Below are 275,047 nucleotides of genomic sequence, written 5' to 3'. Positions count from 1 at the left end.
TGTCCCCGCCGAACGAGTTCGAGCAGGGGACTATGAAACGGGCTCCGTACGTGTGTGTGTCCGTGTGTCCGTCCGTCCGTCCGTGTGTCCGTCTGTGTGTCCGTCCGTGCGTCCGTGTGTGATCAAAATGTTCAAAATGCTACTCCTTCGCCATTTCTAACCCGATTTTGATTCTGTTTGCTTTATATGATAGCACTACATGGGAGCTTTGAAACTTCTATACAGAATTTCAGTTGTGACCTTTGACCTTGACCTTTGACCTATATTGTACATTTTGCTTCAAAATGCTACTCCTTCGCCATTTCTAACCCGATTTTGATTCCGTTTGCCTTATATGATGGCACTAGGTGAGGGCTTCAAAACTTCTACACAGAATTTTGACCTTTGACTTCTTTGACCTTTGACCTTGATTTTTGACCTATATTGTACATTGCCTACAAAATGCTACTCCTTCGCCATTTGTAACCCGATTTTGATTCCGTTTGCTTTATGTGATGGCACTAGGTGAGGGCTTCAAAACTTCTACACAGAATTTTGACCTTTGACTTCTTTGACCTTTGACCTTGATTTTTGACCTGTATTGTACATTTTCCTACCAAATGCTACTCCCTCGCCATTTCTAACCCGATTTCGATTCCGTTTGCTTTATGTGATGGCACTAGGTGAGGGCTTCAAAACTTCTACACAGAATTTTGACCTTTGACTTCTTTGACCTTTGACCTTGATTTTTTTACCTATATTGTACATTGGCTACAAAATGCTACTCCTTCGCCATTTCTAACCCGATTTCGATTCCGTTTGCTTTATGTGATGGCACTAGGTGAGGGCTTCAAAACTTCTACATAGAATTTTGACCTTTGACCTCTTTGACCTTTGACCTTCATCTTTTTACCTATATTGTACATTTTGCTACTGAATGCTACTTCCGGCGGGGACATATATTACGCACCGCGTAATTTCTACTTTTCCTTGTTATGCTTGAAAAAGGTTCTGTCTTAAATTTTGTGGAAAAAATGATAAAACAAAAAGTGGAAAAACAAAAAAAAACATAAGACATTCATAAAACAATAAAATACATAAGAAATTAAGTTTGATACCAGATTCTTTTTCAATTACATTATTAGGAATGCTACAAGAAATGTTATCACCAAAAATTAGGATTCTAGGAGCTTCACTTTCTGATTTAGAGCAAAATGTATGATTTTTTGCATATAGTAGCATAACTTATTAATATAATGAAAATTTCCACAAAACACCCCAAAAAGCCCGGCCTGGTTAGGGTTAAAACCAAACTTACCATTTTTTTATTTTTAATTCATAAAAATGAAGTACATTCGTACTTTATGTAGTACAACATAAGAATTCCATAAAAACAAGAGTATCCTCTCAGGTAACATGATGATCATTTTCCAAATACCTGGCTGCATGTGTGACTCTGAATAAAACAAGAGAATAGTAAACTCTGCATGAGTCAAAACAAGTTAAGAGCCATATACATTGTAAAGTGTCTCAATTACATCATACAAGTTGAATTTTAGCCAAAGTTGAAATCTTTTTGATTTGATTGTACGTCATATTAAATTTGGAAATCAACTTTTCACCCTGTCACACACTTGTTTTCATGACTGCCAATTGGTACAATTACTAGGACATTAGATTTAACCCTAAAAGGGCCGGGGGGGGGGGGGGGGGGGGGGGTGGGCGGAATCCGCCCCCCTCGACGTCTCACGTTATAATTCTGTAACGCGAGAAGGCCTCGTCACAAGGCTTCTTGACTTTGTTTGTTCAAGTCTCGTGCAACTTTTGAGCCCCAAAATGGGCACAATTTTGTGATTTTGTGTACATTTCCTATGGAAAACAGTGCTCTGTCATGAAAGTCATAAAAACCTGAATATTTTTACAATTAATCACTTTCACTGATTGATTTTATGCTAGTTATGGTAGAAAAGTGGTCAGTGACAATTTCCAATAAAAAAACAAAGAAAAAACAAAAGTTGAAAAACAAAGAAATATATAAATTCTGAAAACAAAAAAAAACATAAGAATTAAAATGACTTTTGGAAGTTTTTGTGATGTACAATTGTTGAATATACTAAAACAGATGAACAGATCAAAAATTAGACTCTCAATGCTTTTAATTAGGCTAAAATATGATCTTGAGCTTAATTTGCATAATTAATTGATTAAAATTAGAAATTGATTGTTTCAAAAAATCTTATGACACAATCTTATAGATTATGACGTGGGTCTCACGCATGCAAAAATTTCACCACGATCGCACCACCGATGGCCGAGATCTCGGGGGGGGGGGGGGGGGGGGGGGGGTCTTGGCATAGCCAAAAAAGCCTGGCCCTTTTAGGGTTAAACTGCAATTCCTCCACATAGTCATCAAAATTGGACATAAAATGAGACAGTCACAGAAATTTAGGTTTCACATTCATCATACTGTTAAAACAGAAATTTTCAAGTGGGAAGTTTTGAACATTTTACATGACATGAAAACAGCCCAAAAATTAGAAACGCAGCAAATTTTTGCTACTTTTCATGAGTTTTTATGAGTGAATTTGCTGTCCTAAGGCAGACAAGTAACTCTTTTACCATATAGGATTTGCTACCACAGACCTCATCTGCCATGGCAGTGGTGAACTGTTTGAAGTGTTTGCACAACTGTCGTGACCATCCATGAAATTAAAAATATGCAAACTTCACCTTGCTTGGCTGAGTGCCAAAAATTCTCCTTTACAGTATGCCAACAAGCTAAGGTGATATTGTCAACACACCATTCTCCCATTGATTTGTGTGAAAAAAAAACCCTTTAAATCCTGGTTTTGGTTGGTAATCAACATGCAGCAACTATCATCCTTTTCCCTTTAAAGAGCTTAGCTGTCAGCAACATAACAAAAAAATTTATGTGACAGATATAAGTATTTTTTTTTTTAAATTCCATGTCAAGCAAAGGGAATATTATGGAAATGTATATGCATGTAGATAAATATAAGACTTGTGAGGTCATAGACTCATTACTGTATACGGCATATATTTTGCAATTTTTATTTTTGCAAACTTCGCAAGTCACATGCTATTCATGAATTCTAAAACACACAAAAATATCAACTCTGATCCTGACATGAATATGATGTGCCCTATAAAATTCTCAGTCAATTCCTGTACTCCACGATCACAAATTCAACCACTCACAAATGGTTTGGAGGTAGTCCCAATTTGCAAGAAATTAGACTTGCTAAATATATGGCGTATGTACCTTACATAATATTTATATGTTTATGGTTGCTGCCTGTATCACTGTTCACTTTAAAGTCCTATGATGTAATTTCAGGTCCAATTTTGACATCAGACTTCAATCAGCTCTAATTGTTTGATATCACTTTACTTATCTGTTAGAGCTGCTTTGCACTTGAAATAGAATTGTATTCTAAATCCAAAAACAAAACAAAACAAAACAAAACTAGAAATGTCGCTATGGTGACTGGTATGCCTCCGCCATAATGCATGGTTCTCTGAATAGGTCTATAGCACAATGTCTTGACAATGTGTGATGACAGTTTCACATAACTGGCAAAATATTAAAATGACAGATTTGTCACAAATGCATTGAGTGTTCACTTTCCTTGAACTAAGTTTATTTGGATGAATGGCTATACTGTATAAGAGTGCAGGTATTTGGGAATTTGAGGATCTGTACCCAACTTTTGACCCTTCTATAAGTTTAAAGAAGAAGTAAAATTTAGCACTTTCACTTAAAGGTAGGGAATCCCATTTGCACGCCTTAAATGAAGAGTTGTATAAATACAGTGGTATGTTGAAGAGAGTATCATTTTAGAAACTCCCATAAAGTATTGAAAGTGGAAGGTAACATTTAGTACATTTTTTTGACCGTTAGATTTTGAATTGAATTGTTTTCGGGGCTCACCGTAAATTCCAGTACATTACTAGGCTACCTTTGCAGACCCATGTACTGCATGTGTGTCCATCATGTATATTTTGTGAAGAAAGTTCATCAACACTTACAAACATTTCTATATACATTCTTGCCACACACTCTATATGTTATTACATCAGCTCTTGTACTTTTAGATTTGTGTTTATAGATCACAAATACAGAAGAATGCAACAAAAAGGCGTAAGTGTGGCTGACACACAGAACTACTGAATAGTTGAGTTTTGTGCATTATTCAAATTTTAGATAACTGTTGACTTCCAAATTTCTAAGCAGTGGCCTAAGCAAGTCCCCTGAGGTTCATATTTAATGTTTTGCTGCATTTTGGGAGGTCTGTAAAAGGTATCCCCTACCTTAATTTAACCTTTGACCTTTGACCTTTTGTCAAGAAAGTTCCAAGAGAATCTGTATTGGGTAATACAGTATGCATACACTAAGTTTCAAGAAAAAATCATGCAGGCATTGCATAGATAAGAAAGAAATAATGACATTTTGATGAGTTGACCTTGACCTTTGACCCCTGACCCCTAAATTCCCTACATGATCACTGCCAGTCAGCACATGCATATAAACTAAGTTCCATGAAGATACCTTGAAATATTTGAGAGATATGGAGAAAAAAGTGAAATTGTAACATTTTCACTTGACCTTTGACCTCATGATCCAGAGCTCTCTCTGGGAAATCTTTATTTGGCAGTTCATGTATGTATGTTTTGACCTTTGACCTTGAGAATGTGCGCCCAAAAGTTGATAGGCACAACTTCGCCCACTCATACATATACATGCCAAGTTTCATTAGGATACCTCAAACAGTTTTTTAGTTACGCTGTCCACAAATTGATTACGGACAGAAGGATGGACGGACAGACGGACGGAAGGACGGACGGACAGACGGACAACCCGAAAACATAATGCCTCTGGCGACACTTCGTGGAGGAGGCATAAAAATGTGAAAGAATCCATATGTCACTGCAGCACTGTGCAAAGGTCCTTGGTTGTGGTATAGATCATAACAGTGTCTAGAAGAGTCCCATCACTGCAAAGTTTTTCACCACTGGGGTGTCATAAAATGGAATTACTCTTCTTTGGTACATATTCCTTTTCAAAGAGAGCAAAGTCCTCCTCTGTAAAACCGCTCTCCTTAGTTGACTCCTCAGTCTGGTTCTGTCTGCCCGATTTCCTTCTCGAATGTTCCATTATCTGCAATGGACATGAAATGCATGGAATCTCACCAGTGCTATGCAATGTGCTGATATTAAGAGACTGGAGGTAGAAAATGAAAAACATTATTGAAGTGTTGACCAAGAACAGCTCTCCACTATCCTTTTTTTAGTTTGTTTGTTTCAGTAGATACTAGGCATGTCATCTTGTAAGCATTCAATCTAATTGAATCCACTGAATTTTGACTGCTTTACCACAATTTTTACTAATAAGCAATATGACATTAGGGCCCCGTTGCAAGAAAGTTGCAATCAATTGCAAATAATTGCTAATTTTGAAACAACCATTCTGATTGGCTCAGGGTCTGCCCTATTAAGAAAACATGCATGCAACAATGATTTTGATTGGCCAGTGACAATCAGTTGCAAGTTGCGTTTAAACGCAAAGTTTCTAGCAACGGGGCCTAGGACACGGACAATAGCACTGGCTGTTTCACATTTTGATTATATTTTCTCTGAATTAGTTGATGACATTTGCAAACCCCAAATACATGTATAGACATAGAAAAATATCCTCCGTTATGCCTTTATATGTTCCAAATGCATGTTATCAATTCAAAGTTTATTTCTCATTGTTACATAAGATACTACATGTAGGCCTACATCCAGAAGTAAATGTACATGTATTGTGACATTCAATTGAAGCTTACATGTACCATACCTCCCCCTCAAAAAAAAAAAAAAAAAAAAAAAAGGGGGGGGGGGGGCTTTACCATAGCTCTACAACACTTATAGTCCATACGTAAACATGTACATAAATCATCTAATGTCCAAATATGCCATTTCTTTGCACCACTAAAATACGGTATTATGAACAGTGAGGAAAGGTATTGGGCCCCAACTGTCTCAATTCATCCAAATTTGTCCTTCATTTCTTTACAAATTTGTCTGAAAGTACAATTGTCTGACAAGAATATCGCATACAGACCTTGGCATAACTCTTGGATGTTGATGAATGCCCTTTGCTGAGACTTAGCAGCAGTTGTATATTTGTTTCTGTGCTGTCCGCTGGCTTTGACTTCAGGAAAGCATCTTAGAGTATGAAACATATCCAGAAATACACCATTACAGTGAATGTACATTGATCACAACATCCAAACATTTAAATGCAAAAGAAAAAAAAAATAGATTTAAAGAGAATACAAGAAGCTTACCACACATTATCAGATGTGTTCAAAAACATATAAATACAACAGTGCAAATTCCATTAAAGAGAAATGTTTTCAGTTCAGCATATCAACTCTGCCTTGTGTAGAACATATACATGAACATGCAAATATTCCTTCTCTATGACTAAGAAGTTTTTCATTTTAGAGTTCCAGTTTTATATCATGAGTGAACAAATTACAGCACACTCCACATGAATCAAAGCTGTATAACATGAAAACTGCCTCATTCCAAGCCTCCAAAAGTCCTGATTCATGAAAGCAACACAGTTTAGATGGCTGCAGTCAGTCCAGTGATTGCTGCTGGATTATGACTACTAGCTTGTTGTGCAAGGCTCCCCTGTCTAAACTGAACAATGGCTAGCAAAACAGAAACAATCCAAATTCAGAATATGATGACACACAAGTCAACACAGACCTATCATAGCATGGATTCATTTCATTTATTTCATTGTTTTGTAATACTGTACATCAGTGCAGTATTACATTAGTGCAGTTTATTTCCATGTAATGTCCAATCATTATACCTCACATGAAAACAATGCAATGGACAAAATCAGTTTGTTCAACAGCAACATGCAACAGAGATATGCCTAAACATCCATTTCGATACACACACACTTATACAATGTACACTGTACATATTTAGCATGAACAAATCAAGGGGAAAAAAAAATAAATAGTACGAGTCAAGTTTCACTTGAGTCAAAGTGCAGTCTTCAGTGCTTGCCTTACCTATTGAAGATTTCATCTTGCCCGCTTTTGCTGTGGGGCCTTGAATTTGCTTGTGTGTCAGTCTTTTCAGTTGTTTTTTTACTCCCTTTTTGTTTGTACTGATGCATTTCATTAAATCTTCTCTTCTCATTGATGATGGTCCTCCCTTCTTTTTGGTCTTCTTGGAGCCTGTGCTTTCCCCTGAACAATCTAATACTGTCAGAAAAGAAAATAAGACAACATAGATAAAAATGTTCTGTACAATGTTAAAACAGACATTGAACATGATCATAAAAATAATTGACATGCAATTCCATGGATCCTTTTTTAAAATAAGATATCAAATAAATTTTGTGATCATCAGAGTACTCTCATCTCAACTGGTGTCAAAGAGAAATGAGGAGCTTTGTAGAGCATGTCAGGAATCCCTTCCCTCCAGGTTCTGTCCATTCTTTTCACACATTCATTAAATGTTACAGTTATCAGGGGCGGATGCAGAAATTCTGTAAAGAGGGGGCGCCTTTACAAATTAAACATGACTGATGTTTTTGAGATGGGACAGTAGTTTGCCGACTGGTGGACATCCCAAGTCTTGAAAACTGGTGTAACGTTGGCTTGCAACCAATCTGTGGGTAGTGCCCCAGTGTCCAGAGAGAGCTGGAATATCTCACTCAAGGCTGGTGCGAGTTTGATGGCACACTGTTTCAGGATGATGTTTTTTTTTTTGTTAGGGATATTCATATCCAGTCCACAAGCTTTATGGATATTGACGTTTTGTAATAGCTTGAGAACTCCATCAGCTGTAATCTGCAGGGGAGGGAGGGAGCAGTTTAAATACTTTTAGCTCTTTTCAATGCTGGGCATGCTGTTGGTCTAGTCCCTTGTAAACACAGATGTAAACTGCTGCAGAAGGGTGGTTGTTTTGGTCCTGCTGTCCTTCACAAGCTTTCCTTCCAGCATGAGGGGAGGGACTCCATTCCTGTCTTTCCTCTTTGCCTTGATGTAGCTCAAGAAGGGTTTGAAGTTCTTGTTGATTTCAAGTTCGTCGACGATGGTGGAGGTGATATGATCGAGGTGGTCCCTCTCAGCTCAACGGAACTCTTGTCTACACTGGCATTGAAAGACCTTTAAGACAGTCATCCAATGAGTTAGACTTCTTTAGCTCTCCTGTACAGTCGTGCCTTCTTCTTCACCATCCTTTTCAGCTTGTCGGGGATATGGTCTCTACTCAGTCTGATACTCTGAGCTCTGGAACTCCGCGGAGACTGCAGTTCAGTTGGCTTCACAGAATCCAGAGCCATATTGGTGTAAAGCTTAAAAGGAAAAAAATGATAAAAACTACTCCCGACAGACGGATTTGTCTGTCTACCAAGTGCTAAACTTGGAAAATGAGACCCATGACATGCTTTACAACAATCCATCCCTCCCGCTCTACAATACAACATAGACTAGACAGGCAGACATTGTCACACGTTTTGTAATGCGTGGGACTGAGAAAGTGGCCTCGCATTAGTGGAGCGAGTGGTGAACCTGCGACAATACACGTTAACTATCTGTTATTCCTCATTCACAAACGATATAGAAAACAGACCAAAGGCTACATTCACCTGTATCATCGGAGAACAATTCTAGTCCTTTTCGTACCAGAGAAGACGACATTTTCGGGGTCTAAATTGTGTTGTTCTTATTTTCTACATACCCGGAATATTTCAGGCTCTTGCCTATTTGTTGATTTCTAGGAATTTTATACCAAATTTCTTACTCATTTACGTTTTGTTGTTCAAAAATTAATATTGAAAATATTATATGAATATTACCAGTTATTCTTATTAAATGAATTATCAGATATACAACTTAAAATATCAATCTATACAGAATAACATGTTGATTTAAATACTTGCCACGAATCAGGTGCGCTGAAGCAAGCGCTTCAAAGCAGAGTAGCTTCTATACTCTTTGCTTCACCATACTGTGAGACTTTTGTAATCGATAGTCACTTGTTTCTCCGCGGGCTGGTGGAAACATGCCTCATTGCCTGATGATCATATATAAATTTATAGTTACAACTATGAATTTACCTTCTCATAATATAGGCCTAGGCCTACATCAATATTAATTTATCTAATCTGTCCGTCTATCAATCTATCTTTCCGTCTGCTAAGGCTGATTCCCATCTCCATGTGTACATACATCTTTCTTTTTTTTTTCAGGCAAATCTGATATCATGCATGTGAATAGTGATAGCCTACTCGTAAATGAGTACCACTTTCTCTGCCACAGCTCTTTTCCTTCACTGAGTCCTTTGGGTTCTTATACTGAACTACCCCGTTGTCCTCCCTCCCCCACATTACTTATCGTATGTACTCTTTTGGTTCTTGAGTCATTCTTGAGTCAGCGTTTTCTTTCACTCATTGGTGACGATCACTGCTTATCTCCATATTTTTCCAACCTCCTCCCCTCCTCCCGTTTCAGGCTTCTTTCTCCTCCCATCGACTTTTGAAACCTTTACCTGACTCTCACCAACTAAAAGAACCTTAACAAAGCTCCCTGCTCTCACTCTACTCTTCCTCACGACTGTCCCTGCATGTCTGATTCACTTAATTGAAAATATCTTAGATATCTTTTAAAGTATATATTTTTTTTGACGACTTTTGTACACGGTCCGCGAACTCATTAATCAATGTCTGTTGCATTATAGGCCTAATGGTGGATTATTGTTTTTAAGAACAATTCTCCAAATCTATTTCCACCATGGGCGTAAATCCCGGGGGGGATGGGGGGGGATATATCCCCCCCCCCCTGAAATGGAGGAGGGGGGGATGGCCTGTACAATCATCCCCCCCCCCCTGAATTTTGAAGAAAAAAAATGGAGGAAGCAGAAATGTGATTGTATCAATTTTGGCATATTGCATGACGTTTGTATGCCGGCCTTCAGACAGGTAACAGAGCTGAACAGTATTCTATCTTGTAGAAAATCGAATGCATATTTTCTCAAGCGCTCGCTCGCTTCGCTCGCTCGCGGACATGGACATACACTGTAAGGTATGGCTCAGACGTTGACAACGGCAAATAGTGTAGGCCTACACATGCTAAGACGAGAGTAACTTGGGACCATCTGCAAAATATGTACGAAAACAAACAAACAAACAGTAACAAAACTATATTGCCATAATTGAACCCCCTCCATTTCCTGAATCATTCATGAGGAACGACAGTGACTGATAATTCAGTCAAGATACATCTATGGGTATACCCAGGGAAGATCAGGGGCGTCGAAAATATCTCGGGGGGGGGGGGCAAAGGGCATTTGCCCCGCCCCTACGAAAGTGTTTAGGCAGGCAAATCATTTATCCCCCAAGCAATTTCCGAGATGAGGACAAATTTCGAACTTTCTTAATGGAATTATTGTCCAAATACCGCCAGAACTATGCACCAAATCGTTGAATTGCAATCATAAACATGCAAAAGCTCTGCTATACTGGATCCCTTTCGATAAGTACACTGTTGAGATTGACGTATATTTCCCTAATTTGTCAAAGAGTGTGCAGCATATCTTTCACATGATAACAAAAGCTCCCTCATATGCAGAGGCGTCGATGGGGGGGGGGGATGGTTCCCCCATAAAAGTGGGACAAACCAAATCGCAAAAATATAGCTAAAAACGGCAGTTTTTGGGGTGTAAAATGTCAAAATTTTAAAGCTCGCTCGCTCCGCTCGCTCGCATTTAAGCGCTAAGCCATTCCCCGGATGTTGCTACCAGTGATTGACAGCAGTTGCGCCCGGTGCGCCCCCCCCCCCCTAATCTCCAAAGCAAAAAATATAGCTACAAATGGCAGTTTGGGGGACTGTAAGATGTCAAAAATTTTCAAGCTCGCTCGCTTCGCACACTCGCATTTAATCATTATGCCATTCTCATGATGTTGCTGCCATGAATTGCCAGCAGTTTTCGCCCGGTGCTCTTCCTTAATTTCCAAAGCTAAAAATAAAGCTACAAACGGCAGTTTTGGGACTGTAATAAGTCGAAATTTTGAAGCTCGCTCGCTCCGCTCGCTCGGATTTAATCATTATGCTATTCTCCTGATGTTGCTGCCAGTTATTGCCAGCATTTTTCGCCCGGTGCTTCCCCCTTAATTTCCAAAGCGAAAAATATATCTACAAACGGCAGTTTTGGGACTGTAATAAGTCAAAATTTTGAAGCTCGCTCGCTTCGCTCGCTCGCATTTAATCATTATGCTATTCTCCTGATGTTGCTGCCAGTTATTGCCAGCAGTTTTCGCCCGGTGCTTCCCCCTTAATTTCCAAAGCGAAAAATATATCTACAAACGGCAGTTTGGGGACTGTAATAAGTCAAAATTTTGAAGCTCGCTCGCTTCGCTCGCTCGCATTTAATCATTATGCCATTCTCCTGATGTTGCTGCCAGTAATTGCCACCAGTTTTCGCCCGGTGCTCCCCCTTAATTTCCAAAGCGACAAAATACAGCCACAAACGACAGTTTGGGGGACTGTAAAATGTCAAAATTTTCAAGCTCACTCGCTTCGCTCGCTCGCATTTAATCGTTATGCCATTCTCCTGATGTTGCTGCCAGTACGAACTGCCAGCAGTTCCGCCCTGTGCGCCCCCTTAATTTCCAAAGCGAAAAAATACAGCCCAAAACGGCAGTTTTTTACTGTAAAATGCCAAAATTTTCAAGCTCGCTCGCTTCGCTCGCTCGCATTTTATTGTTATGCCATTCTCTTGATGTTGCTGTCAGTAATTGCCAGCAGTTTCACCCGGTGCTCCCCCTTAATTTCCAAAGCTAAAAATAAAGCTACAAACGGCAGTTTTGGGACTGTAAAATGTCAAGATTTTCAAGCTCACTCGCTTCGCTCGCTCGCATTTAATCGTTATGCCATTCTCCTGATGTTGCTGCCAGTACGAACTGCCAGCAGTTGCGCCCTGTGCGCCCCCTTAATTTCCAAAGCGAAAAACATACAGCAAATATACAAAACGGCAGTTTTTTTTACTGTAAAATGTCAAAATTTTCAAGCTCGCTCGCTTCGCTCGCTCGCATTTAATTGTTATGCCATTCTCTTGATGTTGCTGGCAGTAGTAATTGCCAGCAGTTTCACCCGGTGCCTCCCCCCCCCTTAATTTCCAAAGCGGACAAAATACAGTCACAAACTGCAGTTTTGGGACTGTAAAATGTCACAATTTTCAAGCTCGCTTGTAACAATTTGTCAGAAATATATCACTCTCCTCCCACTTTATATTTCATGCAAAAGAGTGAGACATCCGATCCCTGTAAAGTGTGTGTGTGTGTGTGGGGGGGGGGGGGGGGGTTACCAAGCTTCTCTCACCCCCCGTCCCCCTCAAGGCTGCGCCGGTTCGGATATGGGCTTGTAATCGTGGTGATGGTGACTATCGCCGATCATCCCCCCCACTCCTCAGTATGGATTTACGCCGTTGATTTCCACACTACACATGTCGGTTACGACACCATAACAAATGTGCAATCCGGGTATGAGATGAAAGGAAATTAACTTCGGAAAGCTTGCCATTATTTTGTTCTCATGAAATTCTTTTTTTTTTTCATAGCTATATACTTTTTTTTCACATAGGCTTACTCGAAGAAACTAGTAACAAATAATTTCAAAGTTGGAAAGGTATCTTTAATTTACATATGAATATAGGCGTATGAAGTATTTTGCATTCTGTTGTATTTACGAATTGTGCTTTCTCTACATGTAGGAACTAAAGTTACATACTAGTATTTGAGTTTCCTCATCTGTAATCATAATGGCCACCTTTGGGATTGAATACTAAAATGTTGACAGGTGTGGATGGGCACATTTCAGAAATATATGTGTCATATTGTGGATGAGATGAGATGGATTCTATCAATTCAACTGGATCTTTATTCAGCAAGTTCATTAATTCTTTGTTTAAGGGAAGAAGGGCTTTAAGTTAATACATTACGTATACAGCTATAGCCAGGGGTATAGGAGAAAACGCTCTTTCGCCATGTGCAAGGATCAATTCCTTGAGCTATTCCAGTCTTGTCAAACAAGCAAAATCCATCCTAATTAATTGTCTTCACTTTCATGAGAATTTATTTCAATTGCTTTTTTTTTTTTTTTTTTTGGAATAATGAGAAAACAATCTAAATGTATCTGTATACCATCTTCGGGTTAAGTTCCGTACAGATTGTATCTCTACCAGTCCGGAATACAACCCGAAGATATCCCCATGATTATGTCCCTTTTCATTCTCCTGTAAAACGCGTTCACACAGCACATGCTCCGCATCTTCTATCATCTCGGGGAGCAGTCACGCCCGATACCTGAGCGCTGATTTCAGTTCACTGCAAGCATGTTGTTTGCACCGCTTTTTGTGTGTGTGTACGTGTAACGCGAGGTCGTGCAGCGGCACCGTGATTCATTCGCTCACCGTAAAGTGCCAGCGTGGATCCGTTGACCACCAGTGCGACAACCCTACAGTTTGGTGACGGCAGGCAGGTACATTACAGAACTACATGCACCTAGCTAGCCCTCTGCACTGTCGATACCGGCGAGTTTTCTCCGAGGAACTATGGCGGCGTCCGTAACCGTGGGTGAAGGAGCTAAATTTACCACTTCTTCTTCAGGCACGCAAACCAAAGGCTCAACAAGCAACACCGCAATGGATAACAGACGACAGGAGCAAGATCGAATGCAAAATAAGGTGAAAACTCGTAATTAACAATCATTTGGAATGAAGTAACAACTGACACCAGCAGTATCAATCATCTCTGAGTGAGGCGAGGCGAGGCGAGGGTGTAGGCGTAGCTAAGCCAGCTAGTCAGTGACACTGCGCTGCACTGCCAAGTGACACGACAGTGTGTATCGTTAGGGTGGTAAAGTTTGTAGTTTGAAGGTCTAGAAATCCCTAGTTGTACTTGAAGCTAATGTAGGACTAGGAGGGGTTTGATGGTGAGGCACAGGTCACGAGCTTGGATGTGCTGACCTCCACGATCCAATATAAAAATACCGTAACAAAAAAGTGCTAGTCATGCTAACGTTAGTTTCGTGGCAGTGCAGTAGTGGTAATTTGAATTTACTCAAAACCAGATCACTGTATTTCACAAGTAAAATACGACTAAGAGCTAGCGTAGTAGCGGCCTATATGAACAGTTTATTAGTCAGGGAAGTCAATACACAGCCTGTTGCTGTACACGAGTGCTTTTGCACTGCGTCTGGTCGGACTACATGAACAGCTAAACAAATAATCTACACAATTTGTAAATTTACTGGATTTTTTTAGGTCCTATATGTGGACTAACTACTGGAATGTTAAGCTGTTTAGTTTTTACAGTAAAATTTACACCTTGAGACCTGTCAAGCAAGGACTTGGGTGTCTTCACTGGTACTACTACTACTACCACTACTAGTGGTAGTATGGACTGGTTTCTCTAGCAAAGTTCCTTTTTGAATACCCTAACCCAAGTCGCTGCTATTAATGACAATGAACTTTAGATGCTAATGACTTTCATGTTGTCGCTCAAATGATTCACTCTTCTTGAGTGATAACGGCGTACGCTCCCTGCACAATTTGAATTTGAACTTAGCTATCTAATATGCGACAAATCTTTCAAGTTACTGGGAGCAAAAAATAAATGTTCGAATGATTTGGCAAGTTGAGTAAAGACGGATGAGAACATCGCGCAAGATCACACACATCATTTCTCAATAACTGACTTCTTTCAACTTGCTACAATTACTGTATACAATCATTGCACATTGATTTTTAGCTCCCGCATTGAGTCCCCATTCATATTCAGTTCTGGATTGTGCAGGCAACATCAGCTACACTCTCACGAAGAATGAGTTTGTTTTGAGCAACGACTTGAAAGTTGACATCAATATTGATGCTTTTTGGTGACCGATTTGGTTTAAATTTACATTAGTATGTTTGATGCAAAATTTGTTTCTGTGGAATTTGAGATATCGACATGGATACGAAACTACAGAACCCCAAGTTTTGTCACCACTCTCTCAGACTATTTATTGTGTGTTCTTTTGGTCAAAGGGATACCAACCTACAAAATAGTAGGCTATACACATATGTGTATGTTAATTTACTGATACATTGTACATGCACATGCTCTAACATGAAATGGTTTTCAGCCAGTTTTCAATTAATGTAAATGTTACTTTGCAGTTACAGAGTTAATGAGTAAAATATTTATGAATATTCTCTAAATTATTATGTAAATTTATATAAATTACATTGTATATAAATTCTATATGAAAATTGAGCAGATACGTGTACAGCATAGAGATGTCTACTGTACTCTTCAACACTTGTAAACAGTAACAATAATTGCCAGAAGAATGGCAGTAGCGTGGTGGCAACAAATTTGCAGCTTTAACAAATTATGTTCTGCAACTGTATGTCACACTGTATGTAGGTGATGCACTGAGTAGCTGCAAATAGTGCAAAACATTGAATCATTGTAACTATGCATAAAGAGGTTTTGATTTTATGCTAAAAATGTCTTTGAAGAGTATGGTATCAACAAAACGATCTCTTTTGTTTTGATAGCTCTTTTTCTCTGTTTTCTTTTTGTGTTGCCTGGCAGCTGTTGATCGAGCCCAGCCTGAGGGAAATGTCCAAGGAATTAAAGGATGTTATGGACCAACTGGAATCATTTAGCAAGTAAGATGCTTTTTGTCTGTGCATGCCTGTAAGTTGCAATTTTAAGGGTAGTGTACAATGTGTATAGTTTATCAATAATTTGGAATGAATGCAGGATTTGTTTACTCTTGGTCAATGATACTAACTAAAAAAAAAAATATATATATATATGAACACGATTTATATGCTGCATACTGTTATCATAGTCTTGTAATCACACATCAAGTGTATGACTGAGTCCATAGCAATGCATTCTACTCAAACATGTCTAGATATATTCCTCAGAGAAATGTTGTGGCTCATTCTCCTCTTTTTGTTTTTTCCTATTGGCCGAAACACAGATAAAATATGGTGCTCAGCAGTATCATTCATTAGATTTAGAAACTGTTTTACTGTGCACACTTCAGATTCATTTTGTTATTTCAATTCAATAACTAAGCACTGAATGGGGAGCAATTTCAACATTCTGAAAAAAAAAAAATCTTTGCTGAAATCAACTTATAGTTCATACCCCTCCATAAATTCTATTGACATGTTACATGATTTATCCATTTGCATTATTTTGGAAAAATCATTACCAAGTTATGCATCATAAAGTCAGAGTTAAGTGCCTGCTTTAAATGTGACCCGCTACAACAAAAGGATCCGAAAGTCGGGTGAGAACAATTTTCTGAAAATGGCATGACATTATTCCCTTACTCTTCTACTTTAATTTCATATATAGCACAACTCATAAAAGTACTCGGTTGCGGAGATATCGATTATTTCATTAGCGCATGTCAAGTGGTTGATGAAATTGGTCGTGAGAAAAACGCCTTCAAAGTTTTCCTTCCGACACTATCATGATCAAGGGGAGGTGAGACAATTTCCACCGCTTGACAGTAGAAGGCATACTCCTAGCGACCTCCGCAATGTTCATTCAAGCTTAGCGCCAGCGGACTTCGCACGACCAATCAGTAATCAGGATGCCACTCATTGACCAATAAGATCACTCCCTCATTGCTAACGAGTCTAGCTGTGGCGCTAAATCCAAATCTGCGGACACGTTTCTGTTACGTTGAAAGTCGGAAAATCTTGGCCCAGAAAAACGCCTATTTCTTGCTTTTCCTTTAATCATTTAGCTTCGAAATTTCGGCAGATGATAGGCAAAACATTAGACTAAAAAATTATGCCAAAAACAGAAACCCGATTGTTTTGACCAATTTTGATGATATGACTTCAAACTCGATTTTCTCGCCTCAGCCCTCAGCGACTTTAGGATCCTTTTGTTGTAGAGGGTCACAAATCATCAAGTGTTGTAAATCATCGTAGGGGTTTAAAAGGTGCTTTGCATGGAATCTTGGGTCAGTGCATATCATCTGCTAGCAAGTTGTAATGATCAGCTAATTTCAGCTACATGTACAATTGTAATAGCCTAGTTTACTAAAATACTCAAAGTTTATGCATACTTTCATGACAAAAGTTGTTAATGACTTGCAACCAGACAATTTGCCTTAAAGCTTGCCCAACGTAACTACAACATATCAATGCAACAATTAATCCAACTTTTAAAATTTCTCTCATGAGGAAAAATAGAGGATATTGCAACTTCAACTAATCTGTAAATTAATAGCATGCATGAAAAAAAAAAAAAGAAACTTTTTTTTTTTTCAGATTATGCTGTCATGTACATGTCATGCACATATCTAGCATGACCTGTGTTACAATCTGTAGGTACATCAAAGCTTCATAAATGGCTATATTGGAAAGTACAAATGTATAGAGTAGCATCTAGACATTCTTGTCATCCCTGTGTTGCTTGCTTTTTCAGTGAAACGATATGAGATATTTGAATTCTTTTCAAGAAAAACCGGTACACCTCATTATGAAATTGGTTGATTCAGTGAGTTTCGTAGAGAGGTATAAAGATGACATTTTCCATTTGAATCTGACATGGATGTATTTAATATCGGAATGTCTGCTTTTTCAAGATATCTACTACTCACAATTACTGTATCTTAAATCTCAAAGTGATATGGCATGATTTGCATAATTTCTATCTAACTTCATCATGAGATAAGCAGAAATGTTTTTTTGTCATTGCATCCTCAAGAAGAAATTTTATATTTCATGATGTGTTCATCTTATCCCACCCATGCATACAATGTGTATCTCTATGCATACACTTTATGTTCACCGGGGTAATAATAGGCAGGGAGAAAGATTTAGAAAAAACAAACAAACACAAACAATACACCACAAAATGACAGGGTTGAACTTGGACGTGTCAGTGATTTGGTGAATGAATTGCAACTATTTTCCCCCAAAAGTTCCAAGAGTAGTTATGCGAGTATTTGACAGTAACTTTCTAATATACTCATATAGTCTACATCATGTGTATGTGAGGAATTTGAGTTTAAACAAACATATCAGTCATGTATAGTTTGCATTGATTGTTTCATCCCTCTATATGCAGCAAGTTCGTATTTATGACAAAACATTTCATATCCTATTATGACCGAATATAATCCGTAACTGTATCCTATTTTGGCATGCTGCTAGCAATGTGTGTTGTAGTTGTGAATCCATCACATTGACAGGGTCAAGCAATGTACTGTATGTACATGTAGTTGTGAATCCATCACATTGACAGGGTCAATTATCTGGGTCACACCCTTGTGAATGAATCCACAGGCAACTTGACAGAGAGAGGGAGGAGAGATTCAGAGCATTTGTGAAAAAATCGGGGAGAAAACTGCCAGAACCAATAGCAGACAGGTATACAATGTAGAAAACATTGTGTGTATGACCCATCACATGCTTCACAAATATCATGCATGATCTAACATTTCCTTGAGATGTTCAACACTTTCATCATGGTACTTTTGAATGATGCATCAATCTGTGATATAGTTTAGCATGGAAGTAAAGATCTCAGCACAGGCCTTTTTTATTTTACCATAACTAAAGAACAAACAACCCCCCCCCCCAAAAAAAAAGACATTCTTTCATACAAAGGTCTGTACAAGTACACATAATTCCTACATTATTTGTGTGAGCAACAATCTCATACATCCACACCATGTAGTGTTTATTAAGTAATTTGTGTGATAATGAAAGCACTATTGGTATTACACATGTAAATTCTGTTAGCTATAGGCCCTATTTGTCTCTCATGAAAGCAACAGCAAATTTCATGGACTGCCAGAGAAAGAAAAAAACAACAATAAACTAACAAGACTAATAACTGCCCCATAGTATGTTATTAACAGAAGTGACTTTCTATCTTATCCAGTATAGCCCCCCCCCCCCTCTCTATTTGAAGGTAATATATCATATACAAAAGTATTTTGCATAATTAATCTCTGCTTGCAGTTTTCATTGCTGATTGTGATTCTTTATTCATATCATGCCTTACAAGATGCAAAATGCTTTGTTCACACCTCTCAAACCAAGTAAGTTTTGTGTCCACATCAGTAAAAGCTGACCATATCTCAACATTGACTTGTCCATGAATTGAAATATCAAGCCAGAAAATAACATTGCTGTGTACAAGGTGACTGAAAAATCACAATAGAAACAGTGTATATCACATTTTTTTTGGACATGATATAGCTACCATATTTTGATGGAATTTCATGGAATTTCATCTGTGTTCTTGCCGTAGTTCTCATGTTTTGTTGAACTCATTTCATTGTAGATCATGTACACATTGCCCCCATTTCAGTAGACATAACATGTGAGCCATTACCATATGAGCCTGGTTACTAAGTCACCAAACATTGATTTTCTGATTCAATAATATTTAAATTCTCAAGATGCTACAGGCTATTCAGTCATACATTGTACATAATATGCATGATTTAGAATAGTAAGAATGAAAAAGAAATGAATAGCATGACTTGTGTGTGAGATCCAGAAGTCAAATAGAACAATGTCACTATTAACTTGTACTTGCAATATAACTCCTGTGCAGTATTCTCCTCTGTAGAGTAACAGCTTTGTGCTGTACAGCCTCCCCTCATGCTGTTTGTCTGTGCTGAATCATTACATATAATGATTATATAATGTATGTGTTGTAAAGCATGCAAGGGTGTCTCTCTACTCATTTCCTGCAGTGGACAGAAGTTAGATGCAATCATGGAGCAGCTGCAAAGAATCATCACGTCAGACCACAATGAACCTGGCAGTCCAAGGTTAGTAGACTAATAATAGTCAAGGACCCAGGGACCTCTTTCATGTATTTCTGCCAAGAAGGGCTGATGTCCTGACTGAAACAGCACCACCATGCAGGTGGAGCTGTACATGGCATCCAGCTGCACCTTGGTTCTTTGTCCAGCTTGACTTGTAGTAGCCTTTTACCCTCCCCCTCCCTCTCCCCCTCTTCTCCCCTTCCCTTCCCCTTTTCTTCCTTCCTGATCCTCTCACTGTAAGACATCCATTGAAGACTTATAAAAATTAAGAAATAGTTTCAGTTCTCTCTGTGCGACTAAGCTGTTCAGATCAGATTTCAGCGCGAACCATTTGCCCTAAAGACTTAGATAAAAAAAAGAAAAAAGAATAGTTGTATAGTGATTCAGGAGAAACTTTAATACAACATCAAAAAGGCATCAGTGTCTATTTAGGGAGAGATTGTTGGCTTTTTCAACAGAAGTGAACTTTAGTGAGGAGTAAAATTATAAATCATCTAAGTAGATCAGATAAACATTAAAGCATTTGATTTAGGTGGTAATATTTCACTTATTGTAAGATTACACATAGTTTTGTCATATCATTACTCAGTGGTATGATGTTTCAGGCCTCAAATTTCATGAAATTTGGGTCAAGGCCTCTTTTTTTTTGGGGGGGGGGGGGGGGGGGGGGTAGGCACAAATCTACCCAAAGGGGCGCAAATCTATCCAAAGGGGCATAAGTGAGTATCGGGATGTTGAGGCCATAAACAGTTTGATTTGGAAAGGGGCATTCTGGCCAGTGGGATGGGCATGGTGGTAAATTGCTGCTGGCCGGTGGGTATTTCAAGCGCTGATGTTTCAGCGAGCATTGAAAATTCAACTTAATAGGATTTGACTTGGCATGCCTCGCATCTCTGTTTCACAGAATTACAGTGCCAAGTGTGTTGGACAAGGCGGCACATATAGCCCTTGTCGGTCAGAGCCTGATGGCCTACATCTCGACCTTTGAACTCAACCATCTTCGCAGACTGGCCACACGGATAGTCTCTGACACCACCCTCTGGCTCTCAAGGATATTCAGGTTGGTATAAAAAGAGCTACGACAGTACTATAAAACGAGGCATGTTCACATGCATTTTAATTTCGCTAATTTCGCGAGAGCCAAAATTCGCGAAATTAAAATGCACGCGAAAGTTTTTGTCTACACTATATGCATTGAATGTTAGAGGCAACTCGCGAAAATTTCATGCGGCAAAAAAGGCCATTGTCTCCAATTCACAAAAATTTCATGCCACAAAAATATCGTGTTTTACAGTATTCTTTTTATGATTCAGTACTTACTGAACAATAAGCAGTGGTGCTTAGTCAACTCTGAGGTTGAAGAGGCAGTCGAGTTTAATCAGAGGTCTTATCTGCAAAGTTGAAAAACTTTTACGCCCAGATTTACTTGTAATGATTTTGTACAAGAGGAAAGGTTGTCATCGTCAACCACTTGGAACTATTCACAAAGTCGCAGAGTTTCTCTTATTAAATGGACTGTGGGGTTAAGATGTTTGCTATTTACAGTATTTGACTTATGGTGATACTGTGCTCATCAAATAATCGGGAATTGTTTTCATGGGAACACTGCTTAAGTGCAACAAAATTCATTGCAGCAAATGTTTTATGTGTTGCTTGACTGCTTGATCTGAACCACAAACCACTGTATCGGAACGTATTTTGGCTGAAATCATTCCATTTTCCCTAGATGTCTGGAAAGTATATTTGGATCCTTTGAAATGCAGGTAGGGATTTCATTTCCTTACCAGAACAATCATATTCTATCCAATCCCAGATGAATTCTGCCAGTTGCACAGTGTAAACATTTTCCGTTAGGGAGTAGAACACATTTTGTGGGACTACCCAGTAAGGTGGCATTGTGCTGGTGGTTACATCAACACTGTCAGCTTCTACTCATATACTCACTTCAGTGTGTCTGTAGGTGTAGTGTTTGTGTGTGATTGTGTTTGTGTTTGATTGTTATCGCGGGTATCAAGAGATAAAATAAGTATGCATGATTTTTTTTTTATAAAGCCCACATATTGGGTTTCATGCTGGATGATTTGCATGTATGTCAATACCAGTGAACACTTTTAGGTGAAAGCCCTGCTAAAATGGGAGAAAATTTGTCTCTCAACCCTCCTGATTGATTGAGGGCACAGTATTGCTATGAGTGCACACAAATGCACACTCTTACATTGTCTCAAACAAACCATGCCTTTGTCAGCATTTTCATCGTAGCAGCCCCTCTCTTGACATATTTTACTTTGAGATTGTCCACACGCTGTCTGCTTTTGAGCTTTATGGGTTATTATTTACAATTGGTCAATTGGTCTACAAGTGGCACAATACAGTCTTCTCAGATTTCTTAGCTATTTTTTTGTTTGTTTTGTTTGTTTGTTCTTTAAAGGAGAAAGTGTCTACATATGTAAGATGAGGATTTATGTCAGGGCTGCCTGTGTAATTTATAAGATGTGTTGTGTGTTTTGTCTGTACCTGGAATTTACTGTGCTTTGCTGTTCACATTCTGAGTCCATGAAGCGATTCATAAAAAAGGTGTATAATTGAAAATAATGGACTCACCTCAACAGCCTATTTGACTTTTATTGATTTAGAAAGCAGTCATTCTATAATAAATGTGCGTTTGCCATTGATGATGTTGGTTCGAAAGCAAACAAAAACCACTTTGGCCATGAAGCCGGAATTCTCTATGTTCTGTGGATTTTTTTTTCCGGTGACTCATTCAAAGATGTTTGTGCCAAAAGTAATCCTCTCTGGTTGTGTGTAATTATGATTAATTAGGATGTTTGCACTTCACAGATAGTACATAAATGCATTTGAACAACGCTTGGTACATAGGTTGGTCATCTTTCAAACTCACAAATATGTAAATATGTAAGCTTGACAGTACTTGGCACACACTGCAGTTCTCAGATTTAATGAATATGTGTGAACCTATATTGCTGGACAGGTAGATCCCTCTCCAAACAATAAATGTGTACATTGTATAAAGTGACTATTTGAATTCTAACTACAGTGTACCTGTTATCTTGCATATCATTAATTGCTTGGCAGATGGTGTTTACATTGTTGTCATTCATCATCAATTTTAATGCAATCAATGTATGTCTTGGCAGCTACATTTATCAAAGGAATTTATGGAACACCCATCCGATCTTGGCAAGAACATTTTTGAACATAAAGTATTGTTACGTAATCATTCAAAATCAAACAAAATACCAAAGTAGACCTTTTCACCAAGTAGATGTTAATAGCCATGTTCAGACGTCTTTCTAGTCGGAGTGAAATTTTATGGCGCGGCAATTAAAATTAAAATTTATATTTATCTTATCACGACCCTGTGTCCACACGACGGTCGTGGGAAGAAACTCCGACCAATTTACCACGGCCTTCGCGGGGATCACCGTGGAGGGTCTGTGTAACTTCCGGAAGTGGTAGCGCCACGCATGTCGACCATACAATTGTTTTTTTACAGCGGCATTTGTCTTCTCCATATTTGTTGATGAGAATTTCTGAGCGCTGTAATATTCCATAGCTTCTTCGTCGCGATCGGCAGGGTTAGAATTGTACTACATGCGCACGTGTACTCGCAAAATGTCAACATTGCGAATTGACCCCAGAAGTTTTACCTAGGTCGTTATAGATACTCCGAGGGCTTGTCCGCTCGGGCAATTTACTCCAACCGGCTAGTCGTGGTAGTGAGGGCTTACTCCTGAGAAAGTATCTTGGCCGGAGGAAGAGGTCGTGGTAAGTTCCTCCGAGCGGAGGAAGTTACCACGACCTTGTTCAGACGGGCACTACTCCAACCTTTCCTCCGAAGTTACTCCGACCAAGCTTTAACTTATTAGTATTCTCCTGTAATGAGAAGCAAATTTAAAATTTGTTGTGATATCATGTCAACTTAATTATTCAATTTCTACTCTGAAAGGTTTGATGACTCCTCGGCGTATTACCATGTGGACGATCGGGAAGGACTCGCGAGGGTCTGCCGGTTGGTCCTTAACAACAAATATGAGAAGTTTGGCACAGAAGGCTTCAACTGTTTGTACACCAAACCACCAATCATTTACATTAGTGCTGCATCCAGGCCTGGCATTGGACAATACGTCTGCTCACAGGTTTCTTTGTCTTCTACATTGTACTGTGTATTAAATTTTGTATCTATATTGCAGGCGTGACACTGTGATGTAATAAGTTGCATGCATTGTAATTGGATGCTTCACCGTATGAGTCTTTTTTGCTCTGTCTTTGTGTTTTCGATATTTGCTCATATTCAGCAGCGTATCCTCTGTAATATAACAGGATATTACTGTGTAAGACAAAGAGAATTGTTTAAATCTTTTTAATCATTCTAAATATTTTCAATTTGTTTGGTCTTGCAAATACTGTTTCCTGTAAACTTTGCAGCGTAATGCATCATTCATTTCCCATGTAGATTTTTCTTAGTGGTTCTGATATGTAAAGGGGGACTCAACGATTTTATTTTATATCTCATATTGATCTGTGCACTGATTTGATATCCCCTTATATTTAGTCAAATATTTGTGTGTGATAAAATATGTAGATGAAAGAATACTATATCATACGACCATGTCACTAATGTATCCAGTCATTGATTTGTTTGACTCCATTTATGGTCTAGATATTATAAAACCATTTCATAATATGAAATTTGTATCATTCAGCTTCTGTAAAACTGAAGTTTTTGTTTAGGTTAGTATATTGTGGAAGATCTCTGTAATTTTCTTAATTAGGTGGGGGTTTTTTCAGTGGATTTAAAATACTTTCTGATACTTTGCTTAGATTTCATAATTCTGAACAATATTTGAAAGCATTTGTCATTGGATGAACTTGAAGAGCGTGCAAATTGTGGTGCATGTGGATACGCTTTGCTATCAGCCCAAAATGATGATTGCTTGTCTGTTTTAGTTCGTGAATTGGGAGTAACGAAAACAAAATTTTTTTCAGTGGTATTGCTATAAACACCGGCCGCCAAAATGTATCAGCACTTATGAGTGTCTCCTTGTCTGTTCCTTTGTAATCACAGCTTGGTCTTCCTCAGTCCAGTTTATGTACAATTCCCTGCAACACAGTGTTTGGATCACAACACACCATGGTAAGTTGGGTTGTCTTTGGGATATTGCTGAGACACTCTTTGATATGACATAGTTACCTAAGTTACGTTGGAAATTTGATAATGATAGTGTACAGAAAGGGAACTCGGGCTAAATGTATTAGCGTTCAACGGAATTTGATTAAAAAGGCTAGCTTGACATGATGCCTACCTCAGTGACTGAACCCTTTTCATGCAATAAATTTTGTGGATTTGAGTTTGCACTCATCTCTTTACTTTGTTTCAAATTCTGGTTTTAATATTTCAATCAGAGATAATTGTTCTGCTGAAAGGAAAAAAAAAAATGGACTGAGTTGACGTATAGCCAATCTTCAAATATTCTGACATTGCATGTTTTCCCTTTGATGAAAAGTATGAGAATGTAACAACATGCCATTCCAGGAAAATAAGTAAAGCTTTGGTGCCATTGTTTAATTTGTCATTTGTTTTCAGCAGCTTTAAACATTTTATGAAAATGAGCAAAGTATCATTTGTATATTCAGCATACAAGTATATTAACCAGCACATTCAAAGAAGATGTTACTTTGCATTGTGCTGATACTTAATGCGATCAAAAGCATGAGAAAGGCTGCATGTCCTTTCGCCAATTAATGCATGCCTGTTTCATAGTAAAGACATTACAAGCAGTCCAATTGTTTGCTCCCTGCCCCCAGTGACATAGACATATGAGCAGTTTCATGCTTTGTTAAACTTCTACTAACAAGAATTATTGATTGCATGTACAGCCTGCCATACAGACAATTGTGATTAGTGAGGCATTAACTTAATATGTGCTGATGGCAGGTACAGAGCAACTTGTTCCTGTTAACTCACCGTTTTAATGTCACTTAAATGCACACAAGACATTATGGCAATTTTCATTTTTTAATACTCTTTACCACAAAATGACATTTGTTTTTGAAGGGATATGATATATGATGTATTCTTTTGATATGTTTTGCTTTTAATTCTTGTGAAGGAACTTTGCTGTTATATATTGAGGTTCTCATAGATATCCTGTCATTGCAATGGCACAATTTCATCAGAATTCATAAAATAATTTGTGCCCTTTGATTATCAATGTAATGAAGTCTGAGTATGGAATGCCCAAGGAAATACAATTATTTTAGAATATGGAGTTAATGTTTTGCATGTGTGTGCATGTGTTTGTGTGTGTTGTAGCATTGTGTGCACACATGTACAAACTTCTAATCATGATTACTGTGAGACTTGGCAATGATACCATTTTATCACTCTGCATTTTGTTAGCCTCAGAAACAAAGCTCAATCCAAAAGAAATGAAATGTTGATAATGTGTATTGCCCTTCATTGTCAAAATAAAGTGTAACATATGATGATACTCAAGTCTCATTCTCAACCCACAGCAATAGGAAGTTATTGATTAAATAGACCGTATTTTGAATGGTGTCACAGTTACAAATTTATGTTAGATTATGGTTTGTGAAAAGTTTCAGATCAAAGGGTCTCCAGCTTTGGGGTTAAGAAAGGAATTTGTGACAATGACATTTTGTGAATTTGGACTTGCATGATAATTTGGAGAGCTTGAGAGTTAGATTTATAATCTGGAATCGCTACAACAGAGTGAGAAGTTAGTTATTCTTAAGAAACAAAGTTAGGGTTCTTGCACCTTTGATGTAATATACAGTGCATTGTGTCAGTGTAGCAGTTTTTTAGTATATTGATTGTTTTGTAATGTCAGTCCTTTTGCAAAATCCACAGGAAAAAAAAAAAAAAAAAAAAACTACTTTGAAATGAATTGTTAGTAAAAGTACAATATGGCCATTTTTACAATCAGTGGTGTAAAACACGGTTTTGGCACTAATTGGTGTATAACTTTCTTATACACTGACAGATATGCATTATTTTTTCTCACAAACTTACCACCCACAGTGTCTACCTTGGGTACCTTAATGAACTTTCCTCTCTTTTTCTTTCAGATGTGGCATGCACTTACATGCTTGAAATCCAACACTTTTGGTGTATGCACTCTGACATGGTTTTTTTGTCAGACCTAGCATATTAAATTGTTTATTCCTTTTCATTATTTTTGTTGTTGTGGTGATAGACAGGTATCCAACATTAAGAACTATTATGTTTACCAGGTTCTGCTTTGTCTTCTTTAAAGACTGAAATTATCCAAACTTTATGTTTCGGAGGTGACATTTTCCGTTAACAATTAACCCCTCTTTTGAGTTAGCTCTTGCTCACAATTATAAAATTCAACTTTGCTAATTTCCATCAAAACAGAATAGTAATCAATTTGACTTAACTTTGATCCAAAGATTATTTGATTCAAATAGCTTATCATTTTTTGGTGAGTGTTTATAAATTTATGCAACTTTTCCGTTAACTTTTCTGTCACCTCCGAGACAACAGATTTATGTATTTGATTTTTTTATTCTTGACATCAGTTATACATTACATTTACAAAAATGTAACATATCCCCTCACATTATCTCTGAAGGAAGGTAGTAGAAATATAGCCTGTTGTTTTCATTTCGGAGCAATTTACAATTTTCCGTTAACACGTGTCACCTCCGAAACAATCGTCACCTCCGAAACAACAAGCGTATTATATTTGATAATTTCTCGAAGACAAAGCAATTTTGTTTGATTCTGTCCAATTGACAGGAATCTCTTTTGGATGAAAATAGTAATATGGCAACAGGAAGTGAGAATTTTCTAGAGATTAATAAAAGATCTAATAAAAACTAAGAATTACTGTTTCGGAGGTGACAAAACACTGTTAACAAGAGTTTTTGCTCATTTCTATTGAAGAGAAACCATATCATATACACCAATGCTTTCATTTATTTTAGTAACATAAGTCTCAAAGTGGAGAAATCAACTAACACACTCTCACTCTTATTTTTATTACTATACTGTACGTTTTAGGGCAAATTTACATTTTTTCACTTTTTTAACAAAGAGAATGCACAAAATACACCCATCTGTAATATTGTAATCAAGATCAATTCTCCTGCTTTAGTTAAGTAAACATATAGATGCTTTCATCTTAGAAGCTTGATTTCCAATTTAAGCAATTTAGTTGTGAAGATTTACCAATCAATGCTTTCCATGTAGTTTGCTTTTTCTTGTGTTTCGGAGGTGACATTGTTTGTTAACACCATATTGTTATGTGATAGTGAAAGGCAAGACTTCAGTTCCTTTTCACTATCTGATGTATTAACGTTTTCAGATACATTAAATATCTACAAAATCATCACAATAGAAGTGACTTTTGTATACCTAGCTCACCAGAATTCCCTTGATACCACAGTGATACATGTGGCAGTTCATGCATGCCCTAGTCCACAATCTTAAAAAAATCATAAAATAATCAAACTCCTCAAAAAGGCCACATGCCTATAGCTGGTGCACAACTTATTCTTGAATTCTTAGTTGTTGTTTTTCCATGTACAACGTGGTAATCATAAACAAAATTATGCGACTTTTTTTTTTTTAAATATGACAATAATTATTACATTTTCCAAGTTGAACCAACTGTCTATGACATTGTATTTTTTAAGATTATTGAAGTTATCTGACAACTAAAGTGAACAGAGGAACAAGTCCCCAGGACTGGAAAGGGAAAGATCCAAAAACAAGATTTGTAGTTCTATCTCAATATAATTTCGATGACGTGTTTACCTTGTTTTGTTATTATGTTTTATCTTAGAATTTGGCTTTAAGTACTGGAATTTCAAGGAAAGAAAATGGTTTCTTAAAGGACAAGTCCACCTTCATATACATGTGGATTGAGTGAATGCAACAACATTAGTAGAACACATCATTGAAAGTTTGGGAATTGGACAATCCATTCAAAAGTTACGGGTTTTTTTAAGTATCTATGCAATCACTGCTGATTGAGACGACTACGACAGTATATGATGTCACATGCATACAACGATATAAAGAAAATATTAAGTGAATTTCACAAAACTTTACTTTTGGAAAAAAGTGCAAATTTCTTCAACTTGCTACTGATGTATGTTAGGGCAATATTATTCACCCTGCCTTCCAAAAGAGAGAAGTCAAGTGTTCTTTTGTTATGCAAGAAAAGTGAAAATATGTTGAATTTTCTTGATACTTTCTCTATATCCTTGTACACGTGTGACATCACAAGCTATAGAAGTGTTCTCATTCAGCTTTGACTGAGCAGAAACTTCAAAAATTCATAACTCTGGAACGGATTGCCTTATTTTCCTAAAACTCTCACTGATGTGTTTTACTAATATTGTTGTATTTACTCAACCCTCGTGTCTATTGAGGTGAACTTGTCCTTTTTCGGTCCCTTATAGGGTTATTTGAGACCAGTTTGTGTCCGGGACCTTCTGTGAAATTGATGGGTAAAATTACTGAAAAAAAAAAAATTGTTCCCATAAGTTCACACAAAAGCATTATGCTGCTCTCTTCAGCTGGGAAACACAAACTGTTGTCTTAACCAAACTGTAAAAACTTGCTAAAGATTAGTATGAATTACAATCTAAAACAAAATATGAGCTGGTATCCACTATCATGAAAGAGAATAACTAAACAAAATAACAAGTAAGAACTGAAAGAAAGAGCTTATATTTGAAAATTATAGCCATGAGGAAAGACAGGAATGTTCACAATATATTAGTAACACCTGAGAAGTTGGGTTGTCTCTGTGTTGTGTCACCTCCAAAAATAATAAAATGATTTTTTTTCTTATCTTATACTTTTTACTCTCAAAAGTGACTAATATATGATTTGCTGGTAATTTTCAAGCAATTCAGAAAGATACATAAAATATATTTTAGTAATGTCAACAGTTTAAATGAATCTGGTATATAGAAAATTTATCCCAGATGAACCAAACACCTTTCACCAGTATTATAACATTAGTATGGTGGCTATCAAGAATGATGAAGAAGTCATGAACATCCTTGAATTAATCTATTTATAATACTATGTGCAAACAAAAATATAATACAAGTCAAATAAGAATTTTTGCTTTTGGCATTCATAACCTATGTCCCCACCAAAAAATTACAATGGTACCCTCCGCAACGATAACTTTAAAGATAGTGAATCAATCTAAAATACAATTTGAGGGATTGAAACTATAACACCTTACAGAAAACCCCATTCAATTTGCTTCAGAGGTCAAAGAGAAATGAGGATTTTTGTAGAGCATGTCGGGAATCCCTTCCCTCCAAGTTCTGTATATTGTGTTTACACATTAATATGCAGTTCCAAGAGCATCCAAGTGCTAAACTTGGAAGAATCAGACTCCTGACATCCTTTATAACAATCCACATTTCTTTGAGACCACTTAACCAAATTGACTGGGGCTTTCTGCAAAATAGAGCTAAGATGTTATAATTTAAGACCCCAAAGTAGATTTTAGCTGATTTAATCATATTGGGTGCTATCAATGCAAAAGTCTAATTGTATTTTTTTTTTTTTTTTTTTGGGGGGGGGGGGGGACATACTATATGAATACTTGAACACAATGTTAACATTGAATGTCACCTCCGAAACAAAGTTATTCTTCCCTGGTGTTGTGGAATAAAATGTTCCGAGAGCAAAGAAACATTACTAAAATGATCTTACACCCTCATCTCAATTTGAGGTAGAAAATGGAATGCCATGTTTCTTCAGGTTACAATATCTAGCTTATGTCCGTCATATTCTTACTGTAAATGAATATTTCAACACAATGTTAACATTGAATGTCACCTCCGAAACGAAGTGATTCTTCCCTGGTGTTGTGGAATAAAATGTTCTGAGAGCAAAGAAACATTACTAAAATGATCTCACACCCTCATCTCAATTTTGGGTAGAAAATGGAATGCCATGTTTCTTCAGATTACAATATTTAGCTTACAACCTTCGTCCAAATGGAAGGCAAACTACCGGTGCCCATGCTAATCAATGAAGTGTAAAAAAACACTTGTTCTGTGTGGTTTATCTGCTTGAAACAGGAGTTAATTTCTTGTTCTCGAGTTATAATTATTAAAAACATTGATAAAAAGAAGAAGTTTTGTGTTATTGTCGCTTATTCTAAAAAAAACTGAGTGTTAATATTAATGTCACCTCCGAAACATTCTATTATGTTAACTGTCACCTCCGAAACATCTATGTGTGAAAAATCCAAGATTTAAAGAAATGATTGGAATTTCATTTAACCTACATAGGAGGGTAGCCCTTCTTAAAGACTTGTTATAGTATAGAGTTTGGCCTGGCTTGCCCTCCAATAAATAGTTAAAATCTCAAAAATTGCATGTCAATTGGTATTTTTACCAAAAATTTATAAATCTCATGTATTTTTTTTTTATTCACTTTATATTCAACCCCCAAATAGTTTTGATTCACAAACTATATATTGTTGTTAACCATATAAACTTTGCATGGTGAAGTTTGACTACAGAGTCTTGTCATTATGGTGCAATTCATGAAAACAAAATTTTGCTTAAATTTACTTCAGGTGCCAGGGTTTTCCTTAAATTACACCAATAACTCTTCAGCTTTAAGGTCTGAAATGTTATTTTTTCAAAAATTTGAATACTTTCCAACAGGAATCAAACAGAAAAATGAAAAAATATTTTGTTTGAAATTTTGACCCTCTGAGTACAAAAGTTACACCACTGATTGTAAAAAAGGCCATATGCAAATCTTTGTGTTTCCGAGTCATCTGAGGATTGTAGTAGTAGTGAAATTGTTATGTCAGTCATGCTGTGGTATATAAGTAAAGTTAGTCTTAAATCCCCTTTAACTCCAGGCTGCTATATGCCGATATTAGATATTAGGCCCTCTAGTGGCTTTGTCAGCGAAGCTTATGTAAAATATGAAAAAGCTCCTAGAAAATATGGAGGAGAGGTTTGCGATAACACCACATGTTAATGTATTTGATAGTCTTTTAAGGAGCTGTTGTGTGGTGAAAGAAGACCCTAGAAAGAGGAGAGTGGAGGAAGGAAGAGACATAGGGGGAGAGTGTATGGAAGGCAAATAGTAAACATTCTACAAGATATTCATATTTTTTTTCCTTACACCTGCAGGATATTGCCACACTGGAGCGACTGATCAAGGATGACGCATCCTCTTCCAGGACCCCTCTCATGGTGGTGGCAAATGCTGGCACCCCCATGGCAGGCCACACTGACAACCTCAACCGGCTGCGCACCATCTGTGATGAACATAGCCTCTGGCTACATGTAGAGGGGTGAGAAGTGAAACCAAAGTCAAAGTGGATTGATTGGGGATGAAACATGATTGCCTTTGAATACAACTTAAAGGGAATAGTACTTTGACAGCTACAGATGGTAGTAGTAAAGTGAAAAAAAGGTATCCCATGAAAGCCTCAAGGGTTTGCAGTGTTGGGATCAACTGACTGTAAAGAATGGAGTAACACAAGAGAGGAAGAAATTGCAATGCTCGTATGCCTGGTGTGACTTTTCTTACACTCCTTCCTTGTGATTCTGTGATCCTCCACCATCAGTGGCGGATCCAGAGGGGGGCGCCCCTCTTTATTTTTGGTTAAAACAAAAGAAATAAAAAGAAAAATGGGGGGGGGGGGTACATGCGCCCCCTTTTAATTTTGCAAAGGCACCTCCCCTTTACTATACAGAATTTCTGGATCTGCCCCTGGCCATCATTGTACACTGTGTGTGCATGCTGTTTCTGTTTTGCAAATTTAAACTTATTTAATCTCATGCTATATGTATTACAGTGGATGGGGAGAACCTGTCTTAAATAAGTATTGCAAAAAAGGAGTCTTGAGGATTCAGATTTTATGATGAAATTAACAGAGATAAAGTTGTCAAGTGGATGCAGAAAAGTGATGAGAACATTTTCAAAAGAAAAATAATCACAATTTATTATTGGAAAAAAAATTCATGATTATCTGCATAAGAACTCTTGCTTCATGCATCTTCCATGTCACTCTCTTCTTTGCTATATGATTGTTCTACTCTTTTTCACTCATACAGCCACAATCTAGCAACGCTAGCACTGAGCACCGTGCCTTCCTCAATTCTGGTGAGCTCATGTCTGATAGTGTCTGAACATGAAACAGAATCAATGATATCTTTGATTATATTGGTGCAAAAGCCATGAAAAAAAGAAGGCTTGAGGTAATTTTCCTGTAATATTAACAGCTACAAATTGATACCATGAAAGTTTGGTGTGTGTGACTGTGTGTGTGTGTTTGCTCATCATTCTTTGTGCCAGGAGTGATTTAGTCGAGAGATTTAATCACTGAGTAGAGGTAGATCAAATGATCAGGTACAGTTAATGATGTCGCATTCTCTGTGTTGTAGAAGTGATCAGAACATCAGTTGTAACCATTATTATGCCAAAATGGTGTGCATTATGACTTGTTTTAAGTGACTGCTGAGAAAACAATGAATGCTTCTAAGCAAGTGGCCAGGGGACTGAGGGTTTTCAAGTCCCCTCAGACAAAGCAAGTGACAGTAAAAATGGAAATTGATATAATTGGTTGAAAGGCACAACAGAGAAAGGAAAAGAAAGCCTTCAAATGTAGTTGATTGGTGATGTCAAAGGACAAGTCAACAACCACTCTTTTCTTAGTTTTTTTTTAATGCCTCCGCCACAAAGTGGTGCCGAAGGCATTATGTTTTCGGGTTGTCCGTCTGTCCGTAATCAATTTTGTGGACAGCGTAACTAAAAAACTGTTTTGAGGTATCCTAATGAAACTTGGCATGTATATGTATGAGTGAGCGAAGTTGTGCCTATCAACTTTTAGGTGCACATACTCAGGGTCAAAAGTCAAAAGGTCAAGGTCAAATGCTCAAAATTTCACTATTTCCCCCATATCCATGCAAAGCCTGAAGGTATTTTCTTGAAACGTAGTGTATATATGTACTACCAAATAAAGATTCTCCAGAGAGAGTTTCGTGTCCTGAGGTCAAAGGTCAAGGGTCAAAGGTCAAGTCAAAATGTTCAAATTGCATGTTTTTCTCTTGCAAATGGTTCAAGGTACAGTATCTTTGTGGAACTTATATGCACTGACTGGCAGTGATTAGGGAATTGGGGGGTCATGGGTCAAAGGTCAAGGTCAACTCCTCAAAATGTCATTAATTCCCTCATATTTATACAATGCCAGTTGATGTCCATGTATTACCCAATTGATATTCTGTGGGAAGTTTCATGCCCAAAGGTCAAAAGGTCAAAGGTCAAGTGAAAGTGCTAAATTTCACTTCTTCCTCCATATCTCGAAAATAACTCAAGGTATCATAATGAAACTTATTGCATATTTTACTTAATATGCATGTTTCAATTCTCTTTGGAACTTTAAGGTCAAAGGCCAGGTTTAAATAATAGTATTTTACCCTTTAATACTAAAACTACACTTTTTCTCCGTAGCTTGTAAATTACACAATGCATAAACTTGCATAAAAGGGTCAGAAGTCAAGTAAAAATCCTCAAATCCCCAAATACCTGCACTGTGGCAATGTAGCCATTCATCCAATTAAACCTAGTTCAAGGAAAGTGAACATTCAGCACATTTGTGACAAACCTGTCATTTTAATATTTTGCAAACTATGTGAAACTGTCATCACATATTGGGAAGACATTGTACTATATAGACCTATTAGGAGAACCATGCATTATGACGGAGGCATACCAGTCGCCACAAGGACATTTCTAGTTTTCTTTCTTAGTCTTTTTTTTTTGAATAATTTAATAAGTGTCTCTTTTCCTTCCCCCAGGCTGCCAAAAGAGTAAACAGTATGACTATACAGCCAGGAGTCTGGCTGGGTCTTCCAGGAACTCCATCTGTTGTATCCTTTTCTACTCTCCAAGTTGACAAGCAAAAAATGGATGAATCATTTATCCAGACTTTCTCTATGGTTGCCATGCATCAGAAGTTTGTGCTTTTGTCTCATCTGTATGATAATGTTTATGTTTTCATGGAGGGACCATGACATTGTGTGTGATAAAGTGCTTCATCGTGTACCGTAAATAAAGCTGAGTGACATTAACAAGTTCCAGAATGCTTTCATCAATATGGGTAGTGGCAAAGTTTACTTCTAGTCTTTAGCTCATGCTTAAGTGGAGGCATGATTCTAGTATGCTTGGGCTGTTGTTTGTAAGAAGCCTGATGACAAATCATATCATAATTTTGCTTTCTTTTTTAGTTATATCACTTTAATGTTATAGGAATGTACATCCTGATATTTCTTTTCTTCAACACACTTTGTTCTATGTAACTAATGTGACTAGATGAATAAAGCTAGTATTTAACAGAGATACTTCTTCTCATTTTAGAACTTTACATGAAGGAACATGCAGACACAACCAGAGACTGACAAAATATGATGTAGGAAGTTCTGTTAATATCATTCATTTCTATCTGTGTGTGTATTTATCTTGACTCTTCACCAATGCCAGACATTGTACAAAACTGCAGATCCAGCACTAGTAAGTACCAACCTTAAAGATAATATAAAGTTTTGGTACCTCAAAAGTTTCCCTGAATTTCCTTGTCTTAGTTTGTGTTTCAGGTTTAAGTACCTTTCATATAACTAACACTGTGAGACTTACTCGCCCCAAAGTGCTCTCATGTCTTAGTAATCATGCAATAATGGTTTCGTACCAGAGCCGTTAGTTTGACTCGACGCGGTACCGCGAGGTAGTTATATACACGTATTGTACGAAACCATTATAATGCATGATAACTGCGACCAGCAGCCCCATACGCATAGCTAAATGGGGCTGCGCATTGTAGCATTCAGGATCATGACAGACTAGTATCGCGGGTAAATATCAACTTAAAATCCAAAAATTTCTTCAATTTGAAGACTTACCAGTTAAGTTGAAGTATTTAAAACAGGCTTCGGGCAACGTTTGGTTCTGCCAATAGTCCCTTTCTGTTCGAATTGATGACTGAACGTGACTCGGTCGAGAGGACCTTGGGAGAGCTACACTGAATTGACGGCCAGCACATGTGCACACAGACATCTTATCCGTTCATGGATTTGAAATTTTTGCGCATGTGATGTGTGCGCATTGGCTGGCCGTAGTATTCAGTGTAGCTCTCCCAAGGTCCTCTCGACCGAGTCACATTCAGTCACATTCAGTCATCAATTCGAACAGAAAGGGACTATTGGCAGAACCAAACGTTGCCCGAAGCCTGTTTTCAATACTTTAACTTAACTGGCAAGTCTTCAAATTGACGAAATTTTTGGATTTTAAGTTGATATTTACCCGCGACACTAGTCTGTCATGATCCTTAATGCTACAATGCGAAGCCCCATTACGCTATGCGTATGGGGCTGCTGGTCGCAGTTAATTGCATGATTACTAAGACATGAGAGCACTTTGGGGCGAGTAAGTCTCACAGTGTTAGTTATATGAAAGGTACTTTAACCTGAAACACAAACTAAGACAAGGAAATTCAGGGAAACTTTTGAGGTACCAAAACTTTATATTATCTTTAAAGTCTCACACTGGGCATCGTAGAAATACTTTGCTCAACATGTTGATTTGTTTGTTTTATTTTACTTGACATCAACCTTTGACAGCCAGGACAAATTATGAATTGTACAACAATGTATTATGAACTAACAATTATTGTATTATCTTTTGTAATCATCTTGTGACAGAGTTTAGCAGCTGGGTTATGTTCCTCTCAGCCCCAGGAGAGGTTGTGTGCCCTGCCCCTCTGGCTTGGTCTCCAGTGCCTGGGACACAACGGCATTGTTTCCAAGCTGCAACATGCTGCAGAGCTGGTAAGTCATCCACTAACAATTTCGTCTGTTGAGAATGATAAGGGCGTTAAGTTGCCTCAAAACCCATAGTGTTCAAGACAACTTAACGCCCTTCTCATTCTCAACAGACGTTTTGATGTCTAAGATCATTCACTGCAGCTGAATCCCAGGCCCCCCTCCAGATCTTGACCTTTGACTGCGCAATCATGAATCTAGATACACACTTTTTCTGCGATGTAATCTTCAAAATTGTACAGTTAGATTTTTTTTAATCATGATTTATGCTAATTTATGCATAATGAATGTATGAAATCTGACTTTTGTTATAAATCACTATAAATAACCTCCAAAAAGGAATGATTTTAGTGTACACATTCTTTCTTGAGTTCTTAGCAAAAGTAAGTGAAAAAAAGAAATGTGCCAAAAATACTTATTTTTTACAATATTTTAGGGTTTTTTAATTATACCCCTGCTACACATAGTGTGAAGGGGGTATATAGGAATCACCGTGATGTTGGTCGGGCGAGCGGGCGGTCGGGCGGGCGGTCGTGCGGGCGGTCGGGCGGGCGGTCGGGCGGGCGGTCGGGCGGGCGGTCGGTCAGTCGGCCTGTTGCAAAATCTTGCATCGTGAACTCCTACAGTTTTGGAGCAATTTAAATGAAACTTAGGTTAAATGATGATATTGAGGTATAGATGTGCAAGACATGTTTTTTGTGTTTGTCGGACAATGCATTGCCATGGTAACCATAATTTTACCAAAACCTTGTGGATTGAATAACTTCCATGGTATTTAAGCAATCAGTTTCAAAATTGGTATCTATGATGATCTATAGGTGTAGTTATACAAGACGCTATTTGTGTTTGTACTTGACAAAGCGTTGCCATGGTAACCGCATGTTTTCTTCAAAATCTTGTGGAGTGAACAACTTCCACAGTTTTGAAGCAATTGAAATCAAATTTGGTAGGCATTATGGCCTTGAGGCATAGATGTGGAACACATGATTTTTGTGTTTGTCGGACAAAGCGTTGCCATGGTAACCATAATTTTACCAAAACCTTGTGGATTGAATAACTTCCACGTCATTCAAGCAATTAAGGTCAAATGAGTATGTATGATGATCGGGATGTGTAGTTATGCAAGACACCAATGTGTTAATATAAGAAAAATGTGTTGCCATGGTAACCACTCAGTTTTGTATCAAAATCAACCATTCAAGCTATGAAGGTCAAATTTGGTGTGTACGATGGTCTTTAAGTGTAGTGATGTTGGGGGAAAGCATGTTTCCATTTGCTGTAAGTTTTATACTCAGTGTCAACTCTGTAATTGTACAGTAAACTAAAATTATTCTGTTTCCAGTTCGACAAATGCACAAACTTTGTATTAACGTCCTTGCCCTCATGACATCACATACTATAAAGCAACACTAGGGGTGGGGGTATTAATCACCTCCAGTGATAATTCTAGTTTCTTGGGTATTTCTTTGTTGTTGTTTTTTTACTTTGTTTTAATGACATTTTTTGATGGCAACAAAAAATATGTTCATTGATTTTAATCAATAAAAGCAAAATAATCATGCTTTTATGAAATATAAAATCATGCTTTTATTAAGTTTTACATGAATCATGTTTTCGAGCAATTTTGGGTCCAACATGCATGTACATTATTTATGTGTAACTTTGAAAACAGCACACGCGGATGGTGCAAATTTGGTCTCAAACTCAAGGAAAAAAGTTTGAAACATCACATAGATACCTTTTTGCATTGGCGACATATTGCACAGAATGTTGAGGCCCCCTCCCAGTTAGGGTTAAGTTAAATCTTCACAATTTTTGGTCTGAGCCATCACCGTTTACCATTAAAATTGCCTTATGAACATATTCTGGCTTGCCTAATCATAAAGTATTTCAGGATATCTCAAAGGCATGATGGATCATAAATTTCACAGATTTTACCATCAATAGTTGTCAACAGGCTGCAAATTCCTGGAGTCTTCTCTCATCCTGTTATGTTCTGGAGAGTACTTGAGATCACAGAAATAAGCTGCTAGCTTCTCAGTACCTTGCTCTTCAATGGCATATTTGTAGATATGTTGACAATGATATTTCTCATATTTATCAAGAACCAACTCCATTTATTCTCATGTGTAAAATACATTGTTCTTGTTCTCTTTGTCCTCACAGAGTCAACAGATGTCACAAAGACTGAATTCATTAGGTGCTATCAACTTAGCTGTAAGTTCTCTTATACATTGGGGCCTACCTCAGTGTTACGATTTGAGTTTATAAGAATTAATGAATCATCTGACAGATGTGTGTCTTGAAGTCCTCAGCCGTTATTGTTTGCCAAATTAGTAGTAGAAGGAACTCGTTACATGAATAATCAAGCTTTGGTAACAAATGAATTACTTTCCATATGTCTTGTGTGATTGCATCTCTTCTAGCAGGTCTCTGCAAAGGAACGATTTACAGGCTATTGAATACGGGTACACATTGTAGATACATTTTTGAAAGCCTCTGTTCTCTATTTGTAGTTAGTGTATGGATGAAATAATGATTATTCACGGAGAATTAATGAGGGATCTATTATAAAGCCATGTATAGGTTAAATTAGTTTTTTTGTTGTATTTCATGTGTACATTTCAAAAATAGAAATACAGGGCCCTGTTTTATTAAGAGTTAGAATTGATTGTAATTTGATTTCAACTGTAAGTCCATGGCAACCTGTGTGGTAGGAAATTTAAAATCGATTTTATCTTTTGATAAAACGGGGCCCAGGTATAAGACTGGTATAGTTGGGTGCATTGTAAGATTTATGAATTGTGTCAATATGAATAATTTCAAGAGCTGTACTTTGTGTTGTGTTAAAATGGTGTTTAAATGTGTCCTTCTTTTTAGGAGAAGAAATCAAAGCCAAGCAAAGAGATAACATTGGAAGGTTCTCTAACTGAAATCATCAGCAAAGCGATACAAGTCTTTGTAAGTACAATCTGGACAGTGCAATTATTGTCGTACGTATGAGTGTTGTGACTGTAGTGTACACAGACTTTACATTGCGAGTCATATGGTGTTATTGTAGTGCTCCTTACAAATGTATGTATGTACATAAGAGTGAGTAGTCAGGCAGTATAGTCTGCGCTGTATTGTTTGTTAATTTATTTACTTTTTTTTCCACTTACAGACAGTATTTAAGTGTATGGACAATATATGCTTTGGGCATTTAGCAATCTTTGACAAAACAGCCACATTATCTAATTCCTTGTTTGCAGACCGTGAAATGACAGGTAATGATGTGCTATTCAGGCTAGAGGTTGTTGCAAAGCCATGCACAGAGTTTCATTCATACACTATGAATACTTCACAACTCTATGTTTCATCACACTATAAAATTCATCTAAAACTTGTGTTTGACAATTTGTATCTTAGGGATTCATATTCAGTAGAGTTTGTCTTTCATCACATTTATTGAGATGTATTGCATTTCGCAGTGAAGCCAACAGAAGCTTAATTTCCACAGCACGGATCATCAAAGAATCTGGATCTGAATATACACTTTAAAAAGAAAGGGTACAGTCAGCATCAAAGTGTTGATTTTATTCCAGTGTATGAATATATCGTATGTTTTATCATTTTTGTTTTCTTTGCCAATGTACAGTCTCAAGTAGATGTGGTGTCACCAGTGGTAGTCTTCAAGTATGATGATGGTATGGAAGCTCCCGGGAGACCGTACGCTCAGTATGCTGCAGGACAGGTGGAGAAGAGCGAGGGGAAGCAGCCAAATACTCTGCCCAAGCCAACGCTGGATGCATTCAATGAATGGGTACGCTGCTTTAGGAGTGACAACATTTCCACATCAGGAGCCGTAGAACCGTGGAAAGAGGGGGCTGCAGCCCCGAAGATTAAAATAAATTAAAAAAAAAATTGCAACACCATATTTTTCTAAAGGTTCCATACTTGCAAAGCACAAGAAAAATAGTCATTTGAATCTTTCTTGTATTCAGTTGAGTTTTCATGTGATTTGTGATATTCTGCATGCAATTGTGGTTTAATGGCAAGCACCAATTTCTAAGGAAATGAAAGGCGTGAAGATATATCTCTATGTCATTCTTTCCTTTCCTATACTGTAAATATTATCTTTTGAGGACATATTGCATGAGTGGTTTGGATTGTTACTCTCTCTAATCTTTTTTTTTTTTCAAACAAGAGCTGTTTCCTGTAATAGCTGCTTAGTGTTCATCCCTCTGTAGTGCATGAAAAAGAATGCAGATCCCCTTGTTCAATTGGAATATTCTCTCCTTTGTTGTGTTCCCTGTGAGCAGCTTGGTCAAGAACTGGCCTACCTGGAGCCAAAGATTGGTCTGGACGTTGTGGAAGGTGATCAAGAAGGTGTCTGCCTGAGATTCAGTCCCCTCACAAGTGCTCCATGTAAGTACTTCGATGGCAGAGTAAATGGGATGCAACACAAAATCCAGACGTGTCAAATAACCCACCATCTTTCAGCAAAACTTGGCATTGCATACTTTTGTTCTTTAGTGATGTATGCCAGATATAGTCTTAAGATAGGAAAAGTAACAACAGATCAGGCGTTATGCAAATGTGAGTGTATGATCATATATAATGCTTTGGTTAGTGATGTATGTCAGATATAGTCTAAAGATAGGAAAAGTAACAACAGATCAGGCCTTATGCAAATGTGAGTGTATGATCATATATAATGCTTTGGTTAGTGATGTATGTCAGATATAGTCTAAAGATAGGAAAAGTAACAACAGATCAGGCCTTATGCAAATGTGAGTGTATGATCATATATAATGCTTTGGTTAGTGATGTATGCCAGATATAGTCTAAAGATAGGAAAAGTAACAACAGATCAGGCCTTATGCAAATGTGAGTGTATGATCATATATAATGCTTTGGTAAGAAAGCCTTCATATAGTTGTGGTGAAATCAGTGTAGCTGAGTGTTCATGACATGAACAGTTTTATACTACCTTTTTCATGAGAGGAGAAAAGAAAAAAAGAATATACATGTGTACCAAAATTTTATGGTTATTATTTAGGAGTGTGGGGCATCTAAAATTCAAGTAGAGCTTACATGTAGTTTCTTGCTACTAATACACATAGATTAGGCAAACTCTGAAATGTAGTGTGTAATTCCAATCCCTTAAATACCCATCTGTCCCTTCTGCTTGTGTGTTTACAGATCGCGGAACCAAGGCAGAAAACATTGACAGCTTCATGGAAACCATGAAGACTCTCATTGTGAGTATGATTACATAATCTATCATAATCATCTTCATGACATTAACCATGAGAATCATAATTATCTTTACTACAGTTATCGTGATTACTACTTACTCCACGCATGTAGATAAAAAATGTTTGAACCCTCTCTCCTCTTTGTGTTTCTGAATATATTTCTGCATTTTCAGGATTTCATTATTTGTTTTTGATCTACATCCAGTATATAACATTTACAGAAGTTGGTAAGATTGATCTTTCTGGTGGGGAGTCCGGTTTTGTAAAAGTGAAGTTGACATGATACAATGTTCAATATGATTGAAGTGCACTCAGACTTTACAAAATACTGCTTCTGCTCTCTGTGAGAATTTTTATATACAGTATTGGATTATATGCTCATCATATCAGTGAAGACAATACGTAATCAGTAATGATTGTATGTTGAATTGACTTGATGACTGGAACAAGGTAAAGGTTAGCAGGACTGCAGAGGGAAACTGAAATATGCTTCATGGTCGATGGATAGCTTTCCGTTTTTTTTTTTTTTTTTTTTGGTTGTTGTTGTTGTTGTTTTTTTTTTTTTTTGGGGGGGGGGGAGGGGGGAGACAATTATGTCTTTATTGTTTTAAGTAGTGTTTGCCAAATTGTGATTTGATAGTTTCCAGAGGAGGAGGATATAATTTTGCTGGCTTGCATGTTCCCATCTCTTAGGCAAAGCTGAACCTGACCATAGAGCAGCGAAGACCATTCCTGGAGCTGGCTGCCGGAAAGGAGAACTTGAGTGTGGTGGACAGTGAGAGACATGCGGGACTTGGCATTGTGCAGTAAGCTAGCAGATATGAGTTCTCAGAAATAGTGCTGTATTCATTTAGAATCCAAAGGTTTGGTGGAGGACAACATTTATGTGCAAGTTTAACAACAGATGACCTAATGATGCGACTGTTTGTACAGACATATATGTCTTTAATGTAGACATGATTTTGGGAACAGCAAGTTGATAGTTTTCTGCATTTACAGGTGGTTCCAACTTCAAGAGGTTATAAGGGACATTTTGCCTCATTGACTGCCTTCTGGTAATGATAATGATAATAATAATAATAATAATAAGAATAAGAATAAGAATAAGAATAAGAATAAGAATAAGAATAAGAATAAGAATAAGAATAAGAATAAGAATAAGAATAAGAATAAGAATAAGAATAAGAATAAGAATAAGAATAAGAATAAGAATAAGAATAAGAATAAGAATAAGAATAAGAATAAGAATAAGAATAAGAATAAGAATAAGAATAAGAATAATGATAATGATAATGATAATGATAATAATAATGATAATAATAATAATAAATCATTTATTGAGCGCAGAAACTATGTCTATATATTCTACTGCGCTTCATGAGCTCTTAAATTCCTATGTTGCACAATGCTGCATGGGAAGTAAAAAAAGAAATAGGCCCATGCTAAAACAAAAAAGTTTTCACTTTTGATTTAAAACTGTCTAAAGTCTGACATTTCCGAATGTCTAATGGTAGTCTATTCCACAATCTAGGGGCTGCACAAGAAAATGATCGGTCACCTAAGGTAACTTTTGTTTTGATTTGGGGTATCTGCAATCTGATATGTCAATTGGAGCAGAGCACTTAATATGTAGCAATGTAAACTGGTCCAAGACTGATTATTAGGTTGGGCCATAATCACAAATATACTTGTTGTACTCAAAAGTGACAACTGATGTCAGTATTATGCCACACATTTAATTCAAAGTCTGAAAGCAATATGTTTTCTCTTTCAATAAACAAACATATTCATTCCAGATGCATGAGGGAAAAAACAAACAAACAAACAAACTTGCAGTATAATCCAAGGTAGCAGAAGACAAAATGCAGCAGGGACATATTAAAAGGATTTCTTTGTTTGTCATTGCCAAACCACTGGACAAAAAAGAGCTGGATGGTAGAGGTGCTATTCTAATTCCCATTTGTTAATTCACAGATGAAACTTTGTAAGGTTTTTTTTACATGATTTTGTGAAAAAAGGGAGGGAGACTTGGGCTTCTTGATGTGGAATTTAAAGACTCAAAATACGGACATATGTCTATTTTTTCCATTTTATTGACCCCTAAGTCTGCTCCTTCCCTGAATAGATTCGTTCCTGATTACCTGGCCAACCAAGACCCAGAGGCTGAGCAGACCAAGCGGGAGATCAGCAAGCTCAACACAGAGCTGGTCCAGCGGCTGCAGGCAGGAGCAGACCCTGCCCAGAGGGGGCTCTACCAGGAGGCTGTCACATCAGAGGAGACGGTTGCCGTGGCGGTGAGCGTGGTCGACGGTGATGCCAACCTGGAGGAAATCCTTGATGCGATATGCGACATTGGCCGAGAGCTGGAGGACTCCTCGCAGGTTTGTTTGCTAATGCATAGATTTTAAGATATTTGTGATCTCTAAGAATGGTGTAGACTTATTCTGAATTCTGAAACAATTACACTATGAGGGGTGGGACTCCATTTCCCAAGTCAAAAAAAAAAAATGATAAATTGCTGTCTTCTGCTGTTGGTTGGTGGGAGTCATTTCTGCATCTCTGAAAACTGCAGCTTTGTAGTTCGATGTGGTGGTATTGTGTGAATCAAGTGCAGTGATATGCAAAAGGTATCCTTAATGGCTGTTGACACCACCTGTGACTGATTCATCTCATATCAAGGACAACCATGTTTGGCGTTGAAAAAAGAGTTAAAATTGTGACTAATTGTGACCGATGGCAACCACTTACAAAACGGCTGGGCCATATCCAATCACATATATTTCTTCTATATTTTAGTCCCCTTTAAATGAACATGGGAAAGCTCATTGGTTGATAATGTTTTACAAGCTGCTTGTGTGAGTCACATGTTTCCCTATTCGCAATGACACGCTTAATCTCATGAGATATGTGGAGGTTTTGTTTCTTATATTTCAGATTGATGGAAACAGATGCTATGAAGTACCATTGTCATTGGTATTTATCTCTATAGCAATTTGTTCTTTGTCTTGCCATGCTGCTTTTACAGTTCCTTGAGACGATGACTGAGCTGGTATTGAAGGGAATCCATGAGGCAGAGAAAGCTCTAGAGAAAGAAAATGAGAACAAGCTTATGGAAGAGGTGAGACATATGCTTCCACAATGGCACAAGCTAAACTTTTATTTGTACAGGATCCTTGGCGATTGTCATTTCAAATCTCTTCTGTACCCTAAAAAGAACATTGTTAACTTTCACACACCAAACAGGAAATTCAATGTTGTGTTAGATAGATGATGAGCATGCCTCAAAGGTCTTTTTTTTCAGTGTACTGCCAATTGTCTGAATACTCGAGCCATTTTGAGAAACAATATGAAGTGATACACTCTGATTAAATGTTGGAATTTATTTCTTACAGGTCTGATGTTATGTTGCAATCAGCCTAGTTATTTTCAAGACCCCACTCCCACAAAGTTATGTAACTGGAGACCCCTTTGACGTTGATTTCAGTTCAGCTTGTCAATAAAGAAAGGGATCTAACTCCATCTGCCTCCAAGTATTAAACCAAACTTTGTTTCACTCTGTCCACTAGGGTGTGTTGCGCCAGGTGCCCCTGGTTGGTTCTTTCCTCAATTGGTGGTCCCCACCCCCTAAGGAGGCCGTTGTCAAGGGGAGGACTCTGAACCTGACATCTGGTAAGTAAAATCTGAGGCACTTCGCTGTGACTCTTCGACCTGTGCTCTTGATGTTGATATTCAATTGGCCTTTCCATCTTGGGAACTTCCTTTCTTTCTTTCCTCAAAGATTTTTATGCAGACAACACTGCCAAAACATGTCATAGATATTCATTTCACTCATGATTGTCCTAAATATGCAAATCTGGAAGAAGGGCAAAAAGCACGACAGGCAGTTATAGGAGAACTGAGGGAAGAAATTAGTCAACACTTTTTTGGTTGTTCAGATAAAGGCTACTCTGTTGTGATATATATCCAGCTCGGAAGATATATCTGTTCGCAGTAAGCACCGGACTGATTGACTTGCCCTAAAGATTTGATAGTGAGGCAGAAGAGAAAGAATGGATGTACAAGAGAATCATACTTTTTAAGTTTCTTTCCATTTTTTTTTTTTTTTTTTGGGGGGGGGGGGTAATTTCAGTGAATGTGTGTTGTGTCAATTGAACTCCACTCTTGTGTCACTGTGAAACATAGGGATATTTGTTGCTTCTGGCTTGTAAACTTCCAAGATATTATGACGGTATTGCAACGAATAATAGTTGACAGAATCAATTATGATTGATTTGGGAAAAATCTTCCTGACTTTCTTGAGAACAAAACTGAAGATTATCTTTGACATCATAGGCTTTTCCCTTGACATTAGAGGAATCCCTCCCCCCCCCAAAAAAAAAGATAAATGTAAAGTGATAAGACTCACAAGTTATGCATAATGCTTCAACAAATATACCATCAATTTTATCCTCCAGTGCCATTGTAATAATCATGCAATAAGTTGAGAGCGCCTTGTGGAAATGACATGCTGTTATACGATTTGCTCTGGCCAATCAGGATCCATTGAGAGCACGGAGAAGACATACGAGCTGCACATGCAGGTGCAAGAAGACTCCGCCTCTCCCATCAAGAGGCGCTCCACCCCCATACAACCCAGCCCGCCACCTTCGGCTGAGAAGCCCATCCAGAAGCGCGACCTAGAGGGTGCTCCTCAACCCACAGAGTCTCCTGCGGATAGGGCCCAGGGGACACCTGAGAAGGTGGAGAGTGCTTCGAATGGCAACGCGAGTGAGGGTGCCAGCAGTGATGGGAACGCAACCAGGTAGGACAGGGGAATGGAAAGGGGGGGGGGGGGTAGAAGTTCCAGTTTTTACAGGTATTTGCAAAGACATCACATTTTTTTCTCATCAGTATAAGGTACACATCACTAGACACTTTTTTTTTCTTTTAGACTGAGTGTATTTCTTTTTTTTTTATTTCAATGTAAAACAAGACAAAAAGTATATATACATATATATACATATAGCATTTACTGTGAGTTCCTGTCAACATGCCTGGTGGAAGCAAGAAGAATAAGATGCCAGGGAAAGTTTTGCCACGCAGTCCTAAACCACAAGACCAAACTCCAACTCAAAGGCGGCCTTTCATTGCCCACCTGGGAGTTGACCAAGCGGTGGAGAGGGAGAGAGGAATGGCAGCTGAGGGAGGCCAGACCGCACCCAGCGACAGGGACATACAGCTTAATCTAGGTGGTCTGTGTGAAGAGCTAAGTGAGGGTGGGGCAGCAGGCAGCCAGATCACTCGGCTCATAGCTAAGGCAGTGAATACAGCGCTTAAAGCTGCACTACCCCAAATAGTGCAGGTGGTCAAGGAGGCCTGTCTCAACACCATCAAGGAAGCCATCAATCCACATTTGCTGTGAATACAATTCCAGCAAGATGAAATTCAGCAGGAGCTGAGAAGGGACAACCTTCGGCTGACTGGGATCCCTGAGGCTGAAGAGGAGACGGAGGACCAGCTAGCTGAAAGTGTTGCTAAAGTGGCCAGAGAAGCTGGTGTGGAGATACGCCCTGAGGATATCTCTTCTTGTCACCGACTTGGAAAGAAAAGCGAAGGAGGGAAAAGCAGACAAACTGTTGTCCGCTTCACAGCAAGGAGGAAAAGAGACAATTTGTATGCTGCCCGTTTCGGACTCAAAGGGAAGGACAACATGAAGGGGGTATACATCAATGAAGACTTGACGGCAATGCGGTATTCCATCCTCATGAAGGTAAAGACGGCCCCAAATGTCAAATCAACAACAAGCAAGTACGGAAACGTGTCTTGCAAACTCAAAAGCGGAGAGACGAAGATCATCAAGAACCCGGATGATCTGTTTGATCTGGGTTTTGATGATGTTTCCTATAGTGACTTCAAACTTCACTTTATGGTATAGCCTGTGACCTTGTTAATTCCGATTCAAAATAAACTCCAACCCAATCAGTAATGATAGAAAATGAAGTCAATACTTTGGAAGTTCATGAATACAAATTATGTCCCAGTGATTTTGATAATAAAATAAATAAAATAAATGAGAACTCTCTTAGTATCACTCATGTCAATGTTAGGTCTTTAAATAGAAATATAAGTGGACTGCAATTATTGTATGATCACAGCCTTCAAATCTAATTTGATATTATTGCACTTTCTGAAGTTTGGAACGTTAGTACATGTAATGTTAACACATTACCATTACAGGATTATGTTTTGGAGGTCAATTGGCGCCAGGGAAAGGAGAGGGGTGGAGGAGTAGGAGCTTATATTCATAAGATGCTGAACTATATTACACTCAATTATTATGTTGAACACACGGAAAGTCTTTGGTTGAGGATAAATCAGAATTGTTATGATAAAACTGTGATAGGAGTAATTTATAGAAAACCAAATACTGATGTTGAACAATTTCAAAATAGCTTGCTTAATGTTTTAGAGGAGCTTAATGTTGGAAAAACAGGCATTGTACTTCTTGGTGATTTCAATATAGATATATCTCAAACGAATAATCAAAAGGTATATGATTATCTCAGTATGGTAGAGAGTACAGGAGTGCAACAGATTATCTCTTCACCCACAAGGGTGACAGATTCTACTTCATCTGTTATTGATCATATTTATACTAATGTGTATAGTCATACAATTCATTCAGGTGTCATTAAGACAGATGTGTGAGATCATTTTCCAATTTTTGTCATTTTTGAAAACGGGAATAAAAATATGAATGCTTTTGTATGGAAATTTGCCCGATCCTACAAGTCATTTAATGCCCAGTCATTTCACGAGGATCTAGGGAAAATTGAATGGGCACATGTATCTAGATACGAAGATGTAAATACAGCTTATAAAGTTTTTCATGATATGTTTGAGAAAATATGTGATAAGCATGCACCTACAATAGAATATAATGTATCCCAGAAAAAGAACAGCCCTAAGAAACCTTGGATCTCATCAGCGATTCTTAAATCCATCAAGAAGAAGCACACCTTATACAAAAACTACAGGTCATCAAATTTTAGTAACGAACACAGAAACAAGTATAAAAGGTATAGAAACACTTTGGTAACAGTTATTAAAAATGCAAAGAGATTGTATTATTGCAATTCTTTTAATCGTAACAAAAGTGATATGACAAAGACCTGGGATACCATGAATGAGTTAATTGGTAGAAAGGGTAAGAATAAGCATTTGGATATAGAAGAGTTAACTATTAATCAAGGTGGAATTGATAAAGTTGTATCTTCTGAAAATGAAATAGCTGAAGAACTCGATAATTACTTTGTCACTGTTGGGTCAAATTTGGCAGAACGAATACCAAATGGGCCTCCTAATAGTTGTTTTCAAGATTATTTGGGTGCCAGAAATACAAAGTCTTTGGCTTGGAAACTTATAAGAGAAGAAGAAATTATGGATATTGTATATGCTCTTGATGCTACAAAGTCTCATGGTTATGATAATTTGTCAATAAGATTGATCAAGGACGCAGCACCATATATTGTTTCCCCATTGACTTATATCTTTAATTTGTCATTAGAAATGGGCCAATTCCCAGATGCACTTAAGATTGCAAAAGTGGCGCCTTTGTTCAAGAAAGGTTCGAAAGATGACCCAGGTAATTACAGACCTATTTCAATGCTGCCAGTAATTGCACATGTTTTCGAGAAATTAGTCAATGGTCGTCTAATGGACTTTTTAGAGTCCACAAAAATTTTGTACAGACACCAGTATGGATTTCGCAAGAAATACAGTACAAAATTATCATTGATTAATTTGGTCAATACATTAATACACTCAAATGATCAAGGTGAAATAACCCTTGGTATATTTATAGATTTCAAAAAGCCATTTGACACAATCAATCATCACATCCTTTCAGCGAGATTAGAATATTATGGCATAAGAGGAATTGTGTTGCTGTGGTTCCAAAATTACCTCTCAAACCGATCACAGGTATTGTGCTACAAGGATGAAATATCCAGTAGTAGAACAATCACATATGGAGTACCACAAGGATCAGTACTGGGACCCACACTGTTCCTATTATACATTGAAGATTTACCTAGCTCATCTAACTATTTTCAGTTCAGACTATTCGCTGACGATTCAAACATTTTTCATGCATTTCCCAAAGGCACAAAAGAAATTGATATGAATGACGTAAATGGAAAATTGAATGAGGTACAGAAATGGTGTATTGTGAATACATTAACTACTAACTTGAAGAAAACAAATTATATGATTATTAAAGAACCAAGACAACCAATTGCAATTAAAGGTGTGTTAACAGTCTCTGAAACGGTTATAGAAAGAGTACACGTAGCATCTTTTGTAGGAATGCAAATTGATGAGACCTTGATGTGGAAGGATCAGATTCAATGTATTAACAAATGAATTAGGGGCAAAATTGGCTTAATTTTTAAGTTAAGATACTTTGTTCCAAGGCATGTTCTCATGCTTTTATATAAATTCTTTATACAATCACATATACTCTATGGAATTGAAGTATGGGGAAGTACCTACAGAAGCCACTTAAATTGTATATTTTTAGCACAAAAAATGGCCGTGAGAGCAATTACATTTTCCCCCTTCAGAACAAGTTCTAGGCCATTATTCACCAGTCTAGGAGTGTTAGATGTTTTTGACCTGCATAAGCTTGCAGTGTCAACCTTTGTATATGATCTACACAAGGGACATTTACCACATTCTGTAACGCAATATTATGAGCCAATGAATCATGCATACAGGACTAGAGGCAAAGATCATTCCATGCTTAGACTCCCGAAATGTAAAACGACACATGGTACATTTTCTATATCTTTTGTCGGGTCAAAGTTCTGGAATAGTTTGCCCAAAAATATTCAAGAGGAAAGAACAAGATCTTCATTTCGAAGAAACCTAAAAAATCACTTGTTAAATGAAGTTTAGTGATGAAAAGAATATTCAGTTGTTTAGTTTAATGTACTTTTATTGTACAGTTACTTTAGAAGGGTAGACCTTGCAATAAGCATCTTAAATATACATGTAGCTATAATGGGAGAACCATTCTCGACTAGCACTTGTGCTAACTTTTGGTTCCACCTTTAACAACATTATCTTCTGTTTTCTATTTTTTTTTTCAGAACCTTTGTCTATGCATATATGTCTATATTACATACTTATTCATTTTCTTTGCCTTTTCAGTGATAAATGAATCACAATGAAACTAAATCAATTATACCACATGTATTCTTATGTAAGATAAATGTAAGTATGTAAAATATATGCTTGCATAGCTGTAAGAACCTTGTATATCATTGTATTCTCATAAAAGCTTTTCATGTTGTTATATCTTACCCTATGTAATTGCATGTTATCATGTTATCATATTCACATGTATGTTGTTAATAAACTCAACTCAACTCAAAAGTGTTTATCCTGATTGTAATTATGGATGTAGTTTGCCATGTGCATCTGATTTTGATATTGTTCTGTGATGTCTCCTACACAATGAATGATGTTTGCAGAATACAGTACCTACACGTTCTGACGTATAATACAGTGTAGAAGTCAATGTCATTGTGACATATATGGAGCAGTGTTAAAAAAAAAATACATTAGAATTTAGGGAAAGGTTTTCCCCCATTCTCAGTACTCCTTCAGGAAAACAATAGCCAAAGGAGCAATCTGTGAACACTCAAGTAGCTGATGCACACCCTTTTAGTGTTATGTACATTCAAACTTAATCTTGCCCTTCTGACAATAGCAACTTATGTTGAAATTGTTGGCAATCATGAGGGTCATGAGGGTTTGGTAAAGGCAGACTATGGCTGTGTAGGTTCACAGCAGGAGATGGCCAACAGAGTACTTCTTCTGAATGTTCGTAGGTTTATTAGACTACCGGTATATCACCAAGTTTGCTAAGACATGGTGATGTGAGAATGTCACTCTACCAACCACATTGCTTCTGTCCCTTCCCCCATAGACTTCAGAATGGACCCAAAGTGACCCGGGCAGCGGTGCCCGCCCAGACCAAGGCGTACGGCAGGATCAATCCTGACCATTCATTCCTTGTATCCTCTATGGGTGGTGTGGATGGTAACGACTATGACAGCGACGATAGCGTCTTCACCAGTTGAAGGGAATAGAAAGATTTTTGTAAACATTCCCTCGCGAATGAGAAAAAGAGGTAAACCCGTGTGAATCCGTGTCAGTCTTGCACCAAGAAGCTGATCCCCCAACCTCTTTTTGCAGAGAGTTCCCATTAGTGAACCCCTGTGTGTGCTTCAATAGATGGCTGTTTGTTCCGACTTCGGTTGTACTGCACTTTTGCGTTACTGTTCTACTCTGAAGGCTTTGCTATGATCATTTTGTTTTACTTCTGTATTTTCTTTCAATGCCAGTGTTATTTTGCTGTGTTTGACATTTGTGTTGGTTCACTATTGATAATATAAAGTTTGCCTATTGACCCATTCATTTTCATGTGTGTCTCAGAATGATCCTTCACATATTGTTGTTGATTTGGTTTCTTTGTTTGCTGTTTAAAATATTATTTGAGTGAACTGAGGCCTTCAGCCCTTGATGCAAAAGGCTAAAAAAAAAACAAGTAAATGAAGATAAAAAATTATGGTACTGAGGCGTAGTGAGTCTGTTTCTAGCACCACCTTTCTGCAGTGTTGTTTGGTTTCTGTTTTTATATTTCGTTTTCTGTAATTTTGTTTTTTATTTGTTTGTTTTCTATTTGTGTGGGGTTTTTTTTGGAAATCAAAATTATTTTAAGGGCTACAAAACTTGCAATTTCTTTTTTCTTAGAGCTTGTGTTGCAATCATACTCCTATAAGGATCTGAGACATGGACTTTAAAAGAGACCCTGCAGGACTGGTTTGAAGTCTTTTACACCTACCTAGTGTTGTAAGAGTTCAGAATATTGGTTGGAGAGAGCACAGAATGGAAAAAGGAGAAATAGGGAGATATTCTACCCATTTTTTCTATTGTAGCTAGTCATAGAACATGATTTCTGGTCATTGTTTCTGTACCAAGGAACACAAAATATCTGATGTAATTTCCTGGAGACTTCCCTGCTCATACAGAGGAAGAAGACCTCTGAACTATATTGATTGCATTGCACTAGATTGGGCGTAACATAGCCAAGAATTGTTGCAGACACTGATGATGGACAGATGATAAACTATCCCGGAATAATTCTAAGGAGCTGCTGAAAGGGATTATCATTTCAAGGTCCAAAGCATGGCATTGTGTACTCGGATCTTGGATATGTCCGTCAAGTACTTGTGGGAAACGGTATTCTCTGGAATCAAATTTGGTCACAGCCTGTTTCAGTTCTTTTTAGACAGCTGATCCCTGTCCCAACATAAGTTTTCAAGAAGATTTTTTCCTGCATGAAGGTGATTAGATCGAGTAAATGTTGGATGATGACTAGATGTTGATATAAATGAGAAAAAATGTTAAATGGCATCTGTAAGTCCCTTTGCTAATGGGAAATGATTTGGGCGTGGTAGTAAGACTAAGAGGTATCCATCCGTCCCACACAATGAGGCATCAATCAAGGCGATGACAGCTGCATTACATGTTCTATCATTCATGAGTGTTAGTACAGGCAGTGAAACAGTCTTGTCAGTACATGTGATCTTCCAGGAATGTTGATGAAGGTCAAGAATTAGTCTCCTCCAACCAGCATCAATAATGAAGATGGAAATTCCTTGCTATGTGTAGTACTTTTCTGTGTTGCAAGCCCTCCCATTGTCTGCTTGTGTCCTAGAGATGACATTTTGCACCTGGATAGTCTGTGTCAACTCAGATCCTTGACTGCCATCACGTTTTAGTCATAGGAAAGCAAAGTACTCCTGTGATTTCTCATTCATTTTCCTTGAATGGGTAGAGCAGCTTCCTGTTTTCAAATTGCTTTGATTATAGGTGGAAGCCCTGTTGCAAGCTCTGCAGATGTCCACGCAGTTTCAACTGAAAGTAGACTCTTGTGTCAGTGAATATTGTGGACATGATTTCAGTCCTAACTAGCCCTCACTTTAGCAGTGGAAAATTTATATGATAATTTCCCTTTTTTATTTCTGGAATGAGTTTCTTCTCATTTTAGAAATGGCTGTAATGCCATTGGAGAAATAGTTCTGTCTTTGGGATTAATATTGTGCTTTGTCCACCACATATTAGCCATTTACTTAGAGAAGATTAGCATCTGTCTCTTCAGGATCCCTTACAGATGTTCATTTGTAATTTGTTTTGTGGAACAAATTGAGAGTATCTAGTCTTTTAGTAAGGAGATTCTGCTTTGTTTTAATGTTTTACTGTCAATCAATATAGAAGGATATTAATGAGAGTGCATTGTGTAAGTGCATATATCCTTGTTATTCAAATTCCTGAAATTACCAGTGCTTATTTACGTCGATGTAGGGCAATGTCAATCAGTTGCGATGAAAACATCTCGACGGAAGAATTTCATGAATTTGAATAATAAAGCAGTACCGCTGCATGCTATAAGGATTAGAACCAACACTTGATGTCGGGCGAAAGCTCGGTGGTCTAGTGGAGATGACGCCTGTCCGGTGATCGGGAGGTCGTGGGTTCGAGTCCTGCTCGGGTGTGTACGCCCATGATTTTTATCATGGCTACTACTAAAACACTGATCAATTCAGTGCTTATTTACGTCGATGTAGGGCAATGTCAATCAGTTGCAATCCATATCCTTGTTGTTTGCAGTTATGCACTGTACGTGACTTATTTACCAAAAATTTTAAAATGTTCTTAATGTCTTGAGACAAGATGAACTGTGTGATCCCAGCTGTGCTTGTAATTCCTGCAGTAATGATGTGCAAAGCTTCTGTTGACACCTTGCCTGATAGACAAACAAGGTCCCTTTAACTTGCTACAATATGTTTGCTACAATATTTATTAAAATGAATTGGAAGTAAAGTACGAGCAGCTTGGGGATTATGCCTTCATCAGTAAAGCTAATGAGATATTGAAAATACACTCCTTCTGATCAAAATTGACCATGGCCCTTCGTGCATCCTTCGTTGCGTTAAATAATGTATTGATGAAAGAAAATTGATAGGCAGGATTAATATTTTTTTAAAGATAATATGATTTTTTAAAAGATTTCAGTAGTTCAACCTTTGAAAACCTGAATATTGTAAAGTTGGAGGCCTAATTGGTTCTAGCAATATCCAATATCTGTTCGTCAACATTTTTCCCTTTCTCTCCCCATGAGATGTGCAATACAGACGATCATAGAATAGATGATGATTTGGAAATTACATATGAACATCCTTTGTTATGACCATACTGGTCCAAAGCAGTGAAAGAATTGTCAATCTGTTTTTTCATGGGGGAATGAGGAAGTATGTATGTATAACCACTTCAAATCAGGTATATTTCAAATGAGAGTATTACCCATTAATGGAACCTTTTCCTCCACAGACAAACTCTTGGTGAATCATTACTCTCACATGTGAGCTTATTATGATCTCATGGGACTTTGTATTGGAGCCATTGTTAAAGCCCTGTGCTGGTCTTCAAAGGGGGTGGGAGTCAGATCCAATAATGACCATGACTCTGGAGGGACTAAAAATGCTCTCTCTATCTCTTTTCCCCACTTGGTTTCCCCCTATTTTCACAGTGGAAGCAGCTTCCAGGAAGTGAACCCCAGTGATGTCAAGGACCTTTCCACTGAGCTGGAAGGGGAGGACATGAAGTGATCAACAGAAAGTCAAGCAGGTGTGGGAGCCAGAAAGTTGTGACATGCATTGTCACTGATCTTGATGGTACACTTCAACGGCTGCCATGTGACGAGGAAAAAAACAAACAAACCTAACAAACCCACAAATAAGATTACAAGCATTTTCTGTAGACATTTTTCTTTTGTCTTCACAGCCATGCGTGGGATGGCATTCATTTGATAATTTTTCATTCTTCTTTATTTTCTGTAATACAATGTATATTGTCTTGAACAGAGTTGGTTTCTTTTCAGTTTGGTCTATTAATGAGACTTTCTGCAGATACCAGGATGGGGAATTCCTCTCATTATTTAGAAACAGATCTTGGTTTCCAGTAACCTAACTTCATTGGAAAGACAACTTCCACAACTTCCTCCTTTTCCTGTAATAAACTAAGTGGACATAGGATATAGTAATGAAATAAAAGGAGAGAAAAGAAGATGGAGATAAGCCCCCTGATCTATGAATTATGGTGGGGGACTTCAAAGGGCAATACACTGCGTGCTTGACTAATTGCAGTATTATATTCTTGATTATAATGTAAGAGACAGGTGCATCAGTGCTTTAATCATTGGGTGAAGCTTGAAATGAAGCTGAAAAAAATTGTAGACATTCAAAGCTAAGCTGCAGAATTTCAAAAACTGGTGGTTACTTTTTTGTCATTCATAGGAAACCTGAAGGTGGTTTGGTGTAAAATATGACATTGCTTATTTCCTCTGCTGACAAACTTGAGTGAGGATTGTGTGTGCTTGCTATGAGAAGCTGCTCCCTTCTCTGTCCCTGGTTGGTATGGAAACCCCTCATTGATAGGTTCTTCCTTTCACAAGTTCTCATGAAGGATATCTTCTCCCACTGTAGGATCAATGTAATTTTTTTGTTTTTAAAGAAAAGTGGAATATCTGATGATATGAACAACACTACTTTTAGTTCTTTTATTTTTTTTTTTGTGCAGTTGATGGTTTCCCTTCATCAACATAGGCTTATTTGCATTATGTCATGACTTTCCAGTATGATTTCTGTTATGCAGCATTCATGCTCCTTTTCAGAAACTTGTGATGAGTTTCAACATCAACTTATAATGTGATGTATCATGACCATCTGCATGAAGAATGTCTTGAGAAGGAGAGAAAAGTGTACGAACTCATTGTTTCCAAGATTATGTAGTTCCTCTCAGGAATATTGCTTGGCACACCCAGTTCTTGTGAGGGATGGGTTAAAAAGAATAGAATTACGGAAAACCCTACAGCTCTGCTGAAAAAAGTAGTTGCTTCTATAGCAGAAACACTCTCCTGGCTCAATCATGTAATTAGGTCATGATACATAGCAAGAAATATTTGTACAAATGTATTATTAGAAGAGATACAAATATTAAACATTTCATTCACTTTACTCCTTTTTTTTAAGTTATTTTCATACTTGTCTTACTCCTTTGTTTGTATGTACATACTTTTATCAAGCAAGCTTTTGAAGCTGTAGTGAAGATGATCTTTTAGATTTGTCATATTCATTTGAACTTTTTTTCATGTTCAGATCCACTTCACACATTCCGTCTTTATTCAGAAAGAGCATTGTTTGTACACTATCTTCTGCCTGGACCTTTTGTTTTGATCTCCTGATGTAGTTTCTAGTCAGTAGTGACTATCGTCCATCTTGTTGTATATGATTGGTCACATGACTTTAATCACATGACTAAATGACATTATTTACATTGTTTTATATAAAAACACCTGGCTGCATTGTTAAGCTTTGGGTTTCAGTTATGCTTACTCGGTCTTTAGTTGAAAACAGGTGATATCACTGAAGATCCTGTTAACATAAGAGATGATAAAGTAATGATGAAATTAATTCTGTAACTTTTGTTTACAAGAGGACTGTATTCCCATGTTACTATATTTTATTACTATATTTTATAAAAATCGTATCATGATGCTTTTAAAAATGTGTATCTGATTTAGGGTGAGTTTGTATGTTTTTCTTTCATTCTCACCAGTGTACATGAACACTTTGGGAAAACTTATTCCCTTCATGTGTTCCCTTGTAAAGGGGACCAACCCATTAATCCATTAATGAATGAAATGAATGATGTCAATTACCACTTCCACAGCATTTCCATACAATGTACAAATGACCCATGATCTTAACTGGTATTTGTGTGAAATGTTACATCTATGTGACCGAATGCTGTTTCAGGAGTTTTTCATGCCTTGGCAAAATTTGATGATTGTCAAATGAGTCAATTACTTAGCAGATACACCTACTTGATGACAAATTTCCCCACCTGAAATGTTATCTTAATTAGAACCATTTTTTGATAATCAGTGTTACCCAATCTAAAGGGTTTATAGTTTAAATTAATTAATTATAATCCATATGATGTATAGATAATTCATGTCACAAATCTGTGCCCAAAATGTAAAAAGCTAATGAAATGTAGGGCTTGACTGCAGCCTTAAAAACAAAAACTAATATTCCATCCTTATCACTTATATTTGATAGTTTTCTTTTTTTAATGAGTTCTTTGCAATAAATACTTCTGTTAGAATGTGTTTCATAACTTCTGTCAATCTGAAGACTTTTAAAAACACAACCATACTAATAATACAGTATAGAAATTCAGAATTTGTTCATTGACAGAATAAGATTAAGACACTGGTCTTTGTAAAGGTGCGATACTTCAAAATTTGTCTGGCCTGCATTAAGGGATGTATTATTGGAGGTCTACACCATGGTAGTATTAGAACAGTAACACTTCTCATGGCTTAGATTGTGCAGGAACATGGATCAAGAAGCATCGTAATATTAACAGTTAATTTCATCAGTCTAAAAGATTGATTTTTGGCATCGCTGATGATGATGAAATTTTATCTGAAGAGTTGTTTCACTCTGTGATTGGAATTTCTGATAGAGGCAGCACAGTGAACTGGAAATAGATGCAAGTATTTGTTTGCCAATATGAAAGATTTGTACAATGACATGTTAGTGATTTGTTACAAGATGCCACATTCATGACATGCACAGTTTGCGAGCAATATGTTTCCTTTTGCTTTGAAACACATTTCTTCTTGTGTATTCAGATTCATAGATGTTTCTTGCAACACATTTCATGTTTAGATCAATAATTATTTATATTTTGTAACATTCTCTGTCTGCATACAAAATTTAAGAATGAGATTTACTTATTGGATCATAATAAATAATTGTCTATCTACTTGTAACTCAACAGTTTTGACAGTTTATAAATATGTGTAGTGATAGTGTGTGCACATTATTTCATTTGTATCAAGTTGAATCATATCATTAGTCAAGATGTGTGCCATAGAATTACTGTTGTAGGTGCTGCATGATTTTCATTGATATGAACCATCTTTCATATTTTGCGTTATGCTGTCCAAAGACTATGACTGACTGAGATGCTATTTGGATTGTTTTACTCTTGTTGTTTGAAAATGAGTTAAGTCTGGTCATCTGGACTTACAGATAAAGCAATAAGTCAGCCACGTGCAACAAGTTTTCTAATGTACATCATCACCTTCATGAATCAATATCAACTTTAAAAAGATTGAACTGTTTCTTCAGTGCTTTTATCCAACATCTATGGTACATGACTCACTGAAATCCTGAAAGGGCATTCCAAATCGATACTTAGTTTGGCTTTAACAAATTAAAGTAGAATCATACAAATTGGGTGGTAGAGATTTTGTGAAAAACTCGGACATAAAAAAGAACTTATGGGACTAGAGTTCATGTTTTCACAGAACAGTGATTTTAGTCACAATCACATGTATGCAGATTAGGTGTGATGATGTCACAGCCTCTCAAGTTATATACAGTGACCTGACATGCACAAAAATCTTAACTTGCATAGTTTAAGGGTTTAATATATAAACTTGCAGATAGACGTGGCTGATGTTGGGTTGCACCCCTTTAATCAAGCTTTCGGGCGAAATGCCCTTCTTCAGGATCTACACAGTCAATGACAACAATGTATAAACAAAATCAATCTATCAAAAAAAAAAAAAAAAAAGCCAACCAATAAACAAAATTAACTTTCCTTCCACCGCCCCGCCATGTTGTGGTTCAGCCCTTTGCTGTCACTATACATATATATATATATATGTATATATATATATATATATATATGTATATATATATATGTATATATATATATATATATATATATATATATATATATATATATATATATATATATATACATATATGTATAAAACCAAAGGGAAGGACTTTGTCCTCATCATAAAAGATGATTGTTGTAATTGAGTGATGTAAGAATGATGACTCTCAGTGTTAGGGATTTTAAAGGTTCCCTGAAATACAAATACATGTTGATTTGTGTTCTTGATTTATGATACCCTCAACATCACTTTTGCGGTGAAATGAATATCTAGAAACTTTCCACATATTTTTAACTAATTTTTATGCCTCCGCCAACGAAGAGGCATTATGTTTTCGGGTCGTCCGTCCGTCCGTACGTCCGTCCGTCCGGTTTTGTTTTTGTCGATATCTCAAGAACCGTGTGGTGGTTTTACATCAAACTTGGTATGAGGGTATATCCTGGGGGGATAATACTTTGTTTGGATTTTAGGGTCACGGGGTCAAAGGTCAAAGGTCAAAGGTTATTTCGTGAAAAAAAGGTTGAAATTTCATGTTTTTCTCCATATCTCGCAAATGGTTCAAGGTATCTTCATGGAACTTAGTATATATGCATATACCAATGGGCAGTGATTATCTAGGGAAGTTGGGGGTCATGGGTCAAAGGTCAAGGAGTCAAAGGTCAAGGTCAACTCCTCAAAATATTACTACTTTCCTTATATTTATGCAATGCCTGAAGGATTTTTTTTTTCTTGATGTATGCATGTATTACCCAATATATATTCTGTGGGAAGTTTCTTGCCAAAAGGTCAAAAGGTCAAAGGTCAAGTGAAAGTGCTAAATTGCACTTTTTCCTCCATATCTCGAAAGTAACTCAAGGTATCATCATGAAACATTTATGCATGTTCTAACTAACAGTGATTCTCTTTCGAACTGTGAGGTCATAGGTCAAAGGCCAGGTTTAGATAATACTATTTTACCATTTGATACTGAAATTATACTTTTTTTCAATACATGTACCTTGAAAATTACTCGATGCATAAACTTTAAAAGGGTCAAAAGTCAAGTAAAAATCATCAGTTCCCCAAATACCTGCACTCTGACGTTTTAATCATTCATCCAATTGAACCTAGTTCTAGGAAAGTGAACATTCAGCACATTTGTGGCAAACCTGTCATTTTAGTATTTTTGCCAATTGTGTGAAACTGTCATCACACATTGTCAAGACATTGTACTATAGACCTATTAGGAGAACCATGCATTATGGCGGAGGCATACCATTCGCCGTAGCTAAAGCACTGATATGTTTAACAAAAGACATTGGAATGCACCTTCCCCTCGACTCAGCATAACTTGCATGTTCTCGCGCCATGTCTTTTGTTAGTCACATTAATATCACAACAGCAAAAGTGATGTTGAGTGTATCATAAATCAACACAAATCAACATGCATTTGTATTTCAGGGAACCTCAAGTTCAAAATTATCGACCAAAAATATAACTTTTTCACAAATCAGTGGGAGCTTTGTTAGGAGATGGTATCACCACGTCTTTTTTGCACAGTATGAGGATGCAACTAATACGTTCCATGAAGACGTAAAACTCCAAACTTCACAATCCAATTTAGTACTGTCAGATTTTAATGCAGCTTAATCCCTTCTCTTAATATGAGTGTATTATACATGTACATGGTATCATTCTATCGACTGGAGTCTACTCAAATATAGGGACTTGCATTGTCCTTTACGTGAGCCAAGTATGACGGTCCAACACCAAGATATGAGTTCATTGCGCCATTTGTCAAATAGGTATTTCCAGATGCGCAATTTTATTTATTATCACATACTTATTAAATAAATTCACACAAAACACGCATGGGTATATGTAATCAGAAGACGGTAGCAATGGAAATCATTCGCATTTTCAAATAAGAGATGACTTATACTAAATACTAGTAATGTGTCAGTTTCAGTTCAGCCTTTCACACATCGCACAGAAGTTATGACATTTGTATCACACGATACTGACATTCTGTGAAAATATGCTGATAATACCTTTGATAGTGATGTTAGCAAATACAAGCTTAATTGTAGATAAATTTAATAACTATGAGGACATTTCATGATGAGTACCTATTATGTCTCTCTTCGTGGCGCCTTGGTTTATTTGTCATGAGTCAATTTCGGGGATTTTGATGGATTATGCAACGCTACCCGTTTATGTAACAAGGGAGTTTCTTAAATGTGTCAACAACGGGGTGTATACAAAATCTGACGGCCAAAAAGACAAACAGTATAACAAGCATTTCCTATGCAAACAGCAAGTAGGTTTATACTCGGCAACAATTAATGTGCAAATTAGACTGGACCGAGGTTAAGACAAAAGAACCACAAAAGATGCGAAGCAGATGATGGAAAGATGACTACTAACAAAACAAAAAAAAAAAAAGACATCTAGAAGTTTTTTGATGAGGTCGGTTTTCTTTCTTGTGAAAATGTCGCCTAAAAATGCATTTAATTAGTACAGTTTCTTTTTTTTTTCTACAAAACTAATGATTTCGAGCTGATATAACCAAGATAAACTCCTATCCGTGGAAGCCATATCAACACTGCCAACTCTACGTATTATTGTCTCTGTTGTGCAATTAACGCCTCGATTAAATTCTGGTCCGACACACAACTTATTCAATCAAGAGCGATCATATTGCACGGATTTGAGGTATTCAGCAAAGTTTATCACACAGTATGATGTATTTCACCACTAAGATAACGTTTACGGAAAGGAAACTTCTGTAAGATAAGGCAAACTCTTGCTTCCTTCTCAAATACCAGAAGGGATGACTTCAAAATACAAATGTCAAAGAAACAAGAAATAACAAAACAAGAGCGTCATAAGGATATCATTATGAACCGTCAATCTCGGTTTGACAGTTCAAAAACGTTGATACAAAGGATCTCACGTGCCACCCATCGAGGGAACTGAGTCAAAGTCCATTGTCGCTGGTCCGTAAGCCTTTATTTGAACTTTCAAATAAGCTCCGTATCTTGAGACTTCCTCGATCATGATAAAATGAAATGCGTCTTGAAGCAAAAATATAGTTTATTTTCAAACTTAGATTGCAATACATGTTGTGTACACAAGTGTGCACCCGCATTAGAAAAAGAAATTCAGGTCATAACGAAAAAAAAAAATCAACATTCTCCATGCTCAAATAAGTTATACGTATTATGAACGTGTGCTGTTTAAAGAAAAAAAAAGAGACTTTTGGAAAATTATATTCGTGGAAATTGTGGTACATTCAAGTCTTACTGGTTGTGGCAATCTGTGCAAATTGTGCATTGACTGAAATAAACGATTAACTTTAAGCTGGGAGAGTTTGTTGAGCGCCAGTGTCGACGAAGACCCCTCAGTGTATCCTCTGGAGTAAGGCGTTGACCACATCGAATGTCTCGTCCGACACCAGAACGATGTCAAAATTGGCCATGTACGATTCCAAGTTGGCTTCGATCTGCGGGAGAGTAACGATAGAAGGATACAATCAGACCTACAGTAAACCTCCTTGGTCTCTTTTATTTTCGATAATAATTTCTTGCAACTGAACCTCGATGAAAAAATAATTGATTCACTTTTGGAATTCTAGAAGTAAATAGCCATTCACTTTTGGAAATATAAGTAAATAGCTGCGCGTACTTCGGTATGCCCGTATCAAATTCCCAATCATACACCATTACTGATTGCTGTCACACTCAGCTCAGGTATTACTGAGACGCATTTCCACATTTGTTCATGAAGGAAGGGGCGACTCCGTTTTTCTGAGCGGAACGTAACATTGATATTTTCGCAACCAAAAATATATCATCATCATCACGACATTTATACTGTTACCCGGGTCTCGGGTAACTGGGTTGAATTCACAATCCAATATCACTTTCGATCTGTATGCAGAGAAAGATAACACACGTCCAGTCAAGATGGATGCAGGGATGAAAGTGTGTCTCTTTATTCTGGTATAAATCATACCGAGTTTCAATGATCATATTAATCACAGTCAAAATAATTATCAAACACTTCTTCTCATCAACACAATATGAATGACACATGCAAGTTGCTGATATGAATATCTAATTCTTCTTCAGTGTAATTGATAATTTACCTTGCTCAATATCATGATGCTTGATTTATACCTCAAAGAGTCTCGAAAATCAAAGGTTAATTATAACACTTACTCGTAACAATCAATCTTAATATTCCTTTGTATTCAGCATGATTAACCGTAAGCTTCTCCTTTAATAAAAGCAATCTAGCTTAATCTTAACCAGTCATTTAAAATACAAATGATTTAATCAAATAAACGCAACTATCATTAATCTCTGTTTGTATCCATGAACCGAAACACAAATGATTAGATAAACCTAAACCTGGAATGCATTCATTTCTTTGGCAAGAATTGTTTAAAAAGCAAGCAGGAAAACTAGTCATCTTTAATAGTACACTGCAAAACAAATCTAACTTCTTTAGTTTTCCTTTGTTTCTCTAAAAGCCAGGTTTTCTCTCTCTTTCCTGCTCGTTTCTATATTTTATTCCTCTCATATAAAACAAAACGCTTCTGTAAAATCTTTTACCATATAAACTTTTGCAACATTTGAGATGATCCCTGCCGTCAGGCAAAAGCGAAAGTATTTCGGAATTTTTACGACAGTCGCTCTGAAGATCAAACTTTGGGGACGATCCCTGAATGATTCCTTTTTAATTTCTTTATACCAAAGTGAGGAACTGGCCAAAAAGTGAGGAACTGAGGAGCTGGGAAAGTGAGAGAGACACTGACCACAACTATAAACACACCGTCCAGAGAGCTAGTGGTCAGAGCTCTGGCCGATAAGGTGTGGAGGTTGGCGTGAGTCACCCAAACTGTGTTCACACCGACTCTCTGTCTCTACCTCTATTCTACATGTATCTACAAATGTACACTATTATCATCCGTCACTGTTTCCATTCTGCACAATGCTACACTACTATTCCATTAGCATCATACCAAGTATTCATGTATTTACAATTAGCACACTCGTTAAGGCATTTGGGCTTTCAGTCAGAATAACATATATATCAGTCACTTTACAGTCATTCCCAAGATAGCCTAAGGTCAACGGACTCTTGCACGGTGCACCGCCTAGGAGAGTGTTTAGACTGATCGTCCTCCTACACAGGGTACTACGGCCTATGGCTTGTTCACACTCGCACCAACAGCACTTAGTCCGGAATTAAATCAGCTTAAGTTGTAAATTCAACTCTTACAGCATGAAAACTACTCCATCACTACACAATTATAACAGTAACACAAGTTCTATTATTCACCAACACTAGCATATCAGTCATATTCAGTCGTAAGTGATAATAGGTCAATACAAATATATATATTCAATAACTTCGCTGAGAACACCACTGGTGTTCAGAATTCCTCTTTTCTGAAGGAATAACCATTCAATTCAACTACAAAACACTAAATATCACAAAATCACCAATTATAACAATCGGAGGGAATGATTTTGAATAATTGAAAAGGGGTAAAAGCAAGATTTCTTACCTGTATGCAGAGAAAGATAACACACGTCCAGTCAAGATGGATGCAGGGATGAAAGTGTGCTCAAAACCACATCCATCTGAGTGATGTCATTTTTCTCTGAATTTCAAGCAGTTTGGTTAACTCCACTCCGGGTTTTAGGGGTGGATGGATCAAGTTTGTGAGGGTGTGTTCTTGTCATTTGAATCAATGCAATTGTGTAAACTTTCAAAAAAATGGGGGGGGGGGGGCTATTTTCTTGGGGTATCACATCTTTCCCTCCTGAAAGAAATGTCGTCCTCGACATTTACACAATAACTATATATTGACACCATCAATGCATGGATTACAAATTACATTATGTTCAAATTCATGTCAGTTAAATCCATACAATATTATTACATGCTGTCATTATCTTATCGCTTTCATCGTCTATTCATACAGCACAGTGAACAAATCACTTCAACTGTAACATCATATTAACATGTCCTGACACATGGCGCTCCTCCATATCACAGTTTGCATTTCAATTTCGCGGGGTTAAACCCATAATATATGCTACATTGTATAGCACACTAACAAAAAATACAGCTTCCCAGGCGCGCGCTTCTGAGAGTGTATTCTTCTGATCCTTTGAGATCCACGTGCGAAATATTACATAGTATTACTCTATATTCATACAAACATGATATGGCGAAAAGAAATGACTATTGACCTGTAGAACTTCATAACTAGCAAACAAAATAAAGTTCTTCCACTTTTACACTGCGCAGTGTTTCTTTTCTGTTCATTTCTTTTACAATTCATCTTTGCCACATGATTCAGGGGTACCATTTCTGAGAGAAAACTGCTTTCCACAGAGGTTTAAACTACTGGTTACCTAAATTACAACTACCTTCATTTGGCGAATCATCGTCTTACTCAGCGTACCCCTCCACTATGGGGCACACATAATGTTCGGCGTATTAGTCGACTGCATGGTTCACTGTTGATTTCCCACCTGTTGTCCGTGGTCATACATTGTTGGGAATGCAAACGGCATTCCGTAAGGTACAAAAGGGTTATACAAGGGGTAGTTATAGGTCGGGTTCATAGGTAGATTTGGGGGATACATATTAGTATTTGGTGGCATTGGTACCTCGGGCATGGCAGGGTTTATGTCATTAATGTACAGTGGCATGCAATGGGGGGCAGGATTTCCGAGATTGTGGTATGTTAGGGTATTTGGGGGTTGCCTGTGTCTGCGAGGGCGGCCTGAGCTGAAGGATGCATCGTCAGATGGTGTTGTCTGGGGTGCAGCGGGGGGTCCCTCAGGGTTCGTCGTCATTCCTGGCTCCCGGTTGAGAGCAGCATGTTGTGGTGGCACCATCGTCTGCTGCCCATCTCCATCAATCGGGGTGCCCTCGTTATGATGACCCTCAGTATCCGCGTTGATTTCCTGGTCTGGCTGGTGGTGGCCCTCAGAGGCTGGTACCGCGGTGATTTCCCGGTCTGGTTGGTGGTGACCCTCAGGGGCTGGTACTGCGGTGATTTCCCGGTCTGGTTGGGGCTGGGTGTCTGGTGGTGGCACTGGTTCTGGCTCTTTTACTACCTGCTGTGTCTGGTGACGGGTTTCGATGAGGGTCTCTTGACGGCCTTCCTGCTCTCCATACCCACGGCTGTACCATTCATGATGGAGATCATCGTCAGAGCTTTCCTCCATGTAGGCATTGGAGGGATCTGGCGTCTCATTCGGGTGTTGGTCAGGAAGGTGTCGTTTTCTTCGTCTGCCTCTCTCCGGTGCTCCTCGCCCACTTCTCTCTACAGCCGGTCTCACAGGAGGGGTTTGTCTTTCAGCAAGTAGTGTATCGCAGGGGAACAGGAGACTGCGATGGAGGGTACGAGTCCTACCCTTGCCATCGTCTGGCTGAATGTCATAGACGGGGAGGTCACCCTTTTTGGACACAACAGTATATACTCTGTCCTCAAAGTATGACCGTAGTTTTCCAGGTCCTGATTTCGGGGAGCAATCTTTGACGAGAACTCGATCGCCCGGCATCAGCACCGTACTCGCCGGTCTCTTGTCATGGTACTTTTTCCCTCTCTCTGAAGCCTTCTGCGCATTCTTACGTGCAAGGTCATAAGCCTCTTCCAGTCTTGTTTTCCACTTCTGAACATACTCTGGAAGATTCTGACACTTCGCCTGTTCTGACGTGGTCAGACCGAATGCTAGGTCGATAGGGAGCCTTGGTGAGTAGCCGAAAAGTAGGTAATGGGGTGAGTAGTTTGTAGCGTCATGTCGTGTGTTGTTGTAGGCATGGACGACTTTATTGATGTGGCGTTTCCAATCGTGCTTCTGCTCCTCAGCCAGGGTTCGTAGCATGGCTAGCAGGGTCCGATTGAACCGTTCCACTTGTCCGTTGCCTTGGGGATGGTACGGGGATGTCCTAGAGGCTGTGATCCCAGAAAGTTGTTGTAGTCGGGTGAAGAGTTGGTTCTCGAACTCCCTACCCTGGTCGTGATGAAGCCGTTTCGGGAACCCGAACTTCAATATGAAGTCATTGAAGATTCGGTCAGCAGCGGTCTTGCCAGACTTGTTTGTAGTTGGATAGGCCTGCGCAAACCGTGTGAAGTGGTCCATCACGACCAGCACATACTCTTCACCTCCTCGACTGCGCTCTAGATGGAGGAAGTCAATGCACACAAGTTCAAATGGTTCGGAGGTGGTGATGGGGACTAACGGGACTTTGGTGTTCTGTGCGGGTTTCTTCTGCATGATGCATTTACATTGCCTGGTGATATAGGCCTCGATGAAGCGCTCCATATGGGGCCAGTAGAACCGTTGCCGGGCGAGGTCAACTGTTCTATCAGTCCCTAGATGGCCCATCTTGTCATGCAACTCAGTACACACCAAATTCCGCCACTTTAAGGGGAGAACAAGTTGTGTTTTCGTTTTCGTTCTACGCCTGAGAATTCCATCATGTCCAACCTCTAGTCTCCTCCATTCGTGCATCATTGCTTTGGTTCCTGGAGATTCGCCTGTGCGTTCATCTGCACGTGGCCACCTTCCCTTTTGCTTGTAGAGGAGCACTCGTGAGATGTCTGGGTCTTCCTGCTGGGCTGTTTTGATGTCAGTCATGGAGAAGGAGGTAATGGATTCTGGAGACATGTCTGTTTGGGTGTCAGTGGGTTGTATGAATAGTGCCTGGACCAGCGCCATTTCGTCCTGGGTCTGGTGAAGGGAACCTCTCAGCGCGGCCTTGGTAGTCGTTGTCGTGATCTCCTGCGTACAAGATTCCTGTCGTTGGGTGGGGGTCAGGGGCATTCTAGATAGAGCATCAGCATCGCCGTTTTTCCTTCCTGGTCTGTACTTGATTGAGAAGTTGAAGTCGGCGAGCTCACCAACCCATCGATGCCCTGTGGCGTTGAGCTTTGCCGTGCTGAGGATGTAGGTCAACGGATTATTATCCGTGTACACGGTGAAAGACTCAGCATAGAGGAGGTAGTTTCGGAATTGCTCAGTAATCGCCCACTTGAGCGCCAGGAACTCAAGTTTTCCTGAGTGGAGATGGTAGTTTTTCTCTGCAGGTGTCAGCGTTCGGGATCCGTAGGCGATTACCCTGAGCTTTCCATCGCTCTCCTGGTACAGTACGGCTCCCAGTCCCTCCTGTGAAGCATCCGTGTGTAGGATGTATGGTGCACTGAAGTTCGGGTACATCATCACAGGGGGCTGTACGAGGTCATCGATGAAGGAGTTCACGATTTCCTGATGAGAAGTTGTCCAGGTGATTTGGGTGTTGGAGGGGGCTTGTCCGTGGTGTTTTGTCTTGTTTGTCCGTTTGGTAGGTCTGTGTGTCCGTTTTGCGTCCCTTGTGGTCACTGGTGCTTTTAGGAGGTCGTAGAGGGGTTTGGCACGCTTTGCGTAGTCCTTGAGGTATCTTCGATAATACCCAGTCAGGCCAAGTATCTTGCGCAGATCTCCTACCGTCTTCGGGGTGTGGCTCTTAAGTGAAGTGAGGGCCTCTGTTTCACTGGGGTCTGCCTTGTACCCTTCCCCAGAGATCACTTTGCCCAGGAACTTCACTTCCTGCTGGAAGAAGCTGCACTTTGCTGGCTTCAGCTTCACCCCATTCTCCCGGAGACGCTGCAAAACTGTCTGGACATGCCTGAGGTGATCATCGAAGGTCTGGCTGTAGATGACAATGTCATCCAGGTAAACCTCACAGATGTTGTGGTTGAGGCCCTCGAGGATTGTCTCCATGCACCTTTGATATGCAGCTGGTGCATTCTTCAGTCCGAATGGGATTCTATTCCACTCGTGGAGACCCCATGGAGTGATGAATGCAGTCATCGGTCGGCATTCCTCGGCGATGAAACCCTGGTGGTACGCCTTACCCTGATCTAGGGTGGTAAACCACCGATTTCCTCCGAGTCCGTCGATCAGGTCCTGCATTCTAGGTATGGGTTGTCGGTCAGGTATTGTCTTCTTGTTAAGTCCGCGGTAGTCGATACATAGACGGAGGCTTCCATCTTTCTTTCGCACACACACGACTGGAGAGGCATAGGGTGATTCAGATTTCCTGATCCACCCACGGTCAAGGAGGTCCTGTAGGTAGAGTTTCACCTCTTGGTAGAGTGGTCGGGGAATAGACTGGTAGGTCTTCTGAACCGGGACGTTGTCGGTGAGTCTGATGGTCATCTTGAGGTCGGGAATACATCCCATGTCCTGGTCACCCGATGAGAAACTCTCTATTTCCTGGTGAAGGAGTCCTTCCACAGCCTTCTGCTCCTCTGCTGCCAAGTGGCCAAGCTTGAAGGAGGGTCCTTCCATTTTCTCATCGGTACCTGACACTGAGGCGATGTAACTGTCGGTTTTGGGTTGGTAGTTGGCGGGTTGTGGATCATGTGGATAGTCAGGGAGTATCGAATGCATTGATTGCAGTCTTCCCAATTGCGTATACCGAGGGACTACAATCGTTTTCTTGGAGTAGTTGTACACAGGAATGTCTAGACGAGGGGACTGACCTTGGGAGACTTGTACAACACAGGAGGGAACTTCTACATCTTCGGGCAGGTTGCTGTTGATCCCTGGCTCGAACAGTAGTGCCTCATCCCTCATGTTCCCAAGTCTCACCATTACTGTCACCTTCGTCCAGGATTCCGGGCGCAAGACGATCGGAGAACGACCAGTTCTTACGGTGCACAACTCTTCTGGTGGTCCTGTCCTCAGTAGGGAGATTACCTGGTCAGCTGCCCTAGGTGACACTTGCATTGAGCTCCCAAGCTGTCGCGCGATGCCAGGAAGGCTCCCAATTGGTGTTGCTTGGACCAGCTCACTGATCACATTGTAACCAATGATGGTCTCAGGCAGCTCCTCAGGTGTCACTAGAAAAGGTACGAGTATGGTTGATGATGTGTTGGTGTCAGGGTCGAGGCTAAACCAGACTTCTATCCAGCCTTTGTATGGTAAGGAAGTGCCGTTGGCCGCCTTGAGTTGGAGGTCAGTATCTAGTATTTCCTGGACTTCCCTCAGTTGGACTTGTGGAAGCACCTCTCGATAAATTCTCTCTGGCATCACCGAGACCTGTGCTCCTGTGTCCCAGAGAGCTGTAGAAGGAATCCCATTCAAAGAGCATTTAACTAGACACCTATCACCAACAAGTTTCACAACCCGTCCCCTTTGTTTTGATGTGGTGACATGGCCAGGGCTTTGTTGGAAAATCTGGTTTAGTTTTGGTTGTCCGGGTCTGGTCGTGGTTGGGGATCCTGGTCTTGGTTGGGTTACACCCTGTCCCCGCTGGATGCCCCCTGGTCGTTTCCCTGTCGTTTTCTGCATCCGCGAGCGAAGTGTTCACTGCTACCACACTTGTAACAGTGCTGACACCCATCTCCTGTCCCTTCTTGGCGGCATGATGGGCAGCCCCTTGGTCGCTGAGGTGGTCGACGCCCGGCTCCTTGTGGTTGTTGTTGTTGTGGGGAGCGCTGAGATGTCGACATTTTCCCCTGAAGAGCTTCAATACTCGCTCTCAATTCTGCAATCTGGGCAGCCATCTCTTCGCGCAGGTCTGGCTTCCGTTCCTTAGGGCTTTTAGATGGGGGCTCCTCCGTCGTGATTGTGTTGATTCTTTGAGGTTTGACCCCAACCTTCTGGAGGCGCTTTGCTTCTAAGGATGCAGCGGCAGTGAGTTTCTCCAAAAGTTCTTCATCAGACACTCCTGGGGTGAGGGATTGCTTAATGTCCTGCCGGATGTTATCGTTTGTTAACCCCGTGACCACTGCATGTACAAACATGCTCTGGACGAGGTGGGGGTCATACCTCAACCCAGCGGTGGAGTCTGCAGACGCGAGGAGAACCCGCTGTTTCAGGTCAAGTGCCCTCATTACGAATGCCTGTGGCGTTTCACTTTTAAGTTGGCTAATGTTTGACAGTTCCTGATAGACTTCCGTGGCATCCTTCTCCTGAAAATGGGCCTTCAGAACCGTCCTCAGAGTGACCAGGGTCAGGCAAGCGTGATTCTCGAGGTAGGACCTAAGGCGAAGTCCTGGGGTGATGGCTCTCACCACTGCCTCTATCACTTCCCTCTCGCTATAACCCTTTGAGAGGGCAGCCTCTATCTGGTGGTTGAGGCTAGTGTAGGTTAAACGATCTTTCTGGTTCGGTTCCCCGATCTGCCCACTGATCCGCAGTTCCTTCCGGAAGAGTGGAGGGACAGTTGAGGGAGGCATAGTCGTCATCGCGTGGTCGGGGATGGTAGCAGCAGGTGGTGGCGTGGAAGGAGGCAAGGGATGCGGTTCTTCTTGTCGATGCGTGTTCTCATCAGCACGGGCTTCCAAAAGTCGCAACCTCTCCTGGAAGTCACTCTCCATCTGGCTCATCCTGGCCTTGTGAGCCTCTATTAGAACCTGCATCTCGTCCTTGTCATCACTGGAACCTTGCTTGATCGCACCAATCCGCGCTTTCAAGGTCTCTAGTCTTTCCTTGGCTCCCTCCTCCTCCGGGCTTAATTTCCGAAGGGAAGACTGCACCATCCGTACTAGAGCTTGTCTGGACCGATCCTCGGCCGGTGTGGGTATGCCCAAGAGAGGACATACCTGTCGTAGCTCCTCGATGCGAAGACCAAACAGCTGTTCTTCTATCTCAAACTGGGCTTCCTCGAAGGCTTCCATGTCGAAAGTGTCGAATTCTCGGATCTGCAAGGTCAGGCTCTCCGGCGGCTACTTTGCTGATATTCTGCCCCTATCTGGCCTTGTAGACTAGCTTTCCTTCACTTCCACCCAAGCCTTCGCCGTTGAGTCTCAGTACGTATAGCTGTTAGCCAATTCGTCGTCGCATCACGAGGTTAACTGCTCATACCAGGTTCAGTGTCCAAGGACAGCAAGTCGTCATCCTTCAAACCCGTTGATTTGCCGTCCTGGCAGGGTCGCCAGAAAATGTTACCCGGGTCTCGGGTAACTGGGTTGAATTCACAATCCAATATCACTTTCGATCTGTATGCAGAGAAAGATAACACACGTCCAGTCAAGATGGATGCAGGGATGAAAGTGTGTCTCTTTATTCTGGTATAAATCATACCGAGTTTCAATGATCATATTAATCACAGTCAAAATAATTATCAAACACTTCTTCTCATCAACACAATATGAATGACACATGCAAGTTGCTGATATGAATATCTAATTCTTCTTCAGTGTAATTGATAATTTACCTTGCTCAATATCATGATGCTTGATTTATACCTCAAAGAGTCTCGAAAATCAAAGGTTAATTATAACACTTACTCGTAACAATCAATCTTAATATTCCTTTGTATTCAGCATGATTAACCGTAAGCTTCTCCTTTAATAAAAGCAATCTAGCTTAATCTTAACCAGTCATTTAAAATACAAATGATTTAATCAAATAAACGCAACTATCATTAATCTCTGTTTGTATCCATGAACCGAAACACAAATGATTAGATAAACCTAAACCTGGAATGCATTCATTTCTTTGGCAAGAATTGTTTAAAAAGCAAGCAGGAAAACTAGTCATCTTTAATAGTACACTGCAAAACAAATCTAACTTCTTTAGTTTTCCTTTGTTTCTCTAAAAGCCAGGTTTTCTCTCTCTTTCCTGCTCGTTTCTATATTTTATTCCTCTCATATAAAACAAAACGCTTCTGTAAAATCTTTTACCATATAAACTTTTGCAACATTTGAGATGATCCCTGCCGTCAGGCAAAAGCGAAAGTATTTCGGAATTTTTACGACAGTCGCTCTGAAGATCAAACTTTGGGGACGATCCCTGAATGATTCCTTTTTAATTTCTTTATACCAAAGTGAGGAACTGGCCAAAAAGTGAGGAACTGAGGAGCTGGGAAAGTGAGAGAGACACTGACCACAACTATAAACACACCGTCCAGAGAGCTAGTGGTCAGAGCTCTGGCCGATAAGGTGTGGAGGTTGGCGTGAGTCACCCAAACTGTGTTCACACCGACTCTCTGTCTCTACCTCTATTCTACATGTATCTACAAATGTACACTATTATCATCCGTCACTGTTTCCATTCTGCACAATGCTACACTACTATTCCATTAGCATCATACCAAGTATTCATGTATTTACAATTAGCACACTCGTTAAGGCATTTGGGCTTTCAGTCAGAATAACATATATATCAGTCACTTTACAGTCATTCCCAAGATAGCCTAAGGTCAACGGACTCTTGCACGGTGCACCGCCTAGGAGAGTGTTTAGACTGATCGTCCTCCTACACAGGGTACTACGGCCTATGGCTTGTTCACACTCGCACCAACAGCACTTAGTCCGGAATTAAATCAGCTTAAGTTGTAAATTCAACTCTTACAGCATGAAAACTACTCCATCACTACACAATTATAACAGTAACACAAGTTCTATTATTCACCAACACTAGCATATCAGTCATATTCAGTCGTAAGTGATAATAGGTCAATACAAATATATATATTCAATAACTTCGCTGAGAACACCACTGGTGTTCAGAATTCCTCTTTTCTGAAGGAATAACCATTCAATTCAACTACAAAACACTAAATATCACAAAATCACCAATTATAACAATCGGAGGGAATGATTTTGAATAATTGAAAAGGGGTAAAAGCAAGATTTCTTACCTGTATGCAGAGAAAGATAACACACGTCCAGTCAAGATGGATGCAGGGATGAAAGTGTGCTCAAAACCACATCCATCTGAGTGATGTCATTTTTCTCTGAATTTCAAGCAGTTTGGTTAACTCCACTCCGGGTTTTAGGGGTGGATGGATCAAGTTTGTGAGGGTGTGTTCTTGTCATTTGAATCAATGCAATTGTGTAAACTTTCAAAAAAATGGGGGGGGGGCTATTTTCTTGGGGTATCACATCACAGTACATGATGCTCTTATCGGCACTTATTTTAGCTGCACGAGCTCTCCACGTTATCATTATACTTTAAATGACAATAGCAATGCATGCTCAATTTACTCCCTCCCTCAATAGCTTTTATTGTTCATGATTTGATAGTAGAGTAGTTCCGCATTACGCGCGAAATGCTCGTCAAGCTATAGGAGAAACTCCATGCTATGGTGTGTTCAAACTTTCATAAGATGGAATTTTTTCATTATGATAGTAGCGGTTAAGATGATAATAATGACGATAATGATAATGATGATAATAATGTTGGTGATAATGATAATGATACGATGATAATAACGAAAGAAATGATATATTAAAAAATGATAAGACGTTGAAGGAGAAGAAGAAGTAGTAGTAGTAGTAGTAATAGGCCTAGTAGTAATAGTAGTAGTAGTAGTAGTAGTAGTAGTAGTAGTAGCAGAAATATATATCAATAATATCGCGCAAAGTGTGACGTTATCTTCTGATGAGAAGCAAAATCTTACATTATCGTTCAGATATCCGACAGTGAGGATGTTCTTTGCCTCGGGAAATCCTTCCGCCATCCTGAGATCTCCCAGCATGTCCCCGAGTAGGATAACATTAGTCCTGGACTTATTGTTTGCGAAGTAGTCCGGGTGGTGTCTCGCTACCTCGTGCTTGTTGCACGTGTGGATAATGTCGCCTTTGAACCCGATTAGTTTCTCCTACCATACAGAGAAGATAAATACAAAGTAACATTTAGTTTAACATGAAATATGTTTTTACAGGCATATTCGATAGAATATACATTAAAATTCCTTGAAATAGATAGGCTACTTTTTAGTAATGAGCATGATGTTGTTTTGATAACGAGAGTTGAGGCCTTTTGGTGCGTATACTACGTAACTGAAAGTCATTGCAATGAGTAGCCACATCCACGTACGATAAGTGATAGTTCCAAGAAGTAAATGATAACACATTTGAAACAAAAATGGTTCAAAATCTAATGCTGTCATCCCACATCTAATCGTTAATGAGTCAACGGAAACCTGTAAGAAGGGGAAAAGCTGAAGTCGAATATTTACCTCTTTGTCGAAGACCATAAAGTTGGATACGACGTGCATGTTGGGAAGGAGGTGTGAGAACTGGCGGATGACTTCGGTGAGGATGTCACCCATACCTCCTGAAAAGATAAGGAAAGGTACGCCAGCATCACAGCAACGACGAAAAGTTTGCGAGACTCCCTCTCGCAGCATCACCCCTGAGTCTGCCACCATTCGCTTGATGTCTCCTCGGTAGACACGGCAGTCAACGAGGAGGCTGTTCGTACCGCTCCACCTGTAGTCACACGAAACAGGGAGATATAAATTGAGCGTGGATGAAGATGAGGATTATATGTGTGTATTTATATACACACACAGTATGTCCATTAAAAAAAAATACAATGGATTTCCGCATTGATAACACCCGACATGATTACACCGTCTAAATGCTACTTCAGGGTCGTGAAATATAACATCTTAGCTCTATTTTGCAGAATATCCCATTCAATTTGGTAAAGCGGTCACAGAGAAATGTGGATTATTGTAAAACATGTCATGAGTCTGATTCTTCCAAGTTTAGCACTTGGATGCTCTTGGAACTGCATATTAATGTGTGAACACAATAGACAGAACTTGGAGGGAAGAGATTCCTGACATGCTCTACAAAATTCCTCATTTCTCTTTGACTACTGAAGCAAATCGCATGGGGTTTTGTTTAAGATGTGGGCAAAGAGTCATAGTTTAATACCCTAAAATTGTATTTGGATTGATTCACTAACTTTAAAGTTATCATAGCGGAGGGTACCGTTGTAATTTTTTTTTTTTTTTTTTTTGGGGGGGGGGGGGGGCATCGGTATAGTGGTGGTGGCCCTGGTGGGAACAAACTCCGAATACTGCACATGTTTTAAGAGACGATTCCCATCATCAATTGGCATGATCGAACCGTTGTATTTTATATGTAACTATATGTAAACCCGTCTGATACAATTAAAATACATGCAGTAGAATCTCGTAAACTTCAGAACACTTTAAAATTAGAATCACCAGTTAAGCTGCTATTGTGACACATAGCCAACCATGGTTGTATTTTATATGTAACTATATGTAAACCCGTCTGATACAATTAAAATACATGCAGTAGAATCCCGTAAACTTCAGAACACTTTAAAATTAGAATCACCAGTTAAGCTGCTATTGTGACACATAGCCAACCATGGTTTCAACAAAACAGTATTCGTGATACTTTTTGTCTTCGAAATGTTCCACTTCATGCTTCTTCTTTTTAAATCTGGCCAAAAGAAAAAAAAAAGTTGCTGAAAACTGCTTATATCCAATAGTGGCGAACCACTGGAGTGAAATGGAATCAAAAGGGGGCTGAGCTTTCGATCTTAGCAGAATCTTCGTCAGAGGCAAAATGAGAGGTAATTTTGCCTCTGACGAAGATTCTGCTATGATCGAAAGCTCAGGCCCCTTTTGACTCCATTCTTTTCAAATATGATATATTTGATATATTTTGGCTCACCATTCTACCATGTACTTGTACCGATTTACATTAAACTCCGATCACTGACACATGCGATTCAAAAACCTGATCTTTTTTTTTATAACCTTGATGGAGACAAGATGCAAAATTATAATGAACAAAGGTAGACCGTTCATGTAGTCTCGTTTGCTGTGAAGTTGACAACATAAGGCGAGTACCAGACTTTAGCCCTTAAAATCCCGGTAAGTTGATTTTTGCAGACAAAAAGTTATTGTAATTATAAAACACACAAACACAAACACGCACACAAACAAACACACAAACAAAGCAGAAATATAATGGATTTGGAACGTATATCTGACTGCACTTATTGTTAATGCCATAATTCTAAGGGATATTACAGTTCTGCAAGATAATCGAAATCCATTGTCTTATACGACATACTTCCAAGAGCATACAATTCTAAGAGAAATTGTAAAATTGTATTTGGATTGATTCACTAACTTTAAAGTTATCATAGCGGAGGGTACCGTTGTAATTTTTTTTTTTTTTTTTTTTTTTTTTGGGGGGGGGGGGGGCATCGGTATAGTGGTGGTGGCCCTGGTGGGAACAAACTCCGAATACTGCACATGTTTTAAGAGACGATTCCCATCATCAATTGGCATGATCGAACCGTTGTATTTTATATGTAACTATATGTAAACCCGTCTGATACAATTAAGATACATGCAGTAGAATCCCGTAAACTTCAGAACACTTTAAAATTAGAATCACCAGTTACGCTGCTATTGTGACACATAGCCAACCATGGTTTCAACAAAACAGTATTCGTGATACTTTTTGTCTTCGAAATGTTCCACTTCATGCTTCTTCTTTTTAAATCTGGCCAAAAGAAAAAAAAAAAGTTGCTGAAAACTGCTTATATCCAATAGTGGCGAACCACTGGAGTAAAATGGAATCAAAAGGGGGCTGAGCTTTCGATCTTAGCAGAATCTTCGTCAGAGGCAAAATGAGAGGTAATTTTGCCTCTGACGAAGATTCTGCTATGATCGAAAGCTCAGGCCCCTTTTGACTCCATTCTTTTCAAATATGATATATTTGATATATTTTGGCTCACCATTCTACCATGTACTTGTATCGCTCCTCTGCGCTGATGTCGTTCGAAGTTTCGAGAGGGAAGTACCTGTCCTTCAGTTTGCGGGCAGCCTCCCTGAAAGACGCCGGTAGTAACGTGCTGTGGCAAAGGATACCTGCATGGGTTGAGATAGTTTTAGTAACAGAGTGTTAAATAATGGATTTTTTTTTTCCATGCATGATGTTGGTTTCATAGGGTGCGTTCGAGCGCTCCAAAGCGAACCAAAGCGTACCGTACCGAACTGTGCCAGTTTTGGAGCGTTCGAGCGCTCTGTAGAGAAAGCGTACCTCAACTTGGTGTTATTTTTAGAAAAGGTCACGCACTTTTGTAGCAAGAATGTCATCCACCTGCGATTGAACTACCAGTACAGCTGTTCCGAACAAAGAGAATGATGTTTTTTGCATTGTGACGTATGCCCATGATATGCGCATTCTTTACAGCGAACATTTTGGTCCTTTTTGGAGCACATAGGGAAGTGGTCCACTTTTAGCTCGGTACAGTACGGTACGGTACACTTTAGGAGCGTTCGAGCGCTCCTCTGGCGCGGGTACAGTATGGTACAGTTTAAGCTCCAGTCGCATATAAAAACGGATGCTCAAGGATCTACTCGGCAATCCCCGGATCATGCGTGCGATGATCCGGGGAGATCCGGGATAGATTTGCCCCGAATGAAGCGTCGACGAGCGTTTATGACTGTACACGCGGCATCAACACGGCAGCTACACGGATGAGGCCGGACTAACACGGCATCTACACGGCATCTACACGGCGCTAACACGGACCATGCCGGACAAAGCCGGCATCTACACGGTCCATGCAGGCAGAGCACGGCGTCTACACGGACCAACACGGCAGCAACACGGACTAACACGGCAGCAACACGGACCAACACGGCAGCTACACACGTGCCACACCTGCAGACGAAAAAGCGAGCAAATTTTTAATTTTCATCATTCTTCTCGTTCTCGTCACGTCAACATCGCTTTTGCTTTTTGAGTAAATCATCAAAAAATTCACATATTAAACTGATATATATGTTGCATCTTTAAAGGGATCGTATGGGTCATTCTCCGAAAATGTGTGTAATTACAGTTGTGCATGTGACAAACTTTCAACATCACAGATTTCATTCATTTTTTACCAATTCAGAAAATTTAATCCCGTAGGAATACGTAACAATCAATGGGTGATTTTTGAAAGCTCTTTTTTTTTTTCTAGAAACATTTCCAAACGCAGAGTCCTTTTTTACTAAGTCATGTTAAAACCACATGTCAGATACGTTACCAGAGGTAGCATCTTAGAAAATTGTTAATTGTATGCTTATTTCTTGATTTAAAATGGCAATGCTTATGTGAAACTACAAGCTTCAACATAAACAAACATCACGGAAAAATTTTTGAGTCAGCCTTGATCTAATCTGTAATAAAAAGGATTGTGATTTATAAAGTGAAGGCTAAATAGAAATCGAGAACATAGTATAATCTATATCGGCTTAAAATGTGTTACCCTAGTTTAACTTTTACCTGCATTTGAATTATATCAATTATCTCATTGTTTATGTATGAAAAATTATGAATAAGTATTACACTTCTCATAAATAGAAAATGCCAGATAACATCTCTGCCAAATTAAATACATATTGGATCAGAAGAAGACCAGTGTGGAAACGTATCTGACGTATTAGAAATTCCGTTAGCGTGTACGTTTCAGACCCAACGCCAATCATGCCAATGAATTAATTTTAACTTGTAAGAACATCACAATGTGACTATTTTAGTTAAAACACCGCACTGCTAATCGTAAAGAATGATCTCGTCATAGATAGAAGATTAAATATCTCTTCAATCATGTCAACAAAACTTTAAGATATGCATGAAATACGAGAAACCAAACAAATATAAATCCACAATATTTTTTTTTAAATATAATTCAGAAATTTTGTAATTACACGAAAGACAGTAAAGATCAAATTGGAAAAGATTTCTATGCAAATGATACACATGAATTCAATTTTCCTTTTTACCTGTTTGTAATAAATTAGGCCTCAAGAATCGATAAATGATGGTAACGTATCTGACAAAGCATTTATGTTCATTGACACATTTAAATACCGATTTACATTAAACCCCGATCACTGACACATGCGATTCAAAAACCTGATCTTTTTTTTTATAACCTTGATGGAGACAAGATGCAAAATTATAATGAACAAAGGTAGACCGTTCATGTAGTCTCGTTTGCTGTGAAGTTGACAACATAAGGCGAGTACCAGACTTTAGCCCTTAAAATCCCGGTAAGTTGATTTTTGCAGACAAAAAGTTATTGTAATTATAAAACACACAAACACAAACACGCACACAAACAAACACACAAACAAAGCAGAAATATAATGGATTTGGAACGTATATCTGACTGCACTTATTGTTAATGCCATAATTCTAAGGGATATTACAGTTCTGCAAGATAATCGAAATCCATTGTCTTATACGACATACTTCCAAGAGCATACAATTCTAAGAGAAATTCAAAGTTTATTTCATGAAATTCGGTTTAGAAATGTCTGAGATGTCCCAGATAAAGTAAAAGAAAGATGTCCAAATAAAAGTAGATGGACCATCATATTTTGTTAGGACCTCTTTCTTTTACTTTATTTTGGATATCTCGACCATTTCAAAACCGATTTTCATAAAACTTTGAATTCCTCTTAGAACTGCATGTTCTCTTGGCAAGTCTCAATTTGATTCTTTTGCAATTCAAGTTGGCAGCTCAACAACTTCAATCTCATCTCACCATCCATGGTGATGCAGCACCTGTGGCAGCAGAGAGAAGTGAGATGATGTTGAAATCTCCCCCAATTTAAAGGGAAGTCGAGTGGGTCCGTGTGATCTTGATGTGAAAGGATACTGCCAAGGATACTCCCGGCACCTACACGGTCGTTCCAGGCATCAACACGGACCTTCCCGGCATTTACACGGCAGCCACACGGACCACCTCGGATTGCTCTGCCAACACGGCAATCCCCGGATGACGCCGGATGTTTTTGACATCCAAAAGTTGCCATGTTGGCATTCCGGATGTCCCCGGCGTCAACACGGATCTCTCCCCGGATCACCCCGGATCAGATCCGGGGTGGTCCGCGGTGGTCCGGGGTGCGATGGTCCGGGATGGCTATGTGACTGGGGCATTAGGAGAGCGCTCGAACGCACCCTTACACTTGCTCTCATCAATGTTATGAACATGCACATTTAATCACTTTATCCCGCCCCTAAGAAAATGACAATAATACCATTCTTTCTACAGACTGAAAATCAAACTTCACTGGATGTGAAAACACACACACACACACACACACACACACACACACAAATACAACACTCTATAAACCGTCTCTTGAAAATATTGTTGACATTACTATACACGTTATAAAGGGTCTAATCATTGTCATTACCAATTTCAGTCTTTTGGACAGTGTTATAATCACAATATGATACTTCAGTTGATGAATCCTAGATTCATACTGATTGATTGATTGATATCAGGAGCATAAATTCAGTCCGCAGTACCCAAACTGCCCCGTACTGTTAACCACCCCATAGTTGTACTAAAATGCCCTCTTTGTGTACTGTAACGCGATATCGGTGATGCATTATTGCCTCTCGGGATCTCAATCCCAGTTATGACGGTGGGAGCAATTACATGCAGGTGAAATTCCTCGGACCGGGCAGTGATGTCAACAATGTCCCGAAAAGCATTTCCCTCACTAAATTTTATTATTAGTATAGTCATTGACATCATCATTATTGTAACGACGATAATCATTCATTAATGCTGTATATTGCCCATTACTTCATGGCGAAACTTATGGTTTGAGAGTAGGTCTTTAAATGTGTTGGCAATACAAGGTCCTGCTAAATTGTGTCTCCTTTACAATAGGACGGTCAAGATGGTTTGTGTGAGCATAATACACATGATCATCGGGGATACAACCACTGGCATTTAGATCCAAAGAGAGCAACAACAGATACACCACACTTTTTTTAGTCATTATAAAAGTCAGGGTGATGACATATGACTCACTTGGACTCAAATGCGTCTCGCTGTTGTAACATACAGGAGGTATTACATTTTGCGACACGTCTACTTGATTATTTTTCTCCTTGAAAGCTGCTGGATCACTTCTGGCTTGACATTCAATATGATGATCTCTGACATTTGAACAGAATGAGACCTATAGGTCTCGAACTCACGCCCACTGCCTATCCTAACACACTAAGTGGAAATTCTACACTGTTTACCATGACTGGTCAGAATCGTTCTGCCGTTGCACTCAAAACGTGTTAATGTCCTGTCGAAGTCAGCTATAACCTGTGAAATGAGCCAGAAAAGGAGAGTGAAAATATTAGAGTTTCATGCGGACAGAACTAATTGATGATATTTGATGATAATGATAATATACACAACACCCAATCTTATGTTATGTCCAGGCTATATAATAGCAATGCGGAGAAATGAGAATATGAAGATTTAATATAATGAAATGAGGTAATTCTTGATCCTGGCATGGGACATGATGGAGATGTAACATACATTAAAGCTTTGAACTTTTAGTGAGACACTTAGAAACCACTCAATGACGTGCTAGAGAGCATACAATTAAAAGAGGAATTCAAAGTTTATTTGATGAAAATTGGTTTTGAAATGGCTGAGATATATTTAAAAAAAGTAAAACAAAGCGATCCTAATAAAAGGCGGGTCCCACGCACCTTTTATAAGAATCCGCTTTGTTTTTTATATCTCAGCCATGTCAAAACCAATTTTCATCAATTATAACTTTTGATTAATTACATGTTCATTCCTATTTCATAAAAGGTTTCTCATTATCTCAACAACAACAAAATCATCATCAAAAAACGTCGGAAACCTGAAGCCTCATCTCAACCGAAACTGTACTATCCCTTTAAAGGTAGTACATCAACTGGATGTAGACTTTTAAAAAACAAGAAAAACAAGGTAAGTGCCAAAATGTGTCTCGCCCTTGTGGTGACCATCCACTCCCCAAGGGACATCTACCATCCAAGTTTGGTCACAAACGGACCTATAGATCAAAAGTTATGACCCATAATAGAAACGCGCCATAAAAACTTAACATTGGGCTTTAAAAGTTCGTTGGCCCATGCTTGTGACCATTGACCTTGTGGTGACCATCCACTCCCCAAGGGACATCTACCATCCAAGTTTAGTCACAAATGGAGTTATGGATCAAAAGTTATGACCCATAATATAAACGCGCCATAAAAACTTAACATTGGGCCCTAAAGTTCATTGTCCCCTGCCTGTGAGCTTTGACCTTGTGGTGACCATCCACTCCCCAAGCGACATCTACCATCCAAGTTTGGTCAGAAAATGGAGTTATGGATCAAAAGTTATGACCCATAATAGAAACGCGCCATAAAAACTTAACATTGGGCCCTAAAATTCATTGACCCCTGCCTGTGAGCTTTGACCTTGAGGTGACCTTCATATATGGTAAAATGTGAAACTTTGTATGACCCCTCTTCCCTCGAAGTTTGATTGCAATTGAAGCCCAGAGTAAAGAGCTATTGAAGTTTTTGTAGCGTTACGGACAGACGACGGACGGACGGACGACGAACGGACAGACGCCGCAGGCGATCCCTTAGTCTGCCCTCACCTCCGGTGGGCTCGACAAAAATAAAGAAATGTGTCTAGAATGTATAAAGAGGTTGCCGATATGAATAAAGCAACAGTCCCAATACGACACATTTGTACTGAGCGTCATAATGTCACTCTCTCTTTCACAACTCTATGGCATTCAAACCATAAACTAGAATAGTAGGCCTATAAAGCAACAACGAAGTATTACAAGAGCATTACATACGTTATATTGGGAGAAAAAGTTTTAATGCATATAAAATGAAGAGTAATTCTTGATCCTGGCATAAAATATGGTGGAGATTTAGGGCAATTTGTCAATCAGTTGCATAAAATGAGTAATGTCGACATATGCGCATGCGTAAGTAAGCAAGAACTATTAGTTCTTGATTACTCATGTATGATCATTCCATATCAAACATGCAGAGATAAGCAATGGTTTATCAAACGAGAGTGTACGTATATAGTCTAACCTGCAATTTGTCCGGTCCATCTGCCACGATCTGTCGGATCTTTTCCTCTACTGTGGCGGGATTTTGTATGTAAACTGTCTTCTTCTGAAGCTCTTGCATCTGGACCAAACGGAGACTAAAGGAAGCAGGAGGAGGAAGAGGAAGAAGAGGAGGGGAAAGAAGATGAAAAAAAAAATTACGAAACACGAACGAGATAAGGACGCACCGAAGACGAAGAAGAAGAAGAAAGATGAACTGGAAGATGAGAAGTGACGGAAAAACAGATGAAAATAAAAAGAAAAGAGAATAAAACTACAGCGGTATTGAGAAGGATGATGTCACTGACGTCTTTGCGGCTTGCACGACGCTAATAGACTACTAAAGCACACCCGGTGTGTTAGTAAGCATCGCACCGCCCGATGTTTATAAAATGGATGGTGATATGACTTGCAAACTATGTCTAGTCCCAGATTGATAGACAATCCTAGTAATGAATGGCTGTATCAATGTCACTTGGTATTGAGTATCCACCATCTTAAAGGCACCTCATGAATTTATAGCCCAACAAATGCGGGCTGGTTGGTGTTTTCTAAGGACAAACTATTTTTATGAAGAAAGAGAAGAAAAATGATGAACCAAACCTTTAGAACTGTTTCAAATCTGAGCTATATGATCCATCTAATTCTCATATTTTTTTCCTTAATATACTCACTTATCCATTTTTTAAATTCTTTGCATGATGAATTTAATGTTTCATGTTATATAACTAATATATCAAATCAATACAATATCGCAGCTGTTTTGCAAATCCCTGACAAATGTTGAATCATATTCACACAAATATGATAGCGTGTCACACGTAACAGATACCACGTGTCAATCAATAGTGACAAAAGGAGTCGATCTGGTTAATCATTAGTAGGCCTATATTCTATATGGGTCCGGGATGTCGGTATACATGTATCACTTTAAGTTGCTTTCAAGGTCTACGATGTTGCGGAGTAGCACGTACGCGGCTGCATACTCCATGAACATTGTACACTGGTGACGACACCATAGAGCACTTGTGCGTTGTTTCGTTTTTGACCTCTCAGTGCCATGTCATCATCAGGCTGTGATCAACAGCATCATTATCATTTTTATATGTTTAAAATAGGGGGATTGTTTGCAGATTTGATTTGAGTAAAAACGTCCTGTTCTGCCCAAAGTATGACGTCGCAACTCGTAATCATAGCATGTTGCTTCGAAGCGAACTCAAACGTAAATTCTTACTTTGGCGGTAATAAAGACTGGTGATTCGTCGCTGTCGTTTTACCGTCTTGCACAGCCGGTCAGAGACCTTTGCAATCGCTGGGAAAGGGGAGGTGTTGTTACTATGCAATAAAAAAGTGGAGGGGGGGGGGGGCGCAGACAGACAGAGGAGGAGAGAGAATGAGAGAGCGATAGATAGGATGGGGAGAAATTAAGGGAAGGAGTGAAAAATAAAGCATCTTTCAATTTATTCTGTCGTTGCACGTGCATGTGTCTGTGTGTGTATGCGTTCAATAGGGTGGGTGCGTGTATGTGTTTTGTGTGGACAGCTGTATGTACGGCAATTCTTTTTGTTTTCCAACTGCACTTTAACTGAATACCAAATTTTAGTTGACGGGAACTTGATAGCGCTGCATGGTTTTTCAAGGCCTACAGTGAAAATTAATATTTGTTGTTGTTGTTGTTGTTGTTGTTTTAATTGATTGACAAATTATCCTTTATCAATGTAAAAGAACGTCGCCCGTCTCATATTCAGTGAGTAATCTTCATATTTCTTTTTTTAAAATCCAAAAACAAACACACAAACAAATAAAACGCAGCTTCACACCCGAGCATGTATACTCATGACTTCTATTACTGAAGTCGAAGGGTAATTTGTCAAATAGATGCCATAAAAATACATTGTATCTCGATGCAAAAATCACTTATCAGAAAATAGAAATACAGAATTTGTTTCCTTCTTCCACATCTATATCGAGAGTTACAGCTTGTGATACTAGTATGGTGAACAAGATCAAGGTGCTTGGAAACACCTTTTTTTTTTCTTTTTTTTTTGGTACAAGACTGTGGCTACTCTCTCACACATGTTCAAAGTCCTGTGCGTGTTCTGAGAGTGGGCCTAGCAACTCTTTTTTTATTGGTTCTTACAGAGAGCAGTCAGTGTTTACGTTAAAAAAAAATGGTGTAAGCATGTTCTATTTTTTCAGCATAGAAATGTTTAATGGCGAGATTGTACAAACACATATTTGATCACAAGCACACACACACACACACCCACACACACAAAAAACATCACAATTGAGCTATAATCCAAGTCAATCCTGCAAAAAAGTGCCATGTTGAAGTGACAGCAAATCTTTTTCAGCTATTTCTCTCCGACCATTGTCTCATCAATGACATACTGCTTTTTTTACAGTCCAATCGCTCATAGTGACGTACTTTTACGTCTGTCATAAGCTGAACAGATAAAATCTATAATATTTCTCTTTATATATTTCTCTTTATATGTACCACATTTGACTAAAATCATTCAATTGCAGTTATCGATATCAGTGTAAGGAAAAAGGCGATTGTGGGGTCTTGACCCTTTGATGTTAATGATATTGTGTATTTTGACAATGACCACGATGGATATACATAGTAACATAGAATTTCAGAAAGTAATCTCAATGCAATATAGCACACCAATGTTCCCCCTTGGTAATGTGATATTACTGTACACACACACACACACACACACACACACACACACACACACACACACAAAGACACCATATACCTGCCAACCCTGAGACTTAAAGGGGATGGCTAGTAACTAATTAGTGTGAATCAGTGGGAATGCTGGGGGATGATTGTTCCAATCCATGTGAGATTCATTTAAGAGTACATTATATATCTATTGTTGTGTGAAAATCATTTGCTTCAGAATGGTCTCATATTCAAGTAATGTGCAGTTTAATGTTTCCAGGTTAGCATGCCTGTACAGTGACGGGGCATTAAACTGCACATTACTTGAATATGAGACCGTTCTGAAGCAAACAATTTTCACACAATAGATACATAATGTACCCTTAAATGAATCCCACAAGAATTGGAACAATCATCCCCCAGCATTCCCACTGATTCCCACTGATCAGTTACTAGCCATCCCCATTAATAAAACTGAACAAAGAAAAATCTATTTAAAAATCTGAACTTTCATAAATTTCATATACTTTACTGTTAACAGATATTTCGGGAAAAAAAAATCAGAACACACTGAAATTAATGCATTTACTTTCAGTGAAAAATCTGAATATTAAGATTACAACTGAACAGTTGGCAGGTATGAGACAAACACACATGTATACCAATCAAAGTCATCATGCCCTGTTCATCAGTATAGCAAGCAGAAACAGCCTTTCCAGCCACTCATTTTAAGGTTATACCTCATCAACAGCATACAACCATTTTACTGATGTACAAAAAGAAAAAGAAAGAAGAGAAAAATAGTAGTCAGCGCTCAAGTTTCATTGGCCAAGACCAAAGCTTGCTTTTATTTTGCTGTCATTTCACCTTGAAATCTGGATCTCTCCAGAAATTTATGAAGATGCGTACAAGTTTCTGGCAGATTGGGACACCAGATGAAACAAGGGAAATAGAAACATATCGCCTTTTGTTCTCTCTTTCTCTCTTGTGTGCTGAAGGAATGTGTATCGTATGAATATAAGTTATTAGTCTCTTTATCTTTCAAAGCCATGGCTTTCTAGAGAAGCTTTTGGATGCTTTCATTGTTCTAGGACAGAGAACGTGTTCATTTGGAGTTTGTGTTGGTGACAAAGTGATATATTCCATTTCCAGTTCTTGTACACCCATTTACGTCATGCCTCCCTGGGTATCCACTCTGATGGATGGAGAGTTAACACCCTAGGGGGCAGCACTCTGGGAGATGTTCCTTTATGAGGAGACAGCCCAGTCGTTGGTGGCCGTGGCACCGCCCCAGTCATCGGCGGACCAGTCCTGGGCAGGTGCCTGAGGGGCGCCTGGTGCAGGGGCTGGGGCCTCTGGGGCCCAGTCCTCGGATGGAGTGCCGAAACCAGCGGTGGTGGCCGCTGGCATGGCCATTCCTGGTGCAGCAGGGGTGGGAACCTTGGCGGCATCTGCTCCCCACTGTATGCAAGAAATGAAACCATTGACATGGTGACGATACATTTGTACATCTTTGCATGCTGGGAAATCGTATACACAGTTAATTCATTCAAATATAGTTAAAGGACAAATTCACCTTCATAGACATGTGGATTGAGTGAAGGCAACAATGTTAGTAGAAGACATCAGTGTAAGTTTGGGGAAAATTAGACCGTCCGTTTAAAAGTTATGAATTTTTGAAGTATCTTCGCAGTCACTGCTGGATGAGAATACTACCACAGTGTATGTCACATGCGTACAATGATATAAGGAAAATAAAAAAGAGAATTTCACAAAACTTTACTTTTTGAATAAAGTGCACATTTCTTCAAATAGTTACTGACGTATGTTAAGGGTAATATTATTCCCCTTGCCTTCTGAAAGAGAGAAGTCCAGTGTTCTTTTGTTATGCGAGAAAAGTAAAAATATGTTACATTTTCTTTAATCCTCCTTTAAATCGTTGTACTCATGTGACATCACAAGCCATAGTAGTCTTCTCATCCAGCCTTTAGTAAGCAGAAACTTTAAAATTTCATAACTTTTGAACGGATTGTCCGATTTTACTCAAACTCTCACTCATGTGTTCTACTAACATTGCTGCATTCACTCAACCCACATGTCTATGAAGGTGAACTTGTCCTTTAATGGAGATGTCTGGATGATTTCAGACTTATAAACATTTGAATTACTTTAAATTGGTTACTGTACAGGTACAGCTTCAGAACTTACAGTGACTGTCATGAGGAATAAGAATGTTTTCAAAATTCATAACAAATCACAATGAAAAGGCAATAGGCATGCATGCATGGGAACTATAAGAAGCATAACAAAAGAAGAAAGCATACAGGAACTCAACACAGGTGAACTTGTTCAGCAAACTGTATTGTAATGGAATTACATTGCCACATTTCTGAAATACGTGAGCCTCTATATCATCCATCATTCTTGTTCAGTGTAATTTATTTTGGGTTTTTCAGAGTATTGGTTTCTCCGAACTAGGACCACAATAAATTCCACAAATCTATACATTGAGCTGTTGATTTATGTACCAGAGGATGTGATATTATGAAAATCGTCTGGAATTCCCTTTAATCTTGGGAATACATGAAAGGGGATGGCTAGTACCTGATCAATGGGAATGCTGGGGGATGATTGTTCCAATCCATGTGAGATTCATTTAAGAGTACATTATATATCTATTGTTGTGTGAAAATTATTTGCTTCAAAATGGTCTCATATTCAAGTAATGTGCAGTTAAATGTTTCCGGTTAGCATGCCTGTACAGTGACGGGACGATCGTTAACGGCTCGTTTATGGCCCCTTTGGTGGTTTACTCATATTGAAATTTAGTGGATATTCCCAATACTTTCTGCTACGAGATCCTTTCCTTTTGGGCAAATAATAGTGATAGTGCGGAATATTTTCACAGTGCCGTGGTATTAATCAACATGTGATTTTAGGATGCCACCAGGACCAACAAAGCAACTTTTGTACCAATGTGCTGTATTGCATCACCCAGACCAAACTTAACATAGAGCCACAGAAAGTCACTGCAAAAGGGGCTGGTCGTGGTAAAACTATTACGTTCAGTGGATCAACTTGCATAAAAACAAAGAAAGAAGAAACTCTCAAGAAGGCAACGCAATCTGACTTGACCCAAATGGCAACACTGTGGCAGTATATAGATGGCAGAGTATCCAAGAGGAGGTGAAAAGGAAAGGCCAAGCCATCCAGAAAGGATACATGAATGAAAACACAAATCGCTTCGAGACTTACATCCATGACGTCAGGCACGACACCTTGTGCTGGGGCGACCGGTTCGGAACCCCACTGGTCCACGTACGGCTGGGCCTGCTCCTCCTTCACCACAGCAGCCCTGTCGCGGGCCTCCTGCTCTTCCTTCTCGGCCTAGATAGGTGGGAGGAGGAGGGAATGCAAAGTGGAACATCACATGAAAGTCACAAGCAACTTTCTTGAATTGATGAAAAGTAAGAATATATGCTGTTCCTCTTAACATTTCTAGTTCTAGTTTCTAGTTCTACACATTTGGTGGTAGGGCTTTTGGAAGAAGAGAGCCGGGGGTCTCGCACTCACCCGTTTTTGTAAATTTTTTTAAATTCTTTTGAAAAAAAGTAATATAAAACATGCAAAAGCAGGCATATACTGGCAAAGATACAGCAACTTGAATGTCAATGAGTTTGTCTAGACAGTGATGTAAAGGTTCAAAGTGGTGTATAAATAAAATAAATGTTATGTCCCTTCTTATAAGCTTTGCCAAATGTTTTGTACAGATGGTCATCATGTTGTTAACCATTGCTGTACTTACTGATTCTACAAAATACTCTGTATGCCATAGGCAAAATTTTTTTTTTTTTTTTTTTGGGGGGGGGGGTTATCATAAATATGTGTTTGTTTTAGCAACATTTTACTTATTGTAGAGGTGCAGATTATCTACATCTGCACCTCTACAATATGCCAAACTGTTCATTTGTGCCTGGTCCCAAAAACACTGGGTCCCTTGTAGGAGGAACCTTCACTCTTCTATAATTACAGGTGTTGTCAAATCATGGCTGTTTGCATCTCTACAGGGCAATAATATAAATACCTCCTCTGGATCCCTGTAGAAGTAGAGATCGCACATGATTTCCCACGAGACGTCACGGCTGATGGCTCCACGCAGACGCAGAACCTCCCGGGCAAGCATCCACCACATCAGACCAATAGAGTGGATACTCTGCATGGAGAAGAAAAAACTTAGATAATTAATCAGAGAAACTGCTACACCAGGAGGAGAACAACATAGCGCCATTCTATCTAATTTGAAGTACTGATTTTTATAGATCTCCAACAAGAGCCCCTTGGGTGAATATTGGGCCATCAAACACAATTACATAGAGATAGCAAACACTGACTTATCATTTTCTGTCTGGTACTGTTATCATTATATCATTCTTAAGATTGCTGTTGCCGGTATAATCACCATTGTCATCATCATCTTTCACTGTCACATACATTTAGACATGTTGGATTCAGGCAGATACTGGAGACCACGAGGGTATGTATAAGATAAATACTTAATGAAACTTTCCATAAAGGACCACTGGGCAAGCATATAAAAGTGTATAACACACACCCACCCACTGTGTCTTGTTTATGCAAACTTTTCATACAAATTATCCCTGAGGCTGCCCTGAGCTACCCTTAACAAAAAAATTTTGTCAAATATTTCTGGAGTTGAAGCAAAAATAGGCAAATATCACAACATGGCCTTTGACTTTTGACATGCCTCAATATTTCACCAACCTTGTTGTTGCATGGGATGGCGACATCTACGTGGCGGAGAGGGGAGTCTGTGTTGCAGAGGGCAATGACCGGGATGTTGACGTACGAGGCCTCGGTGACTGGCTGGTGGTCAGTGCGGGGGTCAGTCACAATCAGGATGCGGGGCTCACGGAAGGCAGCCTGGATCTGGTTGGTGAAAGTACCAGGGGTGAAGCGGCCGGCGATGGCCGTGGCACCTGTGTGGCTGGCAAACTTCAGGACGGCACGCTGGGGGAGGAAGAAAGTCAAAAACTGGGTCATCCGTCTGCACAATTGATACTGTATAAAACCCCAGCTTTGTGGAGAGAGCCTTTAAGTGAAAGCATGAAGGCAAAGTGCAAAATTAGAAGCAAGAGTTTTATGTCTAAATCCTTGGTGTGTCATTGATTGTTTGAAATCTTAAACTGGCAGGGGGATATGACAATAATGATGAAAACATCCCGCAAACCTCTATCTTCCAAGATACTGCACAGGAATTGTTAAACATCATTGTAGGGTAATAGCAAGTATTACTATTAGGTTGCTATATTTGTAATATAGTAAAATTTCCCCCAAATGACTGTGTCTAGCACAAATTACAGCATGCTGACAGTATGCACACACAAATATTGAAAAAGAAAAAGTAAGAGCAAATGAACCATGCAACAATGTACAAACCTACGATATGGCTCACACTTGAATAATTTGTGTACACTGAATTTATCAAGCAAAGAAAACATGAATAAAATGCATGTTAAGCAAAAATATCATACAAATATGATAACTGATGGAAAACATAATTTCTTTCAATCACAACTTTTATTTCCCCCTTTATATAATTCACATCGGCTCTTTGGCCCAATTCACATAGGTGGTATAATTGAAACCATGGTTTAACCCACGGACAACGACCTCAGTTTTTTATGGGGCGTCAAGTGTCGCATGGCCTATTTTTTAACAAAATCAGTCATTTCGTTGACGTAATGTTAACCATTTCAAACCAAAATGAACACTTCATCAATGAAATCAATGAAATGACTGATTTCATAATCAAATAGGCCATGCGACATTTGGTGCCCCATAAAAAACTATGGTCTTTGTCCACGGTTTAACACATGGTTTCAATTGCACCACCTTCATGAATTCAGGCCATAGAGTACATTTATGGAGGTCTCATGTATGAATTTCATTATTTTCCAGGACAGAATAATCACTTCCACAGACAAAGCACCTCAGAATGACACACCAAAAATATTTTTTTCCTCACCTGGCCGTAGGGCCTCGAGGAGATGACGCACACATCGGCTGGATTCTCCACGGCAACAATGATGCGAGCTGCAAGCAGCAGCTTCTCCCAAGTCTTCCTCAGATTGATGATGTAACTCCCTGGAAAACACGAGAGATACATGGAATCACACGAGTGTGGGATAAACCCCTATCACACTCCACAGACATGACATCATGCTATTCAGATGTACACAGAGCTTTTGGTTAAGATTGTGAAGATTATTACTTCATGCATTATTAAAATTTCCTCAGAAGCATTTGGTAATGCACACCAAGTATCTGCAGAACCAAAATTAGTTCTGAACACTTGATTACCCATAACATATGTGATCGCCTAACAGAAAATTTAACTCTAGAATCCTGTTCTCTCAACAAAGACATTTTCACAATCATCTACACTTGACCCCTTGTATTGTTGCAATAGTTATGTCCACACAATCATAAAGAATAAAGCTAAGATGAGAAAAAAACTACATTACAAAAATATCGAGTTCTTACGTTAGCTGAACTAATGACATTTGAAGCTAAAAAGGTCAAACTACACATCAGGACTCGCCTTGACTGTGAATCTTTCATATCTCAATTATGGACAAAATGACAAAATCTTCTGAAAGCTGTCTGTGCTTTCTTTTGGAACTACTGAATACGCCTTATATTTCACAAGGTTTTTATTTTCGCGAATTTTGTGAGTCAGCTGCTATTCGCAAAATCAAATGCCAATATGAATGTGACGTACACATATACATTTCTCCGTTCAGTACAGGACTCCACGATCGCAAATTTAACCACTTGCGAAATTGTCGGGAAGTCCCGATTCGCGAAAATTTAGACTCGTGAAATATATGGTGTATACAGTATCAGCTCATCTAAGATCATGCACAAGAAACCAACAACAAAAAAAGAAATTTTCTTTCATTATTCTCCAACTTACCATCTGGTTTGCGCTTGAAGACATACTGGGTCATCTGGTAGTCCAAATTGCCTGAGCCAATGTGGGTGCTACTGGCCAGCAACTTGGTCACATCTTCCTCCTTCAAGGCGAGAACATCCAAACCTCCGGACATGTTGCTGCTGATCTAGGAAGCGATGGTGATCAACCTAAAAAATTCCACAAACCATAAATAGATAGCTGTGATGTGACAACATTTGTAAAGAATATGCAAGATGATGAAAACTGTGTCTGTGTGTGTTCTGTTTGTTTGTTTGGGAAGGGGATATACATCATCATCCCCTGGGAAAAAAAAAAAAATGTCTTGCTTTGGTCTAGATAACACCATATCTCCTCTTTAGGGGGGTTGTAACAGGAGAGAGAGCACTGTAGTTTTGCAGTGAAAACATAAATCAAGTGTTTACACATGAAAACAAAAATGGTGTCCTTTTTTCTTTTCTGTTTATATCTTACCAGTTATACTAACAGACCCGTAACTACGATTTTTATAGGAGGGTTCACAAATAGAAAAAGTGGACATTTTAGTTTAAGTTCATGTTTGACATTGGGGGTGCACGATATATTTTTGGTGCCACTTGTGGGTTTAATCACAAAGACGGTTCCTTGGTTTCTGGTAAGTTTAACAAAAATTACAAGGGGTGTACTTCTAATTTTTTTTTCCTTTTGTTTGCTTGATGAGATATCCCTGAAGCAACTCTTTCTGAACTAAACTGGGATGCTGCTGGCAACTCACTTGCCACGAGACCCAACTCACTTTTATTCTTTTTCTTTTTTTATTGTTTTTTTTTCTTTTTTTTTTCTATTTTTTTTTTTCCTGCTGGCAAACAGGGGGGTTCCACAGAACTCCCTGACCCCCCCCCCCCCCCCCCCCCCCCCCGTTGTGGGCCTCACTAACCAGATTGATGCAATATAGAATCTACAGAACAAAGAAAGGTCAAACTGTTGAAGAAAGGCAGTCAATTATGGTAGATGACTCGGTAATCATGTAGAAATGCACACCTGTCGTTCGCTTCGCTGTTTGTCAATCAAATTTTGTGCAGCTATTGGAGATGCTAAATTGAACTATATCAGAGAGTTTTCATGGAATTAGAAAGCCGAAAAGGTAAGAAAAATGAGAAATTGGAGTTGAAAAGTACGTCAGTCGTGAACATAGTCTCCGAAGTAGTAAGTAAGGCCTAGTGCATTGATTTCGCAGAGAACGATGTCAACAATTATAATCGATTCTGGTAGTCTCTAATTAGCCGCTTACTAACAATATCGAACACGTACGACTTGTGCAATACGTGTAGGCCCTACTTTCTATTTCATATTTTTTTTCTCATTGTTTTCATGGCCACTATCATGATTATCACTATTCAAATTATTGATACAGATTATTCATACCAGGATTTAGTCATCTTTTTTGCAAGAATTGTGGCAGGTATTGATTTTATCATGACAAAAGTTTTATTTAATTTGGACAGTGTTGAAGGGAATAGAATGAGGTTGTGAAGGAAAAGTGGGAGAAAAATGGTAAGGCTGTATAGATTAGGAGGGAGAGAGAGAAAGAGAGAGAAAAGAAGATGAGAAGGGAGTTGAATTCAAATGGGATTTGTTTCTAGTAATCTACATAGATCTAGGAATAATAGTAATAAATTAATGAATAATGTTAGAAAAAGTGTACAATCATGTATCAATACGGTGGACTTCAAGTGTTCATTCTACCTAAAAAAGATACTCATGCCATGGTGCTGTGGAATTTCACTGGAAACAGAATATTGAAATTGAAATGGTATTATGATTTTAATTGATGAGTTCACTTTATAGTGTTAAATATTTCATTTTTAAATTATGTAAACAAGAACTGCAACCCCAATATTTGTTTTTGTTTTGTAGTAAAGGTCCATTGCAATATGAATCATGACGGATAATTTTCTTTTTTTTTTTTTCATATATCTTTTACTGTTTTGTACACATATTATCCTTCCATTTAGTCGGCAAAAAATGTTGACAGATATACAGTCACACGCAGAAGAAAATTAACTAAAATGATAAAAAACAGATGCATCAAGATCACTTTCATTATTCCACTTTTCACTGTCGAGCTGACGTAATTATTGCGGTTAAACACCAACCAGGTGGCTGTCTCACAGACTACAACGAGCGATCATCATCGTTTAAATCGTTCTTTCACATAATCGATCATCCATCATGCTACGCTGATACAGCCGTCGATCGGCGTACTTTTGAGTCAAAATTAGCTACTTTTCTTCTGTAATTGGCTATGAAATGTCATGAAACCATCAGATATGGTCCATCTTCAAATTTCTGATAGCCACAAGCAGAGCTACCAAGTCTCACGCATTCTACGTGAGACTCAAGCATTTAGGGGCCGTCTCACGATCTCACGCATGGCACCCATTTTTCTCACGCATTGGGCGAGGTCTGCAACTTCAGCCTATAATAAGGAGCATAGCTCAAAAGATTAAAGTGATATTTGCAATTGAAGGTATATTTCCCTTAAGTCTTTCAAAATAAGTAAAAAATGGTCACTTAAGTATGCACCTGATCGCACCATTAAGGACTAAAAATTGAAAAAAGCTCCGTACCGTGGGAGGCCACGGGGGAAAATAAACCCCTCCTACACATTCGCTTGCACGCACATTCGCGCGCCGAGATGCCGAGCGATGCCGAGTCATGAAAATCTCTCTCATAAAAAAAATGTGAACTTGGCATCCCTGCACAAGAAGTTTTCATCGACAAATTATGCATGGTGTGCATTTCTACATGATTACCAATGACTCAACTAAACACCATAAAGCATAGTGTGGGTTTGCCATCACGCCTTACTCCCCCTGGATTTCCGGTCTAGTTACTATAGACTAGTCAGCTAGATGTTGCTACTCAATCAAGTCAAGATCGTCACTAAAATCCTATTCAAAGATAGAAGAAATATGCACTAGACCTCTACTGTGGCCCGCTTCGATTTGATTACGGGTAAATTTACAGTACCGACCGCGCCACAGCGGTCATTTTGACTGCCCCCATGCCATGGGATGAGGATAGCCGCCAGACCACGGCACTGAGCAACGTGCATGCCAGCAATCCAGCATGCATGGAGCACACACACTGTCAGTACATCAGACGCGCGACGCTCTTACATACAGTTACACAGAGAACCATGCATTCAATATGGCGTCAGTACCGGGGAGCGAAGAGAGAGGAGCATTCATTTCACAGACGTTTATTCTGCTTCATACAACTCTACAATCATATTTTATCACTCCCATCTAAAAGATAAAATAACTACCTCTTTCATGTTGATATAATAAAAACACATAACTTCCATCAAGCTACAATATACAAAGAACATTTCTCTGGATTTACATACACGTGTGAATGCCGTATGGAGCAATGGAAAAGAGGGCGCACATTTGTATCTAGCTTTCGTGTGGGATGTAGATACGCTAAATAGGTTTCAGTTGGGACTTGCTGTGCGCCATCAAAATAGCGTATGCGAAAGAGTACAGTAAACGCAACTAGTATTGCTAAAGTTTTGATGGTAAATAATATACTAGTACTTCATGGTTTGATACACTAAAGGGGTGTTGCAAGAAATTTGCAAATAATTGCAACTCCCCAAAATCCATCACAAATCCTGCAATTGATTGCAAATTTGCAATCAATTGCAAGTTGCAATAGATCTGTCTATTGCAAGGTTTGCAATAGATATTTTAAATTGACTTTCTTGCAACAGCCCTAAGAGATAAAGATTTTGATCACCCTTATTATGATAATGATAAGGATATGATGAGGTTATCAATAATTCAGATAATCAAATCAATTAAGATTCCAGTCAGATCAATCACAACATACAGGGAATGGAAGATGACACATGAGTATTATGATCTGGATGTCCCGAGAAGTTATACAAACAGCTAACTTGTGCTGGGGTGCCCTGATGGTATATTAACCGCCCTGATAAGACGGTGTGTATATAAAATTGCTATAAGAATAACGTATGCTACGTAATACACAGAGAACCGTGTTGACTGACATTAATATTACATGAATTATGGTTTAATCATTACCATGATGGATCTCATGACTATCAGATGACGATTGTTCAGTTATATGCCATAGCTATGATAACGTAAAGAAGAACAGTGGTTATATCGATAATTAATCTTAACGTACGAGCTTTTATTTTCTCATTGTCGTTATTGTTGTTATCGCGTCACTATCATCACCATCACCACTGACGTCAATACGTATTTTCCTTCATATCCTGATGTATGTTTTTCTTTTTCTTCAAGGATAGCATCTATGGTGCTGATTATTTTGTATTAGGTTCGGAAGTTGACCTATATCATTTATGAGAGAGACAGTTTATATTGCTTGTTAGTTGAAGTAGTTTGAAATGGCATGACATATAGGCCTATATGCAATCCTTTTTATAGAGTATATACATAAAAAAAAACGACTTGTACCAATGAGTTAAAAAAAAAGCTACGAGGATGGAAGAATGTAAGGGTATTATACATGTAGTAGGATAAAAGATAGGAGTCTATATTTATATACATTGTACTTCCCATAGATTCAACTCGGTGATGCTTTGAAGGAATGTTGCGTAAAGATCGAATGTCCAATGGAATGCTTGGGATCGACAAAAAGCGAAGGAGTAGGGAGGAATTTATCTATTTACTTATTTATTTATTTATTCAGTTTTCTTTACCCAGGGTAGCCCTGTCACAGGGGACTTTCCTCTGAATGTGGGGAACGAAAGTCCTCCCTGCGACTGGGATCTTTTCTATAGTCAAAGGTTGACTTTCTCTAAATGCAGCAGATTGTTAGCAGACCATTCACTCATTCAACTCTTTCGACTTGTGCAACTAATGTGCCCCGAAATAAGTAGCCAATCACACAGTATTCTTACAATATAACAATCAATAAGATTTATTATACCGGTCTCAAATTGTGGTCGTTTACAACAATAACATAGTACAAACTTGAATACAGATATCCAATTCCACTTGATCTTGAGCTTGGCTGCTCTGCTCGTTGGTTTATTCTAGAAGCTCCCGTGCTTGGTTGTTCTAGGTTGTCGACGATGCCCAGCCTGAAGTAGCGGGTCGTCTCCCCTTACTTCTGGTCCTCTCTGGAACCGCAAACTGTGGCTCTCTCTGGAACCCTAGACTTAGTCCTCGCTGGAACCCTAAACGGTGGCTCTCTCTCTCTGGAACCCTAAACACCCTGTTAATTTAATAACATGATACCTCCCTTATAATTTGTGGTCTTTGGTTATTCCTGATTGTATTCATATAACTTCAACATAACATATACTTATATATTCCATCATATTAACATTGATTAGCCACACATAATTTCCATAATACTGTTTGACCATGGATCATTCTTTCAATGTTGAATAGGGGTGATTAATCAGCCCATTAAAATCTAAGCGTTGTTCTAATTCTCTATTTCTTTCACAATGCGATTAAAATTCGGTTTGACATACAAACATCACACATACAATGCAATATCGGGAATTACATAGGAACTTACAAGGCACAAACAACTTCAATTAAATGATCGTGTACTTACAACAGTTGTTGGTGTTTACACTCGAATCCTCCTAGATTCTATGCTGGACGGTCAGGCTGTCCAAGCCGAAATGCAACAATCCCAGATGGCAGTTTTCTTAATGTTCATATCACCATGAACTGAGTTTTCTTAACATTCAACATTAAAACACTATTTTGACCCAACCACCTTACATTGCACAGTATTCAGCACGGTTTCAATCTCCTGGGCATCATTTCCACTGTAAAACAGAACTGTGTCATCTGCATATACATTACTTCACACTTATTTACTAATTTGGGGAGATCATTTAACATAACTGAAAACAGAAGTGGCCCAAGTATCGAACCTTGGGGGACACCCACACATACACTAGTACTTTCCAATAACAAGACCCCCTTTAATGAGGTGCGCTGAGTACGACCACTGAGATATGAATGAAACCATCTCAATGCATTTTCCCTGACACCGTACATACATAGCTTTCCCAGTAAAAGTTCATGGTCTACTGCTCTGTCGGGCCTGGATTTGGGTTGATATCACCGGCTTGTAGGAGAAGAGACTGGAAGGACGCGTTAGAGTTGGGATAGTATAGCATATCCGTACTCCACTGTACTTGTGAAATGTCCATCCAGTGATTTTTGGTGAACTGGTTGGTTGCAGTGTGCATGAGGTACATGCTTGTCTGTGATTGTAGCATGTCCCTATACACTGCATAAAAGTACAAGGAAGAAAAATGCACACAAGTTGCCGGGGTCCATTGTGATTGACAGGTGCTATTGTTCACAACAAGAGAATGTCCATTATACTGGTTCAAGGATGAGAAGCCGTGGTATCCTGTCCATGCAATGTGTGGTGTAGATCATGGCCACTACAGTGCTCAGCTCAGGCGAAGACAGCCAAAACATATTCCCAAATGTTTGGTGTGAAGGTAGAAGTTAGATGTCACCAATGGTATCCAGGAATGTCATCGAGTTTAGACAAATCACTCGCACCAGTCAGAACATGAGGAAACACCACCAAACAGGAGTATAGATCGAAGCACAACACAGGAGCAGGGTGCGGGGAGCTGAACTCAGTGCGCTGCACCCTTGAAAAATGGAAGAATGGGATCGTTGTATACTACAGTATAATGTACATGTGTATAATAAACGACGGGATGGGACACTGAACACTGGCCTCATTAATTTCAATCGCATGCATGGAGATATGGATGTTATACGCATTCAATTTATCGCCCATCTTCCAATGTGAGATGCACTTGCCATCTTACAAGACCACCGTCGTTATACGAGATGTCGTATTCGAACAGATGAGCGATATGTACTTATAGCGAGTATTCTTCCGAGGTGGAATAGCGCCCACTCCCCGCCATCGCCTTCGCTGCGAGGGAGTTCGCCATGTACAGTAAGAAAAACTTCAGAGGGGCTCCAAGCGGGTGCACGTCACGAGACCGACACCCACGAGTCATACAGCCTACGAGTTATACAGTCCACGAATCATACAGCCCATGAGTTTGACACTAAGCAAACAAAGCCCACGAGACCGACATAATCATAATTAAACCCCGTGTTGTATCTGTCGAACTCGTGGGCTGTTTTTACCTAGTGTCGGTCTCATGGGCTTTATTTACCAAGTGTCGAATTCGTGGGCTGTAGGACTCGTGGGCTGTAGGACTCATGGGTGTCGGTCTTGTGGGATGACCCCCTCCAAGCATGGGATGAAGATTTGGCCGACTTGCACTGTAGAATGATATTGAAGACATAATGTGTGTCTGTGCGAATCAAAAGGCAAATAACTAACGAGATTCGTAATGTCATTTTCCGTTCCCTTGTTGAACATATTTTCAGCACTTCACCGGATACTGTAAAATTAATTTCACTCCCGCTATAGACCATGGGATGGTCGCAAACATTGCGCATTTTAGTGGGGTTCTTTATTAAAATAACCACGGTTTTGAATATGATGATAATGCATGCAAAATAATAATTATTAACATTTAGAAGGGAGGCATTGGATGAGCGAATTAAGCGGCCTGAGGGGTTAGGATGAGGATGGGGAGGGTATATAGGCCTACATGTATAGATGTGAGCTGGTGAGTAGGGAGCTCCTACAAAATTTGTAAAGCTGGCTCATTAGTTTCAGAATATTAATTCTTCTTTTTTCTGTGTGTTCTTTGTTTTCAAAAGTATGAACTCATTCTTGTCTTTCGCTGAGATCCAACTTCATTGACTATAAAGAATAGCCCCAAGAGCTAAATATGAGTGTATTCCTCTTTTAGATATTATTTAAAGCATCAGGCTTAGATCAAGTAAAATTATATTAATCAAATTTATTATGATATTGCATCCTATTAGCTGTTTTCCCCCTCTCAAGATCACCGTGGGAGCGTGAGATATGTGTCGAATGCGATTTTCTACTCTCACACTGATTCTATGTGACTTGGCAGCACCTGGTGATGAAGGAGAGTTCCAATTCAATTAACTTTCTATACATCCCTTGCAATAGCCTTTTGACCCGATTTTGAGAGGCTGGTTGATTAGCAAAAAGAAACAAATACAACCTCAGAGGAAAAAGGAATGCTATTTCTTTTATTTCTTTCTTTTTTTTTCAATTTCTGCTAGTGTATTTTCTGAGGGTGTTAATGTCCCTTTACATCCTATACCTGACATAGGTCCACGGCGGAAAGTTATATAGAAGTTCTATAGAAAGAAGATAAAAAAAAAAGTACCCTGAAAAATTTTACAACTGGAGAAGAAAGAGGCAGCTGAAATGACATTTCCTAAAAATCATGTTTCAAAATCATTGGGCATAGAATGTTTAATCTGTTACATTCTCTCCTTAGTTCTCTGGGGATAATTCATGACCTAAGTCACTGCAACAAGCCTCTAATTGTTGCGATTGTTGTCGCCAATATTTGCAAGTTTTGACAGAATTATTTGCATTACTCATATCCATTCTGATAAGAATGTTCTCTTCTGCTATACTGTTTGCCCTTTTCTCGAACTTGACTATATAGTGTCGCTCATGATATAGCATGCAAATGTGTCAGAAGATTTGTAGTTCATTTATAAGAGACTAATTATAACTCATTGCTTTTTCAACGGTAGAGAATGCTGAAAGAAAAGAGGATCAAAAAAGGAGAAGAGGAAGAGAGCGGGAAAAGATGTTTCAGTATTAAAAAAAATGGAATAAATGAACAGGAAAGGAACAGAAAGACTGTACAATGGAATCATTCAGATTGATTTCTTGAAATATTCATGTGTATTATTCATAATAGTCCAATAGAAATTCCTTACGGGAATTTTACCCTTTGCTAACGATAACCGAATGAGTCATGCATTGACTTAATGGGAAATCGCAATATCTCGGTGGTAATGACAGTGATCGGTGATACAAAACATGCAACAACCCAGAAAGTTGAAAAAAGGGAGTTAATGAAGAACGTGAGGAGAAAGAACAAGAATAAAATGGGAGAAACAAACAGGGAAAGGTGGTTGAGCCTTTTAAAATTCCTCGTTACAGCCGCCTGTCGAAGTAGTGTCGTGCTAGTGACAGCAGTAGGAGCGACTACTTTGGACCCAAATCAAAATACAGCGCCTTTTCTGAAATTAGTACGCTCAGGAGCTATGTTTTGTTTGGCCTTGGAGTTTTTGTTTATGTTTTTTGTTTTTCTTGTGGGAGAAATGGGCATCATTCATCCGTGATAATGGTATCCAACACGCATGCGTGCGTTTTGAAATTGAGAGATACAAGTTTACATGGTTGCGCCGTTTACACGGTTTGCACGGTTAGAAAATTGTGTATTTTTATTTGCGGGGAAAAGACATTATCACAGGAAAACTGCAAAAGCTATTCGGAGTGTGAATGCATTTACAAAGAGATGAATGTAAACTTTATGTATATATATATATATATACACTGTATATATATATATATATATATATATAGAGTATATATATATATATATATATATATATATATATATATATATATATATGTGTGTGTGTGTCTGTGTGTGTGTGTGTGACTTTCATATTTCATATTGAAATTCTAATGGAAATTGACGCGTCGTTTTTCGAGAGGTCACCAAAATGAAAGTCTATTATGGATAATGTTTTTGTTTACGTGCTATATGCTTTCTCGGAAAACGCTATTGCTTTCTCTAAACTTAAGCATTATTCTGCTGAGTCAAGGAGGCGTGAAAAATGAAGGGCATTATTTTCAAACCATGACGACTCAGCCATACGTTAATATGACCCGACCAGCGTGAGTCAACACTTAACTACCTTCGAGAAATAATCGCACCTTCCATGCAGCAAATGACAGGATAATTGGACTATGACACAACGGGAGCCATACGTGCTAAGAAGAGAGGAGAAAAGTCGGCTTGTATGTCAGCCATGTGGAAAATAAAACTCCAACAACGTCGGAAGCTTTTATTTTTGCATGCCTTCTCAGAGCGTGTGAGAGAGAGGTGTAATAGAAGGCTCTGGTGAAAGTGCATGCAACACGCCCTTATCGGTAGAATCGCTTTGACTGGGACGAGAGAGCTAGCGCCATCTATAGATTAGAATTATAAGGAGTGGTCAGTTCCTATAAACTGTATCTCGACGCTTTAAAGAGGAAATCCACTCAAAAAGAAAGAGAAAAATATTCCCTACAGAATGATACAAAAATGACCAAAAATCGGATGAGAAATAAGGAAGATATGACATTCTGAAATTTCACTTTTTTTTTTATAAAAACGTTCGACTCAATTCAATTCAATTCAATTCAATTCAATTCAATTCAATTCAATTCAATTCAATTCAATTCATTTATCTTCATTCTTCATGTATTTGAAACAAAACATAACACGGAATAGATCAGGATTTATATCATAAACATATACATTCGACTTTGCAAAGGATAAATGATACAGATAAACATGCATACTATAATACCAGCAAAAATACAAAGTTATGCTTCAGTTGACCAATCCTTATGAATATTCAAATCAGCAAATTGACGATGTCATGCTCTCATAATTTCTTATTCATAATGACAACAATCTCACATTTCAGCTGTATAAATACAAATTTGTCTTAAAACCACCCAAAATAAAAATAGAAATGAACTGTTGACTCTGATACATCTTGGTATGGGAACATGCTTTTTCTTTTACCAGCTAAAATCCTTTTTTTTTCTCCAAAATTCCAAAACTTACTCACTCATTGCTGTGCACATATAGAATGACATTAGCATAAGTAGGAAAGAACAAGCCCTTACTGCATGCACAAAATAGAAATAGAAAACAAAAAATTAATAAAACCATTAAAAATATAATAAAAGAAAAGAAATCAAGTCTTCACTAACCTTTTTCCAACATTAAAAAACAACAACTATATTGTCACTTCCTTACAATGCTGTCGATTTTCTGAATTTTGAAGAAAACTTGTGTTACCGCTTTTAGAGTTGCTTGTTCTCCAGCTGTTGTTGATGCTCTAAAACGTCTGTGAGACGTTGAATGTTTTCCTCTGCATTCTCTTTGATATTTTGTTCTTATCACAGATTGTTCTTATGCTTCTTTGTCTCTAGATACGTCTTATGTATATAATATGACTTATAACCGACTTTGTTCGCCTGAATGCTAACTATAAAGCTCCATAAACCGGATCTTCTACATTCCCATTCGTCATGTTCTCTGAACTCTCCGTTTGAATACGCTTCAATTAGAACAATTTCAGCCATTCTTGAAGTATACAGCACCACTCACAACACTGTGGCCCGAATTCACGAAGGTGGTACAAATGAAACCATGGTTTAAAGCATGGACAAAAACCATGGAGCGCAAAAGTGTCGCATGGAATATTTCGTTTCGAAATCAGCCATTTCGTCGATGAAATGATTATTTTGTAACGAAATGACTACATTGTGTAACTAAATGAACATTTCGTCCACGAAATGATAATTTCGTTAACGAAACGGTCTGAATTCGGGCCTCTAGTGTTTTGAGTCCTCATCAATAATTCTTTTATACCATTTCGACATCGATAGACTTTACTTTTAGACTGTCACAATTGACGATGTGTCTTCTATTCATGTACACATTTCTTACTGATTGGAAAACGTTGAAAAGGGGGATTACTTCTTCACCAATTAATTATTTCACCAAATAACTCACATTTACAATAATATATATTATCTAATGATTACATAAAAGTTCAATACAGGAATAAATAAACAAATTGATCAACTAATCAACAAATCAAGAATGGGAATGCAAGAAATTAGATTAGAAACCTATGGTGGTGAACTTTGATATATTTTAAGAGTGTATTACGGCCTCACAGCAATTTTTTTTTTTTTTAATGATAAATGTGCTTAAGTTCACTTGTCGTTGTACACACTTGATGAATGACCTTGGCTCATATACATTCCCTTAGGGAGCGATTTATTTGAGGTCAGTAACTTTATTCTCTTCAATTCCTTGACTCGCTTTTTGCTGCTCTCCAAACTGATCAACAAGCACACTTGCACCGTAGTGACGTCAAGACTGGACCAACTAAAATTCGCGGCACAACATTATGCAGTGAAATTACACTTGATTTTAATTTATTAGCATCGAGTCCCTTGGTTCACTTGGCAGGGTGTAGGCTTGCTAAAGAATGAGCGGGAATCTTATATCTGGGGCAACTTTCATTTGCAATAAATCCGTGTGATGGAGGTATGTACGTATGTAAGACGGTTTGACGTCTGTGGTGTGTGCCGAACCTACAACAATACCAATATTTTTTTTTAAGCTGACAAAACTGTATATCGTCCTTTATACATGCAGCCTGAGTTTCTGATATTGTGTGTGAATGAAGCTATGAAATAGAATAAGGTTGAATTGAATGCTAAATGATGAGGAGAGTGAAAACTGTGATTGACCAGATTACCAAACTCAATTTTCCCCATACAGATATTATTATTGTTAGACAAATTACCATGGTGACGATTACATGGCATGGTTGAAGATATCTTGACAACGACGGCATGATTTTTCAAACTTTGGTGCTGGAATGTGTTTCCATCGTTCTGAACATAGTTCTTATGCTCAGTCTCCAAAATCCTTGTGTACTATAAATTGTTAAAAACTGTTTATTTATTGTTCTGCATGCCCCCATGCAGTGTCTTTAAGCACGTCATGAAGTTAGCCACTGAGTGTTAACTGTATATACGTTTATCGCTGTACCTAATTTTCAATGTTCAATATAGTGTAATATTCACTACAGGTCAATGGACATTGTACATAAGGGCATGCAGAAACGCATTTGAATTGATTTAAGAACTGATAGGAAAGTTCTTTTGAGGTGATGAATGGAGTGAAGTGAAATTACTGTCATAACTGATATCGCCAGGACTTAATCTTCTTGTCTTGTTTTCTTTGTTTGTTTTTACAGCACATGGTTTAATCTTGAGGGGAAAAGCGCGATATGTGCCAGCTAGACAAGATAATAGTCGCGATATTTGAAGATAATTATATTAAAAGATCAACTGGCACAGCGTCAGTTTTCTGTCTCTGGCGCCGCAATCACTTTTTCTTTCTTTTTGACTTTCAACAGAGAGAACAATATTTACATGCTCTGTAACTAAAGACGCCAAATAGATCTTTCGGATGGTGATCATAATCGTTATTGTTGCTGATCCATAAATGCAAAAGAAAAAAAAAGACCCTTGAAGAAAAATAATGTGTAACAAGATACTGAGATGTATGTCATTGACCGTAATTTGCCTATCAATGAAAAAAAAAAAAAAAACCCCTAAAATAGGCTCATCTAGAAACAACATGAAATATTCACGGAGAAATCTATGCCTCGATAGCAATAATCATAATACCTCTCAGACTCACATGGTAACCTTATATGAATTACGTCTCAGCGACATTCAGGGTTCTCTGGGCTCTAGAATGACGATAAATTAATTTTCCCTTCAAGCAGAAAAAGGAGATTTAGTGTGTGTGTGTGTGTGTGTGCGTGTGTGTGTGTGTGTGTGTGTGTGTGTGTGTGTGTGTGTGAGAGAGGGAGAGAGAGGGAGAGAGAGAAGGGGAGAGAAAAGAAAGGGAGATCGGTCAATCTATTCCGTGTCAGATATGATTTCTGCATCAAGTTTGCATACTCGCGGGGCAACCTAAAACGGATGATTTTTTTTTTTCTCTCTCTCTCTCTCCTTCTTCTCGCCACTCTGCATGACTCGACAGAATAACTTCAGCGGGGAAAAAATTACCCGGATGGAAGTACCTTTCGGATGAACTTCTGATGAAGAATAAAAAACAAACAAACAAAATATACAATTTAACATTAAAAAAAAAAGTGTAGAAAGCGGAGAAAAGCTTATGCACAGCTTTAGAAGAACAATAATTCAAGATTTTGTGTTACTCATTCTTGGTGAAAATGAAACAACAGAGGCACAAATCTCTTTGACGTTTTTCATTCAATCAAAATATGTTATTCTGTAATTCAGAGTTCCCTGATATTCACTCAGAAATGCAAAGAATAGCCGGTTGATTTGCTCACACACATTCCAGCTTCGCGTACACTGATCAGGGTTGATTGATCGATACCCAGCGTACGCTATCGCGACGAAGCCCGCGCGCGACTACGATATCATGACCCTCTCCGTTATTATGCAACGCAAAAAGGAGCTAATCAGGTTAACGAGAACACAGTCATAAGCACTATGCAACGGCTCGAATTCTTGTTAGATTTTTTCTGTCATTTCACCTGCTGTTTTCAGCAACGATCTTATACTCTTTCTTCGGGTTGATAAATGCACGGGAAATATTATTAATTTCTGTGATTTGTTTACCTAGTCATACGAATACGCCAAGTGCAGGTGAAATTTGTAGGCCGATCAATGGCGTGTATTGTTACTCGCCACCCGAGCCGGTATCGAACTGAACACGGTCAAACAGCTCACTTTATGTGACGCCATTAAATGCCCTTCCACAAAGCATCACATTATTCTGATCGGGCAGAACTCTTAGCCTCAATCGACGATCGTATATTACCCTTTTTCAACCTTGTTTCAGGGACCTCCGTTACAATCTATCGTGTTTCTGCACGTGTGCTCTGTATATTTCTCCTCCGTGTATATATATATATATATATATATATATATATATATATATATATATATATATATATATATGTGTGTGTGTGTGTGTGTGTGTGTGTGTGCGCGCGTGTGTGTGTGTGTGTATGTTTATGTCTACTCGGGGCAAATGTGAAAATTATTATGATGATGACTGGGATATGACAAGATGACTCTTAAAAGTTCACATGCGAAAAGAAAACACACACATACAAAAGAACAACAAACAAAACGCATCAGATTTCAGCAAAAGTGGACAACATGTAACTGATTATGGCAACACTGACTTTGCTCTTTTCTGTGTGGTGACGTCTTGTTAACACCTGGAATGGCAACTTCATTTTGAGCCCCTGAACCCCACTCAAAGCAAGTCTCAACTTGTTTAGAAAATACCCTGAAGTGATATGATGAGATCCACGAGCGATTGGTCATTAATTTGAACCCAGCCAGAAATGATTGGAGGAAGTAAGGTCCCTCTATGACTATTGAGTATAATACCGGTATAACTTCTATATTACACACACACACTCTCTCTCACACACACACACACACACACAACATCGAATAATAAATAACATCGATATCAATTCCATTTCAAGTCTATCGACTTGTTTTCATTCTATGCGTGAAGCCTTCCATGATATACTGTAGTACGAGATAACCAAGGCATACGTGTGAGATTTTTGTTTCCATATTTTGATGATTAAGGGAAAATTGATATTCTGGCGAAATAATGAAGACTTGATTTGCTATTATGCCATCTCCTCTCAGTTTAAAAAAATCCAGAATGTCGACGGTTACTTTTTTCTCGTTGAAAATCAAAATCCATCGTGAATGTTTGTTGCCCGTTTGGCCTTGCACGAGTTATTCGTAGAAACCGTTTCTTTCGTGTATGCGTGTGTGTCTGCACAATATCTTTGGCCATCGTTATGAATCGATCAGTTATTCACGCGTCCAATACTGCAGACCTTTGATGTCTGCTAACCTGAATTTTTATGCATTATTAACGTTCTTTTGAAGCTTGAGTGCTTAACAATATACAACACGGGTGAAGGAGATCATGGGCGTTTTACATCAAGATTATCTGGTTCGAATAAGGGTGAATCAAACATGATACAACACGGGTGAAGAAAATCACGGGCGTTTTACATCAAGTTTATCTGGTTTGAATAAGGGTATATAAATCAAACATAATACAACACGGGTGAAGAATCATGGACGTTCTTACATTGAATATATTGGATTTGAATAAATGGAGTAAATAAATCAAAATGAGAAGGGAAATGCATTGAAAACATTTCATTTTTCTTTTTGCCGCTGGCGACACCATGCAGCGCACAGGACTATAAATGCCATCCATACAGATGTAACTGGGTTTCATTGTTTTTTTATTTCGAATGAATTCGAGGCACAGAATCCTCCTTTTCCCCTTGATTGAGACAACTTTCATCGCTTGTATTGCCTGCGGCTATGGAATGTCATGCACTGGCAACCGTTAACAGGTTAAGCGAAGGGCCAACATTTCGGCAATGCATTCAACGGAGGGATCCTCCACACAACATGAGTTCTCTACTGCTTGAACATTTTCATGAAACAGCATCTAATGTCGGTCACGCGAGTAATATGAGTGTTTCCTCACAATTTCGACGGGGAAAAGCGTCTTTTTGAGCACCTAAGGCTCTTCAACATCATCCATTAAATACCATTCGGCGCCAGCATTGATGTCAAATTTTCAACTCTTAAACAATAAAGCCTCATCGCTTTAGCCGAGAGAGAGAAAGGGGGGGGGGGGGGGGGGAGAAGGAATGAAAGACGAAGAGAAAACAACATAAGATGTTTCCTGGATATCATGTTTCATGCAAAGCAAGTAAGCATGACTCGTCCAGTGAAAGAAATGGATCATTTTTGGATATATTTTATGTCTGAAAACAAGCTTACCAGGGTGTTTTTTCTGTTCTTTACATTTCATATGTTGTAATCAAGACTGTATGCATAATGCTTGCATATTAACCTGTGTAGACCTCTTTGAAAACCAGCCTTTGGCTGATGAGGGTGTGCCATCCCATGAGTGGAATGTAAGAATTGGATTGAAATGAATCACTGAATTCTGGAAACACAACTGGCAAAGAATGACAGAATAAATCGGCGAATGCTGAGAAGTCGATACGTTTCTATATATTCATCTTTTTTCCCCCTGAGGAGAATGGGATGGGCCAATTAGAATAAAGAAGGAAAATACAACGAGATGAGAATGATAGAAAATTTTTAATAGCAATATTATAGAGCATTTAAAACTTGAGAATTTCAATGCACTTTACAAGACAAATTGTGGCATAATAATGCAAAATATGCCAAATACAAATTATGATATAATCAACCTGAAATAACATACACCATGACGTTACAGCTCAAAAATAGTCAGTATATTATCTAATATAATGACATAAATAAATCAACATTAACAAACATATGTTATGTTTTAAAAGAGTTTTGCTTTTCTGTCTGAAATTGTCAATGGGCTCATGACTTCTCGACAGTGGGTCTGATGAAAATGAAAGGAATACTTTCATTTTGCATCCATAATTTGTACAGTGAACGAGGAGTCTTCTTTCTCTCTCTCTCCTGTTCTTTCTCACCGTCTTTCATTATCGCTGCCCCCTACTTCTTTGTTTTTCTTTCTTAGCATCACCAGTGTACATGACCGTGTATGTTTTGTTGTGTAAAACTAGTTTGTTTTTGTTGTAGTTAAGTAAGCCGATAGTTGGTTGAAACTGTCTATCTATTTATTTGTGCATGAGGCCCCAATATTAAGCTCGGCTTACTGGGGATCCTCCTGTATGGTGCCTTGACTTTTTTTTTATCATTGATATTATCATTATGTCTCCGTTCTTTGTCACAATGATTTCCTTACCTGTCATGTGCAAAATCAGCCATGAATTATTATGAACCATCTGTTTATTTTTGAAAGTGATCAGAGTTGATTATATTGCACCATACAGAAACAATAAAATGAAATGAAAAATGAAATGAATTATTACGGGTTAGAAATCCGTAAAATCTTATCGTTAAAGGGGATGGCTAGTAACTGATCAGTGGGAATCAATGGGAATGCTGGGGGATGATTGTTCCAATCCTTGTGGGATTCATTTAAGAGTACATTATATATCTACTGTTGTGTGAAAATTATTTGCTTCAGAATGGTCTCATATTCAAGTAAAGTGCACTTCAATTTTTCCAGGTTAGCATGCTTATACAGTGACGGGGCGATCGTTAACAGCGATGTGTTTATTTAGAGTAAGTATGAAAGAAGGTTTATTTTTAAGTTAAACTATCAGACCATTGATGTAATATCGATTAAAGTTTTGTCGATTCTTTACAGATACAGCTTGCCTCGTCGGAATTTTCGTTGTTGTTGTTGTTGTTTTTTTGTGGCATATTTTGTTTTGCTATTTGAAATTAGTGACAGAAGTTGCATAAACTCTAACCGGGTAGAACATTGGATTTTCTTCTTCTTCTTCTTCTTCTTCTTCTTCTTCTTCTTCTTATTCTTCATCTTCTTCTTCTTCTTATCATTATTATTATTATCATAATTATTATTATTACTATTGTTATTGTTATTGTTGTTATTATTATTATTATTATTATTATTATTATTATTATTATTATTATTATTATTATTATTATTATAAAAAATAAATGATAATTACGCTACCAGTCAGTAAAGTGATATCAGTTGCCCACGTATTACTCCACTTCACCTGACCACAATAAAGACTATGTATATACGGAGAATAATTATTGTTAGAGGCGTCAGGTCATCTGATGCCGACGGTGTTTTTTCTCCACACAGTTCTCCTGCCATTCCAATAAGCATCGGCACCAATAACAACTGGTTATTTTTACTATTTTTGATGTTTCACTATTCTCTTTTTGACAGTAACAGTCCTTGATACTATAGTTTTCCCGGTCAATCTCGCACTTTTTCAGTCCAATTCCTAATTTGTGTATTCAATTTAGCGCAATTTAGCCTAGATGGCATGTTCGGTATTTCAATTTTATAATCTTTTCATTCAAATTCTTTTTTTAGCTTTCAAATTATAAATATACTTTTAACGTCATTCGATTCAGCACTTTTCCAGTTCAAATTCGTAAGACAAGCACCATTTCGCAAATCGTTCATTCAAGTTAGCATGATATAGTCACGTGATCACGTATACGCTGCGCTCGTTCATTCCAATTCATTCTTGGGCATCCAATTTTGCATTTACTGCAGTAAATTTAGCAGACACGTTAATGATTTTATTCCTTTCTTCATTTTTCATTCATCATAGGTATTGTTTGCAAGTATCTTAACATTTTATATTTTCGTATTCATTCTTTATTCTTATATCACCTTTGCAACAGTACTTTCAAAGTATGTGTACATAATGTTTGATAGCATTATTTCATTCACAGATTAATCTTAAGTTTGTTTTGACCTTAATTGGGAGAAGGAGGTTTCAATTTACATCGTGATCATTTCTTTCATCTGCATGTTTCATTATTTTCATTTAGTGGGTGCTATATTGCGTTAATCATCATTAAGAATAAAGTTCTTGGATCAGCTCTAGCCATCAATTTGTCAAGCTCTAGCCATCAATTTGTCAAGGTTATTACCCTCAAATGCTTCTATGATTCTTTCCCTGTCTTCTTGAGAGATACGCCTGTATCTAATTCGTACTGCCATGACTGGACGTAAGAAAGTGAAGTGAACCTATGGTACTGGTGCATGTATAGTGCTGGTCATGTATAAAAGAAGAGGGGCGTTACAGAACAACAAACTTGAATTATTTAGGGTCAAAGATACCTTTGCTATATACTTAACAGTGTGTGGATAAAACAAAAATTGACATCTAAATACGCATAAATCACGGTTCTCACCTTTTCTAAATAAAAATAACATTACGCCAATTTGAATGAACATGTTTGGAATTTGACTGCCCATACGCGAAATTGAATGACTGAAATACCATTTCCGCCAGTGCTGGCGAATTTGAATGACTGAAGAGCACGTGCCAATTTGAATGCCCGTTTTACGAATTCGAAAGGCACATGTGCGAATTTCATTGATCGAAATGCTAAATTGAATGAACAAGTTGCAATTTTCAATGACAGAATGTGCAGTGACGAGGATTTTCGCTAAATTGAATGAACCTTTTCTCAAATGGACTGAAAAAAGTGCGAAATTGGCCGGGAAAACCTGTATTTGTGTTTCGCAAATGCTTGTGTATATCTTTCTGTGATTTATTTTTATATGCATATTATTATGTCTATATATGTACATTGTTAAAGAAATGTGAAATAAAATTGAATTGAATTGAATCAATTGGACAAGCTGTTGAGATACATACATACACACATGCACGCACATGTTATACACATATACATTATATATACAAGTATATATTACCATTACCACAGCAACAACAACTTTTGTCTAACTCTTCAGAACCCCGACACCAAGTGCATTCTATATTTTTCGTGGTTGCTCTTCATAGAGGCTGCTGTACGTAGTCCAGTTCCTTTCTCTAGCCATTTTTTTTTTTTTTAGTTGAGGGATAGTTACCACCACCATAACAACAATTTTCGTATTTTTCATAATTATATGTAAAAAAAAAAATGTTAATTTTATTGATGCCGACCATTTGTAAGTTCCTGCGTCACCGTATTGACAATGGAATGCAGAAAAAAATTAACTGAACTGAACTGAATTGAACTTGAAAATCCCCGATACATACTAACTCCACTGCATCTTATTGCTCGTGCTTGCTGTTCAGAGGGTGCTGCATGTAATCCACCTTTTATTCTAATCATCTCTGAGGTCCCAGCCTGTGGCTATAATCAGCTCAGCAGTCAGCTCGGCAGTCACTTGAGCTGAGGGATACACACGCTGTCTCAAAGAAGTGTCTCCAGCTTTTAAAAATTGCACTAAGAAAATTGCATATTTCCTTTTGACAAAGTCTGCAATATTTGCCGGTGGTTGCCATAATCACTATTTGTCACATATATATATATATATATATATATATAGGACATATGAGAAAGGAAGGAGAAATTGACATCATTATTCCTCTTACTGTTCCTCCTTTTCGGAAAAGCGCAAGATTTGAAAAATTGGTCTCCGCCGGGAATCGAACCCGGGTCTTTGGCATGGAACGCCAACGCCTTAACCGCTCGGCCACAGAGACGTCATAGCGATTCAGGCAGACCCAAGCTCGAATACCCGACGGACCTACCTTTCAACTCTTTATGCGCATGTTCCTTTTTGGGGCATTATATATATATATATATATATATATATATATATATATATATATATATATATATATATATATATATATATATATAAATAAATATATATATATATATATATATATATATATATATATATATATATATATATATATATAAATACATAAAAAAACATAAATACATGAATATATATATATATATTATATATATATATATTCATGTATTTATGTTTTTGTTTGCATGGTACAGGTTCAGGGTATATACTAATTCGCCATGACCAACATTAGTATACGATTTTCAGCATAATATTTATGATGTCTAATTATCAACACCAGTGCCCCTTCTTTATTTAATCAAATACCCACTCCCCCATTTAGTCTCCGTTCATTTGGACGATATCACGGCAGTAGTTACGAGGGCTATCATTAGCGCTTAAACGGGACGAGAAAATGGTTTGAAGAGACTCATTTTTTTTTTAAGATAGAAAATGCAACTTCATCATAAAAACTGTGTGAAATTCAGTTTCCTGAAGGAGACACATTAAAAAATATGTACGACTAAACTAATGCTGTTATGCATGAGCATTTCCTCTACCTCCAACCATGAAAATCCTGGAAAATCTATGTATCAAAATTCAACTGCAGCATTGGATTTATATCGATAGGTATCATTAATAATACGAATTGATAATGAACGAAATCTATGTTGGCCTACACATATTCTGTTGCGCTGCAAAAGCTCCTGATATGCTTGACAATATATGCACAGTTATTCTTTTTATGGGGAAAAGGTGTTTTGAGTCTTGATTTAAAGACTGATACAGTTGGGGATTTCCCCATTTGTAATGGTAAATCATTCCATAGTTTACACATTATTGTTCCACATTTACAGCTGTATACGGACAACTCATTATTCGTATCTATAGTTGAGATAGATTGAAATACTTCAAGTCACAATCTGATTCGCAGTACCATATAAGTTATTGTTTTGAACTCTGTGTAGTAAACGAATAGCCAAAATTTTGACCTGCTTCAATCGTCACAATTTACTTAATTTGGACTGACGCCTTGCTTTTAAGCTGTATGCCCAGACCAGGCCAGTACAGCTTATATTATACTGAAAAACATCAGCAGGGGACTCACACGAGCGGCAAGTTTGTCATCTTCAAGATAACTCAATAGATGGGCTCGTTCTGATTTTATGCAACAAATTCCAGACGACATCTTTTGATGGTGTTGCATAGTCCCAAAGTGCACATGTATGCAAAGCCAAATGTAATCATACTGCCGAGTTTGGCATGAGTTGATGTCTTATCCTGGGTAATTGAGAACCATGATGAGTATTTTAAAGATCAAACATCTCCTACAATCACTGCAAATGAAATGATTCATACTGAACTTTATGGACCGAAATTTTCTATCGAGTCAGATCGCTTCGCTTTTGTTGTTGTCGTTGTTATCATTGTCATCGTCCTTTTTCTTTACAGTTCATTTGAGTCAAGCGAGGGAGAAAGAACTCTCCTAATCAATGTAGCAATAATAATGGTTGTTGTTTTTGGTACTAAATTGGCTGACCTTTAAAACATGTCAATGCCTGCAGCCCTCTGTTTCTCACTGCAAGAAATGTCACTTATAATGAACGCACTCTTGTTATGTACCTCATATCTCCCCTGGAGAACAGTAGCTGACATTTCTACGTAATCGAATCAAAATGGAAATTGCCAGTCATATTTGATCAAAAGACATTAACATCCAAATTTCAGGGAAATGAATGTTTACTTTCTCATCCGTCATGGATCAATTCGAGATTTAAGAAATTTGATGAATACAAAAAGAAAATCATGCACTCAAGTCACATAAATTCAATAGTGTGTTTAATTCCGGGAGAAGTAGACATCTTTGTTCAAAGTGCGTGCCCCTGCCCTCTTCCTTTTCCAGTATGTGCTGTTGTATTTTTCTCTTCCTTTCTTCCTTTCTTGTTTTCTTTGTTCTTCTTTTTCCTTCCTCTATTTTTGGCTGAAGTAATTATCGAATATCATCAGTCATTTATGATGAAGCCAGCCAGTCTGCGGATTAATGGAGCTGTTCATTCTGTTTGCTGCACGTTTCAGCTCCTGTAAAGCTAACACTAAAGACATCCGATGCTATTCCCATTCTAAGACGGACATTACGTGTAAATAAAGAATCACGACCGAGCCGTACATACTTCAGGACATAAATGAGTTATCCCCAAAAGCTGATAAGATAATGGAAAATGTTACATGCATTGTATACAAGGAAAACGAGATGCATCGATGTATACGCGTTAGTGGTATATGAGAACACATTGTATGATATATGGAGGTTAAAAGTGTGTTCACCCCATAATACCAGTCTACTCATTGACTTCGAGAAAAAGAAGCTTTACGGATGTTGTATACATAACGCCATTTAGACCCTTGCAAGAGTTGGGAGGTGGTGACGGACTCGATTAGTGATGTGAAAAATTAGCCATAAATTATGCTCCTTTTGTCATATGATTATAAAATCATAGACAGGAAATGATATTCAAGGAGTGATTCATTATTAAAATATAATCTATGCTATTAGAGGGAATGAGATGAGAACTACTCACAGATAGTCCAAAGTACCATGTGCATTTTAATACAAAATTAATTTGCATTAGTTGGTTTATCTATTTACTTATTTATTTCCTTTTTATCTATTCATTGACATGCATTAGCATGAAGTACATGTTCACGCACACACTCACGTGAATGCATATACACACGCAGTCGCCCATGATATATTCTCTGCGCAATTCATAAAAACGTTTGCCGCATATTACACAGACATACATATTCTACGAATTTATGTACATGCATGTATGTATATATATATATATATATATATATATATATATATATATATATATATGGGGTTATTGGAGCATGAGGTGGGGTTTAGTAGGGTTACGTGGTGGAGAGTGTCTGCATGTGCGTGTGTGTGTGTGTGTGTGTGTGTGTGTGTGTGTGTGTGTGTGTGGTTGCAACTGCCTGCATCCATTTTTGGCAAGATTGGCGCAGTGTGTTTTGTGTGTACCTATGTTCCGCTTATTCATACATAATCACTCCTTAATTTAATTGTTATTATGATTTCAATTATTGCCATTATTGTTTACATGGTTGCCTGCTGTGACATACGCGAGGAGTTTCACATTTGTGTTTGTGCGCACACCTCTTGACCATCCATTGTGTGTATGCAGAATTTTAGTCATACGTACATTGTACCTGTAAATGCTTTTGTATGATTGTATATCTGCAAGTTGTATTATGCAAGATTGAGGCATATATACACTCCCACCTATGTAATTATTCCCTGCCGTCTCTGCCTCTTTCACTGTAGTTATCAGTTCCGCTATTGGATCATTACTATTATTTTCTATTTGCATATGATATCCATGTTTTGTATCTTGTCCCCAGTCTTGACAAAGGGCAGGAAGCCCGAAAGCTTGAGTAAAATCACTTGTGAGGATTAAGCAACGTCTACCGCCTCTTTACTCTCGTTTATATATATATATATATATATATATATATATATATATATATATATATATATATATATATATATGAAAACACTCTTTCGGATTCAATTTTCATAGGTAAGCACTTAAGCAAGTGTAATCCAGAAATAAGCCTTGTTTCATAGATAAAGTATCCTAGAATGGACAAATCCATTGTTACAGACACAGCATGATAATGATATTGCAGAGTTATAACCAGATTATTTCTTCCACTGATGTGAGAATTTCACGAGTGCCTTATTCCTCAACCCAAAAACCTCCCCGGGAATCTTTATAGACTCTTTACTGATTTTTTCTTCCCCGATTTAATCGCTCGACAAAAACAAAGAGCAGAGGATGAAAGAGTCCATGCGAAGCGATATGCTATAACCCAAGACCACTATTCCACGGCATCCGGATGAAACTCTTGCTGGCAAGCTACACCTTCTTGCCACCCAACACGGGACGCCAGGACACATTATGTGCTAAAAGGTCTGAAGTGTTTGACAATTTCCTGGGGATGTATGTGGTAACACGAGGCTGGAACTCGTCGTGATAAGCTATAATAGAGAGGGACAGCATTTCCCGGTCCTCTCCTTCTACAGTTACCATGGTAATGAGTCATGCTTGATGATGATCAGAACTTTCGACCACGCTTGTGTGATGGAAATGAATAGCTTAAAAGAAATTGAATTTCTGACTTAATACGTAGCTCCACATCCATAAAGAATTCAATGGGTTGATATGGTAGGGCACACAAGAAAATAATGATAATAAAATGCCACTTAAGTCAAAGACAGCGGACTACTTGCAAATCAATTCATTCGTTCTTTTGGTCAAGGAAAGGACTGTTGATATTTTTATAAATTGATAGCAACAAAAATGAATATCGAGATCATGAACTAAATCTGAAATTTGGCGCTACAAAAGAGACGGGTTATGTTGACAGATAGTTGTAGGGTTGTCGTTTTTATTCATTCGTTTATCATTAAAGGAAGGTAATTTTGTTTTTAATTGACAAGACAACTACAAAGACGAATAACTAAACATGCTGATATATATAAAAAAAAAAAAATCGTAACCAGGTTTGCACAAGTGAAGGCGGCCTGAACTTTGGAGCAAAGAGTCGGTCGCTGTGGACATCGGGGTGACAGCAAAAGATAGCACGCGGCGTTCTCTTCTCCTGTCTTATGAGGAAGGAGATTATTTGCATGAATATTATTTTGCAGGACGAAGAGGGTAAAAGAAGTTCACGAGCACCCCGGCCTACGGGAGACACATTACAAAATTGGAAGCCCTTCAAGCTAGGGCTATCCATTTCGCAAATTGTGACAATTATGATATTACATGTCAAATTCTGCATATATGAACGACGGAGAGGGTGTGCTTGAGAGAGAGAGAGAGAGAGAGAGAGATGGAGAGAGAGAGAGAGGGAGGGAGAGGGAGAGAGGGAGCCCATTCTGACCCTTTAGTTTAGATACTAACGACTGGGCATACGTGAATGTCATCACCCAACGTAGACCACAGTTTGAACAGGTCTACATGACATAGTCCAACATATATGATTATGGTGAGAACGGTATTGTGTGTAAATTAGAGTCTAAATTGAGATAAAGGAATTTAATAGGAACAGCTGAATAGAAGAGCTAATTCCATTTTCAGGGAGATTAGACTTAGATTTGAATGCATAACTAAACCGTCTTTTTTGAGTGCTTAAAGGACCATGCAATGCAAATGCATGTTGTCTTGCGTTGATTTACAATACCTTGCACATCACTTATGCGGCCTTATAAATATCGAAATGCGTGCCATACAATTACGTCAATTTTTCTAATGTACTTCTTCAGATTAGTAGGATACGCCCTCAAATAACCTCCCAAACCAAGATTCTATCGATGACATCATTTATGATAGCAAAAGACACTGGAATGCACCTTCCCCTAATCTGAGCGCAACATACATGTTTCCATGTTACTCTTAATACTATGATTGACATAAGATATTGCATGACCTCACTTTCTCGTGTACAACATTTACATCCGCCTACGACAAGGCAATCAGTAGATCTCATGCTGAATGCAAGTAATGTCCCAAGAAACAAACTAACATAATATTTATGTCGTCGACTCAAAGTTAAAAGTAATATGAAGGTCTACTTCAGCTTAAGCCCCGAATGAATGGCTGGAATTGCAGCTTCGATCGATGCCAGCAAGTAACTAACCGATTTGTGGTCTATCTGCTCGCATACAATGGTTTAGACTAGGTAACCATGACAATAACGTCGAATTTCGGTTGCTTTTAGTGTCTTTGTTTTATTTTATTTTATTTTATAGACCTCAATATGATTCATTAGGTTTAATTTCTATCAGTAAAAACATTTAACGTGGAATAATAAAAGGTTTCATCCAAAATTATAATAATTTCCCCTTTAGGTACATTATTTCCGATTCTTTATAAAAAAAAAATAAAGTATAAAATTGACAATTAATTTCTTTCTCTTGTGAAAGAAGGGCAAAACGTCATGTCAAGGATTTTGACGGACTAATAATTATTTAGGGAAAAATGAAAATTTGCTTGAAGCGATCGAAGAGTCCATCGATCGAAGGTTGGCCTTGAATATGGGTCAATGCACTTAATAATTGAATGAGCGTTCGCGCGAGTGCATTGCATACCGTTATTAAAGCAGAAACGATCAATCTGACGGCCAAATTCAGGAGAACGATCAGCGGGAAAAGTGAATTCAACAGCGCGGGAATCGAAGAATTGCGAGGTGGTACGCAGGGAAAAGCATTTGCCTATGTTGTATAATTATTTATGACATCCATGCGAGAGTTACAGGGTTGGCATGATCGCCTCCGAGACACAGTAGGGTTGATTCTTCTATAGCGCATGTCGAAGAAGAAACTAATGTTCTTTATTATTGATGATTAATGGACTAGCCTACGGGAAAATAAAATGGAGATAGGATGAGCAGCAGTACCACTGTAGTTTTTTGAGACATCAAAAACGATTATACTTGTAGCCTATGACAGGCGTAATGATGAGCACATGAATTAAAAGTTGATCGAGCTTAACGGCACGTTGAGTCAGTTTCGACAACGTTGGGTTACTGATGTGGACGAGTTGGAGGGACGAGTCAGAGGTTAGCCCTTCGTGTGCTTGGAGTTTCGATTGGCAGTGAAAACCCAATAGGATCGTACACACTGTTCAAAGCTCCTGACACATAAAGGGATAATGATGTGATAGAAGGGGAGGGGGGGGGGGGGGGGATAGAACTCGGCGATTGGCGGTAATACGACTGTGACCGGAGAACGCAAGAGGGCGTCGTGGTGGAAATACTGTACGCAAGACGGCGTGAGGAAGGTGATGGTATTATACACATTACAACAGCAACAACAACAACAACAACAACAGAACAAAGCAAGACTAAAGAGCAAACGTAACAGAAGATGACCTAATAATAATTGAAAGGTCAAAATCCAATATGGTGAAACTAGGAAGGATGAAAAAAAATAATACTCATAAACAAGGAGAACGCGTCCATATGATTTTTTAATTGACTATTATTATCAAACATACACCAACAGCAAATCATATAACTGGTTTAAAGAAAGTCAGACATAATATACTTCAAGGTTACAGACCACAGACCATGTTTTATATAGATTGTTGAGTAAATGGTGACCATTTTTACTTAATTTCCCTCTGCTGCGTCTTAGTCATGAGCCTCATGCGGGATAACTCGCTCGAGCATTTTTGTCATTTTCACACCAGTCGGTCAAAAATAGACCAAGCACCGCTATGATCGCTATGAAAATGACTCATCGACACAAATGGCACGTCATTTTTCACAACACTGTGCCCCTGAAAGACAGAGAGAGAGAGAGAGAGAGAGAGAAAGAGAGAGTGGGAGAGAGAAGGGGTGTATGTAGATGGAAAGAGAGCCGAGAAATGGAGAAGGGGGATGCCACCTTCTTTTTTTTTTTCTGGTTTGGATATTGTCATAGGCTGATGGGGCAATAGTTTATTATGACATTAAGACGTGATGACGTCAATATGAAAAGTCTGCGCATGTGTCACATCATTTTTTCCAGCTACTCTCAGAGACCCCCAACACACAAAATATATATATATAAAAGATAACGAAAGTGCCGTCCTCTGTGCATCCACAGACAGGGAATTGAGAAAATGAAGATAACATGAATCTTTTGATGAAACTTTTTAAACTGACGTCATGACAGCCTAGCCCAAAATGGTGATCGATAATCCCGATAGATAATCGGGGCCCCGCTGCTTTAGGACTATCTCCCAGATGCATCTCCATGGCAACAGAGATAATTCATGGAGGAAAATTGGTCGTTATTAACGCAACTGAATTTATCGTAACGAGTCATTACAGTCATTCATCAGAACGAGTCTGGCTGGAAATAGACTGTGTCAATGTCAGTCCTTAAAGCCATGTAGCATCGTACACTGCAGCAGACTCATTCCCCATTTAAAGGTATTGTTTACCTTTGGGAGCAGTGATTTAAAAAATGTTCAAGATATCACATTTGATGCATATGTGCAGGTCAGTTGTATCAGAAAACATCCTACCATATAAACATTTCGCAATAAAGCCTAAAATATAAGGAGACATATTAAAGAAACAAATGAATATTATTCACTATGAAATTGCTTGGATCTTAATCAAACCCCATTCAACTTTTATCCTTTAAGTAACAGCAGATCAAATAAACATGAATAAGAACATATACAATGATCTCATAGAAATTGCGGATGCCCTATTTTTCTGACAGCACAATCCAGACTCCTCGAAATATGAAATAAAGTTAAGATTAAGCATCTTCTGCAACTTCAAATTCAAATACGTCGGGTATATAAAACGAATAATGAAAGAGAAAGAGAAGTGACAGGCGTAGAACCCGAAGACAAATTTTAAACGAGCTAGATGCCAATGTTCAACATTTTTTCCCTCTACTGATGGAATGTGACGGCAAGAGGACCGTTTGGTGATCACCCGCATCAAGTCAGCCGGAATAAGATATGGCGGGAGAATAACCACTGGATGTCACACTTCATTTTCCCGTCTGCTGCTGGTTTACTGACTGGAACCACTCCAGGACAACGCAAACATTGCCTGTAAGGTCTCCAGTAATTACCAAAGTATCGGTGTTTTACTTCGTGAGCCACACTTTATATACACGGCACAACACACGAGCTATAGCAAGGAAGGGGGAAGCTGCACGGTTTCGCGCAGAAAATGAACGGAAATTGACGAGCAACATAATACAGTCGCCGTTTATGCGAACTACAATGTGAACCGTTCACACATGATTGTATTTCACCGGCAGCAATGTGAAAGTAATGACTTTTTACGGGTTCTTGAGTGGTTGTGAGTGCGTTTGTGTGTGTGTGTTTTTTCTTAACATGACGAGAATATTGATCATGTAACGCCATTTCCGTCATATCGACATGCATGCGAATCAGAGATGGGAAATGAACCGTTAACTTGAGTCAAAGTCAAAGATTCAAGGCGGCAAGGTGGCTTTCTTGCAGAAGAACAAACAGAAGAGGGAGTCGAAATCGGAAAGTTGTTGAATCTCGAGATGAATTTAACTCGATGATGCGAAGGCCATCACATCAGAAATAAATCCTAATTCGATCATAGTGACGTGTTATGACAGGAAGCATGGCTGTTTATTTTTCAAACTACCTGAAACAGAAAATGATCAACCTTTTCTGGATCGAGACTTTCTCAGTGGGTCTGACCCTCGATATGGAGTTTCAAATTAGAGGAAGTTTCTTTTTCAACCGCATCATCAAACGTTGGATGATGAAAAAGAAGCGATCGGCAAAATATTCCCCAAACGTTTTACCATCAGTGCATCTTGATGAGGGCAAGTAATTAAAGATGGCCGCAACGAACCATCGGGTGGTTTAATTATGTAGACGCACGGCGAGCATTTCTGTCTTTGTAAGAAACATGGTGCGTAAATCATTAACCTTTCGTATCGCCTGCAACCGTGTCACTGATAATGGAAGGATGGGCGAGTCTGTTTACCGCTGAGAGGGGCTAAGTACGGAGGCGGGTAAGAAGGTGTGAAAATTACCTGAATCCATCATTCATAAGGGATTCTTCTCTCGCCCATGAGGTAGTCAGTCACGGACCAGTGGGTCCGTAAACCTCACATCCTATGCTATCCCGAATATCACTAGAGAGTAATGATATTGTGCTAGACGATGCGTCTGCATGAAGATAGTGGGTTGTTTGACACTGTATCACGTTATGTCTGGTTGCCTATGCGGTTTTTTGACAATCAAGACCTCATGAGACAAACCCTTAAAGAATCGATGGTTACTTGGATTACCGACTTTTAGACTTAAAGTTCACTTTTTATTAAGACATTACTCGCACAGAAACACAAACAGATACACACACACACACATTTTGTGTTGTTTACATCACAGTCCCCTGTACCAACTTGTTTGTTCGTTTATGAATTCATATTATCATACTCATCTAACTGTTGAGAGAAGACAACTGAATGGTAGATCAAGTCATAAAGTTTAAAACAAAAAATAAGTAGGTAAGGAGAATCACAAACATCAGACCTTATAAGCTCTTTGTAATACGATCAATAAAACAATCGGTCAAGCTAAACATACTGGAATGCCTTAGATACATGCACATAAAATGAGGTTAGCAATAAAACCGGAGTTGTCTACTCTTACACATTAATTTATCAGCCACTCTGCTCATCATAACGTTTTACCCTATGGCGGAGAAGGTTTAGAGCCGTCGATCCCGTGTGTTGGATAGAGAACGGATTTGAAGTGGTAAAAATATAAATGGTCCCCCCCCCCCAAAAAAAAAAAAAAAAAAATGCGGCTGAGATACTCGTGTGGTGAGGCCTTAATAATCTAGGTTGACTTTTCACTGTCGTGAGATTGCCCAAGGATTAATGATAATGATGATGACAGTATTTATAAAATAATGCAGTAGATGTGGCACACATAACGGTTCCGCAGACTTAAAGACGAAACCAAGTCAAGAGCTCCAAAACAATTTTGCAAGAATCATAACGATTGTAGATGGACAGAGATCACGGCGGCTCCTCTTTTCATGCATAAAAGATTGTGAATTGCAAACTAGTTAAAGGAAAGAATGACATGAAAGAATTTACTGGGAGAATATCTAGCCAAAAGAGTCTTCTCGTCTAAACAAGATGATTTTGATGTTCATTCTGAAAGCATGTATCACTATGCCGACGCCACAACTGGACGCCGTGTTGGACGTCTCTATCACCATATATTTTGCGTTCCTCCTAGTGTCACTCTGGATAACATGGATAATGCGGAACAAATATGATACTTGAGGGATCAGCGAATACTGCGATTGCTCCTCAAAAACACGTCACATGGCCTCATCAGGTTTAAAATTAGGCTTCAAAGCCTAAACGGAAGCTGTCCTTGAAATACGACATCGACAATCCCCTTAAATATTCTTTATCCTCCCACGCCTTTAGTCTCCTTCTTCTCTTTCTCCCCTCGTTCTTTATAGTTTATTCTTCGTTTTCTTGCTACTTCTACTTCTTCTTCGTCTTCTTCCAAGTACTACTACTACTACTACTACTACTACTACTACTACTACTACTACTACTACTACTACTACTACTACTATACTACTACTACTACTACTACTACTACTACTACTACTACTACTACTACTACTACTACTACTACTACTACTACTACTACTACTACTACTACTACTACTACTACTACTACTACTACTACTACTACTACTACTACTACTACTACTACTACTACTACTACTACTACTACTACTACTACTACTACTACTACTATACTACTACTACTACTACTACTACTACTACTATTACTACTACTACTACTACTACTACTACTATACTACTACTATACTACTACTACTACTACCTACTACAACAACTACTACTACTACTTACTACTACTACTACTACTACTACTACTACTACTACTACTACTACTACTACTACCACCACCACCACTACTACTACTACTACTACTACTACTACTACTACTACTACTACTACAACTACTATTTCTACTGCTTCTAATAATAGTAGTAGTAATGACAATAGGAATGATTATGGTGATAATAACAATGATAATTATAATTATAATGACAATAATATTAACAATTTCACGATTATTTCTGCGAAAGAGACCTGCTCTAAATCGAAGAGAATGATGGGGATGTGATATTGAAAAAAAAAGTTATTGCATTATGTTATTTAACTCCATTATGTGTTGTTTGTTGACTCATTATCATAATTGACAGATTTTTATCCGTGTTTCTAAGTATTTGTTTTCGTGTTATCTGTAGAGCACGACCGTGACAATCCTCGTGGTATTTCCGACGAGCCAGAACGTAAATTCACCGATCCCTCGAATCAAGTATCATATGGCGATGGTATAAGGGTTATCTTTATGTCATATCTGGGGCCTCCTGCTCTTGGGATGTGCATTATTCAACGCGGGGCCTCTCAATTTTGACGCTTCGCGTGTCATTAGGTCATTCTTTTTCATACTTCTTGCAACTCCTTAGTCTTGTTTTTCCTCCTCTCCCCGTCTTCTCCTTCTACTCTCTCCTCCTCCCTCTCTCTTTCTCTTCTCTCTTTCTCTTTGTAATTTTCTCCCTGACCTTTGCTTGCCTCCTGTTTTTGCAGTTCTTAAGAAGACATAGAAATCTGCATATCATAAAAATGCTCTGCATCTTCCTTGCATGGTATGTAGACATGTATGTATGTATGATGTGCTAGTGTCGGATCTATCGAGCGGAAAGCAACAAGGACAAGTAAATAGGGGAAGTACAATGTTCAAGTGATTTTAATATAGTTCACTGGAAAGGCGAAGTTCTATCAAACATGAAAAATGCTTGGAATGAAAGCGATTAAATGAAATGTAAAGAAATCTAAACGACGGAATATGATTATTGCTTGGAAAGGTCACAATCTGAACAAAGGAAATGGGCTCATATCATATCATTTAAGGTATCATCGATTGCAGTATTAGTAATCTACTCCGGAGTCATGCGGACGAAACATACAAAATTGCATTGCCATCAGTTTACCTTAAAAGCGAGTGACGTTTGTGTAAAATGAAGGACAGTCTTGACAGCAAAATTTTGATACTTAAAAGATATCAATTTTTAAAGGAGCTGCTAAATATGTCGTTAATCAATAAACATACAATGTTTATTCAGTCATTAAATTTTTGATAAGTTTGCCAAACCATTGTATAATACATGTCATCTATTCTAACACGCAAATTGACTGGGCTTTAGATTTAGGATACGTGTTGGTAAATGTCGATTACATTTGATTGATTTTCCGTTGTTTAAAAAAAATAGATAATCAAGAAGGGCAGAGAGAAAAGATCAGACAATGTCTAGACTTTAAAGTGTAGCATGCACTGCTTATGTTACAGGATGAAAAAAAGATAGAACTGGAATTACAAATGGTGAAAGTCGAGTTGTTACTTCGATCGCCTGAGTTGTCCACAATATACAAACACTGCTTTTTAGTGGACCCCTCGAATTTTATAGATTTGATTGAAACTATAGATACATGCTTTGAATTTAATATAGAATCAATTACCGCTAAGTTTTATTTTGCAGTCAGCTAATGGGCACTCAAGAACATGAATCATATTCATATCATGTTCTGTGGAACAAAAAAAAAATGAATTAAACTGAATTGTGAAAGCGAATAAGTCATAGGGGCAAAAGACAAGTCGAACATGAGTCAAGGCAATGAGACATCAGCCTATACAATAGGTAAAACTTTTTGAGGATCAGTTCAGGTCTGAAGTCGCTCCTTTTAACGAACTACTCAAAGAAAATCACCGTTTTCTGCAGTCAATAAAGAAGATGAAACAAAATAACTATAAATAGTACGGTATGTCGTTGGATCTGATCCGGTTCTTTGACGCTTTCTGTGCCACATCGTCTACTTTTTTAGGATTAGATCAGGTCTGATGTCACTCCCTTTATAGAGAACTACTCAGAGAATGTCACCGTTTTGATCTTGGATCGCGGGCAAAGGTCACCAAAGGATGCTGAATGAGGACGTCCTACCTCGGCACTGCCCTCGGCACTGCCGGCCCCGTCTTGGTATAGAGGCGCAAGAAAATTCACATCCAAGAGAGACGGAGAATGCTTCCGCGATTTCTTCTGCAGTCAATAGACAAAGTAAAAACAACAATAACCAAATAGTATGGTGTGTCGTTGGACCAGATCCGGTTCTTTCACACGTTCTGTGCCACATCGTCTACGTAAAAGTCTAAGGTTGAGACACACTGACACTGTTCGTTACGTTCAAGTGTTGACGAAACCTTAGCCGGGAAAATCGATCCGCCTCAAAGGAATGCCACGACACCCGGCTCGGATACCTTGCATTTTAACGTTTTGTGGAATGTATCACGATTCAATCCAAGGGTCACCCGTTCGTTGAGCACAGAAAGGAAGTTGAACCACTTGGATCCTATCTCTCTCCATCTCGTTTTAGTTTCTCTCTTTCTGACATGGTTTGTCTCAACAAAGGTCTGACATTTATCAACTTATTGCATGATTAAAGAGGACTACGACGGGACAAGATATGTGTGTCAAGGATTACCTATATAGGTGAGAAATAAAGGCGGTATCAACAGTGCAGCTATAAACACGATAAAAGAGACTTCTAAGTGGGAATCCCGTTAATTTCTTTGGAAAGAGCATGCATATCGTCTTTTATATGAACTTGTCTAAAGGCCTAGAATGACTCTTTAAATTTAACTTCATGAAGAGATACATACACTGGGATATGTTCAAATCGAATCAAACACAAAATTAACTCTCACGTTAAACAGCACTGGCAACAACACCAGCAAAACAACAACATAGCAACAACAACAACAACAACAACAAACCAACACAACGACACGATGACGTTACGCGAAGAGGCGCTAACTGACCGTGAAGACAGAAGACGCCACACTACGACACAGCGATCAAAGTCGATAGCCCAAAGACGCAACAAGACGACATGATTTCGCGATACTGATACACGACGGCACGAAGACATGTCACACTCACACAATATAACCGAATACAAGAAAAAAGACGCAATGATGAGACATGACGGAATGATGACGCTATACGACGTCCACTGACGTAACTCGACGGCCAATGACGCAAAAGGACAATACAATAAGGGAAAAAAAAAAACAATCTAAGCTGTATATGTCTTGTCTTGCTGACTGGTTCAGCAAGACACTTATTCGCCAATGCGGTTAAACGAAGATTATGGATTAGTTGAGATATAAGATATGATGTTGCAAATTCCGCCAACATGAATGTTTTGCCGTTAAACTGTTCGACACCATCAAACCATCATATCATTAGTAAGCACTCTAATCTCGAAGTTTATGCCAAATCATTTACAGCATTTGGAAACGTCAGGAGCATTTTTAATGTTTTGATCTAGAAAACATCGTCTACTATCACGGACAGTTGTCATGATCGTAATATCAACTTTGATTGCCGGATCAATCGACGTAATTGAGAAGCAATGGAGCTTGATTTTCTTTCATCCGGAGCTCCAGAAATTAGATTGTTTTAACGAGATCTTTTTGCATTGTTACTTGTTTTTGAATCCCCTTATCGAACTGGTTTTGTTCGAGAAAAAAGGTCGACCTACCTGAAATGAGATAGTGGCGGGATATCAGATAATGATAGGTTGTTGTGATTTAAAAATCAAATTACAGTACCAATAAGAAATCCATGCCTGAGGAAGTGACAAATATTGCCAAAGTAAACCTGTTCGACTCCAGTATCATACGATGCTTATCTATATTCATTGTATATCATAAACTCTATTAGTTTTAGTGGATACTATTGGTGTATCGGTGTTATCAAAGAGCATGTTTACTGCTTCAAGAAGCTCTCTCCGACTCTCTCTCTCTCTCTCTCCCTCTCTCTCTCTCTCTCCATCCCGTCTCTCCGTCCTCCACCCCCCCCCCCCGTCTCTCTATCCATGCCTCCGAATACCGGCGTGTCAAACCAGTTAGGTGGTCTAACAGATGACACTCATAATAAAGATGGTTAGCAATTGCTGTTTGTCCTCGCGTGGCAACATACAGTACGCGTCAGGAGAAGCATTAATTCCACGCATGTCGAGATTCGAGATTCTCTTGTTGTCAAATACTAGTGCTTAGAGAGCCAAGACATGGGAGAAGATAAATAAAACTCGATTGACCGTTGGAGAGAGAGGGTCAACAGTACCTGGATTCACGCTCACGGGACCGCTCGTGGGAGGACTGCTAGATGGGTTACGTTTCGGACGGCAGGGGACTGCCTCTATTTAATTGATTGTGGAACTCTTCAAGTAACTCCGGGTGTTTTCGTCTGTCTGCATGAGGGTAGAAAAAGTAAAGAATGCATCTACAGAAGGCATGAATCTCTGGAGCATTGATTATCAGATAGAAGTGATGGTCATCGCGGAATATATAACGTAATTTATGTATATTTTATTCAAGTCCATGTACATAGAGACCTGACTTTACATGTCTAATTTACTCTTTTAATATGGTATCATTGTCGTTGACCGTAAAGTGAAATGTGAAGTTTTGAATTCTGCAATGGATGAAGCTCTAGAAAAGATGTTTCTTTCTTTGACCAAGTTTCTTTTTTCATGCATAATTATCAAGGTTGAATTAGAGACACGAAAGTTTCTTGCCTTTGATTTTTCATGCCAAAGTGACAGATTGGGACAAAAATATGAGACTGAAATTTTTTGATGTGTCCGCATGTAAACGAAAACACCACTACTTTGAGTCAGCTGCAGAAGAGTAGATGTTGCAAGACCCGAGTTACTGTAAAGCACAACTTAAACGATACAAAATCTGTATGTAAGAAAGAGAATGGATTATTAAGTAACTGTGTTCATGTGCTTGCTTACAAGAACTTAGTGTGTAAGTTATATATAATATTATGTGGATATAATATATATTTATTGTACAACATAAAATATACATGATATGATATGAATTACGTTATGCTTGATTACGTCATGTAATATGATTCATCGTGTAATATTCAGCTGAAAAGATGCAATGCCTATGTGTCAAAATAACCGTGACAATGACAATGCTTTTTTCATTTTTCCATGTCACTCAAATATAGAGTATTGGGGAAAATCAAATCATGACACAGTGTAATAACACGAAAACGAAGAAAAATGCAATTTACAACTACTATTTACATCATTTACAAATAATTAATAATAATTATTTACATTATTTACAAATGTGTTTGTGGATTTCACAAACACATTTTCCACACAACGCGCGCGCGCGCGCACGCACACACACACACACACATACACACACATGTTATGTGGCCGAGCGTTTTATGGCGTTGGCGTTCCATGCCAAAGACCCAATTTCGATTTCTGACGGAGACCAACTTTTCAACTCTTTGTGAAAGAAGTCACCACTACAACAGCTTTTTGGCTTCTCCTGGATAATTTTGCATATGTGAGATATGTGAAAGGAGGGAGAAATATATATATATAATTTATACTATATGAAGAATTTCATTGCAAAATGGGCTGAGCAAAATTTTGAAACATCTTAAAGTACACTGTATGTCCATCGTCAGATAGAGAAAATAATACCTTTCCGGTGATACCTCACTTGTAACATAACAAGGAATATTCTAGAAGTTATGATCAAATATATCCCATATTTTCCAATAATTGTCTTTGTTTTTAGCAGCTTCAATCACAAATATCTCAACTTAGCAAGAATGGAGTTAGCTCGTTTTGCGTTTAAACTCTTCATATATATAATAAATACATTATGGTGTATATATCAATGTATATGGATGCGTATGATCGTGTGTAGGTGGATGTTAATCAATCTCCCATCTCCACATACCCACCTAATACGACAAAGTCATAAAGGCGTGATTGATTTTTATCAGAGTTCCCTGTTGTGATTACCTCCTAATATTGCCCCGGGCGTCTCAGCACGCTAGCTCCCTCAATGTCGTGATAAATTCTCTGATAAGATCATTCCTCGTGCACATGCCACGACCGCAACGACAGTTGTCAAGGGGAGAAAAACAGAAAGAGACAGCGAGCAGATAATAATTTATTTTTGTCCATACGTCCATGGATTCTATGATTATTGTTTCCGTGCATTACTGACACTCAGTCGGATTAAAAAAGCATCTTCACATCGAGCCGCTTCCTTTCACACCTGTCTGCTTCTCTCACTCTCTCTTTCTCTCTCATTATCCGTCTCTCTCTCCCACCATTTCTCTTTTTCTCTATATATTTCTGTACTTTCGTACCCGTGCACAAACAATAGTTACATATAAAATACCCACATAAGTGTGTGGATATAGATACAAAATATCTAGTATATTCTGTATGGTAATTCATAACACATGTACTGTAAGTATGTTACAGATATGTGTATGAAAATTGTTGAAATTGTAGAAACTAGCTATATTGAGTATCATATTGGTATGTATTATGTTTGATTGTGTTGATTCATAAAAAGAATTGTAAATGATGCAGATAATGAATAAATCAAATCAAATCAAATCAAATCAAATATAATTATGATATAGATTGAAATTGGGGTGGAACATACCCATATCCCCACAGAATACTCGTAAAATATATTTCGTGATACAGAATTCCTCCTGAATTTGAAACGAGCAAGACGATAAAGTGAACAAGGCTCTATAACCTTCAGTCAGATATCATGGGTTCGATTCCTCCCTACAGGGTATCTTTGGGCCCTCATCCGTCCTGATCCACATGTCTAAATGGGTACCTGACACTTTTTTGGGGGGGGGGGGGTGCAGCAAGACCCTGCAGCAGCAGTCACATTTTGCCGGGTAGCGTTTACGGACATCCGGTGGTGAAAATTGTCTCCGTTACTGGTCGATGCTCTCACAAACGGAGTCACAGCGACTTATCGGTTTACCCCGCGGTTTACCCACAAGCATGGTAGTATTTCGGGTTTGAGTCTAGGCTCCCGGACACAAGAAGATGAGAACTGACAAGTATTGGAAGAGGAACTCACGAGTTCTGAAAGAAAATGCATATCCTGCGTACAACCACCCTACGACTAAACGAATCTCACCTGAAAAGAAAGTTATTCATCAAAGGACAAAGGAGCAAGAAACGCATGTGAGAGAAAGGAATAGATTTAACATTTTGTTCTCAGTGGGACGTCAGTATCCGGCAAGGTGTATAACTGCAACTGTACTAAATCGGAGAGGTTGTCCTGGATAAGTAAAGCCTAATGATTATAATGAGGACAAATGACTGTAATGACGAAAGTGAACACACTTTGCCTGTGGTCACGCCAGAATTTAACCATTTCTGACATAATCCCTGGATCGGGTGTGAGTGTGTCATCTAAAAGAATTGTCACTATTCGTCGTGAACGCAAACATTGTTGGTAATAAGTATAAACTTTATCAAAACTTTCCATTTGTACTTTGACCTTTTTGCCCTATACAGTTACATGCCGTTAGAGTAATCCTATTATCAACTAATACTATCTCTTTGTTTCCCTGAGTCGCTGAAAGGTGGAATATGTTTGTTCCCAAGTGAGAGGTTGTGGTTGCGGATCGGGTTTAGAATCGGGTTCAGGGCGGAGAACGTGACTAGAATGATGATTAGGGAGAGATTTGAAGATAGAAAGAAAATATGAGGTAAGCAGTGGACAGAGTAAATGAGAGATGGGAAAAAACTATAAGGAAGAGTAGGAAGTAAGAAGAGTAAGATATATCGAATACTGTTCTTAAAATTGTTCGTAAAAATATGGTGGCGAAGCATTCATGTAAACATAACCGTCTTCAGCTGGATCTCTCGTTAGAAGAGTGTATTTGTATTAATATCTATATGTAAAATTGTATATTTTTAGAGAGCATATCAGACATATTTTGTTTTTCGCTTCAGAACGCGTTACGACTCATCTGAAACCTGTACCGTCACCATTTCCGCTGTTTGGAAACAATTCAATGATGCCAGAGAGCAGAAATTTTATTTTGTTTTCGAATATAAATTCATAATCTTTAAAAGAGTAAAAAGTCCTGGAAAGCGTATGCTCTAACCTATACTACTTAATGCTGACAATGATGATCAGTTCTTATTGCATGCACATGTGATGTAGTCTGTAAGTCTGTGTCAATTGCCTATATTGCTAGCTATACTGTTTGTTTTTGATGTGCTATAGTTTGTGTGTGATGACAATGACACACGAGAGTTGTAAGGAGACACGAAAGATACATTTATGATCTACTTTAAAGCATCATGGGGATGTTCCAAACAATCAATGGAGTGTATCCGGTCTTCCGGAAATGCGGTTTGTCTTGCATCGATCTTTTCGTCAAAATGATTTGATGAATCAGCGTTTTGACACCACGACGTGCGTTGATCGTTGACGCGAAGTCCCGGATGTTGTCTCCACCTTTCTTGTCCTTTTCTTTCATTTTGTTTGTTGTGTGTTATGTGTTATGTGTGTATGTGGAGGGGGAGGGGGTGATCCTGCAATCCTGTAGGGAAGGGACGTCACAGAATTAGGATCGATCCAGGCTCTCTCAGTCTCTCTCCATGCATGGTGTTTTGATTTATCCCCCAAGACAGTAATTGATCAAACGGACGTGCCTCTGTCAGCCATTACCTCGGAAATCTACCGTTACAGGCTTGTGTCAAAACGAGGACGCTTTGTTGTTGCTTTTTCTTCTTTTTTATTGTTTTTCGCTCATTCTCTCTCTTTTTTTTAACCTTTAACTGTAGCAAAAAATTAACGGTTGTGTCCGACGTCCGAGTTGCGGAGTCACATCTTATTTTTGTGAGTTGGCTTCATGCACGCGCGTCAACCCGCGTGGGATGACAGCCTGAAAACTAAAGTTTGACCGGACCCTTGTCTGACGTCTGATCTGACATCTTCAATCCGAACAGAGGATGATAGATCTTTCGAATACTTAAGATGTAATTCCAGCACCTCATTTACACTTCAGTGTCGACAGAGAGTTAAAATGAAGCAAACAAAATAGCAGGTGTCGGACGAAAAAAAAAATGAGGAAGTTATGATAATTCATCACAGTCTAACATATATTTAACGGAACTGAGATGCTTGTAAAAAGCACACTGACGTTTAAATTTGATGCGGTGTTGCTATCACAGTCATTTTCCACTCCCATAGATTCTGTAAAACACCAACATTTATTAGAAATATTATGTTGATGATCGAATAATTCTTTATCCATGAGCGATATCATTGTTTTGGGGATCTACAGCACAAAAATAAATTTCGTGGAAAAGATTTTTTTCTTTTTTTATTTCATTATAAAAGAGGGGAAATGAAAGTGGATATTTCTATATATCAATAGATTATATCAAATCAAATTATTAGTTCATCAATTCCACACATCATTAAAAGAGGGCTTTGAAAAAAACAAAAACAAAAACAAAATACCATTACTGGTGCCACTATTATAGTCTGTTAAGGAAAAAATACTTTATTTGTATCTTTGATATCAGTGGTCACAATGGTGTAAACTTTGTCCATCTCTCTGATGAAAGAATCTCGTTGAGTATTATCGTGATTTTCCAGTCAAAAAAGTAACAAAAATCTTTTGAAACCCTTATCTGGCAGTCTTCAAATAACCATCGATTTGCATCAAGCGAATTTCCTCAAGAGGGATGTAAAGTAGATACTGTCACTGATTGGAGAAGAGAGTTCGGGAAGAGAGTGGAAGAGATAAAGACAGAGAGGGAGGGAAGGGGGAGAGGGAGGAGGAGAGTACATATTTGTTTACGTGTGTTTCTGTGTGTGTTTGTGTGTGTGTGTGTGTGTGTGGTGTTTGTGTGTAAGAGTATGCGCGCAAAGGGAGAGAGATTGGAGAGGAAAGGGGAGACGGCTTCAGTATACATTGTTGCTTGTGTGTGTTTATGCGTGTGTCGATGTGCGTGTGTGAGATATGTCCAAAAGAGAATGCGAGAGAGAGAGAGAGAGAGAAGAGAGATGAAAGCTAGATGGATACTTACTGTAGTAGAGTGAGAGACAGAAAGAGAGAGAGGGGGGGGGGGAGAGAGAGAGAGAGACGGAGAAAGAGGGAGAGATGACTGCGAGGCACTGGAACACCTGACATGCAAGAGTGACCTCCGCATGGGCCTCTATTTGGTTAGCGACTATCGACGGGAGAACACCTGCTAGGCTCCCCGGAAGGTCGGCGACGACTCAGCGAGGACTCTGGACCCTTGCACGCCACGGTTTGCAAAGAAAGTCCGCAATCATTGTTTGTTTAGCTCTTCATTTCAACTGAAAACTTCAATGCACAAAATAGTAATGGCATTTCATATAAGTGGTGATGTACATGGTTAACAGGAACGGAACAAAGATCTTTGGTGGCAAAGATAGGGGCTTTTGTTTAACCCTATCACTTAAAGGGAAGGTAAACCCAAAGAGCAATGTGGATTGAGTGAAAGCAGCAACATTAGTAGAACACATCAGTGAAAGTTTGAGAAAAATCGGACAATCGATGCAAAAGTTATGAATTTTTAAAGTTTTGGTGTTGGAACCGCTGGATGAGGAGACTACTAGAGGATATGACGTATGAGTGGACAACAATACAAAGAAAATATAAAGGATATTCAACAAAAATTCACTTTTCTAGAATTATGAAAGAGCAGTGGACCAACCGCTTTCAGAAAGCAGGGGGAATAATTGCTACCCTTAACATATGTCAATATCAAGGTGATGGAATTTGTAATTTTCATGAAAAATGGATTTTTGTAGTATTTTCTTTATATTTTCTTGATATTGTAGTCCACTCATACGTCATAACCTCTAGTAGTCTCCTCATCCAGCGGTTCCAACATCAAAACTTTAAAAATTCATAACTTTTGCATCGATTGTCCGATTTTCTTCAAACTTTCACTGATGTGTTCTACTAATGTTGCTGCTTTCACTCAATCCACATTGTTCTTGGGGTTTATCTTCCCTTTAAGTAGAACAGGGGTCATCTAATGCTCCCTCCTTATCACACAATACTAATATTAGGCTTACTTTTATCTATTGGTTCCTATTTTGCCACCAAATGCAATATATTTGAGTTTGTTTGACAGCTTTTTTGATAGTACGGATTTATGAAAGAGGTAAAAGGAGGATCCCGTGTTCAACAAGTGTTTCTTTACTCGCTCGTAGCTTCCTGCATGCACAGAAAAACACGCAAAGTTAAAAAATAGAAATAAGGTATTCTTTTACCCCCCCCCCCCATCCCGGAAGAAAGCTTGTCAATTCAATAAAACCTCTTACACGAAATAGCGCAGCTAAGTAAACACAACTCGCACGACATTATTCAAATTGTAACGAAAATTTCTAAGCTGGAATCAAATTGGAGTATTGTAGTAAACCTTGTTATTATGCTTCCAGCATTTGCATCAAATTTATCTCCACCAAGGTCGTGATCGATAACTCAAAAAATTAAGATGTGACATTGATTTTGTTTATTCAAATATCAAATCTCGTTTTAATATTCTAAGTAAGGAGTTAACTACAAACATAAACCGATTTCGACAAGTTCATATCTAACGCTGATAGCCATATCGCGGTTTCCGCAGGTTCCGTGGACTATCTTCATGACAAACAATGGCCTGACATGAATAAATAAAGACAACCTTCAATAAGGGGAAGGCTGTTTGCTTTCCAAGCAATTTGCTGATGGAAAAGAATCTCAACACAGCGCACTTTTCCAAAGCAGAATACATTGGACAGACGCCTCGAGGGCAGGCAAGCACGTATACTAGGTGTGCGGATAGCAGGGAAAGGGTCTACGCCCGCGATAACTAAATAACGAAGTGATGCGACCTGGTTTGATTTGGCGCGCTCCGACGACGGCCAAGGTTTCGAGGCTGATGATTGACCAGTGTTACCTGAACTCTTGATGACCCCTTGAACGTGCCGACTGGACATCCGGCGAGGTCGCAAGGCACATCAGGTTGATAATCAGTTTGACTTCAGACATGGTTGACTCTTTCAAAAAAGTCAAAACAAACAAAATCGAATCAAAACAACAACTGATTATCTAATCAAACAGTAGCTAGATAAAGAGGCAATTAATAATCAGCATCGCTTAGCATAATATTGCTCGCAAACTTAAACAAATTCAGAAAAGACTCAGGAAAATAGAATATAGAATGCATATTGATTCTCAGGCGACGGTATTTGCTATCGATGCATCTTGAAGGTAAATCAGATCAGAAAGACGGTCGTGTATACACGAGACGAAAGACAAGCAAACGGGCAATATTCGAAATGGCGAGAAAAGTAATTCGCTGTCCGATACGTGTCTTGCTTTGATGTGCCATTCTGGAAAGAAATTCTCCATATTTTCGTTGAAGCATCCTATACCCGTATCTCTAAGCTAAGAAAGTATGAAAATGCAAAAAGTCCAAGCCTTGTGCAGTAGCAGAGAAAGAAAGGCAAAAACAGAGACGGGGGTAGGAAGACAGGAAGAGAGGGGAGAGACACGGGGAACAGGAGAGTGGGGGATGAGAGGGAGAGAGTAAAAGGGAAGATAGAAACAAGGGGAGAGTAGGAGAGAGGAGGCGGAAGGGGGAGAAAGTGCGAAAAGTGTATTAACACACAGAGGTCGATTTATCAGTCATGAACACGAAATACGAAAAGACGAGTAATATTCTCGAGTCTGACGAAGCCCGAAGGAGCCACCAGATAAAAAAAGTTAGTGCCGAGATCTGAATATTACAAGACACACTAGTGCCATCGTCGAAAAAGTACACGATATTGTCATCTACCACATCGTTCGGCTCCTTATAGGATGGCAATTTTAGACTCTGCAGAAAGAAACAAGACTCCTGTCAAGTAAAGGTCTTGACATAGCAATGGAATTACAACAGATTTCAGTGCTGTGATAAGATTTCCTCGTAAAACACACCATTGAATTGTTTACTTTGCTAATTCATGAACAGAAATGGTCATTTTCGGTCAACTATATCATATCGCAAGACATATTCTCACATTTTAAAAGTTCAACCTGCAGTCTATACTACCTTCTGTTGCTTATGATATTAAACTTGAATTCCCCAGAATAATGGAAATCTGTTGATTACATCGTATAATGTAATACAAATCAAATGAATTTTATGCAACTTGAATGGACAATGATTATAAGATCACTGAGGTAAACTTACTGACGAAACGAGACACATTTAATTTGCTTAGATTAATCCATTTCATGTGAAATGCAATATTTCAGAGATTGTCAGTTAAGAAGCCCCAATTCCCTTATATTGTTTGAAAGCTTCAATTCGTCAGTCCGGAAGTCAGTTTTTACGAAGCTGATGGAAAGACGCAAGCAACTTTAATGTTAAAAAAAGTGATTTGGTATTTTTATGTTCTGTTGTCTTTTTAACGGAATCGCTTCACAGTTTCTATTGTCTAAGACGATGGCGAATTGCATACACACGCACACACACACACACACACACACACACACACATATATATATATATATATATATATATATATATATATAAGGATGCGCGCTTTAAAGCGCGCATCCTTGGTAACACGGTTGCAATATAACATGTTATGGCTTAATTTTGTTATTGTTCTCTCAGTATCAACACTTGAGAAAGGGCGGCGAGACGCTCGAAAATTTGTGTGAAGAAAGAAACCGTTGGTGAATACAGCATGAACATTGTTGCAGCAGCTTTGTTACTTATATATAGATATAGATATATATTACACAATGTATATACATAATCAAATAGACAGATACCAATGAACACGCAGATACGACCGCAATTTGGCCTCATGAAAACATTCATGAGTTCTGCTACTCAGCTAGCCTATCCCTGAAAAATAACAGATGTTTCCTTTGCAGAAAAATATATATGGAGTATGCCTTTGAATCGTGTCTCATTTTGGGGGTTATAATGTGTATCATGTGAAGACATAACAGTTACAATAAACTCCTGAAAGCAAAATATAATTCTCGTGGAATATCATCTGCACCTACTTTAATACGCACGCAATAACAAATGGCATGTACAGTTATATGCGCAGGGACGTAGCCGTTGGCGTATTACGTCACAATGTCTGATGATATTGACTGACCACTTTAACAGACGAGACAGATTCTTCAGCTCGGCGTAGCATCGCCGGTCTATGACGTCACCGGACTCGGCCAAGCGCACCATCAAATTAAGAGTAATCTTTCGTGAAATCAATCGCGAACTAATTTTCTTTGTCGGCGGGTAAATGTGTAATCGAACGTGTCAGCACAGAATTAGCAACCAGATCGAGAGCAAATAGGGGAAAAAGTAAGAGAACTGGGGATCACGAATCTTTATGAGTGTATTTTGTGCCGTTGGGGGCATGAGTGATTGTAATAATGTGCGCTAGCTGGGGGCGGGGATGAGGGATGGCATCGCCGTTAGTGTCTGTGTGGGCAGAAATAAGATCGCAAGTATGTTCTTATGAATTTCTTCCTCGTAGCTTTGGATTTGAAGGTATGAGGATGCAGTCCCTCTATGCTCCAGTCCTTTGGGCTTGCATTTGATGCACATTACTCGAAGGAGAATGTGTGATCTTTTCCTTGTCAATAATGCAATACATATACATCCCACACAAACAGAGATAATCTGTATAGACTATAAGCAAAGTATAGGATTCACAGCATATCTCTTTGATTTATAAAAAGAATCCAACAACCATTTTCGTTTAGGGTAAACCTACGACAGACTACTTTCATATTCATTACGAGAAGTATATAAATCAGGCTTCCATCTTGTTTGGCAATCAAACAAATCAATATGCCAAAATGATCACCTTGTTGTTTTCGTAGAGGATTTCAGAGAGAATTACGCGGCGTACTCGGTGTAATTCTCAATTGCAATGCTCCTCATCGTGGCAGTTATTAACCTTAAGACACGTGGTATGATAGGTGAAGTGGGTATAATGAGGCAAGTCTGTCTGGTGAGTCAACGAATAGCTCATTTCATATTTATCTTTCAATTTGACTCGATCATTATCGTGCCCTTTTCTCTCTCCAGGTAATGAGTGCGTTGTATTTCATCTCCGAAAGGTGCCAAGAGAGCCTAACTGATCTTCAGGCGTCTCCTCAGTCACGTGATCTATTCAATTTCTTCCACACACATCCACAAAATGTATAAGAGTGATTAACCCCCTGAGAACCACCATCTGAATTAACATTGACAGAGTACGTAACCACGTGACCGATGGTACTGATAGAGTTAAGAAGGAAAGATCATTGATTCAAGATAATCATTGCCTTTCAAAATTGGATCCAGAATATACTCAAGCATAATATTTTCCGCTACTTTGAATGTCCTTGTATCATTCAGTTTATTCTTTAACTTAATACATAGCCAGCCCTTCACAAGGCCCCATCTGGTCGTTGAGGGAGCTGTCGGTCTACTCTGAGTTAAAATAATCATTCTCCCTGCCACGAAGTAATGCCCGACAAATTTTCTGTCGTTTATTACCTTATTAGTCTCTGCTTCATACCGGCTTAAAATGACAACAAATTTGCCAGGTTGGTCATTAGTCACAGGGACTATCTCTCAGAGATCAGTTAAGATAGTATATTTACCAATTTTCACTAGCTTGAAAGAAGGTGAATTAATATATCTATCTACATTTCATTCTAAACTCACAATAAATGACTGCAGTGTGATCAATGGGGATGAATTTCTGGACACGTACCCAGGCTCAGGAGAACCAGGATTCAAATCTCTGGACAAGAGTCTTTTACAATAATGGTCCATTATCTTGACTCAGATGTATAAATGGGTGATTAAATGATGCCACGAGTTATGGAGAACTTTGCTGAAACTAAAGGAATGATAAAAACCAATTATTGTTTGCTTTAACCTCAGTTTAAATGTGTTATGTAACTGTATCCCAAAACATTGCCTCTGCAAAGACTGTAGAAATTATCAGCAGTCCTCAAAAGCAGGAAGATCACTAACTGTCTTGTTCACTATTTTAATTGTTAACCGAAAGACTGTAGATTGCTCTTTTCCGAGGACAAAGTACGAAATAATCTTACCAAAAACAATCAGGTTCAAGTAGATATATCGTCGTATAGGCAACCGAGAATACAAGACGGTTTGTCTAACCGTTTGTAGAATGGCATCAAGCCTGAAGCATTCAAGATGAGATATAGGTATGAGTCTGTACGTCTCTTTGAAAAAAAAAATCGTTGGAAAAATCGCTATGTTAGAATTAAATTTTATTGTTTTCAAACGCTGAAAAAGAAGAAATTATGAGTCTTCACCATCAACACTCGTTCCGAAATCATCTCTATAGCATTCAATTTTCAATCAGGATTAAAGTTTGGGAAATTTTGTATATAGGAATTAAGTATAATTCTTTGGTATCCATTTATTTCTGTCTTGTTTCAAGGCTAATCCCCTCATTTTTTATGTGATTTGGCACAGACACATTACATCATAAACACATAAAAATATGTGTGTGTTTGTGTGAGTGTGCGTGTGTGTATTTGTGTATTTGTGTATGTATATGTGTGTGTGTGTGTGTTTGTGTGTGTGTGTGCGTGCGTGTGTGTGTGTGTGTCAGAAGAAGATGGGGAGCGGGAGAGATCAGATCGATAAGCCGACAGGCAGACAGATATTTACATGTGCGCCTGTGCATTTTGCTGGCCGAAAATCAGTTTGTATTATAAACCGCCATCATTTTCCTCTTAGCGATGAATTTTTATGAAGGCCGCCAAATACCATTAGACGCTCCCGGGCACACAATTTCTCTTTTTCCTCTTCCGTACTCCTTTCTAACATCTGCAATGTTTTCTTCTTTCCTGCCTTCTATAATTCTCCCTTTCTCGAGAAGAGTTCTTATCTTGATGTAATAATGAACCAACATTGGCCAAAAAGAGTGTATTGAGAAGGACAGTTGTGTGTGTGTTTGTGAGCGTGTGTGTGTGTGAGTGCTTGTGTGCTTGTGACTGAAGGAGCCAGTGAGGGGGGGGGGGGTCGAGGGAGATAGTGAAAGAGACAGGAGAAGAAGTCATACGGTATGCACTTATGGTATGATTAAAAGGAAATTAAGGTGACAGTGGAAAATCATGACATTGGAGAAGGAACAGCTCTTGGGGAACAGATGAAAAACCGCCGAGCATCAGTTACGCATTCTCGCCTAGAGCTACAGGACTCCATGCTATTTGCTCTCTTCGCTCAAAAGATACTTGTCGGTCAGTTTCTTTATCGCAGATAGAGAGGCTTCAAACCGCATGCACGGGGTACGTTTTGAGCAGAAGATGGTACAGTAGGACCTATAATAGTACATTCTTATTGCCACTATATCAACTGTTTTGATATGATATATTATACATATTTTATATCCATTACTATATCTATTAACGGATATATTTACATAGTAATATCTGTTCTTCTGTGAAGGTTATGTAGTTGTGTAGTCTGTACAATTGTTAATATCATCATCGATAATGATAACTAGTTGCTAAGCACATAATGTGCTTACACAAACAAAATGAGGAAAAAGGCTGCCAAGACAACTGCTATGCCTCCCTGAGCAATCTAACTGCGGATTTGCCGCGTCGATGTGAATTAACCCAATTTTCCAGGGTAAAGAGACAGAAAAAAAAAAATGCTAAACGAAATCAAACAGAGTAACAGTAATTTATGGTATATGCCATTTTCCGGCCCAAACTGCGATTTTTTTTTCTCATATGAATTCATCTTTCGCTCGATAAATGACATGATAATCGCGGCGATGTCAGTTAGCGGACACTTCTTGGCTCCGGGGGAAAAAGCGGCGGGGAGATCTCCGAGTGGCTACGGGAAGGATCCTCGATGCAAAACAACCTTCCGGACCGCGAGTCATTCAACCCATCGCGGCGGCAGTAATGCCCATATTGGTTGCAAGGTCGCCGAAATTTGGTCTCCGCCGTTTACGACGAGAAAGATAGGCAGGACTATCAAAGGGCCGGGCAAGCTGCCGTGTCTTTGAGTTCTCGGCGGACCCAGAGGAGGAATCCGACGAGGGACCAAGGAGGATGGAAAAAGAGATGTCGGGGCACTGTGTCATTTGAGGCGGCGCCAGCTTAGGAAAAAATATAGTGTTCTCTTCAGTAATCATATCTAATTGTGACGAAAAGAGACGCATGCACTTAATGCACAAAGTATAGTTATGACATAACATTAGACTATTATTTCACACAGTAGAACATAACGCACATAGCAATTATGACATACCACTAGACTTCTGTTTCACACAGTAATTCCAAGAAGAAAAGATGTATTTCGTCATGGAAAATGACTCATTAGATCATACACATTCATCGAACAAAGGCATTAAAAACGGAAGAAAAGGTGTGTGATGGCGGAATATGCATTGTTCTGTTAAGTACATTATACTCATGATGGGGTTTTTGAGAGGAGGTGTGCAAGACTCAAATGATGTTGGATTTACTGCGCTGACGGTACGTTGTATTTGGGCAGTTTCGTGAGCAGATATGCCTTCATTTTTGTAGTGTAAATATATCGTCACGTAATTTCGCTAGATATCAAGAGAGCCAGTCCAAAGAGTCAACCCATCTATATGATAATAAAATGACATAAGGTTCATCTTTGTTTTATTTCATTAGCACTGAAAGGAAGAGTATATCAACAAAATAGAATTATTGATCCCTGCCTGTTGAAAAGAAATATATCCTAACGATGTTGTTCTGACCTGTGTACACTGTTTGACGATTAGAGCTGACGCACTGCATGCGAGTTACACAACCATCATATTAAAATAGGCCCTCATAATTATATATAGAACCACCTTATTACAACACGCTCTCTAAGGATGTCTCTGCTACACGCCCTAGGACCTACATCCTGATGTCACGTTCCCTGCACAATTGTCTTTTATCTACACATACACGCAATAATAGTTGGAAGTTACATTTTACAGCTCGTAACATACTTAGTGTAACATCCAGTATCGATACTAAGAAAGGTTACAACACCAACTTTCAAAAGCACCGAAACATTTTTCCATGCAATATAATAATGATATCCTCTAGTGGCACAGTGTTACTGCACGGGGATATCTACCTCACGGTCATCGGTAACATGGTCTTACAAAATCCAAGACCACAAAGACATAATTGCCTTATTTCACTGGTATGGCTTTTGCAAAACAAGGGTGATACTTGAGCTTGAGTGACTAGTTAGTAGGATAGTAAGATGTTGAAACTTATTGTAACAGACTTTTCTAACCCAGTGGCGGAATTTACGGAATTCCTGGATTCAATCCTGCTGACGATCATTAAAGGAAACCTCCGGACGATTTTCAGATTTTTACATTTGAACAACTATAAATTAGTTATACTGAGAACAGAGTTTCAGAATATGTGGTAATTGGGATGAAGAATAAGAATATTTTCAAAATTTAGAACAATTTAATTGCAATGAAAAAGGATGATGACATGGCAGAGTCACCATAAGAATGCATGAGTTGGGGCTCAAGGAATATGTGAACCTCCTATGTCATCATCCTTGTTCAGTGTAATTTGCTTAAGGTTTTTTCAAAGTATTGTTTCTCTGCTCAAGAACCCCAATAAATTCCAACAATCAATACATGGAGTTACATGATGTGAAATTGTGAAAATCGTCTGGAATGTCCCTTTAACATAAGTTTTTGCAAGCAAAATGTGTGTTGCATTAAAATACAGGTTGCAATTTATAATGGTTAACGATCACAAAAACACCCACACACCAGGTATTAGCAAAGACAGAGACTAAGGAGTTGATGCACGACGTGATAGGCAACCAAATTGACAAACCGTGTAGGCTGAGAAATGCGAAGCGTAATGAAGACTCAATCTGCATTTGGACGCTGGACGAAGTGTTTAGGACACGAGTACAGCCCTCATCTAATACAATACGTTCAAGAGACAGAGGGTGAAAAGGACCGAGTGGATGATTATTGAGATTCCAAGTGTCATATGAAAAACACGTTCTGTTTGCGGAAAAGGTAAGGGAATGACCTCGTTACAAGCGGAGTTAAAACAGACAGATGAAGAGATCTATATGCTAGATGGTTGCTGTCAACACAAGTGTTCCTTTTTGGTGACGTAGGCTCCGCCTGTTAAGACGGGCAGATCTTAACTGAAGATAAAAACCCACATGCCTACTTAAAAGTTATTGACAGTTATTGCTCCCCACGGTTTTTTCTGTCTTTCTATCTCTTCCCATATCTCTGTCTTTCTTTCCGCCTCTTTCACCGTCCTGTACAAGTCAACATGAAACTGTACACGCAGCTCTCCACACGTACTTCCTCTCGTGACTTGACGAAGTCAAAATATTTCGATCGCTCCAATAGAGTGTTATCGGAGACAGATTTCAAAAGTTCCTTCAGGGCGAAATGTATAAATGGATTACGCCCGTGTCCAGAGCCGTTGCCAACGATATGACAGAAACTTAAAGCAGTCCTTCTCACTTGTCCCAGCATCAACTTAATAACGTTTCCTTATCTCGAGACGCGTGGTTGTTCACTCAAGATTTTCATTATACGAATACTCACGGTATAAGATTTTGGCTAGGTATGGCGCAATTGCTATCGCATTCAAATTTCCGCGCTCTGCATGAGTGAAAATGTAAATGACTATGAATCTCATTTCCGACCCCCTTTGACTCATTGCCTGTTGGACCCTGATAGGTCCCATCCAAAGCTGTACTTATTTGGAAATCTCACTGGGAATGGGTTAACACACCCTTTCTCTCTCCACATCGCCATCTCTGACAGGCAGTGAGCATCGGAACAATTAGTATGTGCCAAACACCCTATCAAGTGTTTTTTTTTTTTCAAACTGAAACAAAGGTTTCGAATTTCTTCTTATCTTCTTTTTTGTTTAGTGGTAAAGGTGACCTTCTGTTATTCTCTGATGGCGGACTCGACTTAACTAACAGATTTAGGTAAATTTACTTTATGGGACCATCAGACGCACAGGTTTGGCAGAAAGATTAATCTTACTCACGTGGCACTAGTATGATAGAAAATCAGTAGTCTTGTTTTATCATGCTGATTCTTTATACAGTGTGTTCCTGAAAAAAAAAGGTAACCGAAGTTCAAATGTCAGCAATGTCAAGAATACATGGATTTTTCTTGTGAAATGTTAAAACCTACTTTTTCCAAGTTTTGGTTTGTAAAGTACGAAACCAACTCATCTGTATTTTTTCTCTTTTTTTGTTTCATTGTTTGTTTGTTTTTCACACCAAGTTTCTGAATGAAATGCTCCCCCTCTGTTAACTTTTTGCAAGTGAGTGTAATGTTACATAACCACATCCTTTCCTATTACATTCATTTCATAGAATCAAAATCAAAGGTGAATGGCATTGATTGATTTGCTTCATTGTCATGCCCCAGTCACATAGACATCCCGGACCACCCCGGACCACCCCGGATCTGATCCGGGGAGAGATCCGTGTTGACGCCGGGAGGCCAACACGGCAACTTTTGGAGGCCAAAAACATCCGGCGTCATCCGGGGATTGCCCGTGTTGGCAGAGCAATCCGGGGTGGTCCGTGTGGCTGCCGTGTAGATGCCGTGTTGATCCGTGTAGATGCCGTGTTTGTCCGTGTAGACGCCGCGCTCTTCCGGCCTTATCCGTGTAGTTGCCGTGTTGATAACGTGTGTGCAGTCATACCAAAATCCCGGATGTCCCCGGATTTCCCTGGACGTCCCCGGATTTCCCCGGATCACCGTGTAGATCCTTGAGCATCCGTGTTTATATGTGACTGGGGCATTATGTAACAGCCTATTGCTCTGAGCAGTCAGCAAGGTCAGCAAGGTAATGTGACAAGTACATTCTTTAATGCCCCAGTCATATATAAACACGGATGCTCAAGGATTTACACGGTGATCCGGGGAGATCCGGGGACGTCCGGGGAGATCCGGGACTTTGGTATGACTGTACGCACGGTATCAAGACGGCAGCTACACAGATAAGGCCGGCAGAGCGCGGCGTCTACACGGACAAACACGGCGTCTACACGGATCAACACGGCAGCTACACGGCAGCCACACGGACCACCCCGGATTGCTCTGCCGACACGGCAATCCCCGGATGACGCCTGATGTTTTTGACCTCCAAAAGTTGCCGTGTTGGCCTCCCGGCGTCAACACGGATCTCTCCCCGGATCAGATCCGGGGTGGTCCGGGGTGATCCGGGATGTCTATGTGACTGGGGCATTGTAACAGGAGACAGCAAATAATATCTGATCATGGTGCAACTTACAGTTGAGCAAAGGATACATTTGTGGTGACAACATTTAACCGTACCGGCAGCATAATGGATTCAAGGGAAGCATTCCGTTCGTGGTTTCCAGACAGATATCCTCTATCCAAAAAGACTTATCCGGCTGGGCGAATGTGCGCAAATACCAATAATAAGGAACAAGCCTTGGCAGTAACAAGGGTAATTCTGGTAGGCGGAGGAGTGGGAGATGCCCAGAAAACATTGAGGCTGTCAGGAGACAACTGGAGGCCCTTCCAAGGACCACAACTGCACGCCGTAATGGTTTATGGAGGATAAGGCCATGGAGCTACAAACGTAGCTCCATGATAAGGCCAACAACTTTCAATCGTATTGCACGATTGGATCTGAACATGTATCCTTACAAAGTATAATGAGCTTCATCAACTGCTGGAGAGGGATTCCCAGAGGAGACTCAACTTTTTGACGAGACTCCTGGGCAGGATTGAGGGGGATGCCAATTTCTTGCGAAACCTTGTTTGCGACGAAGCCGCATTTAGCACGGACGAGAAAGTGAACAACCACAATGTTATGGAGTACGCGGCTGCAGGACATCCACCAGAGTTATGTTATACGACGTAAACATGAGCAGTCAAAAAAGGTGTGGGCTGGCCTGTGCGGAAGTGGTCAAATCATTGGGCCATTCTTCTTAAACAGTAACATGAATGGTGGCATGTACTTAGACTTGACCAATGAGGACATTGTGCCCCAGCTGGAAGAAAACTTTGAAAGACAGGATCGAGGAGTGTTCCGGCACCTTTGGAGGGTACAGGATGGAGCTCCAGGTCACCGTCCTTCACCGTGTCTTTTGTTAGTCACATTAATATCACAGAAACATGCAAGTTGTGCTGAGTCGAGGGGAAGGTAGCCTTTAGCCAAGTGTGGGCTTATATCCCCTGTGTGTCTGAATCGAGACTAATTGCGATACAGCAACGAACACGGTCGGAGGGGCCGCAGGCTGACGCGGCTCGGTCCAGCGATCACTGCTGTCACGCACACTGCGTTAGTCTATTTTCAGACACTGTTGAGAGGCAAACAGCGCGCGAGGCCTTGTCCAAAGGCGAAGGGGAAGGTGCATTCCAATGTCTTTTGTTAAACATTTCAGTACTTTAGCAATGATTGACAGATGAGGTCATCTGAGGAATATTGGTTAGGAAGGATTTTTTTTTTTTTTGTGGGCGTTCCCAAGTAATGTGAAGAAAAATAGAAAAAAAAATCGTTAAAAATATATGGAATGTTTCTAGATACTCGTTTCACCGCAAAAGTGATGTTGAGGGTATCATAAATCAACACAAATCAACATGCATTTGGATTTCAGGGGCCCTTTAACAGGCAGGGTAAAAAAAAAAAAAAAAAAAAAAGATTACCCGGATGCTACCCGGACGTTGTCGCGGTAACTGGTTTGAATGGTTCTGCTTTAATTTTGATATCGCCTAGACGGGAAGAAATCTAAAATTCACAGAATTACTTCATATCGACACTACTTTGCATGATCTATATGCTAATTAAGAAAAAACGCGGTAAACCATTTTATCCCTCCTAGACTGAGAAACATTTTGCTTCCCCCCCCCTCCTATCATTCGTAATGGATTGTCCTATTATGTGAGACCATGATATAGAAGAGGCAGAACTAATGGGCTGTCAGTCTGGCATAAGAACCCTTGACACCCTCCGAGCCACTGCCAATAATTGCGCTACAAACAGAAAGAAAACAAGAAGGAAATGTTAAAGTAAGCATGAAATATTAAACAAAAATCATTATAAGAATCTTCACCAATTCTGGGCTTCTGAATCTTATATATCAGATATAAGAAATATCGAAGCATTATTCATACATTATGTATATAATTATGTATATGTGCGTCTTGTGTAAAGAAGCAGGGCAAGAAACAGCCTTCAAAGTAATGATTATTACGATATATTTGGTCTGTTCCATTGATTGGCATGTTTAATTTGGTTTTATGACAAGAAGATTACTAGATTAGGTACCAAGACTACGATTCCACTCTGGCCTTCAGGCGTCAGTTATGCAAATAATCATCTGCATTTAAAGTAAGAGGCAGTTTACCAGGCTGCACTACTTAGAGATTGGATGCTGTCACCAAAAACGATAGAATTCGTATCGAGATTCCATAAGATTTAAATATGATTTATTCTCCCGCGACCCACGAATAAAAAATAATTTTGCCACGCTATGGGGTTTCAACACAAATGTTGATCACCTTCTGTGGTTTGCTTTCTATGAAGGTGTCAGGTACATCTTTTTATTCTTTTTCTGACATTAACCTGTCAGCCATAAGAAAGAGTTGGGAAGACTGTAATCGAGGTGTTTTTCTTATTCTCGTGTTTGTAATCTTCTAATAAGCAAACAAATGTAATGTTTTTCTTATATGGATTGGGGATAAGAAAAATGGCCACAAGCTTCGATAACAAAACCTAATGTTTCAAATCTTTACTCGAGATTTTTTAATCATTGTGAAAATCAAGTTAAGTTAAATGGGGATAAACAGTCTATACATAGTTGCCTTAACATCTCGAAAATGTGAATACGGTATCTGATCTTAGTAATTATGGCGCAAGTATTGTTCAGAAGTAAATAAGCTTAAAAAATATCAAAATATATATCATGATTGTAATGCCATTTAGGAAAAAATGCCCTTTACCTCAATAACCATTTAATTTCTATGTTTCATTGAAATCCTGAATGATAAAATCATGTATATCAACTAGCAAAGGTAAGATAGATTAATGCCATCTAACAAGCACATTTAGAAAATGACGAGTGTTAATTGTGAATGATATGAAATCCCGCGTAGAGTTTGAAGAAAGTAAATGAAAACAACGACACGTACTTTTATCCATGACAATTTGATCCTTGATAACATTTTATCAAAAAAGGAGACAACGCAATTATTCTGACATGTCTTTTCAACTTAATTAATCAATATGAACTTGTTGGTTTGAGAAAGTTAATATACACGTATACAAAATCATAACAAGCCCTTTATACTTTCACTTTCATCTTTCACTTATCCACAGTGTACGAAATATACAAAATGTGCATTAACAAAAGAAAATTTTCGTAGAAACACATCTCAAACCAATCTGTCTAACAAGAAGCATTCAAGCTAGCTAAACTTTATGTGTGATAAGATGTGTACGGGAGAATTGTGCAAATCTGCCAACAGTAAACCATTGAGGCAATGACACATGACAAAATGGATGCAGACGAAATGAAAATGGGATTAGAAATAGTAGCCTTACAGTTTGACACGAACTGCAAATATGCTTAGGGACGAGCGCTGATCCAATTTTGAGCATGAATCCACCGCGAAATCTCTACAACCACTATATAACAAACAGATACATTCACTCCCAACCCAGGAGGAACAATGGGGAGAGGTGCAGACGACACGCCCCTTTAAAGCGGTCATCGATTACCTCTTGAGGAGAGCTTAAGCAGGAGATTTACACCCGGTAACGGAGAAAGAGAGAAAGGGGAGAGGAGAAAAAGAAGAAAGATGGAGAAAGAAAGACAGACAGAGAGAAAGAAAGAGAGAAAGGGGAGGGAGAAAACGAGAGGAAGAGAGAGAAAAGCCCGCGGAAATAGGAAATTGAAATCGTAGGACTGAACAAAATTGGCCGGTAATTCTATAGGGTGACTTACAACACACGCCAGCCAGGCGCCATCAGGGCGCGGTAAAGCCACGAGCTTGCGAGCATGGTTTTAAAGGGGGTGGTGCTTAAATTAATAAATCGAAGGCAATCGGCATCGGAATCTGGAAAAACACGACTGAGTTTGCTCAGTATCTTTCTTCCCCCCCCTTTCATTTCTTTAGGGGGAAGGGGTGTTTTGATAACCTGTCGAACTATGACGCTGTTGTTTGCGAATCTTCCGTTGATTTGGACCAAAGCAGTGAAGTCATCAGATCTTGACGTCAGGCATATGCCCGCGATGGACACTGTTTTGTGATGATTACAACTCAGGTGCAAGGACCGATTCCGGATGAGTTGTTTACTTCCGGGTGACTTTCTTTACCATTTTTATTCCTAGACCTTGCCATGGACACGATGGATGCTTACTGACCTTTGCTGAGCATATACAACTGAATGAAGGGAGTCCAAATTTTGATTTCTCTTTTTTTTTTTTTTTGCTCTTTATTCTTATTCCATATACTTACATTTATCACTTTCTAAATCTATTTCAAAATGAACAGATGTGATAAAACCTAGCTCGATTTAGTAATGAATCACAAAATATTTTCAGAGAGACTTTCGCAGACTTGGCGCTAACTTTCATCTCTGAGGTGAGACAGAATGCATCATAACGAAATGGGCCTTCATGCCTCGAATCATTCGGCCGAATATTGCCTGGCGAATGCAGAACGGTTTGTGCAGGGAATTATGAATCCGTGATCACTGAACATGTAGTCGGAATTTAGCGAAAGGCATTAAGGTCCGTGTGTACAGCAGCAGAATTCCTTGCTTGATTACATAGTAATAATTGTTCGGGTATTCTCTCCGGCGATGCAATAAAGCGCTGTCCCAGGGGGCTTCCATCCTAGATGAGCCTGGTCATCGTATAATGATTAGAAAGGGGGTAAAAATCGCCTGGTCTGATCTCGAGAGATGTTTCCATGTCCTTGATGGTCAGTGGGGCGGAAAACCAGTCTCATCATTCTTGATTTCACTATCATGCTTGAAAAAACTCATAATAAGGATCGTCCTTTTGGATTTTAAATATTACAAAAAAAAAAGAGAAAAAGACTGTAACTTACAAATCCACGCCAGTGGTGTTTCACCTTTTTCATATTCACCTTTACAGTAGACAACAAAAATCCCCCCACAAAAGAAAAAAAAAATGAAGAGGTGACATTTAAACAGTCTCGGTGATTCTTCTCCACCCCATTAAGTTATTTGAAAATAATCCACCTTCAATATAAACGACTTTCTTGACGGCAGGTCACGACAACACTTTTTCACAGCTTCCCTCATTACTACGAAGGCATTTGTTTTTACGGCGAAATTATAATTCCAAGATCTGATGGTTATTGAATACGAATCAGAGAGAGGGAGAGACAGACGGGGGCGGGGGCGACGCCTTTACTCCTATACAACTCTCTATTCTTCTAAACTCCCTTAAGGCTACAAACAGAAAAAAAGGTCATTTGCAATGTGTTTAAACAAGTTGTTACGAGAAAAAGCAGTTATTCGCGTATTATCTCTGCGAGAATGGATTCCTTTTCTCCACCCATCGTTGCAAGGTTATCCTTCTTTACTTTGTGTCCCTGGTAGCCACGGCATATATCACACACCACTCTTCAGTCGTCTTTTCATCGATAATCCGGAAGCTGGAAAGAAGAGGCTAGAAAAGAGTTGTTATTCTTCATTATTGATATCTTGAACCGACATGCAAACTATACTACTGATTAAAACGACAGCAAAGGAGATATCAAGATGAGGTGACTGGAAAGATATCCTTACATCAGCCAAACTATCATGAGCAGTTTGCAGGGCACAGATTCCCATGTTTTTCCTAACGGTCTGCCCAACTTATATCATAGTGCATACTTCATTTCAGTCACACCAAAACCAAGAAGAAAACCTCCATAGAATCGGCAAAATGGACAATGCATCGTTGGGTTATGATGTCACTAAATACCTCTGTAACTAGATTCCACAGCCGCTCATAAGATAAGCTGATTCAGATTAGTGTGATTATTGAGTAAACTCTTATTAACGTACTTTAACTTTAATGCGTATATGTCAAACCTTGAAATCTCGAGTACACACTCGACGAGACCGAACTGCCATGTTGCTATGGCACCATGACTCCCGGGTTCGCGGCTGATTCCAGAACTCTTTGATCTGCATGCCGTGAGACTTCGGAGGGTGTTGAAGCTTACTTATAAGTGCTACAGAGAAGACGAGATAATTCCTGTCTTCTCGACCTCTTTGGGTCTGAGAAGGCGAGATCAGAGATCCCTTCTTGAGATGCATGAGTTTATTGTCTTCTCGCCCTTTTGAGTTCGAGTGGAGAAAGGGCGAGTGGTAAGACCTCATCTTTTCGACATCTCGGGATCGAGAAGGCAAGAATGCGAGATACGAGATTTCCACGTCTTGTCGACTTCTTGGGCCAAGAAAGCGGAAATGCGAGATGATAAATGATATCTTGTCTTCTCACTTCCGTGGACCCGAAAAGGTCGAGAAATAACATCTCGTCTTTTCGATGGAACTTCTGAGCTTCCGTACATTGTCTGATTGAACATGGGTTGGTTGGTCTTTACCGTGGGACGCTGTTCGACACCAGTGTGTATGTGCATGTGTGTGTGTGTGTGTGGGTGTGTGTGCGTGTGTGTGTGTTTGAGAAAGTGGTCTGACCCCTACATGATGGGGAGAGTGCAAAGCCAAGTTTAATGTCATAGGCGGTTCCATGATATTTGCTTCTGCGACAAAATTGCTCCCATAAAACATCTGCATGCTAAGCCAGTCGTACCCACAAACATAATCCTAACCCTAAGTCCATGGAGGATATAAGACCGGAGCAATGGTCGCAGGAGCAAATTTCGTGTCACCTTGATAGACATAATAATAGATATGTTGTAACGGTAAAACGATATCCTAGGAGGGTAAATCCGCCGTCCTCAGTACAGAAAGTATAAGGTGTAACTCATTGGAGGAATTGCGATTTGACCGTAAACATAGAACCAGTGGTAGAAAGTGAAGGGAAAGTGCCTGTGTGAAAACCATGACGCCGACAAGCCAGAGTTTCGTTGTCTGATCGCCTGTGATATGGTAAACGTGCTTTATTCGAGCATACTCTATCATATTTGTTCAAGCAAGGAGGTCCAAGAGATGGAGTCACAACAACTTATTCTCTCTGATCCCATGTTTGATGCCGCCACTCAAAGGTAATTAAAGTTTGTGCTAAACTGGGTCTGCCCTATATAAGAAGACAATGGCTTCACGTTTCATTGTATATAATGACTAGGCCACCGTCTAAGGAAAAGAATGTCTGTACAATGATATTCATTTTTCGCCATCCCTACTTCAGATTATAGCATATCAGTTTAATTTGACGGATAGACCGGGAATCGGAAAAATGATCGAATCAGCTTTCCAGGAGGGTATCATTTCAAGAGCTTTTACCGCATACAGAGCAGAAATTCATACTTTTCCTCATATTGTTTGGACGGGATCGACTTTTGCTTTATGTGCTATATCATTAGGTGAAGTTTCATTCATGTAATATCTAACCAAGCCAAAGACATTCGATATTACGTCATAGTTCAAAATGAATCATCAGAGGATCTTCGAGAGATAGATGGTTATCGAACCTTGACCAAAGTCACAAAAGTACCTGTGGAATTCTTTTGTGCATTCATAGAACACTGACAGCTCTTTGAATGATTATAGCAAATTGGAACTCCATCTCTCGAACCTCCTTGGTTCAAACTCGTGATGAAATTTACGATGTATACACATTGTAAATAACCATATGCCAATTTAGCTCTGATAACTGCGTAAACGTACTATAAAACGCTGAGTGGAGACAAAAAGCGTTTAAAGAAATCTCTTCTTGCTCTTTAGAATTCTCGATTATCGTGAACTTTTACATTTAATACAAAGCTCTTAATGTTATTTGTGAATCAAGGCTTATATGGCTTAGGGTCCAACTTTCAGACGTTCGAGTGGATTTCTTGGACTAAGGTTGAATATCTATCTGAAAGGGAAAACCCGCATTTTGATATCAGTTCGCTTTTGAAAATGTATCCTCAAAGCCTATAATGGCTTACGTAACCTAGATACACCCCATCACTCATGCAGATGAATAGTAGACCAGTTCGTAGTTCTGCTTTTGCGTATGAGCAGAAAAGGGCCGTTCGTTTCAATGTCCATGTTGGTTTGTAAATTCACGTAGATACCGATAAACATCTGCCATGTTAATGATTATTCATGTAATCCCTAATAAACGGTACTTGCCAGCACATCCATCTGACAGAAGCCTGGTATTTGGATATCACCATTAAAAAAAAAAAAAAAAAAAAAAGTTTTTTAATACATTCCATGCAAAACAATGAAATGTACGCTTCCCGAGCGTTTATTGACAGATTTTTCTCTACGCAAGTTCATTCTTTCTTTGAACATGAATTTCATATATTGTTAGGTTGGACAAGCTTATGCATTTTGAAAACGAGTGAAATACCTAACCAACTGAGAAAAAAAAAAGAAAAGTAATTTGTACTCAGGTGCAAGTGAGCTAATTACGAACTGGCTTATGACATAATTCCCTGATAATTCCCTTTACTTAAAGCTTCAGGACCTGGAATCCGACATGAATTATGGAGGAAGATGTGCATTCATTACCCTTCAAGCTGTTGTCGTGGGTATTGTGTAGTTATAGGTGTATCTGAATTCAATAAGCAATGTATTATTCACTAAGCGATGTATTTTTTTTTCGTGAAAGGGAAAGAAATAACGTATCACCCAAAGTGATAAACTCATTTAATAATTTCTACTTGCACACACAGACTACTTACTTTGGGGTGTTAAGAAAATAAATCAACCAGTGCATGTGGATATGAGAAAAGCAGACTTATTTCTCTGATTACGGGGACGAATATGACTTCGAGAGTGTACCCCTAAAGCTAGACAAGTCTGACCAGCATCTGTAATGCAACTACAAAATTATGTTTACCAAGTTTCGCAGCATATCTGGAGTGTTTAACGCAGGAACCCATTTGACTTATGATTAAACGCTGGAGGGTGTGTGCACGCATCTTTCCTTGACCTTTTTCTCATTCTCCCCCTATCTTTCTTTCTCCCTCACCCCTCCCCTCCATTCCTCCCCCTCTCCCGTCATTTATGTTTTCGTTTTGTTTTGGCTTCTTTTTTTCATAGTAATCACCATGTCACTTGAAGCGATATTGTTCGGGCGATCACAAGCTTTATTAGGTTTGCATTACGTCTCTGGATTGCAATTACGTAGTAAACCCAAGAGGGACCAAAAATGTCGGTAAATCTACTCTATATAAGTCTCCCTAGAAAGCATTTTAGGTTGAGCCATGGAGCTACAACACATCTTCATGGTTGAGCCAGGGTTGTGTGTTCAAAGGGTCGACAGCAATAAATTTATTTAGGAAACTTGATTAAAATTGACGAATATCATCATGTGTATAGAGTGTCCCATTTCAACGTTGATTAAATGTTTTGGGCAACCGTGATAGACAGATATAAATTTCTCACATCCAGCTCTTTCAAACTGTGCCAAAAATTCATATGCATGCACGCATACAATACATACCTATAATATATACACACACACATAATGTATATATATATATATATATATATATATATATATATATATATATATATATACATACATAATAAGAGCAAACCATCTGCCTGTATACTATGTTCTGTGCGTTCTAGTAGCACTTTCTTTGTCGTCTCTCGAGATTCAAATCCAATCAAGATTAATTTTATAGTTTTGGTGATGATAATGATGATGGTGATAAGACGTACAATTTATTATAGTACATGAAACGTCGCAAATTATTACAACATCGATTATGATGGCAGGCTTACTGTGAATGACTACTTGGAGGAGAAATGGGTTATTTCATACATTCATACAATAAAAACGTCTGTTCTTCAGAAAGTTTATTTCTTTATGCATTCTCTCCTCAGCATAACAGACAACCACTTTTCCGTACAAACTTAGTTGGCTTCATTCCTGCTCATTGAATGCTGGAAGTAAGTAATATCTCCTTATAAGTAACTGAATCGAGTGCTGATGTCGTTAAAGAAATCAGAGTCATAATGGAATGAAAAATATTAAATCATCTTTGCTGTTACGTCACAAATTATTATTATTATCATGTTATTATTATGTCATGTTATTTGTCATTATCATTTACCCAGGGTTACAGCCATAGTGAGAGCATTGTTTCCACAGAGGTTACCTCCACATAATCCCTATCGAGAAGAAAAAAATACAAATATGTTTGCACTCACACGTAAATACAAGGAGAGAGAGAGAGAGAGAGAAAGACAACTCACAAACACACACACATACACACGCTGAAATGTTTAATTAGCGCATAATGAATCTCACTTTCTCTTTCGCATGAGAGCAAAGAGATATTTCAGGATCATTCTGGTAAACAGCGATGTCAAAATACAGACTTCATCTCAATTTCAGGCAAAAGTAATTCCGAGAAACGATTATGTCACCAATACCTCTTGATCATTTTGTCGGGGTCTTTTTTGATCGTTTGTTTGTTTGTATGCCTTTCCTGTGAATAATTTCTAAATACATTAGTTTGTAGATACTCAATATTTTTTCAAGATAGAGCTTATTGCATCCTTTTAGTTATAGATGACAACGGCGGGGGGGGGGGGCGGAAAGCGGAGGATCAGGATCTGATATTCTCATTTTCTCCTTCAGTCGATTTTGCAGTGACTTCTATGATTACTCGATCAATTTTCAAAGCAGTCCGCTCATGTGTTTCCTATAGCAAACTCGCTTGTGCCGACAGAGCAGGGCTAAGCAAGGGATGGCCTATAAAGATGAACAGTCGTGACCGGGAATTGGACGTGCCTTGGGGAGTACCAGTTTGCGTCTGATCCCTTTCGGCTTCGAATCTTATGCATCACAATATAGTCCCGGGATCACGAAGTGGGGTAGAAATTTGTGAAATGTGGAAAGTGGGATTCCGTTTTGTAGAGACATAAAAAAAGACCCCATCAGGAAAAACAACAACAACAACAACAAAGGAATGACAGCGAGTGTAATGGTGGTTCTAGAATGTCCTTTAGAAATACGCAAGATTGCCGCCGAAAAGAAAGAATAAAACGAATGGTATTTTACAAAGTCTATATACATTGCTCATGAACACACATCATTCTTTGTCTGTATATATATATATATATATATATATATATATATATACATATACACTATGCATTTAGTTACGTGACTTTGTTTACCAGTTGTTGATAAAGTCGCCTGAAAACGATGTCGCCGGAGGATTACTCAAACCTTTCAAGCACCTTATCCCAACCGAATCACCACCTGGCGTGAGCTTATAGCGAAGATGTAAGGGGCGCTTTAGGAAATCGTGCCCGCGAGCGCTGCGGCTCTGGATGAATCAAGAAAACAGTTAGTGCAATTGCAACTTATGTCTAGCTAAAAGAAAAAAATACTTTTTTTTTATCTTTAGCTAAAGAAATTAAGAAGGGAATATCATAAACAAATACTCGAGATACACGGAGCTATTATGTATTTGGATATCTTTTTCAGTTGCTAGCCGGAAGGCAATTATGATTCTATGGATATTTTCACCGATTAGATAAGATAGGTAGGCCAAGCCTTACCAAGCCTTAAAAGATAGGGTGCCTGGAAAATTGTGTCGTTATACTCGTTCATTAAAACTAATCCGTTTCGGTACCCCGTCTGAGTAGAGTTTGGACGTCAAGGGAATAGAATAGATCATATGGATAAGGACCGAAATAACAACATTTTGAAAACACGGGGTGACAGAAACGATAACAAATATGAATTCATCTATCAAAACTATTTGTTGTTTAATTCTTGGCACTGCTTTTTGAGGTTCATCTCGGTAGCGAAGGGACGATAATCCTCCAAGCTTTACACATTGAGCGGTAAACAAGAGGTTATCAATTAAAATCTGCGCATCTTTGCGGTTTACTTTTTGGCGGTTTCTTGGTATCTTTTTGAAAACCCCTTTTTGATTGAACGTTTTGTTACTTTAATTTCCTATCGAAAGATGAGAAATGCACCTAAACATGAATTTTACTTTGTTTTGTTTTATGTTTCATGTGTGTGTGATCAGCTATTTATCTAAATAACATGTTCCTCAGATGTCCTTTTTTTTTCTGGAATGATAACGTTTCCAGAAATCGGAGATTATTTGTTCATGATTCATGCTGCAGAGGCATCGATGATAAATGACACACAGTATTTTTCCCCTCGTGCTTCATGATGAATGCAAGCTGTTAAGTTGGACGGTCCATGGATAATCTCGAGAGATGGACGATTATTGTGAATGCAAGAAACAGTGTTTCAATTTAAGAACATCATCGAGATAGACACCTAAATGACGAAAAAAAAAATGTATATTTGGTTTCAAACAACACACTCCAAAAGCAAGCACAAACGCACCATCTTCCATGCTCAGGTATATCTCTTAATGAAAATTAGTAAACCTCTGTCATACTACTCCGGGAATGGATGTTTTATTCTCAATCTCTCTTCCTATCCTTCGCTCTCAATATTTTTTTTTTTCTCCCGGGGGGGGGGGGGGGGTGACACCTAAATATCAGCTGGAATAAGACCACGTAAAGCGTTATCCAGCAGAAGCGAGGAAAGGCGATCCTTACAAATGAATCAAAGAGAAGCAGACCCTTCAAGGAAACGGAGATGTATTTTGGGAGGCGCAAGAACGATGACACGGTGTCTTTTACAAAGGAAGCGCCATAGTATCGGGCCCCGAGCTGGGGGATTAAAGTCCTAACTTCTGCCTCAAGATGAGAATATTTGCCCTATCTCTTATTCGAACGCATCCTAGAATTTCTTTTCAATCCGCCATCAATTACATGCTTCTTCCTGCGTAGAGATATGGATTGATATGCATTGTCTTAGGGGCAAACTTATCACTTTTATGAGTATAATTCTTCACTTGTAAATAAGTAGAATAAGAAATCAAATCACATCATATCAAGCATGATATTGAGTATTACTAATATTACAGATGTATGTAGGCCTACAATGTGCATAAAAAGGATAATACAACTTTCAGGCATTCTTCTTCTTCTTAAAAAAAAAAAAAAAAAAAAAAAACCTCCAGATTTTCAAAACTCTTAGCTAGCATGTAATAAGATTGCAACTTTTCTGTTTTTCATTGATACCAAATACATAGGTCAGATCACACTCATTGATGAGATAATTGTTCTTGAATAAAACAATGCAAAAATACATTTTTCCAACTTTCAAATCTTGCTCAAAGACACTCAAGCCAAGTTTATGTTGTCACCAGAGTAGGTCTTTTTCACTAAATTTCATGCATGTCTTGGATATGTGAGGCATCTGATGAATTAATAATTTGATTTTTTTTTCAATCAGATTAATTATTCATTAGATGCCTTACATACCAAACTGATTGTTACCGAAGTGACTAAACGTGACCACTCTGAAATGCAGTTTGTTGTTTTTTTTTTTGAATTTATGAACATAATGCATATATGCAAAATTCACGAAATGGTTCAGCTTACAATACACCAGGCCTGCAATGTATTTAGATTTTACGTATGTGTTCATAAAAGTTGCCTTTAACAACCACAAGGCTTGCCCGATTTAGCAACAACTGAGCCAATTCCTGCCTATGTAACTTTGATGGGAGGGAGCAGGTGAGTGAAATACTCTGTTACTAGGCTGTAGGAAAAGCAACATCCAACATTGTAATAAATTACAGAAAAAAGTCTATTGAGCATGGAGAGTATTTGTTGAGACTGGGAGTCTGCAACAGACTCATGAGGCTTCCAGGGAACTCTTTCCCGATATAGAACCACCATTGTTAAAGGCAATCTGGGCAAATGTTAGAAAGTGCAAAGAGTATGGTACCAGCCTGAATCGCAATAATGACAATTCTGGGGAAAGCGTACTGGAAGAGCTGAACGGAAGTTCGAAGCAGTAAGGCAGCAGCTCCAGCAGCATTGCAAGGGGAGCAAGTTCAAGGAGAAATGGATTGGGATTCTTTCGCCACTTTCAATCGAGTCACAAGACTGGAGTTGCATATACACCTTTACAGGATACACATCAGACATCAACTGACTGAACGGATAATTTCCCCACAAGACTTGAATTCTCTGGATGATTGACATGATTGATAGTCCGCAGGAACGGAAATGCAAATTTCTGGCGGAATCTTGTAATTGGTGATGAGGCCAGCACTAGAATAGATGACAAGGTGAACTCACATAATACCGTTGAGTATATCCCTGCACGCCCCCTAGATGACAACTTTGATATGAATAAATACAAACAAAACAAAACGATAAAGGTGACTTAATCTGTATCGGAAGCTCTCTTTGTGACAAAAACACGGACTGTTCCACTCGCTTGTGAGCTTTAAGAACAAAAATTTTTAAGTATAAATGACTTGTGCTTTTCGTCTTTAAGTTATTGTCTGGTGCAATTTTTGTGACATGAACTATTCGTATACATTTTTTCCCATTTTGACAAGGAAAGCCTTTGACTGTTGCCAATTTAGGGATCACATATGTAGGAGTCACTCACTGACAATGACGACTGTGTATTCCGGTCACGTAATCGCTTCTCTCGTCTTGAAATTGCTCCCAATTGTCTTGATTGGTCCTCTTTGATGTTCTCTCTTCCATTTTGATTGGCCTTCTCTCGTGGCCAGACAGGAGCCATGCACTGGCTATTCGGGTTTGACAAGCGGAAGTTGTCCACTTTTGAACATTTCAATCAAGTATATTTCCGGTTTTCATTCATAATATGTTACCAAATGATTTCAAGAACGAGAAGATGATATTTAAATTTCAGCACATAGATAAGTTGACGTTTGATGTAGAATAGAAAATTATAAGGCAAAAATACAATGAAGAGATGCCAATTCACGGAAAATGTTTGATTTTTCAAATCAACAATTTGCAAAATTTGTATGAATCAACTATTAAAAAATATGCAATAGTTTTGAATACAGGCCTACTAAAGAAAAAAACAAAAAGAAATATTTCTCAGACCAGCATCCACAACTCTTCTCAGTTAACACTGAGAATTTCAATTTAAGTTATTACACTGCAAAAAGTCCGGTGTTAAATAGTGAACACCGAGCTGGTGTTAAATTTTCGGTGCTCATTTATGGTGTTAAATTAACACCCCCGGGTGTCATTTCCAAATTTTAAACTGTTTTTTGAAGAGTTTCTTAGTAACTGCACTTCTTGTTGATTTTTTATTTAAACAAGACGATCAAGAATTTTACATTAAAATACTAGATTTTTGAAAAAATGTGAAAATAATTTTACACCAAAGTAACACCAGCTGGTGTGGTCCCTTATTGAAGCTGGACGGGTGTTAAACCATTGATATTAACACCAACAAGTATCAAATCAACACCATGTGGTGTCATTTTTTAATTAACACCAGTACAGTGTCAAAATAACACCTGGTACAGTGTCAAATTAACACCACGAAGTGTCAGGTGAACACTTTTCAACACCATCACAGTGCATTTTTAACACCTGTGGGTGTGGTCCTTTATTGAAGTTTGATCGGTGTAGATTTAACACCCGTGGTGTTAAATCTAACACCCATGTTTTTACAGTGTACGTGGAGTGATGTACACCAAAGAGCCACTTTTAAACTTTGGTTTTGTAGCAAGCAGTTTGTGCACTATAGTGAATACTCCCCTCGATCAACATGCATTTTCCGTAGGTCAAGGTCCTACTAGACCTACTTCTGATTTTTTTTTTTTTTAATTAACGGTATAACCCGGGTACGGCCGTACCGTAAACCGAAGCCTTTACACGATCACGTGATTCAATCTAACCAATCACAGCGTATAATTATTGTGTGTATGCATAATTATGTGTGTATATGCATATATATTAATATACATGTGCACATTTGTGTATATCTCTGCTTGCATAATATTCATCCTGCTTTGTGTTCTCTACGACTTCCTGTCTGAAAGCAGTTTTTGCAATTTGATAAATTCGTCATAATACAAACGATGAGCTCAAACATGTCAAATGGAGGAAATAAACGATTGGACTCTTGGACGCTTTCTTCCATTGTTCATTATTGTTTGATAAAAATTTTGTTCTCGAAATACAGATGATGCAATTCTAAAATTTTTGTTTGATGGCATCAGAATGGTAATAATAACTTACCAGTATTGAAATAGTAGTAGTATGTCCATCTCTTGTCTAACATCCGTCAATATTCTTAAAGATGTCATTCTTTCTCTGATCTAATATCGAGTTAATTCTGTTCATGTAACATAGCAACATGGCAACAACAACAACTTTGCTTCAGCGCCGCTAGGGCGTACTATGTAGAGGCCACGGTCCAGTGGGAGAAGTAACAACAGACATGCTCAAAATTTGCATCTTTAGAACCATTTACTTAATGAACGAATCAATCAGTAGAGACTCCATCTCATTCTGGTTGGGGATTTGAGAATAGCGGGCCTTTATGAAAATTATATGCGTCCTTCGCTGATTCAGTCACAATTGAATGCTTATCTTATCATTTTTTTTTTGGGGGGGGGGGGGGAGGGGTCTAGTGAAGGGTGGGGGTGGAAAGGAAGAAGGGCGGTGTCTCTATGCCCCGTTATGTATGATACCCCCTGCACTGCTGGCTCTGAGCTAAATATTCACGAATGTCATCATGGTATAACGAATGCATCAGACAAAGTGCCGACAGTGTATGTGCAGACTGCAAATTGCCATCCACGAGCTTTAGAATGGATCATGCTGATCAGACTCAGCAAGAACATTTTTTGTCTTCCATCTTCTGTGATTGTTACTGTGTATCGGTCATTTATATAGCCTTTATCACTGTCTGGCAATGGTTATGTGACCAATAACATGAACTTTCCGCTAAGCATCGAGGATGTGTGTGTGTGTGTGTGTGTGTGTGTGCATGCGTACGCAACATTCGTTACAAACGAACAATTCCTATAGGGAATAATCACCACCTTCCGTGGAATCGAGAGCCACTTACGTCCAAACAATTTCTTGTACTGTGTAAATGGTCACAATGGTGAAACGTAGTGATAACTTTACAGATTTTACCTACTCTTTCCCTGTTCATGTTATCTCTTTGGAATGTTCTCTATCACGTATGCGAAGTCAATAGTCATTAAGTGTGATGTTTCAAAAGTTTTCTCTCCTGATTCAAAAGACAAGTGAGGAATAATTAATGTAAAACTTGTCTGTGGTATGACCTTTACAGACACTTCAACATTTATATTATAAGTAGACATTTGCAGAACTCATGTTGTTCAGGCTAGTTCTTGACAACAAAATTCTGAAGTAGAAACAAATCAAGACCACAAAATTTCAAATTCTTCAATAAGACACAGGTTTGTATATACGATTTTGTTTGTTATGGGAGATTTGAGAATTGACATACCGCAGCAACACTATAGACTGACTGGAAAATGGCAACACACAGGCTACCAGATGGATGAGATTAAACGTTTGCCGCCCTATTCCCATGTGCATATTATACATACATACATATATGAATACAGATATATGTGTACAACTATAGATGCAAGACAAAAGGCTTGTTTGCAGCAGACCTGGTTTTATCGCGTTTAATTGATTGCCAGCTCTGACATTGACACATATACATATGCATTTTATGAATCTTATCAGACTGCTGCAGATGAGCGACATCGCAATGGGTGCGAGGGAATAGGGTTATCGAATTTGGCTGTGTCCATCCCGGGCATTGTTTCGGTTGACTGGGACGTATGAGGAGCCTTCAAAAGAGGCCGCCAATAATTAATGCATGTTGCAATGGATTTCTGTCCGATATCACAGCACCGACTTCCGTGTGTCTTCAAGCGTGGCCGGGAGACTCAGCCAAACACGCCAAACGGATGAGGGAAAGAGACAGGAGAGTGCTTCATAGGTTGATAACGTGATCTATCGCATAACACTTCTTTCACGCCTTTCCTATTCGGTAGTCATCGGTAACTACTTTGTTTATAACTCTGGCAAGAAGTAGTAGTAGTAGTAGTCTTGGCAGGGAGACTGTGGTCTTTCTCGACCGATAGTATGTACTAATGAAAAGAGACCAAGCTAAGATTAACTATAAATTTGGCCGTAAGGATGGCTGTTGCGACGACCCATTAAATTTCACGTCACGTGGTCTATTCATATATGACATCATCAGCTGCCGAGTAATTGCTGCTTTTACTTATCGGCTGCCTATAAATTTCGTCCTATTCTAATAAACCCCTTACGATATTGAGAAGTCCACTTTCTTTGCATAATAAGACCATGGAGCTACAGTTTGCAGCTCCGTGATAAGATCTAGACCGATATTTTCCTGAATATATCTTGATCTTTTATCAACAAACATACAATTTTTTATGTAATTCTGATGACCAGGGGCAAAATGCATTTGTCCAGAGGAACCATGCGTTATGTCTCAATAAATGTAAAAATTGGAAACCCTGGAGAACTTGTCACCCTCAAATCAACCAAACTGCTCTGTGAGTCAGCCACACGTCTGCAATATAGTGTCACAGTACCAGTGGTGCCAAAGGAGGCTCAAAATAATGAAAAGCGTATAAACTGTTAAAGCAATAATCACTGGGAGGCGACTGGATGTCATAGCTAGGTTTTGGTTTCTGGCTCTTAATCTCTGGTTCTGCCTCCGTTTGTTTGTTTGATTCTATTCTTTCATGTTCCACATATTACCACGAATTTATGAACATTAACTATCAAGATTTGAATGTGCAAAAGTGTAATATACAATATAACAGAATAAATACGTGACAAATATGAGGAATCGAAGTGAAAGCATTTTTTTTTTGGACGTATAGATTCTCTGAAAGCTAATATGAATTGGATTTTTCGTGAAACTTACAGTTGTACAGAATGACAAATTACGAAGTGGGAAATGCAAACGTCTGAAAATACAACAAAATGAATGTCCATCACATTGACCTAAAATGGGGGATGGCAGACGAGGACGGAGGCGGAATCGGAGAAAAAAAGGACGCCATTATCAGTTGTTAGTGTGTTTGTTTTTGTTTTTTGTTTTTGGAAAAATTTCACGGTGTAAATATGGCATTGAAAGGGTAAGGCTAAGTTTGCAATGCATCTGTATATGCACAATCCGTTTTCAAAATCATATCTAATATTTTAAAAATATCTTAAAAAGTAGAAGCGCAGGCCGAGCATGATTACATGTTTTGCGCACTTAGCAATTTTAAATCATTTTAAGAAAAAAAAAACAAATTCTTGTAGAAATCCAAGAAAATCCTGATATTACTGAATCAAAGTTGAACATAAATGTTCGATGTGATACACTGATATAGCTATATAGATTTATGGAATGATAAATGTATGATAGTATTATGTACCCCTCATGAATGAAGAGCCATTGCGGTGGCGTATTACTTGAATGTACAATGATTTTCCTCAAGAAGAAGAAGAAGAGAGAGAGAGAGAGAGAAAGAAAGGCCACCATAATTTAATCAGACTAAACAGAAAATATCGCTCTTTACATGTACAATTTTCTGCTTGACCTTGTGCCATTTCATCCAAAAATTATGTGTCATAAATTACTCACAATGGATTTTTTTCCTTAAATCTTCGCTATCAAACCATATAAGCTACCCCAGTATTTTTATGATTTTCTTTTTGTGGACCCGCCGATCCGTCAGGTGAGCGCACTTTGGTGTTGTCGAGGTCTTGTCTTGATTGGTCGTTGAGCATGACTCAGTACAGAGCCATTTTGATCGCTTTAGCCCGCCTTTTTCTCATTCATCATTGATACCATGGTGGCTATCAAAAAAGAAAAAAAAATCAATGAGTTACCACACATCGCAGCACGCGTAGTTCTCCATAGCTGTGATGTCGTTTCAGCAAAAGTTATTTTCTGTGTTCTGTGAGGTACCACAGTGTTTTTAAAAAGTGGGAAAAACACAAATCGTCGTGAACGGGTGTTTTGATACGCTTGTACTAATTCCCGATAATGCTTGAGCTATGTAGTAATACAAAATGGTGGGAACGGAGATATGTCATTATTACAATGAAACGGTAATATTTTTGTCTACATTACCTGTTCTCCTGTTGTAGTAAGAATGACTCCTCAAGAAAGGGGAAAGACGTGAATGGCAGTTTTTCCATGTCTTATGTCTGTTTTAGTTTCTTAAAAGCACCTTACAGGTCTGATAATGTTGTTAATTAGTCTATTGTAATTGTATAATGTAAGTAATGCTGATCTTGCAATTTAAACAAGTGACAAGGTACTTGAATACAGACTAAAAAACCGGTGTTTTCCAGATTTTAGAGGGAAAATAACAAAATGAACAAACGAAATAAGCAAATGAAAATGAATCAACGATTTTTCCCAACCACGTTGTGATAATGAATACACAAATAGCAATTCCAAAACTTTGTTTCCTCGGCTTGTTTGAAAAATATAATACCCAGTCACGTAGCTGCCGATATGTATTATACATATTTCTTTTTTTCATATGAAACACAACTTCAATCAATAAAATATCAGTCTTGTAGAATATTAATGTCGCCGCTGCTGGGCATAGAAATTGAAAATGAATAAATAAAATTTGCTAAAAGAATTTTTCATATTAGAAAAGCAAGTGTTTGATGAAAACCGTGGTCCGTGATCTATGGTTAATGGGACCTGCACACTACATATTGGCTCACTGGATGAATTTTAGCGATAACGAATCGTCATATTACCAGGATATCCGGCAGGGAGATTATAATGGGGTGATCGACACACATCGACAGGTTCCTGTGTAACTTGGTGAGCTCAACAGGGAAATATCAAGAACTGCTGTAACCAGAAGTGGTTGTTAATCTTTTCCAACGCGTTTCTTGTTCCGGCAATACAAAGGAGCCTATAGCCTCTGATGCAACTTTAATGCCTTTCAAGCTTATATTCATATTAGCAATGTAACAGATTCTTTCTCAACGTACAAAGAATTAGCCGCTACCTTACAAGTAAGAATAACCCACTATACATTTAAAGTACCTAGTCATATACCACAATGATAAAATGGTATGATACATCCCTCACTCCAATGTTACGCTATCATAGGAAAAAGGGACATATAAATATCATTGTCATGTATGTCACAACTTTGAAAAAAAAAGATGGAGCTATTTTCTTTTCTCCTTCAACTCTGCCTCTTTAACCCTTTCACGCCATCAGCCTTCTCCAACTACGTATTGCTTTTCTCACATTTTTACTTTCAAATGAAGAAAAAGAAAAGACTCAATCGACAAATGACTACTTCCATAAACTAAGGGACTTAAATTACAGCAGAAATACAACAGGTCACGTACGGTTTGTGGATTTTTTGAGGAAATTAAAGCCGATTTTGATGATCATCTGGATAGCAAAGCCCCTTTTAGGCCTACTTCTAGTCCTAGACCTCCTTCTCTCGCAGTTCTACGCTGGAGCTCGGAGGAATCAAACCAATTATATACGGTGTCCCAAGGAGGCCTATTTCATTAATTTTGTAGTGACTGCACGCAGCCCTGTCGCTCATTGCATGCACTGATTCAAGAGAGACCTTTGTCATCATCCCTCTTCTCATGTTTCTTTCAATAGTGAAATGCTCGTGAGGGATATAAAACAAATATTGACTGCTTTCTGTCGGGTCATGGTTAAAACTAATTGTCCTATGTGATTTTTCAACAGTACCATGCCCCTCGACTTTGTCTCGGGGCGTAGCACTGTTGAGAAATCCCTTCTGGGCAAATAGTTTTAACCATCCCCCTTTGAAGCACTCGATTGTATACCTGTGCGAACACACATACATATCTCCTGCTGCTGCATTTAAATACGTATATAGATATTTCCATTAACGATTCCTTGTGTAACGTCTTTCCTATTGGCCTATCTACCAATAACAAGTGTTTGTTCATATGCTTTATGTATATATGATTGTATATATCAGTCAATATAACCACTTTTTTTTTCCATGATGCACTTCATATATCCGTATTTCAACGTATCTGTCCATTAAATCCATCTATCATACCCATCTCCTCTGCATCGTGTGTAATATCCTGCGGACGAAGTGGAAATCTTTCCGCTGGATGCTCCCCCCTATATACTGAGTAGTATTGGGTTCAAATTTCACAATTTTCTTTTTGCCAAAATTGTCATACATTTTACCGCACCAGTCGCACTCTGAGTAATCGCCTCCAACGCTCGGCGCCAATGTTCCATCATAATTTGCATGTACAGTCGCTGAACACGAGCGCTCGAATAAAGGACGACTTTAGTAAGCAAATGTGCTTGTATCGCTACGAATATGGAAAGAAAAAAAAACAGTATAAAATGGACTTGCTCATATTTTCATTAATATTTTACTCAAGAAAAGAAATAAAAGAAAGACACTTTGGCAGATAAGAAGCTATTACAGTGTTCCTTTGGCAAATTCATACATACATTAGTTCATCTGAATTATTTTTTTATATGTTATTTACGTTTTCATTGGTTGATCAAAATTTTGCTGTAATATGGAATGAATCAATTAGGAGGGATATTAATATATAAATCGGTCAATTAGATTCTAATTTGAGCCAACCAGTATGTCAAGGTTTTTTCGAGTTTTTTGCTTCAAGTATTTTATATGCCTTCTCTCTACTTTTGTCACATTCTTCTCTTTAAACAAACTAAAAACAAGACAAAAGACAATCATACTCTGGACTATTTGATGGTGACACCTTAAACCTCATTCCAAGTTATATTTATTTATTCAAATAAAAGTATGTTTCATTTTCTTGTCTGTGTGTGTGTGCGTGTGTGTGTGTCCTTGAGTGTGTGAATCTGTAAAGGCATATAATATGCATGTTACTTGAATCACTCATTCAGTGTCATGTACCATTCATTAAAATAAAATATCGTCTAGCATCGTCTAACATTATTTCGTCACGTTCTTTCAGTCATTTTTAATGGTAGAATTCGTCTGCAAGAACGTGTGTTCCCCACTTTTTCGAGCCATTTTGAATTGTCAACGAAAATGTTGTCGACACGTCGTCATGCACTAATTAAATGAGATCAGGGAGAAAAAAAATAGGTCAGTTGATGAACTGGAAGTCAGCTCATGCCAGACGTGAACGAGCTCCAAACTCTCTCCATCAAACTACATTCCAAACAAGAAACGCCGCATCCAACTTCCAATTACGCTGAAACTCCAGTCATCGAAAGGTCAAAATGTGTTCCCTTTGGGAGCAGCGAAATCGCTCCAAGGTAATTTCGCTCATACTCACACAAGCCCACTTCCAACATCACTAATCCCCCCTCTCGCACGCACACACACACACACACACACACACTCACACCGACTCATACCAACATTCTAAATACGCACACCAGCACACATGCATTCACTGACTTTGCGAAACTTATCCAAGGGAACCGTTTCGTGTTTACCTTTAAAGTCCCATAGACAATGATAAAATAAAGGAAACCACGCCTGTACCCCTAACGGAAGACGAGAAAGAAGTGAACGGACGACTGAGGTTTGACTATTGTCAGATTCTAGTTCCTTCCCTACAGCCCCCTTTCCGCTCCCTCTCTGTCTCTGGCAAGGAGGAGCAAAGGGCTGTTGATGGAATCTCCGGTTGCAGGAGTCAGCGCCCTTCCGTCTTTGTTTTTCTCTCGTGGAGAAGTCGAAACATGAAACTGCAACCTGTATCATAGCAGCTGAAAGCCGAGAGAAGCGAGGGAACCGCTCACCCAGCTAAACACGTCCACATCTTACTTAGATCGTGCGAGGGGGTACCTGAATCTCATATTAAACCCAGTCTTGTGATGAAAGCCATGTAGGAAATGGACACTGCCGCATGCCAAATACCTACCACATGCCGAGAAGTCACTGAACGCAAATCTGTCATTTTGTGCTGACAAATCGAACCTGCTTCGGGGGTTCTGCGGTAACCGAGTTTGGGTGTTAAAGAAGATCCTGTAAGGGTAATATGCTACTATATGTGTTTTCAGCCGTGTTTGTAATTTTCTTGTGTGTCTTTCTATCTATCACATTTTTTGCCATCATATCAGCGTTAATTATATACAAAGTATCTGATGATCTCTACGCATTTTGTCAGACTGAACGAATAACAACCTTCTAGATAAGGAATATGTGCATCATCTAGGCCCCCCTTTCATAAAAAGATGTTAGGATAGCAACTCTTGCTGGAATGGCAACTTCCCAAATCAGCAGTCAATCAGGAAGCTGGATTCCTGTCGTTAGCATGACAATTGCCATTCCAGCAAGAGCTGTTATCAGACCAAATTTTTATGAAATGTTGCCCTGAAGCATATCACCATGTACACATGGTAATATGCTTCAGATGATGCATTCGTGTAAGTTTACTTCGACTGGGACATGAAGTATGGGATATCATGCATAAGATGCCATACAGAATTCTTGAAAATATCAAGTATTGTGATAAGTATTGTGATATATTCACACTATAAGTATCGATCAAGAAACTTAACAGCCATTTTCTCTAGATTGATAATAACTAATTCTGAGCGGAGCTCTGAAATTCCGACTGCCCTACAAGACCCACACCCCGATCCATATCTGTGATATCTCGTACTTGCTTCCGTAGTCGATAATTTTTCTTCGGGAGCTGGCCAAAATGAAATACATGTACCTTTTTTTTATATACGAGCTGGCCTAGAGGCGAGTTTATGTTTATGTATGTGTGTGTGTGTGTGTGTGTGTGTGTGCGTGTGTGTGTGCGTGTGTGTGTGCATGTGTGTGTGTGTGTGTATATGATTTCAATCTCCTTTTACCAAACTTATAAAGGGGAAAAGAGGTTCCTCTCAACGAAATTTACCTCCATTACGAAAAACGTAGTTTAGTTTCAAATTTCAACATTTTCTGTTTTAGATTCCCCATTTTCTTTTTCATTCTTCATTTTTCAATTCTATTTTTCTGATCTCAGCATCTTGACCAACAAACTTTCATGGTAGAAGGATGGAAGGCAATGATAGTCTTATAGGGACTTTCCACGCTCAGAAAAAAAAAGGTGACACGGTGAATGATTTACTTTCTCCATTGACGTCAAGAACAATCGTTGTGTCTGTTTTTCCCCCTTCATTACCGAAAGACATTCGAGAATGAAGAATGTTGGGACACGCATGGTACATACGTGCATGTGTCTTTGTGAGTGTTTCGTGAATGTTCATGAGCGAACTCGGAAACACGTGTAATGATCAGGATGCTGTAGTCTAGTCGGTGGCATTCGGTGAGAATCGATAGTCTCTTTCCACTCCATGGACAAAGATGCACAAGACGAAATGAAGGATGTCAGTACTTGTCCTGAGGGAGTGTTTTTACTCCCGTTCTTCTCTTCATAGCAAGGGGTCAGGTTATTGATCGTAATTACTGGTATTTTCCGGCCTTATGGAAATCATACGAAGACTATACGGGCTTTCTCCATATGCTACCCCTTTTACGGACCCCTGTTTTTCCGTCTAGAGAGAAAGAGAGAGACGCGAATAAATAGCATGGGGGAAAGATTCAACATTCTTCACTAAATCAACTGTAAGGGGAGACCGCGAAAACATAACGTGCTTAGGGTACCCATCCGCGTGTTTACCCGTCAAGACAAGAAAGAAACACAGGGCGATCACTTTTCAGATGTATGCCCTGACTGTAGGTTCGTGTCTCTGCCTAATTTTCCTAAGTTGTTTTTCTCTGTAAGGTGAGGCTACATTACGCGTGACTGAAAGGGGCACATGTTCCAGTGCCTGACGCAACACTATACTGATTTTTACTTGACTAGAACAGGGCGGAAAGAATACGATGGGATTATAGGTGTGTGTTTGTCTTTTTATCTCCCCTTCAGATCCATACATCTCCTCAGCTTAAATTTAGGCTGACATCGAACATACACTGACTGTAATGAAGTGTGTAGGCGAAATCTGTCTATTATGTGTGCCCATTACGGTATCTCATTCTTGCAGGAATACCCCCCCCCCCCCCTCGGGAGCGAGTGGAGTGAGAGAGAGGTTTAAACATTAAGACCTCTCCAGCACAGTTTAACCGGTTTTCTTTCTTTTCTTGTCATTACTTTAGAGTTATATGTACCAACTTGTCAAAGTGATTACATGCGTGGGAATGGGGGAGGATGGGAAGAAGGGGCGACTGAGGTTAATGAACAAACTTCGCACAATTTCGATTGGATAAAACTCGTTCATGACAATACGTTGCACGGCCTTTGTCGCAAATTTCCTATGAAAGCTTTAACAATATTTTACAAAAATAAACTGTGCTTCTGGATATCAAAGAAAAAGAGATTTTGAAGGTGTCGAATGTCAAGCAATGGAATATAATTTACGCATCGAGTTGTTAGATATCGGACTGAATGTACTGTTGCCGTTGAGTCTGAATAAAAGTTTTGCAATCTGTCATTGAATAATGCGTCTTTTTCAAACAATACAAGTACAGACAGGTAAAGGTAAAGCCAAACAAATAACAGATAATGGAACATCAGACACACTCGTCCGGGAAATAATACGTGAATTTCAGGATTTTCCCCCCAAAGACTGTGGAGGACGTGGAATGAGTAGAATTTGTAAGTGACCATCAGTTTTCCTACCACGCAAGACTCCGAAGCGGTCAACAGCCTTTTAAAGACAATCATGGACCATCAATACCGTGCGATATCGTTTCACACTGCATGCGTAAAATATCTGCCACTATACCAGAGCAACCATTTCACATCGGAAATATCTAGACTCAAAGACTATAATCTACATGGATATCTGCATCTGTTGTGAAGAGTGTTGAGCAGTCTTGTCAAAGAGATGATGGTAATAGTCTCATTTAACCAGAGTAGACTCTGGTCATATAAGGACGATGATAATAGTCTTAATTTGACCAGAGTAGACTCTGTGGTGTAAGCACTGTTTTACTAGAGGACCCTGCATGCCGTTTATCGTACCCCGGCATTGGCAGGTTGCCATTTTACACCTAATAGTCCAGAAGGTAATAGTGGTTACTTGTCGAAGGATGTAAATATTCTTTTAGGATCCGAACCCATGATCTTCTGTTTTGATAAGAGTCACGTGTTTCATCCACTGCACCTCCATCCTCGCTCTCATGTACGTGGTTCACGATCGTTTGCAAACAGGGCAAAGACAATTCGACTCGTTCACCGACCAGTGTGCTACTTACTATACGTCACGCATCGTGTGAAGACTGCCAGATGACTGGCGTTAAGTCTAGAAGCCTATATATTAAACACGACACACCTTTGCCGCTTGAGTTCTAATCAATGCTCTGTCTATTTGCACTCGGCTTAATTTTCTACGCTCATTGCAATTCTAATACTTCAAATTACAAAAAGAGAGCATACAGTTGACAACGTAGCCTCCATGGACTAAAGGCTTATACCTTCCCGACTTTTTTTGTATTAAGTACTTTTATTCCATAGTTATGCTCTCGAGAGAGGAGAGATAGTGCAGAGAAGCTGATATGTGCGGTTAAGGTCGACAAACCCAAAATGCCGAAGGCGATGTAACCAATATCCAGTTATATTTTACATCTAATCCATCAGCTGCACATGCGAATTTACCCAGCACATGTCGGATGTATGTGTGGTGCCGATCAGGCTATCGACACGACTAATGATATGGGTTCGAATAACGCTATTCCATTATCACCACCTTTGGCCTGATATACGGCAGATGTTGCAAGTGAAGGAGGGAAATCATAAAGTAATGATACTGAGAACAGCTAAGGAGCTGTTATCGCGTCTCACTTCACACGTCAAAGTTTCCATATCAAATGATACCCGGCATCATCGCAATGTTTCGAATGTTTCGTGAATGTCAGTAACACATGTTGTCGAGCAACCATCAATGTATGAGATTATTTGAGTTTGAATTATTGGTACGTCACCAAAATAAGTTAGATCGGCAACTTTCACTGATGTAATCCTCGTTTAGTTACTTATGGAGCAGATGGATTGACCTATTAACCTCAGCTTATCGAAAATGCAACTGTTTACGTTTCTAATTATGACATGACAACATTTGAGTGAATAAATAGAAAAGTAACAAACACTATAGAAATTAAAAAGGCTTCGGACATGTCGGACATTAGATCACCGGGTGATCATTTTGCAGCGCGATCTTGCATTCTCTCTAAATGAGACCACTTATTCCTTTTGATACATTATTCGTGACAGAGTAAGATCATCCACATATTCTGGACATACGCTTGTACTGAACCATGCCAAGAAAGTAATTTTCGGTCTGGCTAAGCGTCAACGCATTAGTAACTCTATATCCCCGAAAACCTTCTATTGTATGCCAGTGGGTGATTGGACATCAGAATATAGCAATCCAAGGAGGTAACGTTACACCCTGCGCTACTAACGTTCATTTCGATCACTCCATCTCCCTTTTTTTCTCACTCTATCTCTTTCCCTCTCTTTCTTACTTCCTCTTGCACCGTTTTGTTTGTCTCTTTCCCATATTGTATTATGGAGAAAATTTTTATAACACTTTACTACATCTCGTGCTGACGGACGTGCAGTCACGGTATTATTTTAGGCTATCGCTATGAAGAAAATCCATGAAATATATAAACATCGCTATGACCACGTCAGCAAGAAAGAAACGGAGAGAGAGAGAGAGAGACTGTGTGTGTGTAAGTGTGAGTTTGTTTGTGTGTGTGTGTGTGTGCGTGTGTGTGTGTGTGTGTTAGTGTGTGTATGAGGGAGGGGACAAATTAACTTCATTGGCGTGTGAAGTATTTGGCCCTCAACGTTTATAGAACAATAAATTTTAAGACTGTCGAAAAATGTCTACGCCCATTTCTCGTTTGACTGTGTCACTTGTCTTTCCTCTCCCCTCCAGTGTCCCAACCCACCCCCACCCCATCACCCTTTCTCCGTAAGGTTTCCTCATCCCCCTCTCTTACCAGTGGGGTAAGTGTGTATCAATCGATGTAGCGGTAACTGTCCGACTGCTTCTGCCTCATCTCTTCAACGAGCTTATCTAGACAAAGTCGGGGCAATATTTGCTGAGGCTGTTTTTTACGACTGTGTCATATGTCTAGACTTAAATACTTAGGCGGTCTATAAAGAACGGCCGTAAAGGTGTAGTCTTACCTCGCACCATTGAAAGCGAAATAAACGTTTCCGTTATTTCACCCAGGTCCCCTATAGTGGATGAAAACATTAGTCTATTATAACCTCACGCAGTAAATCAACTGCGAACATCTGGAGTCGAATTCCAATCTTTTAAATTTAGATATTATATCTATATGTCCTTCCAATGCATGACCATAAAACTAATTTAGCTTGTTCACATGCATTTTGTATATCCAAGATGAAACAACTTGTATGCAATAAAACTAAGTTATCTCGCGGCATTTCTGAAAATAATGTGAAATAGAAAGCATTTTGCTTTGCGGACAGAACTCGTATTTAAAAAAGAAAATAAAAGAAAATGAAAATGAAAATGTCCAAAAAGGACATGGCGGTATAACCGTTGTCTGTGGGGTAATGACGACATATAAAATTAACCATATCATGTATTCTAATAATTCCTTATCAACTTTTAATAAACATACTTTGTGCAATATCATTCTATTCGTGTAAATACTTTTGACTAACTGCTCATAGTGTCAAAACAAAAGGCAGTTTGTGCTCATCCACTGTAATTCGTTTGTTTTCTAATACTACTGAAGTGTTTTCTTAATTTCTTATATTTAAGGCACTTATTGCCTTTGCACACAGAGCAACTTACAAAGAGATCACGCTGCATGAGTGTTCTCTTTGAAAAAAAGTGACAAACAAACAGATAAATATAAATATTTCGAACACGGGTCTGAAAGAAGAGACTGCGAAAACACTTACCAGGACAGGCTGACTGTCTCCACCCACTTATACCGCTGAACAAAAGCCTTCTCTCGGAAGACGCGTTTCTCTACCTGACACACACACAATAACACTCGCAAATCTGGACGCTGTATCTATAGACTGGCTACTTTTTCGTTTGAATGAGATCGATTGTCCGGGCTATACAGAGATATGATGAATGCGACGGCGAATATAAGCCAGGTCATATTACGTGCAATGCGAGCAGAGAATGATTGTTCCACATTTTCATTTATAAGCAATAAAGAAATCTCCGAGGTATACTTGCTTTATTCGAATGAGGCTGGTTAAATATTCGGGGATATATGTTGCTTAGTTTGTGATCTCATCGTTCGTGTGGGATGGTCGTTTGTACATGGTGTGTGAAATGTTGTTGGTTTTTTTTTAATAGTTCGAATGCATTTTGGGAACTACAATGCATGACGAGTAGCAAAGGATTTTGATATCAATCAGTATAGCCCAATTACTAATAACATTAAATATCTAAAAAAGTTAACTTGGACTAATCATAAATCTATTCTGAAGTTATGAGGATATGATTACTTTTTGTCTGCTTTTTAGATTGTTCGGACTGGTACTAACATTATTATGTGATAGCGTTACTATAAATTATCATTAATTTATTCGTAAGGCATGGTGTGTATGCATTTAATGATGTTTGCTTGTATTCGTTTCTTAGACGTGCACTGCAATAAAGATGACATAATACAATAATCAGTGTGAAATAGTTGATAAAAATCAAAATATTCGTGTCTACAGTTAAGACTATTGTACCAAATCACCAAACAAACAAAATAGCTAAACAGCTGAACTCTCTTTAAGTTTGAAAAAAAAAAGAAGTTATGGATCGGGGCGTTGTACAGTACAGGTACAAGAGAACACAATAGCTGTTCGTGATAAACAGCGCCCTCACAATATCTACAGGAGATGTGAACGTGTACGGCGGAGCAAACACAGCGCATCTGTGTACCGAGTATTATAAGCATGGAATAGCCCGCGAGTAAACACAGAAGCACTTACTAAAGGACGAAGTCATCGGGCTTACCGCCTCATTTCGGCTGCCACCTCATTCCGAGCAGTACAAACAGACCTCGGATGTCCTGCCGCATTTCCTCGCTGTAGTTACTCTCTTCTAAACATACTTGGATTGCTCTTTCTGTACGCTTGAATTCTCGCAGAAAAACTGTTTGGGGATCCAGAGGATCTAAACGGCGTGATTATTCTCTTCGGACACATTGTACCTCATTTGTTTCGCGTTGTGACTCAAGTTTCTTTTTCCGAGCATTTACCGCGTTGAAATAAGGCGATAAAAATCCAACAAACTCGCTGGTGGTATGAAGACTCACCGTTGACAAATCCATGCATCAACTGACCTAATCTTTCACTCATTCTCTTTCTCCGTTTGTTTTGGCATTTGGACTCAAGTTAAGCGAATAATTGTCAGGAGGGAGAGGGGGATAAGGCGGAATATTGTGCATCGTTACGGAACGACGGTCGATCAGCCTGTGAGTGAAACACAAGCGAGTTTTCTTCCTTGGCGAAGGCAACAGAAGTGGGAAAGAAGAGGGAAAAAATAATTTCTGTCTTTACAAACTTACGCTGAGAGCAGAGGAGCTGAAAACAAAAGGCGAAAACTACAGAATTTATTTTTAGAGGAGCCCTAACGCCACAGTCAATTTTGGGGCACTTAATCGGGATGTGGACAAGCTTATCTTCATCCTGAGTTTTTGCAGCTGTCTATATCCAACTATCTTAATCGGCTTCTCAACGATTTCTTTCCAAAGCCCCCGGGCTTATTCCAGGATTACACATGTGTTTGATGCCATGAGTGGACATGTGAAAATAGCTTTGTCAGCTCTACTTCTATACTTCACTTTCTTCTCACACTAATACGTGACTGACTTTAATGCGTGGATGAGAGTGTAGAACGTTTCGTGACCTACAGCATAGATTACGCCGCCGTAAGTTGTCCTTGAAATATTTTGCCTCTGCGCTTATCCTAACCACCAGTGCACAGGAGTTTCCTGCAGCAACAAAGTGGATTATCCGAATCTCTCTATTATCTCATTACCCAAGCACACTGTCATATCGCATATCTCCAGCTCTACTATGATATTCTGTAATTCACTGGCTTAGTTACGCGTACTATGTGAATTGCGTTTGGAAACGATTTCGAGTAATATTACAACTGGCATCACTGGTTGTAGATTTCATTTGCGGTGGTGGTGAGATGTTTGTGTTTTCCTTGCTAATACAACGTATCGTGTTTCAAACCGCATCAACGTCAAAACCAGCGCCAAGGATTACACGTTCTTCGTACAAGAATTGCACCACCTTAGTCATTGTCGTCAGCGTGTCGTTTGTAACGTGCGTTTCACAGGTTCTCCTGGAAGCTTCGTGCAGAGGATGAGGCGCTAGGATCTTAAGGAGTGCATAACATCTTGGGCAAGGTCAGCAGATCATCATGTCGGACAGCGAGGAGCACTACCGGCTCGTCGTCCTGGGCTCAGGAAAGGTGGGTAAGACCGCGATCATTCAGCAATTCATCAATAGCCGCTTCGAGGAGAAGTACAAGGAAACAGTGGAGGACCTCCACTGCCGCGAATACCACATCAACGGACACAGTATCAAGGTCGACATCCTCGACACATCAGGCACTCTCCAGTTCCCGGCCATGAGACGGCTGTCGATCTCGACGGCCCACGCTTTCGTGCTCGTCTACTCCATCGACGACTCGGCGTCGTTTGAGAACGTCAAACACATATACAACCAAATCCAGGAGCAGCGGCAGAATTACGAGGACATTCCCATCGCCGTAGTCGGCAACAAATCCGATCTCGAGCTGCAACGGCGAGTTGACCTCGATGACGCCAGGGATGTCCTGGCGCAGAACAACTGGCGCTGCGCCCATCTCGAGGTCTCGGCCAAGGAAAATTTTCTCATACTGGACATCTTCCAGAAGCTCCTAGAACTAGCCAAGATCCCAATCGCTCGGGAGTTGAGCCCGGTGTTGAAACGGAGGATGAGCGAGTACGGATACAAGTCGCGACAACGAGGCGACCGGAGAAGCTTCCGTGAGAGCGAAAAGGATATCTCGCGGAGTCGGAGCTTGATCCGACGTTCGGCCAGACCGAAGATGAAAACTGCTGATCCAAACAAGAACGACTGCGTTATTTGCTAGTGAAGCTTCGAATGCGCAGTTGAGGTGGTGTTTTTGCGATGTATAGTCACATCGTGTTTATCTGTTCAGCAAAATACATTTGCATAATGTTACACCTTTTTACGTGTTTTATTACAGACATTGACACGCGCAATACTGCTTGAATGAGTTTCTTTTTTATGTTATGTAATACTGCATACTTGACACATAACCAAAAAACAATAGCTGTTTATGGGAACACGAAGAAGTATCTTTGACGCGTTCTTCAGAAAAAAAGAAAATATCCTGAAGCTGTTGTCATACTACAGTGTCATACCCACTGTGTCAATCAACCGCAAAACGAAAATGATAGAAAACTTATATAACACATATTTTGTATTTCAAAATGTCAGCATTTTGCAGCCAAGGCTTCTATCTAGTGCATTTGTCGCTGTTAAAGCTTTTTTTAAAGACATAAATAGACACAGTTGGAAGACACGTTAATGTAAGACACCGGTAGAAAACAAATGACTAAAAATTCAGATTGCCAAATATAAGATTCTTGGGGCAGCTAGCCGCACTGTGCTTGAAATGACATCCCTCCTCACCAATCTATCTATGTACCTATCTATTGTACCTATTCATGGTACCACAAACATGTTATCATATTGGGGGGAAAGAAGATACACATCGCCATATCGCCTGCTGACGAGGTGCAGTAAAAGGCAGAGTATATTTTTAGCTGCCATCTAGATTATTATGTCATATGAATTCATTGGCCGAATTTTACCAGAGGGGTAAGACGCAGAAAAAAACTGTGCATACTTCGTCACTCGAATAAAAAAAAAAAAGAAATACCGGTACTCGACACATTTAAATGTGGAAACAAAATAGAGTTTAATGAATTGGAGAGACTTTAAGATAGGATGATACAAGGAGATGTGTGTAAGAGACTTCTGTAATCAGTGTGAAACGTATAAAGAATAAAAATATCATTATCGTTCACCAAGCTTAAAGGGCTAACATACTACAATGGTGGTTTCTTATGTGGCTCCATGTCGCAATTTTCGTCATGAAAACGAAGTCTCATATATAAGAATTATAGTCAGTGCGTCCTTAAACTCTGTATCCCGGCCTTTTCAAGCATTCAGTGTAAGAGACACAGTCAGTAGTTGTCAAAGCAAATGCGTTCTTTCTCGAGAAATACCTTGTTATATTGGTAAGAAAGCCATTTTCTCTTTCTCTATCATTCAAGTCGTTACAACAAACCAGAGAGGTGAACTGCGTAGAGCTTAAATCAAGAGCGACATTGCTCTATTCGAGTGTATATCGGCAAATGCCATCTATGGTTTGCGTGGGTACCTGATGATGTAGATATTCATCAGGAGTCTCTTCCATAGCGAAGATTGAGTGGAGGTCATCTCCAAGGTCTCTCTATTAGTAGTGGGAGGAGTCTGCACGTAATACAAACAGGACGAGAAACGCATCCTTTCTCGAGGGGGACGGCTAACGCACGCTCGTTCGCATGCCCTTTTAGATGCACATCGAGAAAAGTGACTTGTGTAAGTAGGAAATTGTCGAGCAAGCAGAATACAGTAAATATTTGTCTGTTATCATCATCACTGGTAGTACTGTAACCCTCTCCCTTCACTCGTGGCGCAAACAAATCTATTTCAAACAAATACATAAACTTCTCCCGCTCTCCCTATTTTTCGCCTTGTGAATGAATGCCTAATAGTAGGTGCGAAAGCAGAGCAGTTGTCGATATTCTTCGCTGTTTGAATATTCTTTTACGAATCTTAAGTATGTCACTTTAATGTTGTTGGGAGTGTCCTGTGTCCCTCTAAGTAGCTGAAGATGGCGGATTCCTTTTCCGAAGTGAATGTGGCAGAGTTAGAATTAGTATGACTTTGTTCATCGAAATTTTGTTGAGCTGCCTCTTTCTCTTTTAACGACATTCTGATCGATGTATACTTTACATTACATTACCACAGTATTTGAGGTACCGCCTACACTTTGTTCACTTAAGTTTAAGTCGTTGTTTCAATATTCTTAGAGCATACAGTCGTCAAAATTTCGTCGTGGTATACACATTGTTGCATTGTGAGGAAAAGTATATCACGTCTAATATTAAGTCCATATTACGATGCCATTTTTGCCAGTTTCGAGTTTGATAGAAAAGAAAATGACGTAGTAAAACTATACGTGGACCAAATAAAACACCGATGAATAATTTATACATAAATGTTTATAACGATATGTTATTCACCTGTGTTTAAGGTGCCTAAAGACATGAAAGATGTAAACTTTGTGACTTTTCGGGTTATTGCGTGCAGGTCTGTAAGGTATAGGGGCTATTATTACCTAAAATCAACTGAAAAACCCACAGCGTTCCTTTATGCCAAGCACAAAAACAGAGGGGAGGCTTCTTCGACTATTTTTGACCCTATAATCAATCAAGTTCTGTTTTGTTGGTTTTGGTTGGGTTGCTGATCATCAAACCATGGAGGTAGTCTTTTCTACCTCCATGATCAAACCAGGAGGTGCTACGATCGGTGTTCAAACTATAAACGTAAAGTTCCGTGTCTTATACTACAGGTAATCGCATCCCCTTTATATCCCCTTTTCCCCTCGATTGGAAGGAACAAACAAACTTTTCCGCGCCTAGAAATAGAAAGGGGACGGGTTTGAAAAACTGGCCTTATTTTCATTTTTATTTTTTGGTACAATTAAAACAAAGATAAATGATTTCAAAGATTTGATGCATATTTCAATGAAACAATTCTTGAATTTGTGATTTGAAGACCTATTCATCACCAGAAATGATAATTGACGCAAGACAAGAATTGGATGTCAGGGGACCTTTACGCTGGTAATTAAAAAAATAAAACCATCAAGAGGGCGTTCTACATTTTCCAAGAGAAAATATGCTCGCGCTTTTTTAAATGACGTCGCACCGACTCTTGCCGTTGGGTTCAAGAAAAAGTGCCGCAAACACTATTTCCATTAATGCGCAAATGGAGCACACGGTTAAGAAGGTTATGAGAAGTGTTTTTCCTCAAGACAGACGTATAGGAGACCGCAAAACGGAAAACGTGCACTCTGAAATGCTTTATTCGAAAGTTATACATTGCGTCTGACGTCTCTGTGTGCCGAGAGACATTCCATTATACACGTTGCCATGGGCAACCCTCAGGTCAAAACCACCTGCGTGTTTTATCACTCTCGTCACAAGACATTCCATATACAGTTTTGCTGACGTCACCACGGCCAAGGGCTAACGTCCGTTTGACGTGTTCCTAATCATTGTTAAGCCTGTAGAATTTTGAAGAGAGTGAGGGTTAGAGAGCGAGAGAGAGAGGGAGATTTTTGCAGAAACTGTACGAATTGACCTTAAAACGAGTTGAAACGCTTTTATCACTAATCGGACGGACCTGCGTGTTCAGAGCCGTGGAAACTGCGTTCCTTTCAGTGAATATTTATTATTTAGCAAATAATGACAGGTGAAGGGCGTGTAAGGTTACCTGCCGTTTACCAGTCCCTCAAGTCCAAATAATCGACCGTCACCATAGCATCGTATTTTTCATTTATTTCCAGCGAGTCCCGTCAATATTGTCAGCAGCATATCAAGAAGCAAAAAGTATGACCACTTGAGAGTAAGCAGCGATGTTGTGAGGGAAAGAGGATCGGGCTAAAATCGTCGACATAGTTTCAAAATAGATGACCTCAATAACGGTGGCTTGATACTTTACGTAATGTTATCCATGTATCACTCAAGGCCGCTATGAATTTTATTACCTTAAAAGCAATATCGACCTTGTAGTGTGAGAGCAGATGCCGCAGAGATTTCCAACACAGATTCAATATAAAAAAAAAAACACGACAACGCTACTGTTCAGCAGATCAATAATGGTGAAAACTTTAACCGCGTGGTCAGTTTAATTTGCACCTTTTCATACAAAGATACGTTGAATCGAAGACCGAAGAGATCAAATTTCTCCACAATATCCATAAAAAGCATGTTTACATGGTCACCATTCCATCGATCACAGGTGTCATCGAAGTTAGCTATCTTCAAGCTAACTTCAGTGATGGCAATTCGGCGATCACTGTCACACGGCATGTTTTTTTTTCTTTAAACAAAAACATATACTTCCGCAGTTCCTTGTTCTGTTTCGTTGCTTCAGCTACTTAACAAAAAAAAAAACTTTAATATGGAATTCGCGCCATTTTGACTATGCTTTCCTCTCTTTGTTCTAGTTTTGTCGATTCTTTGTCCCAAAGTACCCACTGCTCTCGCGCCTATCTGCCTACAGAGCAGACATGTATAGGACGGTATGTATTTCATTGCCTCCGGCGCCTCAGAAGTACTCTTTTCTAAAGAGACTGTGAAAGTAATCTCAGCCGCACACCATCACTTAGAATGTTGAATAATGGATAAGAAATCATCATACAGAGTATTCTCTTTCCACACAATGGAAATAGGAATTAGTTGTTTTAATATTCACGAAGGGTATTGAAGATAGTAATGTTAATGGTTATAAAGTGACTTCGGCAAACACAGGAAAGCTGGCGCGTGTCCCGTGCACAGAGACTCAGCTTTGTATGTATCTGAGCTAAGCTGACTTTATTTCCCCCTCAGAATGACAAACGTTTTATTGAGCATTATCGTATCAGATGTTCATGGCAATATCTCAGGATCCTTGTGCAAGCTCTCAACCTTCATCTAGTGTAATACCCTTTGAAGATGGTAGCATGTTACTCATGTCAAATCCAACATCGCTTTTCTACTTTGTGTGGGAGTGGAATATCAGTCTCATCCCTTCATATAATCTCAGTATGCCCGAGGCTTATCCTAGCTAACTCCAATAAAGAACAGACATATCTATAAAGTAATAACATAATGACATTTTGTATAATACCTTTACCTCATGAAGACCCTTCCAGAAGAAGTGCTTATTTTGGTTTACAATCAAGAAAATCTCGTCTCATATTTTAGATCTTCACTGTGATACAAAATAAAGGAACAGATCTTTTAGAAAAAGGTTTCCTAATTGCTTTCCCCATTTTTTAATGTAACAATACACAGTCACACTGTTATTCAATAGTACTATGCTGATGTTTTGTGAACGTCAGCACTTGTATGGAGAGATTCATTACAAAATGCTAGTCCAAACGTAAACAATTTAGGTGCAAGTCAGATACGCATACAATAAACACACATTAATTGGCTGACTTTTCTCTTTATCTCCATATCGAGTTAATGCAGTTTAAAGGATTTAGATGATACTAAGATATAGCTTAATGTCCAACAGTGATACACATGCACACAGACTCACTAATATTATAGCATTACACTATATTACACATGATAGCATTCGACACAAAATAATGATTGAGATCAAATATTGATGTTTAGCGTTTACGTTTCAGACAATGCTCTGCGCTAGTGTGCGTACATGGCAAACAGCTGTTACAATAATTCTACAGTATCTGATTCGATAAGGGCAGGCCTTTCCTTCGTGATGAAGGAAAATGATTCTCTATAAGATATTTTTTTAACAAAAGTCGCCATCCGTATCCTTTGTGAAAAGAATGAGGTGTGGTGCTTATGTTTTCAGTGTGTATGTTTGAATGCGTTTTCTATATGTATGTGTGTGTGTGTGGGAATGCACTTGAGTGTGACAGCGAGGGTAAAAATTTAACATCACCTTGCTGCTCACAATTATTTTGATGAAAATAGACTAGCATTTAGTGAAAAAAAAAAACCGATATCTGATCTTGATATTGCTTTTTGCTCCAGGGATATCTAAAACTAAACTACAAACAACATAGGTCCTAATTACCAGGGACATTTCAAACATTCTATGAAATGGAAGCTTCAAACTTGATCTGTTCTACGCGTTCGTCATGCCTCAATGCACTATATAGACGTTGACGGTGAGCACCGTAAACTTTGAAGTGTTGAAAAGGCATTAAATGAAGGTGACTTTTGATATACAGCCATCATAATTGCCATCATGCTCAATGTCATCATTTTTTTTTATCTGCAATTTGATTTATTATCAATTACTGCAACCATGACATTAATGACATAGGAAACTCACATACAACTGAATCGATTCACTTTTTTTGATGATGACTTAGGGGCAGAGAGAGAGAAAAACTAAGAAGACATAGCCGCCTGAAAAGAGTAACCATCAAGTCTACAGATTGCTTCAAAATGAGATGGGGCCCCATTATGTTCAAAGTCAAGTTTTATTTTCGATCAACCCTAGAGTGGAATATTTTCGAAAATGATTGTCTTTATCAGCGATTTTGTCGATTTCGTGATATAATCACTAACTATGACTTCCCCAAAGTCCGCTATCCTTATGTACGTATACAAATGTAATCACCATGGCATGCAAAATGGACGATACAGTTATCATTGTAAAAATCACATGGTATACTACTCAGAAATCATGTAACTTGTTATGAGATCTTTATTCATGTTATTTCTTTCTTTTTTTTCTTTATCTACTATTTACTTCAACATATTATTTTGTACAGGATAAAACGATCAGCGAACAGCTGTTTAACATCGAAGTCCTGTATGGACATTGCAAATTCCTATACACAGGGTATTACTGTATAAAACGACAACAACACCAAACAAACAAAAACAAAAGATTAAGCCATTTTCAAACTGTTTTAGAATTAGAAATGAAATAATTGAAGTTTCAAGGGGTTTGGCTCGAGATGAAACTTTATTTCGATCATTCTAATCAGCGATTCGATTCTCCCCAAGTCACTACTGATCAGTCCGTGCAGACCATTATCGAACATTACGCATCACATCAGACTAACGTCCTGACAGGCCCACATAGGTTGGTTTATCATGACATTTTCCCTTAGGATCTGATAATAACGACTTATCCGTTGTCATGCTTCTACGTTATCTTTTAAAATCCCTATTTTAGAACATCAACTGTTGCCATGTCGGGAAAGTTTCAGGCAGTCTCTCTGGTTGCTAGGAACAACCCTTGAATGTGAAGCCGGTCTGCTGGGTATCTCGGCAACCAAAAAAAGATAAACCAAACTAAACCAAAACAAAAACCCACCAACCGTATTTGAGTATGAACTGTAATCCAAACACTGGAAAGAGAAAGCCTTTTAGATTATGAGAATCAACAGATGTAACAAACACCTTGGAATAAACGCTTCATGCATAATTGATGATACGGAATAAAGTGCTTTATCATATTCCCCCTGAGATAAACATCGGGCTTTTAGAGAGCTCTTTCTTATTCTATAAGAAAGAAAAAAACTGTTTTATGTTCTGTTTTAAAGCGTCTTCTCATGCGATATCCTGCTTTGAGGTATGCAATATTCTGGAAGGATGAGATGGTTGATTCCTGTTGACACACATTTGTCATTCAGGAATTCAATAACGCAGATGGAATGCTCACCCCTGCCCCTACCCCCTACCCCTCCCCCCCCCCCCGCCTTCTTTTATACATACCTGCTATACGAGAGGTGCCTCTCCCCCGGTCAGCCTGTGGCGGATTTTAGAGCCGAGAGCACCGTCGAACGGATTGTCATTTCCTCCTACGCGGGGCATATCTCTCTTCCAATACACACAAAATCAATTTATTGCCTCTCTTCCCATCAGACGGGCATGCATTAAAATTACAAAACTCATTTTTGTCCCTTTCAGCATTATGATACCTCCCCGGGCTCATTAATACATTACTCGTGTTCGCCATTTGGCGCGCTAGGAACAGGGTGACTCGAAGAACGGGAGAGCGCGGGCAAAGCAAGAGCATTTCAATTCGAATCGTTGAGTAAAACATTTGAAAGCATTGTTTGACCTTTGAAGCTCTGCCCAATAACCAAAAAAAAAAAAAAAAGAAAAAAAGGTTTGATTGTCGATTAGAATGCATGCATTACCATGTCTCATACCTTATACATAATTTCTGAAATAATTTTGAAAAAGACAAGGAATAGAAAGATGAGAATGACAACAATATAGCAAGTATTCATCATGCTATTGAGCGTTATACAATAACTCAATATACCGTTTCTGATATGAATTACCTGCAATCTATGGCTGCTTCCTTTTCGAACGCCATGTAACGAGCCATTATTTTCGTTCACTTGCTCACTTACGTTACTATAATGACAGGAATTCACTAAGTTACTGCTAGGTAGGGTAAACCACCGCCAAGCATTGAGGGCAACTTTTGTGAACAAAGCATACACAGAATCTGCATACATTACCAAAATTATCTATTACCAAAGTTTTTCATGGAAATTTGTCTCCAAGATAAGACAGTCGTTTCTTTTTGTTCGCTTAGTTTCTGTCAGTCAGAACTGTTTCATACATAATGGGATAATTCTAACTCTCATTTTGAATTTTGATTTTGAATCCGTCGAAGCAGATGGATCAAAAGCAAGCGTAGATCTATTCTGACAAGACTTTATCCATTTGATATCTTAAATGGTAATTCAAATTCACGAAACCATTCTGTCGAGATGTTTTTATTACAACTGATTGACAAATTTCCCTACATCTACGTAGATAAGCACTGAATTGATCAGCGTTTTCGTAGTAGTCATAATAAAAAGAAATCATGGACGTACGTACTCGAGCAGGATTGGAAGTTTATTTTCGAGATTATTCAAATTCACGAAAATTCATGAGAATTATTCAAATTCTCAAATACTACGCCCATGATTTCTTTTATCATGGCTACTACTAAAACACTGATTAATTCAGTGCTTTTACGTGGATGTAGGACAATTTGTCAATCAGTTGCAACGTTAAAATAGTCATTCATGCACCCGAGTTTGGGTAAAGGCAGCCAGGAGTCAGGACATCCGAATGCATAGTTAGTTTGATTTAGCGAAGCGCGATTTTTTTTATTTTTTTATGGAATAAAGTATGAAGTTTCATGGAATGTTTGCACGGTAATGCATTTTTTATTTTGTAATTTTACTATTTAAACAAATGTTAACAAAGAGTTATATTCGATGTCTTTCACGTCGTTACTGATAGCTCGTGTATGATTAAAGCTAGAACAGTTCTCGGAAGGACCAGGAAATTCATCTTCCACCATTTGAAATTTGCTTGCAATACAGCGAAAGGATCTACCAAGAAACTTACCTAGCTGACGCGATTTGCCAGGATGATGACTTGTTTTTGTACGATTTTGAGAGCCATCCCCGCTCAGTGCTGTGGGTAGGCATTAGGTAAAACGTGGCGTGACAATCGATCATGCCCTAGCAATCGCATTTTCCAACAAGCTCCATGCGATTTGCTCGAGCACCTAAGATTGCATGGTGAGTACTGCTGTTGCCTGGATTTGTCGATTATCGATAATCGATTATTTAAAAAAATGGCATATCAATCATAACCATGGTTGCTCTTAGACTGTCGTACTTCCGGCAAATCCTTTTGGCTAATACTTCGCACTTTCGTCATTACCTAACTATAAACTCGTATTACTGCAGCTTTACTTCACACATTTCTAACGCGTATATGTGTATAGAGCAAAAATCGACAGTTCTGCAATCAACTGAGAACTATAAATGTTTTCACATTATCCGTAAGGAACATGGTCTTGCCAAGATATCATGCTAAACCGACATGAACGAGGGTTCACCTCCGCATCTTTCAAACTGCATAGCTCTGTCAGCCCCACCGCTTCCTAACCCGGTAGTTCATTTCCGCGATTCTATGTGGCTCGTTATAATATTATACCCTTAATCCAAAATACACTCTGGGCTCGGCCACTGACGCTCAGTGATGAAAGCGGAGTGTGGAACCCATCCATATTTTATTCGGGAAGTGATGCCTGGCTTGAACGGGCGTGTTGGTTTGTTTGACTGCTTTCCGTGTGCTGGAAAGGGATGCGCTTTGGGATATGTGCACCGTAATCGCTGAGTAATTATCCACATTGGCCTGATTGAATTTGTCTGCAACGCTCCAATGGCGAACTAAGTCCCACAGTATGAATTCTGAGTACTTTACCGAAGCGACACAGTACAGAATCGCACTGCGCATACATACATGCACACAAACATACATACATACATACATACAGACAGACAGACAGACAGACAGACATACATACAGATAGACAGACAGACATACGCGTACATGTACAGAACACACACACACGCACACACACACATAATGATACATATACACCTATGCAGTTCATTTCTTTGTTATACATAGATAGACATATCCCCAAACATCAGCGTAACCCATCGTACCCTGCAGCTCAAAATGACATTGGCATTATGTACTAACAGTTTGCTCGTGGCAATGACAAAGTTAAACATGGGATTTTTCCCCCACAGGACCCGACGGTGCTGCAAATTGTCGGTGCTCTAGATCAGCGAGTGCGCTATGAGGAGATAGCGAACGGTTGGTGGCTAACAAAATGAATTACCTCGGCAACAGCCCCAATCGACCTTTACCGGTGAATTGGCCAATAATACTATACCCTTTTGACAGCAGAGTATCAATTGGATACTCGAGGAGGCCTATATTTTGCAGAAGCTGTTTAATATCTGCGTGTCTGAATTTTGAATGTCATTTCTTTAATCGAAAATTTCAATTATTCTTTTTCATAAAGCGAGATATCAAAGGCAAAAAAAAAAAAAACAGCAAAATAACCCTATGGATTTATGGTAATCAGAATAGAGGCCACATTAATAGTTATTATTACAAATGTTTGGGGAACCAATGTGATTATTCTACGGAAATGAGATATGAATCTTCAGTTCGATGGTATATTTAGGGTTCTTAAAAGATTTTTTTTTTCAATCTAATTTTAATCTTCCGTACTTATCATTTAACATCATATTTCATCATCATGAAAAATAGCAAGAGAGAGAGAGAGAGAGAGAGAGAGAGAGAGCGAGGTAAAACCGGATTTTATGAACAGTTTGTGCTACCTTTTTTGTGAAATCACACTTGGGGCTGGATGTTTAGAGAAAATTCAAGGGATTCAGAGACTCGTCGCTGCTTTCTGCGTGAGTGTTGATTTGGCTGAAAGTCAAGACACTCGGTGTATAGTTCAACAGTCATCTCTTGTTTGAATATGAGGGGATCCTCCGATGCCTTCTAGTGGAGGTTAACTACTATGCAGCATCCCCGATGCTGACGAACACGTTGCCAATTTAAGGCCGGTTCACTGATGTATTCAAATTATTTACATTCTATTGATTCTGTTTCTCTGGGGAAAAGTTGTAAATTTCTATTTCACTCAGCAACTTTGTGAATAACATGTAACATATTGTTGGAGCCGAGCGCATTTGAATGTTCCTTACAGACAAAGGGCGCTATATGCTGTTTAACATATCGTCGTCATCATCATCATCACCACCATCATCATCACTGCATTGCTTGAAAACCGGTCAAAATGCATATTAGTAAATTATATATTAGGTAATATCAGGAATATTTTTGGTTGTAGGGAACAAGGTTGGTCATTAAATCTGTGCATAGAATTTGACTAATTCACCAGTTGACCTGTCAATGATGGTATCTAGAGAGCGATATGAACACGTCATTATTTTCTTGTGTGAGTGCTTTTGTGACCTCACACCTTCGATCACTTTCATCCTTCCATTCTTTCATTCTATTCGATCTCCAATAATATGAATAATGCTAATTTGGCTGTTGCACAAGAACTGAGATTTGGTGAGGTTTTGTCTGTTTTCACGTGTTTTTTTTATGTTGTTTTTTCGAATAAAAAAAGCATTTGTATTATCGTTGCGTAATTACGGTCTGGTTGATCCAAACTTATCCATTTATTATCATTAAATTATTATTAAGCACCGCTGTTGATTGCTGAAATATTCGCTTTCATAACTTTGCAAGCAAAAGGAACAGTCTGTTTACACAAGATTGCTGTTTAAAAAAAAATGGCGCAAAAGTCAAAATATTTTTCCCTGATAACTTTGAATGGTAACAAAACAATGGGAAGACAAAATTTAATCAAAATTCGTAAACGGAATCAAAATGACCAGTGATTCATAAGACCTATCTGATAATGAATGTTTTACCAAGAACACCAATAACCAGAACATAATGGAGCAATACATTAGATTTTGCCTAAGCTTTACGCTTTATCTACCAAAGAAATATGCGAAGGAATAGTTTAAACACAATATCTGAAAAAAAAAAGAAAACCACCACCAACAACAAGAAGAGAAAGTATGACTTCGGCCAGCTTTCTCCGGAGAGAACACAAGCAGGATGAAAATGTTCTGGGTCATGTAACGCAACACTCCGCAATCTATATTGCTGATCACAACAATTATCGTAAAACCCTGATGCTCAGATCAGATTGTCCAATCTTGGTTTCCCGTCGAGGTTTTTAACGACCAATTGATTGCTCAGATTCATTTTACGGGACATTCCTTCGTTGTTGTTGTTGTTTTTCTTTTAAAGTCATCTTCCCCGAATGGTACTCAAGTTAATGAGCGATTCAAAATAAAGACGCTGTCATTAGGAGAGAACATTTCCTCGCCTATTACTTTGCCCGCTGCGGCTGTATATTTTGGACTGGTTTCATTTTCCACCATATCTTGATGTTGGTAAAGATCATTACAACGTGCCAACTCGTCCGTGTGCAAGCTGTGCTGCTTCTCAATTATAACCCGACTGATCAATTAATCAAATTCTCCGAATGATGTGTTTCTGGATGCTTGGCGGCAATGATGCCCATTTCTGGCGACATTTACGGTAGTGAACGACAATCAAATTACCATTTAGACATAGACATTTTTATTCCCTAGCTGTTGCCCGCAGTTTTCCCCCAAAGCATGTACATAAATCAAAAGGAATAATCAGAAGGAGAGAGAGACAGAGAGAGAGAGGGAGAGTGAGTGTGTGTGTGTGTGTGTGTTTGTGTGTACATTTCAGTCTCACAAAATTCGTCATCCATTAACGGAACATCCCCGTCATAATTAGAGGTATTTGTTCATTTTATACCTGCCTGTTCGAAATGGACTTTTTCAATGATTTGACAAAGCAATTTAAGCCATAAACTTAAAAAAACAAAACAAAAAACAAACGTTTAAATGATTCACTTGAAAGTCAAAAGCTTAATAAATCCAGACATGGAATATCTGCATAATATGGGAGATTGAGTCCACCGAGTATTGATTTACACTGTGCTGGAGGGACGGGCGAATTTTGTTTCTCCGCACGACTTCAGGCAATGTCAGGTCAAATTACTGCTCTGTATAAGTAATAACACTTCGGGTTAAATCAATACTTTTCCAACATGCCTAAGGACACCAAACCGCAGTGATGATGATGGTAATGATAATAATAATAATAATAATAATAATAATAATAATAATAATAATAATAATAATAATAATAATAACAATAATAATAATAATAATAATAATAATGATAATAATAATAATAATAATAACAATAATAATAATAATAATAATAATAATAATAATAATAATAATAATAATAATAATAATAATAATAATAATAATGGTCAGCGTAAACAGAATGCACTCTGCAACCTTTTCACAGGATAACTTTCACCTTGTGTTCCAGTAATTGCTTTTTATTAGAGGGCAGTGCCGTAAATCTGTCTCACTTTTGTTTAGCCTCTGTTTTGAATCAATTCGAACCTATATCTCTTGTACTATCCACAAAACCTATGGGTTCATGTGATTGCTTCTTGGGGAATACCATGTCCTGATGGGGTAAATAAAAAAAAATTGTAGTTTTGAAGTTGGCTTGTTTCACTGTAACACCTGATTTTCATTGCTATTAATCCTGCTCATAAAGCTGACGATCTGAATATTCCGCACTTCGAAAGAAATATTACTGAAAAGAGACATAATCTATGAATACCTGTCTCCCCATTCAGGTCCTCTGTGTGATAGGTTGGTGATGTTGGAAAAGTTGAGAGGAAATTCAAAACCCTTCATTCAAAATTGCCTCTTTGGCAAAATGTCGTGGATGGATGTTCGTCTTTGTCTTGTCATCATCCTGAAATATTAAAGGGTTTCTCAATCCCGCCATATGGGTTGATGGTCCAATGATTTTTATGTTGAGTTCACATCGGCTTCTGTTTGCCTTCATTTCAAGCGGTAAACACAGTCAGCCCTTTCCAATTTCCTCACGCATTGTCGTAGAGTAATCAAGGTCTTTGATCCAAATTGATGACAACGCTCACTGCATGGACTCACCGGTTGTTGGTAAGTGGGTGAGTCTCCGGCAAGCCTTTGAAGTTAACCAGTGGTTAACAAGAGCGACCGAGTTCTTAGAGAATTGTTTCGTAATCATTCGCATTTGAAAGTTGTCCACAGAACGGTTTTGCTGAAAATGGCCAGATGTCTGAGCAGGATTGACACTATCTTCATGCAGTTTCTTGTCGGCTGATGACACGAGAGTGCATTCATGAGCAAAGAAGTATATTTGCTATTAAAGATGACTGCGTATAACTTTCTATCCATGTGCTAACCACGACCAGGTTTGATGGCTCTTGCTTTGCGTGTCATCGGATCGTCACCTTTTCCATACGTAAATTGGCAAATCGAACGCGTCTTCTCTATTACACAGGTATGGTGGCAAATTCATATGCCTTCCTTCCCTTGTGCGTGTGCGTGTATGGTGCGTGGGTGGGTCTTTTGACATGTAGTATGGGTGTAGGAAGAAAGGAAGGAAAGTTGGGGGTGTGGCTTACTTACAGGGCTTATCAGAATTGATAATAAGGAGAGGAAGCAAGTTTTGTTTGTGTTATGTATCTTGGAGACGGGAAGGGGAGGGAAGTTGTGTGTGTGTTTATAAGATTTTATTTACATTTGTTTAGTGTACCTCTTGACAGGAGATAATCATGTTTTGTATACTAAATTGTATATGAATATTTGTATATTTAATAATCTGAACATTTAAGTTAAGTGTTTAACAAGTGTACTCCATGGCAGGAGATCATGTTTCGTATATCTATTTTGTAAAGTAGAACATCCAAGTGGAACGTACAACAATGAACGAAATCAAAGTAAGATAAATTTATATCGGGGGCAAAATAGGCACAAGTATGTTGTGTGTGTGTATATATGTGTGTGTGTAGATTTGTGCTGACGTTCATGTCTGTTGTTTGTGAGTTTACGCAAACACAAGAAACGCATAAAAATATTAACATTATACGGGCTTAATCAATGTTAATCAGATCATTTATTAATCACACAATAACAGGTCTATGGTTGACAAGTGTAATGAAGGTTGTTATAACTTAAGTCATACAGAAGTGTCGGAACGAAGCAATACTTTTAATGTAGCTGTTTTAGTTATCTTTGTACTAATGAAGAGAATTAGTGATCATGTAACAAACCCATTATTGTTTGTCAAAATAGTCACGGAGATAAACTGTTATGATGTGAAAGGAAAGTAGCCTACAAATGTGTTCAAAATTGGATATTATCGATTACCCCAATGATATCCCCATCAATATTTCATTTTCTCAGCTCCTTACACCATATAGAACACACAAAAAAACTTTTGATTCTTTCTCGCTGTGACTGAATGTTCTGTTTGTACTGTATTATTCATCCTTTCAGATATATCGATGGGAAAATTTACGAGTTATAATGAGCGCCTTCATAGTAAGAGGGGTGTTTTCTTTCGTTGCTGACGTACGCATTGCTTCGGGGGTCGAACTGTGCATGGTACGATTCCAATATATGTGTTGCTATGAATAGATACGGCACACGGCCTACATATCTTGGTGAGTGTAACAGTGTCAACAATGCCGATATTTCACAGGAGGGTACAGCATTACTGATGTATGTCGTATCAGTTCGGTGAATATGATATACGGCTTTCCATTAAGAGATCAGATACAAGATACACGTTGTCAACAAAATATGTGTTGGTTACGCACAACAGCATCCACAACAGCTAGCTTTAGAAAGCAAAAACAGTGCGAGGACGGATCTTTCGGGGGGGGGGGGGGGGTGGTGAGTCGCCGAAACTTGCGTGCTCCACATTTTCACACCACTGGCCTGTTTGACACGGTGCAAATGGGAACCTATCGAAGGATTACAATTTATAGGGCGGTGTCTGATTATACGTGTGTTTGTCGTCTCTTGGGTCAAACCGGACGGACTACGGGAAAGAGATGTCGTGTAGAGTGACCGTTTTCCTCTCTGAAACCATGGAACTATATACAAGATCCTCTCTGATACCTTCTTTCCCGCAAGACAGTTCCATCTAAATCGAGTTAAAGGGAAGTCGGTCTCGTTTGGAGTGTGCTCTCGTTTGATTTCTCGGGCTTTTTGTAGTCCAATGGTTACAGATAACGACATTTAATTTGAAAGTCACCCGGAATTATTCAAGTTCATGAGATTCTTACGTTTGTTGTTTTTATTGCAACTGATTGACAAACTGCCTTACATCGACGTAAATAAGCACCGAATTAATCAGTGTTTTTAATAGTAGCCATGATGGTTCCAAAAAAAAAATCATGGGCATATCGGGCAGATTCGAACCTATACGATCTCCTATAATCCACTAGACCAGAGAGCTTCTGCCCGACAGCCAGTGAGGCTTCTGATCCTTCCTAAAATCATCCGGAATCACTCTAGAAAGCTTTTTAACCAAATAATATAATATTGATCCGAACGAGATCTGTATGACAGATACACTTTAGTTTTCCTCTGCAGAATCAATGCGTGAATTTGATTGTGCTCCGTCGTAATTGTGTAGATAAAGTTGATGATATTCCATATAGTATTATTTGCTGTTTGCTTTGATGTACCTATTGTAAAGCGCCTTGAGCATTTAATCAAAGTGGAGAACGGCGCTATAGAAATTGTATTATTATTATTATTATTATTATTATTATTATTATTATTACTATTACTATTATTATTATTTACCGTACCTTAAATTGTGTGTACGTTTCTATAAAAATTCAAAATTCGCAAAGATGAAGCTACAATGTATATCAATTCCGGGTTTCTGATATACATGGAACTGATGACATAGTCGTTTAGCCCCTATAGGACCCATTACAGGGCATTGTAATGCATAATGGACACTCTTACAGAGCTGAACGTAATTCCTTCGATCACAATTATCTGTCGCGAGCTACATATTCATTGTATCACTCGGATGAGTGCCCAAGAGGAAGAAAACTGTCGTCACAATAGATTAGCATCTCACTCAACTATATCATCTATATATATACTCGAAACAACATTAGCGCTGGCCTATTATTTTCCATAATATTTGACAACCAAGAGTGCGGTCCAAATGATACGCCAAGAGACAATTGAGGAGTTTAACATGGATGCATCGATGCAGTGCGTCATTCTGCCGGGGGCTCCCACACGGGTGGAATGAACTCCAGAGGGGTGCTCGACCAGCTATTCCCCTCACGTACTATTACGTGGAGCTTCAGCTTCTGAATGTAACGTTACCACAAGAATGCATCAGGCACTTCATGCGTGATTTTATTTCTGCTCCATCACTCACACCCGTTTTGAAACCTATGTGCACTGAGACACAAACATACTCTTCCCCTCCCCCTCCCACTTGCCTCCCACTTACACGCATGATCTCTCTAGTCTGATGTCCAGTCTAAAGTGTGATCCTGCTTTTGTATTTAAAACGACGAAAATGGGTAACATTGTCGTTCTGTCTGTATATTCTGCTCTGGAACTTGTGGTCCTGGGCTTGCAACAATGTGCGCCATGCGCAGACGGGTGCGCAGATAACTATAGGATGATGATTTGGGCTCTTATCTCTCGTTAGACTGGTGTCAGATCCGAAATCCATTTCTACCTCCTTATCCAATTGATAAGGCATCTTGAGACAGCAAACTGAGGTACTGGACCTCTTTTCTTGGAGTACACTCGTGCCTTCTTAATGCAATTTGTGTGCAGTCAAAGCCAAAACGTTCAACGAATAGTATAATAATGAGGAAGAATGAAAGCGATAAGGAAAATTACATCAATAATGATAATATTGATGGCAGTAATCAATATCATTATTCTCTCCATCATTAAAGGCATCGCAATTAGTACTACTTTTAGTGTGTTCATTGTGAACATCACATCTACAATGTGGATTAGAATAAAAGTCTTATCATTATGTCGCTTCCAAAGTTTTTAAGTTGTAGTCATAATTATGGTGGTGCTTCTTTATCCGTCAACACACACACAAAAAAAAAGAAGAAGGAAAGAAAGAAAAATATGGCATGAACATTGTACTAGTAACTGAATCTGATTCATGTTATATGTTGGCATAACTAGCAAGACTGGAAAAATACAATCAGAAAATCTTGCAAAGGAGGTGATAGCTATTAGGCGTGAGAGCTACATAGACCGAAACGTAAATCAGGGTTATGTAACAGCGTTTTCTTGGGAGAGCATTCTCTTCAAGGAACACGAATGTACTTCGGCAGTGTTGTTTTCGTTGTTTGTTGGTTTGTTTTTGATATCTTACGCATTGTATCAGTTCATAGATATTGAGTACCAGATCAAAAGAGAATATTGTTCGTTTGACTCAATCATCACTTCGACGACATCAATAGAAGTCAATTTCCCCATGCCCATTGTTCACATTCGGCACGATATTGTACTTGCGTGACAATGCACATGAAAAAAAAAAGAAGAGAAGAGTATGTTAATAAAAGAACGTATATAACTTGAGCAGTCGCAAGTGCCCGCTGGGATTGACGAGCATTTTGCCGCCATCACCGCCCAAGGGGGAAAGAAAAGGCCTTGCCGACCATTATCGTAATAAGACCGCTTACTCTTCTTCGGCATCCCTCGGCGTTGCCACGGCAATTGAAATCATCACATAGGAATGGGGACAATATCTCTTTGTTCCTGGGTAATAACCCATCTCCTTATCCTCATAAGACTTACTGCACCTTTTTAAATTCTCTTTGTTAAATTGCCAATACGCGTTACAATGGAGGCATCGATATTTAGATATTACCCTGATGATAGCTGGGAATGAACGAAAGCTAGATTGAATAGCACATTTCACTCTTACCTTTTTCATTTAAGGTAAAAAGGAGCATACTGGCTATTTTGTGGCATTCTCTACCTTTCAATTTTTTGTTTATTTATCCTTGCCTAGAGTGCAATATTTCATACGTCATAAACATTCGCTGCATACTATCTCCCATTGTGTAATCCCTCTAACACATTCCTTCCATTTGTTGAGCAAAGACAGAGGTAACTATGTGACTGGTCACACCTGTTCCTGTGTGTGTTTGATGTAAAATGATTCTGTCACCACTAAGAAAAAAAAAGTAACAAAAGATGATGCTTATCGACAGTTTAAACAAGACGGGCACAAACGAGCATAAACAATGAAGTAAAGTTTGTGGTTTTGTAAAGTGTATATGGTTTTTGTAAGTCTGTTCTTTTAATGACTATTGCAGCCTGTACCTCGTTTTAAACAGTAGATGACGTCTTTGTTTTAACATTCGTATAGGCCTACCATCTCCTATGTAATGCTTGAGTTAGTCACTAATGCTTTTGGACTAATAATAATAATAATAATGATAATAATAATAGTAATAGATAGACTCTTATAAAGCGCTCATTCTACCAAAAAAAAAAGAAGAAGAAGAAAGATACTCATGGCACTATAGAACAGGGTACATAATGTATCACGTTACAACAGTATCACAGAAGATAATAAGAACAATAAACAAACAGTATACGCACACATATACATCCACGTAAACAATTGTCAATTTAAATAAAAAAGGTAGGTTTTGAGGTTCTTTTTAAAACCATCAATAGAAGATACTTGTCGAATGTATCGGCATCGGTATGACGTACTTCTCTCAAGGGAAAAGTGCATTTGGTGTTTCTCTATAGGTTTTCAGGTCAGACGTGCTAATAGTATAACGTATATGGATGCTATGAGGTCGAAGTTATTTCTAAATTAAGAAAACGCTGCAAACTGAATGTTACTATAAACAGGACGCACAAAAAAAAAGACGATTGCAGGGACTATTGGTAAGCCAGTCAATGCTCTGAAGAGAAAATACGAAGAAACCAACACTCTCGAAATATCATGTACGCCAATTATGCAGGGTCGTGGGGGAAAAAATGTTTGTAGACTCCAAACCTCTTCGAAAGGTATAGGATGCACGGGGAGTAGGGGAGTAGGACGGGGGAAGGGTTCAAACGAAGAACCCCTTGTGGATGACAAACACGCATGACTCCTTGTGTTTGCTCATTTTTTCACCTGTCCTCCGCTGAGAAGGAGACTCGACGAAATGCTGTATCAATCGAGTCCCGTAAGGGCATGCACTGTATACGCGCGGCGCCTTTTCTCGATCACCTCTTCGGACAGAAAAAAAATGGTAATAAATACAAGAAATAAACTCAGCCGGAAGCAACAACCGGAGTTGAACGTCGCAAGTGCAACGCATGCCCCAGCCGAAATTTCGGTCACTGTAACTAGTCCTGTCAACGCCCGTTAATAGTCTTTGCTCGCTCCAGTATACTGTCTTAGTTGGAAAACCCACGGCGCTCTCGGCGAACTCAATTAAAGATGCAATACAGCGAGGCAAAAGCTCGCGAGGGGTAGGAGTCTGTCAGGCGCTGACACGTAGGCGACATTCCGTAAAGCTTGGCCCCACCGGCTAACCAACCTCTTCCACGAGGAGAGAAAACAGGGTGCACTTTCTACAACACTTCATTATCCATTCCAATGGGATTCGCTGCCTGCCCTCCTCCAAGTAACCTCAATCAATCTTTACTCCCACCTTACTATCAAGCCTCCCAGAAAGCTGTACGGAGTACTTTTCATTTCTTTAGTACTTCACGCTAAGATGGAAAGCTCTTGTCTATTCGAAGAAAGATACGCGTATCTGTTTCACAACGGCAATGTGTTACTCGATTGTGATGGGCTGTACATAATACGGAGTGCACTTGCTGCGTGCAATGAAATTGTGTGAAAATGCTGGTGATTCTGGCGTCCTAGAGTTCATTTCCAGGACGCACTTTGTGGCAAACTAAGAGTGTTCTTTAACCATGTAATGAACTGCACATGGTTGAAGTTTGATGTAATTAATTCCACGTTAAAACAACGCATCATATTATATTATGTCAAAATACGGAGTGATTTAGTGTAACCTTTATATCCCCCGAAGCAACTCTAATTAGTTGCTAAAGATTCTACCCTAAATTTCCTCCCACAGTTTTTCAAAAAGAAATTATTCCCCGCCTACAACACACTCCGACGTCATCTATGAATTATGGCAAATCCTGTCCCTCGTCTCATTTTCACTGGTTGTCAGAAACTCTCCATTTAGAGTGGGACAGAAAATTCGTTAGGAACTTACGAAACGCCCCTGAATTAAGCTGATCACTGCAAGACACACTGAATAGTATCAAACACTGAATTTTTTTCTCCAGTTCTGACACTTATCAAGATCAGAAAACGGTTAAAAGTAAGTTCAACTGAAGCCAATATGGATCAAAGGAGTTGAGTTCTTGTGTGACATTGCGACATAACTTCAGGGCTTGAACTTGATAGCGAACATTTTTCCATTCAAATCTTCTCAATTTCGCGCTACCGAGTCTATTGGTGTCAAACGCTGTTCTCTCTCTCTCTTTTCTCTCTCTCCCCTCTTTCTCCCAATTACACACGCACACACACATACACATGCACACACGCACACACACACACACACACACTCTCTCTCTCTCTATATATATATATATTTGTTTGTTTCTTTGTTGTTGGTTGTTGTTGGTTGGTATGTAGTTTCCTTCGTAGTTTTTGTGTCTTCACTTTCAAGGATTAGAAACAGAGTCAATGCAGATATTGCATGAAGACAACCGCAAGGGCTTCTCGTTGTTTCTGCACGTGCACGCGAGTACACGTACACTTGTCTCCCTATCCGCCCATCTTCTGTATATCAGTGTAGAATTTACATTACATATTCATTTGTAATTATAGCTGAGCAAGAATATGATAGGAACGGATGGTAATTACACTTCAGATAGTGGATCCTCGATTTGTTTTGTTTTATAAATCACTCATATACTCCATTGATATATTGCTGCTTCTCATGATAATCTTTCAATTCACTCTGCTTGTATGAACTATGAACGGCAATGTTCGATAATACACCCTCAGAAACCATAACCATACAACCATCTTTCTCGCGGCGCGTGACAAAAGGAAAACAGCTGCTCAATTGTAGTTCAGCGAACTACGTATACATACTCTGTAAAGAGACTGTGTTTAGATAGCAGTTTATGTCTTCTTCTTTTTTTTTTTTTGCTTTTGTTGTGCTCTTTCTTTTCCCCTCCCAGTGCACAAATCACTACACCACTACACCTCTTATTGCTATATTGCAATATTCTGCCTTGGAGTGGATTATTATGATAAGACAGTTATGGAGCGGGGTCCACAAGGCTAAGTAATGCTACACCGACATGCATCCTCTTATCGGTCTTCCATCCGGCCATAAATGCATCTTCCTCCTCTAATTTCCGCCACACTGCTCTGAGACAAGAATCACGAAAGACGGGAAAAAAAAAGAAAAGAATGAGAGGAAAAAAATATAACAGAGGTGCCAATAACAGCGGTATATATGATGATCAACTCATGTAGCTTCAGAAGGATTGTCTCATACATCTTTTGATTTTTCGTTGTTTTGTTTTATCGTTGTTGTTGCGTGTCTTTACGTCACCGCTTCTGTTGTTGTTGTTGTTGTTGTTTTCTCTCTCTCATTTTCCATGTGCGAGTGCGTCATGAAACCAAATCTGATTTTATAATTAAATTGAAACACAATACTTGACAAGGTCACGGTGTTATCAGTTCATCTCTCCCCCTCTCTCTCACTCTCTTGCTCTTTGTAGCGAACCCGTTTTATATATCTGACATGCGTTTGTAATAAATCAGTTTGGACAGTGGGACATATACATGTATTTCTCTCTCTTCCACCAGAGAATGGTCGTTGGAGCGAAGAAAAAAAATAATGAAAGGGAATGATTTGGAGACAGACTTGGAGAGAGAGGAAGGAGTGAATGATTTAGCGAGATCTGAGAGAAATGAAAGAAGTAGATATACAGAAAATGTTACATTTATATCTATGCGAGGGAGAGATTTCATCATATTACTAATTGTATCACAATGTGATGCTGTGGAGGATGGCATGCTATCCTGAAGACATCGTAATCAGTTTTTCTGTTCATCTGTAGTCCTCTCAAATGCCCTTCAATACTTCGTTTTTCAGTTTCCTTGTTTTACATGTAATCATATGTATGTCGGGCAAGTCTTGGGCAAGGTCTGTGATGGTCACCAATAGTCCTTGTTGTGATGGTATGTTTTTTTTTTTCACCAATAATACCGGGTATGATAAAATATGTATGTTGCACCTCAACTGAGCTGTTTGTTCCTAAACACGGAAAGCGTGCGTGCAATCCACAACAGTACTCAATTATCTGTAGCTATACAGTAGGTAAAAAGGTAACGGTGAAGGTAAAAGGTAAAACAATCAAACACCCGACTTCTGCGTTGGCTTCATGGCAACAGAAAAACATGTTTGAATTTTGTAGCATTCTACCTGATTAGTTGATAATAATGATAATGGGAAATGGGAGGGACGAGGTGGCCAGCAGGGACAGTTGCTCCCCCCCCCCAAAAAAAAACAACAACAACAACAACAAACAAACAAACAAACAAAAAATAACAAAGACAACAACAACAACACAATAACAAATAAAACTATTATCTGAGTATGTCTCATTATGGAAAATACAAGACAATCAAAATGAATTAGAAATGTGACAAAAACATTTACCTTAAATGATAAAAAGGGTACCGAATTGAGACATAGAAATGTCTAACTGAGTGGGGCATCCCTCCCCCCCCCCCCGTCATCCTACACACACACGTAATATCTGCATACTGCATTTATTGCAATTGCGACTCAATTCACCATCTGCAAGTAGAGAAATCTTCTGCTTTCTATAGTAGAAGTCAAGGATATTCAAGAAGATTATATAATGAGCCAATTACAAACCCGAATTTACGAGTTGCCACCTGGCATAACACCACAGAGCGTCTTTTGGGACATGAACATTGATCTACTTTATTGCCTTTAGCACGATTGTAGTTGTTTGGAATCATGGTAGAGTTTTCTTTTCATTCAATACAGACTGCATCATAATTATTTATGAACCACGCCCTGCGCTCTCTCTCCTCTCCCCTCACCTCCTCCCCACCCCCCCCCCCAAAAAAAACCAACAACAACAACAAAAACGCACAGAAATCAACAAAACGACTGGAACACAACGTGAGCATAATGGAGAACATTAATTACAGGCTGTCGTTTGACAATGGCTTATGAATGTGGAAGATGGAGCCGCTGGGTAATTTTTATGGCTGAGTACACACAGACTCTGGTCAACTGTTATTCATGTTTGTCGTTGTGTATAGAATACGGGATGTTCAAGAATGCAATACAGTTTGCTGCCCAGTTTTGATGTGTCAATATATCTATACATAGGCTAAAAATTGGATGACTAAATAAATTCAAATCGTCCAAAACGTTTTACTGCATTTGGCATGCCCGATACCGAATTGATTTAAAAATTGAGTCTACGTGTGACAAAGCTCCAGTAGAACTATACCCTTTGCAATACTCATGTGCCGCTAAATTCATGCAGTCTACGTGTGGTATTTTGATTGATAGAAAGAGGCAGTTTACAGTGTGAATGCCGTACCCTTCTGATTGACACTAAACTTTATATAGACCTAGCCTAGTTTCCTAGCGAGGTGTTGTTTTTATCCTCGCCGTTACTCGTTTCGACATCATTCGGGTGGATAGCGATATTTTCCTCAGGCTTTCGCATTCATCTGTATAAATGGTAATTCCATTCTTAGTTGGGTAGTCTCAACTCGAGACTAATGTAAGTACTTGCTGAACGGTAGAGTCTTTACTCGCTGAAAACCCTTACTGGTTTCTAACATTCTTTATGGGGATATTGCGCAGACATATACGTTGTCGTGGTTGTGGTAAGAATGCCACCACTGTTAAGCCTGAGAACGAGGCTATTCATGATAAATCATGTGACGTTATGTTCATCTTGTCCGATGTCGATGACACGGTATTTCGCAGTTTCTACCACAGAAGATGTGAAAGGTAGAATTATGTTTTTGATGATTGCACACCAATCATGGACGTGAATAGCATACAGTTGGGGGCCCCTACAATGATATTTGAGCCAGTGAGGAAAATGGTAAGGAATATTTTGCTACCTTAAGACAACCTTTTGCTTATTTTTGTATGTGTCTTGAATGTATGCACACTTATCACATCGCGTCGAGATGGATTTTGTACTTTTCCTTTTGTTTTGTTTTCTTGGACACGCAGTTTGTCCTACCAAACTCACAAATATTTGCTGCTCCTGAAAGGCGAATATTTGTATGGCTATGAAGTGGACCAAAGTAGCGAAAGATGGACACCAGCTAAATGCTCCATGTAATAGAAAACGTGCGTTTGTACATACAAAAAAAAAAAAAGAAGAAGAAAAATGCGCCACGTAGCACCCAACTATATGTGGTATATTTCGGTACATGTGTGTGTCTGCCTGTTTGCTTTTTTCGTTACAGTTGTGATCTGTGTGGTGTGTAGTCGTGTGTTAGAGGTGGAGAGAAATAGAGAGAGAAAGAGACAGAGATACGGACAAAGTAAACCAAAGGCCACCGCACACTGCATGACTTTGCCACGATTCACCGATCGTACGACGTTAAGACCGGAAGTGTGACGTCACCAGCCTTGACAGTTTCCAGTCGTGCGACTATTCGTGCGACTGGATCTTAGTGCTAGCAGTAGAGATTTGACATGTCGAACTTTCACAACCGGTCGTGGGCTTTCAGCCAGTGACGCTATTAGCCATAACGGTCGTAGGCCTAGTATGATCGTGTAGTGTGCGATGACGAGTCGTGCGACCGGTTGTATGACCCGGCTCACCTCTCTAGTCGTGCGACCGGTCTGACCGTGCAGTGTGGGGCGGGCTTAAGTTTATGAGTAAAAACTAACTTAGACTGAACTCATAAATCATTTTGTTTACATGAATGAAAATATGATCGATGTAAATTTCAGAGGCTGTCAGGCGATTTCTTCTTATTCAGTCATTAGAATTTCTTGTCTTTTATCTGAATAAAAAAAAAATAGATTATATATGACAAGCTATGTGTGAGAACGATTAAAAAAAAGACGATGTTGAGCGGTTACAATATGTGACAAAATGGTTTGTCTTATGCCTGAGCGTACAGCTAGTTACAACAATATCGTTGCCCTTTTCTCAGATATCCTGAAAAATCATTCCGTTTCTTCCTGCTGACGTACTTCGGTCGTGTTTTTTTTTTTTACATTAAAACGTCAAATTACATGCTTTCGTTGTTCCTTATAACTGAAATTCGAATCTGTGAAACCGTATTTTCTTTGAAGCCGATCATCACAATCATTTCTTTTTTCTGACTCCTGTAGGTGTCTTCCTATCAACACACATGATCATCACAGACAAAATATAAATAAATCCAATCATTCTTACTGTCATGACTTAGTCAATTTCAGAAATAGACCTCAAAATATGTCAGCAAAAAGATGTTACATTACCTCTGGCTTATTATGACTGACAATGTGTCCGTCCTAAAAGAATTATAAACTCCACTGCTAGACAGAAATATTTACACAAGTATACGTGTGCAAGATCGTAAACAGAATGTGCCGCATTGCATGATAGTGGAAATGTGTATATTCCCGTATATACAAAAAGTAAAGAAGCTATTTTCCTGAGTTTGAAGGAAAAAAAAAAAACAACACTACAAGCCAAAGAAATTGCAGGGTAATCAGTGAGGAATTCGAAGCCTAAAATGAATTCATGCCCCAAATATCTGCGTTTAAATTAGGAAAAAAGGAGAAAGCGCTAACTGTCTAGTGGCTTTGTAGCCAATTTTTCCAGTGCGATGAATTTAGATATCTAGGGGTCGTTTCGGCAATCTGTGAGTGTACGTGCGTATAGTTTTCATGTCAAAGCGTCGACTTGCGTTCATGCTCCACGGACGCCACCAGTCGGATACATTTTCATTATCTATCTGACGTCATTAGTCAATAATTGATTATTTGCATTGTCTGGGAGCGATGATGATAGATGCTCAAGGACGAACAAGCACATGGCTTGGCTTTGGCATAAAACTGATTTAAAATGGCTCTTTCCGATAGCATGAGGCAACGTGCTTTTATTTGCCTGTTTTTGTTTTTGTTTTTGTTTCTCTACAGGGTTTCAAGCAGACATAAAAATGCTTGATATTTAAAGGTATCACTCGTGCCCAATATCACTTGGCGGTTTATTCAAATTCATGAAATTCTTGCGTCGAGTTGTTTTTATTGCAACCGATTGACAAATTCCCCTACATCGACGTAAATAAGCACAAAATTGATCAGTATTTAGCAGTAGCCACGATAGATATTTTAGGCATACATCGTGTCCGAGTTTTATGCTCATGATTTTTATCATGGCTGCTACTAAACACTGATTAAATCGGTGCTTATTTACGTCGATGTAAGGTGAGTGTCACTATGTATATAGTGAGTGTATATACTATGATATATCATATGTGTATATATATATACATATATCATGTGTATATACACTCATATCTATGAGTGTATATACACATGACTGTCGCGTCTAACTGCACGATCTACAACCGTATGTTGCTCAGTTGCAATAAACTAGGCGGTTTGTTTTTCTTTTCACGTTGATTTATTTGTTTGTTTGTTTGTTTGTTTTCTTGAATAGTGTTTACATTCGAAGAAAGCTTTCGGAATTAAAAAAGAATCCAAAGACAGCATGGCATTGAGGAGAACAAAGATTAGGTAATATAACACTGTTCCAAACACAAAAAGGTAATAAACAAAAATGAAATGCTTGAAATAGGTGTAATTAAATGTCAAATGATAAGCAAAAGTTTGCTAATCAAATACTAATATTTGACTTCCCACGTTGTTCCTGTATAAAGCCTAACTCAATTCGTTTTCACACAATGTCCCCATGAATCCTTCCTCTCTTTGATGTATTCCCCTTCCGTTACAGGTGGTTCACTTACAAAGCATCGATCTCACTGGTTACTGAACGTCGCGCTGTGCAAACGAAATTATCTCCCCTCCTTGTAATGTGACGCAGCATGATGCAGCTGTCCACGAGATAATCACATGACGATACGATTGGTCCCCGTGGAACAATCCTGAGAAAACCACCTTCTGGTGGTATTCCACACTTGGAAAGCTGTGAAGGTTGTTGGGAGATACTATGTTAAGGGAATTTAGCCGTTTTCAGTTTTATATACACCTGACTGTCGCGTCTAACTGCACGATCTACAACATACTGTTGTAAAAAATGCCACCCGACACGTCAATCGCTTGATGTTATCAAAATGTGCAGCACGACCACTAATGAACTAATGGTCTCTCAATTTGATTTCAGAGCAGTCGCGGGTTATTGATATTCAATTTGGCCATTTTGCCTGGCTCATCCAAGCGCATGATGACGATATGCGACGTCGCTTGATGCGACGGACGACGTCGCTAAATCGATAAGTATAATGCTCGATGTCTGCTTTGTCCCGTAATAGAACGATCGTCTGTCATGAGCCATTAATCAAAAGTAGTCCGGGGAGTCGGTCCCGCTCGTTTTGTTTTTTCCGCGTACCCCTCTTATCCCGTTCTCCCTGTCCTGCGGTAGCGTTCCAAGACTCCGTGTAATTTCGATTCGTCGTAGAATGAGGGCCGCCATTTACATGCGCATGCGCATTGCATGTCTCTCCGCCTGCGCGGAACGCTGTGCTCCTCTGCAAATAAAGTGTTTGCTCATTTTCTCTTGACCCCCTTATCTACTTACCACCCCTTTTTTGCCAGCACTTTCAATCAATGTTTATAACGGTATATTGAACCTACCCTTCATGGGGGTATTAGGTACACTCCTGCTCTCGGTGTGATATTAGAAGTGAATGTTTAACCAGTAGCGTGCGTGAGCGTATTCACAAATAGTGTAACATGTTCACACAAACGACAAACATGACACTTTTTGTTTGGGATCTCTTCACCGTGGTTTACATCCTGCCTGGTCTTCCTGACAAAGAGTTCTTTCTATCATTCAATCGTCATCACTATCCATTTGTAAATAGTTCCATAGTGAACACTTTGTCAAAAACAGTGTCCAATTAAAGGAATTTACTTTGTAACCGACTCCTCAAGCCGTCAATCAACAAAATGAAAAGAAAATGCAAGCAGAGTTGTGTTTGCTTCCTCGATATCAAAATATATGCCGTTTTGGAGTGAATATTCTTCACATACTATGTGTCGATTTTTCTTTATATGGGTCTTGACACAAGATTTTTTGTTCTTTTATCACGGTAAAATGCAATCATACATGTGACTACAAAATATTGATAATGATAATAACTAAATGTTTGTGATATTAAAGGGTTATTCAAACCCATGTGTCTCACAGATAGGAAGTCATAACGTAAACATTGTCTCACAGAAGAAGCACTTCGGAACGGCTGTCATCTGGTGAGATAATGTTCACTGGAGTAGGCAACCTGTACCAGCGCAATCGTACGCGCTATTCAAGACATCTGCCGCAGCTTTTGATCCCAACTCTATATGCTAGCATTTACGATCGTACAAAATGGCTTGTAAAGTCGTTACGAAGCACAAGAGTGAAGTGCAAGGCCTTTAGTCGGATTACTAACACAGCCATGCCGTATTAGTAGGAGTAATGTGGTATAGTGTAGAGGGCTCTAGTCTCTTGGCCAGATTCTGGTTTCGAATTCCGCCTCGCCCCTTAAACCTTGGGTAATATGTGATCCAGGTGAGTCAATAGGCACATGGCGATGCTAGGCTGACAATAATGACAGGGCCCTTTGGGAGAGTAGTGTTTACACTGAAGAGGCAACCCTGGATAAAAGAGATGGTAAAATCATTGCAATATCACTATGATACGATATTTGAGTTGCAGTTCGTGCCATTGGTGTCGATTGTCAATACAGTGTACATTAGCATACAGAAATAGACACGGTATGCAATACAGTTACAAATAACCGGTAACCTGTGATTTTTAGAAGTTATGGAAGCCATGTCATAAAAAGAATCGCTTCTTCCTGTCGCACTGTAAGAGAGAGCAAGTAAGAATATCTGAAATGTTTGCAAGAAGGCCAAAGATGTGCATCTTAAACGAAATGTCGATGTCCTGTCTTCAACACTGCGCATGCCTGATTTCTTTACCAATGTTCATAGGTTATGCATTTGAAATGGGATTATTGTTTGAATGGTAGTTTTGCCATTCTCAATTTGGGCATTAGATCAGAGAGTATGAGTGACCTTAACGGAAGGCATTTGACCTGTAAAAATAATTGTCAGAGTCTGAACTCCTCTTCCGATAAAATCAGTGAATAAAAGGCGCCATGCACTTTCCTTGACCTGGAAGTACATTTGAAATCTTCATTGTTTGTTACTCTGTCTCGATAAAAGTTATGTAAACATTTCGTTTTGCGAAGGAAGAACTTCTCTGAGATCTTCGCATTGGTGATGAAACTTGATGATTGTCATTGATGTATACCCACTATGCTTAACTCAGTACCGGAATATTGTTGTGTAATGTTGTTGATTTTTAATACTGCCTATAGGAAATGTAAAGTTTCGTTATATTTGCATATTTGCATCATGCTGGTGACGCTATGAAAGCTGTAAGAACACACTGGCATGAGTATTGCGTTAAAGCTGACAATTAAAATAACTGCAAATAAAAACTCGTTGTCTTCTATCTTTATTTGGATTGTGATTTTATAGTTCTACTTATCTTCAGGATGGGGGTACTGTGGTATAGTGGATAAGACTCTTGACTTTAAAAGGATGTCCCAAGTTCGAATCCTGCAAAGTGCTTTCGTCCTTGGACGACATGTTTTAACCCATGATGTCAGATTCATTCAGATTCACATTCAACTTCATTGATTTATAGTAGGACATAGAAATTTGCTTCAATTGACATTTTTTACAATAATTCAAAAACAAATCACATCACAATTACTCGTTTCATACGCCACGGCTCACGTACTTTAGTAATCCTTGGCAGTTACAATGAACATTATAACATATGAATAAATCAACTGACTGTTAAACCCCGGCTGTGCCGCATATTATTCTCCTAACAATATAAACCAGTTTAACGTTATTGACGGAAGACTAAAAAAAAAAAAAAATGTTTTGAAATTCAATAGCAACCCAGAGAATGTTAAGAGTTATGCATTCCTAAAGCCAAATTCCATTTCAATAACAATGTTATTTTATGGAAATATTCCAGTGATTTGGGTGAATTTTCAGAAAAATTATATCACTTTATAAAGCAGGAATTCAATATGTCCAATATCTCCTGCAGGAAAATTCTGAGAATGTAAAGAAATTTGTGTGTGTGTGTTTTTATGGTTCTTCTTAGCATTTTCACCACAGTGTTTATTGTATCCTGTATACCATGACAACACACAAACTTCGACACGGGTGCAAATCGGAAACCTGGCAATGCTGGGGTAGGACCTTTTTCAAGAACAGTGCTAAGACTCAAGAAATAATTTTGGGTAAACAAAACGTTTTAATATTATTATAATCATATCGATATGTAACACATAAATGGGAGACACACCAAAGATAGTATTGACAGAGAGGAAATACCGCTTTTAATGCAAATCATTTATTGAATTAATCAACTTCGTACAAACAAGAAAACAAAGACGAAAACGTATCATGTTTACATTTCATGTATATTATTATGTCGGACCACTAAAATTCTATAGAGGGTTTAGGTTCTATCTTTTGGTGTCCTGACCGTGGCAACTAGCATTCAAAATTGAAAAAAAAAAATGATTATGTTCCGGCCAATTTCCTTTTAGATTTAGAGTGTCGAATATGTATGTATATATATATATATATATATATATATATATATATATATATATATATATATATATATATATTATAAATGAGACTGGAGTGAATCTATTACAGTCAAATTTAGATGATTGATGTGGTTCGATAACCATCGATCTAAAATACATCCATCTTCTATCATCAAGTGGAATTCTAAGTACACGTTGAAATACTACTGACGTGTTTGCGTTCATTGTTGTGTGTGTGAATGTGTGTGTGTGTGTGTGTGTGTGTGTGTTGTGTCCTCACATAAGCAACATTGTAGGTTAATGGGAATGATAAAACGTAAAGGATGATTTCATTCCGTCATGCTTGCAATGTTGGGCACAGAAATCATCTCGTTGGTCACACAGAAGACGCGAGTGGAAAATAAAGTAGATGTGTACCCCACAGATCACTAAAGTGTAAAGGCTGCTTTTAAGTTGTATTTGGATGTGTCTGTGTGCCCATGCGTCTATACGTGTGTCTACATACATAATGTAAACAATCATATCCTTCGTTGGGGGGAAAACAAATTTCTTGATGGATGTGTCGTGACTTAAGACTTAATGATATTAAATCGGTAATAGAAATTAGTTTATTCGGGTCAAGGAATAACGCTATGTTTGTTTGTTTTGTTGTTGTTGTTGTTTTGCGGTGGTTCTTAAAAGTAACCATATCCAGTAAGTTAGAAGAAACATGAGTAAAATCTTTGCAATCTTGAATGAATCAGAAGTACAATCGTTATTGCCCTATATGTTCCCGCAATGATATAGCGCATATTTACTTTTGAATGTATTTTATGAAAAGAAAATCTTGCTGGTTTGCGATTTCCAAAAGACCGCAACTACGCTCAGTTATCGTTTGTTATAACAATAGTACTATTCAGACACAAGGGTGAAATTAGTACTTTTCTTCTTTGGACGGGTCATTTTCGTATGATAACTGTCTCTAAACTTTTTGAAAGATAAATTCAACAGTTACATTGTTTTGATAATCTAGGAATTGAGACAGAAGAGTCCGAAAGCTATAAGTACATAAACATCATCAAAACATAATTCTAATAACTGGATTGCCACGAGCCGAAAATGTTATTATTAAGTTGAAGATGCTTTCCAATCATTCTTCAGACCATTCTAATTACTCGAGTCGACTAACTCTAATAACATTTGACATGCGGAGTACGTTTTTCCAAAGGTGATAAAAACATGACAAGCGTAAGATATTGATGCCTGCGGGAGAACTTGAAAGGTAATTTGCGGTTCCACTGCCAGAACAATTGCGCATCCTTTAATTTCCTGTGTTTCTTTTTTTACGATACGTCATGCTTCATTTCTCTCCGTGTAACATGATGCATCACGATGAGATTCTTTAAATTAAAAATCATTATAGACTGCTTCGCACTGTTGGACGAACGTCATGGCGAGATTGCCGCTGATTGAATAAACTTTCTCTGCACTCCCGACTGAAGAAACCGATAGATTTGCAAATCATAAACAACAATAACAACCAAAAGGAAACAACACGATGATGAAATGGCATTTCAAATACTCTTCACTATTACCATTTATTAATCTGAATTACCGTAAAGTAGTCGATGTAGGAGCGGTAGAAGCAGTTACATCAATACATGTATTGGTGTTTACGAATCATTATGATCATAGAAAAGCTTGCGGCCATTCGCAATTCTCGACCGATCGAAAATCTAGAACAGAATAAAATGAAATAGAACATCATATAACATGGTAATATAATACAATATATTGTAACATAATGTAATATATACCATAATATAACATAATACAATGTAATAATATAATATTATATGATCGAACGTATGATACGAGTCAACATCCACTCAAATGTTAATAATCATCAAGAAAAACACTGCAAATGATTCTAACTCTGCTTTCTTCAAAACGTAAAATTATGAATATAATTTGAACTATCTGACCGACTGCCGTCGTTTCTCTTTTCAGCGTGCTCTTTTCATATCATATCATGATTATATTTCCTTACTTCCTGTCAGAATGGAGGAGCGCTGAATGATTATCTTGATTTGATAAAATCAAAACGACAACAAAATAAAAGTCACGTCCTGGTCATGTCTAGGCAGGAAATGATAAGAACATAATATTTTCTTCCCATGGAAATTACTGATATCTTAAACATCTGGCAGATTCTGTCCAGTATAGTCTACCGCCATCTTACCCGTTCAAAGAGCAAACTTTATTAGACAGTGAAATGACAAACTTATATTCTGATAAAAAAGAAAGAACAACAACAACAACAACAATAACAACAATGCACGAGAGCTCATTTCTCGTCTCCCGTAGGAGGTAATCGCGTGATGTGTGGGTTACAGTGTAGCCCCGAACCATCTTGAGATGAAAATGAAGATAGTGTATTTGCTGGGGCTGCAAGAAAGACATAGTCTTAAACTTAAATCCATCTGTACGGGAGATGGTTGATGCAATTAACTTATTCAAGATCAGCGACCCCCCTCAAATTAATGAATATATTTGATTGGACAGGTGTATTATCTCTCAAACATCGCTGTCATCTGTTGTACGAATAATCAGAGAGAGTTGAGGTTGTGACAAACACACATGCTTAGAAATTCTGTTAAGTCAAAATTGCACTTCAGGATTTGTATCCAGTTACGTAACAAACAGGTCACAAAATAATACCCTGCCTTGTCTCGCGAGAGAAAAGCTCATGGTAGAATCGAATGATAAGAGGTGCTGGCACAGAATGATCCCTTAACATACCTGCTACGCTACTGTCGTCTTCACCCCAATCCCCTAACCTTCCTCTTTTTGTTTTACCAGCCAACCCCCTTGGGATTATCGTCATTATCATTATTATTTTCTTCTGCCTATGGGGACGCAGGAAACTTGTCGAGAACGTCATTCACGAACTGAAAAACTAAGTTTGGAAATATTGCCGGGGCATGCTCTCGAATATTGTAACATTGTAAAGTGGGTCAGCTAAGTGGCACACGTAAAGTTAGGGGAGAAAAAAAAAGAGATATCGAGAGCACGTTTCGTTGCTAAGCAACCATTGAATTCACCCTCAAGACCTCGATGTGTCATTTTTGTGCCCTGTTTTGACTCACAACTGAAGGGGTAGTCTTTGGATCATACAGCGAGCGAGGAAGAAGGAAGGAAGGAAGGAAGGAACCTCATTCGGTAATCATGATAAATAGTTTATTTCCTCGTAACTCATTTAGCCCAAATTCAATATCAGCGTCGCTACTAAAGCCCATATTGACACATTCATGACACGAAACAAGAAAAAAAAATGCACACATACGGGTTTACAGTATAAAATGTTCATGATAGGTAGGTCACTGAAATGTTACTCCCTATTGAATCATGCGATTAATTTCTACTAAAACAGTTCTCCCAATAATTCTCTCACACACACACACACACTTACACACCCACCACCACCACCACCACCAACAAAAATTAGGCACTTGGCTTTTTCTTAATAATCATAAATCTGATGATATAATGTTTTATTTAACATGTCTCTCTGTTTACTCTCGTTTAATCGCACAGTTTGTTATAATATTATATTGAAATTTCTGTATACATAGTTTTTTGATGTATCATAACACATAGTATAATATCGATGCACTACAAAAGAGTGGGTTGAAAGCCATCCATAATGAGTTTACAGCTTGGAATATCACTCCCTTTCGGTGAAGACGACTACAGCATCTAACTGGAGATCTGAAACAAAGCGCATGTCAGCGCATACTTCGATACAGGCACACTCGGTTTAATGAACTGAATACCCATTTATGACATGGTAAATACTCACCGGGCCCCTTTTTAATATCCTTTAATTGAATTACAACCCTTTGGGCCTAGATATCTATTACTCCACATAACAGATGACGACTTCAAAAAGCGCACGAAGCCTGTGGGCCTACTATTCTTTTGTGAGAACCTCGATGCTCAAATTTCCCGTTCATTAGCGTGAAGAGACGAATCGAGTCGACACTAAGCTATAAAAGTGTCAGAGATACGAACGCTGCTAAAATTGGCACTGCCAGAACTTATCCTTCTTCACGCTATACACGAAGTGGTGCTGCTCACTTACCATGCAGTTGGTCTATAAAGCAGTGCTTCTCAACCAGTGGGCCGCGAAGCTCTTGCAGATTTGTATTCAATCTATACATGTAACTTTGCAGAAAAAAAGACTTTGTGGGAGCCAAAGTGGGCTTCAGGTTAAAAAAAAAATGTTGTGGTTTTAAGTTGTGTTATGGTCACTGTAAGTTACACTGCACAGTTACTATGTTCATATCTACAGACGAAGTGTAAAGGATATCCCTATGTTATGTGATACAACTGAACTATACATACAATAATGCATCAAACGTGATAACTCGAACATTCTATAATCACTCCTTCCAATGGTAAAGAGTGTCTTTAACTCTGTCCCCTGGATCCCATCAAGAGACTATGGTCCTCATCTTATCTGGCTTGAAGTCTAAGTTTTTCCCTGGAGATTATTTCTAGATGGTTTTCCAAAAATCAATTCTTAAACGTTGAAGAACAAGATGGAAGTATAATAACGCGCGCTAAGGCCTCAGAAACATCAACGTCTTAGAACTGTGTACGTATGCCATAAAATATCCTGGACCCGGATAATAATCCGGACCACCACCAAAAATAGAGTAACTGACTGCCTGTTCCTGTTTGTTTGTTTTTCTCTCTCCTCTTTTTTTACCACCGTGGACCTTTCCTAAAATGTCGGCAATTTCCATGTATGCTTCTCTTGAAATATGGCTAAGGAAACAAACAATTAAAGCTTGCTAACACGGAAAAACACACACCCCAAAACAACTATTTGGCAGAGGTTAAAAAGCCTTATCCCACGAAAGTTGCTACATAACAGATGATCGTAATTACTCTTCTTCTCGAGCCTACGGCACAGGAGAAGTGAAATTTATTCTCGAGCACGCTTTCGCTCACCCTGTTTGTTTGTTTTTTTTTTCACAAGAGAATACAAGAAAGCGTTTGTAGGTTGGGATTGTGTGCATGAGATTGCTTCACGTTGACTTGTCAGAAGCCATGTGTTACAGGGCCACTTTGTCATTTCCAATATGTTGGGGCATAATTCATTTCATCAACACTGTTTTCCCAAGTAGGCGGCGGGATCACGGTTGGGCGAGTAAACACCGGCCGAGGAGTCAGTCAAATCAGGCGAAGTAGGTAGAGGTACGGTAGAGGTGTAGTTCATAACCGTTGAGTGAACCATGGTCAGCGCTTGTCGTTCCCGCTTAGCACCGTCCTTGCCTAGTGACCAGCAAGTGTGACGCTGTTTTACTGCCTGTATGGCAGTCAAGTGGGGCTCTCTGCAGTTTGAAACAAATGGCTTGGGACAAACGGGTTAAAGGGAAGCATCGCACACGGCCGGTCAGTGAAAATTTTGAGTACGCAGTCAGGAGATAGAAAGAACAAATCAAAAAGGAGCTACTGCGTTTATCGTACAAAATGCATACATCGCTAATCCATTAAATCATTCTAATTAAATAGATTTATGACACATGTATACTTGCGTGTGGCTAATATTTACGGTTTTTTCAAGAGATGCTGTGTCCAAGTATTTACACAGAAGATGGCAGTATACTTGTAAGATGAAACTTAATTTGAGTTGGTTGGCATAATCACTATCATGGCAACACTGAGGCCACATCTGCTAAGTACGAAGTATTTTCGCTGTTGCTATGGTCACTGAAACAGTATACGCTACAGTGCGAAATTACTATGTTCATGTCTACAAACGAAGTGTATAAAGGACACCCCTCTCCTGAAAATTCCTTACCTGACAACCTTCACCATGAAACCTCTACGAAATTTGTTACGTACTGACCAAGACAGCAACGTTTGACTCAAAAGATGTAAAAACTGTAATTTTGCTCTTTGCAATGATTATCATAAGGTAGTCATACAAGCATTTTGACTTTGATAGAAAGTGCAATGGAAACTTTATTAATCGAAGATATGATCATAACAAATGTATGTAAAATATGCATATTTCTTTTCTTCATGTTACGTTCTCTATGCTAATATTCTTTGTTGAGAATGAAAATAAATGAAACAAAAAAAAATGATAAAGAAATATCAACGAGAGTGTAATTATCGACGTTATTGTATATGTGGGATCTCACAGAGTTCGTATGGAATTGTTGCATTCATCGTTTACTTCTTATTTATGTTCAGTTAGTTTGGTTGCTTGTAAATGAGATTGATACAATAATATGCTAATGGTGATAATGTTTACTTCTATGTGCTTGAAGGACCCTAACATGGAAACTTACTCTATACTATCAAACGCGATTAATAATATGAAAATATTTTCTCGGCGCGGAATAACGAAGTGGATAATTTGCCAGGAACATTTTGCTGACACTGGCTGAAGTCAGGTTAAAGGAAACGTTTCGTTCTTGTCGTTTTCTGTTAACGAGCAAAGAAAAATATACTCCATAGTGCCTTCACACATATTTAATCATCATAATTATATATCTTTTAATTTCTATTCCCATCAGGTTCTTCTGTTCAAAGGTTAGCAACCCTTGGCTTCCGTTTTGCTCTGTTCTTGGCTAATGCTGTAGTCATATTTTCCCTGTTCACACACCTAACCGTTGGCACACCAAACACACGTCTTTTGTCATCCTCTGTATTTTCTCCCCTCTACAACCAGTTTCAGCTTATCTTTCATGATGTTTTAATGTCTGTTACTAACGTCCAGTAGGATTATGTGGCCCTGCATCACAAAATCAACAAAAAATCGCCAGGCATGGATTTTTTTGTTAAGGGTAGATTCTAAAAGAGCAGGCTCTAAGCTTTAAAATGATGTATAACTGAATTCAAATGGTGTCCCCTAACATATCTGAATACTGGAAAGAAAGCACACACTCTGGAAAAGTGCGAACTGAGAAAGAGGATCTGAAGTACAGCGTCTATTCAAAGGGACAAAAGACAGGATGTAAACTACCGGAGAAACAACAATGAAGGGATTATCAAATTAACCTGAAAGTAGTAGCGTTATCCTTTTAAAAGTTATTAGACTTGAAAGTGAAGAGTGTGCAAAGGATTTCAAGAAAGGACAAAGGGGCCTGTAAGACATACCTGATCATTCTACTTTCCCCCAAAAATGGGTTGTAGAAAAACTGGTGAAAACGCACTTTCCCATTCATGTTATAATCCTATGCTAAAGAATTATGTAGAAGAAGGATAGTTCATTCAGAATATATAAAAAACTCAAGATTAATCCGGTTGACCCATTTCGCCTTTTTGTTAGTCCTCATATAAAATCAAGGGGTGCGACTTTTTGTTTGCTTTGTGATGCACGGTCACATGTGAGGTTCCTCAATTTATATTTAAAAAAAATAACATTCAAATGATTAAGAAAATCTTCGCTTGTCCAATCAGTCCAAGGAACACGGCCTACACGTCCGAATATCTGCAACTCGAATGCAGCTAACCTCTTAATAGCATTTGCATACAGTGCGTGTCCGGTTTCACAGCCGTACAGGAGAGTTAGGGGTACTTGTAACACTTCACCTAGTCTGAGTCTTGTTACAGTTGATATCTTCCTGGATGTAAACATCTGACGCATGTTAGTAAATTTCGTCTTGGCCATGTCGATTCTTCATCTCATCTCTCCAGAGTTCTTTTCACCATTTCATTTCATTTCATTTCATTTCATTTCATTTCATTTCATTTCATTTCATTTCATTTTATTTCATTTCAGGTCAAAGTATACAATATTAATATGACAATTGCATATAAACAAAGTAAAGTACAATGTAACTTATGCATATCCAAATAAGATTTAAATGCACGTCATTTGTTTACAATGAAACAATAAGCATACTTTAGATGACGAAATACATGGACAAAATGTGACTGAATTATAACAAAGAAAAAGTCGGAAATGGAAGGGATTGCTAAAAAGCCAAGCTTGTAGAATGCAGTCCCCTGGTGAGTAGTAAAAATTGTAGTAATAATGAAACGAGACAATTAGACATATTCCTCGGGAAGCAGAACATAAAACAAGTACGCACACAAACGCACACACAGACAAAAACAAAGCATCAAAAGGCCTGTATAGATTTTACCTTATCAAAATAATTAAGCACTTGAATTGACGTTAACAGAGTTAATAGTGATGCTTGTGATACTATTGGCGTCTGTTTGATAAGAGAAATTACCATTAATTTGTTTTTTTAACATTCATAACCAGACCAAATTTCTTAACGGCACTCTTGTAGTACTAGGTAAATAGTATTACTTTGTAATGACATTATGCAGATCTTGTTGATTATCGGCACAGTATTTGATTCTGCATATCTCAAATTATTAAATGTGTTCCCACCTTATCCCATCTTATGTATAAAGAAATGTTAAATGAGTTACTGAAGCAAAAAATGATTAAAAAAAGTTGTATTCGTATTAAAGTAATCATGCACAAGCATAATCATTATCTTTACAAAAATAAAAAAATCTTCGGACAGTAATTTAAGAACAGTCATGATTTAAAAAAAAATGTTCGCAATGCAGACATCTATTGAGTTTGAATTGAAGAGGTCGTTTTATTGGCTTTCTCCAGCGAAAAACAAAAACGAAGACATGGGGGAATCTCATCATTAAATAAATATATTGGGAAAGACGGACCGTCGTTTGCTGCGGTGCGCCAGATCACTTAGCTTGGCCAAGTGTTTTGCTGGATACAACGTGGCATGAATAAATCCCGCCGATCAATGCCAACGCACTACAGCCTGTTTATCGCCGATCTCGAATTACGACCGCGATGCCTCGACCGTGCGACGGCCCGAGCGCTGAATCGGGCTCGAAGTCTCTCACCACTTAGTTAACGAACAAGTTAGCGAGACACGAACTGAGAGCAATAGAGGGATAGAGACGGAGAGAGAGGGACACACGTGGACTTAATGCATATAAACCCAAGGGGATGGAAACGAACCGCAAAAGCAGTAGCTTTCACGTAGCATTCATTTAGATTAGAAGGTATACCGACTGGCAAGGTGAATTCACCGCAAAGAGAACGTTCTCTCAAGTGAAATGGACAAAATCAGCAGCAGATCTGGAACACTTTGGAAAGCGGACGAAACCATGACGCCGACCACAATGTTTCGTGAGTTTATGAGACTGGACTTGGCAAAGTATTTTATTTATTTATTTTGTTTTTAGTCCTGTGGACCGTAACAATTCCTGTGTGGGCACTTTTATTCACTTTACACGTAGACAGGACTAGATTATGATTTTATTTTCTTGCATGAAGTATTGAAACACTTCGTATGACTTGTAAGGTTTGCAACACCACCATAGGCCTATACCCATGATGTATCTGGGATAGGCCACTGAGACGTTTCTTTCGAAAAGATGTTCGAGGACATTCATTAATTCATTTGTCTGTACCGGGTTAATACTGTTTACTATCAACGTGGTGTGAACAACAAGGGGTTGGTTACATTCCCCTTTTTATGTGTATGATAGGAAGGAGGGACGAAGTACTTCATCGGGTTCTCCCCTTGCTCTTTAAGGGAAAAGAATGCTCTTTTACTTTCGTGAATTGTGACTCATTCGCTGCAGACGGATCTTCATTTTATGCTCTATATGAGGGGACAGAGTGTTTTTGATTCTAACGCCACACAACGGCATGAAAGCACAAAAACCGCGTTTGGCAGGACTCAATGACCCTTGATTGCGGAGCAGATATACGCTACCGACTGAGTGAGCACTTTGCCGCAATTATACGGCAAGAGCTTGGGTGACGACGTCACCTCACTCGACCATGACGGCTGTTTGCTACACGGTTTGAATCAACAGTGAGGCGACTGTAACATACAACGTTTTACTAGCTACAACTTTCTAAAAACTTCTCTCTTTTTTTTTTCCAGAGTATGGCAGCACAGTTTTTCATTGGTCCTGGTTTTCCACAGCAGCTAAATTCGCTATTACAGATCATCATGATGATATTGATGCTATTGATCATTACATTGCTGACAATATTGATTGCCATTTTAGATAACAAAATAGGGGGGGGGGGAACAAGAGTTGCAACATAAACTGTAGGCATAAACTTCAGATGATCATTTAGAACAAAGTAACTATCGACAACATCAACATAAATACTTTGATATATATATATATTTATACTATATAGACTAGAAAGAGAGAGGCACAGGGAATAAGATGAAAGTTGCTATACTTCTCATATCGTAGTATGCAATTTAAGACGTAGCCCCTGAACAAGCAGCCGGGACATATGAATTGAGGACAAAAGGGCGTAGGATCTACATCTATAGTCAAATACTCTGACTATGATAAAGTCCACATTCGCTGATCTTGTGTTTTCTTCCCTGCAAACATACTACGATGTAAAATTGGGAAATAGGTTCCCTGAACTACAAAGATCGATTACAAAACTGAAGAAATTGTAAGGTATCCCGTGCACAGCGTAAAATTGAGGGAAATTATGTCTTCATTAGGCCTATATACATCCATAAAGCACCAAATCTGTGTCCCGATGAGTCTCACAAGAGAACGGGGGAGAATGGGGTAATCTTACCAACCAACTAACGGCCGTCTCAAGCCCCCTCCAGGGCGCCTTAGACTTTATAGGATTAGTTGTCATATGAGGAGAGACACTAGGGACTCATGTGCCATCAGGACTTAACAAAGATGTTGCCCTGTAACTCTCTCTCTCTTCCCTCCATTTCTTCCTTACTGTCTCACTCTTTGTCATCCTTTATTTCTTTCACCATATAAGTTTTACTCGCTCCCTCGCTTTCTCTCTTTCCTCTTTCACCTTATGTCTGATCATTTCGCTTTTTTTCACATTCCCATCTCTTCCTCTCTTTCTCTTTCTTTATGTAAGGATGACTGTACATTCTAAAGCGCTGGATGAAACGGGCTTTTTCGGTGGGTCCTTGCACAGTTCGCTTTATTGATTCGATTTATTTGCATCGAGAAAATAACCATAACACAATTTGTGGCAAACGTTGGAAACATCAGCACGTGGGAGTAGGGAAGGGGAGAGGAAGAGGTAGCAGACCTTGGATTTTTGTCGATCGAACGGGATACAGACGTACAACCCTAAATCATCGATGTATCAAAAACCCAGACTGTAATGACATTATGTAAGAAACTGCGTCACTCTATTACTCCCCACACCCCCACCCGACATTGGACTGTCTGCGTGGGTAATGATTTGATCCCCCCTCCCCCCAACACAATCTATATTCGATATTTATCAGCACAGTCAACGTGTACTAGGTGACTTTCAAAAAAGGTTTGTTTTTCTATTAGAAATATCTGCAACAGTGTTATCAGTCTCTTATAGTATCAGTATGCTGAATAGGATCTTTTCTAGAGGAGGCATTGTAAATAGAGGCATATTCATGAACAATATAATTTGTATTGTTTATACTCCGTCACCTTAGAGAAAAATTTATGAAAAAATAGAGGTTGTCGAGTCATGATCTGTATCTTTAGTTTTGCGATTTTGTTGTTTGAAGGTCTATACGAATGTATTATTTCATTTGGTAGAGTCTGTGTCTCCTATGTATTGCGCCAAACAAATGCTGGCAGTTCAAATTCATGAAGTTTTTCCGTCGAGATGTTTTCATTGCAACTGATTGAAAAATTGCCCTACATCGACGGAAATAAGCACTGAAGTGATCAGTGTTTTAGTATTAGTAGCCATGATAAAAAAAAAAAAAATCATGGGTGTACATACTTGGGCAGGATTCGAACCTACGACCTTTTGATCTCCTGACAGGCGTCATCTCCACTAGACCACCGAGCTTCCGCCCGACAGCAAGTGTTAGTTCCAATCCTTACAGCATGCAGCGGGTAATTCAATGTTTATTTACGTCGGTGTAGGGCAATTTGTCAATCAGTTAAATGCTGCCAGTGTTCTCTCCAGGAACTAATGGACCACGACTTCTGCCCATTGCCATAAAATTAAAAATTGAAAAAAGTTCGAAAGTCCAAAAGGTCCAAATTTCCCAAAACTCCTAAAAAGTCCCAAATTCTTATAGGACGACGAGGAATATTAGCGGGGTATATCACCATAATTTGCGATAGAATAACAAAAACTCACTGATTCCAATTCTATCAGTTCCAGTTTTCACTGATGCTCAAAGTAGAGCATTGCTCTGACTACACCCGCAGAGAGTGAACATTGTTGGTAAGAGGACTAGTATGGTGTTCTCGTGGATATCTTACCATGAATACGCATGGCAGATCGTTGCGCGCCCTTGATAATCTCACATTATTAGTCTCTTCAGACCTTTCTTACTTTCACTGGCTAATTTCACCATATAGCCCCATCACTTGACATTCCTTGATTGGGTTTAAATAGACCCTCTGTCCCTTATGCCCCACCCATTTTCACTTGCTTTTGCTTGAAACGTGAGTTAAAGGGATGGTGTAGTATTGGTTGAGATGAGTATTAGTATTCAGCTTTTAACTTGTTGCCAGATACTATTAAACCAATTTCTGAAACGTAAAAGAGCATACAATTTTGGAAGAATTAAAAGTTTATTTGATGAAAATCTGTGTTGAAGTGGCTGAAATATCCAAAAACAAAGGTAAACAAAGTGATGCTATAATAAAAGGTGGGTCCCATCTTTTATTAGGATCGCTTTGTTTTGGATGTATGATATGCTTTTTCATATTTCATAAGAGGTCTCTCATTATCTAAAAACATCATCATCAAAAAAAAAAATCTCAACAAAAACTATACTATCCCTTTAAACCCACATAAATATTGATATCAACAGACTCCAGACAAGCAAAACAATGTTGGCGAGAGTAGGCGGACAATTTGATAATTATTTCCCCGTAATCGGTTGCTTCAGTTGGCGCCTTAACATCGTAAAACTGTCATTCAGCGTGTAAAATAAGCCCCATGATATTCTCTTACGATTTCTTCTTAGCATAATACCAACATTCAAGTTTTGGGTTTAGGATTAGGCTTGGGATGGGAATATGCTAGGAGGTTTCAATCAGGATCTCGGTTAAGTGTTTCACGGAGCATGAGACGTGTAATCTATTCAGCGAAACGGAGAGTCGGGATCAACTGGGATTAGACCAATGACATATAAATTGTCAAGTCGACTGAGGATTTTTGTTGATCTCGCATTTATAAGCCTCGTCTGATTTTTAATTTTTTTTTTTTTCATTGCGGTAGAAATTGACCTACCCTCGTTTTCATTTAAATGCTTCATACACTCATGATAATCTCATCTTTGCCGGTATTTTCTTGAGGTTTTAGTTTTTGTATTGTTTCTACCACCGGGAGCCAATAAGATGGAATTGCAATTAGTGTAAAACGTCAATGCAGTATGGCGTACTCCAGACGTTCCTGCCCATTTCTCATGTTTATAGTTTTATTCCTCGATTGTTTTCTACTTGATGTGCTCCAGCAAAAGTGTTTGGTTTTTATGTATTATGTTTATGTGGGTGAAAAATATGAATAAGGACAGAAAAATTTTGAAAATAATCTTAAAGATCTTTACAAGGGAATCATAATCAGTGGAGCATATCATGTATGTGTCCCTCACCCTGTACGTATACAAGTCCTCTCCTCCAAATTACCCACCCCTCTTTTTTTCGAACTTTTTGCATAATTATGTTCTTCCAGTAGTTATTGTACTCTTCTTTATCTTTCGTCTTGTATGCTTTTATGTAATCATGTAATAAAGAGCCTATTGTGTGTATTTTGTATGTGTCTGTGCGAGCGTGTTTTGTTTTGTTTTTTCTGGGAGGGGGGGGGTTCTTTATTTTCTGCGTATGATCAGCGTGACTCCATGAAGTATAGATTGTGCTGTCTGGTTATCCAGTATAGTTGGTCATGTTGCTGCTGGCATATATATGATGCAATATACCCACCTGTAGTAAAAAGAACAGAAGAAAGAAAAAAGGGGGAGAAATATCAATAAATCTGAGGTAAGTGGCCCGCAATCACTTTCAGTGTGTGTACAAGATACCGAGAAAGTGCAAAAATATTACGGACGCGGAGCACTCCAGATTCCTCTGATAGAGCATTGCCTTCAGTCCTGGAATGAGAAAGCGAGAATTTCTCAGCTGAGGACAGCTGCCCCTGTCTGACAGAAAGCAAAACACATGAAAGTAAAGACTGCAGGGGAGAGAAAGGAAAATAAGACAAAGCAGGAATAAGAAAACACGGAGACACGTGACATTGTGCCATCGGATGAGTAATTGAAATCAAACATCATGACCTCTTATCAAAACACGACCCCGGTTCCGTGGAAAAGGCGATCGAGGCTTAACACGAGTTGAACTGCTGAAGAAAGAGGGGAAAAGGAGCGAAAGAAGAAGAATATAAAAGAAGTTAGCAACCTTCATAGGAGGAATACAAAAAGCCAGTGTATTTTGTAGCAAGACATGAAAGCGTTACTTTGCCTCCTACAGTGTTATGCATCCAGAAAAGTACCAAGAGAAATTATATCATTCACATGTAAATGTATTAATTGTCATGTTTATTTATGTACTTAATATGTCAATGTATGATTTCGTATGATTATGTAAATGTGTGCAATTTGATCTTTAATGGCCTGTCAAATATTGATAGGCCTTTTCAATTCGATAAGACTTGAGTGACTACAGAGCAGGGAAAAGAAAACACGGATGCCTCAAAAAAAAAATCATCTGAAAGCTCATCTGTTCCAGGAAAGATTCCATCATAATAGCCACGTTTGTTGTGAAACGTTTGTGTTGATAAGCTGTTTAGATAATCTCTATTAGATATGAGTTGATTCACGTTGTTTTCAAGTTTAGATTTAATATACGTTACTTATCTGATAATCAGCTTGTTTTCCCCTCATTTTGAATTTATTGTTATGCGCAGTTGATTATATTCCTATAGAAACTGCGCAATATATATGAATTTAGAATTTTCATTTTTGTTATTATTATTATTGCTTTAATCATTGTCATTGTGAATTTAGCCAACCGTTACTCAAAAAGAATGTTATCCATATAGAAGAACGTTGTCATCTGCAAGGTACTTTATTCCAAGTGTATGGAAACGTAGATATCAAATTGAACTTATTACAGTAGCCATCATCCATCATCAGCAGAATGTATGTCTGTATGAAAAATGCCTAATTTTGTAATGATTATTGACAAATGTTATTTTTTGCTATCTATGTATCATTCCTTCAAACGCATGTCGAATCTATATTTTTTGTACATTCTGTTGAAAGAAGTGAAAATAAAACCTTTGAATTGAATTTGAATTGAATTGAATCAGCAAATGACTATTTACAACATGATTTATACGCAAATAAACATGACAGCAAATAACAAAACTGTGGATATATTTAGTGTGAACTTATTTATTCCTTCCTTACTTCCGTATATAGTCTTTTTAAAGCAGTTATTAATATGTAACATCCATCTCCACAGTCACAGAAAGTAAAAATATTATCAAATAGTTTATGTACTTCAGGTGGTAAATATGCAGAGAAAAAACAACAACCTACAACAACCTGAAAATCCTCAAGAAAGACGTTGGAAATATTTCGCCTCACATTTATAAGTAATTCTCTTTCTCTTCACAAACACAAAGGACAGAACTTCTATCCATGTAAATAAGTGCCCAAACAATGCTTAAAAATGTATATAAAGTTGTGCTTCTTCGTTCCGATTCCTATATGAACAAATACAAGTTGGAAACTTGTCACGCGACTTTTATACTGTGTTTAGCTGCTATGATTATGACAATGGACTCCCAAAGGTCATTTTGCCATGATGAACCTGATCAAAAAACGAGTACAACTGACGTATTGAATAAGCTTCTTGCTGTAAGTTTTCAGTGGGTTTAGATTGTGAATATTTTAATGCTAATCCAACTCTAGACGAAGAAAAAATGCGTTTTTTTGAGGCCGTATCTTTAGTAATACAGATAATGTAGATGTAATGTCTTAGTAGGTCCACCGTCTAGCATTTAGATGACACCGAACCTCTTTTAACGCTGGAAAAGCATTTGCAATTGATAGCTAATTCCTTCTTCAGATGACAAATTGTCACTGTTTTCAGACAGAACTCTTCAAAAATAAGGCAGATAAATTGAGGATTTTATTGTCATGATAAAGGTGAGGGACATTAAAGGATACCCTCCATCTACAATCACCATGACAACAAATTCTTTGATGTCATAAACCTCGTCTACAACATCACAAAATCATGATTGATTTTCTGTGAGCAAGTCCTTGCATTTACATCATTCACTATATTCTGACATTGTTAATTTGGAGATTTTCTTATATAGAAAGTGCTCAACGAGAACATGGAGAACATGTATGGCAAGCAAACAGGTAACGCAAAACTTCGGTCAATAATACTTCGATTACACACACCAACTTAATATGTCCCAATTTGCTAGATAGTTATAAGGTCAAGTCCGGTCAGCTCAGGTCAAGTCTCTTTACTTGAAATTTGCACTGAAACTACTGATGTATTCAGTACTTGCATTTCAAAGGAAGAACAATTTAATCAACTTTACCAAGACAAAAAGTAATTTGAAAAGTTAGAATCAGGAAGCACACATAGAAATTAGCCATAATTTAGATCGATGACATGAGGGTAGACATTAACTTGCTCTCTTAAAGGGATGGTACAGTATTGGTGGAGATGAGAATTGGGTTTTAACTTTTTGCGAGATACCAAGAAAACACTTATGAAATAGTACAGAGCATACCATTTTACGAGGAATTCAAAGTTTATTTGATAAAAATCGGGTTTGGAATGACTGAAACATCCAAAAAAACAAAGTAAAACAAAGCAATCGTAATAAAGTGTGGGTCCCACACTTATTGTTTTGGATATCTCACCCTCTTCAAAACCAATTTTCATCAAATAAACGTTGAATTCCTCACGGAACTACATGCTCTTTCATATTTTATAAGAGGTTTCTCATCATCTCACCAAAAATGTTAGAAACTTGAAATTAGGTCTCAACCAAAACTAGACGATCCCTTTAATACGTCATGGTACAGTATAGTTAAATTGTTTTGTGACAGTTGTTGCTTTGTTAAGAAAATTATGACGTGATTTTTTTAGAGAGACAAACTAATGGCACACACTTATGATACAGAAATGTATTTTCCACGTCACAAACTTTGATTAGCTTACATTATCTTGTTCCACTTGATAACCAATCTCACCAAATCCCCGCAAATCTAGGAAGTTGGCACAGTATGGGTGCAGTTTGTTCTCAAAAGTTGAATGAGCTAAGATGACTTCTTGGTGACAGATTGTATCTCTTAACTAGCTAGGATATCATCCTTCTTCCGATGAAAAAAAGGCGGTCAAGTTGTCACGTTTATACCAACAGCCGATGTTGAATCGAGTGCAGTGATGCACATTTGCACTCGACACAAGATCCACATGAAAGTCACTCTTAGCTCAGCCATATTCATGGAATGCTTGGATATCTTGCTAGAATTTTGCAAAATATTTACAACTTTGACGTTAGTTTCAGATTGCCATCTGTATGAACAATGCGAGATGTCGTGCATGCTAGACGTTCCTCTGTGTGGAATGTTGGAATGTATACTCCCCTTAACGTTGTAAACTTAAAATGTAGGGTAGGATTTGAGAATGGAAACCAACCAAACATTCTCTTGAGTCTTATACACTTTTCCCCACGGCAGGAGCTCCCGACAGAAAACTTGATCTTCGAAAGAATTTCATGAATATAATGTAACTCACATTACATCCAGCGGTATCATGTGTCCGGAAGTATCAAAACCTCGTGGCGCCAGACAGGCGCCATTTATGATGTTTTTTGTATTATGTAAATATCGCCTTTCTAGTTCTCAACTTCACACGATATTGCGTACAGATAGTGACAGCTAAGGGTCTTAACTTCAGGACGAGGGTGTCATATCAACCAGTCGTTGATTTTGTCATCAATTCCAGGGGCACGCTGTGCGAGACTAGCTATATAATTCCGTTACCAGGCGATAGATTCGGTCCGACAACACTAATGTGTGGCGAATTAGCGGCAGTAATCTATTTTGTTTCGAGCACACACACAGTCATGCGCACATGCACAAGCACACATGCAAATTAACACATTCATGATAGCGGCACATTTAGTTATGCCAGGATGCATGTACATGGTGTATACACACAAACAAATCGGCCTACGAAATATACACTGTGTTTGCTACTAAAAACTGCGGCTCAATATAGCTACGTGTATAAAAATGAATGCATTTGTTTAGAATGATAAATTTTATATGAGTAATTTTCCGAAGGATATAATCAAGTATTGAATTTCGGTTGCTGTTATTGTTTCCGTCCTTACGTATATCCTTTGTCCCGCATTACCACTTGCAGAAAAAAATAACCCGTTTCAATCACTTATGCCAGAAAGACAAGTAAATACAACATATTCCTTTTAAACCAAATGACCCAATCGATACATTTCAACCAGTAGTTACTGTGTATCTTCAAAAGAAGAAAAGAATCTAAGTTTTACATCTCGTTAGCTGTCTCCCTTTTTCTTACCAACTTCATATTCCTGACTGTCTGCCTGTTTGCTTCTCTGTCTGTCTGTCTGTCTGTCTGATTAGTAATCTGAAATCTCTCGCGCTCCTCCATTTCATGAAATTCTGTACACTCTTCGGATTCCCTCAAGGAAAAGGATAGATTCAGTGTGAGGCTAATAAGGCTATATGTTACCTGTCGCAGGTTTTTGGCTATCCTGCTAGCCAAGGGTCTTTTGTTTCGAGAATGTGGCAAGGTCGCACATGTTCATACAGTCCTACCAAGGACGTATACAGCCTCCTTGGTCATACAAAGAGGTACGGGTATCTCGCGTGGGAAGACACGAAACGTTGGGTGTGACTCAGTCCTGGGATGTAATCATTTTCGTTAGGCCCTATACAGTGTATTACATGTATTTTCTGAAGTCACTTGAGATTGGTTAGATATGCACCGTACGTGGTACATTCGTTGTTTTCGTAAGTTCCATAATCATGGATTCTTGTAGGTGAAATAGCCAAAAGCCCTTGTTTACTGTAAAAAAAAAAAATAAGACATGCTCTGTTGCAGACTCATTTATTTGGGTTCACTGTTTCTATGTATTCTCAGTAGCCGTGTTCACACTAGCAAAAGATCGAGGAGTTTAAGATCGAAGTGCAAAGCCAGCGAAGAATTTAATGAAATATTGAACCTTATTAGACACAGCTTTGTTTTAAACAGAACACCAAATAAGCCAAGAAATTATTGATATAATACAATATCATGTGCATGAAATCGTACCACGATGGGACAATATTGTATTTCACAGATTCTTCTTCTTGTCAGTCCGGCTGAAATTATTATCATGCTCCAAAATAAAAGACTCGTTGAAAAAAAAAACAACAGCGATGAGCTTAATTTGTAGTGCAATCAAATGACATCTCATAGCTATATTGATACATGGAAATTAACCCAACCCCCCCCCCCCCGAAAAAAAAAACAAAAAACAAAACAAACGTACATATGGGTCTGGGAAACATGATAAATGTGCATCATGTTAGACGAAATGATGTAGAATGGCATTCAAACTAATGTCTCCAGAGAGGAGAGTAAGAAGAAGAAAACATGAAGATTTCAGAATTCTATGTATGGATGATATACAACCCTTAGAAGCTATGCTGAACGTTTACAGAGGATGCATTATCTATGGAAATGATTGCCTTTGAAAAAAAGGCAACGCGAAGAAATCGTCTGGAACGTATAAAGGGCAGTGAAATACGAGAAGGATAAAAGGGGGAAAAAGTTAGTTCTCAAGGGAGTTGAGTAATCTTCCATATTAGATAGCTCCATCGAGGGAGTTGCAAAATTTACGAGTGTATATACGAGTGTATTCTGAGCTAATGAATTTCGTAAGAGGAATGAGGTGTAACTTACTCTATTAGTAGAAGAAGCAAATCTGATATTTCATGAGTGTCTTCTCTTACGACTTCGTCACAGACTATAATCACATTCCACTCGTAAATCCTATTCCAAGCTCTTCTGAGTTGGTCGTGCTTCCACAGTGTTAGGTACGGACTGTCTCGCTAGGTTACTGAATAGAATGCTGATGTAGTAATTAGGCCTTTACCCCGTGTTTGTTATTAAAGGAAACCTAAACCCAAAGAGCAATGTGGTTTGAGTGAAAGCAGCAACATTAGTAGAACACAGTTTGAGGAAAATTGGACAATCGATTCAAAAGTTATGAATTTTTAAAGTTTTGGTGTTGGAACCACTAGACAAGGAGACAACTTGAGTTTATGACATCATCTGTGGACAACAATATAAAGAAAATATAAAGAAAATTCAACATGCTTTCACTTTTCCAGCGTAATGAAAGAGCACCTAACTAACCTCTTTCAGAAAGCAGGGGGAATAATTATTACCCTTTTCATATGTCAGTATCAAGTTGATGGAATGTGTAATTTTCATTAAAAATGAATTTTTGTGAAATTCTCTTTACATTTCTTAATATTTTGTCCACTCATGACGTCATGAACTCTAGTAGTTTTCTTATCCAGTGATTACAAAAACAAAACTTTAAAAATTGATAACTTTTGCATCGATTGTCCGATTTTCCTCAAACTTTCACTGATGTGTTCTACCAATGTTGCTGCTTTCACTCAATCCACATTGCTCTTTGGGTTTTGGTTTCCTTTAAAGTCCCTTTGGTGTGTTTATACACGTCATCTGTCTGATATTGAAGAGGGATTTACGATTCAATAGAAATAAGGGGGGTGGGGATGTTAATTCTCTCTAGCACTTAAAGCGATATGCAGTGATCAGTTTATTTCCAACCAGATCTAATTACATGTCACAATCACACTAATGTCATTAATTTTATGAGTAGTAACTCTCCTCATCCCTTTCTGAATTCACTCTTATCTCTTGGGGTGGGGCAAATGCTGGCAAGCTCCTCCTCTCGTTAATATCATTAGTCCGGACAGAAAATGGTCAAAGACCTCCAAACCACCAATGCCCTCTTCCCGGTCTGTCGGATTTAACCTGAAGGTTCACCGTCACAGACCGTCTGCGATACCATCCCAATCCTATTGGAATATTCATTTGGATTCATAAAAACGAAGTTTGAAAAAAGAAAGGCAAAGAAACAACACAGAGGGACGAGGAAGAAGTTATAAACAGAACACACATCACATCACGTACTTTTGGAGGAGATAGTGATTACATTTGATTATCAGTAACTAAGCAAGAATGAATTTTTGAGAGATTGTTTAAATAACCATCGATGTGTAGATGAACGTATCTCATTTTGTGTCGAATTCCAAATATGAAAGATAATGCGAAAAGTGATTTTTTTTTTCTTTCGGTATAACAATACTTAACTTTGAACAGATGCAAATCGTTATAAGCCGGTGTTGTATGGTGAACACCAAAATTCATGTAGATATTTGTGACAGGTTATAAATTCTATTTAGTTTTGCGCTGCGAAGTAGATACAAAACCCTTCTTTTTTTAAATAGTGATGAAGAGTGAAAAAGATAGTGAAACTTGTCACATGGTACTTTTTACATGTTTAACGTCTGTAATATATTCATATATTCATCTCATCTGCAGTTGTCCCAAAATCGGTACACATTATATGGTAACATATATATATATATATATATATATATATATATATATATAAACTGTACAAAGTAAGAAGGGTATACAGCAAATGATATTGCTCCCTTGCAGATATCATCTCACATAAATAATAGGGCACAATTAGATTGACGTATATAATACTTTGATATATAGTCAGAATAGTTTCATATTTTAATTGTGTTACTCACATCAATAATTATTGATCCATTATAAAATGAGACAGTTATGTTTAATCAAAATTGATGATTTATCAACATTAAACCATATATTGTCACTCTATTACACTTCACATTCTATGTTTGGTCGTGGGGTTGGAATGCCCGACTGGGTATAAAACAGTGTTGTACCGCCAGTTACAAATTCCAAATAATGAGATATATCATAAATATATAACAACAGCAGAAGGGGTCCCAACATTGAGCCTTGTGGTACAACGTACTTATAATGACTATCATGTAAGGGGCAATTAGCAAAAATTGTATATCGGAATATTATTTAAACAGCTAACAAACAATGAAGCAGCTCCCCGAATGCATGGCACGATAATCCAATTTAAACAAGTAAATCCGATGATCTACGGTATCGAATGCTTTTGAAAGAACTGTGTGAAATATTCCTAATCTGAAATTGTTATTTTTGATCGATAGACGTTGATCATTTTATCTTGTAAATCCATCATTGCATTAGCAGTAGAATAATGTTTCCTAAAAACCACATCGGATGCTGCAAATTATTCCATTATTACACCCAGAAAAAAAAAATATACACAAGATTAATGTAACATTTTCACTCACCTTGGGGGAACATGGTAGAATGAGGCTGGATAATACATATATATATATATATATTTTTTTTTTTCAAGATGAGAATTCCATTTCTTCAACACAGTAACTAATATTGTAGTTTTGAGGTTTCGTCCTTTTTTTTTTTCAACTACCAGTATCAAATATAATTAACATCAATTATTTCACTTTCGGGTTGAATACTTGCTTCATAATATACACATTCATGACAACCAAATATATATTCGCTAATGACATAAAACTAATGCAATTTCACATTCTGTTATGGACTTCAGTAAAATTCACTTTTCACTTTGATATCAAATTTGGTAACAGTAAGACTGCTGTTGACATGAGTCATTGATTCTAATGCAGTTGAACAACATTCTCAAGATAAAATTTGGATATCATTCATCTTAAAATTTGGATATCATTCATTGTGGTCGGGATGTGATGGACTTTCCCTCTCACAATTGTTAAAGTTTCATTCAGTGATTACTACGGGTATCTAGTAATATTGTGGATCATATATTTCTTTCTCAAAACAAACAAAATATTCTGGTGTACTTTTCTTTGATTTCTTTGTTTGTTTGTTTATTTTTTGGGGGGAATATCATCATACGAGATCATGTATCATTGATATTGCTACTGTTTATGCTTATTCTATTCAAATGATATGGTTGGGGCATGGCATTTTTGGCATAGCGAAAAAAAAAGTTACTTGTACCGAGACTTCAATTTATATTTCATGTCACTCGAAGGATTTAAATTAAGAGAATATATCTTACAACTTGTTTATACGTTTAATGTATTTCTAAAGCTTGTGAATAAACCATGGTTTCATACTCTTTCTTTAAGTAAAACACTTTTCTTACACAGTAAGTTCTTATCTAAGAAATGAACATGGATTAAATAAAGTTGTAAGCTTCATTTTGCGTCAAAAGAGGAAAAACAAGAGACCATACTTAGTTAAAGCAGTTTGCGAAAAAGAGTATCAAGTCTTTTCAGCTGGTAGTGTAAAGCTTATGTTTGGAAAGGTTTTTTTTTTTCTTTGTTAATAGTATGTTAGTAAGTGAGAATGTAGGTAAATGACGTCATTGCACAAATGACGTTGTTCAGAGACCTGACTCGCTTAGTCAATGGGGAGCCACATGAACAATTAGGCATGCATGGAGAAGAAAAACAGTTCGTGTATTGAAAGGAGCGTGTGAGAGAGAGAGAGAGAGAGAGAGAGAGAGAGAGGGAGGGGGGGGGGGTAAGGTTAGAATATCAAATGACCTGATGAGTAAACTTCTTGAATTGCTCTCTCTCTTTCTCTCTCTCTATCTTTTATCGCTTTCTCCCTAATGCTCCTCCCAACAAAACAAGAACGATCTCTCTCGCTCTTTCTCTCTCTCTCTCTCTCCCACGCCCACATACCCCCTCCTGTATGGTTTAAGTAACCATTACAATTTCCCACTTAGTGCATTCCGCGATTTGTATTTGCCTATGCTTTTTTTATCATCCCGTTTCTCGTTCCCCTGTGTAAATATCTAACTGTGTGTGCTCTTTTTTTTCTCAGTAACTTCGTGAGGTGTGCCCATCTAATTGAAATCAAACAACAGCTATTCTTTTCAAAGTTTAAAAGAGTCTTTCGGTTTTGGTATATGAAGATGCAAATGAAGTTAATGACACCATTCAAATTAGCAAGCAGGCTTCTTCGGTTTTGCCGCTTTAGACTTGGCTGCGGCTTTCTTTGGTGCCTTCTTTGGAGTGAGCAGTCTGTGATGGCTTCTTGGATGCAGTCATTTTCGTGGGCGTCTTCGTTTTCTCCTGATCAGTCGCCGTCTTTTTACTGGTTCTTTGACGTCCTCGTCGTCGCCTCCTTCCTCTCTACAAGGTCCTCTGCTTTCTTGGTGGCCTACACGAAGGAGAAGAGATGTTTTACATTTATGTTATGTCGTGTCCTATTCATTAACGTGGTTGCAAATCTCCAGATATTAATTATGCCGCCACATGTGGGAACAGGCCAAAATAGAGAGATTAAAAAAATGCAAAGAGGTAGACGGTCTAACTAGCAAACAAAGCCTGTGTGGGGCTTTTTTTCTTTATTCTCCGATTTAACCTGTCCTGTCCTGTGCATGATTTTGTGCGTCTTAATACAACAGTGGAATATTCTTTCTTGGTTATGTGTTGGCCTTGCAGATAACTTCCGTTTGGGTGACATAGGCGAGTGTGATAATGCACTGTGGACACATAATGTATCTACAGTACATTGGTGTGGGGTGTGTACATGGTGACAGCTTTAGTGCCCCCGCTGACGGCGTGCTTTGTCACTTCTATGATATGGGAAGAAAGAGACGCACTGCCTTCTGCACTTCTGCTGATGTCAGCTTCTTCTCGTACTGACAGAAGGGCAGGTTAGGCGGCGAAGCGTTCTAAAATGTCCTAGCGTCGTAATGCATTTTTTTTTTTCAATGTAGCAACTTTGTCACATGTTATTGACATTCTCAAAAGATCAAAATATAATTATGTTAATCTCCAGAATCAGATATAGGAAATATCACACTCGCATTAACGAAAAACAAACACAGTGGATAACTAAATCCACCTGGAATTTCATATGGCCTTCTAAAATTAAACCTCTCGTTAATCATCTTCATGGCTTTTTATTGGTGTTGAGGATCACATTATCTCATTGTCTTTCACATTTTGTTGGGCACAGTACACGTCCATCCCTGCTCCATGCTTTGACGGTTGATCAAGTTTCATTCGGCAGCTTATGATTTCATATGGTCAGGTCTGTTTTTAATGATTGCCATCTTTTGACTTTTCAGTTGAACTTTTTGTCGCTTCCCTGTACGACCCGACTTTAAAGATGATGCCTCTTGGACTGGTCCTTGCAGGGATGCTGACCTAGCCTGATGGAGAGCTGAGTGTCCTCTAACTCAGATCAACTTTAAGGTGCTCGCTGGATACTTTCAGCACAGTGATGTCGGTATTTTCGCTAGTTTTTTCGGGCAGCCAAAGAGCCTGGCACAGTTTCTCCGTACATATACATTTTTGGGTTAGCATTCCACTAATGAAGGTCTACAGCATATGTCATTGAGGTGATGAACGTTACAACTCATGTTAGATTGATTAATTGGTTGATTAAAAGAGTTATTTCCTTGACCCTGTTCAGGCTTTGCCTTTATGTTGTTGGTATTAAATTAAGTCTCTGTTTTAATAGTGCCAACTTAGCACATCAGTGTATACTCCAAATTATATTTGTCGTGCATATTGTTGGATGCCATAGTCTACTTAATTGAATAATGATAATTATACAATCATTCTTGACAAGTATAATAATTGCTGTCTAATTTGGTTTGTACTCGTCAGTAAAAAGGTGCCTAAATTTGGAGTTCTCGACGTAAATATGCAGGTAAATTAGTGAACAATGCACTCATTTTTCATCTACCATTTGCGATAGAATAAATGAGATTATCTCACGCTGACCAATGATAGTATTTGTTCGAACTTGTTGCTGTCAATTCTGAAACTGTTTTCGCCCATTTCGCCGAAGTAATGGCCTATGAAAATAGGCTAAAATAACCTCCTGTTTCCTGTTTTCTCCCTTTTCCCAAAGTATTGTTCTATTGTTTTATGTATTATTTTGTGTGTGAGCGTCAGTCTTGTGTGTGTGTGTGTGTTGTGTGTGTGTGCGTGTGTGTGTGTATGTGTGTGTGTTGTGTATATTGTGTGTATTATGTAAAAGTTTATATATACACACACACACACACATATATATATATATATATATATATTTGTGTCTATGTGAGAGAGAGAGAGAGAGAGAAAGAGAGAGAGAGTTGTATGTGTGTGTTGTGGGCATGTGTGGTGAGTAATGTGTGTCTGTGTGTGTAGATAGTGGGGGAGGAGGTCGACAGGCGCAAAGGAGGAAAAAATGAGAGTGAATGGGATGGGACAAACGAACAGAGCTAGGAGGGGCAATATTACGGATAGTTGCTGGGCGTTGCTTGGTTTAGGTATAACATGACCCCATTCTGCTTTTGCAGTAGTGTTGGATATATTTTATTTCAGTTGACATCAATCGGACAAATGAGATGCTATAAAATCATAACTTATTTCTATATCTGCCCCCTCCCCCCCCCCCCCCAAAAAAAAAAATGTATACAGGAATGATATAATTCTTCTGCTATTTGTGTCCAAATTACGTTCTCTTGTTACAGAGCAGTACCAGTTTATAATACTGTTTTTGTTTTATTTGATTGGAAATGAATAAATATTATTGGAAAAAAGTGTGTGTGTGTGTGTGTGTGTGTGTGTGTGTGTGAACGCGCACTTTCATTCATAGCCGGGAAAGCGCACACTGGCTTACATGGCCAGGAAAGCACGCAAAGAGATATTGTGAAGTCGGTGACACTTGCTCCTGCCACAATTGCTTCGATCTTATTTTCTCCAAGGACTTATAGAGTTGGAGTTAGGGTTGTGATAAGGTTTTAGATTTAGTTTGATGTGAAGATTAGGATGAGGGTTAGGGTTATGTTTGTGGGTATGATTTATGTTTAGCTTAGCGTGCAGATATTTCATGGGAGCAATAAGTTATTGTCGCAGGAGTAAATGGCATGGAATCTGTGAAGACATCGTGAAGATACTGGAGGATCTTTCATAGGCTTGAAGTACGAAATAAAAAGAAAGAGAAATACAATACAGCGAAAGTTGTTACAGAAAAGGAATTGTAAAATGAAAGAAGAGAAAGGGAGAAAAGGATAGAAAAAGATTGTAGGAAGGGGAAAGGATTTTTGCAACGGATTGAATGTAAACATGCTCTCGCTGCGATTAGAGTGAGGCGTTATTGTTTTTTGGCGCGAAACATGATCGAATCGATAAATTTCAAGCCCATGGAATGACGTCATGAAATGCGAGTTCTGTTGGCGAGAAAATCATCGAGGGGGTCAAACACAGCTTGTGGGCGGGAACGGGGCTGACACTCTGCCATGAAACGATGAGTGCTTCTGAATGTACAGAGTACAATATTATATTTTTTTCTCTTTTTTTTCTCCAGTAATTCGGGAACACACAAGGCTTTTTTCTACCACACATTTAAAGTCTGTGACGTCACATGGATTGCTTGATTTACTCCTTGTTCGTCCCGTCTTCCTTCTAAAGTATCGAATATCTTGGATTAATCGAAATACCGGATTCATCTATAAATGTCAAGGATGCACTGTTGCTTTCCTCAGATTCCCACCTTCCTACATTTATATCTTATAAAGCAGTTTCCTCGTGGGAAACACTGTCTTGATACAGGAGAGTCCATTCATTTGAAATAATCCGGCCTGATGCTGCACACAGCATTCCGATTATTTGCACGATGCTTTGATAAAAAGTGTTAACGTCATGAAGTGTTTTTTATTTAATATGTGTGACCTGTTGCTACGTATATAGCATTGGCAATGTCGCAGACATTGATACCGACAAATCTGCGCAAAGTGATTTGTCAAAAAAAAAGACATTTCATATTTGTTGAAAGCATCGAAGCTTTTACGTCTTTACCAACTCCCGTCTAAATCTCAATATTTGACATTAGGAACTACTAGTATCTTGTATTTTTTGGAGCATGTCATTCTAGGGTTTTCAATTAACCATTTTGTCGTAGGCCCATGTTATTCTATTTTATGGTGCACTGTATATTATAGTGTTGAATTGCATGATCTTAATACACACTTTAAATGCATATTACAGGAAAGTCGCTGTTTGTTTGTTTGTTTGTTTGTTTGTTTGTTTTTTTTGGCTTGGGTTTCATGATGATGCGTCAACACACACACACAAACACACACACACACACACATTCAAACCCCCATACTGAACTAGGAAAGACTTCAAATCCATGATTATATACCTCCCAGTTCGACTTTAATCAGCACAGATTACAACATTCTTAGAGAGTGCGACTCTTTTGAGGGGAGTCGAGTTTAAAAAAAAAAATGCAACATGGCATATGGTATGCCTTTCATACACAAGCAAATGATACAACCCTAGAGTAAGCAAAAGTAAGTGAATACACACTCTACTCTTCATCGTTATATTGCTTAATGTCAAAAGAGCAGTGAACCATCACCATCACCGTAAAATGCTTATAGAACTCCTTGTAACACGTTACAAATTACTCGATAGACTTTCCTATGTTCTATCCCAGAACCAATATTTAGTTTAAACGCCAAGATATACTGAAGTGTTAAGAGGGGGATAATGGGGTGATAATCATATAGGGAACAAAGGGAATATTGCCACGATAAATGTTCACGAAAAGAAAAAAAGAAGAAGACTAAACTCTGGAAACATAATGTAAAAATGAAAATCATTCATATCTGCATGCATGTGAAAAGAACAACAGGAAATGGTATTACGCCATGCATGCACCCACTCAGAAAACAGAACCTGCTCAACAACAGAAATGAACATTGACCATGAACCGGAAGCACGAGTTTACCTGCACTGGCTCTATCCTGTGGATGAGGAGCACGCCAAGAAAAAAATACCGGTAACCATTCTGATATAATGCATTATACCCTCGGAAAGATCTCAGCATGATTGAAATAGAAAGGAGGAAAGTACATGTAAAAAAAAGAGAAAAAAAAAGAATCAGCATAGTATGGTGATAGCACAAATTCTAGGGATCAGGAGTTTTCTTTCGTCAATAAATGCCTACTTATATGCAAACACGACGAATTTACCTTTTACGAGTATGGGCATTAGCGTTTAAAGATATTTGTTTGTTTGTTTGTTTGTTTGTTTGTTTTTCTTAAAGGCCGTTCAGAGTTACAATTTCCCCCCGAAAAAAAGAAGAATTTTTTTTTTTTTTTGTTCAGGACCTGTGAAATATTTGCCTTTACTACCCACAGTTCTTAAAGCCTAACAGAAGAGAGATATTATGAGGGGGAAAAAGGACTCGGAGACACAATAATGTGGAATATGAAACAAGAGAGTATAGTTTCATGAAGCCACTTGGAAAACATATGCTTGAAATTAGCTTTAAAGATTTTTTTTTTCGTCTTGAGGTCTTACAACCTTTCCCTGCATGGAGTATCAGGCGCTCTACCCCCAGTTTCCTTTCTAGCCTATTAAGCAGGTGAAGACTGAATGGTGCATTTGTGTGACATGGTGACCGATGTCTTTATTCTCAGGATTAAACCCTCACTATCTATCTGCCCGAAGCCGTATTCCTTGAAGACTATTCTTTACTCTGCCGAGGTATTTTCGTGATATTGCCCCAACTATATATAAGCTGTATCTCATTGTCACGCGCCGGGATCAACACGTGTGGATACAGCAGTTAAGCAAATCGTACACCCCTCAGAATATGTAACAGTAAGTATTTAAGGTTTTGTCCCTTCCAGGGGCAGAAGCCTTTATCTGAATAGCTGAGAATATTGCGAAAACGAATTGCTTTGCGAGTTTCAACAGATTTTCACAGTATCAGTGAAGTAGTTATCAGAAAAATAAGGCCGAAATAATTATCGACATAGTCAGCGTAACAAAGTCAACAGGAAAATCATCCCAGTATAATAGTTGGGTCCTGTCTAAAAACAAACAGTGCTCGCTCAGAGTAAGCCTATGGCGGGAGTTTCCTAGAGTCCAGCAGGATGATGATTAAAGATGTCTTAAAGGGATGGTACAGTGTTGGTGGAGAAAAGAATTGGGCTTTTAACTTTTTGCTAGATACCAAGAAACCACTTATGAAATAGTACAGAGCATACCATTCTGAGAGGAATTCAAAGTTTATTTGATGAAAATCGGCTTTGACTCACTCCAAAAAGAAAGTAAAACAAACAATAGTAATAAAAGGGGGGTTCCACCTTTTATTAGGACCGCTCCGTTTTGGATATCTCAGCCATTTCAAAATCAATTTTAATCAAATGTTGAATTCATCTTAGAATTACATGCTCTTTCACATTTCATAGGAGGTTTCTTATTATCTCACCAAAATATGTAAGAAACCTGAATTTAGGACTCAACCAAAACTATCCGATCCCTTGAAGGCCAGGGAAGGATACATTAGCCTTGATGATGCCATGATGATACGATAGGTCAATGCCATAGCTTTCAGCTTCCTAAGTAGTTCGCTACACTCCAACGTGAAGACAATATTGTCTTATAATTATTTGTTGTTGTTTTTTTATGTGTAAATGTCTTTTTAGGGGGCTCATTCCACAAAAGATATTTGAAATCATATATGTTGCTATGACATATATTATTTACTATAGTTGCAGCCTATCAATGAACAACCAGTATTCAAGTTGCTGTTTGTTTCTGACAAGTATTGCAGCTTACAAAGATTATACAACATCCTTACGAAACAGCGTTGGGTCGTGCCGTACAGGAGTGGCTTTAAGGTCAAGGTCAAGCGAGCATTGAATAACACTATCGATAACAGACATGCCTGCCTGTTTATCATGCAGATATTGATCACCATCGCCCCGTTTATCTGGAATTTTTGGAAGTACCATTCGGCCATCGCTGCTTTCATGAAAGAAGTGTCACCCTGCTTCTTTTTTAAACCGATCATATATGAAATGAGTGAAATCAGATTAAATGCAGAAATACTTTTCTTCACATACATGTGACTATGTTGAAAATCAAGAGCATAAAATCTACCTGTCGCTTTCTTATTTCTTTATTTTACAAATTTGATGCTGCTTTCTGATATTTATATCAGAAAGCAGCATCAATCGAATAACATATATGTAAATTAACATTATTTCTCCATGCAGTCTATAGACTATCATTTCCTTTCAAAGACATAATGTCATGAATGTTGCTACATTTTACTAAGAGCGCTGAATTTTCGTATTTGGTTAATCTGTTGGATCAAATTTGTCCGACGTTTATTATGGTATGATACTCGTACTTAAAATCCACCCGTACAAGACAATGGGGAGCATTGTGTTTCGCACATCAGTTAATCAATGTGTACCCTTGACCCAAGATTATTGACATTTTACCATGCACTGCACGTATATAATATGTATAATGTGGGCTTATTTTTATGTCTGCTTTGAGAACGTTGCGTCGCAGGCCAGACTCATCATTTCACCTGTCCATGATGCAGAAAGTACCGACGGAAACAGAGAGAAAAACACAAACAAACGAACTAGCCCATAAACAGAACACATCGAATATATACATTATATACTCTGTATAAGCTATTATTTTCGCGAGGGTTTAATTTTCGCGAATTTCGTGAATCACAGTTGGATCGCAAATTTAAAGGGGATGGCTAGTAGTAGTAAGCGTACTGATCAGTGGGAATCAGTGGGAATGCTGGGGAATGATTGTTCCAATCCTTGTTGGATTCATTTAAGAGTACACTATATATATCTATTGTTGTGTGAAAATTATTTGCTTCAGAATGGTCTCATATTCAAGTAATGTGCAATTTAATGTTTCTAGGTTAGCATGCCTGTACGGGGCGATCGTTAACGGGCTGTTAACGATCGCCACTGCACTGTACAGGCATGCTAACCTGGAATTCGCGAAAGCAACATCTCGCTAAATTGTCTATGACCTTCTCATTCTCGAAAAGAACTGTACGCGAAAATAACAGCGTATACAGTATTGCGAGAGATCTGATTTCTTTCACTTTATATATGTATATGATATCATATATATATATATATATATATATATATATGTATATATATATATATATATATATATAATTGGCAGGAAAACTTGCACATAGACGTGGCTGATGTTGGGTTGCACCCCTTTATTCAAGCTTTCGGGCGAAATGCCCTTCTTCAGGATCTACACAGTCAATGACAACAACGTATAAACAAAATCAACCTAAATATTGAATCATACTAAACTGAACTAACCTTCAATGTTATACATTCCAAAATGTTGTCAACATATCAATAAATACAAAACATACATAATTACAACACATTTTTTACAAAAAAACAAACAATCATACTATTACTATATACAATCTCGGAACAAAACTTACTGTTGTCACTATATAATTATATAATCTTGATAGGGTGATGTTCGTTATTCCGAAGATTCGTGTTAATCCGAAAATGTAAAGACGGTGCGTGTAACAAATCGTCGGAATTGCGAACCTTATTCCTTTTTCGGAAATGACACACCTTATTTCATTTTCGGATTAGCGAACCTTTGGAATAACGAAATGTAACCATTAAATTCAGACGTATATATGATGAACCTATGCCTCAACTATCTTCATTCGTAGTCAGGTATTAGACAGTCCTGTTAGACGCTGAGAGCAAGAGGCTTCAGAAGCTTCTTGCTGCGAGTTATAGTCCTTTAAAGTAGAGGAAAAGAGATAAAGATTTAGAGAGAGAGAGAGAGATGTGGGTATGTGTGTATGTATTTTTTTTTTTCAAAGAGAAATAAGTGTGAGTTTTCTACACCTCGTCAGATCCACCAAGGAGAGATGACCTCCTTGGATCAACCTTTATTGCCGAAATGTCAGTCTAGCCGGGATCTAATTACGTCTATTTGCTCCTCCCGTCCTTCCCCCACACATCCAGTGGGATTCTCTAACAAATACTGGCCTGACGACCGAGGCGTAGCAGGATTTAGGCAGCATCACTACCTTGTCAAGTGGTGGAGTCTTCATCCCATACGAGGATTGAACTCTGCTGTGGACTTGACACGCGATTACTGTTTGATTTTATTTTTTCATCCATGGTTGGCTTACGTATATGTCTTCGATTGAATCCATCTGTCATATACCGAGGTCAAATCTATTTGAGGAGAAATATCTGCCTCGAAAATACTGTCTCGACAATATTCCTCACGCGCTATAGACATGCATTAGTTACCGCATGTTCGGATGCTGAATCCCTTTTTATCCCGATGTATTGCACAGTTGAAGTATGCTTCGAAGCAAGTTACCAAAAGCTGTAAGTCAGCAGTTCAAGTCATCCTTTCTCAGAATGTTCCGAAGATCGTTGGGGAGTATGCCGAGTTTCAGACATACACATCTAAGTTTGTTTGTTTGTTTGCTTGCTTGTTTTTTGTGTTGTTGTTTTTTTTTCCTTTAACAAAGGAACTATATGGGTAAACGTATTTTGTTGAATTCTTTCTATCCAGAAAGACATAAACAGGGGGAAAAATACGGAACCCAAAGAATGATTCTTATTAATTCCAAATGTCAAAAAAATAATAATAACAAAATTTGAGTTCTAAATGAGTAGTCCTTATTTTGCTGTGTATATTCCCTTCAAAATAGGCTACGATATCATTAGGGATGCAGTCAGTCAATATTGTTTTTAAGTATTACGTCATGGATGATAACCGAAATCTAATTGAAAGTTCGCTGTAAACAAAAATTGAAAACAGCTTATTCTTTTTGTCATTTACTATCTTCCTTGAGCAACAAAGATGGAATAAATATAAAATTGGACAGCCACATGGGGTGATTAACTAAATCTGGGTTACAGCTTTTGATATTTTTCTCTTTTATAACAGTTACGGATGTCTATTTCAACCAACCAACAGTCAATTAACATTGCGTGTTTAATGAAGTAAAAGGTTAGATTAAATACCAACACACATAGTGTACTCTTTACAAATTCCTTTTGTAAGTGGAATTTGGTAACCTCAGTTCCTCCGAGAGAATGAATGAGGATGATCAAGCGGTCATTTGACAGAATCGCTCATAGGTGGATTATGCATTCAAACATGCGCGACCACACACAGCAGACAAAACAATCAATAAAGAATAAACAAACGGCAACAACTGTAGGAATGCTCCGATAAGAATAAATGGTCTCAGAATTTCAAACAGCTAAGATACTACAACCTCTCCCTACTCGAGACTGTGCAAATTACAACAATCTTATTCCAAATGTAGTCTGCATTTGCTCCCAACCAGTGTTGCTGTAAGGGTATATACGACAGTCGTGTATCCATTAGAAAATATTAGTGATGTTTAGGTTTGGTTTGCTTTATTTTGGTTTACTTCTGAATTCAAACAAATACAAATTCAAACTCAAATTCCAAACATACGTACAAAGGCAAATACAATGAAGTAAATGTTAATAAAAGTACTACATAAATAGAAAAAAAATGAAATGACAAAGAGTTCCCAAATCAAATGATGATTATGACTGGAGTTTTTTTAAATATCCATTTTGAAGATTCCCTGTTTCATTTCATACATGATAAATGATTTTTTATCATTGTTGATGCACATTCTGAAGATGCGATCTATAGCAATTTTTGCCACTTCGGGTGTTTACGGAAAAAAAAAGTTTTCTTTGAAATTCCTTTGATGGACGTACAAGGGTCGCATTCTTCTTGTTCATCGCAACTGTCAATGGGTATGTTTCTCCTTCATTAAAAGCGTGCCTTGGTGTTACCATGACATTTCAAATTTGATGTGAATCATTGCCTTTGAAAAAGAAAGAAGAAAGGTTTTAATGCATTTCGATTTCTTGTGTGTCATTCAGTTGACTCTAACAATACAATCGATTTTCTCCAGCTCCTCCTATCTACCGAAGATGTGAAAATGTTATACCCGTAAGGGTTCGAGTGAAGGCCAAATGTAAAATGATATTCGAAGCAGGCCATACACATGCCTTCAGAAGAAGTCACTATTCAATAATACACGCCCTCACATCGCGGTGCAATTAGAATTGATGGGGAGCAATTAGAGCCAGGAAAAACAGCTAAAAATGGATGGAAATTGTCATTCCGACCGAGCTCTGAGCAGTGGACGACACGCATCTCTTGAGAGGTATTGATTGAGGTCAACGACCGATACTTCCCTCCCTTTCTAATTGGAGCGAATCGCCGTATCCATAGCAACAAGCCGGTCAGTGCTCATAGAGGGAAGGTTCTGCCAACCTCACTTTACCTGTATTTTACCTTTTCACCACGTGTTTTTTAGCCAGAAGTCGTGCACCGGCAATTATTATATCGGAACGGTACAGAAAAGGAAAGACATTTGCGTATTTCTTCAGAGGCGATACGTGTTAGATAAATTTGGTCATTAGTAATTTGTGTTCCCCCAGGTGTGATAACAAGGCATGACGAAGTAACTAAGATTGATAGCAATTAGAGTGGATGACTCGCACAGTGGTATTTTCCTCGCTGATGAGTACGATAATTTGGTCGTTTGTGTCATGTATGATGATAGATGAGCTAGTGAAACACTCCCAGCTCATCCCCGTACTCGCCACTTCTTGTGGGCGCTTTCCTCTCTCTCTCTCTTCCCATCTTCCTTTATACATTTTATTATTTTCATAGCCGTCGTTCACTGAATCTCTCTCCTTATGGATCCTCCTTGTGGTTCTGTTTGTCTGTCTCTGTCTCACATACAAACATATATACATAAAACATACACACACACACACACTTTTGCACACAGACATACTTCCACTTTTTCCTGTTTCTCGTTTTAGAAGCTGATGCCAGCCCCCCCCCCCCCCCTTTGAAAGTGAATACCGGAGTGCACGGTTGAATTGCATACCGAAACGAGACATCAATCACAAGGCGCGACTCTACCGTAAAACGCGATGCGTTACTTCAACGGTGAAATCACCTGCTCCCTTCTACCTTGCCATACTGTCTCGATAATTAGCCTCCAAAAGTATTTGCGTTATTCCCACCCCACCCCCCCTCCACACACACACCCTTTCTATGAGTGTAGCTTGCCACTTTTCTTATTCTCTCCTTTGTCTTTTTTGTTTGCACCTGAATGTCTATTTTCGTCATCGACGACGCAATGATAAGTTCCCGCTACGCTTCACGTACGACTACATCCACAGTCGAATCACTCCGTCGCCCTCTCGTAATAATTCGGAGAAACATGGAGGAAAGAATGACAATATATCATTTGGATTCCACACTGTCATAGTCGCAGAACACAATTTCACTTGCGCTGGAATTTTCAAGTCACACGTGCAGGGGTAGCGATACTTATGTGAGGGTGAAAAACAATTTGTCAAATTTTGGAGCATTATCAACATCATTCATTCCCTCTGATAGGAGTTGCACCTTTGCTAATTACAGTCATCTGTACAGTCCAGAAGTTGCCTTTCACATCACATGTATTGTTTGTTAGGGAGGAAGAAAACCTATCCATCGAGTTCTGATGACAATATGTGCTTTCCAGGAAGCTCATCATTTTCTTTGGGGTCATTGACCTATTATTCATTGGATAAGATTTCTGAGGGCACCATTTTCACACAGCTCTGATAAGAAAGTTTGAATGGGGGGGGGGGGAGAGTCTTCGGAAGCCATGGTAAACAGTAAAGGCGGTGCTCTGCTGCCACCAGCGTTCGTTGTTGTATATCTGCTTCACAACCGTCAGCTCGAGACGCGTATCTACCTTATAATACGACACATCACAGTGTTTGTGATAGTAAGAATTGTGTAGAATGTATGCATACATGCGTGTTATGATTGCGCATTTCTACAAGAAGAACTAGCTTGCATTGGACGTGTAATTATACAATAGATATAAAATTCATATAGATCCATAAGTAATCCGTCTCCAGTACGGGTAAGTGCTGGTATACATTATCTACCATCATACATTCCATGGTTATAATCATTGTATAGAATCACTATTTACCATGTAACTCTATTAGATGTGGAATGTCGTTGACACTATATAGCTATTACGACTATGACATGGTATCATACGACATAACATGAAACATGTATACCTACAATTTATGCAGAAGAAGAGACCATAATAAATTGTGTATACACATATAATCTGAGGGGAGAGACGGAGAGAGGGAGAGGGGGAGAGAAAGATGAGATAGGGAGAGAGAAAAGCTCTGTATATATTGCTCTTTTCCACAGAAACATGACGGTCTGATAACGCCCTCCCAAAAAGCGTGCCTAACAGACACACATGGGACGACCACTTGGAAGACAGACGTCAAGACGATAATTCATGTCGTGCCATCCGGAGCGGAGGTTGATAAGCGTCTGCATTCCACACGCGGTAAAGATAAACAGCATCCCCGTCCAACTTTTACTTCCTTTTAGTCTAATACACTCATACTTTGATTCTTTTTTTTTTTTTTTTTTTTTTTTACTTTGGAGGAGGCGGAAATAGGTCGCGGAAGCATGTAGGAGAAGTGAGACATATCTGTCAGTTTTATCAAAATGTTTCAATGTTTCAAGTGTACAATACGAACTTTCAAAAAAGAAAATCTGTAGGGATTTCAGGCAATCCCTGGATTTGCAATAGCAGACAAAGATGGGCACTGTAAAATTGAATTTTCAAGTCACATGGAGTATGATGTATGGCATAGTATATACTGTAGTCTAGTGAGAATGATGACACCACCTGCCTGTGTGGAGAGGAGCAGACTATGCAATATCTCCTTGTCTGTCCACTTCTACCAGAGCCTTGCACAAAAGAGGATCTGGCAGCTCTAAAGCCCTGTGCCAGGCAGTGCATCCAACACTGGATTGGAAGAATCTAACTTTCCATTCTGCGTAGTAACTCGAGAAGAAGATGACAGTACCCTGCCCTTCCTGACCGTTATTGGACGCTTACCGACTTCCGACGATATAAGTCTCTCGAATGAAATCTTGTTTGTCACTCTCATCAAACGGCACGCATCAGTAAACGAATCAAGGGATACTTCAGAATTGTTTTAACATCATAGTTATGACAGGATTAGTTACTACAGTTATGACAGTAGACTATCTATAAACCTTCACTACTATACATATCAAAGCCTGTCTTTACTTTCTGATGGTTTCGCGTAATTCTTTGTATCTTCGCCCCGAGGTTAGAGTATCCTAAATATGTACACGTTTAAAATTCAATGTTCAAAAAGCAACATTGGAGAAGCCCTAGAAATGATGCGGAAATTATCAACATGACGGATACTAATAGTGAACTCTGATTTGAACACATGTCAGCTCTTTCTTTTAACATTTCTGTGCTTTGTTATCCAATATTTCTTCTGATGAAACAAGCTCACAATACCCCGATGCCGAAAATGTAATGAATCACTCTGCATGTGAGTATGCATCGTAAGTTTAAGGCACATAATATTAAATATTAACAAACTCACACACATGAGTTGTGAGAGGCCAATCAGACACAGTCATCATTCATACACACTCTCTGGTGTAACAGCAATACGCTTCTTGCTATAGTTGAAACCACTCCGCATCCTGACCAGAATCCTTTTATGTGACGCGTGTGCCCCGGACTCGCGTACTTCGCGATTCGCTCCGTATCGTCAATTGACGGGCACAAGGCCGACCACGTTATTAGGAGTGTGTGCTAATGGAGCAGAAACGACTACAGTGTTTCACAGGAGATTTTACCGTTTTCCATTTTCAAAGGGGAAGACCTTCAGTACTTATAGTGATATTCCAGATTCCACTCATCAAAATAACTAAATATTACCTGCAGGACCACGACAGATCGGAAGGGACAAAAGGAAAAGAAAAGAAAGAAAGAAAAACACCTCACAGACACAAATCCAAAGTCCTGGAAAGAGAGGAGGTTGCTGCTGTTTTCATAATAAAATGAATTAAAATGATCCCTGTATCATTACTGATCGAAACATCAATGACTGCATGGGGTTGTATGGATAAAGCCTGTGACAAGTATGGAACTCAACAATGTGACGAAGTCAATCACAAACATTAGCAGCAACATTTCATATCGCTTTCATTGTATTTAAACAGGTGCTGAATTACACAACACGTTTATCAGCACATAGATTTTCTATCTAAGATTTCATTGCCCCCCCCCCCCAAAAAAAAAAAGGATAAAAAAACAGGCTTGAATCTTGTTGTGCGATGCCATAAAATAAAAAGAAAGTCATCGTAAATGGATAGATGTATGATATATATTTCAATAATGAAATTAAATGATCCCTACAGCGCTCCTTTACTAACAGGGTAGATATTCCTAAGGCACCTCTTATCTATTCGCCGACAAAGTTCATATTCAAATTAATGCATATAACAGGCATGATATCTGGATATTATTTATGCTGAACTCGAGCCATATATATCATTCAAGCTTTCTCGTCGAAAGGTGTCGAATCACTAGACAGATTCATTTATATTCAAAATGTGATATCTGCAATGACTAATTCATATTCTCTCGTGGGATCTAAAGTACATTATACTACTCATCACACCAAACAAAAGGAGAAAATTGTCACACACACACACACACACACACATACCCCCTACACGCATAGATTAGCGCGCACACATACACAGACACACATAATTACTCACACACAATGTGATTGTGTCACGCACGCACATCCATGCCATTCATTGCAGAAAGACGAGCTCTAAAAATGATGTTGGAAGTGGCGGGTGCCAAAAATAGTGTAAATATGTATAATGACATTACTCCACTTTATGCGAACGTCAACGGCAGTCACCACTTGCCGCACGTATTATCCAGGGCCGCGGACACACATCATGCTACAGGACGTCCCTGATGGGTTGGTAATTTCCCAGGGTCCTGAAAATTATTCTTTGCGACGCCAAACTGAACGCTAATTTTGCGCGCGGACTCAAGCGAAAAACTCGTTGACCCAGGTGTATTCAAGCCACGGAAGTCTTTACGGTGCGGTAGATGGGAAGTGTAATTACTTCCCAAGTGTCCAGATCCGCTTTCTCTTAAGACAAGCATCTCTCATTTGAACTAGAAATTGCGGTGATTTCGAGCAGAAACAGGTCAACTCTTATATCGAGCGAAAAAGCTCTTGTGATAAAGGTCCCACTGTTTATTTTAATGCGTTATGAAGCAACATTGATTTTAGTAACCATGTCACTTAAGTTCACAACCGTGCGTCTCCTAGAGGACTGAAAGGAAACTGTGAAAAATTCACCTAATATTATTCCATCTTTCAGCTTAAAATGAAATGCCAGTTCATCCTCGTGCTCACTTTATTGTATAATCAAACAAACGATGATAGAAGCGGCATTAAAGTAATAGGGCATAGATTAGAAGGGTATAAGAATGTTAGTTTCAAAATCCATTCGAGATTACTTATGTTTCAAGGCCTACCATCCCAAGCAAGTTGTGCTTTTAATCGCAATCTTTTATTGCATTTGTGATAACAAAAGTACAAAGTATATATCTAAGAATGAAGTTACGAATCATAGGGTCAGATCAATGTCGCTTTGTAAAGATGTTCATTCACGACCTCAATATGTATATCATTGTATTTGGCTTTTTATTTCATGAATAAAACAAGCAGACGAATAAGAATGCATTTTTATCGCAGGCGAAGAAGGCCATCCCCAGCTGACATTTGGACGTTTTCTGAACGTTCTTGAAACATTCCAAGTTCGTTATTTGGACATTTTGTCAAAACGTTTTCAGAACGTCTTTTTGTGGAAAGGTTTCGACGCATTTAAAACGTTTGAAATGGACGTTATAAAAACGTTTTTAAACGTTTAAAAAATCAATCAAAAACCTTTCGGAATTTTGAAGGACCTGCAGAAAACCTTTTGGACGTTATCAACGTCAGTAAAACCTTTGAAAGAAACCTTTTAAGAATATTCAAAACGTTCTGTGGACGTTCTGCGGACGTTCTGCGGACGTCCAGAAAACCTATTTGAAAACCGTCTAGAACATTCAAAAAACGTTTTAAGAACGTCTAAAAAGTCTTATGACCAGTGCCAGAACATTTAGAGAACCTTTCATATCCGTCTAGAACGTCCAGAAAACCTCTTAAGAACGTCTGATGTTAATTTTTTATTGGATATTTTAAAAAAGTATATATATAGTTATGAGATTATACAGGCAGAACTGGGATTAATGTACCCTAATCCTAATCCTATATAATCCTATCCTAACCTGTTTCTAATGTCCTACCACCAGTACCTATCGTTCATCCTATTCCCGATTGATGAATCTGTATCACATTCTTTTATATACCAGCAAAATGTTGAGATGCATGAAGACATAGTTACTAAAATTAGATCACACACACCTTAATTAGGCCTATTTACATTATGAAAATAACCTTCATAACACAATTTGAAATTGTGAATAACTGAAAAATAACGTAGGTATAAGTTTATTCTTAACACGGAAAGTTTTAAAACAGCATAAATCTTTAGATTTCAATGCCTTTTACCTATTTCCACTAGTTTTCAAATCTTATATTTTCCTATTTGAATATTCATAAATAGGCATGAATATTCATGATAAAGAAACCAATGACGAACACGTAGCGGACCTAATAAAAACATTTTGTGGACGTTTATAAAGGACGAAGACGTAGCAGACATAATAAAAAGTTTTGTAACGTCCATTGACGTCTTTAAAACGTTTTCCAAAAGAACCTGTGCTTTGCGGTAAATGCTAAGTTCCAACTTTGACGTTATATGTACGTTTTAAAAACGTACATTTTATACGAAGACGTACGGAACCAAAAAAAAAAAAAAAACGTTTTGGAAACGTTCTGAAAACGTTATGTGTTTGCTGGGTCGCATTCCTCGGAAAAATTAAACGAAAGTTTATTGTCATGACAACACGCCAGTAGAAAAGATAAGAATTACGGAACTATAGATGTCAACTTATGCCTGAAATGGAGTCAATTTTTCATTGATATCTGATTGCAGCATTTTAATAGCGTGGTCGACATGCCAATTTGCTATAGAGTACTAGTCATAAGAGTGTGTTTGCGTTCGCGCGCATTTTGTATGTTTAGGCGAAGAAGAAAATTGTACTGCAAACTGATGCGACGACTGCCATGGCTGAACATTCTAGCGCCTGTTTTATATTTGACTCATGTTTCTCCAGGTTAAGTGACATTTTTCCCAGTGCCGCAGCCAGGAATGGCTGATGTGGTAGCCAGAATCGGGGATAAACTTACTGCAAGAAATTTCGAGCGGAACAAATATAGCTGCGCAATTTATGCGATTAGTTCCCACTTGGTGGCCTTTTCTTCAAAATAGATAGCCCATTTATCTGAAGGGCAAGCGGAGAGGGATCAGCGAGCCGAAGTCATGACTGATCACCAGCTATTCCAATCGAGAGGGGCACGTCCCGAGGCCGAGTGGTTCTCGCTCACATGGCGGTGCAAATTGTATTCCTTCTAGCAATAGCAGAACTCCGACGGCGCCGCACCATTCGACCGACTATAAAGTGTCCTCTTTCGAAATGCATTTAGGATAGTAAAATGATAACCTTGTATTGCATTTCACTATGCCGAATATCATGAAAACTGTCGCTTCGAACTCGGCCAAAGTGTCTCCGTAATTCATACAGTATTTTAAAATTTTTGGTAAATACTATTTCATTAGAAGATGTTGATTCTATTGCAAACTATCACAGGAAAGTGTTTGCATATAGTCATAATACTGTACAATATACAATCTACAGTATCTCACCACTATAGCTGCTACTCATATATGAGTAGCAGCTATTGATTCATTGCTATAGCAATGAATCAATGACGAACGCCGAGCAAAACGAAGCAGTGTATTCTTAGCATAGTATAATGTAGTGATGAATTATATGCCTCACAATTTTGATTTTCAGCTTATTTCAAAGATTTCATCAGCAAGGCTTAGGTATTCATCCTACAGCATCTTTAAAAACATTTTCAGGCAGAATTTTATCGGTTCAGATTAGTTATTGATTGTCTTTAAAGATTTCATACCAAGGAGTGTGGGTAGAAGTCCCCGTGTATCAGTTCTTAGGTATTAATTATACCAAAGAAGGCAAAACGACGACGAAAATTATGTATTTGTGTGTGATAGAGAGAATTTAGTTTCTCTGTTACTTTAAAAACACAAAGATTGTTAATGACGTGGTGTGAGAAAGAGAATTAGTGCATGACTATAGGTGCGGAATGAAAGAACATCGTGGGATGACATCATCCTCAACAGCAGCAGCTGTACTCAATAGGCTCGAATCTTTCGTTTTGTACAAATTAGTTAATTCTACCTTTATTTCATACCGTCATCTGAAAATATACTCACGATAGAACTGCAATAAGTCTAGCCGAAGCTTTAAAAAAGAAAAAAGCACAGTAGATTCCATCACTCTTCAATGCAAGCCCCTATGTAAAAACAGCAAAAATCGTCAATTTACAGTCAGTAACTATAGTCCATCGAATTAACCACATGAGATAAAACATTTTTAAACCAAAGCCCAACGCTCAACTATCTTTCTTTCCAAAGGACCACAAGAAGTATTTATATCATAGATGCAAATCGCTCCTTCATGCGAATCTACGCTCTTTCTGACATTTTTATAGTTGTTGTGTAAAACAGTCTATCATCATCGCATAAAAAGTGTACTTTTTCTGTTTTTCAGCGCGACTGTAGCGTACACAGGTGGTTGCATTGTCGAGATCAGTAGTTTCTTTATATAAACAAATGCATCTCACACGTCAATGATACCTAGACATCTGCATCGACACCCATGGGAGAATGGGATGACCTTTCGTTCATTTCCTGTTTTAATATGAATTGGAAGATGAAAAAGCAGAAATAGATTTTTTTTTTAAATGGAATCGCAAGTGTGACATTCATTTAGGGACAAAACTTCGACTGATCCCTGCGTACTTTAAAAGAAGAAGAAAAAAAATCGGTGTTAAAACGAGATATTTGTTGAACATTTTTCTTGCCAACCGCAGTGTCCCACTATCACCAATTGGCAGGTTTTTTGATAAATAGGTTCATGCTTCTGGTGGATGTTGTCGTGAGCAAGGTTTCGTTACCGGAACTGCTTGCCACCGTATATGATGCATAATTGTATCTCTTTCAATTCAATTATACAATTCAATAGTTTATTTATTTCTATCATCAAAAAGAAAGAAAGAAAAAGGGAACATGATCCAAAGCGGTACAAGTTTTCGATTAGTCTTTCATTCGTCTGATAAGAGCATTTTTTCAATTACAATATATTATGCACGAATGATGTCATAAAAAAAGGAACAATGCACTTTGTCATGGCAACAAAAATAGTAAATAATCATAACGATGGAAAACAGTGTTCCACTAAAAAGCCAAGCTTGTAAGACGTGAAATACTGGAACAAAACAACGACAGCACCAATTTGTTATGCCAATAAAATATATTCATATCAAATTCTTCTATATACTTTTGTACATTTATTCATTGATATAATGATGCTGATACTATAAACAATACTTACTATGATTTTAGAATGCAAACATATAAACAATAAAACACATCTTTATGGCACAGACACTATATGGCCAGGTATGCCAGGAAAATTGACCAGAAAGGAAGATATACACGCGGCCACACAAAACATTACGACGACGACAACAACAACAACAACAATAACAACACAAAACACAGAAATAACAGAAATTGGGAAAATGCACTCACACAGCTACTGGACAACGAAGATCGAGGAAAAATGGAGAAAGAAAAGGAAAAGGAAAAGGAAAGGAATGGAAAAGGCCTGTGGACACGGTACAAAATCTCAAGGACAAGTGAAACATAGCGGATTTTTCCATTAAACGGAATTGACTGGTATATATGGAAAGTAAATATTTTTTAAGTTTTTACTTAAATGTAATCAACTTAACAGATTCTTTAAATCATTTCTATATATCTATCTATCCATCCATCTATCCATCTATCTGTCTATCCATCCATCCATCTATCTATCTATCTATCTATCTATCCGGTATTATTATGGTTGTGTGATGGGCCAGGCTGTCGAACCTCAACACTTTAGCTCCATCATGCAAGATATTCTCATCAAATATCTATTTTACTCTTATAATAATTTCAGTATTATCATCATGATAATGATTTGAGGATGACTGTTATTATAGTCATCATCATCATTCTTATTGTCATTATTGTTGTTTTTATTATTATTATTACTATTACTACTACTACTACTACTACTACTAATAATAATAATAATAATAATACTATTGTTAGTAGTACCAGTATAGTAGTAATATATAGTATGTAGTAGTAGTAGTAGTAGTAGTAGTATAGTAGTAGTAGTAGTAGTAGTAGTAGCAGTAGTAGTAGTAGGTATAGTAGACTAGTAGTAGTAGTAGTAGTAGTAGTAGTAGCAGTAGCAGTAGTAGTAGTAGGTATAGTAGACTAGTAGTAGAAGAAGTAGTACTAGTAGTAGTAGTAATGTAATTATCATTGCCCATCTATGATTTACATTTTTGTCTGAAAGTGTGGGGAGAAAATTGCACACACTCTCTCAACCTTAACTGTTTGCATATATGTCGTGTTACAAAACTGCGTAATGAATCTATGCGGTTTAATGAGACATACATTGTTTTGATCCTTACCACATGATCATGAATAAGTGTTTGTCTTTTATTCATTTGACCCTCTCATTTATCATAACTGCAGCTCACCTTGGCAATTACCTGTCGACCTTCCAGGAACAATGATGGTAAAGAGAACTTTGTTGTTGTTTTTTCATGGTCTTGTAATATAATGGTACGATTACCCCTCTTCAGTTTACAGCTACGTTGTACCCGGAGAGGGCACTACTAGTATTTATTATCGACAAACACCCCTGCGATGTCAGACCTAATGGCCCGAATTCACGAAGGTGGTACAAATGAAACCATGGTTTAAACCATGGACAAAAACCATGGAGTGCCAAGTGTCGCACGGAATATTTCGTTACGATATTGGTCATTTCGTCGACAAAATGACCGTTTTGTTAACGAAATTATCATTTCGTGGACGAAATGTTCATTTAGTTACAAAATGTTGTCATTTCGTTACAAAATAATCATTTAATCGATGAAATGACTGATTTCGTAACGAACTATTCCATGCGACACTAACTGTCTTGGCGCTCTATGGTTTTTGTCCATGGTTTAAACCATGGTTTCATTTGTACCACCTTCGTGAATTCGGCCCATTGAGAGCTGTTATACCTAGACTGACTTAACGAACATGAACAAAAAAGGTTTACAAGGAAACGCAGGACGGGGTTCGACCCTGGGATCTCCCAACGGTCTAGATACGTTACCACTCCGCTCACCACCCTCACCTCGCCGGGCCACTTTATAGACGATAATTCCCAGAGAAGCTTTGTTTAGTTTCACAGACAATACAATGTCGTCTCCGTTATCAATATACATTACACAGGATGGGAAAACAATCGTCATGATCTTTCTTGCAGACGCAATCTCCAAGACTGCAGAAATAGTGCGAAACCCTATGACCATAACCCCATTTTAAGAGAATGCGAAGGACAACGGGGTATTATAAGCCTATCACCCCTGAAGGCCGAAGAAGCGGTCCTCAAATTGGGGATGACAAGCAGACGAGATGTCCAAGCACTGGACATCCTTTGTTGTTGTTGTGTTGCAGTTAAGCGACAATTTCGAATATCGCAGCTGTTCAGACGGTATTTTCGTCTTCGTGATAAAACGTACATTGACATTGTTCCTTGAACGCTATGTGCAACTACTGCCTGCTTATCAATTACTTAGTCGTTAGATGCATCCTACAAGGTTGTTCTGACTGCTATCGAGCTTTTCGTGTGTTCGATATCTTCGTAAAACTTATTACGCGCGCGCGCACACACACACATACGACAAACCATATTCAACACAAAAACGATTATTATGACTGTTCACATGATATAGAGTAAAGTCTTAAACTGTAACATATAGTTTTCCTGGCCAATTTTGTAAAAATCGTCATCCATTCTCATTTTGTATGCGTTCAAATTGGCATGTTTGAACCTGTGGAATGACTTGGTCAAACGATTTCACTTTCAGTGTTTTCCGTTTTTAGGCACCCAAATCAATGGGAAGAAGTTCTAATTCAGACGTAAGCATTCAATTTCGTGTTTGGGCATGAATTTCCAAATTTGTGCATTCAAATTAGTGCGATGGTGTCGGTTAACACTTCAAAGCACTTTCAAGTTTTCAATTTGGAGAGATCGATTTTTAACAACTGAGCATTTCAATTCAATTTCGTAATACACACTCATGCAAGAGGTGATTTTGTCGGTTGCCGCATTAGTTCATGATTTGAACAACGAAAAACTATTTTGGATGACGATCTTTCTAAGCATGAACGTATTTGACGAAAATGAATGCTTCTAATATGAAATTGAATGACAAAACAATGAAATTGGCTGCCAAAATCTATATACTAATATTTCCTGCAATTCAATAACCCACGGAGTTTCTGCAGTCGTTAATCCCTTCGTCATGCACCAATTAAAAACCCTTTCATTTTGTTATGGTTCACATTCTCATTGTCGCTTTCTATTGGCTAATATTACCCGGAATATTACCCGGAAGAAGTGCTTAGAGCGGCTAATCGAATATTCGCGGTGCTGGATCGTGCAATCGGAAACCTGTTGAGATTCACGCGCTTCTCTATGTACAGCCTGAATGTATTTCACTTCACACAGACGCACAAATATTTTGCACAGACACATACAGAGAATCCGTCTTTTCGGGAGAGCTAAAAGCGAAAGCACTCCCGGTAAAATCTGACTTATAAAGAGTAATAGAATTGTTGACCGGAAAGAGAGTGTGCGTGCCACAAGGCAGCCCTTTGCGCCAAAGAATTTGGCTTTTGAGTGCCCACACGAGTAGACGGAAGCTAGCCAAACATTACGGTTGATCGAAGCTCAAAAGTTATTTATAGTATGTGGACCTTTCAGGAGAATATACTAGGGGAGCTCCATCATCCTTTTGCTCGTAATGCTATTTTAAGTATTTCAGTGGCTTTCCTTAATCTAAATAATCCTCACAAGGTGGGGTGGAGGGAGGGTATATAAATGATATCTCTTCCTCCCACCCACCCATCCCCACCTCCTCAGGATTACACACGGGCGATCGAAGTAAACGGCGCCTGACATTTTGTTCTTCACGCCTCCCGGTTCCGCCACGCGTAAATGTCAGAACCCGCCTCTCTCCTTTCGCACTTCTGGGTGCAGAGCGTTCACTTGGCACCGCTACTTGGCAAGACGGTTTACACAATACTGTCAGTGGGAGTTCGACGGTGCGTTACTATGCAAGAGTTTCAAGGTATAAGGAATAAGAAAAGCGAAGAAATGGATACACCGGACGTTGCGTGTACTCGGGCAATGCAGTCTGGTAATGTGTGCCGTGATTTGAATGAACACAGACACACACTATTTTACATTATCGAGTTATTGGTTGTTTGGTTGCTTGTTTGTTTGTTTGTTTTTCCGCGTTGAATCATGTGATAAGCGGATGTAAACGACCAAAATGAAAGTAAGCCTACAACGTACCATCGACATAATCATTAGAATTCTAAGTAATTGTATTCTTGTAATTCCTCTGTTAATAATTCGATTTATGTCATTTCCAGTTGTTTGGATATCCTTCAATGCAACCTGCCGATTGAATTCACTGTATCGTCATTTGCATAATATTATACTTTCTTAATTTGTGTTCTATTGGAAAATGAAATAGATTTTGAATTAAAATGTATTAAATTGAAGGGTGTATCATCATAGACCAGATTACCAACACATTCAAATGCTATACATAATGGTATGCATAACAAAGATTGTTCCCGACAATCATACAACCTATACCCGAGGATTGCCCCAAATAGTATACAAATATACTTTGCCTAAAGAATTTCTGGCTAAAACTATGGGCAGAGGGTACTATTCATTGAGGGGCACGGCCCCGAAGTGAATAGTACTTTGGAGGTACCGAGGCCTATGTTGTTGTTGTTGTGTGTGTTTAGGTAGAGTTTATTTGTTTTATATTTTTGATCAAAACCTTAAGCAAAAGAAGGTGAAATGTGAGGCGAAAAGTCGTGTGGTATAAGATGCGACGTATAGTAGAGGGATCATACACTGACCGTTAAGAAGCAGCGCACGATGTTAGAATTGCTTTGTGATGTCTTTGTGATTTCTTTTGCAAAATGTCATAATGTGACGTCATTTGCAAATAGTAAGCTATGGAGTGTCGAACATGCCAACATTCTGACATGTAGCTGAAAATATACATATATATAGTTACGTGATGCTCTTTTAATCAATCACTAGAGTTAAAGTTTTTTTTTAAATCCAAAATGTAACAACTAATATGCTACCGACGAGACTCGCGTCGTATATGGGTGTGGGTAACTGAATGTCTGTACGAGTGTGTCGTCCTTCTTATATTTTCCCGGTACACCAGTTCAATGAACACCGTCTGGGCATTAGCATTGATACTTATTTCCTATTATTGTCGAAGCCAGCGTATAGCTATATTTTTACAAACGACTTAAGTAATCTATATTTAATATAAATGCTGTAAGAAAATAATAAAACAAACTTGAATAATATATTGCTTACTCATCAATTATCTAGGGATCCACGTCCTACAAGCTTTGCTTTTTTGTGGATCGCTATTTTCCAAAATTGAAGTTATTTTCTGAAAGCTCGCGAAGTATACATGTATACGCATCGTTCCTTCTGATTATTGTACATATGTTGATGTATATAATTTATTTCGTATATTACATGAACCTTTTGTAAAAGTGTAGACAATATCATTTTATGATATGTATACTTTGCATTACGTTTTGATTTTCTTTGATTGGAAATAAACTATGATTGAACTTGAACTTGAACTTAATGCAGTTTGCACAGGCTGACGGAATAGGGTGTTAAAAGCCTATAGGCCATCAGAAGAAATTTATCCACAGGGATGTGAGTACACTATGGCGCGGATAAACCCGACTGTTGCACGATCGCATTTCAATTTCCACATGTTTTTTTGGTTTTTTGTTTTGTTTTGTTTTTGTTTTTTTTTTTGTTTTTTAGGCTTGATGGTTTTAGTTCGCTACAGGGACCGCAGAAACGGGGGACTGGTGGTTGCAGCACACCCCCCCCCCCCCACACACACACACATACCTTTGCATCTTACCACAAAAAAAAAAGGGGGGGGGGGAGGGGCGCCGGAAGGGAGTGGGTTTGAGGAAGCATACGCACTCTTGACCTAACGTCGAGTATTACCCCCCCCCCCCCCCCCCCACACACACACACACACACACACATACCTTTGAATCTTACCACAAAAAAAAGGGGGAGGGGCGCCGGAACGGAGTGGGTTTGAGGAAGCATACACTCTTGACCTAACGTCGAGTATTACCCCCCCCCCCCACACACACACACACACACACATACACGCTGTTATAAACGTTCTGCAGCCCTTACTCTAGCAGACGATTAGGCTAAATGTCATGTTATGAAAATATAAACTGTCTTTGGAGATTCCATTTTTATCGTCAAATATTTGCATTTGGTGACACAAACTTGCCTACAAAAAGAAAAATTAATGTTCGAGAAATATTGGGTGCACATTTTCGTCTGTGTTTAATGATGTACATTTCTGGAGTATAGTGACGTCAAGGCAACGACGCCAAACTTTTTTTTTTTCATGTAGAAAACTCAAGCACACTGCGCGCGCACACACACACACACACACATACACACACACAAAAACAAAACAAACACACACATTAAGAAAGAAACAAAGAAACGAACAGAAGATCAGATTTTTACTACTTAAATCGTGATTGTTTGCACAATGTTCCTTGTGCAAACGTGGATTGCACTTTGTAAACCTCAGATAATCAAGAAAGAAATGCTACCTTATTATAAGGAAGCATTTCTTTTCATTTTATGTAGGTGCGATAGAGCTGGAAGGTCAATGTTAAAGGACAAAACAGGTAAACGTACCGGCTAAATGTGTTCTGATGGGTACATAATATTGTACATGTTGTATGTCTGTCTGGATGACTCCATCTTGGTATGTGTGTATGTCCGCTGTGAGTCTATCCGTCTTGTCGTCTGTCTGTTCTTGCCTGTGTCAGTGCCTGTTTCTTTGTTATTTGTTGACTGGAGTACGCTTGCGTGTCTGTGTCTGTGTTTGTGTGATATTTTCTCCGCCCTGTTTTCGAGCGTTGATCACGAGGCGTGTCGCCTCGGCGTTTGGCCGCGGGGTGCTCGTCCTATGTGACTGCGTGACACCATTTCGCGGAACCATAGTAGCTTGCAGGATCTGAAGAGACAGCTATCATGTAGGTAAACAAACATTTCCGTCACTCCCTTCACGTCTGCCAAACATCTAGGCTACGGAAATACCGTGGGGGAGATGGGTTGGGTGCAGATTGATCTGACACGGCAACTAGAACGAGTGTAGAGAGAAAACAAGTTAGTTCAGGAAGAGAAAAGAGGAAGAGAGCAAATTGAGATGAGCAGTCAAACCAACCTAAGTCAAAGATATTGGAACTGAGAAAACTCCGTCTGTTGGTGTTGATGTTTACTTTGCTTCTTTTGTCTGCTAACTTGCGTTTAAGTCTTCTGAGAGCAAGGAACTTTTAGGACTTTGTGGCGCATCGGAGCATTCCCGCCGTGTGCCACGCGTGAAATCAGGTTACTTTTTATGTACGAAGTACTGTAGTAGACAACAGGAATTCCTTGACGCACGCGCACAGCTGCATCATGACGTCATCACGAAGCATTTGATACTACGTCGACTAGCCAGTTCAAAAGTTGCCATCGAAAGTTAGCGATGGTGGTGATCATTCGCTCGTCCACGATCTACTTTCATGACTTTCATATATCACCTTTTGTATATTCAAATACTTTTAAGACATAGGGGGCCTAAGGATCGTCGTCCTAATCTGTTACATGACTGAAACGAATCCCTGCATTTATCACCAGCCACTTTGTTTTTTCGCTTTATTATATCAAACCTAAAGGGCTGAAACTGAGATAAACCATCGCTTCTAATGCGTTGTTCTCTATATCATTCACTTATCCTGAAGACATTATTTGGCCTAGTACTGGGAGGGATCGAAATCCTGGAAACATTTCCATCATAAAGATTATTCATGTTCGCTTAGGCTCAAATTTGTCGCTGGTTTGCCTAAGTTTGGCAAGAACGGATAAATGCAAATCAAATTCAAGCTGCAGGGGGATTATTGACAGAAGCAGATGACATCAGTGCCTTTTATCACGTGGCTTTTGGGATCAGAAACACGCAGCAAATGTAAATGAATTCCAGGCAGCGATTCGCAGTTTTTCTGCGGTTTCCCCTCTCTATTTTTTCTCTTTGAGGATACCTTCGAAGGCATCGACTGGGCGATGAATATTGCAAAATGATCGATACAGTGAGATGTGCGCGCGGGATCTTTTGACGTATTCCCATCCATCAGAATGAATAAATCATGAGTACAATGTGTGGAGCCTTCATCGTTTAGAGCAGACGTTCCAAGATGTTAGCCATTCCGGTCACACTGCTTTGTGGGTTAAAAAGCATGATGAAGAAATCTTAAAAAGGATGGACTAAAAGTCTATGCCTAGAATGGGCAGAAAAAAGAGGGCCTCTGAAAATGGTAATCAGCTAATACTGCAAATAAATTGCTCATCCAGAACACGATAATAATCGAAGTCTTTCACAATTTGTGACGGGAGCGTATGTCAGTCTCGGAGTGGGCAATTAAAGGGGGCGCTATAACAATGCAGATGAGCATTCATCAGAAAGGCACTCATACTTGCCGTAGTTTCCGCAAATACAGAAGTACGCACCTCAGTCTCAATCACTTATGAAACTTTTCTTTTCTTCTTTGATCTTTTCTCCTTCAAAGCAAGAATGTAATTGAAAGCGTATTCTCAATTTGGCACAATTGCGTTTGAATCTCATTCCATCACTGAACATTCTAGTCCGATTCAATGACATATTCAAAACAACTAGTTCCCATTAGGCCTATAGAGACACATCTTTGCATTTTCCCATGATGCCAAATAAAGTGCTGAATATAATTATCGCGGCAGAAATCAAATCCGAGCTTTGTGACTTCTTAGAGTACTAATATCTTTTACCCACGGCAACATAAAAGCGTAGTAAGTCGACCGAGAAACGTCCGACGCAACATAGTCAAAGGCAAAAATAGATGTCTAAAAGATATCCAAGCTCATCACGACCAGACACATCCAGAGACTTGTTTATAAAACGTGATTCTTGTAGTGAAACGCAAGCTATGCTGACGTAGATATGCATCTCGCATGAATCTTCATAGCGTGCGTCATTCATGACAGCATCAGTCAACGTGATTATGACCATGCAAGCCACGACGGACGCAGAGTGACGGCTATAGTTACGTACTGGACACAAAATGATTGCCTGCAGTGGGGAGGGTACGTCTACCAGAAGAGAACGAAGTGTGAATTGAGTGAGATCGCACCCCGACGTCTTCAGTAATACATTGGCCTTCTTTCAAAGAATGAGAAGTTCTAGTTCGCACATTTTCATTCATCTCGAGGGAGAATATAATTGCTGAACCAGCAGGTCTATAGTTATCATAGACCTCGCTCCTGCCTTGTTGACCAGCCCTTTTCGACGTGGGACAATGAAAGTACTTACAGACGAGTAAGCGTTGCTGCTGTAGTGAAAGTGGATGCGAAAGTTCACGACTGTTTGAATGCTACTCAATCATCTTGAACACATGGTGTCATTTTTAGGCCTTGCTATACTATAACCGTTCTGGTCATGTAACCACGGGCGCCGGAAGCGGGGGGGGGGGGGGGGGGGGCAGGGGTGGCATTTGCCCCCTCAAACAAAATGTTGAGGGGGGGGGGGCAAAACGAGTTTTTACCCCCCCCCCCCAAAGTGCCCCCTGTAACAAATAATTAATCACTGATTTAAAGACCAAAATGAACAATAAAGCCATATTTCTTGTCTAAATGTTGTAATTTCATAACTGAAAATTCAAAAATTTTCGCCCCTAACATGGCGAAAATTATAATACACTAACAACATACATTATTGTGTTTATACACTAATAGTAACTTATGAGTAAATTAAGTGTATAGATGGTAGCCTCGTGTCCTCGAGTGTGACCGCTGAAACATACCTTTAGTAAACCTTACATTTTTCATTTTCTTCTTTGCTTTCTAGCAGTATAAGAATATCTTTTATTGTTCGAACGATGCGATCACGTTTAAGCTTTTAATGAGTATATTTCAGATAAATTGCAAAGTGAAAGTGGCTCGCTCGTTCTGCTCGTACTTATAGTAAAATGAAGAGTTTTCATAAGTTATTATCATAGTCCTTCGCAGTGATTTCTTTTACTATGTTTAATTCCTCAGAAATTTAATTCAAAATGCTCTATAAAAGCGATTTTTATAATCTGTTTTTTTACAAAAAGTCCCTACCGTGGGAGGGGGTATACCCTCCCCCGCTCGGTCGCTTCGCTCCCTCGACGAGGATCTTCCCCCGTATGTTAAGATTATAGTCCTTCCAACTGATTTTTTTTCAATATGTTAGTTCCCTAGAAATTTGCTTTTAAATGTTCTATGAACGCGACTTTTATACTCTGTTTTTTACAAAAAGTCCATACCGTGGGAGGGGGTCCCCCCTCCCACACCCTCGCCGAGGATCTCGCACCATCACATTATTAATGTACTCCCGTATGTTATGATCATAGTCCTTCCAACTGATTTTTTAAATATGTTAATTCCCTAGAAATTTGCTTTAAATTCTTTATAAACGCGACTTTTATACTCTGTTTTACAAAAAGTCCCTACCGTGGTACCCTCCCCCCGCTCGGCCGCTTCGTTCCCTCGCCAAGGATCTCGCACCATCACATTATTAATGTACTCTCGTATGTTATGATCATAGTCCTTCCGACTGATTTTTTCAATATGTTAATTCCCTAGAAATTTGCTTTAAATTCTCTATAAACGCGACTTTTATACTCTGTTTTTACAAAAAGTCCCTACCGTGGGAGGGAGTATCCCCCCTCGCCGAGGATCTCACACCATCACATTATTATGTACTCCCGTATGTAATAATCATAGTCCTTCGCACTGATTATTTTTCACTATGTTAAATTCCTTAGAAATTTGCTTTAAATTCTCTATAAACACGACTTTTATACTCTGTTTTACAAAAAGTCCCCACCGTGGGAGGGGGTATCCCCCCTCCCACACCCTCCCCCCGCTCGGCCGCTTCGTTCCTTCGCCAAGGATCTCGCACCATCACATTATTAATGTACTCCCGTATGTTATGATCATAGTCCTTCCAACTGATTTTTTCAATGTGTTAATTCCCTAGAAATTTGCTTTAAATTCTCTATAAACGCGACTTTTATACTCTGTTTTTACAAAAAGTCCCTACCGTGGGAGGGAGTATCCCCCCTCGCCGAGGATCTCACTTGAAGTATCACATTATTATGTACTCCCGTATGTAATAATCCTAGTCCTTCGCACTGATTATTTTTCACTATGTTAAATTCCTTAGAAATTTGCTTTAAATTCTCTATAAACGCGACTTTTATACTCTGTTTTTACAAAAAGTCCCTAAAGTGGGAGGGGGTATCCCCCTCGCCGAGGATCTCGCACCATCACATTATTAATGTACTCCCGTATGTTATGATCATAGTCCTTCCAACTGGTTTTTTTTTTTCAATATGTTAGTTCCCTAGAAATTTGCTTTTAAATGTTCTATGAACGCGACTTTTATACTCTGTTTTTACAAAAAGTAAGTGTGGGAGGGGGTATCCCCCCTCCCACACCCTCCCCCCGCTCGGTCGCTTCGCTCCCTCCCCGAGGATCTCGCACCATCACAGTCATTATTAATGTACTCCCGTATGTTATGATCATAGTCCTTCTAACTGATTTTTTCAATATGTTAATTCCCTAGAAATTTGCTTTAAATTCTCTATAAACGCGACTTTTGTACTTTTGTTTTGTTTTTACAAAAAGTCCCTACCGTGGGAGGGGGTATCCCCCCTCCCACACCCCCCCCCCCCCTCCCGCTCGGTCGCTTCGCTCCCTCACCGAGGATCTCGCACCATCACATTATTAATGTACTCCCGTATGTTATGATCATAGTCCTTCCAACTGATTTTTTTCAATATGTTAATTCCCTAGAAATTTGCTTTAAATTCTCTTTAAACGCGACTTTTATACTCTGATTTTACAAGAAGTCCCTATCATGGGAGGGAGTATTCCCCCTCCCCCCCCCCCCCCCCCCCCCCCCGCTTGGTCGCTTCGCTCCCTCGTCGAGGATCTCACACCATCACATTATTATGTACTCCCGTATGTAATAATCATAGTCTTTCGCACTGATTATTTTTCACTATGTTAAATTCCTTAGAAATTTGCTTTTAAATGGTCTATAAACGCGACTTTTGTACCCTGTTTTACAAAAGCTCCCTACAGGGGTGGGTCGTGGGGGTATCCCCCCCCCCCTACGCTCGCTCGCTTCGCTCCCGCGCCGAGGATCTCACATCGTGACATAAAATGAATGTGCCCCCGTTGAGATTTTGCCCCCCTAAAACCAGAAGTGTTCCGGCGCGCTTGCATGTAACAGTGACATCACTAGGTCTTGCAGGAAATATGATTCCCCAATCCTTTAATATCTTCCTCACAATGTATCAAAGCTAAAACAAACGTGTTTTCCTTGAAAAAAAAAATAAGTTGAAGAAAGATATATGAAGTTGATCCTTTTAAACGATATCATTTTGAGAACACTGAACTTCCTTATAATATAGACTAATGAAAAGCTAAAGGACTTCGAGAGATACCTCGGTAACGTCACTATTATTTTCATAATTTTTGTGACAAAGTGCGATGTGCCACAAGTATTGTGTGTGAGTCTTACAGTGTGTGCTGGTGTGTGTGTGTGTGTCAGTATCACTTTTATGATGTTGATTGTAAGATTCCATGTATGGTGTAAGTAAGAAGAATGAAAGAGATGTTGAAAATTACACATTATGACCAACTATAGTTACATTAAATAGTTACATTAAATCCAGAATCTAAGGCCTGTGTATATAAAATGTATTCTGAGCCAACAAAGTTCTCAGGAGGGGGTAAATGAAACTCATCAGATTGTCTAGTGGGATAATTATGAAAAATCTGGTTCCGTGGGAACATTGAATTGAAAGTATACTGGGAAGTGCACTTGCGTTAAAATTAAACATAAACTGACCAAGTTGAAAAAAAAATACAAATCTTTAATTTTTTAAATCTTGTATTTCGTAAATAATAGAATGGGAACGTGGCGGGACGCCACAAATAATACGAAGTGCCTTTTTTGGAATAACAGTAGTTTATTTAATAAAGTTTGATGGGCGCTACCCCATGCTAAAAGTCCGTAATTAAGATAAGGTAAAATTAAAGAAAAATACAACGTTAGCAAAGAGGACAATGGAATATGAAACTAAGTCTATTGATGATATCAATATTACGTGAAATTATTGTACCAATGTTAATAATATGAGGCCTCTACGAAAGTTTATCGTCCACTGTGATACCAAGGAATTTTATATGAGGTACACGTTCTATAGTTGAGTGTCAGCAAATATAATATCTGTGAAATTGAATTGAAATTAAAGTTGCAGGAAACGGAAGAGACGTGCTGAAAAGCTAAAGTAAGCTTGTATTGTGCAGTCTCCTCGTGAACAATATAACTAAATAACACCAGGGAGGCAAGTTGCTTAGATTAAATATATTAAAAAACGTACACACACATACGTACTTATACAAACAAACAAACAGACAGACAGACAGATAAACACAAGTAAGGTCTCTTGTTAACGAGAAAGAGAGAGAAAAACAGCAGAGTGAAGGAAATGAAGGAAGGAAGGAATTGAGGTATTTCTCTTAATTTGTGCAAGATTTGTTCGTTTGTTTTGATGTAATCAGATTTTGATGTGAGCGTCGCAGAGAACCTTGGAAATTGATGATGGGGAAGGGGAGACATTAAAATGACGGTTCACATGAGAGGGGACGTGGGAGGGAAGATGACTACATGCATGGAGAGGTTGGAGAGGGGAAGGTTTCCGTTTTCGACGTTCTGTCGTTTTGTTTGTTTGTTTGTTTGTTTTTTCAGTCAGTGTTTTGCTCTGAAGTATCAAATATTCATCAAGATCCTTGAATTAATAAATTCATCTCTGTGTAAAAATGGCCATGAAATGCCTGATGACTTATTTTCTGTTGTGTGCATTAAATTTGAAAAAAAAAAAGTCCGATCTGCTTTGGTTTGATTATATGATGTAAACTGGATAAAGTTGAAAAAAAAAACTACTGGAACAAAAGTAAGGGTAATGTGCGTGTGTGTGTATGTGTGTTAATACTCATCAATTTCCTCACATTGCTGAAGTGATTTCTGTGCAAAAATGACCATGAAATGTCTGCTTAATTACTATTCTTTTAATTTTCTGTTGTGTGCATTCAAATTGGGGAAAAAAGGACCGTCTACTTTTGTATAATAAGTTGTATGATGTAAATTGGATGAAATTGAAAAAAAAAAATACTTGAAAAAAAAAAAACTAGGGCGATGTGTGTGTGTGAGAGTGTGTGTGTGTGTGCGTGTGTGAGTAAATGTGGCAGTATGTTCGTAACCCTTCTCTTATTATTGCCCCCAGCCTATTACTTCAGTTTTCACCCATGTACTTAAATTATTCCATTACGCCGCAGGATAGCCGTGAGGCGTGTAGACGGTGGATCGGCTATAAGATTAGAATTGGGCATAATTTGCTCTAAATGAAAGCCAGAGAGAGAAATAGAGAGCGTGTGTGTGTGCATGTATGGGGAAGAAATGGGCAGGGGAAATTCAAGATAATAAGGAGGAAAGTAGTCCACGTCCCATTAAGGTGTGCAGACCGGCGAATAATTTCTTCAAACAAGCCCATAGCGTCGCGACTTGGACGAGAACATAATGATTACATTCTTTACGGATGAACGTCAGAGAGATACTGTCTGAATAATCTTATTCAGCATATATACTTTATGTTCTCTCTTTCTCTCTCCCTTACACACATAAACACACCGTACAAACACACACACACAAACAATGTACACTATAAAGTGTTATGCTGTTCGCATTGATACGAATGCATGGTAATCACTCTCTTGGCGTACTAGTAATTGGAAAGATCATGATGGGAATGTATCTTCAGGACAACATGAAAATAATGCAGAGGTAGAGACTCTACTGAACTAGAAATCACACCCTCATTCTATGAGCGAAATACACAAAAGAGGGCGAGACAAATAGACACAAAAGTGTTCTATCAAAGGGATTGTTTAGCTTTGGTTGAGGTAAGAATGTAGATTTTTAACTTTTGCAATATAATCATAAAATATTAAAGAGCATACAATATTCTTAAGAGGAATTAAAAGTTTATTTGATGAAAATCGGTTTTGAAAGGGATGAGATACCTAAAAACAAAGAGTTCCTCATAAAAGGTGGGACCCACCTTTTTTGGGACCTCTTTGTTTCGCTTTGTTTTTGGATATCTCAGCAATTTCAAAAACGATTTTCCTCAGGTTAACTTTTAATTCCTCTTAGAATACTATGCTCTTTAATATGTCATATAAGTGGTTCATAATTATTTCGCAAAAGAGTTAAAACCTGAACCCCCTTCTCAACCAAAACTATTACATATCTTTATGATCGTCTGTGTTTGCACGTTAAATATCTTCCTTTCGTGGTGTGTAGGCCTTATATCTTTGTTTTTAAAATGGTATAAACTCTTGCAGTCGTGGGGAAGCTAAAAATCGTCATAAGCATTCGCACTCAGTAAGTGCCCGTAAGTGCCCCCAGCAAAAACGCACATAAAATCACTGATTCTCCACGAACGGGAAATCCATTAAGCACATCCCGAAGACACCTGCCTTTTTCACTAATGTGCATGTTCAGGTGCACTTGCACTTTTTGCAAGCAACCACAGACTTTTCGTATATTTCTGTCATTGTTATTTGCCTCTAAGAGTCTCTCAACTTTGCCTTTCCTCCTATTTGCCAGATGTTGGGTCGATTCCCAAACTCCTTTACCTCCTACCATTCTCTGCCACGTTGTATACCTGTCCAGACAAGGATAGGAGTTGTTCGTTCGACGTAATAGTATACACGGTCACGTGATGAACGGCATGGGCGGGGCGACGAGGCTAGCGCGAAGAGACTTCTTTCCTTCTTCATGGGACTAACTCACTGTGCTGTGGGTAGTGGTGAAATTTGAGGTTCATATACAGAGGTTGCAACGATTATGACAATATAGAGAGGGAAATTGCTAAGATCGATTTTGCGTGCGACATTTGTCATTTGTGCCAAGGTCAACTAAATATCAATTTTCGGCAGGTAGGCTACATTGGTGTCGCTATGCCGCATAGCATGTATACGTTAGTTGGAATTGCATGCATGCTGTAATGTTGACGTTGCAGAACCAGAGTTACAAACTTATAAACATTTTTTTTTGGTTGTTTTTAATTTTCTTGTTGGTTTATTAGTTGCTCGCTTGTTTACCTGCTCATTTGGTGTTTGTTTGTTTCTTTCTTTCTTTGCATGGGTGTTTCTTCTTCTTCTCCTCCTTCGTTCTTCTTCTTCTTCTTCGTCTTTTCTTCTTCTTCTTCTTCTTCTTCTTCTTCTTCTTCTTCTTCTTCTTCTTCTTCTTCTTCTTATTCTTCTTCTCCAATACACTAAGTACTTTTGGGCTTTCCAAAAAGGCAGATTCATCATACCTGATAGTTACGTAGTTCTGATTAATAGATTACTTTAATTTCTGCTCTTTATATTCCTTCGCTTCAAACCCGAGCATGC

General features: G+C 38.6%; 5 protein-coding genes across 6 annotated transcripts; 2 read left to right on the top strand and 3 right to left on the bottom strand.

Annotated features, from left to right (window-relative positions):
• Window positions 1–5,020: 5,020 nt before the first annotated feature.
• LOC140231506 (active regulator of SIRT1-like) lies at window positions 5,021–8,774 on the bottom strand. The gene is made up of 4 exons (XM_072311641.1): window positions 8,666–8,774; window positions 7,080–7,274; window positions 6,107–6,210; window positions 5,021–5,158 (listed from the first exon to the last, which is right to left on the bottom strand). Exons 1-4 carry the CDS (start codon window positions 8,715–8,717, stop codon window positions 5,021–5,023), a joined length of 489 nt encoding a protein of 162 aa, XP_072167742.1. The 5' UTR covers window positions 8,718–8,774.
• A 4,634-nt stretch (window positions 8,775–13,408) lies between these two features.
• On the top strand, window positions 13,409–56,400 carry LOC140231481 (putative pyridoxal-dependent decarboxylase domain-containing protein 2). The gene is made up of 22 exons (XM_072311612.1): window positions 13,409–13,758; window positions 15,656–15,732; window positions 19,809–19,886; window positions 20,788–20,943; window positions 23,851–24,040; window positions 24,970–25,038; window positions 32,082–32,245; window positions 33,012–33,060; window positions 34,755–34,826; window positions 35,437–35,466; window positions 36,651–36,776; window positions 38,937–38,987; window positions 39,651–39,731; window positions 40,408–40,572; window positions 41,072–41,177; window positions 41,955–42,013; window positions 42,704–42,816; window positions 44,136–44,391; window positions 45,036–45,128; window positions 45,577–45,679; window positions 46,547–46,811; window positions 55,650–56,400. Exons 1-22 carry the CDS (start codon window positions 13,627–13,629, stop codon window positions 55,726–55,728), a joined length of 2,514 nt encoding a protein of 837 aa, XP_072167713.1. The 5' UTR covers window positions 13,409–13,626; the 3' UTR covers window positions 55,729–56,400.
• Window positions 56,401–62,937: 6,537 nt separating this feature from the next.
• On the bottom strand, window positions 62,938–84,666 carry LOC140232288 (cytosolic 5'-nucleotidase 3-like). Its single transcript, XM_072312417.1, has 6 exons — window positions 84,568–84,666; window positions 82,720–82,789; window positions 78,407–78,539; window positions 75,849–76,101; window positions 75,288–75,488; window positions 62,938–63,363 (listed from the first exon to the last, which is right to left on the bottom strand). Exons 1-6 carry the CDS (start codon window positions 84,664–84,666, stop codon window positions 63,262–63,264), a joined length of 858 nt encoding a protein of 285 aa, XP_072168518.1. The 3' UTR covers window positions 62,938–63,261.
• Window positions 84,667–88,078: 3,412 nt separating this feature from the next.
• LOC140232359 (small ribosomal subunit protein uS2-like) lies at window positions 88,079–243,801 on the bottom strand. Of its 2 annotated transcripts, none has more exons than XM_072312485.1 (7): window positions 243,792–243,801; window positions 94,262–94,428; window positions 93,311–93,429; window positions 92,047–92,292; window positions 91,349–91,477; window positions 90,520–90,651; window positions 88,079–88,725 (listed from the first exon to the last, which is right to left on the bottom strand). In XM_072312485.1, exons 2-7 carry the CDS (start codon window positions 94,392–94,394, stop codon window positions 88,513–88,515), a joined length of 972 nt encoding a protein of 323 aa, XP_072168586.1. In that variant the 5' UTR covers window positions 94,395–94,428; window positions 243,792–243,801; the 3' UTR covers window positions 88,079–88,512. The 2 variants fall into 2 exon arrangements, with proteins under 2 accessions (XP_072168586.1, XP_072168585.1); XM_072312484.1 differs by lacking the exon at window positions 243,792–243,801 and adding an exon at window positions 97,650–97,707.
• LOC140232317 (GTP-binding protein Di-Ras2-like) lies at window positions 181,224–182,067 on the top strand. Its single transcript, XM_072312447.1, has one exon. The coding sequence runs from the start codon at window positions 181,351–181,353 to the stop codon at window positions 182,065–182,067; it is 717 nt and encodes a 238-aa protein (XP_072168548.1). The 5' UTR covers window positions 181,224–181,350.
• Window positions 243,802–275,047: the final 31,246 nt, after the last annotated feature.

This window comes from Diadema setosum, chromosome 8 (assembly GCF_964275005.1).
Source record: "Diadema setosum chromosome 8, eeDiaSeto1, whole genome shotgun sequence".
Classification (NCBI taxonomy): Eukaryota; Metazoa; Echinodermata; class Echinoidea; order Diadematoida; family Diadematidae; genus Diadema; species Diadema setosum.
This window is presented reverse-complemented; position numbering and strand designations above follow the sequence as displayed.

Coding starts and splice junctions, on each gene's coding strand:
- LOC140231506 (XM_072311641.1), bottom strand. CDS start 8,717: ATGTCGTCTTCTCTGGTACGAAAAGGACTAGAATTGTTCTCCGATGAT. Junction 7,275..8,665: donor ATTGTTCTCCGATGATACAG/GTGAATGTAGCC, acceptor CTTTTCTGACAG/TATTAGATTGTTCAGGGGAA. Junction 5,159..6,106: donor CATCCAAGAGTTATGCCAAG/GTCTGTATGCGA, acceptor TGTCCATTGCAG/ATAATGGAACATTCGAGAAG.
- LOC140231481 (XM_072311612.1), top strand. CDS start 13,627: ATGGCGGCGTCCGTAACCGTGGGTGAAGGAGCTAAATTTACCACTTCT. Junction 25,039..32,081: donor TTGGATCACAACACACCATG/GTAAGTTGGGTT, acceptor TTACACCTGCAG/GATATTGCCACACTGGAGCG. Junction 32,246..33,011: donor CTCTGGCTACATGTAGAGGG/GTGAGAAGTGAA, acceptor TCACTCATACAG/CCACAATCTAGCAACGCTAG.
- LOC140232288 (XM_072312417.1), bottom strand. CDS start 84,666: ATGCAAGAGCTTCAGAAGAAGACAGTTTACATACAAAATCCCGCCACA. Junction 75,489..75,848: donor TTATGGTCTTCGACAAAGAG/GTAAATATTCGA, acceptor TCTGTATGGTAG/GAGAAACTAATCGGGTTCAA. Junction 63,364..75,287: donor TCGGATATCTGAACGATAAT/GTAAGATTTTGC, acceptor ACTCTCCCGCAG/ATCGAAGCCAACTTGGAATC.
- LOC140232359 (XM_072312485.1), bottom strand. CDS start 94,394: ATGTCCGGAGGTTTGGATGTTCTCGCCTTGAAGGAGGAAGATGTGACC. Junction 93,430..94,261: donor CTTCAAGCGCAAACCAGATG/GTAAGTTGGAGA, acceptor CGTGTTTTCCAG/GGAGTTACATCATCAATCTG. Junction 90,652..91,348: donor TCTACAGGGATCCAGAGGAG/GTATTTATATTA, acceptor CCACCTATCTAG/GCCGAGAAGGAAGAGCAGGA.
- LOC140232317 (XM_072312447.1), top strand. CDS start 181,351: ATGTCGGACAGCGAGGAGCACTACCGGCTCGTCGTCCTGGGCTCAGGA.